This window comes from Pleurodeles waltl, chromosome 1_2, assembly GCF_031143425.1.
Source record: "Pleurodeles waltl isolate 20211129_DDA chromosome 1_2, aPleWal1.hap1.20221129, whole genome shotgun sequence".
Classification (NCBI taxonomy): Eukaryota; Metazoa; Chordata; class Amphibia; order Caudata; family Salamandridae; genus Pleurodeles; species Pleurodeles waltl.
Window position 1 is genome coordinate 1223805860 of NC_090437.1, and position 288358 is coordinate 1224094217.

General features: G+C 47.0%; 1 protein-coding gene across 1 annotated transcript; it reads left to right on the plus strand.

Moving 5' to 3' along the window:
• The first annotated feature begins 18254 nt into the window (after window positions 1–18254).
• Window positions 18255–181643, plus strand: LOC138249941 (transmembrane emp24 domain-containing protein 11-like). The gene is made up of 5 exons (XM_069204198.1): window positions 18255–18425; window positions 34804–34904; window positions 146757–146882; window positions 153557–153703; window positions 181397–181643. Exons 1-5 carry the CDS (start codon window positions 18296–18298, stop codon window positions 181544–181546), a joined length of 654 nt encoding a protein of 217 aa, XP_069060299.1. The 5' UTR covers window positions 18255–18295; the 3' UTR covers window positions 181547–181643.
• The last annotated feature ends 106715 nt before the right edge of the window (window positions 181644–288358 follow it).

The following is a 288358-nucleotide window of genomic DNA, read 5'->3' on the forward strand; positions in this document are numbered from 1 at the left end:
GCAGTGGGTGGGTTGCCCACTGCATTATCCTGGGGAGTGCAAAGCCACAGTCTCTCAAGTCTCTACAGTGGGTGAGTTGCCCACTGCCATATCCTGGGGAGTGCAAAGCCACAGTCTCTCAAGTGGACACTGGTTCTGGAGGGGGACTGGTGCCCAGAGTGCTTCATCCTGTTAAGGACAGAGGTAGTGGATGGATCTCTCCACTGGTTCTGGAGGGGGAATGGTGCCTAGACTGGATTAGGCTCCCCGTGACAGTTCCTGTCCCGTCACTGTCCCAGCTGTACATGGGATACCGATGTTTGATGTGGCAGTGTTTTCCTTCTGCAGCGGTGCTCTGCCCTGTTCAGCGGTGCTTTGCCATGGCGGTCTCTGGCCTGTTCAGCGGTGCTTGCCCTGTTCAGCGGTGCTTTCCCATGGCGGTCTCTGGCCTGTTCAGCGGTGCTTGCCCTGTTCAGCAGTGCTTTGCCATGGCGGTCTCTGGCCTGTTCAGCGGTGCTTGCCCTGTTCAGCGCTGCTTTGCCATGGCGGTCTCTGGCCTGTTCAGCGGTGCTTGCCCTGTTCAGCGGTGCTTTGCCATGGCGGTCTCTGACCTGTGTATTGGTGTGTGGAATGACGGTCCCTCATTGCCCAGCGGGGCTGTGGCAGCCGGGGCCCTCCTGGGCACTGACTCCGGCGGTGGTCTCCTGACCAGTGATGATACTTCGGCCATCCTGGGCACTGACTCCGGCTGTGGTCTCCTGACCAGTGACGATACTTCTGCCCTCCTGGGCACTGACTTCCGGCGGTGGTCTCCTGACCAGTGACGACGGTGCTGGCGGTGGCGTCCCGGCCGCCGGGGAGGATGCCGCCCTTCTCCGCCGTGCTGCTCTCACCAGGCCGTGCAGACTTCTTCTGGCACTTCACCACCTTTGGTGGAGTCACAGCTGACTCTGCAATCCCCCTGGGACCCTTGTGAGTAGTTTTGCCTCCAGGAGTCTTCACCCGGTCCCGTCGGCCAATTTCCAACTTGAGATGCTTTACAGGGGGTGGACTGGCAGTGCCTTGGCTCCGTGTCACACTGCCTGCCCTGGTGGCCGGTACACTCCACACACCTGTAACACGCACCACTGGTACTGGAGTCTTTTTGGCTGAGGCGCTACTACCGGACTGATGAATTGGAGGGGTGGGGGTGGGGGCAAAGAGGTCAACGTTGCAGAGGGACAGTTTCTGACGAACACTGGGATGGGTAGGTGGAGGGGGTCTGGGAGTGGAGGAAGAGGAGGTGGTTGTAGGAGGTGTCACTTTAGGTGTTTTGGGTGCAGGTGCAGGTACTGGAGGCTGTTGTGAGGTGGATGGATGTTGGGTGTGTGGGTGCCCGCTTTTGTGTACTTTGGGAGGGGGCGTCACAGACACACTGGGAGAGGACACAGGGGACGTGTAAATGGGAGAGGGGGTGGTGAGTGCAGGTGAGCGGGTTGTGGTGCTGGGTGTTCTGGTGCGAGTCCTAGTGCCTGTAGATGTAGTGCATGCAGGTGAGAATGTAGACGATACTGGGAGGGTGGAGGGAGAAGACGAGGAGGGGGACACAGTGGAGGCAGTGGATGTTGCTGTGTCTGCATGTGTGTGATGCTTGCGTGTGTGCCTGTGGGTTGTGTGGTGCCTATGTTTGCCTGAGCTACTTTTGGGTGTTGAGGTGTATGCATGCTTGTCTGATGGTGTGCTTGGGACAGGCTGGAGTACAGGGGATTGGGTCTGGGTGGAGGAAGTTGGAAGGGGGAGGCTAGAGACAGGGACAATGGCTGCCATCAGTGCTGAGGCCAGAGATTGCAGTGTTCGATGATGGGCAGCCTGACCAGAATGAATGCCCTCCAGGAATGCATTAGTGTGTTGCAACTCCCTTTCTACACCCTGGATGGCATTCACAATGGTAGACTGCCCAACAGTGAGTGACCTGAGGAGGTCAATGGCCTCCTCACTGAGGGCAGCAGGGTTGACTGGGGCAGGGCCCTAGGTGCCTGGGGCGAAGGTGATGCCCACCCTCCTGAGTGAGTGGGCACGGGGCGAACGCTGAGGGGCTGCTGGGAGGGCGGTGCTGGTAGGGGAGGTGGCGGCTGTACCTGTAGAAGTGGGGGGCACAGATGTTGCCGCCACCACAAGTGAGCTCCCACCGGCGGACGAGTCCGTGTCGCTGGTTGGTGATCCGGTGACCGACGTGAAGCTCCCCTCGCCCTCCGTCCCACTGGTGCATTCTGAGTCCGTGGTGTGGCCCTCCATGGCCATGTGGGATGCAGCTCCCTCGTGCTCCGGTGCCACTGTACCTCCGCCTGATGATGCTGATGCACACAAAAACAGGGAGAGCACAAAAAGGGGGAGGGGACGACAGAAGAAAGACAGGTTGAGTGCATAGCTTACCGCTAGCGTTGGCAGACAATACAGACACAGCAGCCCCCTGCACTACGCCGTGCTCTGGGCCTCTACAGTTGGAATTCCTGGGATAAGGCCTACATGGCTATGGTTGACATCTGCACACATGGATGCCACAGGGGCATCTATACCTGTACTTGGCCCACTACTGAGGTGGGGTGGAGTGCCACATGCCCTGCATTACGGAGGGGCCTAGCCTACGTATTTCTGCAGGGCATAGGTACACCCACAGCCCTCCTCCCACACCCAGACACCTCAACTGCGCGCCAAGTTCCCAGAATGATGTTGTACTCACCCCCTTGTGTCTGCTGTGATGCCCTCAAGCGCCCATCCATCTCCGGGTAGGCCACCGCCAGGATCCGGAACATCAGGGGGGTCATGGTGCGACGGGCACCCCTCCCACGTTGGGAGGCCATCCCCAGCTGAGCCTCCGCTGTCTTCTTGCTCAAGCGGCGAATGTCCTCCCATCTTTTCCGGCAGTGGGTGCCCCGTCTCTGGTGGACCCCCAGGGTCCGGACGTCCTTGGCGATGGCACGCCAAATGTCCTCCTTCTGGTGGGCGCTGACCTACATGACATACACAGGGGAAGAAGAGATGTCATTACCAACTGCACCGTCGATGTGAGTGGCCCCCATCCCTACCCTTGCCATGTGGCACATGCATTCACAGTCCTTCATGTTCCCTGCACTCTGCCACCTTCCCTCTTACAACCAGCCGTCTCCACCCAGGCATAGCCCATACAACGTGCTCCCTGTGTACTTATCTGTTGGTCTGGAGGATCGTAGAGTAGCGTGTACTGGGGGAGGACCCCATCTACTAGCTTCTCCAACTCCTGAGCAGTGAAGGCAGGGGCCCTTTCCCCAGACGCAGCAGCCATTGTCTCTTCCAGACCGAGGTCACAGCAGCACTTGCAGTGTCCTCTCCTGTCAAAGATCAGGTATCGAGTGATTGAACAGATAGAAAATGGCGGTCACGTCCGCGGCGGTGCGTATCATCACCGCCGGCGCACTTCATCATTGGCTCCTGGGACCCATAGGGTCCAATGTTAACCAATGCAGCATTGCGCCGCGGGCTACGACCGCCTACCGCGACGGTGTACAATGCCAGCGCAGTTACTCACATTCCCATTGTCCCAGTTTAGAGGTCAGGCAGCCGCCATTTCAGGGGCCCACATGGCTTCATTTACTACTGCGTCACACATAGCTAGGCCTACACTCAACACACATACAGGAACAGTTTTGTGTTTGGTGTCGTGTTCTGTGTAGCTGTGGTTACATTCCTGGGAATTTGTTGACTCTGTGGTCGCTGTTGTCCTTCCTAGGCACCGTCAGCTGGGACATTTGAGAAGATGGCGGAATCCTCTGGTGTACCGACCGCTGGTGGACCTGTTGACAATGGAGGAGCGACATTTAATCAACACCTACAGGTTTGACCGTGCCACTATCCAGGAACTATGTACCCAGTTGGAGCCAGACCTGATGTCACCAATCCGCCATCCCACTGGAATCCCCCTCAAGTGCAGGTGCTGTCAGTGCTCCATTTCCTTGCTAGTGGGTCTTTTCAGACAACAGTGGCCATGGCATCAGGGATGTCCCAGCCTATGTTTTCCAACGTGTTGTCCAGAGTGTTGTCTGCCCTGCTGAAACACGTAAGGAGATACATCATTTTCCCTGAGGTGGAGGATTTGCCCACAGTGAAAGGTGACTTCTATGCCCTTGGACATATCCCTAACATCATAGGTGCTATTGATGGGACCCATGTAGCTCTGGTCCCCCCCCACAGGAGTAAACAGGTGTACAGGAACCGGAAGAGTTAGCATTCGATGAATGTACAGATGGTATGTTTGGCAGACCAGTACATCTCGCAGGTAAATGCTATGTTCCCTGGCTCAGTGCATGACGCCTACATCCTGCGGAATAGCAGCATCCCTTATATGTTGGGTCAACTCCAGAGGCACCGTGTGTGGCTATTAGGGGGCTCTGGTTACCCCAACCTGTCATGGCTATTGACCCCAGTGAGGAATCCCAGGACTAGGGCAGAGGAACGCTACAATGAGGCCCATGGGCAGACTAGGAGGGTGATCGAACGCACCTTCGGCCTCCTGAAGGCCAGGTTCAGGTGCCTCCATATGACAGGTGGTTCCCTATTCTACTCACCAAAGAAGGTGTGCCAGATCATCATCGCCTGCTCGATGCTTCACAATCTTGCTTTGCGACGCCAGGTGCCTTTTCTGCAGGAAGATGGTCCAGATGGCGGTGTTGTGGCAGCTGTGGAGCCTGTGGACAGTGATGAGGATGAAGCTGAGGAAGAAGACATAGACAACAGGGAGTCAGTCATACAGCAATATTTCCAGTGACACACAGGTGAGAACATTGTTTTTTACCATTACATTCACTTTCACACTTCTACCTCTATCCTGTCTGTCATTTAATAGCAGTATTTGGTCACTGAGTTGTACATTTCTATCACGGTTTCACAGGTGTGGTTACCGACGTGTGTCATCTGCTTGCATCCTTCAAGGACTTGTGATGTGTGACAAAGGTATGTTGGCTTTACAATTGAGAACGCATTTTGACACTGTTATTGATAATACAAATTTACCAAATCACAGACTGACTCCAGATTGTTTTGTGCTTCACAGGTGTTTATTTAAGTGCTCAAAAATGGAGGGGGGTTGGAAAATGGTGATGGGGGACGGTGGAGGAATGTCCATGGCAGAGTCCAGTCTATTGGTCACACATGTGCACTGCCCATATGGGCATAGGAAGTGGAGCTGGGGCAGTTTAAGTATGGACAGGGTAACAAAGTGGGACAGTGGGAGGACAATTCAGGGTGGTCTCATTTCCTGGCAGGGGTCTTGCCATCTTGCTCTGTCCTGTTCCTGGATCTCAGGGACCGCTTGCGTGGTGGTTGTCCGTCTGCAGGGGGTGCTGGTGTGGTGGTCCTGTGGCGGGGCGTCCTGTCCACTAGTGCAGGCGGAGGTGGTGGGCAGTTCATCGTCCAGGCTAGTGTCAGGGGCCCCTTGGAGTGCCACGGTGACCCTCATGGTCTGCTGTATGTCCTTCAGCACCGCTACGATGGTGCCCAGGGTGGAGCTGATGGTCCTGAGTTCCTCCCTGAACCCCAAATACTGTTCGTCCTGCAGGCGCTGGGTCTCATGAAACTTGGCCAGGACCGTCGCCATCGTCTCCTGGGAGTGGTGGTATGCTCCCATGATGGAGGAGAGGGTCTCGTGGAGAGTGGGTTCCCTTGGCCTGTCCGCCCCTGTCGCACAGCAGCCCTCCCAGTTCCCCTGTGTTCCTGTGCCTCCGTCCCCTGGACCGTGTGCCCACTACCACTGTCCCTAGGTCCCTGTTGTTGTTGGGGTGGTGGTTATCCTGGGTTTCCTGTAGTGGTGGACACACCACTGATTGACGTGTCCTGGGTACGGAGGTATGGGCCCGCTGGGTGGGTGCTGTGCTGGTGTTACCAGAGGGTGGAAGGTCAGTGTTGGGCTGTGCCTGTGCAAGGGGAACCGACTGTCCCGAGGCCCACGATGGTCCGGGCTGGTCATCAGGATCCAGGAGGGCAGAGCTGCTGTCGTCACTGTGGGCCTCTTCTGTGGGTGGGGTGGAGATGTCTGGACCCTCCTGTGTGGTGACGTTCCTTAGTGGTCCTGCAGGGATATAAGAGCATGATTATTGCATGTGTGTGTGTAATGGTGTGCAATGGGTGGGTGTGCGTGTACCCCAGTGGAAGCATTCCTGTGTGTGGGTTTGTGTGATGATGGTTAGGGGGTTGTTATGGGTATGTGCAGTGAGCATGCTTTGGTGAGGGGTGACCATGCTTAGTTGTGTCATGCAGGGTTTGGTGTTGGGATGTGTGGTTTGTGTTATTAGTACATATGTGAGGAGTTTGAGTGATAGGGGAGGGGGTGAGAGTGGGGGGGTGTGATAGCATGCAGGTAGGGTGGGGGATATGATAGTGAAGATTTGACTTACCAGTGTCCATTCCTCCACCGACTCCTCCGAGGCCCTCTGGATGCATGATGGTCAAGACTTGCTCCTCCCATGTTGTTAGTTGTGGGGGAGGATGTGGGGGTCCACCGCCAGTCCGCTGAACCGCAATGTTGTGCCTGGAGACCACTGAACGCACCTTCCCCCGTAGGTCGTTCCACCTCTTCCTGATGTCCTCCCGATTTCTTGGATGCTGTCCGACTGCGTTGACCCTGTCGACTATTCTGCGCCATAGCTCCATCTTCCTGGCTATGGATGTGTACTGCACCTGTGAGCCAAATAGCTGTGGCTCTACCCGTAGGATTTCCTCCACCATGACCCTGAGCTCCTCCTCGGAAAACCGGGGGTGTCTTTGGCGTGACATGGGGTGGTTTGGGTGATGTGTGGGGTGGTGTCAGTGTTGATGTGTGTGGTAATGTGTAGTGGTGTGTGGTGTATTGTGCGTGTAATGTTGTATGGGTGATGGTGTTGTGTGCCTCTGTGTGGTGGGGTTCTCAGTTGCTGTGCTCTCTGTCTCTCCTGCCTTCGGTCGTGACTTGTGGTCGTAGGGGTGTGTGGGTGATGTGGGTGTGTGTTTTATATTGTGTTGGGTGTGTGGGAGTGGTGTGTGTATGTGTATCAGGTGTGTGTATTTCGAATTGTCCAATGTGGCGGTGTTTTGGAGATGTGTGTGTATTTTGAGCGCAGCGGTGTATACCGCCAATGGAATACCGCGTTTGAAAGACCGCCACGTGGATTCGTGGGTCGTGATAGCATGGGCGTGTTTCTGTTGGCGTGACGGTGGGGGGTTTGTTTTCGCCAGTTTATCACTGGTGTGGCGGACTTGTGTGGGTGTCTGAGTTTCGGCGGATTCTGAGATGTGTGTCATAATAGCTGTGGCGGAATTCCGCAGCGGCGGTGGTGTTTTGGTGGAATTCTGCACGGCGGTAAGTGGCTTTTACCGCCAATGTAGTAATGACCCCCTTAGTGTCTCTCAGATGCCAAAGACGTTTGTGTTTTCTTTTTTTTTCTGACATAAATAATCTATCTCTTCATATTCTGAGCCTATACCTACTTTCTGGTTTGAGGGGGGTTCGTAGATCTTTAACCATAGAAAATAGACCCTATGAAATATTAAATGCCTTTACAATATTCTCTGACTAAAATGTTGCTTTAGTCAAGATAATGGTCATTTTTATATAATCTATTGACATTACTCCATTTTAATTTGTTTTCAGGGATATGCCCGCATCTCCACTTCCTTACTAAGAATCTTACAGCCTCATTAAGGAATTTGGCGTTCCCACTGCGGTACTGCCAAACTCGCGGGCAAGATGCAACCGCCAGGGTGGTGGCATCCGCCCTGCCCTATTACAATGTTCCTGACGGTCTGATCGGTGTGAACATTGAAACTGAGCATTCCCGCTGGTTAGACCGTCAGGAACAGTGCTACGAGATAGCACTCAGCTCCCTTAAAGGAGCCGAATGCTATCTCACAGCACAGAGGGGGCCGACCAGCACCCCCCAGTATGCGCACATTCTATGGATAAGGCAGCAGGATGCAATCATGGTGTTGACCTGTATGTTCATTGAAAGTTTGCTGTCAAGGATAATGCAGAGGTTTCTGGTGTGGTCTGTGGGGTGGGTGTGGAACCTTAGTCAGGTGCCCACCAGGAGGAATCCTAAGGGAAGCTCCTGCTTCTGAAAATCAAGATCTCCGTTTTGTCCGTGTTGAGTTTAAGGCAGTCCTCACGCATCCAATTGGCCACACTGGACATGCAGGAGGTAAAATTGATTCTGGTGGTGGTGTTCATGTCAGTGAGAGAGAGGATGAGTTGAGTGTCGCCGGCGTAGGAGACAATGTTGATGCTATGGGCTCTTAAGTTATGGGTATGAGGTGTCATGTACATGTTAAACAGGTTAGGGCTGAGGGAGGAGCCCTGAGGGACTCCACAGATGAGCTTTTTGTGTTCAGAGGTGAAAGTGGAGAGTCTGCCTCATTGAGTCCTGTTGGAGAGGAAAGAGGCTATCCAACTCTGAGTTGACCCTTGAATTCCTGAGTCCTGGAGTATGGTGATTAGAGTGCCATCGGAGACGGTGTTGATGGCCACCAAGAGGTCAAGCAGGATGACAACGCCAGTTTGTCCTCTGTCCATGATGGATCGGATGTCATCTGTTGCTGCAAGGAGAGCAGTTTCAGTGCTGTGGTTGCTGCGGAACCCTGACCAGGTGGAGTCCAGGAGGTGGTTCTGTTCAAGATGGTCAAAGGGCTGCTTGTTGACATCTTTCTCCAGGACTTTTGTAGGTGAAGGAAGGAGTGGATGGATCTGCAGTTGCTGAGATCTTTTGGATTGGCCAAGGGTTTCTTCAGGAGAGCTGTGACTTCTGCTGTTTCTGCTGAGGATGGAGGAGTTGAGGATGTGGTGAGGGTGGCGCTGATCAGTGTGCTTCCCAGGATTTACATGTGGTGGGGGCAGGAGCCTGTGGAGGGCCCTGAGTGGATGATCTGCATGATTTTGCCAGAGTCATCTGTGGTGCGAGGGCTTCAGTTCATGAGAAGGTGGGTGCTCTTGGTGATAATGGGGGGGGTTGCCTGATGATGTCTTCTGCATGGGTTGGGATGCGAAGTTGGTGTAGATCTTGAGTATTTTGTTGTGGAAAAAGGTTAGAAAGATTGTCACAGAGGACCTGTGAGGGGATGATGGTATAGGAGGCTGCTGTTGGACTGGGGAATTCTTTCACAATGTTGAAAAGTTCTTTACTGGAGTTGGGACAGGATTCTAGTCTGAGCACAAGAGCAGCTTTCCTGGTGTCTCTGATGTGGGTGTGGCACCTTCTGAGTGCAGATTTGTAGGTGTTGTCTCAGCTGGTTTTCCATATTCTTTCTAGTTGTTTACAGTAATGCTTGGAGTTTCTTAAGTCTTCCGGTCTTAGGTCTTCCTTGTACCAGCACGCTTGAGTGTGAGTTATTGTATGCCTGAACTTCTAAACACTAAGGTATTGGTGTAGTATGAGATCTAGTTGTTGAAAGTGGATAGGTTGTTCCGTAGGTCGCTTGTGAGTATAGTTAGATCTCACAGTATGGGCCCAGACAGCTTCTGTTATGTTGTTCTAGTTGTAGCTGAAGGTGATGGCTGACTTTGATTTGCTGGAGTAGGGTGTGTTTATGTAGAAGTGTACAATGGAGCGGTCCGTCCATGTGAGCTGACTGAGGTGGCTGAAGGGAACCTTTTTGCTGGCTGTGAAGACTGGGTCAAGGTTGTGCGCAGTGATGGGAGTTGGGCCTTGTATGAGCTGTGTGAGTCCTATGTTGTTGAGGCTCTCTAGGAGGTCGGTGGCTTTGCGGTACGTTGGGTCATCGAGATGAATGTTGACATCTCCGAGCAGTAGGAAGTCATTGGATCTAATGGCGATGGGAGTGATGATGTCAGTAAGGAGGTTACTGAAGGTGGTGCGGGTCCTGGTAGTCGATAAGGGAGGGTGCCTGGGATGGACGTGGAGTGGCTGATATGTAGTTGGAAGTGCATGTGTCCCATGACTGCGATTGGTTCATCTGTTGCGGTTCTTTGTGGATGATTGTGAGATCACCTCCAACTTTGTGGAACTTGTCTCAGCAGACGATCTTGTAGCCAGGAGGGACAGCCTCTGCGATGGCACGGGTGGATAATGGGCTGGGTCAGGTTTCAGTGAGAAAGAGGACATGTCTCAAAGACTGTTTCTCAATGAGGTCTTAGGCCTCAGTGCTGTGTTTGCAGAGAGATAGTGTGTTGAGGAGCATGCAAGCAATGCAGGGTGAGGTGTTCGGAGGGTGGCACAGGAGAGATGTTGCAACAGAAGCAGCAATGAGTGCATTTGAAGGGTCCTGCCAAGCGATGAGGTTAGGAGCGGGCGAGCAATCGTGACAGAGGTGGTCATAATGACATTGGCGGTGACTGTTAAAGTGGTGGTAATACCGCCAACAGGCTGGCGGTAATTACCACCAAATTATGACAATGGCGGTGATAACTCCCATAGACAGCCAAAGTACCACACCAACCACCAGGATGTTAAGACCACTGACCACGGCGGTAGCTACCATCAGCCAGGCGGATGACAAAGTACCGGCCACCATGTTAAGATATTGCAAACTGCCAACGCCATCAAACAGACGAAAGACTCACCATCAGAGACACAGAGAAGATCAACGCCACCATGGAACTGGAACTTCAAGTCTTCCCGATGATCTTCTACGTCATGCTCCACCTGGAACACCACTGCCGACGAAGACGACGACGGTGAGTACAGCCGCCTAGCACACAAGGGAGGGAGGGAGGAAAAGGAGAGTGACACACACACACACACACAACTCACACCATTCACATATACACTATACACACAACCAGCTGCAGAGGAAAACCAATATCACAGGAACCACGTCATAATAATGCAAGGACTACATGATTCCAGAACTGATAGTGTAATTGGATGCAAACAGCCACCATATTGTCCATATGACAAACAATACATGATTCACTGTTCCAAAAGGGTCAATGGCCAGTCCAAAGTACAAAAGGCCCACATGGCCACAGGGCACAGTCCAAGGCCCAACTCGTTCCCTGAAGTAATCCTCACTACACTGTGCAAGGGCATCATGTTGGGAATGGCCAGGCACCTCAGGGGGAAGGGGGCACCTCAGCTGAAGTGGGGGACTTGCCCACTAGTTCTGGAGGGGGCTCCATGCCCATTACAATTTGCTTGGGAGTGCAAGGTCACTGTCTATGAGTTCGGAGACTTGCCCACTGGTTCTGGAGGGGGCTCCGTGTACAACAGTCCCTGAAGAGTGGTCTACATGCCCTCTGCTGGAGGTGAGGGCTGCTGTGTCCAAGCTGGAGGTGAGGGCTGCTGTGTCCCAGCTGGAGGTGAGGGCTGCTGTGTCCCAGCTGGAGGTGAGGGCTGCTGTGTCCCAGCTGGAGGTGAGGGCTGTGGTGTCCCAGCTGGAGGTGAGGGCTGTGGTGTCCCAGCTGGAGATTCTTTCCTTTCCTGCCTCCACAACTAGGAGGTGCCGCCACTGTCCCCGTGGCCTGTTTGGCTGAGGTGCTGCGCTGGGTCATTGTTACCCTGCTCCTACAGGGCTGGACGAGGGGGAGAAGGAGGGAAGACGTCAAGTTGGGCAAGGAAAAGCTTCTTAGGGACAGTGGGGCGGGATGAGGGAGGAGGGATGGGAGTGGAGATTGAGTGAGTGGTTGTTGGAGGTGTATGTCTGCTGACTTTGGGTACAGGTGCATGGGCAGTGATTTGAGGTGGATGGCTGTTGTTTGTCTGAGTGCGTGCATTTGTGTCTCTTAGGAGGGGCGGCAGACAGGTTGGGAGAGGACACAGGGGACGTGTGGATGGATGTTGTGGCGGGGTCTGCAAGTGAGGTGTGTGTGTGCTGATTGGTGTGGTGATGGTGGTTGTGGCTGTTGATGCAGTGCATGCAGGTGTGAGTGCGGATGTGACAGTGAGGGAGGAGGAGGGTGAGACAGTGGAGGCAGTGGATGTGTGCAACTGTCTGTTGTTTGTGTGAGTGCTTGTGGCCTGAAGTGTGCTACCTGTGTTTGTGCCACTCTTGTGTGATGTTTTGGGTGCATGCTTGTCTGTATGTGTGCATGGGATCGGTTGGGGTTGAGGAGATTGGGACTGGTAAGTGGTAGTTGGAGGGGGGACGGTAGGAACAGGGACAGTGGCTGCCATCACAGCCTGGAACGATCTCTGTTGGGCTGCCAATACACCGTGAATGCCCTCCAGGAATGCATTGGATGGCTGCATCTGGGATGCTAGCCCCTGACATACACAATTGTTGACTGCCCTACTGAGATGGATCTGAGGAGGTCAATAGCCTCCTCACTCAAAGGCAGCAGGGCTCCATGGGGCTGGGCCTGAGGTGCCTGAGGCAGAGGAGATGCCCACCCTACTGGGTGAGGGGGCACGGGCAACTCGGTGAGTGGCTACTGGGAGGGTGGTGTTGGTACAGGGGTGGCGGCTGTACCTGTAGCTGGGGTGGTCCCAGAGGTGTCTGCCACCACCACGGAGCTTCCATCGGAGGAGCTATCAGAGTCAGAGTTGTTACCTCCTGTGCCGCCGTGGTGGTCCCCATCACCCTCCATCCCACAGGTCCCCTCGGCGTCTGCGGACTCTGCCTCAGACGTCCTGTGAGATGTAGCTCTCTCTGTGGCCGGTGCCCCTGCTCTTCCGCCAGATGATGCTAATGTACACATGGACAGGATGACAGAAGAAAAAAGGGGGGGGGGTGAGATAGGGAGCACTGGGTCAATTACAGCACCAACATCACAGATGGCATACACATTACCGTCAAACACAGGGATCAGGATTGAGCACCATGCATTGCACTGGCATTACAATTGCTAGGAACCACAGCAAGATGAGAGAAAAACACTGACAACTGCACCCCTCTTGGGAGTCACTAAGCCCTGTCTGACATGGAATGCAACCTAGCTAGGTTACCAGATTTAGCAATACATTCATTACCCTTGAGCTGGATCACGCTGCGTTCTCTGAGCTGGAATTAAGGGGCACCCACTTACTGACACCCACCATCAGGCTCCCATGCCACCTACCAATCATAGTTGTAACATACAATTTACTTACCTTGGGTAACGATATATCTGGTAGAGACATATTCTAGTTGCAGATTCCTTACCTTTGAATTTCCCCAGGCGTCAGTCTGGATCTGGAGATTTTTCTTCGAGCAGTACCTCTGTGCGCTGTCAGGTGACGTTGGTCGACTACACGGGTGTCGTTGGCATTGTGTTCACCGTGATGATGTTGCGGTTGTATATAGGCACCACCTCGGCGTGCTGACCTCAGTTTCTATTCACGACTATCCACGCCAGTAGTCCAGAGCCATGAACAACACAGAGTGGTGTGCCAAAACTAGGGCCCTTAAGAGGAAGTTCCTGTCCCTAGAAATCAGTTTACAGTGTGGGGAGGATGGGTGGGTCGGTAAGGAATCTACAACCAGAATGTGCCTCTACCAGACATATCGTTATCGAAGGTAAGTAACTTGTATATCTGATAAAGACTTCTGGTTAATGATTCCTTACCTTTGAATAGATACCCGAGCAATACCATCCCCAGTGGAGGGCTGCGAACCAAGATCCACCAAGAAGTCCTGTAGGACTGAACGACCAAAGTAGCCATCTATGCGGACATGACTGTCCAGGCAGTAGTGTTTAGTAAAAGTGTGTAGAGATGCCCATGTCGCTGCCTGATAGATGTCCAGGACTGGAATGCCCCATGCTAGCGCTGTGGTAGCAGCAGTAGCTCTGGTGGAGTGAGCACGCAAACCTTCAGGAAGTTGCTTCTTAGCCAGAGTGTAGCATATTTTGATGCAAGGAGCACCCATCGAGAAATGGTCCTCTTCTGCACCGCCTTCCTCTTCTTCGCACCCACATATCCCACAAAGAGTTGATTGTCAACCCGGAAGTCTTTAGTACGATCAAGGTAGAACGCCAATGCTCTTTTTCTGTCCAGGCGGTGGAGTCTTTCCTCTTCATGGGAGGGGTGTGGGGGTGCATAAAAGGTAGGCAAGGTGATGGACTGTCGGACATGGAAGGGTGTCCCTTCTTTAGGTAGGAAAGAAGCCCTTGCGTGAAGTACCACTTTGTCAGGATGTATTGCCAGGAAAGGTGGCTTAGATGAAAGAGCCTGGAGCTCACTTACTCTGCGGGCAAGGTAATGGCAACTAAAAAGACAGCCTTGATGGTTAAGAGCCGTAAAGGGCAGTTGTGAAGCGGCTTAAACGGGGCACACATAAGGTTTAGATCCCATTGGGGCATAATGAATGGGATAGGAGGAAAGATGTGGGAGGCCTTTAAGAAATCTCCCAACAATAGAAGATTTAAATAAAGAAGGCTGATCTGGTAACCTCAAGAAAGCAGACATAGCAGAAAGATATCCCTTAAGAGTGCCCAGGGTGGAGCCCTGCTGGGCAAGGGAAAGAATAAAGAGGAGGATAGAGAAAGAGGAACAGATAGAGGATCGACAGATTTGTCGATGCACCATGCCACAAATTTATTCCAGCGACAGGCGTATACGGTTTTGGTTGAGGGAAGCCTGGCTGCCAAGATAACGTTACGGACTTCAGGAGGGAGGTCAAAAGATGTCAACTGTCGCTGCTCAATCTCCATGCAAGGAGGAGGAGGGTGGACAGGTTCGGATGGAGGACCCTCCCCTGCTGCTGCGACACAATATCTTCCCAAAGAGGCAGTCTGATCGGAGGAGCTATGGCCATGCTCAACAGCTCGGGATACCAGACTCTTTGTGCCTAACCCGGAACCACCAGTATAACTTGGGCCAGGTCTTCACAGATCTTCTTCAGAACTCTGGGCAGAAGTGGTATGGGCGGAAAGGCATACAGGAGACGTGAATTCCACTTGTGATGAAAAGCGTCACCGAGCGAATGCCGCCTTGGAAACTCCAACGCGCAAAACAGCTGACATTGCGCGTTCTCTACGGAGGCGAACAAGTCAACCGAGGTTCTCACCACTGAAGAAAAAGGCCTTGTGCCACTTCTGGATGTAGACGCCATTCGTGATCGACCACGCTTCGTCGGCTGAGTTTGTCTGCTCTGATGTTCAAGGAGCCCACCAGGTGTTGAACCACCAGGGAAATGCCCTGATGTTCCAGCCAAGTCCAGAGGCGAAGAGCCTCTTGACAAAGGGAACACGACCCCACTCTGCCTGGTTTGTTGCAGTACCACATGGCGGTGGTGTCGTCTGTGAACACCTGCACTGCTTTCCCTTTGAGAGAGGGAAGGAATGCTTTTAATGCTAGTTGAATAGCTCAGAGCCCCAGATGATTGATATGGAGTTCCGGTTTCTGCCGGAGACCAGAGGCCTCTGATCTCTGCCTCTCCCATGTGGCCACCCCATCCAAGGAGTGACGCATCTGTCACGACTGTAAGATATGGTTGGGGAAAGGAGAGGGATCTGACTTTGACCCAATCCTGATTCGTTAACCACCACTGCAGGTCTCTTGCAGTTCCTTCCGAGATCTGGACCTTGTCGGAGAGATTCCCCTGATACTGCACCCACTGGAACTTCAGGTCCCACGGCTGAGCCTGCATATGCCATCCGGCCTTTTGAAATGCCCAAAACTGCACTGTATCCAGAACAGCTCTGATGAAAGGGAGCGTCTGAGAAGGAATCAGGTGTCACTTCGGCACATTTATAGTGAACCCCAGCGAATGCAAAAGGCTTGCAGGAGTCTGGAGGTGGGAGATGACTGTCTGGGGTGAGTTCGCTTTCAACAGCCAATCGTCGAGGTAGGGGAAGACTGGGACCCCTAACCTGCACAGATGATCTGCCACCAATACCATCACTTTTGTGAACACGGGGCGCACTTGTAAGGCCAAAAAGAAGCACTGTAAACTGAACGTGCTTGTGACCTACCACAAATTGTAGGTAACATCTGTGGGCCGGCAAGACGGGAATGTGAAAGTATGCGTCTACAAGTCCAATGCTGCCATCCAGTCTCCGTGGTCCAGGGCAGATAGGACCTGAGCCAATGTCAACATTTTGAACTTCTCCTTCTTGAGGAAGAGGTTGAGGGACCGAAGATCTAATATAGGACGAAGGCCTTTGTTCTTTTTCTGCACCAGAAAATAGCAGGAATAGCAACAACGACCTACTTCTGGTAATGGAACCCTCCCTATAGCTCCTTTGGCCAAAAGGGCTTGGACTTCCTCGCGTAGAAGTGCCATATGATCCTTACGATATGAGATTGTATGAAGGTGGCATGGCTGGAGGAGGAGTCTCCAAGGGGAGGGAGTAGCCCCTTCAGACAATCTGGAGAACCCACCTGTCTGAGGTAATGGATTGCCATTGGGGAAGGTAATTGCGAATCCTGCTGTCTACTGGCTCATGTTGTACCTGCAGACTAGGAAGGTTTGGAGGCTGAAGCGGGGGCTGGGGTGGACAGGGTGACCCGCTGGCTCCCTGATTCCCGGGGGCGTGGTATCCCGCGGCCACACCGGGAAAGGTCGCTGTGGCACGATTGGCATCAGGACGGATCCGCAATTGGATCTAGAGGAGCCCTCCGGAGCTGTGGCAGAAGCCGACGACTTCATACCTGAGGGGGCCCCCACCAACTCACCTGTGCGAGAGGGCGTGGAGGGTGGGTTGTCTGCCCAAAAATGAGGTGCATTGCCTCATAAAACTCTTTGAGCTGGGCAGGGGTGGCTCCGGCTCCTGGGAAGTCAGGAAAGCGCGGGCCGACCTAGATGAAGGCTCCGAGGACGGAGGCCTAGAGCATCGATGCTCTTCCTGCACCGCATCATTCGAGCGACGGGGTGAAGTCGAAGAAGGCTTGTCCTTCTTTAACTTCTTTTTCTTATGACCCGAATGTCCTGATGACTTCGAAGAGTGGTAGTGACTCCGTGGCCGATCTCGAGACCTTCCTCTCGAACAAGACCGTGAGCACCACGGAGTCGAGTGTCGGGCCGCCATGAGCTTTAGGGACCGTTCCCTCAAAGCTTTTGGGTTCATGGCCCGACACTCGGAGCACGACTTCGGGTCGTTATCGCACTCCAGGCACCAAAGACACACATGGTGTGGATCCGTCACCTATATCATTCGGTGACTGGAGTCGCAAGGCTTAAAACCGGTCTTGCGGGAAATCCCTCGACGCACCCCCGACCTTGTCAAAAAGAATTCGACAAAAGTGTTGTCGTAGTCAAAAAGTGACTGAGGTAGCTCTCTCTGGATCTGCGCATTGGCTGGCGCGGAAAGAAAAGAACTGATGTCAGTGCACCGGGGTGGCGCCTATATACGACCGCAACATCATTACGTCAAACACAACGCCAACGATGCCTGCGTAGTCGACCAACGCCACCTGACAGCACATAGAGGTACTGCTCGAATAAAAATCTCCAGATCCAGACTGACACCTGGGGAAATTCAAAGGTAAGGAATCTGCAACTAGAAGTCTCTATCAGATGCACAATGTACTTACCCCCTTGTGGCTCTCTTGTATATCCCCGAGAATATACACAGGGTAGATATTTCTTCATGGGTACATGTGGGGGAAAGAAGCATTAGAACTTTTACGTTATTTTCATTCATTTTTCAGATGGAGATACTCCTCCCATACTCTGCCACGGAATACCATTTCCTACACTAGAAACACACAATTTATATGTGTCAGGGTGTCCATGAGCAATTAAAATACTTGCGAATACCCACAAACTTCCACCTGTGTGAGTGCACCTCCACCTCTTGATCCTATCCCATCAATCTCTTTTTTGCACCATTACCACTGAACTAGGACTCCAGAAAGTCCATCATCCTTACATATTTTCCTCAGTTGTAAGTAGAATTTGCATTCATAAAAATCCGCATTTCGTAATTTTAAGAAGCAGAATTTCAAATTTACGGCAGCAAACTGATTTATTTTGCAGAATTCGGTGTGTAAAACCTTTGCAAATCCCGAATAGATTATTCTCCAAATCTACTACAATCAACCAGCCCTGTACTCAAACAGGAAACATAATTACCCCTCTAAAGAGCTGGTATGCATGCAACGGTAAAGAAATGTTGTCAATTATTTGTCTTATCTTGTACTTGGGTTGCTGAAGATCAGTGAATAAGGAAATGGAAAATACATTAGTGGACTTATTTAAGACGGGAGAGTACACAAAGCATAGTTGTTTTTCAAATATATTCCCACCGCAGGCTTCACTTAGGTTCGTCCAGCTTCGTGAGATATATGGCAATTAGTTGCACATGTGCAAGTGCAGGTGTTAATTCTCACAAAGATCAATATTTGAGTACTGTAATCATTAATCCAGGCGCAGAACGAAGGAGTCAGCAGGCCGCACTTCCTTTGCAGCTCATTAACCACAAGAAAGAACTGCAGTAAGTTGAAAGGCTCTTACTGCCATGAAGATTGTGTTAGAAGCGCTTTTTTTGAGCTGCTGCTGTGCTCTCTCGTCTGCCCTGTATTTCCACAGTGGAGAAAGGGAAGAGAAATGCATCATAGAAGACATTCCAAGAGATACTCTGATCACAGGTAGGCAAAGCATTATTAGCATTATTATAAAGGAAAACTCCTTGAAAGGGGGCTTAGGAGAGAATATTTCTATTAATCCAACTAAAAAAGGGTTAATTCATTGAAATCACCGTTTGCGTTCTTGAAGCCCTGTTCATAGTGCATATCGGTCATATGTTAGCAGCAAATGGGATGCAAAATGTGTACGTGTGTCATTTAACGATTGCAAGTATTTTTTATTTTTCTTAGTTGCGTTATTTGCATTGTACTATCCAAGCCATAATAAACATTTCACTGTGCATGTTTCTACAACTTATCTACAGGGTACTCGCGTGGATTTGGTAGAAAGTTCACTCTTTAATTTTTAGCACATGTTCTCAGATTACTGGTAGGCACCATCAGAAAGAAGCCTAGCTCTACTTGTTCCAACACAGAAGACCAACTTTCTCCTCATTCCTTCCCTGTTTGATGTGCATGGTAAGAAATAGTCAATTCCCCACTAAACACCTCTGTTGCCCCCCAGCTTGGTATGGACTATATCAAGTTTAACAGGTGGAGGATACATGTAAGCAATCTTTCTGTAAGTTGTATTTCAAACTGTAAGGTAACTTTACAGGCGAGTGCAGTCTATTTAGCATCCTTCATTATGAATTGCAGTTCTGCTTTTTGGAAACAATAGGAGCAAGTTGAAAAATGTAGGCTATTTAGTTTCAAAATACACATTGCCACATTTCATTGACGAGATTGTTCTCTATCAAGTAACCATTTTATTTACAGATTGATCCAACCATTTCATGTGATCGGACACAGAGCACAATTTGCTTGTTAGGAAATGCCACAACAGTTAGGCCTCAGATAAAGCAGAACAGTCTGTTTGTTATTAAAGATAGATCCTACGTTAGGAAGCTTGCCAGCTAAGGACGCACCCACATGCTAACAGACTGTTACTTGAAGACTCCTTCATCAAGGAGATGGTCATGTCTCCATTTTCACCTCTACTGATACATGCAGTTTTCTGTACAAAGGATATTTGGACCTAGAGTTTTTGTCAGAGACAGCCTTCTCCCAGTCGCTACTCCCCAGGAGGAAGCCAGAAGTATAAAAGATCCTTTGGAAATCAAGAGGAATTCAAGCCGAAATTCTGTCCTCTCTGAGGCAAAAGTTTCTTCTACCGAGGCCATTGTCAAAGATTAAGCCAAATTTCAGGTAAGCATTTTCAATTCTGGCCTAACATATTTCCTTCCCACTTGGCAGAGCATTACAGCAGGCCCTTTGGTTTTTACAAATAGTAGAGTCATTATAGAGCTCTACAAATAATCTTTTCAGTCAGTAAGTGGGCCGGAGGCAGTGAGGCATTAAACATATTTAGGTTAAAAGGATGCTATAGTTAGGTAACAAAGTTAGCCATGGTGTTATGTTTTAAACTTGAAAAATCACTGAAATTCGCCAGTTATAGTTCAGTGAGCTAACTATAACTTGTGCCCACACCATGCACTACACAAGACCTCACATATTACATCACCAATGACATAACTAATAACATCACTGATGATATCTGTAATGACGTAATTGAGGACAACACTGCGCATGGCGGGGGCACACTTTACCTGAATTAACAGGACCGCGGGGAGAGCCTCAAGGCCCCGTGATCCTAGCCAGCTCCCCACACCTTGTGGAAGCCGGCATTGCGCCTACAAGCAGGTAGCTGCTTTTAATAGCAGCACCCTGCTTGCGGGAGCAATGATTTTATCTGTCTTACCTGCTTGCATATTTGAGTGCAGGGAAGACAGATGAAAACTCAGTTTTTTGACTGCTGGAGCTGTTTGACAGCTCCCACTGTTAGAAAGCGGATTTTGTTTGAATTTCTTTGGTGGAAGCTTTTAGCTCCCACCAAGCAAAAGCAAACAGCTATGTCCCGGGGGTGGGCACCCGAGGACATAACGGGAGCCAGCCCGGGAGGTGGCGGTCTTCAGGGTCATCAGAGGCTCCTCGAGGGGGCCGTGAGATGACGATCCTGCATGCAGATGCATGTGGAGCTGCAGCCAGGCTGTCCACCTGTCGGAGTGCAGTGGCACTGCCCCCTCCTTCTCCACCCTCCAGAGGCCCCATGATGGGGTCCGGGGCCCCCCTACTTCCTCTTCGGCTAGATGTCATCTTGGTGGGGGCGCAATGGCATATCTGGCTTGCCTTCTGTGTGGGAACCCGGGAAGGGGTCCTGGACCCCTTTCAACACCATTATGGGGGGCACAATGGCAACCCCTGACTTTACTTCTCTGCGGGGCCCCGGGATGGGGTCTGGGACCCCTTCCTGCCATTTTCACGGGAGGGGGGAAGTGACAGTGTCCCCTGAATTTGCTTCGGGCTGCAGTCCGGCCCACATCTTCGTAGGGACCGTGATGACGCTCCCCATCTTTGCTTCTTTGTGGGGCCCCCAGATGGGGTCTGGGGCCCCTCTCTCATCTTCGAGGGAGCGCAACGGTGTTCCCTCATGGCCACAAGCTTCGCCAGGGATGTGCAACGGTGCTCCCCGGCTCCACTGTCCTTCGGGGCAGCCCCCCAGGACTTGGCACCATCCCAGGGCAACATCGGCAGCAGAGCCCCACGCATTTCACCACTAGTCCTCCCCAGGGGTCAAAGGTTATGTACTTTCCTCTGGGGATATCTCAGGACCCCTTGGGCCGATTTGGGTGATCTTAGTGTCCTTTCACTCCTGGAGGAGAGCCCTTGCCACCAAGAGCACATTCCTTAGGCCTCCTGGCCTAGAAGGTTCTCAAACTGGTAGTGAGCCAGTCCCACTGACTCCCTGCGCCGGCCTTTCCTCTGGGTGCCTTCCTCTCTTCTGGGCAGTGGCCTCTCCTTGCGCCCGGGCCCAGTCTGTCCCCCAACTGGACCTCAGGGGATGTAAGGGGGCCAGCTCACCTGGCCCTGCAGTGTGCCCCACTGGGTCTGAAGTCAATCAGGGGCAAAGTTCCTGTACCAGTGGGCAGTCAGGGAGTTCTTCCTTCCAGTTGTTCATGATGCTCGTCTTCAGTCCCAGCATCCGGCAGAGAAACACAGCCAAAAGAGAGAGCCCTCGCCTGTGCAAGTGGGGGCGGAAGTGACAAGAAGGGCTGCACCTCTGGCCTACCCAGGTGTGCTACATCACTTTTCCGTCCCACCCTTGCTAAAGATGTAGCTCCCTCTCTGTGAGAGCAATTGTTTCCTCTGTTTTCCTCCAGATGCATGGAGGGAAACAGAAAAGTACTTTTTGCCTAGGCGGAGTCCCTATGCTACCACAGCACCAGAGCCTATCGGTCAGGGTGATCCTACCCAGCCCCTTTTCTTATTTTTTTTTCTTTTTTTCTAGAATTCGGCTGAAACCGAGTCCCAAGATGGCTGCCAACATTTCCTGGCTGAAGTGCTGGCAGCCAATCAGATCTCTTCAGATCTCAGCACAAGCTTGTTATTTTTCACAAACCCTTTGCACCTCTAGATATCTATATTTATTTATCTTTTAATATTTCAGAAACTACTGAATGAATTTACACCAAACAACAAAAAGGTTTCTTTCTGGACCAAAAGCTACCTTTCTGCCAAATTTCGTGTAATTCCTTCCAGTAGTTCAGGCTGTAGTCCTGTTAAGAATCCCTATGGGAATAATGGAAAACACACTTTTTTGACCCCCACTTTCTTCTCACCCCCCGCTTGACAGATCACGCCAAAACTTCCCATGTACACCAAACTTTCTGGGAACACCTTTTGTGGAAAGTTTTGTGAAGATTCGTGAAACGGAGCCAAAGATATAGGTAAGTCAAAAAATGCTTTTTCTATGGAAACATGGTTTTTACTATAACTACTTACTGGCGTCAGCCAGTAGGATATATATATGTGTATATATATATAAATATATATATACACACACACGTAAATATATAGATATATATATATGTATATATTTATCATATATAACCTAGTGGTGGTCGATTACGATCTATAAGGATGGGATACCTGTCACAAACATGACGGCTAACCCGTCCGCAGTTTTACAAGTTAATTATATCCTATGCAACTAGTAATATTGCAGATCTCATCCACTAAGATTGTAATCAGGCCCTCAGGTTCTACAGAAAAATCATTTTTTGCTTATTTTGGTAATAAGCTTGGTGCCACAAAAGTTTCCCCCAAAAAATGCTCCACTCATTTCAGGGTCTGTCTGGAAAGTTTCGGGGTGATCTGTCAAGCGGGGGCAGAGAAAAGTGGGGGGGCCCAAAACGCTTTTTCCCCATGCATTTTTTTGTAGGGATTTCGAATAGCAGTAGCGCCTGAATGGATGGAATTACACCAAATTTGGCAGAATGGTAGATCTTGATTCAGAAAGCGCCCTTTTTGTTATTGGGTGTAAATCCGTTCAGTCGTTTTTGAGAAATTAAAGACCCTCCTGATCTCGTGCTGGGATCTGATTGGCTGCCAACACTTCAGCAAGGAATTATTGGCAGCCAAGTTGGGACTTGGCTGAGTCCCAGAAAAAATAATGAAAAAAAATAAAAGGGGCCAGGGTAGGGACACCCTGACCCCTTAGCTCTGGTGCCGGGGTCCCAGAGGGATCCCTCTAGAACAAAAAGACATTTTTGAAAAAAAGTTTGGCAGGAGCCACGACAGATCTTTGAAATCAATGTGGGGGCATCTGGCCCCCCTGCAGCCCCAGGGACCACCACCTCCCAGGGGCTAATTTTAAAACAGATAGGGGGTCCGTTGCGGACCCCTGGGCGCTGGGGACCACCACCTCCCTGGGGCTATTGATGTTGAAGGCAGGCCACACTGCCCCCACCCCCACAGAGCCACTGATGGCCCTGCAGACTGCCACCCCTCCTGCTATGTCCCTGGGTGTCCACCCTAGGGACACAGCTGTAAGTTCTGACTTGGAGGAGCTTTGACAGCTCCCGCCAAGTCAGAGCAAACACTTGCTCGCTGTGAGAGAGAGCTGTCAAACAGATCTCCCTCACTGTGAGTGGAGGTTTCCTCTGTTTCCCTGCCCGAGGAGATGCAGTCAGGGAAACAGAGGAAACATTTGCTCTCACAGACAGGGAGCTGCATCTTACGCAGCTCCCTCTCTGTGACAGCAGTGCCGGATCCCACAGGAGGTGAGGCGGCAGCTGGGACCGTGGAGCCTTCAGGCTCCCCCCGCAGACACCAACATTGTGACTGGGTGCCCTGAAGGGCCCCAGGTCACATGGCCAATCCCCAGGGGATGGGATCCCCAGGGCTGAGATTGGCCTGGGGAAGGCCAACCCTCGCTGTGCATGGCCAAAGGCCGTGCGCAGTGCAGGGTTGGGTGGTTATAGGGGTTGGCTGCAGGGCCTGCCCACAGGCAACGCTCTGTGCCAACCACCACCATGCACATCCAAGAGCCTTACACAACAGTGATTGGATTAATGTATAGTAATGAAAATTACTATACGTTTAAAAAACATAGAAATTCATTGAAAAAAATAAAGGTTACAGTGATGTTATAGTTAGGAAATATATATATATATTTTTAAAACATAGAAATTCAGTTAAAAAACTAAAGGTTACAGGGACGTCATAGTTAGGCTCACATTTTAAACATACCACACCATAGAAATTCACCTGTTATAATTAGAGTTATCTCAAGTAACTATAACTTGTGCACCAAGGTAATAATTTGCACCCTCACCACGCCCTGCTAATTACCCCACAATTTACGGCACTCATGACATCTTTGATAACATCATTGATAATTTCAATGTAATATTTGCAGTAAGGTTTTTGACGAAAAAACTGCATGGCAGGGGTGCGTAATTGGAGATATGTACATGGTAGAAGCAGAAGCGCTGAATGAAGCAGCACCCCTGACGTTCAGGCAGCATGCCTGCATCCACACCGAGAAAGCAGACTGATGGCTGGCATGCCCTGCGGATCCCTTTATGAACTTGACCCGAGGTAGGGGTATTGTAGAGGGAGTTGGAGGACTTCCTCGCACCGCCGTATTGCCCTGGGGTATAGCTAATTTTCGGAACAGCGGGAGTCAGTGTGAACTACATTCACATATATTAAAGAGAATGGTTGTGTGGCAACTGAGAAATCAAGGTGCATATTTATGAAAAGTGGTGCTGCACCTAGTGCAGCGCCACTTTTCTTGCACCCCTTCGCACTCCCCCTTACGCCACCATGTGTGCGACATATTTAATATATGGTGCAGTATGGCGGTAGTTAGGGAACTAGTGTCAGAATTGTTTACACTAGTTCGGTGCTTTGCAAGATTAGCGTCAAAACCGTTGACACTAATCCTGCAAAAGACCCAGAGATCCACTGTAACCAATGGAAGCCTCCTCTGAATGCCTGCATTAAAAGGGCTGAAAAAAAATAATGCAAAGAAATCTTTTAGATTTCTTTGCTCCATTTTTTTGGCCCTCCTAACAGAGGAACACCCCCTTTGCAAACAATATGCCTGGTGCAGGCATAATGTGGCGGAAAGGGTTACAAAATGGCGCAATGCATGCATTGCGCCACTTTGTAAATATGGCGTGGCGTTTTTGACCAGCTAACACCACATTAGCATCAAGAAAATTATGCTGATGTTTTGTTAGAATGGCGCAAGGCCCTCATAAATCTGTGCCTAAGTGTGCAATTGGATTATCGGCTATGAACAAGGAGGAATGCACAGAGAGAGAGCGGGCAGCACTGGAGTTATTTACAGAAAGTGGGGGAGTGAGTTCACTGAGTAGTAGCTCCAGTGCAGCAGGAGGCATGTTGTAGCTGAAGAGTCATGTTCAATTGAGCTTAGCATTGGCATTCGGCGCGGGAGGCAAGATCTTGGTGCAAACAGGCCTGTTCGTTTTCTTCTAGGAGGAGCTCAACTGATTCCACACCAAGGGTCCAGGACCTGAGGGGCTCCTCTTGAGGATCAGGAACTCACTCTAGCAGAGGTTGGGCCTCAGGCAGGTCCAACTGCAGGTCCAGTAAAGCAAGTCAGCTGGGCAGTTGCAGTGATGCCTCCGGAGCTTGTTAGGTACCTGTAGCTCAGCACAGGAGGTCAGTCAGTTAACCCTTGAGTCACTTCAGCCTAGGATGAAGGGTACAGGTCCAGTCTTCCTTATCAGGTAGTAGTGGATAGTAGTGGAGGACTCAAGCAGCAGGGTAGTCCTCTGACAGCATAGCAGTCCTTCTGTAGTATCCACAGGTCAAAGAGTATAATGTGCAGTGGGACTGGGTCCTCTGTTTATACCTGGTGCCTGCTTTGAAGTGGAAAAAACATCTGCAGTCTTTCCCCTACAGAAGTGCCTGTAATTTCCCATCTCATTGTCCTGGTCCCATTCTGTCTGCAGGTATAATAGGCTGTCTGGGACGAATACACACAAGCCAACTGCCAACTACCCCTAGTCATGTGACCATGGAAACAGGCTGCAAGCACCAAATGGTTAGAACAACAAAATGCAAACATTCTAGAAGTGGAATTTTCAGATTTGTGACTTAAATTCGGACTTTAAAGAGGATTTTAAATTACAATTCCTCAGACATCAAACATGACATTCCAACTTGCACTCAGGGAAAAGTTATCACTTATTAAAAAAATGTAAAAAAGTAACCCAATATTATACTAGGGGAGAGGTAGGCATCACAGTAGCGAAAAATAAATTTAGGAGTTTATTTACTACCAGGACACGTAAAACTTAAAAATACTTGTCCAACTTTTGAATTACAATGCAACCAGCCCTACTGGCTGGTTAAGGCGTACCCTATGTGTGACTATATATGTGTATGTGTGTGTGTGTGTGTATTAAAGAGGGAGTTTTAGGCTTAGCAAAGGGGTTATTTTGCCAAGTCAAACTGGCAGTTTAATACTCCATATAGACTGCAATGGCAGGCCTGAGATATGTTTTAAAGTGCTACTTAAGTGAGTTGCATAATTAGTGATGCAATCCACTTAGATAACAATTACAAACTTGGCCACCGGGGGAAGTATATGCCTTGACTTCCACAGCAATTCTAAATTCTAGAAAATCCTTTTTGTCTAGGTATTGTATCCTTAAATTAGTTCATATTTTTTATTTCTTTGAAGCCATTTCATCTTTTTCATTCAAAACAGGTTTATAAATTGCTAAAACTTAAACATTTAAATTTAGAGGTGCTCCTACAGTGACCGGGCAGTGAAAGTGAGTAATGTGATACTTAAAGTGCCAAAGTGTTATATACAATGCACACAAAATGTGGTTAAAAGCAAAGGAGAGCAGTGATCTTCAAAAGGACCCCTTTATTCCAGGTGTCTTGAAGTCACCTTATATTAATCCACATCTAATTTTGTCGACGTTTCGACCCTATGTAAAGACACAAATCAGTAACAGGTCATCTTCAGGACTGAAAACTTCTTTATGCCGGTAGCACCTAAATGTAAATGAAATAAACATTTCTTTAATAATCTTTTCATGAAGGATCTAGTCCTCATTTGAATCTCTTCTTATTGAATGGTAACTACAAATAGAGGCCAATTAGAGTATCTTGAAAAAAGTCTTGAGAAGATTTTATCTCAGAGAAAAAAAATGGAATAATTCCAATAGCCTCGGAGTTCAAATTTGGGAAAAATAGAAATGGTCCAGAGAATACACATCAGATCCCTGTGCTTTATTTTTTTAAGAGTTTAAAGCATTTCTAATTTTTTCCATAGAAATATCTGCTTCTAAGGATGGCAAATCAATATCAGTGGGGGAAAAAAAGTTTTTGTATTGATGAAAAATGATCTATGAAACTTGGTTCATTCGGTCTGAATAATTTCTGGAGTATGAAAAGATTCATAAAAATAATTATTTTTGTCCTTTCCCTTTTTACTTTAAAAAAACTGGCCAATAATCTTTCAGATTTGTTCTGCCCCCTACAGTATCTTAATAGAAACGAAGGAGCAAGTTCAATAGAACATTGATTAAGTGGGAATTCTGCCTGGACCAATTTAACTAGATAATTCTTAGAATCATAGGTATAATTTAAATGTTCTTACACTTTACTATTCTGGGTAACACATTTTTAATTGTTTAGCAGATAGTTTATTTTTGTGAGAATAAAAGGTTATAACAAAATCCCTAGACAAAGCTTTGATGGCATCCCAGGTCATGGCAACAGAAGATACATGGTTTTAATAATTACAAAAAAATCCTTTGCAAATAGCTGGAAGGAATCTATAAATTTAGAACCCTGCAGAAGAGCAATGTTAAATCTCCAGCGATCCCATGTGCTGAAACAGGGACATTGTCAAGAGTAGTAAGAAAAGGGGCACAGTCTGACATTAGGATTGTGCTAATCTCTTTATTAATAATCTTCTGTGTTAATTTTTTACACAAAAATATGCTATCAATTCCTAACTGTGATTCAGATACAGCTAGAAAAGGAAGTATATTCTCTTGTGTTAGGATTACAGAGTCTCAATGCGTCTACTAAAGACAAATAGCGGGTTTGAACTGTTTTTGCACTTTGTTTGGTATATATTTCACAGAGGAAGTCCTAACAATAAAGGTGTCTAAACCTTCATTGCAGTCTCAACTGATAATTAAATATTCATCAGTACAAATCATCAGCTGGCTAGTAACATCAATCCAAAAAGTAGTATGATGCGTGGGTCGACTGATTTACGAAGTTGCGAGAGCTATTTTGTTAATGGAAAGGTTCACACAAATCCATTTCTCCTCACTATTTTTTTATTGTGAATGAATAATTAAACCCAAATTTAGTTTTTTTATTGTCCAAAATGAAAACACCATGTTTCTTCTTGACTGCAGGTGAGGAAGACACACTTCCAAACCAATTTAATTTGTTTTAAACAATTCACTCTAGAAAGTTGTGTTTCTTGTAGTAAGGCAGTATGTGTACTGAGTACAATAGAACACTTCGCTGTTTAATAGGTGAACCAAGCCCTTTTATATTCCAAGATACTAAATTTACTTCCATAGAAGTATATTATTTAAGAGATGTGAACACATACTCACACAGCAAGGAGTGGTAGATATGAATGAGAAGAAACTAAATAAAGACACTTTCAATGTAGAATCCTAAAGGGGACAAAGAAAAGAAAAGACAGCAAAGAAGAAATTAAAGAAATAAAAGGAACATATCTTCATAAATCACAGAAAATTGGGGATGGTGGAGTCACAAAATTCAACTTCAAACTGAAAGGATCAGGAGATGCAAACATTATGATTCAGGGTGGACTGCGACAAGAACCATATAAAAAGGTGACCTAAAGGAAGAAAAATAAAACAGTAATTTAAGAATTTCCACCAATGAAAACATAAAAAATTGTATAAGACTGTAGGAAGCGTAATATAGCCTTAGAACCCGCCGTAGCGGGCTCTACCGGCTATTAAAGGCCCGCTCCCCGCGTTAAATGCCCGAGCTGAAGGCGAGGGCATTTAACAAGGGAGAGGGACTTTAATAGCCGGTAGAGCCCGCTACGGCGGGTTCTAAGGCTATTAGAACATTCTGCCACACAGGGCAGAATGTTCTATTAAAAAAAAAAATGTTCACGGAGCCCGAGGGGATTAAAATCCCCTCGGGCTCCGTGAGGCTTTGTTCACAGCTGTTGCTGTGAACAAAGCGAACATTGGAATGTTGGCGCTGCGGGCTTTTACCGGCCAGTAAAAGCCTGCAGCACTCCATTGTTTTCAATGGAGCCCCGGCATTCCAATGTTCTAATAAGAATTAGAATAATCACAACAATAATAATACAGAACAACTTTATAAAAGAATGTTTTAAGTAAGAGTAAATCTTGAAGTTTCCATGTCTATTCCAGTACACTCACCCAGAAAACACTGAGATTGAGTTAGGTCTTTATAAGTAGATGTTTTATTTTTATAAATCACTATAAAGCTACATTAATTAATTAGCCCAAATCTTGCATTAAGAGATCTGAGTTGAGGGTGCATGTCCAAAATCCTTTTCAACGATCCACAAACTCCTAAATGTTCTGGTACACCATATGTCATTAATGTATTTTGCTTACTCTGGTTTTCAAGGTCTTCTGCATGCTTCTGAAGAGCAGAGACTTTTTTTAAAAGTACGTCTATCTAACCTGTTGAATCCTGAAGATCACGAACACTTTGTTTAACTTCAAATATTCTTATCCATGAAGGACTATTTGTCATTCAGATTTTTGATTATTTTTTTGTCCTCCATAAAGCTCTTATTTGCTCTAAAGAACGTGTTACTTATCTGTAACTCGCATTCTCCAGTATTAGTATCTTTCATAGATTCACATGCTTGAATCATTCCCCTTCGTCGAAGTGGGAGTCCCATGGTATCACAGTATCCAGTAGAACAGTCTGTAAAGGGAATGCAAGACTTAGCTTAATAGTCTAACTATGTCCATTTTTTAAAAAAGGACCAAAGTTGAACTATGACCAATCATATGCCAGCACCCTTAGAACACTCCCAACAGAGGCATCTTCCCTCAGATTTTCCAAGCACTAGTGAGACCTAACTGGCCAAGAAAGACAGCCTCTAAGGGGTTGCGGGTAGGTCGCATGTGAATCTATGAAAGATACCATTACTGGAGAACAGGAGTTACAGGTCAGTAACAAGTTCTTTCTCCAGCATTGGGGTATCTTTCATAGATTTACATGCTTGAATCAGAATAGTTAGCAGTGTAATACATTAGCAATAAAATACACAAGATTATGACAGTGGATGGTGAGTACAACATTATACATTGTATGGTAACAGGCTCACAGTATTGAAAAAGATGTTGAAGTACTGCTTGACCCACAGCTGTATCAGTGCTCTGTGCCGAATCCAGAGAGTAGTGCTGGGTGAAAGTGTGCTTGCTCTTCCAGGTTGCAGCATGGCTTATACATTTGATGGGCACTCCAGCAAATAAAGCTGCTGTTGCAGAAACTGCTCTCATATGGTATGCTTTAGTCTTTTGTCTTAAAGGCCTGCCTGCCTTAGAATAGCAGAACTGAATGACTGATGAAATCCATCTTGCTATGGTGGGCTTGGAGAAGGGTCCGCCTTAGTTATTGCTGTCATAAACCACACAAAAAAATTGGTCAGTAGTATGAATATGCTTTGTGTCATGTAAGTAAAACTTTAAACATCTCGAGACATCAAGAGTATGAAGACCTGATTTCGATGGTGTTTGAGGATTGGGAAAGAAAGTCTTAAGCATAACCAGTTGATTTAGATGACAATCAGTGGGGACCTTTGGTATGAACTTGGAATTAGTCTGAAGAATTACCAAGGTGTCTTTCAATTGTAAGAAAGGTTCCTTAATAGTGAACACTTGGAGTTGGCTTACTCTTCTAGTGGAGGCACTTTCCAAGTAACAAAATTTAGTTCAGCCCCATGGAAGGGCTCAAATGGACTTTTAATCAGTTGGGATAGCATGGTGTTAAGCTGGCATGCAGGTGGCATTGACTTTATTGGCAGATATGCTCTGAAGAGTCCTTTAAGGAATTGGATGATTATTCTGTGCAACGAGAAGGAAGGAGTTCCCAACGTTTACCTGTACTTGGAAACAGCAGCCAGATGCACTTTGACAGAGGAATGTGCAAGACCGGATTTGGCTAGAGAGAGCAAATAGAGCAACGCCTGCTTGGGAGGGGATGTGATAGGATGTACTTTACATTTCTCACACAAAAGACAAAATAGTTTCCATTTAAAGCGATATGCCTTGTTGGTAGTACCATCTCTGGCTTTTGCAAGAATACTCCTCCAATCATCTGGATTGGCTAGGTGCTGAAACTCATGGTGCTCAGGAGCCAAGTTGATAAATGCAGAGAAAATCGGGTTTGCATGAAGGACCTGCTGTTTGCTCATCGACAACAAGTCTACTTGGGGCTTTAATTGAATGTGGTTGTCTGTCGACAACATAGGTAGCTCCATAAACCAGTGTTGTCTGGCCCATTGTGAAGCGATGAGTAATAATCGGGGGGAAAAGTGTGGGCAGAAATTCTGGACCATTGCATCAAAAGGCCATTCCCCCAGGATCCCTTTTGAGGGTACCCACTGGCGTAAACCTGCGTTTTTTGTTCTCTTGTGATGTAAAATGAACCAGTATGGGTGTGCCCCATCACCGAAATATGGCATCAAGGACCAGCTGATTCAATTCCCATTCGTGGCAACTTTGGGTCCTCTTGCTTAAGGTGTCTGCTATAGAGTTGAGTACTCCTGGGAGATGTTCTGCCTTACGGTCATTTGATGACATAGTGCCCATTGCGAGATAGCTTGAGCTTCCTGAGACAGAATCTTGCATCTTGTACCTCCCTGTTTGCTGAAGTAATGCATGTCCGTTGTGTTGAATGTCCTTAGTCACATGGAGGGCACCTGAATCCTCAGCAAGAAAACTTGAAGAGCCAGCAAGATTGCTCTGAGATTGAGGAATTTAATATACATTCTGGACTGCTCTGGAGTCCACGTGCCCTGAATTTGTAGGTCTTGCAAATGCGCTCCCCACCTTTCTAGAGAAGCATCTGTTGTAATGATGTATTCCAAAAGGGGGGAAGAAATGTCAATCCTGCAGAGATGTTGCTGGAGATTCTCCACCAGGGAAGAGCTTCTTTCATCATAGGTGTCATCTGGCTGATGTTTTCATATTGTCTTTCCACCTGGAGCCATTGTGCGTCCAGTTCTTCTTGGAAGGATTTTGAGACAAGCATGAGACACTAGGAAAATGGCTGAAGACATCATTCCGGGTAGAGATTTGTTGGAAGTGAGCAGGCCAAATGGGAAAGTTTCTGATGCCTGTCTATGGACAAGAACGCCTTGTTGAGCAATGTGTCTAGAGTTGCTCCCAGAAAGGTTATTCTTGTTGAAGGTGAAAGGAAAGACTTCTGGAAGTTGACTGTGAGCCCCAGGGTTTGAAAGAGGTGATGACACCTGGAAGTATCCCTCAATTCCTGTTGGAAAGATGGAGCCTTTAACAACCAGTCACCAAGGTATGGGAAAACTTGAAGGCCTGGTTGCCGCAGGTGGGCACCACTAGGGTAGGACATTTTGTAACTATCTGGGGAGCAGATCGGCGACCAAAAGGAAGGACCTTCAACTAGTAATGAGTACCGTCTACTGTGAAGCTAAGGAATTTGCGTTGCCTTAGATGGATGGGAATGTGCAAATAGGCATCTTTGGAGATCTAGGATGGTAAGAAAATCTCTCAGGTTGAGAAGGTGGAGAATTTCCTGGAGGGGAACCGTATGGAAAGGTTGCTTCTTCAGGTACTTGCTGAGTTTCCTGATTCCAGAATGGGGTGACACTCCCCTGATTTCTTCCTCACTAGGATGAGATGAGAGGAATTTTGTTGATGGAATTTGAGATGAAACCTGAGTGAACTCCAGAGGATGGCCATGCATGATAAGATCTAGGACCTATTTGTTCGTAGTTCTTTTGCTCCAGTGATGGAGGTACTGGGAAATTCTGACACCCAGAAAAAGCTCAGATTTAGAGTGTGAGAAAGCCCTTTTCTGTTTTTCCTCATGAGAGAAGCCTTGCGTAGATCCATGGGGGTCTTTTTAAACGATTTCTTGCTTTTATAAGGTTACTCATGGTGAAATCTTTTCCTCTTTCTGGACGTCAGTGAGGAGCTGCTACACTCACTACTTTCCTCCTCAGAAACGATGGTAGTCTTGGACTTAAGTTTCTGCAACCATAATAAAAGTCTTCGCTCACGTTCTTTGAGTGCCTTGGTAAAAAAAAAGTGATGCATATCTTGCAGTCTCTCACCTTGTGGGATGGATGAAAGCAATAAATACATTCCCTATGAGGGTCTTCTGAATGAAGCCATTTCTTACCACAGGTGGCACAAGGACTAAAGTGTCTGACATACTGGAACAGAGAAAGAAGAATTTGGAAATCACCAAATCTGAAGGACTGAGCAGAGCTCAGGTGAGGCTCCCTCACACACGACCCATGGTGAAAATCTGAGGGAAGATACCTGTGTTGGGTGTGTTCTAAGGGTGCTGTCACCTGATTGGTCATTGTTCAACTTTGGTACTATTTTCAAAAAAAGGATAAAGATAGGGTATTAAGGTGGTCACCAGAAACACTGAAATCAAGCCAGGAATCTGCATGGAAGTCGTTATCAGCACAATACTGAAAACTGCAGCAGGCCAAAAATTGTTAAAAAAGCAAAATGCTTCTCATATAAAAACAGGCAGCAAAAACCTCTGACTGGAAATGCATCCACTAGATAAAAAGATTTCAGGCCCGCAGACCCATAGGAGTAAATTCCCTTAATTTGCCTGATCATTTTTTTTGTCGAAGCCTGACAATGTGCTGTGAATCCCTGGCCTGTCACAGACAGCTAAACAGGGGAAGCCATGTTGTGTCACCACCAGGGCACAGCAACACTAGTGTTACATGTGTGTATTTAATATGCATAATTTCTCAATCCAGAGAAATAGTCTGGACTGGTCACCCCATAAGGATAGTTTCGCCTCTCCCTCCCCTCCCCCAGGCACCAAATCCAGTTTCCAACACTGAAGCCATTAAGGCGTTGCCCATGAGTCCACCTGGTAATGGCAATGCTAATAAATAGTTCACCGCTAAATCCAACAAATACAAACTTTTCTTGTGAGTTTGTATGACATATGCTCTTCTTCTGTAGTCCGCAGCTGCCTATCAAGAAAATTTGTCCTCTCCTCACTTTAAGTTTGAGAACTTATTATTTTCCATAATATATAATAAAATGTCAAATGTTTTCTTGCTTTGTAGGAGAGATTCAAGAAGGTTGAATGGAGTGTAGAAACATTTAGGGGCATATTTAAGAGCCCCCAGCACCATTCCAACACCACATTTGTGTCTTCAAATTAAATTATGACTCATCCATATATGCTGTCTAAAATCCATGTTTATGATTTTTTAAATTCTCCTATTGTCACATATTTGTTAAACTAAATGCCTTCACCGAACACCTTTCTTATCTACAGAGACACCTTCCAGCCAATTTGGAAATGTTTTTGTGTACCCAGATTTGACTTCGGTACATAAAAAATACCCTTAAATAATCACATTTGCCAAAGGAATTTTACCTTCACATGATGGAATTTGTGCCATCTTTGGTTGGTTAGAAAAGTGGTGAAAACTCACATAATAAGAGACATTTGGGGGTTCACTAATCTTCACAGGTACTTTATAAATTTGAGCACGTCACTCGGCGTTATAGGGGCGCAATGGTAAAGGATTTTTTGTTGTGAATATAGCAAGTAGAAAAAAGCAAACATCCTGTTACGGGCGTATTTTCTAGCAGTGGTAAGTCCGCAAGGCAAAGTTGTAAGAGACAAACTAATGCCAAGTGTAACCAGTTTCGCTATTACTAATACTCTCAATGTCAGCAATTGAAGACATCAGCAGACTGATATTTATTTGTGTAGATTTACATATTTTACATGTTGAGTAAACATATTAATCTCCCTTTTTCAACAGGTCGTTATAAGGTTCAACAATGGGATATACATGAGCATGATTTCCTACCATCAGCTCCTGGTCTAGGAATGATGGTGACTATCTCAGCTCCAAATGAGGAGGTAACACTGTTTCATCATTGTGAATATTTTATATAAAACTGATTCATAGGTGTTAGAAATCAGCTTTTGGTTGGCAGTCAGGTTACCCTCTGTCCAAGCAAGAACCCTCACTCTAGTCAGGGTAAGTCACACACAATCCAAAATTAGCCTGTGCCAACCCTCTGGTAGCTTGGCACGAGCAGTCAGGCTTAACTTAGAAGGCAATGTGTAAAGCATTTGTGCAATAAATCATACGTTACCATAATATAGCACCACAAAAATACACCACACAGTGTTTAGAAAAAAAATATAATATTTATCTGGGTATTTGCAGGTCAAAACGATCAAAGATGCAATATGAATTTGTAAAAATATCACTGAAAAGTGATATAAAGTGTCTTAAGTCTTTAAAAAGCAAACAAAGTCTCTTTCAAGCACAAAGTACCTGGTTTGGAGTGGAAAATCTCCGGAAAGGGCCGCAGAAGAAGAGATACGTGGAAAAATGGTGTGTGCGTCGATTTCTCCCCAGCACACACGGACTTGCGGCGTTATTTTTCACGCGGGGAAGTCGTGCGTCGTTTTCCGGCGCGCGAACAGTCTCTTTCTGTGGGTCGCGGGGATTACCAGATGTCCCGGGTCTGTGCGGGGATTCTCCTGCTTGTTTTCCGGCTGCGCGTCGTTCCGCAGGGCTGTGCGTCGAAGTTTCGCTCTCACGGCAGGCGTCGCGTTGATTTCCCCTCTGGAAGTCGGGCGGCGTTGTCCTTGCGAGGCCGTGCGTCGAAGTTCCGGTCGCCCCGAAGGTGTTGCGTCGATCAGCGTCAGTGTGCGGCGTTTTTCTCGCCGCGGAACAAGCTGTGCGTCTAAATTTTCGGCACACGAAGAGTCCAAATGAAAAAGAGAAGTCTTTTTGGTCCTGAGACTTCCGGGAACAGGAGGCAAGCTCTATCCAAGCCCTTGGAGAGCACTTTTACAGCCAGACAAGAGTTCAGCAAGGCAGCGGGCCAACAGCAAGGCAGCAGACCTTGTAGAAAAGCAGACAGGTGAGTCCTTTGAGCAGCCAGGCAGTTCTTCTTGGCAGGATGTAGTTTCTGGTTCAGGTTTCTTCTTCAGCAAGTGTCTGATGAGGTAGGGCAGAGGCCCTGTTTTATACTAAATTGTGCCTTTGAAGTGGGGTGACTTCAAAGAGTGTCTAAGAAATGCACCAGGTTCCCTTTCAGTTCAATCCTGTCTGCCAGGGTCCCAGTAGGGGGTGTGGCAGTCCTTTGTATGAGGGCAGACCCTCCACCCTCCCAGCCCAGGAAGACCCATTCAAAATGCAGATGTATGCAAGTGAGGCTGAGTACCCTGTGTTTGGGGTGTGTCTGAGTGAATGCACAAGGAGCTGTCAACTAAACCTAGCCAGACGTGGATTGTAAGGCACAGAAAGATTTAAGTGCAAAGAAATGCTCACTTTCTAAAAGTGGCATTTCTAGAATAGTAATATTAAATCCGACTTCACCAGTCAGCAGGATTTTGTATTACCATTCTGGCCATACTAAATATGACCTTCCTGCTCCTTTCAGATCAGCAGCTGCCACTTCAACAATGTATGAGGGCAGCCCCAATGTTAGCCTATGAAGGGAGCAGGCCTCACAGTAGTGTAAAAACAAATGTAGGAGTTTTACACTACCAGGACATATAACTACACAGGCACATGTCCTGCCTTTTACCCACACAGCAACCTGCTCTAGGGGTTACCTAGGGCACACATTAGGGGTGACATATGTAGAAAAAAAGGGAGTTCTAGGCTTGGCAAGTACTTTTAAATGCCAAGTCGAAGTGGCAGTGAAACTGCACACACAGGCCTTGCAATGGCAGGCCTGAGACAAGGTTAAGGGGCTACTGAAGTGGGTGGCACAACCAGTGCTGCAGGCCCACTAGTAGCATTTAATCTACAGGCCCTAGGCACATATAGTGCACTCTACTAGGGACTTACAAGTAAATTAAATAGCCAATCATGGATAAACCAATTAATAGTACAATTTACACAGAGAGCATATGCACTTTGGCACTGGTTAGCAGTGGTAAAGTGCCCAGAGGTCAAAAGCCAACAACAACAGGTCAGACAAAATAGGAGGAAGGAGGCAAAAAAGTTTGGGGATGACCCTGTCAAAAATCCAGGTCCAACAATAGGTAAATATTCTTAAGGTTCAAATTTGCAGGCATGTATTTGTGTACACAATCTGTCAGCTTTAATCTTATGAGGTTTGGCCCCATTTAGAGTTTGGAGAACAGGGTACTCCATTGCAAATGTGAAGGAGTACACCCTTCCCACCAAATGTTCAGTCCCCCGCCCCATTTAGAGACAGGTAGACCTTAAGTATTCCGTTGACGGAACCCTTGTTGATTCCATCAAAGAATATTTCCTCTGACAGTCCGATGGACTAGAGGCTGTCAGAGGATGTACATTACACTACCTGCCCTCTTTAGAGTGGACGGTGTAATGTCTTATTTTTCCTGTCCATCTCCACCAGGAATAACCTGACAGTGAGTGGCAATAATAACCCCCACACTCTAGGAGAAACCTTTTATCACAAACAAATTCCCACTTGGGGGCTTGTTTCTGAAAAACAAAAATATGTAAAAGGTTTGGTGGATGGCCATCAAAAGTGATGGTGGTCGACTAAACGTTTTTTGTACATTTAAGCAAACTGCTGTGAGAGTGGTTCCTTTCAATGCACACAGATGACCGCAGGGTTGGTCATCTCTAAATTTGGCAGACGGTAGTGCCTCAAGGGGCTGAAAGCAAAGTTCTCTGCCACCGTGACGCCATCCACCAAACTCACTATCAGGTCCATTGTTTGTAACATGCAATTAATTTGGGGTTAACATGCAATTAAGTTGGAGTAAAAACTGCATATATACAGCCCTGCCAAGTACCAGGCATCCGACATTAGTCTAATGCATTTCAGTGTGGTGGTCCGCATCACCGCACTGAAATGGAAAATTACGCATTATAGCGCCTCGTGAGCTGTCAAGCAGAGCATTGCTGTAATACACGTCGACTGAGCTGCTGTGGCTCAGCGCGGTGCATGCTGCACCCAGCAGGCTAACGGGCTGGCTCAAGGTGTGCTGAGTGCTCGCAGCTCTGCAAGTACGAAATTAATTTTGCCTGCTGCGCTTCCTTTGGGCAAGTCAAATGTAAAGCTCCAGTACAACCTGGCCGCTTGCACTGCAGCGGGTACACACTGTGTGGACCATGAAATAGCCGAATTGATTCCCACCAACGCCAGCGGTGGGTGCTGACTCTCTCATCGTCTCAGTGCTGGGCTGTTGTAGGGCAAGCCAGGCTGAAAGCTGTGCTCACCGCCACTGCGGCCAGTGGTAAAGAATGGATTCCAATCTGAATGGGATTCCTGCCACCCCACGTGTCTCGACCGAGGACCAACGCAGCTGACACATTCGGAGTCACTGAGGCAGGCCAGTCGCCGTGACCAGAGTGGATGCATCAACCATAGCTCTAAGCTGCTAGCTGGTGGCATTACGGGCCGTGGCGGACGGCGTTATCACATCCCACCAGAGGGAGGACCCTACCCCAGACCACCAGGCCGCGGCGCTGGCAGTCCGTCTCAGCTGCCTGTGCCACTGAGGATGAATCTGCATCGTGAATCATCAGTAAGTGCCTGGGCATGAGAGCTGGCACTATTATTAATATAAACACTTATCGGACTGTGACAAATATTGCTTGAGTTAGACAGGGCCATCATGACACTGGTGCGCAACTGACTCACATGTTATATCAGTAGGCGAGCCGGACCATGGGGTGGTCAGCCACTCAGCTATTTTTATCCTGCAGCTCTCAGCGTCTTTTTGAAATAATGTACAGCCGGCCGGGCCCCGCGGCTGGGCTGAGACTTAGGCTATTGTGTGCCTCAGTCAACCTCTCCTGAGGCTTGCCCCTCCAACAGTACAATCAGGTAAGAAGGGCCCTAAGATTCAATTTCTGGGGCTTTGCAGCAGTTAACTTCTTAGAGGTTCTCGTTGCTTAAATGGGTGTAATTTGTGATATTTATACGTTTCCCTCGTCTTCATTGCTTGATTTTGCTCGCGAGAAAGTGTCACTCATAGTTGTTGAAATGTCACTCATAATTATACTGAAATTATGAAAATATCACTCATAGCAATCTGAAACCTTGGCAGCTATGTATATAGTTATGAGAAGCTGCAAACATAGAGAAGGGGTAAAAGGGCAATTGAGTGACTGTCTACAGGAAAATCGGGGTGGGAGTTGGTCAGTGAGCTTACAGTAGGGGCTGTACAAAGCTTTCATTAAGCTACTTAAGTCTTGTATGGTGTACGATTATTGGCGTACCTGTGCCTTACAAAATGTCCTGCCCTTCATAAACATACACACATACGTAGTTTTATCTCACGAGAGTTAGCTGTTTACCAGTAACTCACACACACACAGTTTAGGAAGATTTTCAGAGTTGTGAAGAGAATTATACAATTATCACTAGAAGAAAACTATGCAACACATCACACATTCATAGTTTCAAGCTGATACCTAGGTCAGCATAATGTTTTTTATGTACTGTGGAATGTGCACTTTTAACACAAGTATTTTTTTTATTTTTTGTTGTTGTTCTCAACAAACATAAAAGACCATGTTCAATATCACATGAGCATCACACAGGGGCGGCCCCTCCATGAGACTGGAGGAGCGTCTCCCTGCTAAAAAAAAATGCCCCAGACCTTAAAAATAAAATGGTAATAAAGTTTATTTATTACTATTTTATTTTTCAGCACCACGTCCTGAACCGTGTGTCAGGACGGGGTGGGGCAATTGCTCCTGAGTGGCAGGAGGGAGCTCTGCACTTTAGTTTAAAGTGTGGATGTCCCTTTGGCCAGCTGTCTTGCGACGGCTAGCATGACATACGCACTTTAAACTTCTCTAACCCAGCTGTCTTAAGACAGCTAGATTACAGAAAGCGGGGCACTCAAGTGCTCTTCAGAGCGCTGAAAGAGGCTGCTCCCTCCAATCCCGATGCTTCTCTCATGCTGTTTAACAGCATCAGAGCATCAGAGCAGCGCCAGGATCGATTAGTGCAGTTTCCTGTGTCCCACATTGGAGCTTCCAGGAGGAGAGGAGGACGCCGTGAGGTAAATGCCATTTTTTAAAATGACTATCAATTATTATGATTATTATTATAATGCCAATGTAAATACAAGCCAGTCCCCACTGGCATCACACATACTCGATAGCAAGTAACATCGCGGCCATGCAGTTAAAGTCCTTAGTCAAAGATTATCGACCTCCACGTTGAGGCTTGTGCAGGGTGCATGACCCGGTTATCGTCCTCATACCACCACCTCTTTCCCTCCACTTGTCCATTCAGAACAGGTGAGTACTGAACTTCATACGAACAGTGTACCAAGGAGACAAATAATCTCATCTGCAGGAGGTGCTATCAGGGCTGGCTTTAGGATGGTGCGAGTGGTGTGGCCGCACTGGGTGCTGACCTGAATTGGGGGCTGCTGACCTCAGGGGGGCGCTATGTTTAGCAATAACTTAAAAACTTGTGCTTTAAAAGCATCTGCTGAAAAGTCCTTGTTCGCATCCAGCCTTCAGGAAGCATTTAAAATGTCAAGATACCGCTTGGAATAATGTCCCTGCCAGGGAGAGAGATGGGAGTTTTGTCCAGTGGCAGCTTTGACTCGCCATAAAGTAGCACAGAGGGTTAATATGCCTGCTGCAAAGAACAGATCTATACATTATATGCATAGCTGAGTGGATTAGTAAAGCAGCCTTTATCAGCGCTTTAAAACACACAAATGTATGTAAAAGGGGGCCTATGGAGGGATGAGGGACACGTTTGCCGGTTAGAAGTGAGGGAATCCGAGGAGGTGGTCATGGTGTGAGGGGGGCACCAAAACAGTGTGTCGCACAGGGCGCCACAAGCAGTAAAGCCGGCCCTGGGTGCTATACCACAGTGGTGTAGCAGTTACACAACAAGCTTGCCTCTAAATCGTTTCTTTCAATTCTGAAGTTCTGAGCTGGAGAGCTCAGAGAATAGTAGGCAGCTTTCCACCTGCTAACCTTTGGCCAAAAGCGCATGTGTTTATAAATGAAATTAGCCAAATAACTATTATAATAACAATAAAACATAAAGTATAGTAAAACTATAATAAACGTGATATGTAAGGCAATCGGCCAACCCCAGATTTTTAGAAAAACTTTTGAATTGTAAAAAGTGTTCTTCTTGTTGGGCATGGGATTTCAGATGATTTTCAGGCACTACAATTTATTTTCAGAATTCGTTAATAAACTCGGGTGTAGGATTCAAAGTTTCTTGGAATACAAGGACAATTGTACACCTAGACATCTCAGTGTACACACTGACACAGTACAATGATCTTGACTCCAGTCATAAATAAATTACCCTGCTGGCTTAATATTACACCTTTTGGAAGTGATTTATCATCTAACAATGTGATGTATTTCAAAGCCTTCAAAGAATGTCTCCAACCAGAATTCAAACCAAAAACAGGTAAATATCGATCAGTTTTAGGCCACGGAAAAAACATTCTCTTGTGAAAAGTGAGGTGTTAGATATGAAAAAAAGATTCAGTACAATTATGAAAACTAGACTTGTGACTGTTAAGAAAACATTTGCTTAACTGTAAGGATAAAACGACAACCTGCACCAGAAAAAAACTTGGCAGGGCGAAGACAAAGCTTGCAGATACAACACGTGTTGGGCTTTTTGGTACAGCGTAAATGCCACGAGGCAAAGTTTGGCAACGTACAAAAAAACAACCCTCCCCAGAAAATCAATAAATTAAATGACTAACACAAAATAATCTGCATGGCTTAATAAGAGTATTTCCTCATTTCGGCTTTTTGACAAGAAAAATATTTAACATAAAAGAGTTAAGTGAAGTAATTATATACAAATACAAGTAAAAACTGAATCTTGCATATATTTGTAGTAACTCCTCGTTAGAAATAAATTGAGTCCAACGAATTATGTAAATCTTAAGTCACTTTCGAGTTCATTAAAGTCTTCCAGTGGCACTTCATCAAATACAATTCTTCCCAAAATAAACCTGTAAAATGACTCTCTGATTCCAAACCATTGAACTACCCATCCAAAACTTAGGGTCTTTGTATCATTCATCTTCCAGGCCATATTTATCTGTTCTGCATTAGTGGGACTTCATAATGTTTTCTGACTTCAAAGCCGACAATTACCTGCTGTGAACAGCATCCATTGAATGGGAGAAACACTCTTTCCAATCATTTTCCAAATATCAATTCTGTTGTAAATGACGTGCAGATTAAATTCTCAATGGCTGCCTTTTTATTACATGGTGTGATATCTAGGCCAGCTAGAAACAAGTGACTCAGAACATTAAACAGCATCAGTCAACATAGTATAACATTCTAGTGTGGAATGTCCATCGAGCATACACCAGTTAACCTTAAAGTTACAACACATATCTAACAAAGCCACATTAATACAAAACACAGGAAACACAAAACTGAGTAAAATACTGATCAGATCATAAAACAGTGACTAATCTACCACAAATGATCCTGGATCATTATAGGTTCCCTTCTAGGTCTACTAGAACAAGACATGATATTTCATGCTTCTCCGTGACCAACTCCTCTACCATGTCCACAATCACCCCTTTCTCCTTCACTCAAACTCTGTGAAACTCTGCACCCATCACCATCAGCAAGCCAAAATAACCCTCCTCTTGTACTTCCTTTCTCTTGCTCCTCACATCTTCCTCATCTTCCTTCTGATACAATGCAACCCTTCTCCTGTTCCATCACTGTCCATTTTCCAGATCCACCTAATCCTCATTAACTCTCTCCAATTTAAAAGGCTCTCTGAATTTGGAAAAACCACAACCATACCTTATCTTCATCCTATATACAACAGAAAGTCTAGCCCTATTCCTTTTACTTCCACACTTACCATATGCACCCTTGTAATCTCTACCCAGAGAAAATTCTAAGTGAGAACATTCTTCAACCATTGTGGCACCAACCTTATTCCAGGAAGTATTCTTTTCATGAACTCAAATGGCCAGCGGCCGAAAAGGCCCACACAAAATCTTTCAGAGACTATGGCATCGCTCTTTATGCTGGAGTGTCCTCCCAGCTACTAAAAAGACTCCAGAATCTACAGAATACTGCAGATAGACTCATCCTCAACTTCCCCAAGCTCTCAAGCATCACTCCACACCTCAGGAACCTCCACTGGCTCCTGGTCCAGAAGAGATGCCAATTCAAAATCCTCATACTCGCATACAGGGCTCTCCACATCCCAGGGCTGTCCGACATCAACCATCTACGTCTCAGCAAGACAACTATGCTCCACCCCACTAAACACTGCACACACACCCCTGCATCCATCGCAGCCGCAGTGGAGGCCACTGCTTCTCCTACACAGCAGTCAAGTCTTGGAACAGCCTGCCCCTCCCCCTCCGAACAGCTCCCTCCCTGGCAGACTTCAGAAGGAGACTCAATACATGACTTTTTAATGGAGACAGAGCAGCCTCAGCGCCAAAATACCTTTAGGGTTGATAGTGCTGCGCTTTACAAATGCTATGATTAATTGATTGACCAACAGTTATTTTGCCCTTGGATCCTGGATTCTGCTGCTTTCATTACATTCCTTCAGCCACAATCTCACCCAGCATCCTCCTGGACTCCTCACCTGCTATGATTGGTACACGTCTGACTTTCTGTCTCACTGGTATCGCTCCATCCCTCAAACTGGTCCCATGGACATTCCCCTTCAACAGCCCTAGCACACCTGCATCCCTCACAATTATTTCAACACTGGTATCCTCCACCATCATCATTTTTCTCACTCACCTGAGATTGATGATAATATGCAAGTTAAACTTTTGTGCCCGACCTAAAGTCAGTAGGCCAGACGTAGCTATGTATACCCTCCCTTTAGTATGTCAGTCCCTAAACTAAATCTCACTTTACATGTACCCCAGGACATCTGTACTGTTCCCTTGATAACTCTATAATTCCTGTTTAAGGCAAGACTTGGCTTTGACTCTGAACCATGGTGCACACTCCCACACTTTATGCACTTCATTTTGTTAATTGCTTTACCCATGGATGTAGGTTGTGTTGAAACACCTTTATTCTGTTTTACTGAATTGTCTTGCTTACATAATTCATTTCACCCTCATTAATCTACGGTGGGGTGTTAGGGAAGTCTACAATAATATCTTGAAAGAGGATAAGTGAGGTCACATACCATTGCCGCCTGTCTTGTTAAAATGACTGCTGCAACAGTTGACCGACCACAGATTAGGCCCCCAGAGATGGAGCTGGCTACCCACCCGCAGGATGTCGGTTTTATCACCATTCAATTTGAGGGAATTAGCATTTATTCATGCCAACAGTTTTGTCTGGCAGATATTTAAAGCACCAGCATTCTGATTCTCCTGAGATGTCAAGTAGACAACAATCTGAGTGTCATCCGCGTATCAAAATAGTGTGAGTCCATAGCTTTCTACAATGTCCACAAGAGGTTGTACATAGATATTAAACAGGGTTGGGCATGTTTCCACGCCTTGGGGACACATCCTTCTTAGAAAAAAGCAGTTATATGTTGAGTTAAAAGTTCTAGAAGTTGTGAGCCCAACTTGCCAAAAAAGCAAGGAAGGAAAAGGATCTAATGGCAACCCCGATTTAATGTTGTGGAGAAGCTCCATAAAGGTCCAGAGGTCCAAGGGTGAAAAAAACTGGCCAGTGAACAGGGCACAACAGGTCTAATAGAGGAATCCTCTCTAACATGTAATTGCTGGTCACTCAATGTGCCACCAACACCACTTGCCGTTGTTAATGCCAGAGGACATTTAGGAATGGCTACAGAGGAAAAAGAGGTCTGAATGTCAGCAACTGTTTTTAAACAAAAAGGAAGCTAATTCACCACATTGTGTTTGAGACAGGGAGACCAAAAGGGATATATTATTGGGGTCTGATAGACCACTAAAATGATGCTCTGGAAATGCAACAGTTTTTATGATAGGCTTTTAAAGCCTATTTATATCTCCTTATCATTTTCACAGAAGGATTTACATCATATTCTTTCCAAATGTTTGCATTTCTTTTTGTTTTCACACAATGTGTTTCAAGTGGGATATATGAGGCCATAAGGCTCAACAGTTTCAGGGTCATTCTCACTGAAATCCAGGAACGAGGATGAAACATTCATATCATTGCCTGAATATCCTAGACTCGCTGCTCAGGAGGGTAGGTCTGAAACCGGACTGTGTCAAGAACAGATCTGATGAAAGGGAGCATCTGAGAGGGAGTCAGGTGTGACATTGGCATGTTGATAGTGAACTCCAGTGAGTGCAGGAGGTTAGCCATAGTCCGGAGAGGGGAGATGACTGCTTGTGGTGAGCCTACCTTCAGCAGCCAATTGTTGAGGCAAGGGGGAAGGCTGGAATCTCTGACCTCCACAGATGAGCTGGAGCCACCACGTCACCTTGGTGAACACCTGAAGGGTGCTAGTAAGGCCAAAGGGGAGCACAGCAAAAAGTGCCCTTGACCCACCATGAACCACAGGTAACGTCTGTTGGCAGGTAGGACAGGGATATTTACGCTCCAAAAGCTGAAGGACAGGGACATGGAAATATGCATGCTGCAAGTCCAACACTACTTTCCAGTCTCCTGAGTCCAGGCCAGACAGGGTGAGCGTGAGCATTTTTTATGTCTCCTTTTTTAGGAACAGATTGAGAAGGTGCAGGTTTAGATTAGGATGAAGGCCTCCATCCTTTTTGGACACCAGAAAGTAATGGGAATAGCAATCACAACCTACTTCTGAAGGCTCCCTTGGCCAAGAGCGTGAGGCCCTCCTGACAGAGCAAAGAGAGGTGGTCCTCCGTCAGCCAGTGGTAAGTAAGTGGCCTGGGTGGAAGGTTGGTTACATAGGGGATGGAGAAGCCCCTTTGATCAATAAGTAAAACCTGACGGTCTGATATTACTGTCCTCCAGTGGTGCAGGTGCTGGCAGATCCTGTCCCTAACTGGATGCCCATGATCGGTCAGTGGGCAAATTAAAGGGGGGTGAAGGCTGTGGATGCCAGGGGGCTGGTGGACACGACTTTTGGCTACCTATCCCACTTGGTCAATGGGATCTGCGTCCTCAGCCACGAAAAGGATGGGAAGCCCATTCCTTGGTCACAAGAGGGGCAGAAGGTGGACTGGGGTTCACAAGAGGCCATGGAGAAGCCCAAGGACCTGGCATAACTCTGCTATCCTAAAAGCGTTCCAGTGCGGAATCTGCCTTCTCACCAAAAAGACAAGAGCCAATAAAGGGCATATCCATAAGCGAGGCTTAGACATCCCTGGAAAGCCAGTGGTTCTCAGCCAGCCATGGCACGGAAGGCCCACCGACAATGAAATTGCTCTACTCAGTCCACATCATATGGCGAACTTAGCTGCGGCTCACCTGTAAGTAATAGCTTAGGAGAGTATGGCTCGTGCCTCCTCCAAGAACATAGGCAGCACTTGCACAACCCAATCTCAGATCCTATGGGAATCTCAGCCCAAAAGGCATGCCCAGTTCACTAACCACAGTGCAAGCCTGGCAGAAGAGAGCATCCTCTTCCCAAAAGTATCCCAGCCTCTTGGATTCCCCTTCGGTGGAGTGGTAGTGAACGCGTTGGTGGAGGGATAGAGAACTTGCTAGGTGTTGACCAGGTGAAGACTTGGATCACCAAGGTGCTAGGAAAAGAATCTGGGGTCCACAGAAGCAGGGCAATGGTGACGGGCAATTGTCCTATGCACAGGAGCACCTTTGCAGGTTTGGACAAGGGCCAAGTAGGACATCAGAAAGGGCTTCATTAAAAGGTAGTAAGGGTTCAGATGGGGCAGTACCCGGTTGAAGCTCCTCTGTCAAGACATTCATCTTGACTGCCACTGAGGGCAAATGACCGTCCAAGACCCCAGCCTCCCAATGCACCACCAGAGAAAAGAGGCATCCTCCTCTGTTGCCACAGTAGGGGGAGAGAACAAACCAGTGCCTGAAGAGCTGTCTAACTAGTAACCTCCACCAGTTCCTCATGCCACTTGTCATCAGTATCACCTAGGTGATTCTAGTATCCACAAGGGTTCACAGACCGCTTTATCACCCTCTATGGGCCTGTTAAATGAAAAAGGCACTGGATCTGACCCTGAGGGCATGGTCCCAGTCAGCGCTGGAACCGGCTTTAAACGATGCCAGTCCGTCTCCGTGCTGGAGTTGGGAATGACAATGGGGATAGCAGTGCTGGGAAAATCGGCATGGGAGCGTCCATCAAGGAAGGTCTTGCAGGTGGCTTTGCTCAAGATCCAGCAATGGATCCATGGGGCAGACTGGTGTGGAGGGCAAACTCGCCAGTGAAGATACAGTGGAGACCCTTCCTTAGCCTGTGGGGCCCAAAGGCACTCCAAAGTGGGCGGACCATGCATAGCCTCATAAAAATCTTTCAGCTAGGTAGGAGTTTCTCTGGCTCCATGAAACTTATGGAAGCGAGTAGCAGGCTCTCACTCATGCTCCGCAGAAGCACATGGCAAGGAGTGCAGACTCTCCTGCGCCTCGTCCGAAAACTTTGATGGGCAAGAGATCTGATGTTGGGCAGTGAAGTGCTCAGCGCACCTTTAGGTGCATGGCGCAACAGTCTTCTCAGGTTTTGGAGTTGTGGTCCCACTCCAAGCACCACAGACAAACCAAATGTTGGTCTGTCACAGGCATTCACAGGTGACAAGCACCACATGGTGTTTTGAGGACCCTTTTAGGATCCAGTTTGGTCACCCCTGTTCTAGCTTCATTTTTCAGCTTATATTTTTACACACATTTTATTCATGTTAGCAAGACTGCTTTAAGGAAAGCTTTTCACAAGTTTTATCAGTCTGATTTTATTCTGGGAAAGAAACGGACTAGCTGCTAATTTAATCAGCCCTTGCATCATGTATAATCAGTACTTTTTGTCCAAGGCTATGGAGCCCGGTACACGATATGCTAGCTTGTGCTGCCCATTCAGGAGACAGCTTGAATCATCAATACACGGCATTTCATCAGAATTTTTTTTCCATTGTAGTATGGTTTGTTATATAAACCCTGCACTGACCCAAGGGGGTTTGGAGGGCATTCTGGCCACAACTATCCTGGGACGCGTTCTGCATGACATGCAGTTTGACTGACGCTGATCTTCCAGCTTCCTGAGAAAATTGCCATCTACCCAACAGGCTGATTCATGGCCCTCCATCCAGGTATGGGGCTGGGGCTAATCCCATAGATTGGGCCAAGCAGGGAGTTACAACCACTATGCTCTCAGAAATAGACATAGGATTAGGTAGGAACCACTAGGACTTCTAGACCATCTAGAACCACATACATTAAAGTTGGGTTGTTTATCTTCTTTACCATGTTTGTAATGCTGATTACCTTGCTTTGTTTCATCTGCCTAATTATCACTGCTCACTCTCTATACACTAGATTGCAATTCTTTCAATAAATGTATTGAAAACCTATTTTGCATCTTTGTGTCTCACCTTGGCATGCATTAGTAACTGAGCGAAAGGGGTATGATCTGTTTCCATGGCTTCCCTAGGGAGTTGGAGTGCCATGTTGAGGTTGCCATAATCACCTTTTAGCCCAATGGGGTTGGAAGCTTGGGTGAGGCACTGTGAGTTAGCCAGGAGTTAGGCCGACAGTTACTAAAGGTGTGTCTCCCACACACTGCAGCTCTGGCATCCTATTACTAAAGTAGGAACATCATAACATTAGGCTTGGTGATGTTTCCTTTCGAGTCTCTGAATCCGTTAAGGCTCCAGTCATGCAAATTTCCATTGAAAAACTGGATATAATAGTACAAATAAAACACAATAAGAGCACTGAATTCAGGATGTTTGTTCCAGTGCTAAAATCAATGCTTTTAGTTCAGCTAGTTGTGCAACGCAAACCTCTTGGGGCTGTCTATATGTTTGTTTAGGGTGAAATTCTCCATCCCTCATTATTCCATAAATGGCTGCACAAGCGGTGTAGTATTGATGCCTAGGGCCACATGTACGAAAACTCAAACTTGCGAATCGGTACTTGCGATTCAATGTGAATCACAATGATCAAATCACAAATTGGAATGTACATAGTAATCAAAGATCCATTTAGTGATTCGGTGCTGAGTCGCACCTCAATTTGCGAAATTGCATATTGCGATTACCTAAATTGTGAAATGGGGGTGTTACGAATCACATTTTGTGACCTGGACTTTCAAATTGCGAATGAGTCGCAATTAGCGAACGGGAGCAAAAGAATAGAGAAACTTCACTTCCTGGTGCTGGGTAATGACCTTAGAACCAGGAAGTGCATCCCATGGATGTGGGAGGAGTCTAGCCAGCCCACACCACAGAGGCACACCAAGCAGAGAGGAGCAACTGCAGCCATGGCTAGCCAAACAAAAGAGACAATAACAGCAAGGAGGAAGAGGAAATTGTAATTTTCTGAACAAGTGTTGGAAGTCCTCACTGAGGAGTGCTGCCTACATCATGAAGTCCTGTTTGGGAAGGCAGCAATGACTGTACTTGACTCACAGAAAAAAAACTCTGGATGGACATTCAAAGCAAAATCAATGCTATTGGAGTCAGCCACCGCTCCATTGAGGAAGTGCCCAAAAGGTGGTATGACCTCAGGTCAAGAACCAAGGAAAAGGTTGCAGAGTGGATGAAGGAGGTGCATGGAACAGGTACTGGACCATCCACAGTTTCACCACCCAGAACAATTGAAAGTATGGTAGAGACCACATTGGAGCTGGTGGCTGTCGTGGGAATCGGGGACCTGGACAGTTCAGCACCAGGAACCTCCAAAAGTAAGTAGAACATATCACATTTTCACACTTTTCAGGGCACTATGTACACAACCTCAGTTCACAAAAGCATGCATAATTCAGATAATTCCATGCCTATAAGTCCAGGTCAAGTATAGTGCATAATGGGTAATGTAGTCCAGTAGTCCAAAATATGATTTAATTTTATTTTGATAACCCAAACATCTGAGAGGTACTGACAGTTTATCCCCTGTGTCCCACAGGTCTCCCTCAGGTATACACTGATGACCCAAGTGTGGAGGGAGTTGAAGATCCCACCATGGCAGCAGAGGAGGCAGTAAGCATTACCAAAGAGGAGTACAACCCACAAACCATTATTCACAATGCACCTGAAACCACAGAGGACACAGATTTGGACACTGAGGGTGTAAACCTGCTTCCCAGTGCACATATGGGTGATAGCCAGCCACACAGAATGAACAGGAATTTCCACTGTATGCAACAGACTCTCACCCAGGTATTTGGGAACGTGGAAACACAATTGTCCACCATGAATGGCAACATGGTCAACCTCACCACTGTCATCACTGACCTATGCAGGGAAATGGTGGCAGATCGTGACCATGAGCGCAACACAACTTCACGGATGGACCGGCTAAGTCATTCCATTGGCCGTCTAGCCAAAACAACTACATGCCTGTCATGACGCACAGTCACGTTCTAGGTTGAACTGAGACATTTTGCTGGAGATGTGGCAAGAGGACTAGGCTGCATTACTGCAGCTGTGGACCTCCTTCATATCTCTCAAGCAGCAAGAGGCACTGGTGACACCCCTCAGGACAGTGAGGACATATCCATTGTGAGCAGCATTTCCGCCTCAGATGCCTGCATCATGCGGTGTAGCAGGCCTGTCAGACATTTGTGGACCAACCAGGCACAGGCCATGGTAGTCGTAGGAGGGTGTGATGTGATGAGTCTGGATTTTTTTTAAAGGCACATGGCTGGAATGTATCAGGTGATGTTACACCATTTTTGTTAACTGATTGGTCCACGCCACGGTATTCCTATTGACATAATGCACTCCTGACATTAAAGGATATTTTTATTCGACAACCTGGCTATGTGTGATTGACATTCATGAGTGCAGTGTCAGTTGTCACTTAACTGCCAAAGTAATGGGTTGCTATGTGATCACGTCTCCGTCTGCCCTCAATTGCAATGCTACTATCCCCAGGCTGTCATAGTGGTGGCTCCTGCTCCTCATCCTCAGATTCTGTGTCATCTATGGTGAGATGTAGCGCATGCCTGGTTGCAATGTTGTGTAGGATGGCACATGTCGCACAATCTTGCATGCAATCCCCCGGGTATACTAGAGTACACCTCCACTTTTGTGGCGTCTGAAACGTGATTTTAACATGCCAAATGTCCTTTCAATGACGGTTCTGGTGCGCCAATGTCCAATGTTGTAGGGCCTTTCGTTCTGATTTGCAGGTATTAGGTATGGGGTGAGTATCCATGGCCTCAATGCATATGCCCTGTCACCTCTGTAACAAAACAGCAAATGTGAGCATGGATTTACTTGGTTATGCACTGACGCGTATTTGTGACATTGGTGTGTACTACACAGTACCTAATAAATATCCATCATCAAACTCCCTACGTTCTAGGCGTTGGTGTATTCCACTGTGCCTGAAAATATATGCATCATGTGTGCTCCCTGGGTATTTTGCCACTATATCGGTAATGACATTGTGGGCATCACATACCACCTGGATGTTGAGTGAGTGGGTACATTTCTTATTGCAGAACACATGTTCGAGATGTGTAGGAGGACATATGGGTACATGTGTCCCATCCACACCCCCTATTACATGGGGAAAGTTGGCAATTCTGTAAATGTTCACTTTGGTGTTGTGTATTTCTTCCGCATTCCTGGGAAGGTAAATGTATTTGGACATGTGTGAGAGTATGGCATCTAAGAACCGTCTGAAGAAATGTGACAAGGCACTTTGGGACACCGCACCAGCGACAGCAATCACCCCCTAGTAGCTCCCAAAGGCCAAGAGGTGCAGTGAGCACAGCACTTGCATATGTGTGGGGGTGGAGCAGCTGAACAGGGTTTGGCTTTTTAGCTGTGGTTTTAGCAGTTCTATGATTTTTAAAATGACTGTGCTGTTCAGTCTATATTTCTCATATATTTCCTCATCAGTCTGTTGAAATATGATCTGCCTGGTTCTGTATATCCTCTCCTGTCTCCGCCTCCTCCTCCTTCTCTTCTTGGCAGCCTGGAATCGCTTCCTCCATGCAATCACGTAGAGTGCTGCCATTGGGGTAAAACCAGATAGTTGGAGCTTTGTGCTTTTCACCACTTTTTTCCCTGAAAAATGTTAAAATTGCATATTTCTGGGTCCTGCTGATTGGATTTTTGTCATTTTGGTTTTAAATTATTTATTACATTTGACTCTAGTTTTCTAAATTGGTGTGGGAATTTTCTTGTGCTGTGTTTCCCTTTATTAATGTTTGAAGTGCTGCATAAATACTGCACACATTGCCTTTAAGTTAAGCCTGACCGATTTTGTGCCAAGCTACCATAAGGTTAAGCTCCGGTGAATTGGAGGTTTGCTTTGGACTTCACCCTGACAAGGATTGCAGTAACTCCTTGAGTAAGATTTCACCCCCTCAACCAGTAACCCAGTTTTTCACACTCAAGCATCTGAAACACACCTTAGAAATAAAGCCTGTAGTCTCATGGGTTCTACCACCACCACTAACTAGCACTGATTCCTGATAGCTGGCCAAAACGTTGCAAAATGTGTTGTAAATAAAGCATAGACAAATCTCTTAGAGGCAGTCAGTTCATTTAATCAGATGTTACATATGGAGTGATCCCTAGGTCAGCCAGAAACAACTGAGTGGTACCTTCAGCAGCATCATTCAGCGTAATATAAAACTCTAAAGTAGAATGTCTCTCAAGCATACATGTGCTCACCTTAAAGTTATAATAAATTCCTAAAGAATCAGGGGAGCAAACAAATTGTTCCTCTGTCGATTCAGCATATTTGACCACAATGGTGTAACAAAGGCCCCTAAAGCCCCTACAGCAAAGGAGGCCCTCAACTTTTCAAACATTTAAAGGGCCCTCACTCAATCTGTGAGATATTGAAGACTCAAAGGGTCTTCATCACATTCTCTAGGGAGAGCCTTGAAAGAAATTGGGTTATCGGTTGAGGGGTTGGAAGCCTCAGTCAGGCAACAACCACAAACCATGTCAGGGTGAACCACAAAAGTCACTAAATTAATCTGCGCTTAACCCTCTGGTAGCATGATACAAAAGCAGTCTGGCCTAACTTAGAGGCAAAGTGAATTTATGTAGCACACAAACAGTAATAAGATGTAAACCTAAGAAAAAATCCAAACCAATTTAGAACAATAAAGTGAATTTTAATAGATAACATGATACCAAAACAACAAAAATCCAATCAGTAGAACTAGAGATATGCAGTTTGAAAGTGTTTAAGAAAAATAGAACCTAACAGCACAAAGCGCCACTTGTGGTCATCTGGTCATGGTTGACCATGGGAAAGTCACAAGTTCAGGCCAATCGTAATGGAGTGCAGGTTGGATACAGAGACCAAGTTAGTCCTGCTGAAGAGTTACCTTATTAGTCCAGTGGAAAGAGTTCCATTTGTGGAGGAGGAGGTCACGAGGAGCAGTTAGAGTGTTGTGGACGGCCATCACTGTATCGCAAAGAGCAGGCCAGGCGCTGCAGGCTGTTGTCACTGCCACGCAAAGAGCCAATCAGGAGTTGTGGACTGCTGTTTCTATAGCTTTCCATTTGCGATCCCCATGGGCTGTCTTTGCTTTGCCGCAAAGTGTGAATCTTTCGCTGCAGTACAAAGAGGTCTTACCACTGCTTCACATTTGCGGTTGTGCTTATGAATGAGCCTTTTTGCGGCTGTGAGGAGCCCAAACTTCAGGACAACAGTATACTCTAATGACAACCACTGGTCCAAGACCTGTGAAGTCACCTCTTAGGGATCAGATACTCACTTGAGCAGAGGCAAGAAGAGCTCAGGCAGGTTCACTTGCCGGAGGTAAGCTGGACAGTTGCAGGTGGGCTTTGAAGCCTCTTGTGTCTCTGTACCTCACACAGGAGACCAACCAAGTGATCCTCGGAGTCACTCTGGGTTAGCCTGCGATGAAGGTAAGCAGTTAGAGTCTTCCTTATCAGACAGCATGGCAGTCCCCAACAAGCAAGGCAGTCAGACTTAAACTGGATGTCCAACAATTATATCTAGTGCCAGCCCTTGTGTGGGTAGACTCCCTGTTCTACCCCAACATCTAACTCTGGAAAGTTTTTCTCCTTCTCCTGTAAAGGCTCCAAACTTCACAGGGGTGAAAAAAGGCAGGCAGGCAGGACTGGTGTGATATTTCTCTCTGTGGACAGGAGGCAAAGTACTTTGAAGTGCAAGTGGGGCTCAGGCAAGCCCTTCTACTCATCCTGTTAGGATGGCTCATCCTTTCCACACCTAAGTCCTCTTCGTGTCATTGTCTAAAAGGATTACACAAACCCCAATAACAGAGCCAATTACAGTCATGTGACCCAAAACACTGGCAGAAGGCACAGATGGGTAGGACAAGAAAATGCAAACTTTCTAAAAGTGGCATTTTCTTAACTGTATTTTGAAATCTGTCAGAAAGGTTTTTAAATTATAATTCAGAATGAGGGTAAACCGTGTATCCCTGTCTGCTCCCAATTCAAAGGTATTGCTTATTTGATGTAATAAGAAAAGTCACTTTTAGTCAATGGACAGATAGGTCCTATGACAAGGAAAAATGACTTTAGGCTAGGCAAAAGGTTTATTGTGCCATGTCGAAATGGCAGTTTAAAACTACACTACAGGCTGCAGTGGCAGAATTGAGACATGTTTTAAAAGACTACTTTAGTGGTTGGCAAAATGAGTGCTGCTGGCCCACTGGGAGCATTTATTTAATTTATAGATCATGGGTACCATTTACCATTTGGGGATTTACTAGTAAAATAAATGTGTCAATTAGGTGTAGTCCAATTTTACCATGTTTGAAGAGAAAGAACACTCTTGAGCACTGATTAGCAGTGTTAAAGTGTGCAGAGTCCTAATGCCAACAACATAAAAATTCTGAAAAACAGGAGAGGTGAAGGCAGAAGGTTTGGGGGAATACCAGAGCAAGCATGTCAGGTCTAACATTCCTTATCATTTTGCGTGATGCCACTGGTAGGTCTGGGTCACACTATAGCTCTCCTGCATGCTTAATTAGCCTCTCTCACTTCACAGTGCTGCTAACAGAAGTCAAGTATGTTTGGAGACATCGTTGATGCAAAACAAAAGATTGCCAACTATGTAAAAGCACCCCCCATGAACTTAATATTGCATGAAATAGACAACTTTGCAACCCTATTGAATGGCGAGGGTTGTACAAACCTCCTCGAACCCTTTCCCAAATGCCACAATATGTATCTAAAGATACTGGAATCAATCAAATCAACAATTAGTCAGTGTAGAAGAGAGATCTACCAGCAATTGCAATGGGTCTCAACAATTGTGAGTTCTGTCTAGATCTTCCTCACCCAAATATTTAAAGTAAGCACATCTTATCTGTGGCGAGGGAAACATGAGAGAGCCCAACTAATGACCCTTAACTTTTAGAGTTTTTAGATGCCTGCACTCATCAGCTCTTAGAGATGGTGTAAAGTGAAAACATGAGCTGTACAAATGTTCTGCCCTTTCTTAATTTCTGGAACCGGGCTAAAGTTCTTCTATGAAATGTATTGAGGAGTTATTTTAGTGTGCTATTATTAGTTTTATAGGTACACTTACAATAGTTGAGGGGGAGAAAAGGAGCCTGATCAAATGAGTGGTAGCGGACCTTATGTATTTACTTTGCTCTCCCCTGTGACTATGCAGTGGTCAACCATAAGGCAAGTCTAAATACTTGGGGTTTCAAAAGTTTCCAAAACAGTATGTGGTTGGGTTCAGGTTTCAGACTGTGGGTGAGGGCATACCATATTCTTGGCCCTTGGACTCCCAATGATCTGCCTCCTTGTTTCATCCTCTTGTAGGTCTATCAGTTATTTAGTTGAGCAGAGGTTTATGGGAGGGACATAATGAAGTGTCACTTTCAGCAGGCTTCCCGAGCCTTTGCCTCAATATGTTCTATAGATGGCGCAAAGAACTTGATTTTGTTTTTGGATTTAACTGGCAGCCAGTGCATGGCTTTCAATGCGGATTTGATGTAGTGCTAGATGAGATTTAGGCACAGTCTCGCAGCTTGGACCTGCGTGTTTTTTATGCTAGTGATAATGTTCTTGGGGAGGCCAGCATAAATGATGTTATAATAGTCTGGACATTCCATGATCAGATGGCTTGCCAGTTCTACTTGGTGGCTGGCTTGAGTAGTGGGAGAATGTTGCAGATTAAAGTGAGTTGTGAGTGGAGGTTAGTTCCCTTGCCTTCCAAGCTGACCTAACATGTGAAGGAAAGGTCAAAGTCAAAGAGATACTTCACATGTAGATGATTGGACAGACCCAAACCTTTTTGTTTAATACAGTCTGTGAGAATTAATTATTTTCAACAGCTAGTGAGCTCCTTAGACCTGCCTATTCCTTCAACTTTTCTAGTAGATTCATATGTTTGAGGAGTATAAGGCCCATTTGTTTGTGCTCATCCAAGGAGAGATGAAACTGCCGCCTGATGTTGGCTAAATATTATTTATTTCTATAGAGCACTGTTGATATCGATACAGGTATCCTGGGAAAGATAGAAGTCAATATCATGCATATGCATCAGTGTGATTAGAGTATGCATAAACCATTTTTTGAGGGTCATCCTGAATGTCAACAGATTATGTGAGCGGCACAGAGCAAAAGGGAGAGTATTCCATAACCATGTTGCTTGCACTTACAAAGCTCTAACCCCCTTCTGCTCATGACATAACTTTGTGACCACTACTAGGGTTGTGTCAGCAGACTGCAGTATGCTGAAAATACAGTCAGTGGTCATATCTTGTGAATCACTTTGTGCACAATACTCAAAGCTTAATATAATCCTCTTTGGGAGATACAGCTAGAGCCTTTTTAAGGCATGGGCAAAGTGGGTTCTGGATGAGTGCCCCAGCATTTTAGGGGCCCACTGTTAGAAATGGGGTCTTCATTTGGCAGTCAGGTTACCCCCTGTCCAAGCAAGGACCCTCACTCTAGTCAAGGTAAGTCACACACAATCCAAATCATCCTGTGCCCACCCTCTGGCAGCTTGGCACTGAGCAGTCAGGCTTAATTTAGAAGGCAGTGTGTAAAGTATTTGTGCAATAAATCATGCAATAACACAGTATAAACACCACAAAAATACAACACACAGGTTTAAAAAAATATAGAATTTTTATCTGAGTAGTTCAAAATGATCAAGATTTGATAAGTACAAGTGGAAATATCACTTTGGTAATGTTAGAGTCTTTAGTTCTTAAAAAGCAATGTGTCTCTTGCAAGCACAATGTACCTGGTCTACATCTAAATTATCCGCACGGGACCGCAGAGGAGGAGATGCGTGGAAAAAGGGGAGGTGTGCGTCGGTTTCTCCAGGTGCACACAGACAATGGCTTAATTCTTTTCCAAGCAACAAGGGCTTTGCGTCGTTTTCCGCCGCACAGGCTTGTATCCTCTTCGGGTTGAGGGGTATTTGGACGCCCTGAAGACGATGCGGAGAAATCATGGGCGTGCAGGACGAAGTCACAGGAGCTGCGTCGATCCGGTGGGCGATGCGGGGAAGTGTCTGTTGCACGGCAGGCGCTGCGTCAATTCCTCTCGCTGGAAGTCGGGCTGCATCATTCTGGCTTTGCTATGCGTCGATCCAGTAGGCGGTGCATTGAAAATTCTGGTTGCAATGCTGGTGCTACGTTGATCTCCATTTGGGGAACCGAGCTGTGTTGTTCCAGTTCGGTGTACGGTGATTTTCTCACCGCGATGCAGGCTGTGCGTCGATTTTCACCGCACAAGGGGTTCTTTGCAGAGATGAAGTCTTTTTGGCCCTGAGACTTTAGAAAACAGGAGGCAAGCTCGATCCAAGCCCTTGGAGAGCACTTCTCAGCAGGGCCAGAGGGCAGCAAGGCAGCAGGGCAACAGCAACGTAGCAGTCCTTTACAGCAAAGCAGTCAGGTGAGTCCTTTTGGCAGCCAGGCAGCTTCTCTTGGCAGGTTGCAGGTTCTGGTTCAGAATTCCTTTCCCAGTAGGTATCTTGTCAAGAAGTGTCTAAGTTGGTAGGGTCAGGAACCCGGTTTAAATGCTCAAATGTGCCTTTGAAGTGGGGGAGACGTCAAAGAGTGGCTTAGAAGTGCACAAGGTCCCCTTTCAGTTCCATCCTGTCTGCCAGGGGCCCATTACGGGGTTTGGCAGTCCACTGTGTGAGGGCAGCCCCTGTCCTTTCAAATGTGTCAGGCCCTCCACCCTCCCAGCCCAGGAAGACCCATTCAGTATGCAGATGTGTACAGGTGTGACTGAGCATCCTGTGTTTGGGGTTGTCTGAGTTAAATGCACAAGGGAGCTGGTAACTAACCTAGCCAGACGTGGATTTTAAGGCACAGAAGGATTTAAGTGCAGAGAAATGCTCACTTTCTAAAAGTGGCCTTTCTAAAATAGTAATATTAAATCCAGCTTCACCAGCCAGCAGGATTTTCTATTACCATTCTGGCCATACTAAATATGACCCTCTTACTTCTTCCAGATCAGAATCTACTACTCAAACAGTATATGAGAGTAGCCTTAATGTTAGCCTATGAAAGGAGCAGGCCTCACAGCAGTGAAAAACAAATTTAGGAGTTTTACACTACCAGGACACATAAACTACACAGGAATATGTCCTGCCTTTTATCTACATAGCACCCTGCCCTACGGGTTACCTAGGGCCTACCTTACAGGTGACTTATACGTAGCAAAAGTGGACTTTAAGGCTTGGCAAGTACTTTTAAATGCCAAGTCGAAGAGGCAGTGAAACTGCACACACAGGCCTTGCAAGGCAGGCCTGAGACATGGTTAAGGGGCTACTGATGTGGGTGTCACAATCAGTGCTGCACGTCCACTAGTAGCATTTAATCTACAGGCCCTGGGCACATGTAGTACACTTTACTAGGGACTTAAAAGTAAATTCAATAAGCCAATTGGGTATGAACCAATGTCACCATGTTTTAAGGGAGAGAGCACATGCACTTTAGCACTGGTTAGCAGTGGTAAAATGCGCAGAGTCCTAAAACCAGCAAAACAGTGCCCAAAAGTTGCTTAGTGGAGGGAGGCAGGCAAAACGTTGAGGGTGACCACCCTAAAGCTGTCAGGTCTAACATGTGTGTCCACAGCTGAAAGTGGGGAGAGCTCCCAACCTCCTGGGAGCTCTCATTGCTAAGTCAGAAGTATCTGGAGAGACCATCAGTATTGGCGTGGTCAATCCCCAGGCGATGCTCCACCGTAAAGTCCATCCCCTGTAGGGAAATGGACCACCTCAAGAGTTTAGGATTTTCACCCTTCATTTGCATGAGCCATCTGAGGGACCTGTGGTCTGTCTGAACCTGGAAGTGAGTCCCAAACAGGTATGGTCTCAGCTTCTTCAGTGCTCAGACCACAGCAAATGCTTCTCTGTCAATAGCACTCCACCTCTGTTCCCATGGTAATAGTCTTTTGCTAATAAAAACTACTGGTTGGTCTAGGCCCTCCTCATTCAGCTGTGCTAGGACCACCCCATACTATGCTCTGAAGCATCTGTCTGCATAATGAATTCTCTGGAGTAGTCAGGTACCTTGAGCACGGGGGTCGTGCACATGGCTTCCTTCAGGGACTCAAAGGCTTTCTGACAAGCCTCTGTCCAATTCACCAGCCTAGGTTGTTTCTTGGATGTCAGTTTTGTTAAGGGAGCTACTATGGTGCCATATCCCTTAACAAATCTGCGGTAATAACCGGTGAGTCCTAAGAAGGCCCTCACCTCTGTTTGAGTTCTAGGTGGTTGCCAGGCCTTGATAGTTTCAATCTTGGCCTAGAGGGGCTGCGCCTTGCCACCACCTAATAGGTGTCCCAAGTACACCACGGAACCCTGTCCAATATGGCACTTACTGGTGTTCCTCCCAGCTGGAACTATAGACGGAGATGTTGGCTAGGTATGCTGCGCAGAAGGCATCCTTGCCAGCTAGGACCCAGTTAACCAACTGTTGGAAGATAGTGGGGGCATTTTTCAATCAACTCTGAACTGGTAATGGCCCTAAGGAGTAGAAAAAGCGGATCTCTCTTGAGCCCTTTTAGTCAAGACGGTCTGCCAGTATCCTGACGTGAGGTAAAAGGTACTAAGGAACTTGGCAGCGCCTACCTTGTCTAAGAGCTCATCAACTCAGGGGATGTGGTGAGCATCTGTCTTTGTGACAGAGTTGAGACCACGGTAGTCCACGCAGAACCTAGGTTCTGACTTGGCACCAGGAGCAGCAGCCTTGGGAACCAACACCACTGGGCTGGACCAGGGACTGCTGGACTTCTCTATCACCCCAAGAGCCAGCATCTTGGCAACTTCATCCTTGATGCTGGACCTCACTTTATCTGACACCCTGTAAATTGTATTCTTTACAGGTGGACTGTCGATATTGTGGGCACACAAGTGTGTGAGCCCAGGCGTGAGGGAGAACAGGGAAGAGAACTGCTCCAGCAACTCGTAGCAGTCTCCTCTCTGATCTAGAGTCAGGGAGATTAACACCCTCCACTGACCCATCACCTTCCTTGGCAGAGAGGAGGTCGGGGAGAGGCTCACTCTCCTCTTCCATGCCTTCACCTATCACCAGAAGAATGCTGACCTCAGACCTCTCAAAATGAGGCTTCAGTCGGTTGTGGTGAGGAACCCTTAGGGGGTATCAGGGGGTCCTGAGGTCCACTAGGTAGGTGGCCTCCCCCTTTCGCTCCTTGACTTCGAATGGGCCAGTCCAGCGGTCCGGGACAGCTCTAGGCTCTACTGGCTCCATCATCCATACTTTGTCTCTAGGTGACAATTCTACCAGGGTGACCTTCTGGTCATACCATTCCCTCATCACCTCTTGACTGGCCTCGAGGTTGCTCTTGGCCTGTTTCCAGAAACTCTGCGTCTGGTTGCAGAGGGCTAGCATGTAACTGACCACATCCTGGGGAGGTTTCCTGGGAGCTTCCTCCCACCACTCCTTGACTATGCTTAGTGGTCCCCTGACAGGGTATCTGTAAGGAAATGCCTCCTTGGCATGGTTAACCCCTGACTTTTTGCCTTTGCTGATGCTAAGTTTTGATTTGAAAGTGTGCTGAGGCCTGCTAACCAGGCCCCAGCACCAGTGTTCTTTCCCTAACCTGTACCTTTGTTCCCACAATTGGCACAGCCTGGCATCCAGGTAAGTCCCTTGTAACTGGTACCCCTGGTACCAAGGGCCCTGATGCCAGGGAAGGTCTCTAAGGGCTGCAGCATGTCTTATGCCACCCTGGGGACCCCTCACTCAGCACAGACACACTGCTTGCCAGCTTGTGTGTGCTAGTGGGGAGAAAAAGACTAAGTCGACATGGCACTCCCCTCAGGGTGCCATGACAACCTCACACTGCCTACAGGTATAGATAAGTCACCCCTCTAGCAGGCCTTACAGCCCTAAGGCAGGGTGCACTATACCATAGGTGAGGGCATAAGTGCATGAGCACTATGCCCCTACAGTGTCTAAGCAAAACCTTAGACATTGTAAGTGCATGGTAGCCATAAGAGTATATGGTCTGGGAGACTGTCATGCACGAACTCCACAGCACCATAATGGCTACACTGAAAACTGGGAAGTTTGGTATCAAACTTCATAGCACAATAAATGCACACTGATGCATTTTATTGTAACATACACCCCAGAGGGCACCTTAGAGGTGCCCCCTGAAACCTTAACCGACTACCCGTGTAGGCTGACTGGGTTTAGCAGCCTGCCACACACCAGACATGTTGCTGGCCACATGGGGAGAGTGCCTTTGTCACTCTGTGGCTAGTAACAAAGCCTGTACTGGGTGGAGGTGCTTCACACCTCCCCTACAGGAACTGTAACACCTGGCGGTGAGCCTCAAAGGCTCCCCCCCTTTGTTACAGCACCCCAGGGCACTCCAGCTAGTGGAGTTGCCCGCCCCCTCCGGCCACGGCCCCACTTTTGGCGGCAAGGCCGGAGGAGATAATGAGAAAAACAAGGAGGAGTCACTGGCCAGTCAGTACAGCCCCTAAGGTGTCCTGAGCTGAGGTGACTCTAACTTTTAGAAATCCTCCAACTTGCAGATGGAGGATTCCCCCAATAGGATTAGGGATGTGCCCCCCTCCCCTCAGGGAGGAGGCACAAAGAGGGTGTAGCCACCTTCAGGGCTAGTAGCCATTGGCTACTAACCCCCCAGACCTAAACACACCCCTAAATTCAGTATTTAGGGGCCTCCCAGAACCTAGGAACTCAGATTCCTGCAACCTAAGAAGAAGAGGACTGCTGAACTGAAAAGCCTCCAGAGAAGACGGAGACACCAACTGCTTTGGCCCCAGCTCTACCGGCCTGTCTCCCCCCTTCTAAAGACACTGCTCCAGCGACGCGTTCCCAGGGTCTAGCAACCTCTGAAGCCTCAGAGGACTACCCTGCATCTAGAAGGACCAAGAACTCCCGAGGACAGAAGCTCTATTCCCCAAAGACTGCGACTTTGCAACAAAGAAGCAACTTTGAAACAACACACGTTTCCCGCCGGAAGCGTGAGACTTTGCACTCTGCACCCGACGCCCCCGGCTCGACTTGTGGAGAACAAACACCACAGGGAGGACTCCCCGGCGACTACGAGACCGTGAGTACCCAGAGTTGACCCCCCTGAGCCCCCACAGTGACGCCTGCAGAGGGAATCCCGAGGCTCCCCCTGACCGCGACTGCCTGCTTCAAAGACCCGACGCCTGGTAAAGACACTGCACCCGCAGCCCCCAGGACCTGAGGGATCCGACCTCCAGTGCAGGAGCGACCTCCAGGTGGCCCTCTCCCTTGCCCAGGTGGTGGCTACCCCGAGGAGCCCCCCCATTGCCTGCCTGCATCGCTGAAGAGACCCCTTAGTCTCCCATTGATTTCTATTGTGAACCCGACGCCTATTTGTGCACTGCACCCGGCCGCCCCCGTCCCGATGAGGGTGTACTTTTTGTGCTAACTTGTGTTCCCCCCGGTGCCCTACAAACCCCCCCTGGTCTGCCCTCCGAAGACACGGGTACTTACCTGCTGGAAGACTGGAACCGGGGCACCCCCTTCTCCATTGAAGCCTATGTGTTTTGGGCACCACTTTGACCTCTGCACCTGACCGGCCCTGAGCTGCTGGTGTGGTAACTTTGGGGTTGCTCTGAACCACCAACGGTGGGCTACCTTGGACCCAAACTTGAACCCCGTAGGTGGTTTACTTACCTGCAAAAACTAACAAACACTTACCTCCCCCAGGAACTGTTGAAAATTGCAGTGTGTCTAGTTTTAAAATAGCTATATGTCATTTATGTGAAAACTGTATACGCTATTTTGCTAATTCAAAGTTCCTTAAGTACCTACCTGAAATACCTTTCATTTGAAGTATTACTTGTAAATCTTGAACCTGTGGTTCTTAAAATAAACTAAGAAAATATATTTTTCTATACAAAAACCTATTGGCCTGGAATTGTCTCTGAGTGTGTGTTCCTCATTTATTGCCTGTGTGTGTACAACAAATGCTTAACACTACTCCTCTGATAAGCCTACTGCTCGACCACACTACCACAAAATAGAGCATTAGAATTATCTCTTTTTGCCACTATCTTACCTCTAAGGGGAACCCTTGGACTCTGTGCATGCTATTTCTTACTTTGAAATAGTACATACAGAGCCAACTTCCTACATTGGTGGATCAGCGGTGGGGTACAAGACTTTGCATTTGCTGGACTACTCAGCCAATACCTGATCACACGACTAAATTCCTAAAATTGTCATTAGAAACTGATTTTTGAAATTTTTGCTATTTTTCTAAATTTTTAAAAAGTCCTCCTAGGGCCTTGTGTTAGTCCCTGTTAGCATTTCTTTTAGAGTTTAAAAGTTTTGTAAAAGTTTGAATTAAGTTCTAGAGATAGTTTTAGATTCTTAAAAAGTATTCCAACTTTTAGAAACATAGGTGGTCATTCCGACCTCGCCGGTCTTTTCTCCAGACCGCCGAGGCCGGGGGAGACAGAATACCACCATCGCCGGCGGTATTCATGCCTCCCTATTCCGACATTTCCGCTGGCCCAGCGGAAATGGCACATCAACATTGCCGCCGGCTCGTAATAGAGCCGGCGGCAATGTTGATGTGCAGCGGGTGCAGTAGCACCCGTCGCACATTTCACTGCCCGAAATTCGGGCAGTGAAATGTGCGATGGGGCTATGCCTGGGGGCCCCTGCACTGCCCATGCCAAGTGCATGGGCAGTGCAGGGGCCCCCAGGGGCACCCCCAGTCCCCTTACCGCCAGCCTTTCAATGGCGGTGTTTACCGCCACGGACAGGCTGGCGGTCGGGGACTCATATTCCCCAGGGCAGCGGTGCAGCCTGGCGGGAAAGTGGAGGGGCCGGCGGTATGACCGTGGCTTTTCCGCCACGGTCAGAATTGCTGGCGGAACACCGCCAGCCTGTTGGCGGTGTTACCGCCAACATACTGCCGGCCGCCAGGGTCGGAATGACCCCCATAATGTCTAATGCAGAAGAGAATGTGATGGAACTCGACATCACCCGTTACCGCCATCTTAGAATGAGGGAGTTAAGGTCTCTCTGCAAATTAAAAAATATTATGGTTGGTCTAAACCCTACCAAAATACAGCTCCAGGAGCTCTTGGCAGAGTTTGCCAAAAACAACCCCTCTGAGGATGACCTCCCAGAGGGGGAACCTAGTGATGTGGAGGAGAATTCCCCCCCTCAAGTCCTAGTTAGGGAGAACAGGGCTCCTCAAGCCCTGACTCCAACTGTGATAGTCAGAGATGCTGTTTCTCTCACAGGAGGGTCCAGCACCTCTGGAATCACTGAGGATAGCCTCAGTGAAGATGACCTACTGTTAGCCAGGATGGTCAAAAGATTGGCTTTAGAGAGACAGCTCCTAGCCATAGAAAAAGAAAGACAAAAGATGGGTTTTGGTCCCATCCATGGTGGCAGCAACATAAATAGGGTCAGAGATTCTCCTGACATGTTGAAAATCCCTAAAGGGATTGTAACTAAATATGAAGAGGGTGATGACATCACCAAATGGTTCACAGCTTTTGAGAGGGCTTGTGCAACCAGAAAAGTAAACAGATCTCACTGGGGTGCTCTCCTTTGGGAAATGTTCACTGGAAAGTGTAGGGATAGACTCCTCACACTCTCTGGAAACGATGCAGAATCCTATGACCTCATGAAGGCTACCCTGATTGAGGGCTTTGGATTCTCCACTGAGGAGTATAGAATTAGGTTCAGGGGGGCTCAAAAATTCTCGAGCCAGACCTGGGTTGATTTTGTTGACTACTCAGTGAAAACACTGGATGGTTAGATTCAAGGCAGTGGTGTAAATGATTATGATGGGCTGTACAATTTATTTGTGAAAGAACACCTGTTAAGTAATTGTTTCAATGATAAACTGCATCAGCATCTGGTAGACCTAGGACCAATTTCTCCCCAAGAATTGGGAAAGAAGGCGGACATTGGGTCAAGACTAGGGTGACCAAGACTTCCACAGGTGGTGACCAAAAGAAAGGGGTCACAAAGCCTCCCCAGGGGAAGAGTGTTGAGACATCCAAAGGGAAAAATAGTAAAGAGTCTTTTACAGGGCCCCAAAAACCTGCTCAGGAGGGTGGGCCCAGAGCCTCTTCACAATCCAATTTTGGGTACAAGGGTAAAAACTTTGATCCCAAAAAGGCCTGGTGTCGTAGCTGTAATCAGCCTGGACACCAAACTAGAGACAAGGCCTGTCCCAAGAAAGGTTCCACTTCTAACTCTACTCCAGCTAACACTGGAATGGCCAGTCTCCAAGTGAGATCAACAGTGTGCCCAGAGCAAATCAGGGTTCACACTGAAGCTACATTAGTCTCTGAGGGTGGGGTGGATTTAGCCACACTGGCTGCCTGGCCCCCTAACATGCAAAAATACAGGCAGCAGCTCTTAATTAATGGGACAAGTGTAGAAGGCCTGGGGGATACAGGTGCCAGTGTCACCATGGTGACAGAGAAACTGGTTTCCCCTGGTCAATACCTGGCTGGACAAACTTATCCAGTCACCAACGCTGACAATCAGACTAAAGTACATCCCATGGCTATGGTAACTTTAGAGTGGGGAGGGGTCAATGGCCTGAAACAGGTGGTGGTCTCCTCAAATATCCCTGTAGACTGTTTGCTTGGAAATGACCTGGAGTCCTCAGCATGGGCTAAGGTAGAACTGAAAACCCATGCAGCCATGCTGGATATCCCTGAATTGGTGTGTGTCAAGACAAGGGCACAGTGCAAGGCTCAGGGTGAAAAAGTGGTGTTGGAGCCTGGAAAAATGGCCCAACCCACCAAGAGAAAAAGAAAGAAGACTGGGGAACCAGCTTCCACACAACAAGAAAAACAGAACCTCTCTTCTCAGGAAGAAGTTCTGCCCTCTGAGGGAACTGAGCCTCTGGAGTTAGAACCTTATCAGGTTGAGCTCCTAGGCCCAGGGGGACCCTCAAGGGAGCAGTTATGTAAGGGGCAAGAAACCTGTCCCTCTCTTGAAGGCCTTAGGCAGCAAGCTGCTAAGAGTCCAATGGAAAAATAACAGGAACACTATGGGGGTCATTCTAAGTCTGGCGGGCGGCGGAGGCCGCCCGCCAGACTTCCCCCTCCGAAATACCGCTCCGCGGTCGAAAGACCGCGGAGGGTATTCTAGGTTTTTCCCTGGGCTGGCGGGCGGTCGCCAAAAGAAAATGAAGACTCTCTTGGGAAAGGTTAGTCTCATCCTCTTTCGTTTGGGGGGGGGGGTTGTGTAAGGAAATGCCTCCTTGGCATGGTTACCCCCTGACTTTTTGCCTTTGCTGATGCTAAGTTTTGATTTGAAAGTGTGCTGAGGCCTGCTAACCAGGCCCCAGCACCAGTGTTCTTTCCCTAACCTGTACCTTTGTTCCCACAATTGGCACACCCTGGCATCCAGGTAAGTCCCTTGTAACTGGTACCCCTGGTACCAAGGGCCCTGATGCCAGGGAAGGTCTCTAAGGGCTGCAGCATGTCTTATGCCACCCTGGGGTCCCCTCACTCAGCACAGACACACTTCTTGCCAGCTTGTGTGTGCTAGTGGGGAGAAAAAGACTAAGTCGACGTGGCACTCCCCTCAGGGTGCCATGACAACCTCACACTGCCTACAGGTATAGATAAGTCACCCCTCTAGCAGGCCTTACAGCCCTAAGGCAGGGTGCACTATACCATAGGTGAGGGCATAAGTGCATGAGCACTATGCCCCTACAGTGTCTAAGCAAAACCTTAGACATTGTAAGTGCAGGGTAGCCATAAGAGTATATGGTCTGGGAGTCTGTCATGCACGAACTCCACAGCACCATAATGGCTACACTGAAAACTAGGAAGTTTGGTATCAAACTTCTCAGCACAATAAATGCACACTGATGCCAGTGTACATTTTATTGTAACATACACCCCAGAGGGAACCTTAGAGGTGCCCCCTGAAACCTTAACCGACTACCTGTGTAGGCTGACTGGGTTTAGCAGCCTGCCACACACCAGACATGTTGCTGGCCACATGGGGAGAGTGCCTTTGTCACTCTGTGGCTAGTAACAAAGCCTGTACTGGGTGGAGATGCTTCACACCTCCCCCTGCAGGAACTGTAACACCTGGCGGTGAGCCTCAAAGGCTCACCCCCTTTTTACAGCACCCCAGGGCACTCCAGCAAGTGGAGTTGCCCGCCCCTTCCGGCCACAGCCCCACTTTTGGCGGCAAGGCCGGAGGAGATAATGAGAAAAACAAGGAGGAGTCACTGGCCAGTCAGGACAGCCCCTAAGGTGTCCTGAGCTGAGGTGACTCTAACTTTTAGAAATCCTCCAACTTGCAGATGGAGGATTCCCCCAATAGGATTAGAGATGTGTCCCCCTCCCCTCAGGGAGGAGGCACAAAGAGGGTGTAGCCACCCTCAGGGCTAGTAGCCATTGGCTACAAACCCCCCAGACCTAAACACACCCCTAAATTCAGTATTTAGGGGCCCCCCAGAACCTAGGAACTCAGATTTCTGCAACCTAAGAAGAAGAGGACTGCTGAACTGAAAAGCCTGCAGAGAAGACGGAGACACCAACTGCTTTGGCCCCAGCTCTACCGTCCTGTCTCCCCCCTTCTAAAGACACTGCTCCAGCGACGCGTTCCTAGGGTCCAGCAACCTCTGAAGCCTCAGAGGACTATCCTGCATCTAGAAGGACCAAGAACTCCCGAGGACAGCAGCTCTGTTCCCCAAAGACTGCGAATTTGCAGCATAGAAGCAACTTTGAAACAACACACGTTTCCCGCCGGAAGCGTGAGACTTTGCACTCTGCACCCGACACCCCCGGCTCGACTTGTGGAGAACAAACACCACAGGGAGGACTCCCCGGCGACTACGAGACCGTGAGTAGCCAGATTTGACCCCCCTGAGCCCCCACAGCGACGCCTGCAGAGGGAATCCTGAGGCTCCCCCTGACCGCGACTGCCTGCTTCAAAGACCCGACGCCTGGTAAAGACACTGCACCCGCAGCCCCCAGGACCTGAAGGATCCGACCTCCAGTGCAGGAGCGACCTCCAGGTGGCCCTCTCCCTTGCCCAGGTGGTGGCTACCCCGAGGAGCCCCCCCCCCCTTGCCTGCCTGTATTGCTGAAGAGACCCCTTGGTCTCCCATTGATTTCTATTGTGAACCCGACGCCTGTTTGTGCACTGCACCCGGCCGCCCCCGTGCCGCTGAGGGTGTACTTTTTGTGCTAACTTGTGTCCCCCCGGGTGCCCTACAAAACCCCCCTGGTCTGCCCCTCGAAGACACAGGTACTTACCTGCTGGCAGACTGGAACCGGGGCACCCCCTTCTCCATTGAAGCCTATGTCTTTTGGGCACCACTTTGACCTCTGCACCTGACCGGCCCTGAGCTGTTGGTGTGGTAACTTTGGGGTTGCTCTGAACCCCCAACGGTGGGCTACCTTGGACCCAAACTTGAACCCCGTAGGTGGTTTATTTACCTGCAAAAACTAACAAACACTTACCTCCCCCAGGAACTGTTGAAAATTGCACTGTCTAGTTTTAAAATAGCCATATGTCATTTATGTGAAAACTGTATACGCTATTTTGCTAATTCAAAGTTCCTAAAGTACCTACCTGAAATACCTTTCATTTGAAGTATTACTTGTAAATCTTGAACCTGTGGTTCTTAAAATAAACTAAGAAAATATATTTTTCTATACAAAAACCTATTGGCCTGGAATTGTCTCTGAGTGCGTGTTCCTCATTTATTGCCTGTGTGTGTACAACAAATGCTTAACACTACTCCTCTGATAAGCCTACTGCTCGGCCACACTACCACAAAATAGAGCATTAGAATTATCTCTTTTTGCCACTATCTTACCTCTAAGGGGAACCCTTGGACTCTGTGCATGCTATTTCTTACTTTGAAATAGTACATACAGAGCCAACTTCCTACAGTATCCATAGAAAAGTTCAAAGGGGCTGAACCCTACCCCTTTCTGGGACACCTCTCTATTAGCAAAGAGAAGGTATGGCAAGAGGAAGTCCCACTTACGCCTCAGGGCCTCTGGCAGGCCAGTGATCATGCCTTTCAGGGTCTTCTTGAACCTTTCAACAAGTCCATTGGTTTGAGGATGGTAAGGGGTGGTAAACCGGTAGGTTACCCCACACTCAGCCCACATGGACCTCATGTACGCTGACATGAAGTTTGTGACTCTGTCAGACACAACCTCCTTTGGGAACCCCACATGGGTAAATATCCCCATTAGAGCTCTGGGCACCACTGTTGCAGTCACTGTCCTTAGAGGGATTGCCTCTGGATAGCGGGTGGTATAGTCCACCAAAACCAGGATAAACCTGTTCCTAGGACAGTTTTGGGGTCCAAGGGACCAATGACGTCAATGCCCAATCTTTCAAAGGGGGGGGTCAATGACGGGGAGTGGGATCAGGGGGACTTGAGCCTTTTCCCTGTCTTCCCACTAGCCTGGTAGGTTGGGCAGGACCTACAGAAAGCATCTAAGGCTACCCGCATTCGTGGCCAATAAAAGTGGGTGACAAGCCTTGCAAAGGTCTTGTCTTGCCCCAAATGTCCTGCCAGGGGGATGTCGTGAACCAGGCCCAGTAGGAAGGCCCGGTAACACTGGCTGACCACCAGCACATGTGCTGCCCCAGTGGCCGGTACGTTAGGCTCACTGTAGAGGAGATCGTTCTCACAATATATGTGGTGATCACCAGAGGCTTCACCTGCTGATTGGTCTGAGGCCTGTTGCCTCAGACCCTCAAAAGTGGGGCACTCTTTCTGCGCTTGGCAGAATTCCTCCCTGGTTGGCCCACCCTCTGCTCGCCAGCTGGCAAGCTCAGGCAGGTTACCCAGGGCGGCAATGTATTCCCCAGTTGGCTCAGGGGCCTCCTCTTCTGGGGCCCCATCAACCACCGTGGGAACTTCTGGGGCCAGTTTCCCACACCCCTTGCCCTTCCTTTGTGAAGCATTCTGGGCCATTGTTCCAGGCTCCAGACGCCCTTGACTCCCTTCCTGGGCAGCCATGGACTGTGTGGTCATGCAGACTCATTCAAGTAAACCTAACATCTTCAGGTGGGACCTGAGTTCCACCTTCTTCCAGGTAGTATGCTCAAGGTCATTGCCTAACAGACAATCTACAGGCATGGCAGGACTCACAGCTACTTTTAGAGTACCTGGGACCCCCCCACACTCAAGGGGAACAAGAGCTACAGGTAGGTGGCTCTCGCGATTGTCAGCCACTATGACCTGGTGGAATGTATTAGGGATGACCTGTTCTGCTGACACCAGCTGACCCCTGACAGTACTCATACTGGCTCCTGTGTGACTCAGAGCCTCCAGCCTTGGCCCATTAATGGCGACCCACAGCCTATACTTGTAAATATTGGCAGGCATGTGGGCTCCTGGCACCATTTCCTCATCTCCCAAGTATACTAGGGACACCTCTATCTGCTCCCCAAACATAACTGGGACTATCTCCCCCCCGAGCCCCACACTAGCCAACCCAGGTGTCTGTCCTCCAGTGTGGGGCTGTGCCCCTCTGGGACACTGGGAGTCGCCCCTAGAGTGTCCATGCTTGAAGCACTCTATGCATTTGGAGATAAATTTTCCTTGCTTCTTGTCAAAGTACCCTGGCCTCTTCCTAAATTCAGGTGCCGACTGGTTACCACCACCCCGGGAATTTTTTTGGGGGCCTTTTGAGAACTCCTTATTTTTAAGTTTGTATCCCCCTCTTTCTTCTGGTGAGAACCCTGACCACCTTTGTGGGTGTCCCCCCCAGGTACCTTCTTGGTCACTCTGGTGCTAACTCCTCAGCAAGCTTTCTAGGATCAGTTAGCTTACTGTCAACTAGGTGCTGGTGCAGCTCTATAAAGCAAACACTGAACATATGCTCTTTCAGGATCAAATTACATAACCCCAAATAGTCATCTACTTTACTGCCCCGCACCCATCCATTCAGTGCCTTACTGGAGAAATCAAAAAAGTCTACTCAGTTCTGTGTGGAGAGTTTGGTGCTGTTCCTGAACTTCTGACAGTATTTGTCAGGTGTTAGCCGAAACGTGGCAAGTGAAGCGGTTTTCATGGGTGCATATGTGTTTTGATCCCTTGGATCCAATGCAAGGAGTGTGTCCCTCCCCACTACTGGTACATACCAACACAAGGCCGCTCCCCATTGCTCTTCAGAAACCCCATGAGCCCTTACTGCAACGTCATAAGCAGCCAACCACTTATTAATGTCATCTCCCACAACATAACTTGGCACCACATTTTTGGGGATACAAACCTTTCTTTGCCCAGCAGGTCCTGCATGTATGCTGCCACCATCACTGTCGGACTCAGACTGCTTCGCCTTGATATCCAGCTCTTTGAAGCTCAGTTCATGAGCCAACAAAAGTTTATTTTCAGCCATGGCTCTCTCAGCCTTAGCATCAGCGTGTTTGGCTTCTATCTCTGCCCTCCTCTCCTCCTGTTGAGCTTCAATTTTTAACCTTGCCATCTGCAGTTGAAACTCTCTCTCTTCCCTTCTTTTCTCTGTGGTCATAAATAGTTAAATAATAGTGGAGGACTCAGAAACACATGCAATAAAACTGTACTTAATATAATGCCTAATAGAATGATATGTGGAGATGTAATTCAGAGCAGAGTATATAAAAGGAAACAACATCAAAGCATAAAAACAAATATGGGTGTCACCAATATAATAACATCATTGAAAGTTTTTAATATCACTGACAATGCCGTATGGAAAGAAAAAACAACAACTCAATATTGAATACAAGATATATAGTTAATGAAAGAAAGATTAAAGCGATCCAAAAAATGAAAAATTGTGCTCATGCACCAGACGCATGAAGATATTATCCATTCATACGAAATTCCATTTCACAATGAGATAATGAGTTCACTGTATGTAAAACTTTCGCTGATAGGAAGTAAATACCAGTTCTTGTGATATGTATCAAATAGTCCAGTCTGTACTAGACTAATCCGTTGAAGATGGCAACTCTCAGCCCATTTGACGCTTACAGCCGACTCGTGTTTCGTCCGGTGAGTGATGCAGGAAAATGACTGTCACACAGCAGGCGCTGTGTCGATTTCTCTTGCAGGAAGTCGGGCTGCGTCATTCCAGCTTGGCTATTTGTCAATCCAGTGGGACGTGTGTCGAAGTTCCGGTCGCAACGCTGGTGCTGCGTCGATCTCCACTCGGGAGCCGGGCTGTCATTCTGGTTAGGAGTGCAGTGATTTTCTCACCGCGATGCAGACTGCGCGTAGATTTTTGCCGCACAAAGAGTTCTTTGCAGAGATGAAGTCTTTTTGCCCCTGAGACTTCAGAAAACAGGAGGCAAGCTCAATCCAAGCCCTTGGAGAGCACTTCTGAGCAGGGCCGGAGGGCAGCAAGGCAGCAGAGTAACAGCAAAGCAGCAGTCCTTTACCGCAAAGCAGTCAGGTGAGTCCTCTGGGCAGCCAGGCAGCTTCTCTTGGTAGGTTGCAGGTTCTGGTTCAGAGTTCCTTTCCCAGTAGGTATCTTGTCAAGAAGTGTCTGAGTTGGTAGGGTCAGAGACCCAGTTTAAATACCCAAATGTGCCTTTGAAGTGGGGGAGACTTCAAAGAGTGGCTTAGAAGTGCACAAGGTCCCCTTTCAGTTCCATCCTGTCTGCCAGGGTCCCAGTAGGAGGTTTGGCAGCCCACTGTGTGAGGGCAGGCCACTGTAGTGCACTTTACTAGGGATTTATAAGTAAATTAAATAAGCCAATTGGGTATGAGCCAGTGTCACCGTGTTTTAAGGGAGAGAGCATATGCACTTTAGCGCTGGTTAGCAATGGTAAGGTGCGCAGAGTCCTAAAACCAGCAAAAACAGTGTCAAAAAGTGGAGGGAGGCAGGCAAAAAGTTGAGGGTGTCCACCCTACGTTATCAGGTCTAACACCCGCCACCCAGAATCTTCTCAACTCGTCACTTGAGCTAGCTGTTTGATAGTCCTGAACTTGATAATCTAGATTGCTGCTTGAACATAAATGTTGATTTCTTTTTATTTATGTTTTAGGAAGGAAATACTGGATGATATGGGAGTTCATTACAGAGATTTGGCAGAGAAATGTTTTAGCCACATGCAAAATCATTAAAATCCTATTTGTAGCTATACAAAGTCTCACTCATGAGTAATGGCAGTGTCTCAGGGAGTGTGCTTTTGCAGAACCGTGCCTTGGGACAACAGAACATCAGGCTGCAGGGACTGTGCAACTGCTGCCAAATCAGTAATGTCATACCAAAATACCTGACTAACTCACAGTGCCGTAAGGCCCTCCTAACCTTACAGAGTGACAAGTAATTGTGGTAACCCTAAAGGCACAACACTCTAGGCCCCTCTCAGGGAACAGTTGAATAACAGGTAAGTCCTTTTTGTACATTATCTCAGTCATACATGTCCATAGCAACAGTAAAAAAACAAAACAATGAAAGTACACACTATGGCCCTCATTATGATACTGGCAGCAAATGCAGCCTACTGCCACGGCAACGGCCGCCAACAGATTGTCGCCGTGGCTACCGACCGTCCATGCCATTATGACCGTAGACGGAATTCAGTCTACGGTCATGACGGCGGATGGCGGTAAGGTGCTGCTGCTACCAGCAGTAGCGCCACACCAGCAAAACACTGAGATACAGCCAGGCGGTGCTTTGCTGGCGTACGCTGCTGATGGCAGCAGCGCTGCGTCACGTCTCCTGCCGGAGGACCCCCTGCAAGCAGGTATGTCGGGTTCTCTGACAGGAGAAGGGGGTGAGGGGTGTTGTGTGCATGTGTGGGGTTGTGTGTGAATGTGTGCATGCGTGTGTAATGCGCGTGTGCATGAGTGGGTGTGAGTGTACATGCATGTTGTGTCGTGAGATTGAGTGTGTGCATGGATGTATGTTCGTGAGTGTTGCTGTGGGTGTGTATGAATGTATGAATTTGTGGGTAAATGTGTGTATGCGTGTGTGTATGGGTGTGTATGTATGTGCGTGTATGTGTATAAATGTGCGGGTGGGGGGTTTGGGAGTGGGAGGGTGGGGGTGGGGGAGAACTCTGGGGAGGGGGTTAGGGGAGACCCCTATCAGTGCCAGGGAAGGAATTCCCTGGCACTGATAGTGCCTACTGCCATGGTTTCAGTGGCGGTACAGAAACCACGAAAACCATGGCAGTGGCCGGAATCAAAATGCCATGGGCGGTCATTACCGCCGTGGCGGTCGGTGTGTGGACTTGCCGGTTTGGCTTTGGCCAAACCGCCAATGTCATAATAGTGGAGGTAGGTACCGCCAGCCCGTTGGCGGTAAATACCTCCACTATACCACCAACCACTGGGGTCGTAATGACCCCCTATATTTATTGCAACTAACGTAGTCTATTGTGAAGCAAATTAGTTGCGATTACAATACTGGCAATAAATATAAAAATCATAATAGCAGTTAGAAAACTGTATAACAGAAACAGTGGCACCATAATACTAATCTAATCGTCTAAGCCTATCCTGTTATGGACTAATATTGTTATTATTATTAGTGATCTCTAATAGCAGAGGTCCCCATATCTGTTTGCATAGTCTGTGTTCAGCTTGAGGCAGTTCTCCTTCATCCAATTGACTACACTGGTCATGCATTGTTTGAAGTTTGTCTTGGTGGTGACTGTTTCATCTGAAAAGGAAACGATGAGCTGAGTGTTGTCATTGTAGGAGATAGTGTTGGTTCAGTGCGGTCTGATGATGTTAGTTAGAGAAGTGATGTATATGTTGAAAAGTGTGAGTGATCATTCCTAAGGGACTTCACAGATGAAGTTGAGTTCTGATGTGAACAGCATGCGCTTGACTCATTGAGGGCTTCCCAGAGAGGAAGGGAGCTATCCATTTGGGTGCTGGTCCTTGTATTCCCGCTGTGTTTAGTCTAGTGATGAGTATGTGGTGAGTGATGGTGCTTAAAGAGGCAGAGAGGTCCAAGACGATGAGGATCGTGGTCTGTCCATGGTCGCAGATGGTGCATATGTTGTCTGTGGCAGTGATGAGAGCTGATACAGTGCTGTGTTTTTTTCAGAATCCTGACTGCGAGTCGTCCAGGAGTTTGTGGCATTCTAGGTGGTCAGAGAGTTGTCTGTTGATGGTCTTCTTAATGATTTTGACTGGGAAGGGAAGCAGCAACATGGGTTAGTAGTTGCTGAGTACTTCAGGGTCATCTAACAGTTTTTGAGGAGGAGGGTGACTGGAGTGTTTCCAGCTATCTGGGAAGGTGGCTCTCTTGAGGGATGTATTTATGATGAAAGTGAGTGCAGCACTGATTGTAGTTCTTCCCAGGTCGTAGATCTGGGCGCCCCGAGGGGACTGTTTCATCATTGTTGCAGTGCCCTCGATTGTTAGAGGATTCCATGCTGTCAGTTGATAGTCTTTGCTTGATTGGGTTAGGAGGCCAGGAATGTCGATGGGGGGAAGCTGGGGTTTGAAGTTGGGGTAGATCTTGGTGATTTGTTTGTGGAAGAAGTCGGAGAGGTTGTTGCAGAGTTCTTGTGTAGGGGTGATGGTGTTGGTTGCAGTTAGGTTGGGGATTCGATTCTCAGGGCCAGGGCCTTTTTCTTGGTCTCTTTCTCCTGATGGTGATAGTGTATAATTGTGGCTTTGTAGGTGTTTCTTGCTGTGGTTCCTCGGGTGGTGATCCATTTCCTTTCAAGTTCTTTTTTCAAACTCTCTTGAACTCTGTGAGGTCAGCATTGCACCTGCTAGTTTGTTTGTTGAATCTTTTGGAGTTTGATGTTTTATAGGAGCGCCAGGGTATTGGTGCATGGTGGAAATACAGTTGTTGAAGCTGATTGTGTCACTGAAGATGTTGTTGGTGGGGTCATAGTAGTGTAGTTGGGAGGCTTTGAACCATTCCACTTCTGTAACTTTCTTCCAGAAACAGTTTTCGGTGTTGCTATACGCCATAGTGGTGGTTGGAAGCCCTATTATCTGGATGTGGATGATGAAGTGGTCCACCCATGTGAGTGGAGTGATGTGGTTAACTTTATTCTTCTCGTTGGAGGAGAACAATGTGTCCAGGCTGTGTAAGGCGATGTGTGTAGGGCCTTATTCGAGCTGGGTGAGGCCGATGCTCTCTAGACCTTTGAGCAAGTCAATGGAGTTGGAGTCCATGGGGTCATCGAGATGAAAGTTGAGATCGCACAAGAGTATGAAGTTGTTCGTGCCTATTACAAGGAGTGCAGTGAGACTGGTGATCAAGTTGCTGAAATGGGTGTGAGATCCTGGGGTCAGTGGGCGAGGCTGCCTTTGATAGTGGTTTTACTCTCTGTCTGAAGCTTCAAGATCATAAAACTGGCTTCTGGGTCAGTGTGAGAGGTAAACTTAATGGTGTCTCTGTGGATGATGGGGAGTTCTGCTCCTGGTTAATGGGGTCGGGCCTGCGGCTGGATTTTGTATCCAGTAAGGATGGCTGTGGCGATGTCTGGTTTTGGTGAGAATCCACATCACCTACCTGCTTTAACTATAAAAAGTGGGATCCACTGGTTGTTCTACTTCCATGTTCCCTACGAGCAATACGCATTGGTAAATGCATTAGGTTTCGCCTATGGGATTAATAATAACTTAAGAGGTGTGGCAGTAGTGTATGAGTGCAGGGAGGATGGTGTGAGTGCTCCCTGCACAGGGTGAGTGGTGCATGAATGAAGGTTGATAAGTATGTAAGTACAGGGAGAAAGAGCCTCAGTGCATGGTGATTGATGTCATACAGTTTAGTAGTGTAGAGTACAGTGGCATACAGTTCAGTGGTGGAGAGTAAAGTGGCATCGAGTTCAGTGGCAGACAGTGCAGTGTTGCGGAGTAGAGTGTTTTAGAGTGCAATAGTGTAGGGTGGTGTAGAGAGCATTGGCAGAGAATGCAGTGGCGTAGTGCAGATGCATTGAGTGTAGTGGCATAGAGTGGGGTTGAGTGCAATGGTGTAGAGTGCAGTGGAGTAGAGTTGATTGTTTTAGAATAAAGTGAAGTGTGTTGAGTGGAGTGGTGTATGGTAGAGTACAGTGGTGCAGAATAATGGCATAAAGTGGAGCAGAGTGCAGTGGCATAAAGTGCAGTGGTGCAGAGTAGATTAGAGTGGCGTACAGAGAATTGGCTTAGAATGCAGGGGCATACATCAAAGTGATACAGAATAGAGTGCATAAGCGCAGAGAGTATTGTCATGGGGTGCAGTGGCATAGAGTACAGCTGGGCATAGTAAATTGGAGTGGTATAGAGTGGAGGGTGTAGAGGAGACCTGAGAGAGAGTTCTTTCTGTCTCTTTCTTACTAGGCAACGACCATTCTGAACTTGCCACTGAAGAGAAGAAGCAAATTCTCTGCTGGTACAAAATCACAACAGTAGACAATTGCATTTCATGTTAATTTCTAAAACAATAACAGGAATCGAACTAACACAGGATGTATAATTCACAGCAAAACTGACTGATATTTTGATTCCAAAGAAGAGACTTAAAGAAAAAAACAGGAGTGCTGTGAGCAAGCATTTGAAGTGAAGCCAATAGATGTTGCCTTTGTTTTTTCTTTTGCATTCTATCTTACTATGTAACTGGATTATAAATATTCTAAAAATGTTTTAATAATGTTGTTTTAACTTTGATAAACCATTGATAGTTGTTTATGTTGTTGTTTATTAATTTAACATACATTACAACAAACAACTATTAACATTTTACCAAATTTAAAACAAACATTATTATAACATTTTTCTAATATTTATAGTCCAGTTAGATCGTCAGATAGAAGGCAAAAGACAAAAAAAAATTAAACCTCTAGAGGTTGCCAATGCTTGTTTTCATTGAGAGGGTGATAAAAGTAGAAAAGTATAGGATGTGGTGTGTGAAAAACAACACTGAACTGATAGCAGTTCAGAATACAGAGTGACCCAGCTGTGTAGTAATTACATAACAGATAATGCTTCTAAATGACAGCTACTCCCACACCCCACCAAAGGGTTATAAGCTGGTAGAATTGCACTGAAAATGCCATGGTTGGAAAGCTGCAGAGCCAAGATCACATACACCCCAGAGGGCACCTTAGAGGTGCCCCCTGAAACCTTAACCGACTACCTGTGTAGGCTGACTGGGTTTAGCAGCCTGCCACACACCAGACATGTTGCTGGCCACATGGGAGAGTGCCTTTGTCACTCTGTGGCTAGTAACAAAGCCTGTACTGGGTGGAGATGCTTCACACCTCCCCCTGCAGGAACTGTAACACCTGGCGGTGAGCCTCAAAGGCTCACCCACTTTGTTACAGCACCCCAGGGCACTCCAGCAAGTGGAGTTGCCCGCCCCTTCCGGCCACGGCCCCACTTTTGGCGGCAAGGCCGGAGGAGATAATGAGAAAAACAAGGAAGAGTCACTGGCCAGTCAGGACAGCCCCTAAGGTGTCCTGAGCTGAGGTGACTCTAAGTTTTAGAAATCCTCCAACTTGCAGATGGAGGTTTCCCCCAATAGGATTAGAGATGTGTCCCCCTCCCCTCAGGGAGGAGGCACAAAGAGGGTGTAGCCACCCTCAGGGCTAGTAGCCATTGGCTACAAACCCCCCAGACCTAAACACACCCCTAAATTCAGTATTTAGGGCCCCCCCAGAACCTAGGAACTCAGATTCCTGTAACCTAAGAAGAAGAGGACTGCTGAACTGAAAAGCCTGCAGAGAAGACGGAGACACCAACTGCTTTGGCCCCAGCTCTACCGGCCTGTCTCCCCCCTTCTAAAGACACTGCTCCAGCGACGCGTTCCTAGGGTCCAGCAACCTCTGAAGCCTCAGAGGACTACCCTGCATCTAGAAGGACCAAGAACTCCCGAGGACATCAGCTCTGTTCCCCAAAGACTGCGAATTTGCAGCATAGAAGCAACTTTGAAACAACACACGTTTCCCGCCGGAAGCGTGAGACTTTGCACTCTGCACCCGACGCCCCCGGCTCGACTTGTGGAGAACAAACACCACAGGGAGGACTCCCCGGCGACTACGAGACCGTGAGTAGCCAGAGTTGATCCCCCTGAGCCCCCACAGCGACGCCTGCAGAGGGAATCCTGAGGCTCCCCCTGACCGCGACTGCCTGCTTCAAAGACCCGACGCCTGGTAAAGACACTGCATCCGCAGCCCCCAGGACCTGAAGGATCCGACCTCCAGTGCAGGAGTGACCCCCAGGTGGCCCTCTCCCTTGCCCAGGTGGTGGCTACCCCGAGGAGCCCCCCCCCTTGCCTGCCTGCATCGCTGAAGAGACCCCTTGGTCTCCCATTGATTTCTATTGTGAACCCGATGCCTGTTTGTGCACTGCACCCGGCCGCCCCCGTGCCGCTGAGGGTGTACTTTTTGTGCTAACTTGCGTCCCCCCTGGTGCCCTACAAAACCCCCCTGGTCTGCCCTCCGAAGACGCGGGTACTTACCTGCTGGCAGACTGGAACCGGGGCACCCCCTTCTCCATTGAAGCCTATGTGTTTTGGGCACCACTTTGACCTCTGCACCTGTCCGGCCCTGAGCTGCTGGTGTGGTAACTTTGGGGTTGCTCTGAACCCCCAACGGTGGGCTACCTTGGACCCAAACTTGAACCCCGTAGGTGGTTTATTTACCTGCAAAAACTAACAAACACTTACCTCCCCCAGGAACTGTTGAAAATTGCACTGTCTAGTTTTAAAATAGCCATATGTCATTTATGTGAAAACTGTATACGCTATTTTGCTAATTCAAAGTTGCTAAAGTACCTACCTGAAATACCTTTCATTTGAAGTATTACTTGTAAATCTTGAACCTGTGGTTCTTAAAATAAACTAAGAAAATATATTTTTCTATACAAAAACCTATTGGCCTGGAATTGTCTCTGAGTGCGTGTTCCTCATTTATTGCCTGTGTGTGTACAACAAATGCTTAACACTACTCCTCTGATAAGCCTACTGCTCGGCCACACTACCACAAAATAGAGCATTAGAATTATCTCTTTTTGCCACTATCTTACCTCTAAGGGGAACCCTTGGACTCTGTGCATGCTATTTCTTACTTTGAAATAGTACATACAGAGCCAACTTCCTACAGTATCCATAGAAAAGTTCAAAGGGGCTGAACCCTACCCCTTTCTAGGACACCTCTCTATTAGCAAAGAGAAGGTATGGCAAGAGGAAGTCCCACTTACGCCTCAGGGCCTCTGGCAGGCCAGTGATCATGCCTTTCAGGGTCTTCTTGAACCTTTCAACAAGTCCATTGGTTTGAGGATGGTAAGGGGTGGTAAACCGGTAGGTTACCCCACACTCATCCCACATGGACCTCATGTACGCTGACATGAAGTTTGTGACTCTGTCAGACACAACCTCCTTTGGGAACCCCACACGGGTAAATATCCCCATTAGAGCTCTGGGCATCACTGGTGCAGTCACTGTCCTTAGAGGGATTGCCTCTGGATAGCGGGTGGTATAGTCCACCAAAACCAGGATAAACCTGTTCCTAGGACAGTTTTGGGGTCCAAGGGACCAATGACGTCAATGCCCAATCTTTCGTCAATGACGGGGAGTGGGATCAGGGGGGCCTTGAGCCTTTTCCCTGTCTTCCCACTAGCCTGGTAGGTTGGGCAGGACCTACAGAAAGCATCTAAGGCTACCCGCATTCGTGGCCAATAAAAGTGGGTGACAAGTCTTGCAAAGGTCTTGTCTTGCCCCAAATGTCCTGCCAGGGGGATTTCGTGAACCAGGCCCAGTAGGAAGGCCCGGTAACACTGGCTGACCACCAGCACATGTGCTGCCCCATGGGCCGGTACGTTAGGCTCACTGTAGAGGAGATCGTTCTCACAATATATATGGTGATCACCAGAGGCTTCACCTGCTGATTGGTCTGAGGCCTGTTGCCTCAGACCCTCAAACGTGGGGCACTCTTTCTGCGCTTGGCAGAATTCCTCTCTGGTTGGCCCACCCTCTGCTCGCCAGCTGGCAAGCTCAAGCAAGTTACCCAGGGCGGCAATGTATTCCCCAGTTGGCTCAGGGGCCTCCTCTTCTGTGGCCCCATCAACCACCGTGGGAACTTCTGGGGCCAGTTTCCCACACCCCTTGCCCTTCCTTTGTGAAGCATTCTGGGCCATTGTTCCAGGCTCCAGATGCCCTTGACTCCCTTCCTGGGCAGCCATGGACCGTGTGGTCATGCAGACTCATTCAAGTAAACCTAACATCTTCAGGTGGGACCTGAACTCCACCTCCTTCCAGGTAGTATGCTCAAGGTCATTGCCTAACAGACAATCTACAGGCATGGCAGGACTCACAGCTACTTTTAGAGTACCTGGGACCCCCCCACACTCAAGGGGAACCAGAGCTACAGGTAGGTGGCTCTCGCGATTGTCAGCCACTATGACCTGGTGGAATGTATTAGGGATGACCTGTTCTGCTGACACCAGCTGACCCCTGACAGTACTCATACTGGCTCCTGTGTGACTCAGAGCCTCCAGCCTTGGCCCATTAATGGCGACCCACAGCCTATACTTGTAAATATTGGCAGGCATGTGGGCTCCTGGCACCATTTCCTCATCCCCCAGGTATACTAGGGACACCTCTATCTGCTCCCCAAACATAACTGGGACTATCTCCCCCCCGAGCCCCACACTAGCCAACCCAGGTGTCTGTCCTCCAGTGTGGGGCTGTGCCCCCCTGGCACACTGGGAGTCGCCCCTAGAGTGTCCATGCTTGAAGCACTCTATGCATTTGGAGATAAGTTTTCCTTGCTTCTTGTCAAAGTACCCTGGCCTCTTCCTAAATTCAGGTGCCGACTGGTTACCACCACCCCCGGGAATTTTTTTGGGGGCCTTTTGAGAACTCCTTATTTTTAAGTTTGTATCCCCCTCTTTCTTCTGGTGAGAACCCTGACCACCTTTGTGGGTGTCCCCCCCAGGTACCTTCTTGGTCACTCTGGTGCTAACTCCTCAGCAAGCTTTCTAGGATCAGTTAGCTTACTGTCAACTAGGTGCTGGTGCAGCTCTATAAAGCAAACACTGAACATATGCTCTTTCAGGATCAAATTACATAACCCCAAATAGTCATCTACTTTACTGCCCCGCACCCATCCATTCAGTGCCTTACTGGAGAAATCAAAAAAGTCTACTCAGTTCTGTGTGGAGAGTTTGGTGCTGTTCCTGAACTTCTGACAGTATTTGTCAGGTATTAGCCGAAACGTGGCAAGTGAAGCGGTTTTCATGGGTGCATATGTGTTTTTATCCCTTGGATCCAATGCAAGGAGTGTGTCCCTCCCCACTACTGGTACATACCAACACAAGGCCGCTCCCCATTGCTCTTCAGAAACCCCATGAGCCCTTACTGCAACGTCATAAGCAGCCAACCACTTATTAATGTCATCTCCCACAACATAACTTGGCACCACATTTTTGGGGATACAAACCTTTCTTTGCCCAGCAGGTCCTGCATGTATGCTGCCACCATCACTGTCAGACTCAGACTGCTTCGCCTTGATATCCAGCTCTTTGAAGCTCAGTTCATGAGCCAACAAAAGTTTCTTTTCAGCCATGGCTCTCTCAGCCTTAGCATCAGCGTGTTTGGCTTCTATCTCTGCCCTCCTCTCCTCCTGTTGAGCTTCAATTTTTAACCTTGCCATCTGCAGTTGAAACTCTCTCTCTTCCCTTCTTTTCTCTGTGGTCATGAATAGTTAAATAATAGTGGAGGACTCAGAAACACATGCAATAAAACTGTACTTAATATAATGCCTAATAGAATGATATGTGGAGATGTAATTCAGAGCAGAGTATATAAAAGGAAACAACATCAAAGCATAAAAACAAATATGGGTGTCACCAATATAATAACATCATTGAAAGTTTTTAATATCACTGACAATGCCGTATGGAAAGAAAAAACAACAACTCAATATTGAATACAAGATATATAGTTAATGAAAGAAAGATTAAAGCGATCCAAAAAATGAAAAATTGTGCTCATGCACCAGACGCATGAAGATATTATCCATTCATACGAAATTCCATTTCACAATGAGATAATGAGTTCACTGTATGTAAAACTTTCGCTGATAGGAAGTAAATACCAGTTCTCTTGATATGTATCAAATAGTCCAGTCTGTACTAGACTAATCCGTTGAAGATGGCAACTCTCAGCCCATTTGACGCTTACAGCCGACTCGTGTTTCGTCCGGTGAGTGATGCGGGAAAATGACTGTCACACAGCAGGCGCTGCGTCGATTTCTCTTGCAGGAAGTCGGGCTGCGTCATTCCAGCTTGGCTATTTGTCAATCCAGTGGGACGTGTGTCGAAGTTCCGGTCGCAACGCTGGTGCTGCGTCGATCTCCACTCGGGAGCCGGGCTGTCATTCTGGTTAGGAGTGAAGTGATTTTCTCACCGCGATGCAGACTGCGCGTAGATTTTCGCCGCACAAAGAGTTCTTTGCAGAGATGAAGTCTTTTTGCCCCTGAGACTTCAGAAAACAGGAGGCAAGCTCAATCCAAGCCCTTGGAGAGCACTTCTGAGCAGGGCCGGAGGGCAGCAAGGCAGCAGGGTAACAGCAAAGCAGCAGTCCTTTACCGCAAAGCAGTCAGGTGAGTCCTCTGGGCAGCCAGGCAGCTTCTCTTGGTAGGTTGCAGGTTCTGGTTCAGAGTTCCTTTCCCAGTAGGTATCTTGTCAAGAAGTGTCTGAGTTGGTAGGGTCAGAGACCCAGTTTAAATACCCAAATGTGCCTTTGAAGTGGGGGAGACTTCAAAGAGTGGCTTAGAAGTGCACAAGGTCCCCTTTCAGTTCCATCCTGTCTGCCAGGGTCCCAGTAGGAGGTTTGGCAGCCCACTGTGTGAGGGCAGGCCACTGTAGTGCACTTTACTAGGGATTTAGAAGTAAATTAAATAAGCCAATTGGGTATGAGCCAGTGTCACCGTGTTTTAAGGGAGAGAGCATATGCACTTTAGCGCTGGTTAGCAATGGTAAGGTGCGCAGAGTCCTAAAACCAGCAAAAACAGTGTCAAAAAGTGGAGGGAGGCAGGCAAAAAGTTGAGGGTGTCCACCCTACGTTATCAGGTCTAACACCCGCCACCCAGAATCTTCTCAACTCGTCACTTGAGCTAGCTGTTTGATAGTCCTGAACTTGATAATCTAGATTGCTGCTTGAACATAAATGTTGATTTCTTTTTATTTATGTTTTAGGAAGGAAATACTGGATGATATGGGAGTTCATTACAGAGATTTGGCAGAGAAATGTTTTAGCCACATGCAAAATCCTTAAAATCCTATTTGTAGCTATACAAAGTCTCACTCATGAGTAATGGCAGTGTCTCAGGGAGTGTGCTTTTGCAGAACCGTGCCTTGGGACAACAGAACATCAGGCTGCAGGGACTGTGCAACTGCTGCCAAATCAGTAATGTCATACCAAAATACCTGACTAACTCACAGTGCCGTAAGGCCCTCCTAACCTTACAGAGTGACAAGTAATTGTGGTAACCCTAAAGGCACAACACTCTAGGCCCCTCTCAGGGAACAGTTGAATAACAGGTAAGTCCTTTTTGTACATTATCTCAGTCATACATGTCCATAGCAACAGTAAAAAAAAAAAACAATGAAAGTACACACTATGGCCCTCATTATGATACTGGCAGCAAATGCAGCCTACTGCCACGGCAACGGCCGCCAACAGATTGTCACCGTGGCTACCGACCGTCCATGCCATTATGACCGTAGACGGAATTCAGTCTACGGTCATGACGGCGGATGGCGGTAAGGTGCTGCTGCTACCAGCAGTAGCGCCACACCAGCAAAACACTGAGATACAGCCAGGCGGTGCTTTGCTGGCGTACGCTGCTGATGGCAGCAGCGCTGCGTCACGTCTCATGCCGGAGGACCCCCTGCAAGCAGGTATGTCGGGTTCTCTGACAGGAGAAGGGGGTGAGGGGTGTTGTGTGCATGTGTGGGGTTGTGTGTGAATGTGTGCATGCGTGTGTAATGCGCGTGTGCATGAGTGGGTGTGAGTGTACATGCATGTTGTGTCGTGAGATTGAGTGTGTGCATGGATGTATGTTCGTGAGTGTTGCTGTGGGTGTGTATGAATGTATGAATTTGTGGGTAAATGTGTGTATGTGTGTGTGTATGGGTGTGTATGTATGTGCGTGTATGTGTATAAATGTGCGGGTGGGGGGGTTGGGAGTGGGAGGGTGGGGGAGAACTCTGGGGAGGGGGTTAGGGGAGACCCCTATCAGTGCCAGGGAAGGAATTCCCTGGCACTGATAGTGCCTACTGCCATGGTTTCAGTGGCGGTACAGAAACCACGAAAACCATGGCAGTGGCCGGAATCAAAATGCCATGGGCGGTCATTACCGCCGTGGCGGTCGGTGTGTGGACTTGCCGGTTTGGCTTTGGCCAAACCGCCAATGTCATAATAGTGGAGGTAGGTACCGCCAGCCCGTTGGCGGTAAATACCTCCACTATACCACCAACCACTGGGGTCGTAATGACCCCCTATATTTATTGCAACTAACGTAGTCTATTGTGAAGCAAATTAGTTGCGATTACAATACTGGCAATAAATATAAAAATCATAATAGCAGTTAGAAAACTGTATAACAGAAACAGTGGCACCATAATACTAATCTAATCGTCTAAGCCTATCCTGTTATGGACTAATATTGTTATTATTATTAGTGATCTCTAATAGCAGAGGTCCCCATATCTGTTTGCATAGTCTGTGTTCAGCTTGAGGCAGTTCTCCTTCATCCAATTGACTACACTGGTCATGCATTGTTTGAAGTTTGTCTTGGTGGTGACTGTTTCATCTGAAAAGGAAACGATGAGCTGAGTGTTGTCATTGTAGGAGATAGTGTTGGTTCAGTGCGGTCTGATGATGTTAGTTAGAGAAGTGATGTATATGTTGAAAAGTGTGAGTGATCATTCCTAAGGGACTTCACAGATGAAGTTGAGTTCTGATGTGAACAGCATGCGCTTGACTCATTGAGGGCTTCCCAGAGAGGAAGGGAGCTATCCATTTGGGTGCTGGTCCTTGTATTCCCGCTGTGTTTAGTCTAGTGATGAGTATGTGGTGAGTGATGGTGCTTAAAGAGGCAGAGAGGTCCAAGACGATGAGGATCGTGGTCTGTCCATGGTCGCAGATGGTGCATATGTTGTCTGTGGCAGTGATGAGAGCTGATACAGTGCTGTGTTTTTTTCAGAATCCTGACTGCGAGTCGTCCAGGAGTTTGTGGCATTCTAGGTGGTCAGAGAGTTGTCTGTTGATGGTCTTCTTAATGATTTTGACTGGGAAGGGAAGCAGCAACATGGGTTGGTAGTTGCTGAGTACTTCAGGGTCATCTAACAGTTTTTGAGGAGGAGGGTGACTGGAGTGTTTCCAGCTATCTGGGAAGGTGGCTCTCTTGAGGGATGTATTTATGATGAAAGTGAGTGCAGCACTGATTGTAGTTCTTCCCAGGTCGTAGATCTGGGCGCCCCGAGGGGACTGTTTCATCATTGTTGCAGTGCCCTCGATTGTTAGAGGATTCCATGCTGTCAGTTGATAGTCTTTGCTTGATTGGGTTAGGAGGCCAGGAATGTCGATGGGGGGAAGCTGGGGTTTGAAGTTGGGGTAGATCTTGGTGATTTGTTTGTGGAAGAAGTCGGAGAGGTTGTTGCAGAGTTCTTGTGTAGGGGTGATGGTGTTGGTTGCAGTTAGGTTGGGGATTCGATTCTCAGGGCCAGGGCCTTTTTCTTGGTCTCTTTCTCCTGATGGTGATAGTGTATAATTGTGGCTTTGTAGGTGTTTCTTGCTGTGGTTCCTCAGGTGGTGATCCATTTCCTTTCAAGTTCTTTTTTCAAACTCTCTTGAACTCTGTGAGGTCAGCATTGCACCTGCTAGTTTGTTTGTTGAATCTTTTGGAGTTTGATGTTTTATAGGAGCGCCAGGGTATTGGTGCATGGTGGAAATACAGTTGTTGAAGCTGATTGTGTCACTGAAGATGTTGTTGGTGGGGTCATAGTAGTGTAGTTGGGAGGCTTTGAACCATTCCACTTCTGTAACTTTCTTCCAGAAACAGTTTTCGGTGTTGCTATATGCCATAGTGGTGGTTGGAAGCCCTATTATCTGGATGTGGATGATGAAGTGGTCCACCCATGTGAGTGGAGTGATGTGGTTAACTTTATTCTTCTCGTTGGAGGAGAACAATGTGTCCAGGCTGTGTAATGCGATGTGTGTAGGGCCTTATTCGAGCTGGGTGAGGCCGATGCTCTCTAGACCTTTGAGCAAGTCAATGGAGTTGGAGTCCATGGGGTCATCGAGATGAAAGTTGAGATCGCACAAGAGTATGAAGTTGTTCGTGCCTATTACAAGGAGTGCAGTGAGACTGGTGATCAAGTTGCTGAAATGGGTGCGAGATCCTGGGGTCAGTGGGCGAGGCTGCCTTTGATAGTGGTTTTACTCTCTGTCTGAAGCTTCAAGATCATAAAACTGGCTTCTGGGTCAGTGTGAGAGGTAAACTTAATGGTGTCTCTGTGGATGATGGGGAGTTCTGCTCCTGGTTAATGGGGTCGGGCCTGCGGCTGGATTTTGTATCCAGTAAGGATGGCTGTGGCGATGTCTGGTTTTGGTGAGAATCCACATCACCTACCTGCTTTAACTATAAAAAGTGGGATCCACTGGTTGTTCTACTTCCATGTTCCCTACGAGCAATACGCATTGGTAAATGCATTAGGTTTCGCCTATGGGATTAATAATAACTTAAGAGGTGTGGCAGTAGTGTATGAGTGCAGGGAGGATGGTGTGAGTGCTCCCTGCACAGGGTGAGTGGTGCATGAATGAAGGTTGATAAGTATGTAAGTACAGGGAGAAAGAGCCTCAGTGCATGGTGATTGATGTCATACAGTTTAGTAGTGTAGAGTACAGTGGCATACAGTTCAGTGGTGGAGAGTAAAGTGGCATCGAGTTCAGTGGCAGACAGTGCAGTGTTGCGGAGTAGAGTGTTTTAGAGTGCAATAGTGTAGGGTGGTGTAGAGAGCATTGGCAGAGAATGCAGTGGCGTAGTGCAGATGCATTGAGTGTAGTGGCATAGAGTGGGGTTGAGTGCAATGGTGTAGAGTGCAGTGGAGTAGAGTTGATTGTTTCAGAATAAAGTGAAGTGTGTTGAGTGGAGTGGTGTATGGTAGAGTACAGTGGTGCAGAATAATGGCATAAAGTGGAGCAGAGTGCAGTGGCATAAAGTGCAGTGGTGCAGAGTAGATTAGAGTGGCGTACAGAGAATTGGCTTAGAATGCAGGGGCATACATCAAAGTGATACAGAATAGAGTGCATAAGCGCAGAGAGTATTGTCATGGGGTGCAGTGGCATAGAGTACAGCTGGGCATAGTAAATTGGAGTGGTATAGAGTGGAGGGTGTAGAGGAGACCTGAGAGAGAGTTCTTTCTGTCTCTTTCTTACTAGGCAACGACCATTCTGAACTTGCCACTGAAGAGAAGAAGCAAATTCTCTGCTGGTACAAAATCACAACAGTAGACAATTGCATTTCATGTTAATTTCTAAAACAATAACAGGAATCGAACTAACACAGGATGTATAATTCACAGCAAAAGTGACTGATATTTTGATTCCAAAGAAGAGACTTAAAGAAAAAAACAGGAGTGCTGTGAGCAAGCATTTGAAGTGAAGCCAATAGATGTTGCCTTTGTTTTTTCTTTTGCATTCTATCTTACTATGTAACTGGATTATAAATATTCTAAAAATGTTTTAATAATGTTGTTTTAACTTTGATAAACCATTGATAGTTGTTTATGTTGTTGTTTATTAATTTAACATACATTACAACAAACAACTATTAACATTTTACCAAATTTAAAACAAACATTATTATAACATTTTTCTAATATTTATAGTCCAGTTAGATCGTCAGATAGAAGGCAAAAGACAAAAAAAATTGAAACCTCTAGAGGTTGCCAATGCTTGTTTTCATTGAGAGGGTGATAAAAGTAGAAAAGTATAGGATGTGGTGTGTGAAAAACAACACTGAACTGATAGCAGTTCAGAATACAGAGTGACCCAGCTGTGTAGTAATTACATAACAGATAATGCTTCTAAATGACAGCTACTCCCACACCCCACCAAAGGGTTATAAACTGGTAGAATTGCACTGAAAATGCCATGGTTGGAAAGCTGCAGAGCCAAGATCACATACACCCCAGAGGGCACCTTAGAGGTGCCCCCTGAAACCTTAACCGACTACCTGTGTAGGCTGACTGGGTTTAGCAGCCTGCCACACACCAGACATGTTGCTGGCCACATGGGAGAGTGCCTTTGTCACTCTGTGGCTAGTAACAAAGCCTGTACTGGGTGGAGATGCTTCACACCTCCCCCTGCAGGAACTGTAACACCTGGCGGTGAGCCTCAAAGGCTCACCCACTTTGTTACAGCACCCCAGGGCACTCCAGCAAGTGGAGTTGCCCGCCCCTTCCGGCCACGGCCCCACTTTTGGCGGCAAGGCCGGAGGAGATAATGAGAAAAACAAGGAAGAGTCACTGGCCAGTCAGGACAGCCCCTAAGGTGTCCTGAGCTGAGGTGACTCTAAGTTTTAGAAATCCTCCAACTTGCAGATGGAGGTTTCCCCCAATAGGATTAGAGATGTGTCCCCCTCCCCTCAGGGAGGAGGCACAAAGAGGGTGTAGCCACCCTCAGGGCTAGTAGCCATTGGCTACAAACCCCCCAGACCTAAACACACCCCTAAATTCAGTATTTAGGGCCCCCCCAGAACCTAGGAACTCAGATTCCTGTAACCTAAGAAGAAGAGGACTGCTGAACTGAAAAGCCTGCAGAGAAGACGGAGACACCAACTGCTTTGGCCCCAGCTCTACCGGCCTGTCTCCCCCCTTCTAAAGACACTGCTCCAGCGACCCGTTCCTAGGGTCCAGCAACCTCTGAAGCCTCAGAGGACTACCCTGCATCTAGAAGGACCAAGAACTCCCGAGGACATCAGCTCTGTTCCCCAAAGACTGCGAATTTGCAGCATAGAAGCAACTTTGAAACAACACACGTTTCCCGCCGGAAGCGTGAGACTTTGCACTCTGCACCCGACGCCCCCGGCTCGACTTGTGGAGAACAAACACCACAGGGAGGACTCCCCGGCGACTACGAGACCGTGAGTAGCCAGAGTTGACCCCCCTGAGCCCCCACAGCGACGCCTGCAGAGGGAATCCTGAGGCTCCCCCTGACCGCGACTGCCTGCTTCAAAGACCCGACACCTGGTAAAGACACTGCACCCGCAGCCCCCAGGACCTGAAGGATCCGACCTCCAGTGCAGGAGTGACCCCCAGGTGGCCCTCTCCCTTGCCCAGGTGGTGGCTACCCCGAGGAGCCCCCCCCCTTGCCTGCCTGCATCGCTGAAGAGACCCCTTGGTCTCCCATTGATTTCTATTGTGAACCCGACGCCTGTTTGTGCACTGCACCCGGCCGCCCCCGTGCCGCTGAGGGTGTACTTTTTGTGCTAACTTGTGTCCCCCCTGGTGCCCTACAAAACCCCCCTGGTCTGCCCTCCGAAGATACGGGTACTTACCTGCTGGCAGACTGGAACCGGGGCACCCCCTTCTCCATTGAAGCCTATGTGTTTTGGGCACCACTTTGACCTCTGCACCTGTCCGGCCCTGAGCTGCTGGTGTGGTAACTTTGGGGTTGCTCTGAACCCCCAACGGTGGGCTACCTTGGACCCAAACTTGAACCCCGTAGGTGGTTTATTTACCTGCAAAAACTAACAAACACTTACCTCCCCCAGGAACTGTTGAAAATTGCACTGTCTAGTTTTAAAATAGCCATATGTCATTTATGTGAAAACTGTATACGCTATTTTGCTAATTCAAAGTTGCTAAAGTACCTACCTGAAATACCTTTCATTTGAAGTATTACTTGTAAATCTTGAACCTGTGGTTCTTAAAATAAACTAAGAAAATATATTTTTCTATACAAAAACCTATTGGCCTGGAATTGTCTCTGAGTGCGTGTTCCTCATTTATTGCCTGTGTGTGTACAACAAATGCTTAACACTACTCCTCTGATAAGCCTACTGCTCGGCCACACTACCACAAAATAGAGCATTAGAATTATCTCTTTTTGCCACTATCTTACCTCTAAGGGGAACCCTTGGACTCTGTGCATGCTATTTCTTACTTTGAAATAGTACATACAGAGCCAACTTCCTACAGTATCCATAGAAAAGTTCAAAGGGGCTGAACCCTACCCCTTTCTAGGACACCTCTCTATTAGCAAAGAGAAGGTATGGCAAGAGGAAGTCCCACTTACGCCTCAGGGCCTCTGGCAGGCCAGTGATCATGCCTTTCAGGGTCTTCTTGAACCTTTCAACAAGTCCATTGGTTTGAGGATGGTAAGGGGTGGTAAACCGGTAGGTTACCCCACACTCATCCCACATGGACCTCATGTACGCTGACATGAAGTTTGTGACTCTGTCAGACACAACCTCCTTTGGGAACCCCACACGGGTAAATATCCATATTAGAGCTCTGGGCATCACTGGTGCAGTCACTGTCCTTAGAGGGATTGCCTCTGGATAGCGGGTGGTATAGTAAACCAAAACCAGGATAAACCTGTTCCTAGGACAGTTTTGGGGTCCAAGGGACCAATGACGTCAATGCCCAATCTTTCGTCAATGACGGGGAGTGGGATCAGGGGGGCCTTGAGCCTTTTCCCTGTCTTCCCACTAGCCTGGTAGGTTGGGCAGGACCTACAGAAAGCATCTAAGGCTACCCGCATTCGTGGCCAATAAAAGTGGGTGACAAGTCTTGCAAAGGTCTTGTCTTGCCCCAAATGTCCTGCCAGGGGGATGTCGTGAACCAGGCCCAGTAGGAAGGCCCGGTAACACTGGCTGACCACCAGCACATGTGCTGCCCCATGGGCCGGTACGTTAGGCTCACTGTAGAGGAGATCGTTCTCACAATATATGTGGTGATCACCAGAGGCTTCACCTGCTGATTGGTCTGAGGCCTGTTGCCTCAGACCCTCAAAAGTGGGGCACTCTTTCTGCGCTTGGCAGAATTCCTCTCTGGTTGGCCCACCCTCTGCTCGCCAGCTGGCAAGCTCAAGCAAGTTACCCAGGGCGGCAATGTATTCCCCAGTTGGCTCAGGGGCCTCCTCTTCTGGGGCCCCATCAACCACCGTGGGAACTTCTGGGGCCAGTTTCCCACACCCCTTGCCCTTCCTTTGTGAAGCATTCTGGGCCATTGTTCCAGGCTCCAGATGCCCTTGACTCCCTTCCTGGGCAGCCATGGACCGTGTGGTCATGCAGACTCATTCAAGTAAACCTAACATCTTCAGGTGGGACCTGAACTCCACCTCCTTCCAGGTAGTATGCTCAAGGTCATTGCCTAACAGACAATCTACAGGCATGGCAGGACTCACAGCTACTTTTAGAGTACCTGGGACCCCCCACACTCAAGGGGAACCAGAGCTACAGGTAGGTGGCTCTCGCGATTGTCAGCCACTATGACCTGGTGGAATGTATTAGGGATGACCTGTTCTGCTGACACCAGCTGACCCCTGACAGTACTCATACTGGCTCCTGTGTGACTCAGAGCCTCCAGCCTTGGCCCATTAATGGCGACCCACAGCCTATACTTGTAAATATTGGCAGGCATGTGGGCTCCTGGCACCATTTCCTCATCCCCCAGGTATACTAGGGACACCTCTATCTGCTCCCCAAACATAACTGGGACTATCTCCCCCCCGAGCCCCACACTAGCCAACCCAGGTGTCTGTCCTCCAGTGTGGGGCTGTGCCCCCCTGGCACACTGGGAGTCGCCCCTAGAGTGTCCATGCTTGAAGCACTCTATGCATTTGGAGATAAGTTTTCCTTGCTTCTTGTCAAAGTACCCTGGCCTCTTCCTAAATTCAGGTGCCGACTGGTTACCACCACCCCCGGGAATTTTTTTGGGGGCCTTTTGAGAACTCCTTATTTTTAAGTTTGTATCCCCCTCTTTCTTCTGGTGAGAACCCTGACCACCTTTGTGGGTGTCCCCCCCAGGTACCTTCTTGGTCACTCTGGTGCTAACTCCTCAGCAAGCTTTCTAGGATCAGTTAGCTTACTGTCAACTAGGTGCTGGTGCAGCTCTATAAAGCAAACACTGAACATATGCTCTTTCAGGATCAAATTACATAACCCCAAATAGTCATCTACTTTACTGCCCCGCACCCATCCATTCAGTGCCTTACTGGAGAAATCAAAAAAGTCTACTCAGTTCTGTGTGGAGAGTTTGGTGCTGTTCCTGAACTTCTGACAGTATTTGTCAGGTGTTAGCCGAAACGTGGCAAGTGAAGCGGTTTTCATGGGTGCATATGTGCTTTGATCCCTTGGATCCAATGCAAGGAGTGTGTCCCTCCCCACTACTGGTACATACCAACACAAGGCCGCTCCCCATTGCTCTTCAGAAACCCCATGAGCCCTTACTGCAACGTCATAAGCAGCCAACCACTTATTAATGTCATCTCCCACAACATAACTTGGCACCACATTTTTGGGGATACAAACCTTTCTTTGCCCAGCAGGTCCTGCATGTATGCTGCCACCATCACTGTCGGACTCAGACTGCTTCGCCTTGATATCCAGCTCTTTGAAGCTCAGTTCATGAGCCAACAAAAGTTTCTTTTCAGCCATGGCTCTCTCAGCCTTAGCATCAGCGTGTTTGGCTTCTATCTCTGCCCTCCTCTCCTCCTGTTGAGCTTCAATTTTTAACCTTGCCATCTGCAGTTGAAACTCTCTCTCTTCCCTTCTTTTCTCTGTGGTCATAAATAGTTAAATAATAGTGGAGGACTCAGAAACACATGCAATAAAACTGTACTTAATATAATGCCTAATAGAATGATATGTGGAGATGTAATTCAGAGCAGAGTATATAAAAGGAAACAACATCAAAGCATAAAAACAAATATGGGTGTCACCAATATAATAACATCATTGAAAGTTTTTAATATCACTGACAATGCCGTATGGAAAGAAAAAACAACAACTCAATATTGAATACAAGATATATAGTTAATGAAAGAAAGATTAAAGCGATCCAAAAAATGAAAAATTGTGCTCATGCACCAGACGCATGAAGAAGATATTATCCATTCATACGAAATTCCATTTCACAATGAGATAATGAGTTCACTGTATGTAAAACTTTCGCTGATAGGAAGTAAATACCAGTTCTTGTGATATGTATCAAATAGTCCAGTCTGTACTAGACTAATCCGTTGAAGATGGCAACTCTCAGCCCATTTGACGCTTACAGCCGACTCGTGTTTCGTCCGGTGAGTGATGCGGGAAAATGACTGTCACACAGCAGGCGCTGCGTCAATTTCTCTTGCAGGAAGTCGGGCTGCGTCATTCCAGCTTGGCTATTTGTCAATCCAGTGGGACGTGTGTCGAAGTTCCGGTTGCAACGCTGGTGCTGCGTCGATCTCCACTCGGGAGCCGGGCTGTCATTCTGGTTAGGAGTGCAGTGATTTTCTCACCGCGATGCAGACTGCGCGTAGATTTTCGCCGCACAAAGAGTTCTTTGCAGAGATGAAGTCTTTTTGCCCCTGAGACTTTAGAAAACAGGAGGCAAGCTCAATCCAAGCCCTTGGAGAGCACTTCTGAGCAGGGCCGGAGGGCAGCAAGGCAGCAGAGTAACAGCAAAGCAGCAGTCCTTTACCGCAAAGCAGTCAGGTGAGTCCTCTGGGCAGCCAGGCAGCTTCTCTTGGTAGGTTGCAGGTTCTGGTTCAGAGTTCCTTTCCCAGTAGGTATCTTGTCAAGAAGTGTCTGAGTTGGTAGGGTCAGAGACCCAGTTTAAATACCCAAATGTGCCTTTGAAGTGGGGGAGACTTCAAAGAGTGGCTTAGAAGTGCACAAGGTCCCCTTTCAGTTCCATCCTGTCTGCCAGGGTCCCAGTAGGAGGTTTGGCAGCCCACTGTGTGAGGGCAGGCCACTGTAGTGCACTTTACTAGGGATTTAGAAGTAAATTAAATAAGCCAATTGGGTATGAGCCAGTGTCACCGTGTTTTAAGGGAGAGAGTGTAGGAAAGTACCATCTTGCCTGGCATGTTACCCCCATTTTTCACTGTATATATGTTGTTTTAGTTGTATGTGTCACTGGGACCCTGGTAACCCAGGGCCCCAGTGCTCATAAGTGTGCCTGAATGTGTTACCTGTGTAGTGACTAACTGTCTCACTGAGGCTCTGCTAATCAGAACCTCAGTGGTTATGCTCTCTCATTTCTTTCCAAATTGTCACTGACAGGCTAGTGACCATTTTTACCAATTTACATTGGCTTACTGGAACACCCTTATAATTCCCTAGTATATGGTACTGAGGTACCCAGGGTATTGGGGTTCCAGGAGATCCCTATGGGCTGCAGCATTTCTTTTGCCACCCATAGGGAGCTCTGACAATTCTTACACAGGCCTGCCACTGCAGCCTGAGTGAAATAACGTCCACGTTATTTCACAGCCATTTTACACTGCACTTAAGTAACTTATAAGTCACCTATATGTCTAACCTTTACCTGGTAAAGGTTAGGTGCAAAGTTACTTAGTGTGAGGGCACCCTGGCACTAGCCAAGGTGCCCCCACATTGTTCAGAGCCAATTCACTGAACTTTGTGAGTGCGGGGACACCATTACACGCGTGCACTACATATAGGTCACTACCTATATGTAGCTTCACCATGGTAACTCCGAATATGGCCATGTAACATGTCTATGATCATGGAATTGCCCCCTCTATGCCATCCTGGCATTGTTGGTACAATTCCATGATCCCAGTGGTCTGTAGCACAGACCCTGGTACTGCCAGACTGCCCTTCCTGGGGTTTCTCTGCAGCTGCTGCTGCTGCCAACCCCTCAGACAGGCAGCTGCCCTCCTGGGGTCCAGCCAGGCCTGGCCCAGGATGGCAGAACAAAGAACTTCCTCTGAGAGAGGGTGTGACACCCTCTCCCTTTGGAAAATGGTGTGAAGGCAGGGGAGGAGTAGCCTCCCCCAGCCTCTGGAAATGCTTTGTTGGGCACAGATGTGCCCAATTCTGCATAAGCCAGTCTACACCGGTTCAGGGACCCCTTAGCCCCTGCTCTGGCGCGAAACTGGACAAAGGAAAGGGGAGTGACCACTCCCCTGACCTGCACCTCCCCTGGGAGGTGTCCAGAGCTCCTCCAGTGTGCTCCAGACCTCTGCCATCTTGGAAACAGAGGTGCTGCTGGCACACTGGACTGCTCTGAGTGGCCAGTGCCACCAGGTGACGTCAGAGACTCCTTGTGATAGGCTCCTTCAGGTGTTAGTAGCCTTTCCTCTCTCCTAGGTAGCCAAACCCTCTTTTCTGGCTATTTAGGGTCTCTGTCTCTGGGGAAACTTCAGATAACGAATGCATGAGCTCAGCCGAGTTCCTCTGCATCTCCCTCTTCACCTTCTGATAAGGAATCGACCGCTGACCGCGCTGGAAGCCTGCAAACCTGCAACATAGTAGCAAAGACGACTACTGCAACTCTGTAACGCTGATCCTGCCGCCTTCTCGACTGTTTTCCTGCTTGTGCATGCTGTGGGGGTACTCTGCCTCCTCTCTGCACCAGAAGCTCCGAAGAAATCTCCCGTGGGTCGACGGAATCTTCCCCCTGCAACCGCAGGCACCAAAAAGCTGCATTACCGGTCCCTTGGGTCTCCTCTCAGCACGACGAGCGAGGTCCCTCGAATCCAGCGACACCATCCAAGTGACCCCCACAGTCCAGTGACTCTTCAGCCCAAGTTTGGTGGAGGTAAGTCCTTGCCTCACCTCGCTGGGCTGCATTGCTGGGAACCGCGACTTTGCAAGCTACTCCGGCCCCTGTGCACTTCCGGCGGAAATCCTTCGTGCACAGCCAAGCCTGGGTCCACGGCACTCTAACCTGCATTGCACGACTTTCTAAGTTGGTCTCCGGCGACGTGGGACTCCTTTGTGCAACTTCGGCGAGCACCGTTTCACGCATCCTCGTAGTGCCTGTTTCTGGCACTTCTCCGGGTGCTACCTGCTTCAGTGAGGGCTCTTTGTCTTGCTCGACGTCCCCTCTCTCTGCAGGTCCAATTTGCGACCTCCTGGTCCCTCCTGGGCCCCAGCAGCGTCCAAAAACGTTAAACGCACGATTTGCGTGTAGCAAGGCTTGTTGGCGTCCATCCGGCGGGAAAACACTTCTGCACGACTCTCCAAGGCGTGGGGGATCCATCCTCCAAAGGGGAAGTCTCTAGCCCTTGTCGTTCCTGCAGTATTCACAGTTCTTCAGCCTAGTAAGAGCTTCTTTGCACCAACCACTGGCATTTCTTGGGCATCTGCCCATCTCCGAGCTGCTTGTGACTTTTGGACTTGGTCCCCTTGTTCCACAGGTACCCTCAGTCAGGAATCCATTGTTGTTGCATTGCTGATTTGTGTTTTCCTTGCATTTTCCCTCTAACACGACTATTTTGTCCTTAGGGAAACTTTGGTGCACTTTGCACTCACTTTTCAGGGTCTTGGGGAGGGTTATTTTGCTAACTCTCACTATTTTCTAATAGTCCCAGCGACCCTCTACAAGGTCACATAGGTTTGGGGTCCATTCGTGGTTCGCATTCCACTTCTGGAGTATATGGTTTGTGTTGCCCCTATCCCTATGTTTCCCCATTGCATCCTATTGTAACTATACATTGTTTGCACTGTTTTCTAAGACTATACTGCATATTTTTGCTATTGTGTATATATATCTTGTGTATATTTCCTATCCTCTCAATGAGGGTACACTCTAAGATACTTTGGCATATTGTCATAAAAATAAAGTACCTTTATTTTTAGTATAACTGTGTATTGTGTTTTCTTATGATATTGTGCATATGACACTAAGTGGTACTGTAGTAGCTTCACACGTCTCCTAGTTCAGCCTGAGCTGCTTTGCTAAGCTACCATTATCTATCAGCCTAAGCTGCTAGACACCCTATACACTAATAAGGGATAACTGGGCCTGGTGCAAGGTGCAAGTACCCCTTGGTACTCACTACAAGCCAGTCCAGCCTCCTACATTGGTTGTGCAGCGGTGGGATAAGTGCTTTGAGACTACTTACCACTCTTGTCATTGTACTTTTCATAAGAGAAAAATATACAAAACAAGGTCAGTGTATATACACATAGCCAAAAAGTTTTGCATTTCCTCTTTTCACTCTTTTCTAAGTGCTGAAAGGTACTTCTAAACTTTCAAAAAGTTCTTAAAAGTTTAAAAAGTTTTTTCTGTCTTTCCAAAAAGTTCTGAAAACTTTTTTCTCTTTGTCTATCACTTTAACTCTCTCTAAAAATGTCTGGCACAGGCCAAAAAGTTGAACTGTCCAAACTTGCATATGATCACCTTAGCTGGAAAGGAGCAAGGAGTCTCTGCATAGAGAGAGGTTTGAGTGTAGGGAAGAATCCTTCCTTAGAACTGTTAATTAATATGCTTAGAGTACAGGATAAGGCCATAAGTGCCCAATCTGTAGAAAAAGTAGCTAATGGTTCTCAATCTGATCCAGGGACTCCCCCAGGAAAAGGTTCAGGAAAGAAACTTCTCAGCCTGCCCATTACTAGACAGTCTAGCATAGTTGGTACAGAGGTTGAATCACATCATACTGATGATGTGCTCTCACATTATGCTGGTAGCCAAGCTGTTAGGGTGCCCTTGGTAAGGGACAGGTCTCCTTCTGTTCATTCCCATCATACCTCTGTATCTAGAAATGTCCCTCCCACCCACCCTGATGACAGATTGTTAGAAAGGGAGCTCAATAGATTGAGAGTGGAACAAACCAGACTGAAGCTCAGGAAGCAACAGCTGGATTTGGATAGACAGTCTTTAGAAATAGAGAGGGAAAGACAGAAGATGGGTTTAGATACCCATGGTGGCAGCAGCAGTATTCCCCATAGTCATCCTGCAAAAGAGCATGATTCCAGGAATCTGCATAAGATAGTTCCCCCTTACAAGGAGGGGGATGACATTAACAAGTGGTTTGCTGCACTTGAGAGGGCCTGTGCTGTACAGGATGTCCCTCAAAAGCAGTGGGTTGCTATCCTATGGCTATCATTTACTGGAAAAGGTAGGGATAGGCTCCTTACTGTAAAAGAAAATGATGCTAACAATTTCCAAGTTCTTAAGAATGCACTCCTGGATGGTTATGGCTTAACCACTGAACAGTACAGGATAAAGTTCAGAGATACCAAAAAGGAGTCTTCACAAGACTTGGTTGATTTCATTGACCAGGCAGTGAAGGCCTTGGAGGGGTGGTTACATGGCAGTAAAGTTACTGATTATGACAGCCTGTATAACTTGATCCTGAGAGAGCATATTCTTAATAATTGTGTGTCTGATTTGTTGCACCAGTACTTGGTGGACTCTGATCTGACCTCTCCCCAAGAATTGGGAAAGAAGGCAGACAAATGGGTCAGAACAAGAGTGAACAGAAAAGTTCATACAGGGGGTGACAAAGATGGCAACAAAAAGAAGGATGGTAAGTCTTCTGACAAGGGTGGGGACAAATCTAAAAATGAGTCTTCATCAGGCCCACAAAAACATTCTGGTGGGGGTGGTGGGCCCAAATCCTCCTTTAATCAGAACAAGGAAAAGAAACCATGGTGCTATTTATGTAAAATAAAAGGCCATTGGACAACAGATCCCAGTTGTCCAAAGAAAGGCACCACAGCTCCTACCACTACAACCCCTACTGCTACACCTAGTGTCCCTACTAATAGCAGTGGTGGTGGGAGCAAACCTACTAATAGCCAATCCAAGGGAGTAGCTGGGCTCACTTTTGGTAATTTAGTTGGGGTTGGTCTAATTAGGGAGACCACAGAGGCTACTTTAGTCTCTGAAGGGGCTATTGACTTAGCCACTTTGGTTGCTTGCCCCCATAACTTGGAGAAGTACAAGCAACTAACCCTAATAAATGGTGTTGAGGTCCAGGCCTACAGGGACACAGGTGCCAGTGTCACAATGGTGATTGAGAAACTGGTGCACCCTGAACAACACATACTTGGACACCAGTACCAAGTAACCGATGCTCACAACATAACACAAAGCCACCCCATGGCTGTTGTAAATCTCAACTGGGGGGGGGTATCTGGTCCAAAGAAAGTTGTGGTAGCTTCAGATTTACCTGTAGACTGTCTATTAGGGAACGATTTGGAGACATCAGCTTGGTCAGATGTGGAGTTGGAGGCCCATGCAGCAATGCTGGGCATCCCAGGGCATATTTTTGCTTTGACAAGGGCTCAGGCCAAAAAGCAAAAAGGACAGGGAAGCTTGGATCCTGGAACAATGGACCAAGTGCTCCCTAAAGCTAGGGCTAGTAGAAGCAAACCACTTCCTACTATCCCTCCCTCTACAGTGGATTCTACTTCTGAGGAAGAAGAATTCCCTCCCTGTGCAGAACCTACACCAGAGGAGCTGGAAGCAGACACTGCTGAGCTTTTGGGTGAAGGGGGGCCTGCCAGAGAGGAGCTGAGTGTGGCACAGCAAACCTGTCCCACATTAGAGGGTCTCAGACAGCAAGCTGTCAAACAGGCTAATGGGGATGTCAGTGACTCACACAGAGTTTACTGGGAGGACAACCTCTTGTACACTGAGCATAGGGATCCTAAACCTGGAGCTGCCAGGAGATTAGTGATTCCTCAGGAGTACAGAAAGTTCCTCCTAACACTGGCACATGACATTCCCTTAGCTGGGCACCTGGGTCAAATGAAAACTTGGGACAGATTGGTACCATTGTTTCATTGGCCTAGGATGTCTGAGGACACAAAATAATTTTGTAAGTCCTGTGAAACCTGTCAAGCCAGTGGCAAGACAGGTGGCACTCCAAAGGCACCCCTTATCCCACTGCCTGTGGTTGGGGTTCCCTTTGAAAGGGTAGGGGTTGACATAGTTGGCCCCCTTGACCCTCCTACTGCTTCAGGCAATAGGTTTATCTTGGTGGTAGTGGACCATGCCACAAGATATCCTGAAGCTATTCCTTTAAGGACCACTACAGCTCCTGCAGTGGCAAAAGCCCTCCTGGGAATATTTTCCAGGGTGGGCTTCCCAAAGGAAGTAGTATCAGACAGAGGAAGCAATTTCATGTCTGCATACTTAAAGGCCATGTGGAAGGAGTGTGGTGTAACTTACAAGTTCACAACACCCTATCATCCACAAACAAATGGACTGGTGGAGAGATTTAATAAAACTCTCAAAGGCATGATTATGGGACTCCCTGAAAAACTCCGCAGGAGATGGGATATCCTTCTACCATGCCTCCTTTTTGCCTACAGGGAGGTACCCCAGAAAGGAGTGGGCTTCAGCCCCTTTGAACTTCTTTTTGGACACCCTGTTAGGGGTCCACTCACACTTGTAAAGGAGGGTTGGGAACAACCTTTAAAAGCTCCTAAGCAGGATATTGTGGATTATGTACTTGGCCTCAGATCAAGGATGGCTGAGTACATGAAAAAGGCCAGTAAAAACCTTCAGGCCAGCCAAGAGCTCCAGAAGCAATGGCATGATCAGAAGGCTGTTTTGGTTCAGTACCAACCAGGGCAGAAAGTGTGGGTCTTGGAGCCTGTGGCCCCAAGAGCACTCCAAGATAAATGGAGTGGACCCCACACAATTGTTGAAAAGAAGGGTGAAGTCACCTACTTGGTTGACTTAGGCACTGCCAGGAGTCCCCTTAGGGTGCTCCATGTCAACCGCCTGAAACCCTACTATGACAGGGCTGATCTCACCCTGCTCATGGCAACAGATGAGGGACAGGAAGAAGACAGTGATCCTCTACCTGATCTCTTCTCTTCCACAGAACAAGATGCTCTTGTGGAAGGTGTAGTTTTGGCTGATTGTCTTACTGCTGAGCAGAAAGATAATTGCATAAATCTCCTAGGACAATTTTCAGAACTCTTCTCCATTGTGCCAGGCACCACTTCTTGGTGTGAGCACACTATAGATACTGGAGACAGTTTACCTGTCAAAAGTAAGATCTATAGGCAGCCTGACCATGTCAGGGACTGCATAAAGCAAGAAGTTCAGAAGATGTTGGAACTAGGAGTGGTTGAGCACTCTGACAGTCCATGGGCTTCTCCTGTGGTACTGGTACCAAAACCCAATTCTAAAGATGGAAAGAAGGAAATGAGGTTTTGTGTCGACTATAGAGGTCTCAACTTGGTAACCAAAACTGATGCTCACCCTATACCCAGGGCAGATGAGCTCATAGATACACTGGCATCTGCCAAGTATCTAAGCACTTTTGATTTGACTGCATGGTATTGGCAGATCAAATTGTCAGAAGATGCTAAATCTAAGACTGCATTTTCTACCATTGGAGGACATTACCAGTTTACTGTAATGCCTTTTGGTCTGAAAAATGCACCTGCCACTTTTCAGAGGTTGGTGAACACAGTCCTGCAAGGGCTGGAAGCTTTCAGTGCAGCATATTTGGATGATATAGCTGTCTTTAGCTCCAGCTGGGATGATCACCTGGTCCACCTTTGGAAAGTTTTGGAGGCCCTGCAAAAGGCAGGCCTCACTATCAAGGCTTCAAAGTGCCAGATAGGGCAGGGTAAGGTGGTTTATCTGGGACACCTTGTTGGTGGGGAACAGATTGCACCACTTCAGGGGAAAATCCAAACTATTATTGATTGGGTTCCCCCTACCACTCAGACTCAGGTGAGAGCCTTCCTAGGCCTCACTGGGTATTACAGGAGGTTCATTAAGAACTATGGCTCCATTGCAGCCCCTCTTAATGACCTCACATCCAAGAAAATGCCTAAAAAGGTATTATGGACAGCAAACTGTCAGAAAGCTTTTGAGGAGCTGAAGCAGGCCATGTGCTCTGCACCTGTCCTGAAAAGCCCTTGTTACTCTAAAAAATTCTATGTCCAAACTGATGCATCTGAATTAGGAGTAGGGGCAGTCCTATCACAACTTAATTCTGAGGGCCAGGATCAACCTGTTGCTTTTATTAGTAGAAGGTTGACCCCTAGAGAAAAGCGTTGGTCTGCCATTGAGAGGGAGGCCTTTGCTGTGGTCTGGGCTCTGAAGAAGTTGAGGCCATACCTGTTTGGCACTCACTTCATTGTTCAGACAGACCACAAACCTCTACTTTGGCTAAAACAAATGAAAAGTGAAAATCCTAAATTGTTGAGGTGGTCCATATCCCTACAGGGAATGGACTATACAGTGGAACATAGACCTGGGAGTAGCCACTCCAATGCAGATGGACTCTCCAGATATTTCCACTTAGACAATGAAGACTCATCAGGTAATGGCTAGTCTTATTGTCCTTCGTTTGGGGGGGGGTTGTGTAGGAAAGTACCATCTTGCCTGGCATGTTACCCCCATTTTTCACTGTATATATGTTGTTTTAGTTGTATGTGTCACTGGGACCCTGGTAACCCAGGGCCCCAGTGCTCATAAGTGTGCCTGAATGTGTTACCTGTGTAGTGACTAACTGTCTCACTGAGGCTCTGCTAATCAGAACCTCAGTGGTTATGCTCTCTCATTTCTTTCCAAATTGTCACTGACAGGCTAGTGACCATTTTTACCAATTTACATTGGCTTACTGGAACACCCTTATAATTCCCTAGTATATGGTACTGAGGTACCCAGGGTATTGGGGTTCCAGGAGATCCCTATGGGCTGCAGCATTTCTTTTGCCACCCATAGGGAGCTCTGACAATTCTTACACAGGCCTGCCACTGCAGCCTGAGTGAAATAACATCCACGTTATTTCACAGCCATTTTACACTGCACTTAAGTAACTTATAAGTCACCTATATGTCTAACCTTTACCTGGTAAAGGTTAGGTGCAAAGTTACTTAGTGTGAGGGCACCCTGGCACTAGCCAAGGTGCCCCCACATTGTTCAGAGCCAATTCACTGAACTTTGTGAGTGCGGGGACACCATTACACGCGTGCACTACATATAGGTCACTACCTATATGTAGCTTCACCATGGTAACTCCGAATATGGCCATGTAACATGTCTATGATCATGGAATTGCCCCCTCTATGCCATCCTGGCATTGTTGGTACAATTCCATGATCCCAGTGGTCTGTAGCACAGACCCTGGTACTGCCAGACTGCCCTTCCTGGGGTTTCTCTGCAGCTGCTGCTGCTGCCAACCCCTCAGACAGGCAGCTGCCCTCCTGGGGTCCAGCCAGGCCTGGCCCAGGATGGCAGAACAAAGAACTTCCTCTGAGAGAGGGTGTGACACCCTCTCCCTTTGGAAAATGGTGTGAAGGCAGGGGAGGAGTAGCCTCCCCCAGCCTCTGGAAATGCTTTGTTGGGCACAGATGTGCCCAATTCTGCATAAGCCAGTCTACACCGGTTCAGGGACCCCTTAGCCCCTGCTCTGGCGCGAAACTGGACAAAGGAAAGGGGAGTGACCACTCCCCTGACCTGCACCTCCCCTGGGAGGTGTCCAGAGCTCCTCCAGTGTGCTCCAGACCTCTGCCATCTTGGAAACAGAGGTGCTGCTGGCACACTGGACTGCTCTGAGTGGCCAGTGCCACCAGGTGACGTCAGAGACTCCTTGTGATAGGCTCCTTCAGGTGTTAGTAGCCTTTCCTCTCTCCTAGGTAGCCAAACCCTCTTTTCTGGCTATTTAGGGTCTCTGTCTCTGGGGAAACTTCAGATAACGAATGCATGAGCTCAGCCGAGTTCCTCTGCATCTCCCTCTTCACCTTCTGATAAGGAATCGACCGCTGACCGCGCTGGAAGCCTGCAAACCTGCAACATAGTAGCAAAGACGACTACTGCAACTCTGTAACGCTGATCCTGCCGCCTTCTCGACTGTTTTCCTGCTTGTGCATGCTGTGGGGGTACTCTGCCTCCTCTCTGCACCAGAAGCTCCGAAGAAATCTCCCGTGGGTCGACGGAATCTTCCCCCTGCAACCGCAGGCACCAAAAAGCTGCATTACCGGTCCCTTGGGTCTCCTCTCAGCACGACGAGCGAGGTCCCTCGAATCCAGCGACACCGTCCAAGTGACCCCCACAGTCCAGTGACTCTTCAGCCCAAGTTTGGTGGAGGTAAGTCCTTGCCTCACCTCGCTGGGCTGCATTGCTGGGAACCGCGACTTTGCAAGCTACTCCGGCCCCTGTGCACTTCCGGCGGAAATCCTTCGTGCACAGCCAAGCCTGGGTCCACGGCACTCTAACCTGCATTGCACGACTTTCTAAGTTGGTCTCCGGCGACATGGGACTCCTTTGTGCAACTTCGGCGAGCACCGTTTCACGCATCCTCGTAGTGCCTGTTTCTGGCACTTCTCCGGGTGCTACCTGCTTCAGTGAGGGCTCTTTGTCTTGCTCGACGTCCCCTCTCTCTGCAGGTCCAATTTGCGACCTCCTGGTCCCTCCTGGGCCCCAGCAGCATCCAAAAACGTTAAACGCACGATTTGCGTGTAGCAAGGCTTGTTGGCGTCCATCCGGCGGGTAAACACTTCTGCACGACTCTCCAAGGCGTGGGGGATCCATCCTCCAAAGGGGAAGTCTCTAGCCCTTGTCGTTCCTGCAGTATTCACAGTTCTTCAGCCTAGTAAGAGCTTCTTTGCACCAACCACTGGCATTTCTTGGGCATCTGCCCATCTCCGAGCTGCTTGTGACTTTTGGACTTGGTCCCCTTGTTCCACAGGTACCCTCAGTCAGGAATCCATCGTTGTTGCATTGCTGATTTGTGTTTTCCTTGCATTTTCCCTCTAACACGACTATTTTGTCCTTAGGGAAACTTTGGTGCACTTTGCACTCACTTTTCAGGGTCTTGGGGAGGGTTATTTTGCTAACTCTCACTATTTTCTAATAGTCCCAGCGACCCTCTACAAGGTCACATAGGTTTGGGGTCCATTCGTGGTTCGCATTCCACTTCTGGAGTATATGGTTTGTGTTGCCCCTATCCCTATGTTTCCCCATTGCATCCTATTGTAACTATACATTGTTTGCACTGTTTTCTAAGACTATACTGCATATTTTTGCTATTGTGTATATATATCTTGTGTATATTTCCTATCCTCTCACTGAGGGTACACTCTAAGATACTTTGGCATATTGTCATAAAAATAAAGTACCTTTATTTTTAGTATAACTGTGTATTGTGTTTTCTTATGATATTGTGCATATGACACTAAGTGGTACTGTAGTAGCTTCACACGTCTCCTAGTTCAGCCTGAGCTGCTTTGCTAAGCTACCATTATCTATCAGCCTAAGCTGCTAGACACCCTATACACTAATAAGGGATAACTGGGCCTGGTGCAAGGTGCAAGTACCCCTTGGTACTCACTACAAGCCAGTCCAGCCTCCTACATTGGTTGTGCAGCGGTGGGATAAGTGCTTTGAGACTACTTACCACTCTTGTCATTGTACTTTTCATAAGAGAAAAATATACAAAACAAGGTCAGTGTATATACACATAGCCAAAAAGTTTTGCATTTCCTCTTTTCACTCTTTTCTAAGTGCTGAAAAGTACTTCTAAACTTTCAAAAAGTTCTTAAAAGTTTAAAAAGTTTTTTCTGTCTTTCCAAAAAGTTCTGAAAACTTTTTTCTCTTTGTCTATCACTTTAACTCTCTCTAAAAATGTCTGGCACAGGCCAAAAAGTTGAACTGTCCAAACTAGCATATGATCACCTTAGCTGGAAAGGAGCAAGGAGTCTCTGCATAGAGAGAGGTTTGAGTGTAGGGAAGAATCCTTCCTTAGAACTGTTAATTAATATGCTTAGAGTACAGGATAAGGCCATAAGTGCCCAATCTGTAGAAAAAGTAGCTAATGGTTCTCAATCTGATCCAGGGACTCCCCCAGGAAAAGGTTCAGGAAAGAAACTTCTCAGCCTGCCCATTACTAGACAGTCTAGCATAGTTGGTACAGAGGTTGAATCACATCATACTGATGATGTGCTCTCACATTATGCTGGTAGCCAAGCTGTTAGGGTGCCCTTGGTAAGGGACAGGTCTCCTTCTGTTCATTCCCATCATACCTCTGTATCTAGAAATGTCCCTCCCACCCACCCTGATGACAGATTGTTAGAAAGGGAGCTCAATAGATTGAGAGTGGAACAAACCAGACTGAAGCTCAAGAAGCAACAGCTGGATTTGGATAGACAGTCTTTAGAAATAGAGAGGGAAAGACAGAAGATGGGTTTAGATACCCATGGTGGCAGCAGCAGTATTCCCCATAGTCATCCTGCAAAAGAGCATGATTCCAGGAATCTGCATAAGATAGTTCCCCCTTACAAGGAGGGGGATGACATTAACAAGTGGTTTGCTGCACTTGAGAGGGCCTGTGCTGTACAGGATGTCCCTCAAAAGCAGTGGGTTGCTATCCTATGGCTATCATTTACTGGAAAAGGTAGGGATAGGCTCCATACTGTAAAAGAAAATGATGCTAACAATTTCCAAGTTCTTAAGAATGCACTCCTGGATGGTTATGGCTTAACCACTGAACAGTACAGGATAAAGTTCAGAGATACCAAAAAGGAGTCTTCACAAGACTGGGTTGATTTCATTGACCAGGCAGTGAAGGCCTTGGAGGGGTGGTTACATGGCAGTAAAGTTACTGATTATGACAGCCTGTATAACTTGATCCTGAGAGAGCATATTCTTAATAATTGTGTGTCTGATTTGTTGCACCAGTACTTGGTGGACTCTGATCTGACCTCTCCCCAAGAATTGGGAAAGAAGGCAGACAAATGGGTCAGAACAAGAGTGAACAGAAAAGTTCATACAGGGGGTGACAAAGATGGCAACAAAAAGAAGGATGGTAAGTCTTCTGACAAGGGTGGGGACAAATCTAAAAATGAGTCTTCATCAGGCCCACAAAAACACTCTGGTGGGGGTGGTGGGCCCAAATCCTCCTTTAATCAGAACAAGGAAAAGAAACCATGGTGCTATTTATGTAAAATAAAAGGCCATTGGACAACAGATCCCAGTTGTCCAAAGAAAGGCACCACAGCTCCTACCACTACAACCCCTACTGCTACACCTAGTGTCCCTACTAATAGCAGTGGTGGTGGGAGCAAACCTACTAATAGCCAATCCAAGGGAGTAGCTGGGCTCACTTTTGGTAATTTAGTTGGGGTTGGTCTAATTAGGGAGACCACAGAGGCTACTTTAGTCTCTGAAGGGGCTATTGACTTAGCCACTTTGGTTGCTTGCCCCCATAACTTGGAGAAGTACAAGCAACTAACCCTAATAAATGGTGTTGAGGTCCAGGCCTACAGGGACACAGGTGCCAGTGTCACAATGGTGATTGAGAAACTGGTGCACCCTGAACAACACATACTTGGACACCAGTACCAAGTAACCGATGCTCACAACATAACACAAAGCCACCCCATGGCTGTTGTAAATCTCAACTGGGGGGGGGTATCTGGTCCAAAGAAAGTTGTGGTAGCTTCAGATTTACCTGTAGACTGTCTATTAGGGAACGATTTGGAGACATCAGCTTGGTCAGATGTGGAGTTGGAGGCCCATGCAGCAATGCTGGGCATCCCAGGGCATATTTTTGCTTTGACAAGGGCTCAGGCCAAAAAGCAAAAAGGACAGGGAAGCTTGGATCCTGGAACAATGGACCAAGTGCTCCCTAAAGCTAGGGCTAGTAGAAGCAAACCACTTCCTACTATCCCTCCCTCTACAGTGGATTCTACTTCTGAGGAAGAAGAATTCCCTCCCTGTGCAGAACCTACACCAGAGGAGCTGGAAGCAGACACTGCTGAGCTTTTGGGTGAAGGGGGGCCTGCCAGAGAGGAGCTGAGTGTGGCACAGCAAACCTGTCCCACATTAGAGGGTCTCAGACAGCAAGCTGTCAAACAGGCTAATGGGGATGTCAGTGACTCACACAGAGTTTACTGGGAGGACAACCTCTTGTACACTGAGCATAGGGATCCTAAACCTGGAGCTGCCAGGAGATTAGTGATTCCTCAGGAGTACAGAAAGTTCCTCCTAACACTGGCACATGACATTCCCTTAGCTGGGCACCTGGGTCAAATGAAAACTTGGGACAGATTGGTACCATTGTTTCATTGGCCTAGGATGTCTGAGGACACAAAAGAATTTTGTAAGTCCTGTGAAACCTGTCAAGCCAGTGGCAAGACAGGTGGCACTCCAAAGGCACCCCTTATCCCACTGCCTGTGGTTGGGGTTCCCTTTGAAAGGGTAGGGGTTGACATAGTTGGCCCCCTTGACCCTCCTACTGCTTCAGGCAATAGGTTTATCTTGGTGGTAGTGGACCATGCCACAAGATATCCTGAAGCTATTCCTTTAAGGACCACTACAGCTCCTGCAGTGGCAAAAGCCCTCCTGGGAATATTTTCCAGGGTGGGCTTCCCAAAGGAAGTAGTATCAGACAGAGGAAGCAATTTCATGTCTGCATACTTAAAGGCCATGTGGAAGGAGTGTGGTGTAACTTACAAGTTCACAACACCCTATCATCCACAAACAAATGGACTGGTGGAGAGATTTAATAAAACTCTCAAAGGCATGATTATGGGACTCCCTGAAAAACTCCGCAGGAGATGGGATATCCTTCTACCATGCCTCCTTTTTGCCTACAGGGAGGTACCCCAGAAAGGAGTGGGCTTCAGCCCCTTTGAACTTCTTTTTGGACACCCTGTTAGGGGTCCACTCACACTTGTAAAGGAGGGTTGGGAACAACCTTTAAAAGCTCCTAAGCAGGATATTGTGGATTATGTACTTGGCCTCAGATCAAGGATGGCTGAGTACATGAAAAAGGCCAGTAAAAACCTTCAGGCCAGCCAAGAGCTCCAGAAGCAATGGCATGATCAGAAGGCTGTTTTGGTTCAGTACCAACCAGGGCAGAAAGTGTGGGTCTTGGAGCCTGTGGCCCCAAGAGCACTCCAAGATAAATGGAGTGGACCCCACACAATTGTTGAAAAGAAGGGTGAAGTCACCTACTTGGTTGACTTAGGCACTGCCAGGAGTCCCCTTAGGGTGCTCCATGTCAACCGCCTGAAACCCTACTATGACAGGGCTGATCTCACCCTGCTCATGGCAACAGATGAGGGACAGGAAGAAGACAGTGATCCTCTACCTGATCTCTTCTCTTCCACAGAACAAGATGCTCTTGTGGAAGGTGTAGTTTTGGCTGATTGTCTTACTGCTGAGCAGAAAGATAATTGCATAAATCTCCTAGGACAATTTTCAGAACTCTTCTCCATTGTGCCAGGCACCACTTCTTGGTGTGAGCACACTATAGATACTGGAGACAGTTTACCTGTCAAAAGTAAGATCTATAGGCAGCCTGACCATGTCAGGGACTGCATAAAGCAAGAAGTTCAGAAGATGTTGGAACTAGGAGTGGTTGAGCACTCTGACAGTCCATGGGCTTCTCCTGTGGTACTGGTACCAAAACCCAATTCTAAAGATGGAAAGAAGGAAATGAGGTTTTGTGTCGACTATAGAGGTCTCAACTTGGTAACCAAAACTGATGCTCACCCTATACCCAGGGCAGATGAGCTCATAGATACACTGGCATCTGCCAAGTATCTAAGCACTTTTGATTTGACTGCAGGGTATTGGCAGATCAAATTGTCAGAAGATGCTAAATCTAAGACTGCATTTTCTACCATTGGAGGACATTACCAGTTTACTGTAATGCCTTTTGGTCTGAAAAATGCACCTGCCACTTTTCAGAGGTTGGTGAACACAGTCCTGCAAGGGCTGGAAGCTTTCAGTGCAGCATATTTGGATGATATAGCTGTCTTTAGCTCCAGCTGGGATGATCACCTGGTCCACCTTTGGAAAGTTTTGGAGGCCCTGCAAAAGGCAGGCCTCACTATCAAGGCTTCAAAGTGCCAGATAGGGCAGGGTAAGGTGGTTTATCTGGGACACCTTGTTGGTGGGGAACAGATTGCACCACTTCAGGGGAAAATCCAAACTATTATTGATTGGGTTCCCCCTACCACTCAGACTCAGGTGAGAGCCTTCCTAGGCCTCACTGGGTATTACAGGAGGTTCATTAAGAACTATGGCTCCATTGCAGCCCCTCTTAATGACCTCACATCCAAGAAAATGCCTAAAAAGGTATTATGGACAGCAAACTGTCAGAAAGCTTTTGAGGAGCTGAAGCAGGCCATGTGCTCTGCACCTGTCCTGAAAAGCCCTTGTTACTCTAAAAAATTCTATGTCCAAACTGATGCATCTGAATTAGGAGTAGGGGCAGTCCTATCACAACTTAATTCTGAGGGCCAGGATCAACCTGTTGCTTTTATTAGTAGAAGGTTGACCCCTAGAGAAAAGCGTTGGTCTGCCATTGAGAGGGAGGCCTTTGCTGTGGTCTGGGCTCTGAAGAAGTTGAGGCCATACCTGTTTGGCACTCACTTCATTGTTCAGACAGACCACAAACCTCTACTTTGGCTAAAACAAATGAAAGGTGAAAATCCTAAATTGTTGAGGTGGTCCATATCCCTACAGGGAATGGACTATACAGTGGAACATAGACCTGGGAGTAGCCACTCCAATGCAGATGGACTCTCCAGATATTTCCACTTAGACAATGAAGACTCATCAGGTAATGGCTAGTCTTATTGTCCTTCGTTTGGGGGGGGGTTGTGTAGGAAAGTACCATCTTGCCTGGCATGTTACCCCCATTTTTCACTGTATATATGTTGTTTTAGTTGTATGTGTCACTGGGACCCTGGTAACCCAGGGCCCCAGTGCTCATAAGTGTGCCTGAATGTGTTACCTGTGTAGTGACTAACTGTCTCACTGAGGCTCTGCTAATCAGAACCTCAGTGGTTATGCTCTCTCATTTCTTTCCAAATTGTCACTGACAGGCTAGTGACCATTTTTACCAATTTACATTGGCTTACTGGAACACCCTTATAATTCCCTAGTATATGGTACTGAGGTACCCAGGGTATTGGGGTTCCAGGAGATCCCTATGGGCTGCAGCATTTCTTTTGCCACCCATAGGGAGCTCTGACAATTCTTACACAGGCCTGCCACTGCAGCCTGAGTGAAATAACATCCACGTTATTTCACAGCCATTTTACACTGCACTTAAGTAACTTATAAGTCACCTATATGTCTAACCTTTACCTGGTAAAGGTTAGGTGCAAAGTTACTTAGTGTGAGGGCACCCTGGCACTAGCCAAGGTGCCCCCACATTGTTCAGAGCCAATTCACTGAACTTTGTGAGTGCGGGGACACCATTACATGCGTGCACTACATATAGGTCACTACCTATATGTAGCTTCACCATGGTAACTCCGAATATGGCCATGTAACATGTCTATGATCATGGAATTGCCCCCTCTATGCCATCCTGGCATTGTTGGTACAATTCCATGATCCCAGTGGTCTGTAGCACAGACCCTGGTACTGCCAGACTGCCCTTCCTGGGGTTTCTCTGCAGCTGCTGCTGCTGCCAACCCCTCAGACAGGCTGCTGCCCTCCTGGGGTCCAGCCAGGCCTGGCCCAGGATGGCAGAACAAAGAACTTCCTCTGAGAGAGGGTGTGACACCCTCTCCCTTTGGAAAATGGTGTGAAGGCAGGGGAGGAGTAGCCTCCCCCAGCCTCTGGAAATGCTTTGTTGGGCACAGATGTGCCCAATTCTGCATAAGCCAGTCTACACCGGTTCAGGGACCCCTTAGCCCCTGCTCTGGCGCGAAACTGGACAAAGGAAAGGGGAGTGACCACTCCCCTGACCTGCACCTCCCCTGGGAGGTGTCCAGAGCTCCTCCAGTGTGCTCCAGACCTCTGCCATCTTGGAAACAGAGGTGCTGCTGGCACACTGGACTGCTCTGAGTGGCCAGTGCCACCAGGTGACGTCAGAGACTCCTTGTGATAGGCTCCTTCAGGTGTTAGTAGCCTTTCCTCTCTCCTAGGTAGCCAAACCCTCTTTTCTGGCTATTTAGGGTCTCTGTCTCTGGGGAAACTTCAGATAACGAATGCATGAGCTCAGCCGAGTTCCTCTGCATCTCCCTCTTCACCTTCTGATAAGGAATCGACCGCTGACCGCGCTGGAAGCCTGCAAACCTGCAACATAGTAGCAAAGACGACTACTGCAACTCTGTAACGCTGATCCTGCCGCCTTCTCGACTGTTTTCCTGCTTGTGCATGCTGTGGGGGTACTCTGCCTCCTCTCTGCACCAGAAGCTCCGAAGAAATCTCCCGTGGGTCGACGGAATCTTCCCCCTGCAACCGCAGGCACCAAAAAGCTGCATTACCGGTCCCTTGGGTCTCCTCTCAGCACGACGAGCGAGGTCCCTCGAATCCAGCGACACCGTCCAAGTGACCCCCACAGTCCAGTGACTCTTCAGCCCAAGTTTGGTGGAGGTAAGTCCTTGCCTCACCTCGCTGGGCTGCATTGCTGGGAACCGCGACTTTGCAAGCTACTCCGGCCCCTGTGCACTTCCGGCGGAAATCCTTCGTGCACAGCCAAGCCTGGGTCCACGGCACTCTAACCTGCATTGCACGACTTTCTAAGTTGGTCTCCGGCGACGTGGGACTCCTTTGTGCAACTTCGGCGAGCACCGTTTCACGCATCCTCGTAGTGCCTGTTTCTGGCACTTCTCCGGGTACTACCTGCTTCAGTGAGGGCTCTTTGTCTTGCTCGACGTCCCCTCTCTCTGCAGGTCCAATTTGCGACCTCCTGGTCCCTCCTGGGCCCCAGCAGCGTCCAAAAACGCCAAACGCACGATTTGCATGTAGCAAGGCTTGTTGGCGTCCATCCGGCGGGAAAACACTTCTGCACGACTCTCCAAGGCGTGGGGGATCCATCCTCCAAAGGGGAAGTCTCTAGCCCTTGTCGTTCCTGCAGTATTCACAGTTCTTCAGCCTAGTAAGAGCTTCTTTGCACCAACCACTGGCATTTCTTGGGCATCTGCCCATCTCCGAGCTGCTTGTGACTTTTGGACTTGGTCCCCTTGTTCCACAGGTACCCTCAGTCAGGAATCCATCGTTGTTGCATTGCTGATTTGTGTTTTCCTTGCATTTTCCCTCTAACACAACTATTTTGTCCTTAGGGAAACTTTGGTGCACTTTGCACTCACTTTTCAGGGTCTTGGGGAGGGTTATTTTGCTAACTCTCACTATTTTCTAATAGTCCCAGCGACCCTCTACAAGGTCACATAGGTTTGGGGTCCATTCGTGGTTCGCATTCCACTTCTGGAGTATATGGTTTGTGTTGCCCCTATCCCTATGTTTCCCCATTGCATCCTATTGTAACTATACATTGTTTGCACTGTTTTCTAAGACTATACTGCATATTTTTGCTATTGTGTATATATATAATGTGTATATTTCCTATCCTCTCACTGAGGGTACACTCTAAGATACTTTGGCATATTGTCATAAAAATAAAGTACCTTTATTTTTAGTATAACTGTGTATTGTGTTTTCTTATGATATTGTGCATATGACACTAAGTGGTACTGTAGTAGCTTCACACATCTCCTAGTTCAGCCTGAGCTGCTTTGCTAAGCTACCATTATCTATCAGCCTAAGCTGCTAGACACCCTATACACTAATAAGGGATAACTGGGCCTGGTGCAAGGTGCAAGTACCCCTTGGTACTCACTACAAGCCAGTCCAGCCTCCTACAGAGAGCATATGCACTTTAGCGCTGGTTAGCAATGGTAAGGTGCGCAGAGTCCTAAAACCAGCAAAAACAGTGTCAAAAAGTGGAGGGAGGCAGGCAAAAAGTTGAGGGTGTCCACCCTACGTTATCAGGTCTAACACCCGCCACCCAGAATCTTCTCAACTCGTCACTTGAGCTAGCTGTTTGATAGTCCTGAACTTGATAATCTAGATTGCTGCTTGAACATAAATGTTGATTTCTTTTTATTTATGTTTTAGGAAGGAAATACTGGATGATATGGGAGTTCATTACAGAGATTTGGCAGAGAAATGTTTTAGCCACATGCAAAATCCTTAAAATCCTATTTGGAGCTATACAAAGTCTCACTCATGAGTAATGGCAGTGTCTCAGGGAGTGTGCTTTTGCAGAACCGTGCCTTGGGACAACAGAACATCAGGCTGCAGGGACTGTGCAACTGCTGTCAAATCAGTACTGTCATACCAAAATACCTGACTAACTCACAGTGCCTTAAGGCCCTCCTAACCTTACAGAGTGACAAGTAATTGTGGTAACCCTAAAGGCACAACTCTCTAGGCCCCTCTCAGGGAACAGTTGAATAACAGGTAAGTCCTTTTTGTACATTATCTCAGTCATACATGTCCATAGCAACAGTAAAAAAAAAAAACAATGAAAGTACACACTATGGCCCTCATTATGATACTGGCAGCAAATGCAGCCTACTGCCACGGCAACGGCCGCCAAGAGATTGTCGCCGTGGCTACCGACCGTCCATGCCATTATGACCGTAGACGGAATTCAGTCTACGGTCATGACGGCGGATGGCGGTAAGGTGCTGCTGCTGCCAGCAGTAGCGCCACACCAGCAAAACACTGAGATACAGCCAGGCGGTGTTTTGCTGGCGTACGCTGCTGATGGCAGCAGCGCTGCGTCACGTCTCCTGCCGGAGGACCCCCTGCAAGCAGGTATGTCGGGTTCTCTGACAGGAGAAGGGGGTGAGGGGTGTTGTGTGCATGTGTGGGGGTGTGTGTGAATGTGTGCATGCGTGTGTAATGCGCGTGTGCATGAGTGGGTGTGAGTGTACATGCATGTTGTGTCGTGAGATTGAGTGTGTGCATGGATGTATGTTCGTGAGTGTTGCTGTGGGTGTGTATGAATGTATGAATTTGTGGGTGAATGTGTGTATGCGTGTGTGTATGGGTGTGTATGTATGTGCGTGTATGTGTATAAATGTGCGGGTGGGGGGGTTGGGAGTGGGAGGGTGGGGGAGAACTCTGGGGAGGGGGTTAGGGGAGACCCCTATCAGTGCCAGGGAAGGAATTCCCTGGCACTGATAGTGCCTACTGCCATGGTTTCAGTGGTGGTACAGAAACCACGAAAACCATGGCAGTGGCTGGAATCAAAATGCCATGGGCGGTCATTACCGCCGTGGCGGTCGGTGTGTGGACTTGCCGGTTTGGCTTTGGCCAAACCGCCAATGTCATAATAGTGGAGGTAGGTACCGCCAGCCCGTTGGCGGTAAATACCTCCACTATACCACCAACCACTGGGGTCGTAATGACCCCCTATATTTATTGCAACTAACGTAGTCTATTATGAAGCAAATTAGTTGCGATTACAATACTGGCAATAAATATAAAAATCATAATAGCAGTTAGAAAACTGTATAACAGAAACAGTGGCACCATAATACTAATCTAATCGTCTAAGCCTATCCTGTTATGGACTAATATTGTTATTATTATTAGTGATCTCTAATAGCAGAGGTCCCCATATCTGTTTGCATAGTCAAGTGGCCCTCATAGTGGAGTGTAAACCCAGTTTACACAGGCTGCATGTCCCAGACGGCACCTGTTCCACAGACGAGTCAGCTCTGCTAGAATCCTTATCTCTAAAAATACACACTACAGGACCTAATTTAGAACGTTAGCTTGATACAGTGAAAAGCTACTGTGCTATGTCTATAGGAGCCTGGGAACGATTGCTGGACGGACAGAAAACAACACTTGTTGTGCCCACTGAGCAGCCAGAGAATGTACAGACAGAATCCCAGGCAAGTGGCTGCACAAGAAGTGACATTACAGTGTGTTTCAAAACAATGGTACAAACTTTCTAGGTTCCTAGTATGGTCCGTTGAGGCTGGTTTGAGTCCGAGTGCCGTTAGGCTACCAGGTGGATTTCCAATGTGAGCTCTTATTCCCAAAGATTAGCACTTCAGTTTTGTCTGTGTTCAGCTTGAGGCAGTTCTCCTTCATCCAACTGACTACACTGGTCATGCATTGTTTGAAGTTTGTCTTGGTGGTGACTGTGTCATCTGAAAAGGAAACGATGAGCTGAGTGTTGTCATTGTAGGAGATAGTGTTGGTTCAGTGCGGTCTGATGATGTTAGTTAGAGACGTGATGTATATGTTGAAAAGTGTGAGTGATCATTCCTAAGGGACTTCACAGATGAAGTTGAGTTCTGATGTGAACAGCATGCGCTTGACTCATTGAGGGCTTCCCAGAGAGGAAGGGAGCTATCCATTTGGGTGCTGGTCCTTGTATTCCCGCTGTGTTTAGTCTAGTGATGAGTATGTGGTGAGTGATGGTGCTTAAAGAGGCAGAGAGGTCCAAGACGATGAGGATCGTGGTCTGTCCATGGTCGCAGATGGTGCATATGTTGTATGTGGCAGTGATGAGAGCTGATACAGTGCTGTGTTTTTTTCAGAATCCTGATAGCGAGTCGTCCAGGAGTTTGTGGCATTCTAGGTGGTCAGAGAGTTGTCTGTTGATGGTCTTCTTAATGACTTTGACTGGGAAGGGAAGCAGCAACATGGGTTGGTAGTTGCTAAGTACTTCAGGGTCATCTGACAGTTTTTGAGGAGGAGGGTGACTGGAGTGTTTCCAGCTATCTGGGAAGGTGGCTCTCTTGAGGGATGTATTTATGATGAAAGTGAGTGCAGCACTGATTGTAGTTCTTCCCAGGTCGTAGATCTGGGCGCCCCGAGGGGACTGTTTCATCATTGTTGCAGTGACCTCGATCGTTAGAGGATTCCATGCTGTCAGTTGATAGTCTTTGCTTGATTGGGTTAGCAGGCCAGGAATGTCGATGGGGGGAAGCTGGGGTTTGAAGTTGGGGTAGATCTTGGTGATTTGTTTGTGGAAGAAGTTGGAGAGGTTGTTGCAGAGTTCTTGTGTAGGGGTGATGGTGTTGGTTGCAGTTAGGTTGGGGATTCGATTCTCAGGGCCAGGGCCTTTTTCTTGGTCTCTTTCTCCTGATGGTGATAGTGTATAATTGTGGCTTTGTAGGTGTTTCTTGCTGTGGTTCCTCGGGTGGTGATCCATTTCCTTTCAAGTTCTTTTTTCAAACTCTCTTGAACTCTGTGAGGTCAGCATTGCACCTGCTAGTTTGTTTGTTGAATCTTTTGGAGTTTGATGTTTTATAGGAGTGCCAGGGTATTGGTGCATGGTGGAAATACAGTTGTTGAAGCTGATTGTGTCACTGAAGATGTTGTTGGTGGGGTCATAGTAGTGTAGTTGGGAGGCTTTGAACCATTCCACTTCTGTAACTTTCTTCCAGAAACAGTTTTCGGTGTTGCTATACGCCATAGTGGTGGTTGGAAGCCCTATTATCTGGATGTGGATGATGAAGTGGTCCACCCATGTGAGTGGAGTGATGTGGTTAACTTTATTCTTCTCGTTGGAGGAGAACAATGTGTACAGGCTGTGTAAGGCGATGTGTGTAGGGCCTTATTCGAGCTGGGTGAGGCCGATGCTCTCTAGACCTTTGAGCAAGTCCATGGAGTTGGAGTCCATGGGGTCATCGAGATGAAAGTTGAGATCGCACAAGAGTATGAAGTTGTTTGTGCCTATTACAAGGAGTGCAGTGAGACTGGTGATCAAGTTGCTGAAATGGGTGCGAGATCCTGGGGTCAGTGGGCGAGGCTGCCTTTGATAGTGGTTTTACTCTCTGTCTGAAGCTTCAAGATCATAAAACTGGCTTCTGGGTCAGTGTGAGAGGTACACTTAATGGTGTCTCTGTGGATGATGGGGAGTTCTGCTCCTGGTTAATGGGGTCGGGCCTGCGGCTGGATTTTGTATCCAGTAAGGATGGCTGTGGCGATGTCTGGTTTTGGTGAGAATCCACATCACCTACCTGCTTTAACTATAAAAAGTGGGATCCACTGGTTGTTCTACTTCCATGTTCCCTACGAGCAATACCCATTGGTAAATGCATTAGGTTTCGCCTATGGGATTAATAATAACTTAAGAGGTGTGGCAGTAGTGTATGAGTGCAGGGAGGATGGTGTGAGTGCTCCCTGTACAGGGTGAGTGGTGCATGAATGAAGGTTGATAAGTATGTAAGTACAGGGAGAAAGAGCCTCAGTGCATGGTGATTGATGTCATACAGTTTAGTAGTGTAGAGTACAGTGGCATACAGTTCAGTGCTGGAGAGTAAAGTGGCATCGAGTTCAGTGGCAGACAATGCAGTGTTGCGGAGTAGAGTGTTTTAGAGTGCAATAGTGTAGGGTGGTGTAGAGAGCATTGGCAGAGAATGCAGTGGCGTAGTGCAGATGCATTGAGTGTAGTGGCATAGAGTGGGGTTGAGTGCAATGGTGTAGAGTGCAGTGGAGTAGAGTTGATTGTTTCAGAATAAAGTGAAGTGTGTTGAGTGGAGTGGTGTATGGTAGAGTACAGTGGTGCAGAATAATGGCATAAAGTGGAGCAGAGTGCAGTGGCATAAAGTGCAGTGGTGCAGAGTAGATTAGAGTGGCGTACAGAGAATTGGCTTAGAATGCAGGGGCATACAGCAAAGTGATACAGAATAGAGTGCATAAGCGCAGAGAGTATTATCATGGGGTGCAGTGGCATAGAGTACAGCTGGGCATAGTAAATTGGAGTGGTATAGAGTGGAGGGTGTAGAGGAGACCTGAGAGAGAGTTCTTTCTGTCTCTTTCTTACTAGGCAACGACCATTCTGAACTTGCCACTGAAGAGAAGAAGCAAATTCTCTGCTGGTACAAAATCACAACAGTAGACAATTGCATTTCATGTTAATTTCTAAAACAATAACAGGAATCGAACTAACACAGGATGTATAATTCACAGCTAAAGTGACTGATATTTTGATTCCAAAGAAGAGACTTAAAGAAAAAAACAGGAGTGCTGTGAGCAAGCATTTGAAGTGAAGCCAATAGATGTTGCCTTTGTTTTTTCTTTTGCATTCTATCTTACTATGTAACTGGATTATAAATATTCAAAAAATGTTTTAATAATGTTGTTTTAACTTTGATAAACCATTGATAGTTGGTTATGTTGTTGTTTATTAATTTAACATACATTACAACAAACAACTATTAACATTTTATCAAATTTAAAACAAACATTATTATAACATTTTTCTAATATTTATAGTCCAGTTAGATCGTCAGATAGAAGGCAAAATACAAAAAAATGTGAAACCTCTAGAGGTTGCCAATGCTTGTTTTCATTGAGTGGGTGATAAAAGTAGAAAAGTATAGGATGTGGTGTGTGAAAAACAACACTGAACTGATAGCAGTTCAGAATACAGAGTGACCCAGCTGTGTAGTAATTACATAACAGATAATGCTTCTAAATGACAGCTACTCCCACACCCCACCAAAGGGTTATAAGCTGGTAGAATTGCACTGAAAATGCCATGGTTGGAAAGCTGCAGAGCCAAGATCAGATGGTGAAAAATAAGGAACAGGAAAGAATCCTTTTGTTAACTCCTGGCAGGCTTAAATGAAGGCATTTTCCGACAAAAATGCACATTTACACCCAAAACTGCCTTTATGAATCCGGTCCATTATGTTTTAATTTACACTCATCAGGCGACAGAAAAATAAAGGGACTCATTTAAAAAAATTGTAGCACTTCCTAAGTGATCTACTAAGGCAAATGTCATTAATTATCTCTAAGGAAAAAAATAGTTAATGTACCCACCTCCGGAAAAATAAAATCACTGTATTTTAGAAATCTAAAAAGTGGCTGTTGATAGATGCACCTTTTAGTTTCCGGGAGCAGGAAATGTGTTTGCGAGTAACGAAAATGAGTTGCCTAGCTTTGTACATGCGTTTGTGATAACTGAGTGTACCCTTCACCTCCGCCCTGTTGAGGTTTCTTTAATTGTTTATCGACACAAGCCCTCGCTCTAAAATAACACCTGCACTTGCGAAGCTAATGTATTTTAATTGTATTTCCCAATGTGCCGGCAGGTCCTTTTTCCACAAGTCGTTCTTAACTAATACCCATCTGCCCTGGGCGTTGTGAACGGTGACTCACATAAGCTGACGGGTGAGGTCTTCTAACATTGAGTGTCATGTGGAAGGCCGTAGCCCTTAAACACCCAATATCCTTTAAAGAAATTTCAAGAGATTGTTCATGAGCTAATAAGCCAAGCCCATGTTACCTTACTCACCAGCACGGGTCCCATACATAGAAATGATGGCTGGCCTCGGCCCTTGTACAGACGCATCGGCTTAAGTTTGTGTTACTCAGAGTTGTCTAATAAACAAACACTGAAGTGGATGCCTGCCTGTACCCCAGGGGGGTGATAGAGTGCACCCGATGATGAACACATTCAAGTGGGTCGCTTCTTTTGGCCCAGGGACAGTAAGTAGTGCATGGTTCGTCCGATCACGGAAAAGTTATGAAAGGCACATCGAAGGATCTCCAGCAAGATAATTATCAGCGCACTGAGCCCACAGCACTCGGGCAGCTTGTAACTTTAATGCAAGGTTTAGCTCTTGTTTGCCCACAGTTGCTTCAGACGCTTAAAATAAGTTCTTCCAAAGCAGATAAACACAGTAAGATAAGAGAAACACACAGGTAAGAACAGGAAATAGAACGCCTACAGCCAAAAGAAATGAGGAAAGTAAAGTGACAAGCACAAGGACCAATAAGAAGTGAAGGCGGGATGTAAGTCCCTTTTAAGATATATTTAATACAATAACCAAAGACGATGGTGAGTACAGCCGCCTAGCACACAAGGGAGGGTGAGAGGAAAAAAGAGAGTGACGCACAACACACACCCGACACACAGAAACCATACACACAACCAGCTGCATTACAAAAACAATTTGACCCCGAAAATCTGCTGAATAATGCAAGGACAACAGGAATTTACAAGAGTGATTGTAATCAGTTCAACATCCAAATTAATAATCCGATTTGGCCATGAAACAGATATGTACACTTGTATAAAAAAGAGACACTGCCCAGTCCTTAGTTCAAAGGGCCAACATGGCCACAGGGCACAGTCCAAAGCCCAACTCGAATCCTGCAACAATACGGATAGAACACTGCAGGGGCATCAGTTGTCAAATAGGCAGACACCTCAGGGGGATGAGGAGGCACCTCAGCCGGATGCGGGAACAGGCCCACTAGTTCTGGAGGTGGCAAAATGCCCTGTGCTCTTTGTCCTGGGGAGTGCAAGGCCACAGTCTCTCGAGTGGGTGCCTTGCCCACTGGTTCTGGAGGGGGCAACATGCCCTGTGCTCTTTGTCCTGGGGAGTGCAAGGCCACAGTCTCTCGAGTGGGTGTCTTGCCCACTGGTTCTGGTAGGGGGGCAACATGCCCATATCACTGTGCTGGGTAGTGCAGGGCCACAGTCTCTCAAGTGGGTTTCTTTCCCACTGGTTCTGGAGGGGGCAGCCCGCACAGTAGCCCCTGGAGGGTGGACTACATGGCGTCCGTGGCGGTGATGGCTGCATGCTGGTGGTGGTTGGTGGAGGCTCCTGGACAGCCCCTGCAGTCTGTGATGGCTGCATGCTGGTAGTGGTTGGGAGATGCTCCTAGACAGCCCCTGCAGTCTGTGATGGCAGCACATCCACGGCTGGCGGTGGGGGCCCTGTGACAGTTGGTGGTGGAGGCGGTGTTTGGCTGACAGCTTCCGCTGGCGTAGAGTGCCTCTTCTCCTCCTGGTCATGGGTTGGGGATCCCTTACCCTTCCTGGCAGGGGTGGATGGGTTCTTCCCCCCTCTGCCTGGTGGTGCAGGCTCCTTCCCCTTCTTCTCAGCTGGTGCAGGCTCCTTCCCCTTCCTCACAGCTAGTGCCGGACTCTTCCCTTTCATCGCAGGTTGTGCTGCCTCCTTCCCCTTCAGTATTGTTGATCTGGTATCCCTACCACCACGAGTAGGTGGTGCTACCACTGTCCCCGTGGACTGTTTGGCTGAGGTGCTGGGCTGTGTCCTTGCTAGCCCGCCCATATGTGCAGGATGGGGGGGAGGGGTAGGGAACAGGTCAATTGTGGAAAGGAAAAGGGACGTTGGGGCGGGAGGAGGGAGGAGTAATGGGAGTGGAGGATGAGGGAGTGGTCGTCAGAGGTGTGTCTGCTGGATTTGGGTGCAGGTGCATGGGCTGTATGCTGTTGTGAGGTGGATGGCTGTTGGGTGTCTGAGTGCTTGCATCTGTGTCCTGTAGGGGGGGCAGACACGGGGGAAAGGACACAGGGGACGCATTAATGGATGTTGTGGTGGTGTCTGCCAGTGAGGTGTGTGTTCTGCTTGGTGTGGTGATGATGCTGGTAGTGGATATTGATGTAGTGCAAACAGATGTGAGTGTGGACGTAACTGGGTGGGAGGTGGAGGAGGAGAAAGAAGGGGAGACAGTGGAGACAGTGGATGTTGTGTGTCTGCAACTGAATGGAGTTTGTGTGAGTGCCTGTGAGATGAAGTGTGGTGTTTGTGTTTGCCTTTGCCACTCTTGTGTGTTGTCTTGTGTGCATGCCCATCTGTCTGTGTGCTTGGGATGGTTTGGGGTTGAGGAGAATGGGACTGGGAAGTGGAAGTTGGAGGGGGGACGGTAGAAACAGGGACAAGGGCTACCATTAGAGAGGAGGCCAGAGCCTGAATCGATCTCTGTTGTGCCGCCAATCACTGTGAATGCCCTCCAGGAATGCATTGCATTGCTGCATCGGTGATGCCAGACGCTGGATGGCATTCAAAATGGTTGATTGCCCTACAGAGATGGATCTCAGGAGGTCAATAGCCTCCTCCGTCAGGGCAGCAGGGCTCACTGGGGCAGGGCCTGTGGTACCTGGGGCGAAGGAGATGCCCACCCTCCTGGGTGAGCAGGCACGTGCAACTTGCTGAGGGGCTACTGGGCTACGGTGCAGGTACAGGGGGTGGCGGCTGTACCTGCAGCTGGGGTGGTCACAGAGGTGTCCGCCACCACCAGGGAGATCCTATCAGAGGAGGTATCAGAGTCTGTGATGCCCCCTCCAGTCTCTGCCGTGGTGCTCCCCTCGCCCTACGTCCCACTGGTTCCCTCAGCATCGGTGGACTCTGCCTTCAGAGTCCTGTGGGATGCAGCTCCCTCTGTCACCAGTGCCTCTGCTCCTCCGCCAGATGATGCTAATGCACATAAGGACAGGATGACAAAACAAGAAAGGGGGGGAAGAGAGACAAAGGATACACTGGGTAAATGACTGCACCACCACCACTGTTGGCGTACACAGCACACTCACACACAGGCAACAGGCCTACGCACTATGCACTGCACTACCACTGAAATGGTTAGTCACCAAGGAATGAGGAAGGGGACACACCGCCAACTGCAGCACACCTGTGTTGACCCATGCAGCCCTGCCCAGAAGTGAATACTAACAAGTTAGGTAAGCAATATTTTACATTCAAACCCTTAAACACCAGAGGACCTACACTTCTATGTCTGGCCTGGCCTAGGGGCACCCAAGGACACACAACCACCACCCGGATACCACCCCACAAGCCGTAAGTTGTAATGATAGCCACTGTACTCACCCCCTTGTGGCTGCTTTGATGCCCTCAAGCGCCCATACAGCTCAGGGTAGGCCACCGCCAGTATGTTAGCCATCAAGGGGGGCAGGGTCTGACGGGCACCCCTTCCTCGTTGGGAGGCCATCCCCAGCTGGGCCTCCGCGGTCTTCCGTGCCCAGCGTCTCAGGTCCTCCCACAGTTTCCGACAATGGGTGCTCCACCTGCCATAGACCTCCAGGGTCCGCACCTCCTTGGCGATGGCACGCCATATCCCCTTCTTTTGATGGCGCTGACATGCAGAGGCAATACAGACAGGAGAACACCATTAGACATACAGTCCAGCCTGTCACACAAATGGCCCACCATACCCGTTTGCATCACCATTGGCACACACATAGCCCAGCGCACAACATGTACACTGCCAAGAGGCCCTTACACGATGCCTTCACACACAACTCCATGCACCTTGCCACATGCATCATGCCCACAGTGTACTCACCTGTTGGTCTGGAGGCCCATACATGAGTCCGTACTGGGGTAGGACCTCATCCACCAGTCTCTCCAACTCCTCAGAAGTGAAGGCTGGGGCTTTCCCCGGTCACACAGGCCATGATAGGTTCCAGACACAGGTCACAGCAGCACATGCAGTGTAGGTCCTCTCCTATGGAAGGTCAGGAAAACAAGTGAGGATTGAGATAGAAAATGGCGTTCACGTTCGCGGCGGTCCATACTGTCACTGCTAGCATAGATCCGCATTGGCCACTGTACCCTATAGGGCCCAATATAAACAAATGAGGAAATGCACGGAGGTTCACAACCGCCTACCGCCACGGCGCACAACGGTGACGGAATTACCTCACTTCCACCTGTCCCTCCACACAGGACAGGCGGTCGCCATTTCAGGGGGGGTGAACAGGCCTATTGATTATTCATGCATCACAGGATATATAGGCACATACTTTTAAATTACCCTGTCCCCAACCATTTTTGCACGATTTGGACTGCTGTTGTGGTATAGTTGTTCAAAATGTGACAGCCTACTCACTGCTGTGTCCTTAGATAACTACCACTGCGGATGAATAGAAGAAGAAGACATACACCCAGGTACAGACCCCTGGTGGACTTGGCTTCACTGGAGGACAGGCACATTATACTCACCTATAGACTGGACAGGGCTTCAATCACAGAGCTGTGTGCCCAGTTGGAACCTGGCCTGATCTCAGCTATCCGTCATCCCACTGGGACCCTCCCCCCTTGTGCAAGTTCTATCAGTTCTCCATTTCCTGGCAACTGGTTCTTTCCAAGTGGCAGTGGGCTTGGCAGCAGGAATGTCACAGCCAATGTTCTCAATCGTGCTGGCAAGAGTTTTGTCTGCCCGATAAAACACATGTGCAGCTACATTGTTTTCCCACAGGTGGAGGATTTGGCCACTGTGAAGGCATGGTTTTATGCAATGGGACATATCCCCAATATAATTGGGGCGACTGACGGAACACATTTTGCATTTGTCCCCCACCCCCCCGGCACAATAAACAGGTGTTCAGGAATCGTAAGTTTCCACTCCGTGAATGTGCAGATAGTGTGCCTGGCGGACAAGTACATCTCCCACGTTAATGCCAAGTATCCTGGGTCGGTGCATGATGCCTTTGTCCTAAGGAATAGCAACATCCCAAATGTGATGTCCCAACTACAGAGGCACAGGGTGTGGCTAATAGGTGAGCCTTTGTCCCCACCCAGTATATGTTGGTGTATGCCTATGCTGTTGGCCATATAGGATAGTGTGTGGCTAAATGTTGTCCCTCAATATTTGCAGGTGTCTCTGATTACCCAAACCTATCATGGCTGCTGACCCCTGTGAGGATTGCCAGGACAAGGGCAGAAGAACTTTACAATGAGGCACATGGGCAAACCAGAAGGATCATTGAGAGGACCTTTGGCCTCCTGAAGGCCAGGTTCAGATGCCTCCATCTGACAGGTGTCTCTGTGCTACTCACCCGAGAAGGTCTGCCAGATTGTAGTGGCATGCTGCATGTTGCACAACCTGGCCCTCAGACGCCATGAACCTTTTCTTCAGGAGGAGACTGGAGATGCCCCTGTGGCAGCAGTGGACCCTGAGGACGGTGAGGATGAGGAGGCTGAGGATGAGGATCTGGACAATAGAACATTGGTGATCCATCAGTACTTCCAATGACACACAGGTGAGACAGTGCAACTTCACATTTCTCTGACTATTGTTGTATTCTGTGTGGCAGTGACATGCTGGCATGACCCACTCTTTCCCCTACTTACTGTTACCTAAGGATATTCATTTTACAGATGTTGGTGATATGACAACATTGTCCCGATGTGATCACAACAGCCAGCAACAGGACATTCATTCTATGCTCATTCTATGTACAGTTAATTTGCAATTGTTGTAGCTGTTTCAATGAATACAATTTTGTAATACATGAAATACTAGTAACCGAGTTTTATCCAAGGGTGTTTATTGTTGTGCTAAAATATAGGGGGGAAAGTGCAATGGAATGAGGCTATGATGGAGGAAAGTCCATGGTATTGTTCGAGTCTGTTTGTAGCACAGGTGCAGTGTCCATGGGGACATAGGAGGGGGAGCACTGGCAGTTCAAGGTGGACAAGGTGACTGAGTGGGACACAAGGGTGACAATCAGGAGAGTCTAATTTCCTAGTGGTGGTCTTGACAAGTGCCTCTGGCTTCTGTCTGGGTCGCAGGGAACATATGTGGGGTGGTTCACCTTCTGCAGGGGGAGGGGTGCTGGTGGCCTGTGAGTCCTGCGGCGGGGCCTTCTACCCACTAGTGACAGCAGAAGTGAAGGGCTGTTCAGATGACTGGCTAGTGGTAGGGGCCCGCTGGTGTGCTGTTGCCTCCCTCATGATGTTGGCCATGTCTGCCAGCACCCCTGCTATGGAGATCAGGGTGTTGTTAATGACCTGAAACTTCTCCCTGATCCCAATACTGTCCCTCCTGCAGCCACCTGTTCTCTTGCACGTTATCTAGGATCTGGTCCGTCGTGTCATGGGAATGGGCTCCCAGGATCTCAGAGAGTGCCTCCTGGAGAGCGGCTCCCTGCTCCTGTCCTCCCCCTGGCGCACAGCAGTCCTCCCAGGGTCCCTGTTGGCCTTTGCCTCTGTTCCCTGAACGGTGTGCCCACTGCCACTGACCCGAGGTCCCTGATTGTCTTGCGTGCGAAGTGTGTCATGGGGTCCCTGTACAGGTGGGCACACTGCTGATTGACGTGTCCTGGGGACAGAGGTGTGGGTACGCTGGATGGGTGCTGTGGTGTTGGTTCCTGATGGGGAGGCTCTGTGGTGGTCTGTGAGTGGGCTTTGATGATCGGCTGTCCAGTGGTCCCTGATGGGCCAGGTAGGTCGTCCAGATCAAGAAGTCCAGAGTTACTGTCATCACTGTGGGCCTCTTCTGTTGGGGGACTGGATAGTGGTGGCACCTCCTCTCCAGTGACATTGGCTGGAGTACCTGTGGGGATGTAAATGATGTATTATGCTTCAAGTGTATGACATTTTTAATTCTGTAGCTTCCCCTCTATGGTTGGTGTTGCCCTGCCAGCTTTTGCTTGTGTATGTTGGTGTGTTGTGGTTATGTTAGCTTACCTATGCTGTGCATGCTTTAGTTTTGAGTGTCCATGCAGGGCTGGGAGGGGTGTCCATGCATTGGTACAGCATGCAGGGCCTGGCATTGGGATTAGTGAGATGTGTTGGTGGAGTGTGTGGGATGTGGTGGAGTGATGGGAATGTGGGTGAGGGTGTGTGATGGCATGCAGGTATGGGGGGGTAATAACTGTTGAAAGTTGACTTACCAGTGTCCAGCCCTCCGCCAACTCCGGCGCGTCCCTCAGGATGCAGTATGGCCAGTACCTGCTCCTCCCATGCTGTGAGTTGTGGGGGAGGAGGTGGGGGTCCACCGGCAGTCCTCTGTATGGTGGGCTGGTGTCTTGCTGCAATGGAACATACCTTTCCCCGTAGGTCGTTCCAACTCTTCCTGATGTCTCTTGTTCTTGGGTGCTGTCCCACGGCGTTGACCCTGTCCACGATTCTCCGCCATAGCTCCATCTTCCTTGCTATAGATATTTGCTGCACCTGTGCTCCAAAGAGCTGTGGCTCTACCCTGATGATTTCCTCCACCATGACACTTAACTCCTCCTCAGTGAAACGGGGGTGCCTTTATGGTGGCATGGGTGTTGTGTGATGTGTGTTGATGAGGGTGTGTTGGGTAATGTGGTGGGGTGTGTGATGTGGAATGCGTGAGGAGTGTGTGTGGTGGGTGTGTCTAGTTGTCCCTATGCTCTCCTTCTCAGTCTCCTGGTGGCAACTGTTTACATAAGGGGTTGTGGGTAATGTGGGTGTGTGTTTTATAGTGGTGTGGGTGTGTGTGTGTGGTGTGTGCATGAGTGTCAGGTGTGTGTCATTAGTATTGTCCAGTGTAGTGTTGTTTTGTATGTGGGTGTCCATTCTGAGCGCGGCTGTATGTACTGCCAAAGGTTACCACCATTGAATGTCTGCCGTGGTGATGGGCGTTGTTTTGTTGGCGTAATGGTGTGGGTTTTGGGACCGCCAGTTTATCACTTACCTTTGGTCTGGCGGATTTGTGTATGTGGCTGGATTCTGACGGATTGGTGTGTGTGTGTCATAATATGGAGAACGGATATTCACAAGCGCGGGGGTAAGTTGGCGGCTGTCAGCGCGGCAGTAAGCAGGATTTACCGCCAATGTCATAATGAGGGCCTAAGTGAGATGACTGTAAGAAATGAGCTAGAGAGGTCTTCTCACACAAACTGTATTGGTGCTTTGTACCTTTCAAGTGCAGAGAGGTAGCACTCTTACAGTGTCATCTTCTAGGTATTTATATTAGCTCTATCTATATATAGGAGGCTCTTGTCAGGATCCTAGGGAAAAACACACAATAGTTTGACAAAGTAATACCTCACCTCTGCACACAGATGTGTTGTATGTTCCAAACTGTCCAATTAAAGAGGTATAAGGTGTTTATATTTTAGTTGACTGGATCTCAATAGGCCTGTTTTGAGTATATCACAATACATACAGTATAGTCATTCTAATGTGTTCATCTTTAATCCATGTCAAGTGCTTGATGTACAGTATGGCAGCCCACATGTGTGATGTACTGGGGAGTTGTGCTAACTAGCACCACGCTTATATGTATAACCTAAAGAACAATGCTGCTGACAAACATGTAAATCTGTAGGACATTTTTAATGCGTAACATTAACTAGTCATGCCACCCTTAACACCCAACGCATCCACATCAGAATTTATTAGAAAAAAATAGGGAAAGCAAAATAGAAACATGTAAGAACATAGTTAAATGCACATATGCTAACAGAATATTTAAAAACAAGAAGTATCCATTAGGCCTGCAGGTGAGGAATATACCTAGTATCCTAAGAGAAAATAAAAAGTTTAGGGGAGATTTCAGTCACATTGCCACAACATGCTCTCGGCACTGGATGGTACTTGGAATTGAAAAAGACCCTGAGCAGCCAAACAAGAACTATACGAAATTGTTGAACTTGAGAAAGAACTTCTAAGAACAGATGCCTTGCCCGACACACAAAAGGCTCTAGATAATCTGAACAAAGCAATGACAAAGTTCGACAGAATTGAATTGAAAAAATAGGCTGGTAAAATCTAAAAGGACAGAAAAAACTTCTCCAAAGAAAAGGTATTTCCTTACCATTTAGACAATTTCTATTCACTGAGCCAAAATCAGAATAGAGCATACAATTGGTGAAGATTTAAAAACTAAAAGGCTGTAACTTTTTCTGAATTCTCTGCTTGATCAGATGACTCAAGCGCACAGGAGGGACTAAGCAGTGGCCCCTTTAGTCTAAGATGACCTTTTTGTTGTCTATAGAGGCAAGGGAAACAAGAGAAGACAATAGAACCAAACACCAGGGAACAAGCAAACGTGGAGAAAGGACTACCAATGGGGACCAGGGGGCCCACAGAATAAAGCATGGGATAACCAGGAGGTACTTGTTTAACAAAAAAACAACCCCCATCATGGAAAAGACAGACAGGAGAAATCCAGGCACTGATTTTCACCAAACTGATCTTTAATTTATCAAAGCATACTTTATTCTCTTCTGAAATTTCTTTTTCTCTTCTGAAATTTCTTTACTGACTAAAGGACTTTGCTTTGTTATCACGGAAAGAACAGATTTTTCTTATTACAAACAGAGCTTCTTAATTGCAATTGCGATTAATATCCTTTTTTGCAGACATAGACATAATTAATCAGGCATAGACATAATTTAATTGCAATTGTGAATAAAATCCTTTTTCGCAGGCATAGACATAATTAGGAATTAATCCATCGCAGGACTCAAACCACCATCCACTTTCTTTCCCCCTAGCACTAGCACACCCCAGAACCTCCCATGTTTGAGAAACTGGTACTTAAAGACTTCTCTCTCTCTCCTCAAATATAAAAAAACACTTACACCATACAATGTTTCCTTGGCTGAGTGACAGGAATTACAAACCCTTAAGCAAAATGCATTGATTGTTATAAAGCTGGCATATGGAGGGTGTGGGGTTATACAGGATGCCCAAGACTACGGTGCAGAAATAATGAGACAACAACAGAGAACATTATGTTAAACTAACAGGTAACACCTCAGAAATTATACATGCAAAAATACTAGAGATCACCACAGGGGGGGAAGGAGCTGTTGTGTAGGCTCTCATTATTCTAATGAGACTACTGGATTTTGAGCGGCAGAATCGCCCGCGGTGTGTGAGACTAAGTCTAACCGACTGCAGGTGACACCTGTCGCTCCAATCCGCGTTTTGCTCCGGCTAACTAGCAGTGCCTCATCTCTACCCAAGGATAGTGATGACTGGGCTGCCGAGCGCATGACATACTTGGCTTCTCAGGGAAGTCGTGGTCACTCATCCGGTTCTCTCACTTACAATTTAGTCTCATATATAAATGACAAACAGAAGCAGTATATGTTTCAATAATGAGTTTAATAAAAAACAACTGCATCTTAGATAGCAAAGCGTGAGCTGCAATAATCAGGACGACACAACATGACAATATTAAAATTGTGACGAGAAGAGTGAAGCATAAGAACAACGCTATCATATTGTCACTATTATTGATGGACTAATCCCTACCTAGGTTATAATCGAGCACAGCATGTTAAGCTCTAATTCTGCCCTTCAGGTTGCCCTGGGAAGACATCAACCCCCATACCTGAGCAAAGGCCTGCAGTCTGCGTTAGCATCTGTAGCGAAGCATTCAGTAATCAGCATACAGTCGTGGTTCCCTGGCTGGAATCTCCCTCTAACGTGTAAGGGACAAGGAAGTTTTTATATAATAACACAGCTGATATTCTAAGAAAATGTCAGAGACTAAACTTCTACCACATTCACCGGCAATGTACCGAACTGTATCCTTGAAAGAAGAACAGAGTGATCAAGAATGTCTTGTTTGAGAACAGAGTGCTGGGCTAGGCAAAAACAGTTAGATAGGTGAAAATAAAACAAGACCGTAAAACTGGTTATTTGCACAAAGCCAAATAAAATATATCTAGGTTAGAGTGCACAGCGGCCTAGTGTGTTAGAATAACGCGAATGGAGCTATAACTAAAATGGCTACACAACAGAGCAGTGCTTCCTTAGTACCAAAGAATTTGATTTCTTGACCAAAACGTTTCCATGGGTACCTGTTCTATATACACTCCTGAAGATACATCAGAATCTGGACTTCCTCCCAGGCAGACCCATCCTTTCTGGTTGCGGTTCTGTCCCAGAACCCTGTGGCAAATACATTAATATATTTATTAGGGATTTTGTTCCCAACCAAGAAACCTATGTGCAAGACAGAACCTACGTGGTGAATTTAGTGGAGGGAAGGCCATTTATGCTGAACAAGAGTTGCTAGTAACTCTAGACATTATCTCACTATACACCAATATCCCACAAGAAGAAAGCTTTAAAATAATAGAACAGACTCTTAATACACAATGCTTTTAGGATCTGGTGTGACTCTGAGGCAATTTTAAATGAGTTCATCACATACCTTCACCAAACACAAAGCAACCAGAAATTTACCCACCATCAAAAAATCAAACACAATGAGGGTAGATTAGTTACAGAAAAACTGCACAGAAAGGAACACGCTTTTGACTGGAATAGTTCCACCGCCGTGCCCTGAGAGCTGGTTTACCTGTTGGCAAATTCCTCTGGATGCTCTGTAACTGCAGTCATAGGGCAGACTCAGGATTTAGAGAAAAAGGTTGATAAACTGAGGTTATCAATGCAAATTGTGAAAAAGGCTCGGAAAAGAAGCTCTGGGAAGAACTTTTGAAAACCAAGCCGTATAAATCTGATGATAAACTAGTGTGTGTCACCATATTTTGGGCCATATGTACAAACACATTTTCCCATTGACACAGAATGGGAAAAACTCTTTGGTACATCTGGCCCTTTGTCCCTTGACTAATAAGTTTGCCTCGATCATCAAAAAGCACTGGCGTATAGACGAAAGCTTTTGAAAATCCTTTGATCCCTCCCTCTGAATCTTTAAAAAAGGTAAAAACATTAAGGACTATATAGCTAAGGCAGCCTTCAATGACAAAACTACAAGCCAAAACACCCTTGAACTTATAAATGGACACTATTGTTGTATCAACTGTGTAGCCTGCTAGTTTACAAACAATTTGCAAAGATTTGTACACAACAGCATGTGGAGCTCAAGCAATTTTCACACTGCAACACCTCTAATGTAGTCTACTGCATCTACTGTCCCCGTCAAAAAATGTACATCCAACAAACCACTCAACAGTTTAGAGCTTGTAATGCTCAACACAAGACCAGTTTTAGATGTGGAGTAAGAACAGCACCGTTGGTCCAGTACTTTCAAGAAATGAACCATGCATTGCATGACATCACCTCCCAAGTGATAGAGGTGGCGTAACTACCAGAGAGAGGTGGAAATGTAACATTGAGTCTTCAAAGACTGTAATGCAAATGGAAATACAAATGTAATTCTATTGATAATGGAGTAAACACAGCAGAGGAATGGCCTGGGTTTGTGGCCATAGCAGGGGACTAAGAGGTTAAGTCCCATTCCGACAATACCATGTGCAGTGTATAACAGGATCCGTCCTTAAATCGTAGATTGTGATGTAACATGTTTTTGCATACGTCATAGCTTGTAACAAGTGGTATATTTTTGCAAATGGCACAGCTTGTTCGGAATGATAGGTTCTTTGTTTAGTATCATTCATTTATTTTTTGCAGGTACAAAAATTATAGTACGTTTCTGTCTTTATACTACTTAGTGTGATATATGTTTCTGTTCACTGCTTAGCTTGTACATAGTGACAATTTCCTACATAAATGTGCAAATTAGTATAGTTAGGTTACCACACCATAGGGATGCATTTAAACTCCTGCAGCTCTACCTTTTGTTTGTAACATATTTTGCAATATTTTTCACTCTAACGCCTCATATCTGTCATCATAAAGGTTACTATTCCTATAAGATAACTGCAGCATCCATCAGATTGTCTCCGATACTGATGGTTCCCTGCGCAGCCGCTGGAACTCATTTGCGTTCACAGACTTGTTTTGGAGTCCTCCTTCAAAATAGATGAGGACCGTGCGTTCAGCTCACTACTGTAGGAAATGGTGACGGTGAGTGTGACCGCACTACTTTTCTGGCAGAGTAACCTGTATTGAGTACCAATTGAAGTCCTCATTAGATTAACATTGACTTCTTGCCGAACACGGGATTGACTACGGAGGTAACGAGGTTCTGACGTGAGACGCCAACGCTAACACGAAGCAACGCGAGGAGGAAGAGGCGGAGCCTGTCACTGCTGCTACCGCCACTTGCCCAGACCTCCCGACCACCGCCCAGCCTGCTGTGCGGTGCTGACGGCGCTGACAGCATTCCTGATGGTGGGTCGCTGTGGTTGCGCCTGTGGTCACGGCTGTGGTTGTGGCGAACATAGCGGACAAAGCAGACATAGTGCTGCAGCTCACAGCGGCTCTTTGCGGTCGTGGTTGCCGTGCCCCAACTGTGGCTCTTAGCTGTGGCCATAGGTGGTCTGCGCCCCTGCGATCCTGAGTGCTGAAGCGCTCTGATGCCAGAGGAAATGCTCTTGGACTCTGACTGCCCAACTGCCTTCTTGGTGAACTTGGTGGACGTGGTGGCCGGGGACTTGCTCATTGCCGCTGGTCATCTTCTGCCTCCCGCCCACTGCCTAATCCAACCCGGCCTAATTGCCCTGACTCAGCACAACTTTGACTCTGCTCCAGCTCCTGCGTGCTCATGCCCTCTGACAGAGGGGACAACTAGGGAGGAGAGGCAGCCCAGGAGTGTCCCAGAAGTGCCCCAGAAGACCCAGTAGACCTAGAGAAGTCCAGAAGAGTCAAGGGCTTCCCTGGCACAATACCTGGCATTGCACCATATAGCAACAGCAAGGCTGCCAATTGCAGCCGAGGTGGTCCCCACACAAGGGAAGCGCCAAGCTAGGTGTTGGTCTGGCTTGTGGCTGGGAGAAGGTCCCCTCTTCAAACTCTCACCTCCACAGGCAGGATCGTGCAACTCAATCTAAACACTTAACAGGCGCACGGAGCAGGTGCGCACAGCGACCCTCAAACAACCGTGGAATAGTATCCAGTTGAGTTCAAAAGAAGGAATATGAGATCTGGCAAAAATTGGCAGCCAATTATAAACAAGTCACGCAAGAAGCCCAACTTAAAGCACCTTCCTGCAGACAGCAGGAGAGCAGTTGCAAATAATATCATCTGGATGGAGTTCCCCTCACCAAGGATTAGTACACCAAAACTGCTTCCCTTCTTGAAAGATCCAATGGCTGTAATATATGCAATCCCAGACGATGCCTTGGCCCTTCCCAGTCCTATCATCCAACTTAAGAAGAGCATCAAAGTGGAAACAAGTGGTACACATCAAATGCCACTGTCAGCCTTGAAATTTCGAGATCTATCAGCAACTAAACAAAACCTCACATCACGTAATCATGTTACCTCTGGTCTTGTAAAAACTCTAGAAATGACAGCACAAGTCCATTGTTCTCTCACAACGACAAAGACATTTATATTCTGTCCTCAATTCACGGTGCTACCCAGGATCCTGTAGCCTTCTGTCATCTGTCAGCAACCCCAGTCAGGCACATCCCGCACACAGACAAGCTTTGGTCTTGCTCTCTCCCGTAAAGAGGCATGGCTAAAAAATTACCAAGCTAGTCGGAAAGACCCAATCCAAGTGCTTAATCATGCACACAATCAAGAATCAAACATGCAGCAGCGGTGGGCCAGCCTACCTGCAACCCTCCAATCATCCACTGAAGTCCTAAACTTCCAGTCAGATAAGCTGGATACACAGATCGACATCATGTACCTAATGGCAGAGCAAATTGCAGGAATAAAACAAAAAATTGAGATTCTTTCATCTCTAATAGTGAAACCCCAAGCAGGTATCACAACAAACCAAGAGCAATATTCCTGCAGCCCAATCATTGATGAACTAGCAGTACTTCTAGATATACTGTCAAACATTTTAAAATCCTTACAGCCCATCAGTAAACATGAATTAATAATGACATCATCATCTGCAAATTCTCCCCAAAAACTTGACGTGAATCTCACCCAACATAAGCTGATATGTGATTCACAAATGCCCACTACCCAGATCAACATAGACACTCAGTAAAGCCCCAAAGAAGCCTCACTGGAAGGACCACCCCCAAACTTACTAAAAGACAATACAAACGTCTAAGGAAAGCCAGGAAGAAACAAACTGAACACGAGGATGGAACAAGTAAAATATATCTAATATTTGTTAAACAATCTGACAACCTTGCCCCAAAGAAGGCCGTCTCGGTTTTGGCAGAATCATCTCTGTCAGTCTCAATGTCAGACACCACTACTTTCCCCAACATGAAGCAACTCAGTAACAAGAGCAGGCCTGCTCCAGACCACCCCTAGACTAGGGGCAAAATAGGTTTGCAACAGGACCAAAAACCATTGAAAGCACAGTCTCAATCTCGAGCCATCCGGAACAAACTCAAAACACAGGATCAGAGACAAAGACACTACTGGCAATCAATCTACCTTTGCTGAAAAAGGGCAATACCCCCCTCACAATGCCATCCAGAACACATTCGACTTGCAGAATCCGACCAACTACAGACTGCAGCAGGGTCAGAAACCGGTGCAAGCTCATACCTCTCCTCCAGCTCTCTGGCAGAAGCTACCACAATTAAACAACCCAGGTGCCTTCCTCTGGACAGGTATTCTGTCCAAGAAGCCAACACCAGTTCAAAAATCACAAATCTACAGGCTCCTGACTATACACCTGGCCAACGGCCCCAACCCACCAACCTGGATGTCTCAAGAGCTAACATGGTGAAACAAGAAATTGCCCCCCTCTAAACAGCAGGCTAACAGTGAACGCAGGAACCTACTGCTGCTCGGTTATGGCAAGGCCAATAATAGCGCCCACACAAGATCCAACTCTGTATATAGCCACTCCTCCCCAGTTGAATCGAAGCCCCTTAACACAAGCCCCAGGCAAACCAGGTAGTGAGTTAAATACTGAAGCTTCTAGCTTCTGTCCCAGGGCTTCTCTACGCCTTAAAACATCAAGAAAGGCACCATATCAAAAAGCATCGTCACGGCAACCACCACCTTTAAGTTATAAGGGATTCTATCCTAAGTTGCGGTTTCATGGGCACCATGATATCCTCAATAGAGGGAGCATAGTGAGGCTCCTAAAGCAATTTAGGGCTTAACACCTTGCCTCAGCAGAATTAATAACTGTAGAGTTTCAACCAGCTAAGGACATCAAACAACTAGAAGCCACTCTAACTACCTTGGAATCAGCAGAAATAGCAGACCATATTCTGTCCTTTGGGCCACGCCTCGAGACCTGGGGATAACCATAACCAGGCTAGAGTCTGTCAGATACCCATTTCCACTTTTAAGCACCAATGCTTCTTTGGCAGCAGATGTACAACCTTTAACGGTTTTGAGGGGTGTTCTAGGCACTTCCCCCGGAAATCAAAGAACACATCCAACTCAAACATCATTCGCCAGCGCCAGATTGGAGTAGCTCCCACAGGCCCTTAACTTTCCTCATCTCGCATGAGAAACACAAGCACCAGAAACATGCTCAGCTCACCTAAGACTTCTATTCTGGAATATAGCAGGTGACCAATCATTGTTGGAAACTGGCCACCCACCCAAAGCATTGCACCACATTGACATAATTGCACTCCAGGAAACCTGGTCACAACAGGATCTTCCGCTGTCAGTCTTCACGTCCTATCAAATAAATGCAGTTAAGCACAAGCAGTGTGGAAGGCCAAGTGGGGGTCTAGCAGTCTACTTCTCACTAGACTAGAAAATGGACATAGAAGAGCTGCCAAAAGAAGACTCAGACTGCCAAGTGATCAAACTATGCCACTGGACCACTAATGATAGGCCACCGATGCTGCTGGTCAACTCATATATTCATCTTCGCCTCTCTCGAAAGCGGGCAGCGATAAAAATGCTAATGGTCAGCATATTGCACTACCAATAAACTCATCCAGACTGGAACATTATCCTGACTGGAGATTTTAATTCAAACTTAATTAAGGTGCAAGAGGATGTTGAAATACTGACAACTTGTGCTGGAACGTCCCAACACAGGTGTCATCGAACTTTACACGCCGTGACCTGCAGGGAGCGCAGTTGGTGACGTCGTTGAAATACCTTAAATTATGGGTCCTAAATGGAAGGTTCCCAGGCAACTCTCCACCAAGTCACACTTTCCACCATCCTAACTCACGTCTATCCTAGATTACACCTTGGTTACATTGCCTCTTATACCCCTAATTCGGCAATTCAAAATAAAATACACCATATCCAGTGACCACTCTTACCAAACACTCACTCTAAGGTCCTCCCCACCTGTGCACCCCCAGGTCTTGGCACAGGTGAGCTTTATAGAGTCAACGAGCTTGAAGAGACTACGCTGGTCTCCGATACAATAGTAGCCTTATCGTTATCTGCAAAGCTGAAGATGCTGGCGAGCCTAAAAACCACAGATATATATTGGACACCTGGGATAATTTCTTTGAGAAAATATTGGACCAGCACTCTTCCCGCAATCTACCACGGCCAGCTCGGCGAATCAGCCAAATCACTCCTGCCCGCCTTTCAAAATCAGGCTACCTCCTTAAAAAAGCTCAAAGGAAGTTAGCAAGATGCCGGAAGCCATGACCAGGCAAGCAGCACCTTTGGGAACAACTGAAGAACACAAAAAAAGAATTTAAGAGACAAATATGGAAACCAAAGGCAGAAGGCAAGAGTATTTTTTCGTTAAAACAAATACATGCCGCGAAAGGGAAAAACTCCAGGAAATTCTGGGAAATCATCAACCACTTAAATACCTGAGGGAATTTAATTAACAACTCAAACATCCCTGAAAATGACTGGGTGAGCTACCTCAAGACAATCTTTTCAATTAAGTGCCAACCCTGTGGAAATATCCCTCAATTACCATCATGGACACCTGAAAGGGGAAACATCCTCCTATAATCTCTTTATACTATAATACATGGGTACGAATAAAAATCGGAGATGGCATGAGGCTCTCAAGGAAAATCTTCACTGCCCTCAGTCTGAAACAAGGCTGTGTGCTCGCTCCGCATCTGTTCAACTTGTTTATGGCAGACCTGACTCCAGCTCTGGATACCAGAAATGTTCCCCTCCATGGTTGAGAGGGATTTCCCTGACACATTTAATAAATGCAGACGGTCAGGTACTGTTCAGCTGCACCAAGGTCGGTTTACAAAAATCTTTAAATATTCTGGCCAACTACGTTCACTCCAACTAGGAGGAAATCAACATGTCCAAATCTAAAATAATGCGGGTAGGATGCAGGAAGACTTTCTGACCAGGATGGCCTTAAACAACATTCTGCTGGAGGTGGTGCCGTATTACAAATACCTAGGAGTAATTATAGATGCTCAAGGCACTTTAAGTCAACAGAGGAAATACATCACGCAATGAGCTTCAGCATTAACTCATGCTTTCTCCCTCCTGGCCAAACGGCTACACGTCCATCATTCCGCCCACTGCTAACTGTCATCTCATCCAGAATGCACTAACCACCTATGCCAGAATGGCTATGCATGGTCTGGAAAAGCCCCAGATAGATAAAATACAGCTTAAGGTATTCAGGTGAGTTTTTAAATTACCCAATTCACCCTCACCAGCGCACCTGCGCCTGGAATTTGGACTTGTGCTGCAAGATCTGGCAGCAAAGCAGAGGCGGCAAAAACTTGGTATAAAATTAGCCACTCAGCCAACAATTTGAACGGCACACTTTGGCGGGCCCTAGAAAATGACCAGCACTCACCTTACAATAAATACCTTCGGCCATCTATCAACCAACTCCAAGACCTGTGGGAGGTAGCACCGAATTACAAATCATTCACAAGAGGTGTTAACAAGGCCAGCAAACTGCTTTCGTTCACTCAAGAGAAAGTTAAATTTAGTGCCAGGCGCACACGCGTGGATGATCATAAGGCACTATTCAAAACTAGAACCAGCCATTTACCTTTTTACTCTAAATGTGCCATATATGAAACACCAGTTAATGACAATGCGACTAGGAAACCTGGCAACCTTAGCCAACTTTCCGTCATGGAGGAACACGACTTTGCAGAATTGCAGGCACTGTCCATGCCAAAGGGAGATATCCCACACATAATCTGCATTTGCCCGGGACTGCTAAACCTTCGAAGGAGGTTCCTTAAAAGAATGTTCAATGACAGAGACATACAGACCTGTAGAGGAGCCATAGTAGCCTGTTTCAACCCGTACAATCCCCAGCTAAATTGTAAATTTGTCAAGTATTTGACACTTGCGTTACAACAAAAAGGATGTTCAGGACTGTAGCTGAATGCAGAGCACGATCAAAACAGCACGACTTTCTAACCCTCCCAGGTCAAACTGAGCTCATACCTGTTGAGATGAATAACGTTACGAAATTCATGTGATTTACAAGCTTTTATTGTAACGTTAAATGCGACCCCGATACAGGAAATGCGAAGCGCGTCGTCTTCGCAACTGTCTTTCCTCAACCTCCGTCCAACTCCCGTTGCCTAGCGATGCTCGTGCCCAGTGTAAACACACTGTGCGCGAAACACTGTGCGCGAGCATCGCAACACATCTTCCCCCTAACAAACAGAAAATACAACGAGGAAAAAATAAAAAACAATTCCGAAAACCAAAACAATTTTACCCTCAAAGAATAATACATTCACATTCGTAGCATTATGCAAAACAAACATAATCCTGAAATTTGCTTGGTGTCCTGACTAAACGACCACACCTGCTTGTTTTCCTTGCAGGCACATCAAAATGATTGTTGACAGTAGGTACGTTAGACTGTACATTAGAGTTATAATCAGAATCATAGGAAGGCGTATACTTCCAATCATCTAACCAGTCAAATTTGCATACCTTGCGTTCTGGGCTGATAACTTTTCCTTCCTTCCCAACCAACCCAGAATTAACATTCCTACACATGGACAATGAAGAACAGCTACGCACACGGCAGGTCTAAAATACTCTGTGAGATCTTCAAGAGCATGGCTAAAAACATCTCCTTGCTCAGGTGCTCTAATCTTTTTGTTAATACTGTTGTAAATTTTCAAACCCTTTGCACCTAAACAGTGTAAAAGAATTTTCTTCTTCTTTTCTGGAGTAAGTTCTTCTTCATCTTCAAAAGTTGAAATGTAGTTTACAAAATATTCTCGCCATTCCTCCCATCTTAGAGTAGCTTCTCCATCTTTTGGCAAGAATGGCTCAGGAGCGCTAAGATTCCATGCATTTCCAGAAGCCATGACCAAAAATTATGATGAAACAACTTTACAACAAATATTTCCTTGGAAAGGATTGGCGACGAGGATGGGATACGACGAATCCGCAACAACCGAAATATCAATGCCAGCAATCGTAACATGGCATAAGGGTCTACTCATGTTGTTTTTAACATTCTGTACCTTATCATCAACATTAAGAATGCATAAATTAGAATCAGACTCCTCCGATGAACCGCTGTCACATTCCCTCACACATTTAACACTTGCGTCACCCCCACCAAATTTCCTTCTGCGACACACTTTGGCAAAATGTCCCAAAACACCACAGTTTGAGCACTTCTGATTCCGAGCCGGACATTTCCTATCATTTGCCAGATGAGATTTGCTGCCACATCTGAAACAAAATTTTTTGTCTTTCAGGAATTAATTATCTTTCTCCCCTTGATAAAAATGGACTCTCTTAGACGATAATTCATTGTTTTTCTTGACTATGGCAATAGTAGCATTGTCTTCCAACTTTGTAAATGATTTTTCCTCACTGCGCAGAACAGCCTTTGCGCATCTTCCAGTGAGTTCAGCGCTTTTGACCATGTCAATAACCTCTCGTAACGGTGCTTCCCATCTAGACCAAAGTTTCTCTTGGATATGTGGATTGGCAGTGTGCATTATAATTTGGTCTCTAATGAGTTCGTCATGAAGATTACCAAACTTGCATGACAAAGCCAAATTCTTGAGTGCAGCAACGTAATCATCTACAGATTCCTCAAATTGTTGCTTCCTATGATAAAATTTAAATCGGTCAACAGCTACGCACACGGCAGGTCTAAAATACTCTGTGAGATCTTCAAGAGCATGGCTAAAAACATCTCCTTGCTCAGGTGCTCTAATCTTTTTGTTAATACTGTTGTAAATTTTCACTCCCATCTTAGAGTAGCTTCTCCATCTTTTGGCAAGAATGGCTCAGGAGCGCTAAGATTCCATGCATTTCCAGAAGCCATGACCAAAAATTATGATGAAACAACTTTACAACAAATATTTCCTTGGAAAGGAGAAAATATTAATCCAGCAAGTTCGCTAAGTTTGAAAAAATGATGGACTTACGAAAAAAAAATAATAATCAAACGTGCGCAGAGACTTGTTTGCTTGACACTGTCAGACAATCTGAAAACGTAAAATGCGGCGTGTAGACATTTTCAGTCTGGTTTACTTGGCACAAAACAACTGATAAACAAAGTCTTAATCCTACCGCTACATCAATCACCAAGTCCTGTTGAAAACAGCATGAAAATATCAAGTCCTAACTTCCTTTCAATCCTGCCTCAAGCTGTGAAGACATTTGCTTGCTGGACGTGTGGGTTCTTCCTCGGGGTCGCTAATAACTCGTCGCCAATTTTGTTGAGATGAATAACGTTACGAAATTCATGTGATTTACAAGCTTTTATTGTAACGTTAAATGCGACCCCGATACAGGAAATGCGAAGCGCGTCGTCTTCGCAACTGTCTTTCCTCAACCTCCGTCCAACTCCCGTTGCCTAGCGATGCTCGTGCCCAGTGTAAACACACTGTGCGCGAAACACTGTGCGCGAGCATCGCAACAATACCAACGGCCCCAGGGTCTATGGGATCAAGGTATTTGTCGAACGCACAGGATATCACAGGCCTTTCCAGATCTCATGTCTAAAAATCTTTTAAAAGATGAGATTCGTTAGTCCGTGGGGTCTGGTAAATCTCATATATTGGAGGATTCGTAAATTCTATGGCACTTAATTCCCATGACAGTGACTGAATGATGTGTCATACTTAAACACTTTGAACTCCCTGACCCGACCTAATCTTTATATCTGTTATCATAAGATGAGCGATTTCATAAGATTTAATAGGTTTTTTACTGCATGTTCTTAATTTGAAGGTTATTGATGAATGTTGTCATATTCAAGTAATTTCGAAATTTTGGGACTGACTATACCTGCACACCTTTTAACTACAAGCTGAGAAAATACTAACTGTCTCTTTTTGGATCGATTATTTCTCTTTTATATATAATTAACCCTCTAACGGGAACTTTTAATCACACTGGAACACCTTTATTATGTAAATAGTAAACGTGTTATGGTTTTAATTAACTGAAACAATAAATTAAATCTGAGTCTGAGTGCCGACTGAGGTATGTAGAGAGGCTCGTTATGGTTTCATGCCCTGCCTGGCGACCTGTGACTCACAGAAGCGCTGAACATTGTTTTGAGGGATCCTACCACTCAGGGTAAAGGTATTTGGCTTGCATGACTCTTTACATTATTATGCTTGGTATTGGTTAGCTTTTTTCTAACCACTTGCTGTTGACTGTTAATACCTTGTAGGTCCGACTCCAGAGTGAGCACTGCCTTTATTTATCATATTCTGGCCTCTTATTCGTCACTTGTGCACTAATCAGGACCAGCATACCTTTAATTCTGGGCATCTGGCCACTTAGGTACTCACCTTTTATTTTACTTTGTTACAACATACGATCATTTCACAACATATATCTAACATTTTGATCATCCATTACAGATGTTCCTAATTAAGATGCCTTAACTCGGTTGAGGTCGAAAAGTCATCGACTACTAAACAACAAAGAAACTATATTTAATTTTTTGAAACTGTACAAATTGTAAACAGTCATTTGTTGTATAGAAATGCACTTGAAATCTCAATATTGGAACTTTCTTGCTCTCCCTACTGGTTCTTTTTGGTTGTCTTGCACTGGGGACACATTGCACATGCGTACTGTTATGCTTTTTTGTAGAATGTTACTTGATGAAATGTTTTAAGCATTAAATAACTTTTCTGAGCAAATGTGTTGCATTACTTGTATATGCAATGAATGTGTACAGTTACCTCACTGTTCTTTTTTATAATTGTCCATTGCCCAGGCCCTTGTTGAACACATATAATCCTTAACACCCGACGCAAAATAAGCAGCTGAGTCATATTTCAGCAGTGCGGTTCACACAATGGGTTTTCATTTCACAACTGGGAGAGTCCTTGACAGGTTGTTTGGCACACTGTATATATTCAATAAGGACACTCCTATATGCCCATGAGACAAGGGGCAAAGCGTATTCTCCACACAAAAGGTCATGCAGGACTCATTTGCATAGGGAAATCTCACCTGGACATTAGAGGAATCCAAAACAAATTAGTACTGCAGTTCTGTTCCAAGCGGAATTATATTAGGAAGCAAATTTGAGTTTCGGGCAACACTGTATTAAATTAATGTATGTGCAGTACAATATAATATAGAGTGATACAAGTGAATATATTGCAGATGACTACAGCGCTCACATGGTGATCATATTTACAACATATGATATACAAAGCACTGTAGATAGAGGGAAAAGGGTAGTTCAACTGAATCTACGGTCTCTTTACTCGCTAATTGTCAATTACAACTAATTGGCGGGATTATTGACGTTTCAACCCCAAATTATTCATAGGGTCTCCCCAAGGTGAGGTCATCCGACTGGCACACCACAGTGTGGTGTATGGTTATGACTGGTATATGGGTTACATCATCCAAACGCTGCACAGACATGCACATAGTCACTGTGAGATTTTGCAGCGAGGAGTACAGGCAGTCCCAGCTCGCAAAGCAATTTGACAATTAAGGCATGAAGACCAGATGCCCTTGGGGATTTATGAAGCATACCTGTTGTACCTATGAAAGCAGGCAATTGGATTATTTGGACAATTTAAACTGCAGCAAGCGGTAAGTGGACTAAGCAGCCCAACTTTTTCTAGGAAAAACAAGGGCTGGCAAAACTAATATATCTGGCATAGGCTGCCGTCCACTTGGCTTTGTCAATGCTTGTAGTCTGTCGTGGTTTTTGCAAACTTTTTTGTTCCGTAAGCTGCCAGGGCCTCTGAAATTGAAATAAATATTAGCTAAAAACAAACATATTTGTTGGTCTTAAGATGCACACATTGCCGTAATAGTCCCTGGCTCTGACAGAAACTTCTTTGAGTGTGGGTGTGCTCCTAGTGAAAGGGCAGAATTCCATCATTCACAATGAGGTTAGCCAATGGCTGAAGTGGGTTGACCCTTTGTCCCTTGTTCTATGCTATACTGGGTAGGAGAAAATTGTAAATGGCACAATAACAGACAAATGGACTGGGTCGGAATTAGTCAAAAATAAGCCCAGAGTCAAAAAGAAAAATGGTCCTCATTAGCAAACCAGAAAGCGAATAAAATGGCCCACATTTGCAAATCAGACCAGTTTTGAACAAGCTGGTTAGGTATTTTGCATGGTAGGAAAGCCAGCACAGAATGTGTAGGCTGCAGGCAATGCTTGTGGTAATATCAGGGAAACCAACAGTAAAAACCTTACCCCTTGACCTGGTAATACAAGCCAAACAAATTGCTAAAAACAAAAAAACAAAAAACAGGCCACATACTGACCTGCCAGACTAGCCTATCACGCACTGCCTGACTGCCCCATAGTCCAGTCCGACCACACCAAAGGATGAAAAGGGCTTGCTGAAAGACCCTATCAGTATATATATTAGATATATAACCTTAGTAGCATCAAAAGGCCTTGGACAAAGCCAGACCTAAAATAATGTGGCAAATTGTTAATTTTATTGTCCCATTTTCACTTTGGCTACAAACCCACTGGAGCCACGGGGAGCTCTTAAGGGACACTTGTGAGATTTTTCAATAGCTTCAAGGTGTGCGAAGTAAGCCCAACCCTCTGCATGAGTGTTGGGAGGTTTACACGCAAGTAAAGCTTGAAAACATGGTTGTCAAGTTTGGCCCCATGTTGAGTACTGTAATAATTAAGCAGCACTGTAACACCTTTCGTACAGCATTCCTGTGTTTTCTACATTTACTACTTTTGATTGTCATTTGAAATGTAACATCCTAGAAAGTTCAGAAGTCCTGTATTCATATTTCTATCATTTTTACAGTGGAGCACTAAAATCTGACAAGGCAAATATAATAAAATTGGAAAGGAGGATAATTTAAAGAAAACACTGTGTCAGTGACTTTTACCCATGACATGATTTTTAAAATGTTACTATACGTACAACAGAACAACAGTGTTTTGAACTGGTTTCATGCTAGAAAGGCTTGACATTCTAACTTCCTATTGCAGGTTCTGTTATCAAAACTGTATGGACCAGAAGCAAAGTTCACTTTCACATCTCACTCACCAGGAGAGCATACCATCTGCCTGCAGTCTAACTCAACCAGACTCATGGTGTTCGGAGGAAGCAGACTAGTATGTACAAGTGTCATTATTTTGACTATCGCTGCTTGAAAAACGTAACTAATTTGTCAAAGGGCAGATCTATTCTAAGTTATGGTGATAACTGCCTGTTTAGTTGAACAAACGCATGTATAAATGAACGAGAATTGAATCAGTCAACTTGGTTAATGCATGCAAATATTTTGGTACAGCTTTCTAGCATGTTATGTACATGTGGACATGGAACAGTAGGGTGTGTTGGACTTGAGATCCTTGTTGTGCATTTCCCCAACTCTTTGCCTTAAATCCTTCTATTTTTTGCTGACTTCATTTTTGCTGGCCTTAGGACTCTGCACACTTTACCACTGCTAGCCTAAGACATGGTAACATTGGCTTCCACCCAAATGGAACCTTTAATTTACTTTTAAGCTCCTAGAAGAGTGTACAACATGTACCCAGGGCTTATAAATCAAATGCTACTAATGGGCCTGCAGCACTGATTGTGCCACCCACCTAAGTAGTCTTTAAACATGTCTCAGGTCTGCCTTTGTAACCTATCTGTTAAACAGCCATTTCAACCTAGCAAAATAAACTTTGCACCAGGCCTAAACCTTCTTTTTTTGGTACATATATGCCATCTCTACAGTAGGCCCTAAACAGCCTTTAGGGCAGGGTATTTAAAAAGTTGGATGTGTACGTTTAACTTTTACATGACCTAGTAGTGAGAAATTATTAAATTCATTTCTCACTACTGAAAGGCCTACCTCTACCATAGGATACCATTGGTTAACTTATTATATTTAACAAGTGCTAACTTTTCATTGGGAGTAGGTAGGGAATTCGAGTTTGGTCTTTACAGAATTCTAATTTAAGACCCTCCTTAATGGTGGAGCTGGATTTTAATTCACAGTTCTGAAAATGCCACCTCGTCTACCACAACCAGATAACCAATGTTGGTGCTTTTTGCTTATTAGCGCTTGATTTTCACAAAACCTTTGAAATAGCACACTCTGGTTCTACTAATTGGACTTGTGGCATTTTGTTGTCAAATAATTATCACATTTCATTCTATTTTTGTAAATTGCTATAGTAGTTTTCCTGTGTGTTGTTCTTATTTTATTACTGTCTAAGTGCTGCATAAATACTATACATATTGGCCCTCATTCCAATTCTGGCGGGCGGCAGAGGCCGCCCGCCAGAATTCCCCCCTCCAAAATACCGCGCCGCGGTCAAAAGACCGCGGCGGGTATTCTGAGTTTTCCCCTGGGCTGGCGGGCGGCCGCCAAAAGGCCGCCCGCCAGCCCAGGGGAAAACGACCTTCCCACGAGGATGCCGGCTCGTAATCGAGCCGGCGGAGTGGGAAGGTGCGACGGGTGCAGTTGCACCCGTCGCGTATTTCACTGTCTGCCAAGCAGACAGTGAAATACTTTTAGGGGCCCTCTTACGGGGGCCCCTGCAGTGCCCATGCCATTGGCATGGGCACTGAAGGGGCCCCCAGGGGCCCCACGACAATCGAGCCGCCAGGAACAGGATGGCGGTAGGGATTGTCAGAATCCCCTCGGCGGCGCAGCAAGCTGCGCCGCCTTGGAGGACTCTAAGGGGCAGTGGAAAACCGGCGGGAGACCGCCGGTTTTCCGTTTCTGACCGCGGCCAAAGCGCCGCGGTCAGAATGCCCCGCGGGGCACCGCCAGGCTGTCGGCGGTGCTCCCGCCTACAGCGGCCCTGGCGGTGTTACACCGCCAGGGTCGTAATGAGGGCCATTGTCTCTAAGTTAAGCCTGACTGCTTTCGTGCCCAGCTACAAGAGGGTTCAGCATAGGTTAATCAGCAGTTCAATTGTGTTTCACCCTGACAAGAATTGGGGTTGCTGCTTGAGAAGAGTTTCACCTCCCCTCAACCAGTAACCCAATTTTCTACATTTGTATTCAGCGGTGGGATTGAGTACTTGTGTTTGTGCAGTGCCACACAGTGATTTTGTGTAACACTAAAATCCCAGATTAATAATTTGACACAATTTCAAGGTTTAGTTTAAATTCTCCCTAAATGACTCTTTTGCTATGCAAAACAACTTCAACATGGATCTTCACAACACTCTGCAAACCAGGATTTAAGGTACTTTGCTAAGCAGGCCTAACTGGGTTCCTGTAGCCAGCCAGCACACCATTGGGGTTGGCCTGAACTTGTGAGATTTTTACTGGTCCGACGCAATCTGATATCCACAGTTGGCACTTTGTGCTTTTGGTGCTATTTTAACAAGATCTTTAAAATTAAATATTTCCGGAACTACTCATTGGATTTTTTTTGTTTTAGTTTTGTTTCATTTGTTAAAAATTACTGTATTGTTCTAAACTGGGTTAGGATCCTTTTGATGTGTGTTTTCACTATGTTACTGTTTAAAGAGTTGCACAAATACTTTATATGTTGCCTCTGAATTAAGCTTGACTATGTCAAGCTGCCCAAGGGCTCGGCGTAGGTTACTTTAGGGTTTGCTTGTGACTGCACCCTGAGGCACATTGTGGTTTCTGCATGAGAACAGTTTCATCCCCCCCCCCAACCAGTAATCCAGTTTCTTACAGGGGGACACTGACATCCACTGATTGTGGATCTGACATCCTTAGCATGGGTTTCCCCATCTTTCTGCCTTCAATCCTCCTGTTTTTGCTGACTTTGATCTTGCTGGCCTAAGGACTCTGTGCACTTTACCATTGCAAACCTTTGCTAAAGTGCTTGTGTTTTCTCCCAACAGACATGCCAACATTGGCTTTCTCTCAATTTGCACCTTTAATTTACTTATAAGTCTCTAGTAAACTGGTAATACATGTACCCAGGGCCAGTAAATTAAATGCTTCCAGTGGGCCTGCCGTACTGACTGTGCCACCCACTCAAGTAGCATTTTAAAGATGTCTCAGGCATGCCATTTGAACTGCCATTTTGACCTAGCTTGATCGTCTTGCGAGGCATAAACCGTCCTTTTTGGTACATATCAGTTACCCCTAGGGTAGGCCCTAAACAGCCTATAGGGCAGGGAGCAATGTATTTAAAAAGTTGACCATGTTCTTTTAAATTTAGTAGTGAAAAACTCTTACATTTGTTTTTCACCACTTCAAGACTTATCACTCCCATAGTATAACATTGGGTTATCTTATTACAGTTAATAAGTGCTTTCAACTGGGAGCAGGTAGATAAGCCAAGCTTAGGCCTCATTATGACCCTGGCAGGCTAATGACCGCCAGGGTCACAGTGGGGGTCGGAACACCTCCAATGCGGTGGTCCGACCGCCATATTAAGACCGCAGCGGTAGCGCCACAGTCGGACCACCAGTACTGCCAGAATACGACTTCACGTCAGCCTGGCGTTGCTGGCGGTCCCAGATTATAACCCGCTTTACCACCAGCGGTTTCATGGTAGTAGCACCGCCATGAAAAGGATGGTGGAGATGGGGCACAGCGGATCCCAGGGTGCCCTTGCACTGCCCGTGCACTTGGGATGGGCAGTGCAGGGGCCCCCCTGGCCAGCCCGTCGCAATGTTCACTGCCTGCTTTGCAGACAGAGAATATTGTGACGAGTGCTGGTGCAACTTCCGCACTACAGCATCTATTATGAGCTGGACACAATGCTGTAGGCCGTTTCCCGCTGGGCCTGCGGGGAGGCGGCTGCACTGGTGGCAACCTACCCGTTTGGACTTCGACAGACAGGCTTTTCCGTCCACCAAAGTCATAATAAGGCCCTTTGTCTCTAAATAATTGTATTTTTAAACCTTCTTTAATGGTAAAATTGGATGTTAAGTTACAATTATGAAAATGCCACTTCAGAAAGTTGTCATTTTTTTGCCTTAACTGTTTGGTGCCTGCGGACCTGTATCCTGGATCAGATGACTAGGTGAGCTGGCAGTTGGGCTTTCTCTATAACGCCTAGACAGCGAGACAAAGGGGCAATAGGTGTGGGCAGGATGGGCCATCTCTGACTTCATAGGAGGATGGAGCTTTCACCTACCACACTTGCATATCACAAAGACACAGTTTCAACACTCTCACAAAGGGTTTTGAAATAGTAATCAATGCTCCCAGACAAGCTAGGGCCAGGGCAGGGAAGCAGGAAACTCCAGCCATCTCTTTAGGGGGAGGACTCTAGAAGCCTCTCCCACTTCAAAGCGGGCACCAAGTGTAAATAATGGACTTTTAGACCTAACTCTTCTGATCACTTCTGGACCTGTGGACTCTGCTGGGAAGAAGGACTGCCCGGCTGAAATGTCTGCCCTGCTGACTTGCTTGCTGCCCAAGGCCTGCTGCTGCTGCACTAGGACTCTTATGCTGCTGTGATCTGCCCTGTTGAGACCAGCCTGCCTGTGTGTACCCAGAACTCCATGAAACCTCCAAGGTCAGTAGGCTGCCCCCCTGTTCAAGCACAGGAATATAACAGGCTTATCCGACGTTGACGCATCTTCATGCATCTTGATGCAGCCCTCTATCGACCCCACCCCAGCGAGACGCCGCTCATCCTCAATGCCGATGCATCTCAGTGCAAGTCTTTGCAAGCTCTGGCAACTTCTTCAATTCTAAAGCAGCACAATGCCAACTCTGGCCCACCGCAACGCATCCCATCCCCTGTGCTGACTTACGCAGCAGAGGCCTCTGCAAGACCCACCAGATTTCTCGTCGACTTTGCATTGCAGCTCTTCCTCTACAGTCATCGACTCAGTCGCTGCCCTCCTCATCTCGATATTGAACCTCACATCACAGCTCCTAGTCGAAGGCTTCTCGAAGCAAGACTATGCATCTCAGCGGAAGGACTTTGCATCTCGATGTCCAAGCCACAAGGTACATTTCAGTGAACTGAACTCAGTCCTGTATCTGGCCTATCCTCTGCCTGAACTGGTGACTGGCACATGGCCTACTGCGACCAGATAACCATGGTTTGCGGTTTTTGCTTCTTAGTGCTTGATTTTCACAAAAACTTTCAAATTGCATACTCCGGTTCTACTAATTAGATTTTATTTGTTTTGGTGTCAAATAATGTATTACATTTTATTCTATTTTTCTAAATTGGTGTGGGATTTTTCTGGTGTTGTGTTTTCACTCTATTACTGTCTAAGTTCTGCATAAATACTTTATATATTGCTAAGCCTAACTCCTTTTGTGCCAAGTTACCAGAGGGGTAAGCACAGGTTAGTATGGTGTTTGCTTGTGTTCATCCTGACAAGAATTTTGGTTGTTGCTTGAGTAGGGTTTCACCTCCCTCAACCAGTAACCACATTTGCTACAGGGTGGTTGGTTCTTTGTGTTTCTTTCAAGAGACTTTTAAGTTTGGCATCTTGCCACTCTCCTACATCACCATATGAATCCATTCTGTCAGCCCAGTCAATCTCCTATCCTATCCTATCCTGGTGGCAGGTACCAGCCAGCCTACAGTCACCATCCTTTCCTGGTGGCAGGTACCAGCCAGCCTACAGTTACCGTCCTATGCTTGAGCAGGTGCAAGCCAGCCTACAGTGACCACCTTGTGCTTCTAACAGGTACCAGCCAGCCTACAGTTGCTAGCCTATGTTTGTAGTAGGTACCAGCCAGCATATAGGTACTATCCTGGGCTTGTAGTAGGTACTACCCAGCCTACAGCTACCAATTTTATCCTAGCAGCAGGTATCTGTCAGTCTACATGTATCATCCTATCCTGGCACCTGATGAAACCCAGCCAGCCTCAAACACTGACCTGAATGTCTAGCAGCATCTGCATCCTGGAAAGGTTCTCTGTGTTGTCAATGTAGAGAAATACATCATGCCAACTAACTAGGACAAAGGATCACTATGCTGTGCATGAATTCCAATATTTATTTAATGGCTCAAAATGTAATTATAAGTTTTCAGAGTTCCTATTCCTTCAAGCTACACCAAAGTCACCCCATTAAAAGGAAGTAAAACTTAGCCAACAGGGGGCTGTTAAATCATATTCAAAATGTCTTCCTTTCTGAGTACAATAAGCAACTGTAGTGGTCTAAGTGGTGCTGGTATTTCATTACATTCAGGATGAAGGCCGCCTTCGATAATTTTGCAATCAGATAAAATTACTTTGTGACATTTTAAAATTCTTAAGGATGATGGGTGTCCTGTAAACTCTGTCTCAGGGACAGAGCTGGTGGACTTTCCGATAGAATGTTAATTGAGGTACTGTTATCTGGTAGACAAAATAAATACATATTCTCATGTATACAAAGCTTTGTCTACAGATTTTTCTAAAGAGAGTATTCAAAACATTTAGACTGAAATAGGGAAGCGCAGATGAATCTCTGTACAAGTGAAGGAAATTATTAGAATGCATCGGTACGCTATGAAAAGCAGACATTTGGGTCTGCTTTATTAAGGGCTGGGTTAATATTGTGAATTAGCTAAAGTTTACTATAATAATGTGCCTTCAGAATGTAATATAATGGATTTTGCATGAGACAAACGTGTGGAATACCATTTGCTTCCGAGTTGCTATATATAATATTGCATACATACTTTGTAATTTAACTTCTCTTCTTTTTACTGTCAAAGGTTACTTATTATTAGAGTGTGTTATTAGACCATGTTAGCATCTTATTGTGGCGTAGTGGTATCTATGTAAATTTAATTAAAAATGTAGTTACGAGAAATGTAAAGATAATTGGCTTACATCTATAAATTCTGCTTAACTATCCCTCCTAAAACAAATATCTTTCAATTAAATTCCCAGCGCATTCACTTGGACATTCAGATTGGAAAACATCTTCTGGATGAAACCGCTGATCTGACCAAAGATAAAGTAAATGAAGTTACTTTAAGGCTTGAACGTCTAACTGAACAAGTTCACCACATTATAAAGGAACAAAACCATCAAAGGGTGAGTTGTCTTCTAAGGTGTAGCTAAAATAATATCACAGGGAAATCTATATACACAACTGCACATTTCGGGCTTTATTTACTTAAGTTAGCCTGAGTGTTTGTGACATGCATTGCGATTTAGCACTACGTGTGTGGGTCTTTAAAATGATTAGTAAATTGCCTTGTCTTTTGTGTCACGCAAACAGTCGTGCAAAGTTTAGTAAAATGAGGGCCTCAGTAGGTAATGGAAGGAGCAAACTGCTTGTTCAGAGGTTATATTCTCTTGGCCTTACAATGTTGATCAGGCCCTTCTTTTGTGAGGGTGAGCAGGTCAGCCAAGTAGTAGTGAATCTTCCTTTTTAGGTCGGGCCTCCAGTCTCTAGTTGTACCAACTATAGTTAACCAATGCATCTTCTTTGTTATCAGGGTAATATGGTTGTAAGTCTCACCATAAAGGACAGCGTTCAGGGATGACAGAGAAGACCTCAGTTCGTGTATAAGAAAGGAGTTACTGAAGAACAGGGAATGGGATGAGCGGGTGCTACGGGTGTCAGGTCTGTCTTTTTTTAAAGATTGTATGTGTTAGCTGGTCACTCTGGCTATGTTAATTTTATGTGTGACTAGAGACAGGTTGGAATATATGGTAAAGCTCAGGTGTTAGATGATCAGATGGAAGGGAAGAAGCCCTCTAGGTATGGTTCCCTAATGAGTGAGGTGTCAGTTATTTTTTATGATTTGGCATAATGAGTAACGAACAAGTTACTTACCTTCGGTAAAGCTTTTTCTGGTGGATACAGTAGCTACCTGTGGATTCCTCACCTTATGAAGTCTCCCAATGCGCCAGCATTCGTCTGAAATTTTCTTCCTAACTCTTCACGTCGACGAATACGTCACAACTGCATAGCTCCGCACGTGACTCTGTCTGACGTCATCAGGGCAATAATAAGTCGTCGCCGGCGTGCTGACGTCAGTTTCACCATTTTTTTACATGCCTTTGAGGTGAACAGGTGAATACCCACTTCACAAGAACAATATATATACCAATCCAAATACAAATATAAATCACAATATTTGTTTATATAAAAAACACCAAAAACGTATATACATTTATAGCAAAAGAAGTCTTGGTATGACCAGACAGGCAACGGGGTATACACATTTATAGCAAAAGAAGTCTTGGTATGACCAGACAGGCAACGGGGAGGCGGGTGGGTCTGCGAGGAATCCACAGGTAGCTATTGTATCCACCAGAAAAAGTGTTACAGAAGGTAAGTAACTTGTTCTTCTGATGGGTACAACTACCTGTGGATTCCTCCCCTTATGAATAGAATCCCAAAACAATCCCACACTCGGAGGTGGATGCCTGACCGGTCAAACCAAGAAATCCTGCAAAACAGCCGTCCCTCCTAACTTCTGAGTCCAAGCAATAATGCTTCGCGAAAGTGTGGAGGGAAGCCCAAGTCGCAGCCTTACAAATTTCAGCAACTGGGACACCTCTAGCCAAGGCCGAAGTAGCAGACTTAGCCCAGGTGGAATGGGCCCTATACCTTCAGGAGGAACCTTCTTTGCCAGTAAGTAACAAATCTTTATGCAAAGAATGACCCACCTAGAAAGGGTTCTCTTGTGGACGGCTTTGCCCTTCATCTTGTCCATATATCCACCGAAGAGTTGATCATCAATACAAAAGTCTCATGTCCTTTCAATGTAAGAACTCAGAGCCCTTCTTGGATCTAGGCGATGAAGTCTTTCCTCCTCCTTTGAAGGATGGGGAGGAGGGTAAAAGGACGAGAGTGTTATAGATTGCCCCATATGAAAAGGAATGACAACTTTAGGAAGGAAAGCCGCCCTGGTTCTCAGCACCACCTTGTCAGCATGAAAGGATGTAAAAGGAGGTTTCACACTAAGAGTCTGGAGCTCACCACACACCTAGCAGACGTGATAGCTGTGAGGAAAACTGTTTTCAAAACTAAAAGCCTCAACGGGCAAGAATGCATAGGCTCAAACAGTGAACCCATTAAAAAAGAGAAACGGAGTGGGAGGAAACTTGTTAGTCAGGCCTTTCAAGAACCTAATAACTATAGGGGACTTAAATAAGAAAGGCTGATCAGGAAGGCGCAGAAAGGCCGACAGCACAGATAAATAACCCATCACAGTCGCAACTGCACATCCCTTCTGTGCCAAGGAAAGGGCAAAAAGTAAAACATCAGACAAATGGGCCTTTAAGGGATCAATTTGCTTCTCTCCACACCAAGCAACAAACTTTGCCCATCTATTAGCATAGACAGTCTTGGTGGAGTGTCGCCTGGCTGATAAGGTAGCATCCACTACTTCTGGAGGGAGAGAGAAGGAACTCAGATTGCCCCGTTCAATTTCCAGGCATGTAAGTGCAGGCTCTGGAGGTGGGGGTGTAAAACCTGCCCCTGCGACTGCAAGAGGAGGTCTGCCCTGAGAGGGAGACAGAGCGGAGGCCATAATGAGAGTTGGAGAAGGTCTGTGTACCACACCCTTCTTGGCCAATCCGGGTCTATTAAAATGACTTGAGCCCGATCTTGGCAAATCTTCCCCAGAACCCGAGGAATCAAGGGTATGGGGGAGGAAACATGTAAAGCAACTTGTCGCACCAAGACATCTGAAACGCGTCCCCCAATGCTTCCTGCACCGGATACTGGAGGCTGCAGAACGACGGGCAGCGCACGTTCTCCTGAGTGGCAAACAGGTCTATCTGTGGAAATCCCCACATCCAGAAGATGTTAAGAACCAGGTCTGGATGGAGACCCCACTTGTGATCGGCTGAGAAATGCCGACCGAGACTGTCCGCCCGTAGGTTGAGAAATCAGGCCAGATGGTTTGCTACTATGCAATTCCATTGGTCCTGTGCCCAGGACCAGAGGCTCAGAGCCTCTCTGCAGAGAAGGTACAACCCTACTCCTCCCTGCTTGTTGATGTACCACATCACAGTATTGTTGTCTGTCAAGACTTGAACTGACAGACCACAAAGGGATGGGAGGAAGGCCTGGAGAGCCAGACGTATTGCTCGTAATTCCAACAGATTGACGGGAAACATCTGTTCTACTGGAGACCAACGACCTTTGATCTCCAGGTACCCCAGATGAGCTCTCCACCCTAGAGTGGAAGCATCCGTTATGACCGTGGCCACCAGTGAAGGTAGACAAAAGGGCTTTCCTTGGGAAAGGTTGCCGTCCACAGCCCACCATCCGCTGCAGCGACTCCTCGAGATCCCCTTTGTGTTGAAACCACTGCTTGCGGAGGCACCACTGGAGAGCCCCTATGTGCCAATGTGAATGAGTGACCAACAGAATGCAAAAAGCGAACAGACCAAGCAGACGTAGGACCTTGAACAACCAGAAAAGCCGCTCCCTTATAAAACATTGGAATCAATGCCTGAATGTCCTGAATCCGCTGAGGCGGAGGATAGGCCCGATTCAATGTTGTATCCAGTACTGCTCCTATGAACAGGAGGCGCTGAGAGGGCTCCAGGTGAGACTTGGGCACGTTTACTGTAAAGCCCAGGTTGAACAACAACTGTGTTGTCATTTGCAAGTGATGCAGCACAAGCTCTGGGGACTTGGCTTTTATAAGCCAATCATCCAGGCAAGGGTATACAGATACTCCCTTCCTTCTGAGGTCTGCTGCAACCACCGCCATCACCTTCGTGAAGACTCGAGGTGCGGAAGTAAGACCAAAAGGAAGGACCGTAAACTGGTAGTGTTGCTACCCTATAACGAACCGGAGATACTTCCTTTGCGACTTCAGAATGGGGATATGAAAATAAGCATCCTGCAAGTCGACAGACACCATCAAGACTTCCTTGTTCAACACCAGTAGCACCTGTGCTAGAGTCAGCATTTTTAATTTCTCCTGTTTGAGGAACCAATTCAAAATTCTCAGGTCCAGGATAGGCCTCAATCGACCATCCTTCTTGGGAATCAGAAAATATCTCGAATAGCATCCCCTACCCCTTTCCTGTTCTGGAACCACTGCACCCTTTAACACATGGACTTGCACCTCCTGCTGAAGCAGCAGGAGATGATCTTCCGTGCAAAACGAATGACGGGGAGGGATGGAAGGGGGAAACTCCCAAAAAGGAAGGGCATAACCTTTCCCCACAATATTAAGCACCCAAGAGTCAGATGTGACTAACTCCCATTTGTGGAGAAAATGAAATAGCCTTCCCCCTACTGGAGAAGCATGATTCAAGATGGAGAGAAAACTAGGGCTGCTTTCCTTGTTGGGTTCCCCCAGAGGAAGAAGATGAGGTGGGAGGCTGCTGAGTAGCCCCTCGTGTTCTAACCCTCCCATGCCCTCTATAAGACCTGTAGAGAGTTGGCAGGCTGCTGCATGCTGGACTGTGGCCTTCCACAAAAAGAGGACCCATGGCCAAACCTCCTGAATCTCTGAAAAGATATAAACGGTGTGGATGCTGAAGTCATTGGGGCCTGAGGCCCCAATGACTTTGCAGTAGCCCTGCTGTCTTTAAAACGTTCCAAAGCAGAGTCGGCCTTGGATCCAAACAACTTCTCGCCATCAAACGGAAGGTCCCACAAAGTTGTCTGAACGTCCATGGAAAAGCCAGAAGACCTAAGCCATGCATGCCTCCTGGTCGCCACCGAAGTAACCTTTGCCCTGGCAACTGAATCAGCTGTATCCAAACCTAACTTGATAACCTGCTTGACCGCCGCTTGAGTGTCCAATAGGAGCTCATCAAACTGCCCCTGCACATCCTGAGGCACGCTCGGCACCACAGCTCTTGCCATGTCCATCAGGGCATGAATATACCTCCCAAGCACACAGGTAGCCTTGATCGACTTCAAGGCCATACTGCATGAGGAGAAACTTTTCTTAGCTGCTTGCTCCATCCTCTTAGACTCTCTATCCGATGGAGTAGCAGGGAATGAACCAGGTGCAGATCGGACAGAACAAAATGCTTGCACCACCAAGCTCTCAGGTGTTGGATGCTGTGTCAAAAATTGTGGTTTCCTCCAAATGTCTAAAATGGGCTCAGTAAGGGCATCATTAAAAGGGAGAGCAGGGGCTCCGCAGACGTAGAGGAAGGATGCAACACCTCAGTCAAGATGTTCGTCTTCACCTCCGATGCTGGTAACGGAAGTTCCAAGTATTCAGCAGCCTTCCTTATAACACTGTGATAAGATGCTGCCTCCTCTGTGAATTCGCCTGGGGATAAAAGATCCCACTCAAGGGATGTATCTAGGCCACTTGCTGAGTCCAGACCCTGAAATTCCCCCATAGGCTCAGGAATCTCCCCTTCCTCCAACAGCTGTTGCTGATACTCCTGCTCCTCCAAGAGCCTCAAGACCCTCCTCCTTGACCTCGGTCTGGCCTCCAACCGCGGCGTTGACAGAGAATTAGCCAATGTCGACGACGCCAGTTTCAAAGAAGAGGGACGCTCTGGCGGAGGAGATGGTGGAGATATACTGCATCTCGATCGAGATCCATCTGGCGCTGGCATCAACTCCATCGGCGCCGTTGGCAACATCATCTGGGGCAGCGACGTCACTGGCGCAGAACCAGCACCTTCAGCTGGATAGAAGAGTACAAATGGAGCCTGTTTGTACGCGCCAGTGAACCCAGAGAGAAAGCTTAGGACCCGCGGGGCCAGCCTGTTGAAAATGCAAAACATAGCATTAAAGAACGCCGCTGGATCCGCTCCCGGAGTGGGGAAGGCGGGAAACCTCTTCTTATCTTGAGGCGCTTGGGCCAAATCCGAAGCTTGTGCCACCGGTTCCTGAGTTAACACAGGTGAAAAGTGAACCGGAGGACTCGCCGGGGACTCGAAGACCGCAATCAACGACGGCGCGGGAGAAACCTGTGGACTCTGAGGCTCAGGAGTGATCGTTGGACTGACCTCCCACGCCATACAGCACCTCCTCGGAGGGGACTGAGATCGATCTCTGGAACAACGGCATCGAAAATCGTGCCGGCGCCGCTTTTTATGAGATCTCGAGGACTTATGTGAGGAAGAATCCCTCGCCTTAGATCTTCGATGACCCTTATGCCCCTTCTTAGCTTTTGCCAAGAAGAGCTTAGCCTCTCTCTCTTTCAAGGCCTTCGGGTTCATCCGCTGGCAGGACACGCATCCCTCAACGTCGTGGTCCAAGCTTGGGCACCACAAGACGTCCTCATGAGGATCTGTGACCGACCTGCGACCCCCGCACTCATGACAAGGCTTAAAATCTGATTTCTTCGGTGGAGACATTGTAACTAGTACAACAAGAACACCTTCGAAACAGTAACTGTTCGAGAGCCAGGAACAAGCATTAGCGTCGGAGGCACGGAAAAAAGGGAACTGACGTCAGCACACCGGCGAGAACTTCTTATTGCCACAATGATGTCAGATGGAGTCGCGTGCAGAGCGGTGCAATTGTGATGTCCTTGTCGACGTGAAGAGCTAGGAAGAAAATTCCCGTTGAATGCTGGCGCATTGGGAGAATTAATAAGGTGAGGAATCCACAGGTAGTTGTATCCATCAGAAAGGTATGTTTCTTTTGGATCATTAACACGTAGTTGTTTGACATTTACATTTGGTGCTTTGTCAGGCGGACGTGAAGAATCAGCGTAGGAATGATGAAGCAAGTTTTCACATTAGGTTGAGTGTCATGCTCATTCACGTCTATAACAGCTTCTCCACATCTTGCAGAAGGTAATGCAGTGAGCACATGCATAAAAGAATTCAATACCCAGAGAAGGATGTTATGACACACGACAGATCACTTTAGATGGAATCCATTTTGAATGAATGCTGGTGCCAAAGCTCTGCTCCGTCGGTGCTATTAAAAATCAGCACGCCAAATACCAAGGCACCATAGTCTTGAATTCACCTTGAGCCTCTTTAATCCACTACCAGACTCTGCTGCCTTTTTAGTTCCCTCTTCCCTATCCCAGCTTCCTCTCTTACTGCCAGTTTTTCTGTATTTCTCGTTCCTTTTCTCTCCTATTTGTGTATTATTCACTCTCTTGCTTGTGGCCAGTATGTGATGAGGAAAAATAAGTGACAGTCCCAAAAAATGAGTGCTGGTGAGCCCCACAGGCAATTACCGGCTCATATGAAGAACTGCCTTGGGTGTCCACCATGTCTCACATACAGTCAAATTCTTGTCAGATTTTCAGGATGATCACTATATTATTTTCATTTAGATTTACTGTAATGTGGACATCCTGAAACAGTGAGATGGCCTCCTTGATTTATGTCGGACATACCTGCTTTTACTGACTCTGGACATTGCTTCAATAGAAAAAAGACACCCTAATTACCTTCTCAATAATAGGAGATAATCAAAGTTGTCAAAAGAAGACTAGCAAAAGTAAAGTGTTGTTGATTCATCATCTAAGATACCCAGAATGGTAGCCTGTTCATCAAAAGTTGCTGTTTCAGGTCTAAAATCGATTATAACTTTACAATATGTTACAAGCCTTAAACAGTGCTTCCAGTGGTAGGCAGCTGTTCTCTCTGATACTTCCTAAAGAATATGAAAGGTAGAGATAGTCTGATACTTGCCGCAATTCAAAGTATATAGAGACGCTTCTAAACAACGTGGTTACTCAAGCCAAGATCAAGAATGTGGTTACACCCTCACATAAATGAAAAGTTAAGAACCTCATCCTGGCTCACAAGGTAGTATTAGGTACGATGAATTAGTACATGTATTTGAAGACTATCATTGATCAGCACAGGCAGACAAAGGCTACCTCGGCAAATGCACTACATTTATTTTGCTCATCCTTAAGCTTTTCTCCTGCTTTCCCTGCACATCTCCTATTTCTCTTGCCCCCAAAGTCTCCTTTCTCTCATATCTTTCTCCTCTGTTTCTTCTTTTCTACTTTATTCTGTTCAATACTTTCCCACTTTTTCATTTCACATATGCCTTTACTACCAGCATTTTTATCGATTTCACCTCCTCCTTGCACCATGTATTATTATTTGTCTGCCTCCTTCTTAGCCTGTACTTTTTTAAACACTCTATGCTGCTCTTTAGTCAAATTTCCCCTCTTTTCCATCCTTTCCTTTTTCACTTTCATTCTTTCCACTCTTCCATTTTCTTTTCACCTTCTTTCCACCACCCTTCTGTTCCCCACTCTTTTAAAAAACTCAGCCCTCACTCATCTTTCTACTTTCCTCTTTCACTCATTCTACATCTCTCTATCATTCCTATTTTCATCATCCCCATCACCTTCTTTCCACTTCTGGTATATTTGTTTTCAAATCTCTACCTTTATATTCCTCCTTCATCGTCTCCTTCTACCCTTCTTTACCCTTTTCCTCAGCAGAGTCTCCTTAACCACTTGCTTCACACTCACGCACCTAACCTTCTTTTCTTTATTATCTGTTATTGTTGCTCCTTGCTTTTTCCTTGTGCCCTCTTTCTACCCCCTTACCATTTTATCATTCATCATTTTCTTCTCTAACTCTGTTACTCCAGCATCTGCTTCTCTATGTTTGTTTCTTGCCTGTAAGTTCTTCCTTCTTCTGTTTTGTTCATGCAGCACAATTTCCTTCGTCATTCTTTCTTTCATCCCTACTCAATAATTAAAACCTCTCTCCACTGCTCTACTTTTTCATTCTTTACCTACTCTTTCTGTATGTTTCCCAGATCTCCTTCTATTTCCATAATTTCTCAATTACCTGCTCTGCCAATTGTAGATACTCATCTGTTGAGTGCACTCACCTAATCAAGGGGCAATGATCAATCACAAAACATGAATGTTTTATGTTTCTTCTGAATGCTGAATTATTTCTACTGTCACGGATTGAATATACCTTGAGAAAAAAAAAATCAGCAGGACTGTTTGAAAGACTACTTTAAATTGCAATAGTTGTATGTGCACATCTACATTCTGAACATTGGGGGTGACGGAAGCCAAGACATGGAAGATGTGGATGAGAGGCTGAAAGTTTTGTCATGTAGACAGATGATTTATTCCATTAATCCCAAAGGATTACTTCATTTTGATGTCTCGTTTGGCATCAGGGCTTTGCTGACACATGTGAGCAACCCAGTGTGTCCTCAACCATTTGCCTGGACAAACACTGCTTCTTATCCAATACATCTGGTATCCATACCTACATGAGAATTCCTGATAAGATCAAAACAAGACCCAGTGGCATCTGGCATGAGAACTTTCTGGATTTCTTTCCTGAACATGGCCCGGAAATCAGTTTTCTAGACCAATCTGATGCTAAGGACTTAGGCCCTCATTATGACATTGGTGGTAAATCCCACTTACGGCCACTCTGACTGCCGCCAACATACTGCCACCGCGGTTGAGATCCATTCACCATATTATGACACACACATGACACACACACACACCAATCTATCACTATTCAGCCACACACACAAATCTGCCAATCCAAAGGTCAGTGATAAACTGGCGGTATCAAAATCAACACCGTTATGCCAACAGAACAACGCCCACCACATGATGACCCACGAATCACCACGGCGGACATTCAACGGAGGTAAACCATTGGCGGTACATACCACTGCGCTAAAAATACACACACTCAAACAAAACAACACCACATTGGACAGTTCACACAACCATACCTGACACCAAGACACTCACCACACCCACACCCACACCACTAGAAAACACACACCCATATTACCCACAACCCTTTACCATTACAAACCATTGGCATGAGACAGACACCACGACCACAGACAAAACCAGAGCCATACACTACCTACACCTATACACCACATCACACACCCCAACACATCACCTTACACACCCTCACCTACACAACTCACACAACACCAACAGGGACACTGGGAGGACTGATGTGCACCAGGGGAGGACAAGACCAGGGAACCGACTCTCCAGGAGGCACAATCCGAGAGCCTACCAACATTCCCAGGATACGATGGGCCAGATCCTTGACAATGTGCAGGAGAACAGGCGGCTGCAGAAGGGACAGTACCAGGGGATCAGGGAGGACTTGCAGGCCATCAACACCACCCTGGTCTCCATAGGAGGGGTGCTGGCAGACATGGCCAAAATTATGAGGGTGGCAGTCTCACAACAGCGGGCCCCTGCCAATAGCCAGACATCTGAACTGCCTTCCACCTCCGCTGCCGCTAGTGGACAGGAGGCTCCACCACAGGACCAACAGGCCACCAGCAACCATCCCCCTGCAGAAGGAGAACCACCCCGCAAACGTTCACTGCGATGCAGGCAGAAGCCAGAGACTATTGCCAAGACCCCCACCGGGAAAGGAGACTCTCCTGATTGTCACCGTGTCCCACTCTGTCACCCTGTCCACCTTGAACTGCCATTGCTCCCATTCCAATGTCCCCTTGGACAATGCACCTGTGCTACAGACTGGAACTCTATCCTGGAATGTCCTCCATCATCGCCCCATCCCATTGCACTTGCCCCTCAATATCTTAGCACTTAAATAAAACCCTTAAAAGAAATAGAAGTATGGAGTATGTCACATTATTTAAGCATGTATACGTTTAACCATGTACAAACATTACAAATCAACTGAACAGTAAATTAGCACATATGAAAGAGCTGTAGTTGGCTGCAGTGATCACACCAGGAGCTACTGTGAGGCACCAACATCTGTAAAATGAATTGCCAAAGGGTACAGTAAGTGGAGATAGAAGTGGGAAATAACAGCATGCCAGTGCCAAACAATTTCAAAATAATGACAATGAAATGTGAAGTAACACTGTCTTACCTGTGTGTCATTGGAAGTACTGTCTGATCACTGCTGTTCTGTTGTCCTCATCCTCATCCTCTGCCTCCTCATCCTCACTGTCCACAGGGTCCACTGCTGCCACACAGGCATCTCCAGCCTCCTCCTCCTGCAGAAAAGGTACATGGCATCTCAATACAAGGTTGTGCAACATGCAGCATGCCACTATTATCTTGCAGACCCTCTTGGGTGAGTAGCACAGGGATCCACCTGTCAGATGGAGGCACCAAAACCTGGCCTTCAGTGGCCAAATGTTCTTTCTATGATCCTTCTGGTTCGCCCATGTGCCTCATTATAACGTTCTTCTCCCCTTGCCCTGGCATTCCTCACAGTGGCCAGTAGCCATTTTAGGTTGGGGTAACCAGAGTCACCTGCAAATATTGAGGGACAACATTTAGCCAGACACTATCCCACATGGCCCACACCATACCCATACCCCAGTATCTACTAGTTGGGACCAGGGCTCACCTATTAGCCACACCCTGTGCCTCTGCAGTTCGGCCATCACATATGGGATGCTGCTATTCCTCAGGACAAAGGCATCATGCACCGACCCAGGATACTTCTCATTGACATGGGAGATGTACTGGTCCGCCAAACACAGCATTTGTACATTCATAGAGTGGAAACTCTTACGATTTCCGTACACCTGTTCATTTTGACGGGGGGACAAATGCAATGTGTGTTCCATCAATCACACCAATTATGTTTGGGACATGTCCCATTGCACAGAACTCTGCTTCCACTGTGGCCAAATCTTCTACCTGGGGAAATACAATGTAGCTGCACATGTATTTAATCAGGGCAGACAACAGTCTGGTCAGCACAATTGAGAACATTGGCTGTGACATTCCTGCTGCTAAATCCACTGTCACTTGGAAAAAACCATTTGCCAGGAAATGGAGAACTGATAGAACTTGCACAATAGGGGGGATCCCAGTGGGGTGACAGATATCAGATATCAGATCAGGCTCCAATTGGGCACACAGCTCTGTGATTTTGGCCCTGTCAAGTCTATTGGTGAGGATGATGTGCCTGTCCTCCATTGTTGCCAAGTCCACCAGGGGTCTGTAGACAGGAGTATGTCTCCATCTCCTATTCATCCACAGCGGTAGCAATCTAAGGGACAAAAGAGTGAGGAGCCGGTCACATACTTAACAATGGGGCTACAACAGTACCATGCATGCTGTCAAATTGTAATGGGTCAGTGAGAATTCTCCTGTATGTCCAAAATGAAACACTGATGCAGTAATTATCCAGGGCCTGCGCCGTTGCGGAAGGCGGCCGGGAACTGCCGTGCAACTCCTCACTGGTTATAATTGAGCCCTATGGGGTACAGTGGCCAATGGTAATATACGCCGACGTTGACGGTATGCACCACCGCGGACGTGACTGCAATTTCCTATCTGATTCCTCACTTGCTACCTGACCTTCAGGAGAGGACCTACACTGCATGTGCTGCTGTGACCTGTGTCTGGAATCTACCATGGCCCGTGTGACTGGGGAAAGGGCCCCTGCCTTCACTTCGGCGGAGTTGGAGAGACTGGTGGATGGGGACCTACCCCAGTACGGACTGCTGTATGAGCCTCCAGACCTGTACACTGTGGCACAATGCATGTGGCATAAATGCATGGAGTGGGGTGTGAAGGCATCATGTAAGGGGGTGGATGGATTTCCCCTGGGCTGCGTACAGGTTGTGTGCTGGACCATGTGTGTGTAAATGGTGATGTGAAGGGGTATGGTGGGCCATAAGTGTAACAGGCAGGAAGGACTGTCTGACTAATACTATTTTCTTGTGTGTATTCCCTCTGCAGGTCAGGGCACATCAAAAGAAGGGTATATGGCGTGCCATCGCCAAGGAAGTGCGGACCCTGGGGGTCTATGGCAGGCGGAGCACCCACTGTCGGAAACGGTGGGAGGACCTGAGACGCTGGGCACAGAAGACAGGGGAGGCCCAGTAGGGGATGGCCTCCGAAAGAGGAAGGGGTGCCTGTCGAACCCTGACCCCCTGATGGCCCACACACTGGCGGTGGCCTATCCAGAGCTAGATGGGCACTTGAGGGCATCACAGCAGTCACAAGGGGATGAGTACAGTGCCCATCATTATAACTTAGGCATAGGAGGGTGGTATCCAGGTGGGGGATGTGTGTCAGTGGGTGCCCCCTAGGCCAGGCCTGACATTGCATCATAGGTCCCCTGCTGGCTAGGGTCCAGAAGGGATAATCCTGCTACCTAGGTCGTAGGCATCCACTACTGGTCAAGGCTGCGTGGGTCCCAGGTGTGCTGGGTTTGGCGGTGTGTGCTCCTCCCCATGCCTTGTTGGCTAGCAATATCACTGGTAGTGCAATGCATAGTGCGTAGGTCTGTAACGTGTGTGTGAGTGTGCTGTGTACGCCAACGGTGGTGTTGGTGCAGCCATTGACACAGTGTATCCTTTGTCTCTTCCCCACCCTTTTTGTTTTGTCACCCTGTCCTTATGTGCATTAGCATCATCTGGCGGAGGAGCAGAGGCACCGGCAATGGAGGGAGCTGCATCCCACAGGACCCAGGAGGCGGAGTCCACTGACAGTGAGGGCACCAGTGGGATGGAGGGCGAGTGGAGCACCACAGCGGACACTGTAGGGGACAGTTCTGACACAGATACCTCTCCTCCGGTGGACGCTCACTGGTGGTGGCGGACACCTCTGTGCCACCCCAGCTACAGGTACAGCCGCCACTCAGGTAACAGCACCGCCCTGCCAGCAGCCCCTCAGCGAGTTGCCCATGCCCGCTCACCCAGGAGGGTGGGCATCTGCTTCGCCCCAGGCACCTCAGGCCCTGCCCCAGTTAGCCCTGCTGCCCTGAGTGAGGAGGCTATTGACCTCCTGAGATTCATCTCTGTAGGGCAGTCAACCATTGTGAATGCCATCCAGGGGCTGGCAGCCCAGATGCAACAATCTAATGCATTCCTGGAGGGCATTCACACCGGATTGGCGGCCCAACAGAGATCAATCCAGGCTCTGACCTCCTCTCTGATGGCAGCCACTGTCCCTGTTTCCACCCTCCCTCCTCCAACTTCCTCTTCCCAATCCCATTCTCCTCAACCCCAACCTAACTCAAGCACACAGGCAGACGACCATGCACATAAGACAACACACAAGAGTGGTACAGGCAAACACAAGCACCACACTTCATCCCATTGGCACTCACACAAACACCATCCAGATGCAGACATACCAACATCCACAATTTCCACTGTCTCCCCCTCCACCTCCCTCCCAGTTCCGTCTACACTCACACCTGCATGAACTACATCCTTATCCACTACCAGTTTCACCACCACTAGCAGAACACACACCTCACTGGCAGACACCTCCACAACAGCCATGCACACGTCCCCTGTGTCCTCTCCCACTGTGACTGTCCCCCCTCCTAAAGTACACAAGCACTCAGACACCCAACAGCCATCCACCTCACAAGAGCATCCAGCCCATGCACCTGCACCCAAAATCAGCAGACAGAAAACTCCAACAACCACTCCTTCTTCCTCCACTCCCAAAACTTCTCCCTCTTCCCGCCCCAATGTCCCTAAAAAGCTTTTCCTATCCACCACTGACCTCTTCCCAACCCCTCACCCCCGTCCTGCACGTGTGGCCAGGGTGGCAAAAACCCAGCCAAGCACATCAGCCACCCAGTCCACAGGCCCAGCAGTCACCACACCATGTCGTGGTGGGAAAGGATCCAGGGCACATGTCCTGAGGGTGAAGGAGCCTGCACCAGGCAGCCCAAAGGGTAAGGAGCCTGCCCCAGCTGCTGCCAGGAAGAGCAAGGAACCTGCTCCAGCCAGGAAGAGCAAGAAGCCTGCCCCAGCTGCTGCCAGGAAGAGCAAGGAGCCTGCCCCAGCTGCTGCCAGAAAGACCAGGGCTGCAGGGGATGGGCTGGAGCTTCCCCCCACCAGCAGCACCACCACCACCAGTAGGCAGCCGTCCAAGGCTGCAGGGGATGGGCTGGAGCATCCTCCCCACCAGCAGCAGCAGCACCACCACCACCAGTGGGCAGCCATCCGAGGCTGCAGGGGATGGGCTGGAGCTTCCCCCCACCAGCAGCTGCAGCAGCACCACTTCCACCACTGAGCAGTCTCATCCCCTGTGGACGGTATGTAGTCCTGCCTCCATGGGCTGCTGTGCGGCCTGCCCCCTGCAAATCCAGTGGGTATGACACCCACCTGAGAGACTGCGACCTTGGACTCCCCAGGATCAAAAGCACATGTCACAATGCCCCCTCCAGAACCAGTGGGCAAGTCACCCACTAGAGAGACCGTGACCTTGCACTCCCCAGGACCAAGCACAGGGCATGTTGCCCCCTCCAGAGCATGTGGGCAAGTCACCCACTTGAGAGACTGTGGCCTTGCTCTCCCCAGGACCAAGCACACAGCATGTTGCCCCCTCCAGAGCATGTGAGAAAGTCACCTACTTGAGAGACTGTGGCCTTGCACTCCCCAGGATCAAGCACAGGGCATGTTGCCCCCTCCAGAACCAGTGGTGGTGTTCCATCTCCTGGCTGAGGTGCCCCCCGTCCCCCTGAGGTGCATGCCTATTTACCAACTGATGCCCCTGCAGTGTTCTCTCCGTGTTGATGAAGGTGACAAGTGGGGCCTTGGACTTTGGCCTGTGGCCATGTGGGCCACGCAAAATGAGGACTGGGCAGTGTCCCTTGAACTGTACAATTGTAAATATCTGTAAAATTGGCTAAGTTATTTTTATACTGTGTTGCTCTTATTACACTCACTTTAGTACATTCATGTTGTCCTTGCATTATTCAGCCGATTTAGGGAGAATAACTTGTTTTCTTGTGCATCTGGTTGTGTGTATGGTGTTGGGTGTGTTTGTTTGTGTGTTGTGCGTGTATGTGTCACTGTCGTTTTCCTCCCCCCCTCCCTTGTGTGGTAGGCGGCCGTCGTTGTCTTTGCCTTAGTTGGTGTTCATGGTGGAGCAGCACGTAGAAGAGCATGGGGAAGACATGCAGCTCGGGCTCCAGGGCAGCGTGGTTGTTCCCTGTGTCTCCAATGGTGAGTCCTTTCACTTCTGAGCTCTGTTACCGCAAGGCTTTTGATGTCGTTGGTACCACCTTGGAAAAGGTGGCGGATTGGCATGTCTTAATGCGGTGGGAGGTAGGCGGCTACCGCCGTGGTGCCTGTTGTTTCCGCCCTGGCGGTCGGTCTGGTAAAGTGGCTGTCTATCTCAGATCTTTCCGCCATGGTCATAATTTGGTGGTAATTACCACCAGCCTGTTGGTGGTATTACAACCACTTTTGCACCAACCGCCAGGGTTGTAATGAGGGCCTTAGTCAATATGCCAACCTGAGACAGAAAACCTGATGGACTGCAACCACTCCGCAACTCACTGAGCATTGCTTGAGTGAGGTGTGTTCTAGTTAACAGTCAGTCCTTTGAGATTTGATAAGATAACAAGTGGGGCCCGAAACCTTTTTTCATCATGATTAGGCACACTCATGAACACTAGGAATGTATTTCAAGAATTATTAAAATCAAAAGCCTAACCTAGTGCACAGAATATGAAGTGTAACCATTATACAAATGAAAACAGGTGATGACAATACTTGTCACGAGGCAGGATAATAGAAATTATTGTCTCATTATGATAATGTCATAAAGCCTATTTACATCAATATCTTCAACCCCTCCATTCTCTCAGCTAACTAACCTACATTTAGCACCAAGAGACCTACTTTGAGTTTCGAAGATCGTTCACACCCACATATCGTTCTTGAAAAATTGAACCAATGGTCAGCAAAGAAAGGTGATTACAGCTCTGTATTTCTCTACCCCTTCAAATCTCAAAACCCTTGTAAGAAGTTCCTCTCCATCTCATATTGCTTTGTTATAGTTTAAACATTCTGCCTGAACATTGCTCAACAGTTTGAAAATAAACAATTAGCAGTAATGCCCTTTTAACCTTTTACCTACTTAAATTCTGTGAAACTTTGCTTATTGTCTGAAAACAAGATCTGAAAAGTCAAGATATTAATTTCTATGAAGCTCTGTTCGCTATTTGAAAACAAAGGCTTGTTTTCACTTCTCTTTGATATACACCATGATGCTCTCACGCATGAGCAACATACTAATTGCATGGTTTGAAGAACAGGAAACTCCAAACACTTTCAGTACTGGAAAAAACACACAAATACTAAATTACAAGCAACTGTTTCAAGATCATTTTAGCTTGTTTTGTGCTTAATTAGTTTCTGGCTTCACCTATTTTGATGATATTACTAAAACTGCCTTTCCTCCTAAAGAAAATGTACAGAAGTTGAATTATCATTCTATGTATTGAAAACAAATAAAATGAGATATATTTAAAAAAAGTATGAGGACATCTCTTCCATCAGTTTAGATTTAGCCCCTCAAAAGGCACCAAATCCGCCCTTGCCAGTGCAATTAGGGAACTCCTTCCTTACTTTCAACAAAGATAGAAAATCAGCCTTCTCGTCAACATACACCAGTGATAGAAAGGCTGAAACAGTGAGTCAGCATATCAGGAAGTGCTACCTAACTGTAGCCAGATATCTCAGGAGGGTCAGTTGAGTTTTCAAAACGCATGGTGCCATGTAGTTTTCTCCACAGATCATCCTTCTCCTGCTTATTTTTTAGTATCTATGTTCACACCCTGGCTCAGCTAATTAATTAATGTCACGAACTTCCAAATATAAGCAGATGGCACTCAGATTGATGCTTGGTACAACAACAGATAAAGTCACCAACATCACCTCATACTTGGACCATGTCCTGGATGAAGGAAAGCTTCCTCTTCATGGAGGCAAAACGTGGACCTTAGTTATGCCCCAAGGCCTAGGTATCTCATTTGACCTCACAATAAACCTTGGGATACTTTCTGAACGTTCATTCCCATCGAGTGACTGCAGTAGTCAAAGGCATTTACCTCCAGCTCTTCATACTTTGTAAAATACTTCTTCTACAGACTAATAATCAGTGGTGGGCGGTGACCCTAAACAGTGGAGGGTCGTCAAACAGAATGCCAATGCCAGTGGCAGGCACTGTAATAAATCACAATGCCTTTAGGCTCACATTCCAAAGCTTTCAATCATGGCTCGTTAACAGGTTTAACAATGGGCATGACTGAGAGCTCTGGAATTAAGGCTAAAGGCAATGCAAGTTTATCAAAGTGCCTGTCAGTGGGCCAAAAAAGATCAAAATGTCAATAAAATGTACTCACCCATGCTCCTAACCCATGTCTTGACTGCAGTCTGCGCGACAACACCTCATGGAGCTTCAGCCAACTCCTCTCTCCAAATCCTGACTCTGCTCTCTTGTTGAATATGACCAGCATGAGAGCAGTGCCAGGATTGGCTGGAGTGGGCTGCCTCGACACTCCAGCAGGCGCAGGGGGCCTGTGCTTGCTCTCCACGCCACTAAGATCGCTAGGTGGAGAGGTCTACACTGCACGTCTGGCTGGCTGTTGCAAGACTGCCAGCCAAATCGACATGTGCAGTGTAAATTGGTGGAGTGAGCACCACTCCCCTGCTGCCAGTCAGCAGCAATGCCCCGCTCCCAAACACTGTTCGGGCTGGGAGCATTGAAAAATAAAATGGCAATTCATTTTATTACCAGTTTATTTTTCACTTTTTTTGCGCTGGCAGCAGGGGTGACGCTCCTGCACCCACATGGGGGGCCGCCGCTGCCAACAATTGAGTGAAATTGGGTGGGACATACCCTTTAATTTGGTTCTTTCCAAGAATCTCATCACAAGACTAAAAGGCTACAGGTTGAAGCAGACAAATGGCACTCAATGAGCTGCAAGTGCCTGCCCTCTAAGTGCTTCACTGGCAACAACAACCTCTTACTATCCTACCCACGTAAAGTCTTTTGCACTACCTCTGCCCATCTTTGAACCCACCGTTTCCTCTGACAAATGAGGGGCGGGGGTCCATGAATGCCAAATCGATAAATTTAGCGACAGCTTTCCAGGGCTTGGGTTACAAGAAGAGGCCAAGAAGAGATACCACTGGTGTGCACAATTCTGTTTTACTTATGGATCCCTTCAGCCTACATGTGACACGTTCCAAAATTGCCTCAACTCACGGCAGTCCCACAACATAAGATAAAGTCCAGCATTTTCGCATGAACACCTTCAGTTTTATACATCTTGCCAATCTTTAGAGGGGGTCAGATTAAGTCCTCTATCTAAAACTGAATTGACTGAAACAGGATTTGCTGGACACTTACGGCGAGTAATTAAGTACCTTTTGTCATACCATTCCTATGCCCGTTTCCCAATTCACTTTCAGCTCACCGAGATTAATTTTCATTTAGTTAATGAGAGCTTTATAAAAACAGGTAACCAGACACCTACTGTCCCCTATTGTGTATAACTATATGAGCCTGTAGTTGATCTTCAGACGTGCTCCAATAATCTGTGAAAAGTATCATTAGGCCCCATATTTAAAACCTGCCATCCTGGAAGACCACTGCCCTCCAAAATGTCTTGAATTTTTTCAAGGTACAGAGTAGTATGCCTGGCTCGCGGAAGTGGTGTGTGCCAGAAACGCAGAACCGCACCCTGTAATGCATAAAACAGCACTCAATAAATAATTTGTCTGACCAGTGCTTTTTCTTTTTGGAAGGGAAAATACAATAATACACACCACTACCACGAATTTACAAATTCTCACCAAATAGCAGGTGGATATACCAATTGTAACCCCTCCAAAAAAGGGGAGTTGCAAGCTTTCAAAACGTGTACCTTAAAGAAACGGGGCCAAGGTGTACAACTAATTTCATCAATCTATACTAGACTCATTGGTTTTGAGGTGCCACTCCCATTCGAACAACAGAAGGCCCTATCCCCAAAACAGCAATGCACATAGATGTGCTTAGAGCAAAATATACAAAAGTTAAAAAGACAGGCCTACTGGCTATTTACAATGTCAGGTCTACAGCTCTTGGCAAGAAATATTTCATGTTAAACCATAAACCTACTGGCTTTACTGCAACATTTATGACATTGACTTTTCACAACATACAAGTGAAATTGACCAACATTGACACAGCCTTTCAAGTAATAAAAAGTCAGACCTACTGCATTCATCATCAGCATTGCTTCCTTTTCTACCAGAATATTTAGCGACCATTCATTGCACTCAATCTACCAAGGATCAGCTACCCCTGAAGGGATTTACAAAAGCGAAGTCCCAGGTGTAGTTTAAGTGAATGCTTTCCCCTTTTCCTGAACCTTCTTTCTTCTTCCTGGGAGACTTTGGGTTACAAAACTTTCTCCCTGCCGTGGGACTGTTGAAAGCGCACTGCTGTATTCCTTCAGTCTCCCTGGTAACTCATGATTTTACCATTATTCCTAGGGAGCACCTGCTTCAACATATGCACATTAATAATGTTCCTATTGCTTTCTGAAGATGTGCTCAGTCTTCGGTGCTCATTCACTTTTTCTTTCCCAGCATCTGGAGTGATGGGGTCATCCTCCAGGCCCTGGACCTTATGGGGTCCAGTGGCAGCTGCCTACCTACTTGTACAGACTTTGTGGCAACTCCTGGTTGCCGCATGGTCAAGCCGCTTGTTCCTTCACTCCCCGCCTGTGTGCTAGGCATGGCAGCTAGATGTTCAATGGCATGAGACAAGTACGATCACTGTTCCTAGAGATGGTGACATCGCATGAAGTCCCCTCTAACACTTGCACTCTTGGTGAGACCCAGTGGTTGGGAGATATCTTGCTGGCCCTGCGACCACAGGACAACACAGGCTGGGGGGCAGGGGCAGGACTGAGAAGACAACTGATTACTGTTAACAATATTTTCTGTTGTAACATCTACCAAGGCCTTATTGTGAAAGAACACTGGTGTGCTTGAGATTTCCAGCTGTTGGACAGACAAAGCCTTCTCAACTGCACAGAAACTGATCTTATTTCTGTACAAGGTTGGCACTGGCGATTACAGCTCAAAAACATTTCACAGTGGGTAAGATTCTGTTAATTTGATCCCACGCCACAGCAGTTGGCCAAAAACGAAAAAAACACATTTCATGTGATAGAATTTGGTTCCTTGTTAAAATGAAGACAAACATGCACTTCCCCCATAGCCGATCATGTATAAGACAATTTGAGAAAACCATGCTGTCTCCCCTGAACTTAGTCCGCATTCCTAACCTTTCTGCTCAGTCTTCACTTTGGGTTGCATATGATACAGGATATACTGTTGTAGTAGAGCAAGTGGCTCCAACATGTCTTTCTCTCTCTGGCTCATTTCTATACTTTGTTGGTCATTGTTTACGCTTCAATGAAAATGAAGGTTTCAAAGTCTTGTATTTAAATGTAATCATTACTTCCCTATCAAAACTCCTTGATTTCTGAAAAACGTCTATGGCACTAGGGTGCATTTTACCTTCTGCCTTCTTGTATCTGTTGTCTTCTCATCTTTCTTCTTTTTGTCCATCTTTTTTTTATTAAGGTTTTGCAGAATTATTCAGGTCACATTACCATACTGATGTATCGCAGCCAAAGGGAGTCATCAAACATTGTTTCAAGATGCTAATGGTACACACAGTTGCTGAAAAGACACGACTTTACTGGTTTAAGAATCAAGCTCTTTTATACCGTTGTCAATAGACTGGCATTGAAAAGAGCCTTTTTCGGTGCCCAACATTCCTCCTCCCCCAAAAAATACTAAACAATAACTCATGACAGAGAGTAATGAAATTGTAGAATGTGCCATAGGTGAGAGGCAATTGAGAAGGGTAGGGTTTTGCATAAGCGCCCGTAGGTCACAGGGGACTGACTTTCCGCTCGCCTGTGAAGATCAGATTTGAATGAGGTGCAGTGCTCTCGTAAGGGTGGGGCAAGCAGCGAGCAGGAGTCCCTCAGAGAGAAAGGTATCTAGTGCACCCATTGGTATGCAAAGTGTTTATATTTATCTTGTAATATATCTGCGATTCTTTCCATAGTTAGCGCTTGTCAAAGCCTGGCGTGCCACTGTGTAAATGATGGTGCCAGGGGTTTCTTCCGGGTTGCTGCCAGGGCCATTTTTGCAGCTCCCAAGCAGAGCCACATAACTTAGCGATCGCTCAAGATCTGGCATTTTAAAGTGTCATCCTGTATCCCCAACAGAGCAAAACTAAGTGTAGGAGAGAGGGGATACCCCAATATCATTTTAATCTGGCCAGGACTTTTGCCCAAAAGGGTTGAATGACCGGGCAGTTCCACCAAATATGTCGGAAGTCACCAAGTATACTGCAACCCCTCTGGCACAAATCAGATGTATTAGGGGATTTTTTTTCACTTTGGAAGGATAAAGGTACAAATCATAGAGAATTTTGTAATGGGATTCCTGAGGTCCTAAAGGATGATTAAATCTGGAGATATCTTTCCATAATGTTTGCCACTGTGTCTCAGATATTGAGTCACAGAGGAGATTTGCCCAGAATTGTACATGGCGAGATATGTGGTTGAGCGGGAGGTCTCGAGCAGATGAGACAAAGAAAAGAGATGGAAACGTTGGTGCCTCCTGACTGTTTTAAATTGTTTTGATGGGGGGAGGGAGGGAGGGAGTCTCTGGTGGCTGCCAGATGGTTATCTGGATGAAGGACCTAATGTTTCAATTGTGTGTAGTGAAATATTTTGGAAATAGGTAATCTAAAGTCGCGTTGGCAGTTTTTAAAGGTGAGAGTAGGTGATATCTTTTTTTACCCACTGGAAGAGGGTCATGATCACTAGTGTCTCGATCTCTGCTGTAGAAAGAGTCAGGTTGAGGAGGAGGGATTTGTGCAGATTTATATAGTAGCCTGCCACTCTTTCATAGCAGGCTAATTCTTGTTGCGGGGCTCTCAATGAAGTGGAAGGTGAGGGAAAGCAGCACATTGCCTGCAAACAGTGAAGTTTTATGGTCCACTGAACTAAAAGGAATGCCCTGAATCTCCAGTGTGGCCCTTATTTTGGCTGCTAGGGGTTCTATACTAGGCACAAATAAAAGTGGTGAAAGCGGGCAGTCCTTGCGCATTCCACGTTCCAATTAGAACAATTTCAAGCATACTCCATTGACCATCACTCTGGAACAAGGACACGCATAATTTGATTGGACCATGGCAATAAAGTGTACATTGATCCCAAATGTATGTAAAGTATGAAAGAGAAATTACCAGTCCACCTGGTCAAATGCTTTTTCAGCATCTAGTGCCAAGAGAATTACTGGAATCTGCTGTTTGGTAGCTTTTGAGACCAAGAATGAAGTCCAATTGGTCTGAGAGGATTGTCTGGTAAAATGCCCTCCAGTTTAGTGGCCAGGATCTTAGTGTAAAGTTTAACATCTAAGTTGACTACGTCTATTGCTCTAAATGAGGTGCAGTAGCAGGGGGTCTTTCTCTGGTTTGGAAATAACTGAGATAAGTGCTTCACTCATTGAGGGGATTACTATTCTAGTAGCTGCTATATGGCTGCATAAGGGTGTAAGATGGGGTGTGATTTTTGCGCGAAAGGTTTTGTAGAATTGCACTGTAGAACCTTCGGGTCCTGAAGATTTATGTATCTCAAGGTCAGCTGTAGCTTTCTGGATTTGGTCTTCCTCGATCAGATAGCTCAGTTCCTCATTCTGTTCTACTGATACCTGAAGCAGCTCCACCCCTTCCAAGTACTTGAGCCGACTCGCTTTGCAGGGTGTGTCAGCTGTGTACATGGGTTTATAAAAATCATGAAAAGGTCTGTCCGTTAGCTTGCTCAAAGGTATTTAGTTCTCATTGTCTTTGTGTATATAATCCTTCTCATGCTTGATGCAGAGTTGGCGTGTCAAATGTGCGCCTACTTTGTTCCCCTTATCGTATGTTTTGTGTTTAAGACACAGTAGGGTAAACTCTGCTCTGTGGTGTATATATCACATTCAATTTCTCTCTAGGAGTGGTGACCTTTCTCTGCAATGTAAGGGAGGGAGCATCTTTATGGGCCAGTTCTGCTAGTTGGAGTTCCTTTTCAAGAGCCAGTCTGCCTTTGGTCTTTTGTTTGGTTAGTGCTTACAGGAGGGACATGCATTTGCCTCTAATTACCGCCTTGAAGGCATCCCATATAGGAGATGGGTCAGTGTTTTGGGGGTTATTCATTTGAAAGAATTTGCATATAGTTTTGGGTATTCTATCTCAGAAGAACCGGTCTCTAGTGAGAGACCTGAGAAAAAAACAAACAACGGAATTAAGTTGTAGGGGCTGCCTAATCAAGTGTTAACTCGACAGGTGCATGGTCACAGTGCAATAGGATGAAAAAGAATCACCAGGTTGTCCTGTTTTAAAGATTGGCTAATAAATGTGTAATCCAGGCATGAGTAGGCCCACTGACTTAACTGACTTTTTGAGCGCTTTAGTAAAGCTCCCTGTGCCAGTGAGTTGCGGTTGTGTGCAATCTAGTAGTTGATCCCAAATAAGATTAAAATCTCTAATAAGTGTAATGTCACCTTCTGCAAAGCCCCCCAAGAGTGTGAAAAATTACTGGAGGAATGTAGCTTGCGCAGAGTTCGAGATGTAGATCGAACCTACCGTGCATGTTCTACCTAGTAGTTTCCCCTTCAGTATCAGTATTCAGCCCTCTTTGTCTGTTTCACTCCCAGGGTTTGGAATTTAAGGAAGGAATGAAAAAGAAGGGCTAACCTATTATGTTTGGTGGGTGCAGAGGATCAGTATATTACAGGGTAGGCTTTGTGTCAGAGTCTGCTTTCCTCATTGCGTTTAAGGTGGGTCTATTGCAATGCCACTACATCATATCTCTAGGAGGTATTTCCACAGTTTGTGTTATTTGGCTGGGGAATTGAGGCCTTAACATTCTACATCAATGTGGTTAGCACCAGCGTCTATTTGAGGGCTTTCAGCAAATTTCTCTCTGTGAGACATATTGCATTCCTCTCTCGGAGCTCTACTCCATCCTTTCTACCTCCCTCTCCCCCTTCCAACACATCAATAAGGTCTCTCTCATGAAACAATAAGGAACAATAAAACAAACATGCGGAAACCAAGTTTCTCATCTTTCGGATACCAAATGAATACGTTGCATTAGAGTATATGTGTAAATCAAGGGCCACATTAAGCACTTGTGTTACAGTAGCTATTGGTCAAGGTAACAAAGAGTATAGATGAGGCAAAAAAAAGCATTTGTTAGGTTTCCAGGTGCAATCAACATCATACATTTCCACAATGGAGGTCAGATGTAGCGTGAATCGATAAAGAGATTACCCTGATTCGGGGCCTACCGTACAATTGACAACAGGCAGAGATAGGTTCAAAAAGTATAGGAAACGAGGCCACCAGGTCAAAACAACTGTCTTTCTAAAGTTAAGACAATGTAGAGATGTTCACCTAACGTAGGCATTTCATGTTTCCCTTATTTCTGGGGACGCCATTGTAGGAGCCATTGTCTGTGATCTGTATCAGGAAACATCCTGAACAACTAGGTCTAAACCACTACTTGCCTGAACCACTACTGCTAAACAACTAAAAAGTCTCTACAACTAAGTACTGAACAACTACTGTCTAAACAACAATTGTGCCTGAATAACAATTACCTGAACAACTAATTTTAAGGTAAGATTTTCTTTTTGGTTTTTATGGTTTATTAGTTGTTTAGAATATATAAATATATAGTAGTTGTTCAGGCAATTGTTATTCAGGCACAATTGTTGTTTAGACAGTAGTTGTTCAGTACTTAGTTGTAGAGACTTTTTAGTTGTTTAGCAGTAGTGGTTTAGGCTGTAGTTGTTTAGGACCTAGTTGTTCTGTCACATATTCATCTGTATCAGTTGTGGAGCTCATGGACGATTCCTCCATTAGTCCTTCATAGTGGTACAAATCAGACAGCTTCAGTCCAAGCAAGGCCACTGCTACTGGAAGATCATTGAAGAGGTATGCCTTGTTCTGGTAGGCAAATGCCAGGCCAAAAATGTAGGTCCATCTATACTTAACATTGTCCTGTCGCAGTTTGTCGGTGACTGGTCTGAAGTGTCGTCTACGGGTCACAGTCATCTGGAGCGACGACCTGGAAAACCAAGCATGAAATGTCAACTCCTCTTTTCTTCGTGCTGCCTGCAAGATAGCCTCTTTGACTCTGAAGGAATGCAATTTTGCAAAAAACATCTCTGTTTACGTTTCCCCTCACTCTGGTTTAGTGGACCGAGTCTGTGGATTTGATTTGACTTTACTTTGGAGGCCTCCCTCTTCCAGGAATTCCAAAAAGAGATCCATCATGAAGGCATCTAAATCTGGGCCCTCTGCTCCTTCCTACAAGCCTTGCAGCCATATGTTGTTGTGTCGAGAGCAGTTTTTCCAGTCATCACACTTCAGAAGCATGGCATATGGTTGTGCTTTAAGGCGATCTAAGGTGCTCGTGAGACGTTCTACTCGTTGTGTGATGGTCTGACAAGCAGTATCGAGATCAAGTGTCTATGTTCTGTTAGAGCCCACATCTTGCTGTAACGCAGTAAATTTGGAGGTGAGATCGGAGCGAAGAGCCACCAAAGAGGTCATCCTTGATTTCTTTGCGTAGTTCTAAATTGAAATCCTAAAGGGAGGTAAAGAGATATTCCTTGGTTAAAGCAATATTGCCCTCTGTGCTGGTGGGGAGGCATTAGTCCCATGCTTCAGCTGGGTAGAGACTCTATTCATTTGAGATTGTTTGGGAGGCATGTAGGGTGTGGGTTTTATTGAATCTCCAAAGTAGTTGAGGTACTACCAAAAGATATAATTTACTGGGTCAATCTATTGGCTAGAGCCACTCCAGTTGTCACTGTGATCCCCGATACGTAGGTGGGAGACTGGCAGGCAGTAATAGTGTAGGTGGCTTGCTCTCTGGAGGGGAGCAATCATGAATTTAAATTAAGGGATAGGGATAAATTAAGTAAAATATTTAATCAATATAATGATAGTTTAAAACAATCGATGCAGTAGTAGGGTTGGGGTAGTGGGGTCGAATAGTAACAAAATACACTTGATACCAGTCTTAAGGATAGAGGATCTGTCCAAGTCACAGCATTAATGTAGCAATGACCACTGATGTAGTACTATAGCTCAGCACAAACACCCTTCTATCATTGCCTCTTGCAGACTAGTATCCTGTGTACAGCCTATTTCTCAGTTCTTTATACAATCTATGAGTACCCTCCTTAATGAGGATCACTTTATTTTGTTGCTCTTTAGGTGTGCCAGTCACGCCTAGTGGGTAGATAAGGCTACCTGGACCTGGAGCATCTGCTGTGATGCTGCTGGTCCCTTGCCATCATAATATTGCATGTGTCTGTTAATGGCTTAAAGAATATAAATTAGTTGTTAAGTCACCAGACTCGTAAAAAAAGGTAGGCACTCTGGTTTGTACTTTTATCACTGCCAATTTTTTATGACTGTATGCTAGTCTGGAAAAAACCCATTTAACTAATCATGTTCTTCTGTCTTACATGAATCCTATCTTTCATATTTATGGGGACATCCATCCTACTACCTCTTTTCCTTGTTTGGGGTAGAGACCGCCTCCACTCTTCTCTCTTCAATCATTTTCTTATACCGCAGCTGATTCCTCTCTCCTTCTACTTAAACTGCTGTCTTTCCTTTACCCTACTCTCCACTTCTGCCTACACGCTAGTACCACTGTTCCCCTTTGTACCTTTGTGAAGCTCCACCTACATATACTTTGCCACCTATGCCACAATTATATAACTAATAATTCTACAACCACAGATATCGGAGCAGCTCTACCTGTACTTAAACCCTAGTTACTGTACCCCTGTTTATCCCCTACTAATTCTATCCGTGCCTAAATCCTAAGACCTCTAGTGTAGTCCAATCTATACCCCAGTGCTCTACTCTTGACCATTCTTAATCAAGGCAGGATGATTAAATGTGTATTGCTCACTTCCAGATTCTAGAAAAGCATGCGTTTTATTATAAAGTTTGTCATAATTTTCTGTTTTGTTTCTATTCATACTAGGAACGAGAAGAGTTCTACCGTATGAAAAGTGAAGATACAAACAGCAATGTGTTGTGGTGGGCTGTTGTACAGACCTTAATCCTTACATCGGTTGGACTCTGGCAAATCAAACGCCTAAAAGATTTTCTTATAGAGAAGAAACTGGTCTAAAACTTCACAAATTAATTCTATGCCAAACGTATGAGAAATACGTGCTGCTGAATAAAACCCTAGTTTACCTCAACTGCAATGTATGGTAATACTGAAAACAATACACTTTTTAAAAATGGAAAACAAAGTGTCTGAATTAATTTCTACTTGACTGGTACCCAGATGATCACTGCTTGCTCTGCTATCTCAGAAAATCATTCAGATACTAGTCCTCCTATCTGTTGTATACATGTTCACTAAAGAGCAAAAACTGAGCTGAGACCTTTGGGTTTTAACATATAAGTTGCTAATGTGAGGATACCTGGCCTGGTATTTGCTGGGAGATGACACATTATTTCTGTGGCATATTCAACTGTTGTTTCTGTGAGATGATAAAAACTGCAATTTCACCAACAATTCTCTGCTCCCTCCCAACCGTACCTGTGGTGGAGCAGAATGAGAACTAAGCACTCAATCTGCACACGTGGGGTCAGCACTACAAAATGTTGGCGGGCAGTATATCACAATCCTAGAAGATCACTATGGCAGCAATATAGAAAGAGTTTAAATAAATATCTGTGCAAACTGCAGCCAGTATAAAAATGTGACCATATGATTTAATGTGCAATGCTATAATTCTACATTAGACATTTTTTTCACACTCTCACTGCCACTGATCTCTCAATGCTTAGACATGAAAATAGGTCTACTAATGCCTATTCCTTGGCAGGTTAACAAAACCATGCATGAACATCATGGACATCAATACACCAAAATGCCAAAGGACGTGAAATGAGATCACACGCCCTTTGACCCCCGCTTTCACTCACACACACATACTTACACATACACACAAATTCACACTTACACACACTCTCACATAAACGCACTCTCACCCGCAAGCATGAGTAGGAGGCTGGACTGAGTACTTACACCTTGCACCTGGCCCAGGTATCCCTTATTAGTGTAGAGGGATGTCTAGCAGCTTAGGCTGATAGAAAAGGTAGCTTAGCAGAGCAGCTTAGGCTGAACTAGGAGACGAGTGAAGCTCCTACAGTACCACTAGTGTCACTTGCACAATATCATAAGAAAACACAATACACAGATGTACTAAAAATAAAGGTACTTTATTTTTATGACAATATGTCAAAGTATCTCAGTGAGTACCCTCAGTATGAGGATATCAAATATACACAAGAGATATGTACACAACACGAACATATGCAGTAATAGCAATAGAAAACAGTGCAAACAATGTATTGTCACAATAGAATGCAATGGGGGCACATAGGGATAGGGGCAACACAAACCATATACTCTAGAAGTGGAATGCGAACCACGAATGGACCCCAAACCTATGTGACCTTGTAGAGGGTCGCTGGGACTGTAAGAAAACAGTGAGGGATAGAAAAATAGCCCACCCCAAGACCCTGAAAAGTGGGTGCAAAGTGCACCTAAGTTCCCCAAAGAGCACAGAAGTCGTGATAGGGGAATTCTGCAGGAAAGACCAACACCAGCAATGCAACAACAATGGAGTTCCAGACGAGAGTACCTGTGGAACAAGGGGACCAAGTCCAAAAGTAACGATCAAGTCGGGAGTGGGCAGATGTCCAGGAAATGCCAGCTGTGGGTGCAAAGAAGCTGCCACCGGATGGTAGAAGCTGTGGATTCTGCAAAAACGACAAGGGCTAGAAACTTCCCCTTTCGACGATGGATGTCCCACGTCGTGAAGAGTCGTGCAGAGGTGTTTTCGTGCAGAAAGACTGCAAACAAGCCTTGCTAGCTGCAAGGGTTGCGGTTAGGGTTTTTGGATGCTGCTGTGGTCCAGGAGGGACCAGGATGTCGCCAATTGCGTGAGGGGACAGAGGGGGCGTCCAGCAAGCCAAAGAGCCCACTCAGAAGCAAGCAGCACCCGCAGAAGTGCCGGAACAGGCACTACAAAGTGGAGTGAACCGGAGCTCACCCGAAGTCACAAAGTAAGGTCCCACGACGCCGGAGGACAACTCAGGAGGTCGTGCACTGCAGGTGACCCAGGCATGGCTGTGCACAAAGGAAATCCTGGAAGAGTGCACAGGAGCCGGAGCAGCTGCAAAACACGCGGTTCCCAGCAATGCAGTATAGCGTGGGGAGGCAAGGACTTACCTCCACCAAACTTGGACTGAAGAGTCACTGGACTGTGGGAGTCACTTGGACAGAGTTGCTGAGTTCAAGGGACCTCGCTCGTCGTGCTGAGAGGAGACCCAGAGGACCGGTGGTGCAGTTCTTTGGTGCCTGCGGTTGCAGGGGGAAGATTCCGTCGACCCACAGGAGGTTTCTTCGGAGCTTCTAGTGCAGAGAGGAGGCAGACTACCCCCACAGCATGCACCACCAGGAAAACAGTCGAGAAGGCGGCAGGATCAGCATTACAAGGTCGCAGTAGTCATCTTTGCTACTTTGTTGCAGTTTTGCAGGCTTCCAGCGCGGTCAGCAGTCGATTCCTTGGCAGAAGGTGAAGAGAGAGATGCAGAGGAACACTGATGAACTCTTGCATTCATTATCTAAGGAATTCCCCAAAGCAGAGACCCTAAGTAGCCAGGAAAGGAGGTTTGGCTACCTAGGAGAGAGGATAGGCTAGCAACACCTGAAGGAGCCTATCAGAAGGAGTCTCTGACGTCACCTGCTGGCACTGGCCACTCAGAGCAGTCCAGTGTGCCAGCAGCACCTCTGTTTCCAAGATGGCAGAGGTCTGGAGCACACTGGAGGAGCTCTGGGCACCTCCCAGGGGAGGTGCAGGTCAGGGGAGTGGTCACTCCCCTTTCCTTTGTCCAGTTTCGCGCCAGAGCAGGGCTGAGGGATCCCTGAACCGGTGCAGACTGGCTTATGCAGAGATGGGCACCATCTGTGCCCATCAAAGCATTTCCAGAGGCTGGGGAAGGCTACTCCTCCCCAGCCCTGACACCTTTTTCCAAAGGGAGAGGGTGTAACACCCTCTCTCTGAGGAAGTCCTTTGTTCTGCCCTCCTGTAAAACTGTAAACTTTGCACTTGTATAGCGCACTACTCACCCGTTAGGGTCTCAAGGCGCTGTACTCATACCGCTATGGAACCCCTCCTGGCTTTTCCCTGTGAGGTGCCCACTCCTGGGCACCCCCAGGGTGAAGCCAAGCATCCAAGCGCTGTTGGGGCCGTTGTGGAGATTAAGCAAGCTATTGCCCAGAGTTGCACCCATTAATTAGATTAGGCACAGAGGCGAGAATTATCTGGTCCAAGGGAATTGAGCCCAAGACCTGCCGAAGCGGGACTTGAACCCTGGTCTTGAGCCAGATCTCTGCTTCAGGGTCTGCCGCTCTAACCATTGTGCCACACTTCTCCACAACTCCTGGGACACTCCTGGGACAGGCCTGGCTGGACCCCAGGAGGGCAGAAACCTGTCTGAGGGGTTGGCAGCAGCAGCAGCTACAGTGAAAACCCGGGAAAGGTAGTTTGGCAGTACCTGGGTCTGAGCTAGAGACTCGGGGATCATGGAATTGTCTCCCGTGACAATTCCATGATCCTAGACATGTTACATGGCCATGTTCGGAGTTACCATTGTGACGCTATACATATGTCGTGACATATGTATAGTGCACGCGTGTAATGGTGTCCCCGCACTCACACAGTCCGGGGAATTTGCCCTGAACAATGTGGGAGCACCTTGGCTAGTGCCAGGGTGCCCACACACTAAGTAACTTAGCACCCAACCTTTACCAGGTAAAGGTTAGACATATAGGTGACTTATAAGTTACTTAAGTGCAGTGGTAAATGGCTGTGAAATAACATGGACGTTATTTCACTCAGGCTGCACTGGCAGGCCTGTGTAAGAATTGTCAGATCTCCCTATAGGTGGCACAAGAAATGCTGCAGCCCATAGGGATCTCCTGGAACCCCAATACCCTGGGTACCTCAGTACCATATACTAGGGAATTATAAGGGTGTTCCAGTATACCAATGTAAATTGGTGAAATTGGTCACTAGCCTGTTAGTGACAATTTGGAAAGAAATATCTGGGGAGTCCATCTGCATTGGAGTGGGTACTCCCAGGTCTATGTTCCACTGTATAGTCCATTACCTGTAGGGATATGGACCACCTCAACAATTTAGGATTTTCACCTTTCATTTGTTTTAGCCAAAGTAGAGGTTTGTGGTCTGTCTGAACAATGAAGTGAGTACCAAACAGGTATGGCCTCAACTTCTTCAGTGCCCAGACCACAGCAAAGGCCTCCCTCTCTATGGCAGACCAACGCTTTTCTCTAGGGGTCAACCTCCTGCTGATAAAAGCAACAGGTTGATCCTGGCCCTCAGAATTAAGTTGTGATAAGACTGCCCCTACCCCTAATTCAGATGCATCAGTTTGGACAATGCATTTTTTGGAGTAACATGGGCTTTTCAGGACAGGTGCAGAGCACATGGCCTGCTTCAGCTCCTCAAAAGCGTTCTCACAGTTTGCTGTCCATAATACCTTCTTAGGCATTTTTTTTAGATGTCAGGTCATTAAGAGGGGCTGCAATGGAGCCATAGTTCTTTATGAACCTCCTGTAGTACCCAGTGAGGCCTAAAAAGGCTCTCACCTGAGTCTGAGTTGTAGGGGGAACCCAATCTATAATAGTTTGGATTTTCCCCTGAAGTGGTGCAATCTGTTCTCCACCTACCAGGTGTCCCAGATAAACCACTTTCCCCTGCCCTATCTGGCACTTTGAAGCCTTGATAGTGAGGCCTGCCTTTTGCAGGGCCCCTCCAAAACTTTCCATAGGTGGACCAGGTGATCATCCCAGCTGGAGCTAAAGACAGCTTTATCATCTAGATATGTTGCACTAAAAGCTTCCAGCCCTTGCAGGACTGTGTTCACCAACCTTTGAAAAGTGGCAGGTGCATTTTTCAATCCAAAAGGCATTACTGTGAATTGGTAATGGCCTCCAATGGTTGAAAAATGCAGTTTTTGCTTTTGCATCCTCTGATAACTTGATCTGCCAATACCCTGCAGTCAAATCAAAGGTGCTTAGATACTTGGCAGATGCCAGTGTATCTATTAGCTCATCTGCCCTGGGTATAGGGTGAGCATCAGTTTTGGTTACCTGGTTGAGACCTCTGTGGTCAACACAAAATCTCATTTCCCTTTTACCATCTTTGGAATGAGGTTTTGGTACAAGTACCACAGGAGAAGCCCATGGACTTTCAGAGTGCTCAACCACTCCCAGTTCAAGCATTTTTCTGCACCTCTTGTTTTATGCAGTCTCTGACATGGTCAGGCTGCCTATAGATCTTACTTTTGACAGGCAAGCTGTCTCCAGTATCTATAGGGTGCTCACACCAAGAAGTGGTGCCTGGCACAGTAGAAAAGAGTTCAGAAAACTGACCCAGGAGATTTATGCAGTGGTCTTTTTGCTCAGCAGTAAGACAATCTGCCAAAACTACACCTTCCACTAGATCATCTTGTTCTGTGGAAGAGAAGAGATCAGGGAGAGGGTCACTCTCTTCTTCCTGTCCCTCATCTGTTGCCATGAGCAGGGTGAGATCAGCCCTGTCATAGTAGGGTTTCAGGCGATTGACATGGAGCACCCTAAGGGGACTCCTGGCAGTGCCTAAGTCAACTAAGTAGGTGACTTGACCCTTCTTTTCAACAATTATGTGGGGTCCACTCCATTTGTCTTGGAGTGCTCTTGGGGCCACAGACTCCAAGACCCACACTTTCTGCCCTGGTTGGTACTGAACCAAAACAGATTTCTGGTCATGCCATTGTTTTTGGAGCTCTTGGCTGGCCTGAAGGTTTTTACTGGCCTTTTTCATGTACTCAGCCATCCTAGATCTTAGGCCAAGTACATAGTCCACTATGTCTTGCTTTGGAGCTTTTAAAGGTTGTTCCCAAACCTCCTTCACAAGTGTTAGAGGACCTCTTACAGGGTGTCCAAATAGGAGTTCAAAGGGGATGAAGCCCACTCCTTTCTGGGGTACCTCCCTGTAAGCAAAAAGGAGGCAAGGTAACAGGACATCCCATCTCCTGCAGAGTTTGTCAGGGAGTCCCATTATCATTCCTTTGAGAGTTTTATTAAACCTCTCAACCAGTCCATTTGTTTGTGGATGATAGGGTGTAGTGAACTTGTATGTCACACCACATTCCTTCCACATGGCCTTTAAGTAAGCAGACATGAAATTGCTTCCCCTGTCTGATACCACCTCTTTTGGGAAACCCACCCTGGAAAAGATTCCCAGGAGGGCCTTTGCCACTGCAGGAGCTGTAGTGGTCCTTAGAGGAATTGCTTCAGGATATCTGGTGGCATAGTCCACTACCACCAAGATAAACCTATTGCCTGAAGCAGTAGGAGGGTCAAGGGGGCCAACTATGTCAACCCCTACCCTTTCAAAGGGAACCCCAACCACAGGCAGTGGAATAAGGGGTGCCTTTGGGGTGCCACCTGTCTTGCCACTGGCTTGACAGGTTTCACAGGACTTACAAAATTCCTTTGTGTCCTCTGACATTCTAGGCCAATGAACAAAGGGGACAAGCCTGTCCCAAGTTTTCATTTTCCCCAAATGTCCAGCTAAGGGAATGTCGTGGGCTAGAGTTAGGAGGAACTTTCTGTATTCCTGAGGAATCACCAATCTCCTGGCAGCTCCAGGTTTTGGATCCCTTGCTTCAGTATACAAAAGGTTATCCTCCCAGTAAACTCTGTGAGAGTCACTGACATCCCCATTTGCTTGGTTGACAGCTTGCTGCCTTAGACCCTCTAGTGTGGGACAGGTATGCTGTGCCACACTCAGCTCCTCCCTGGCAGGCCCCCTTTCACCCAAAAGCTCAGCAGTGTCTGCTTCCAGCTCCAATGGTGTAGGTTCTGCACAGGGTGGAAATTCTTCTTCCTCAGAAGATGAATCCACTGTAGAGGGAGGGATAGTTGGTAGTGTTTTACCTTTACTAACCCTAGCTTTAGGGAGCACCTGGTCCATTCTTCCAGGATCCAAGTCACCCTGTCCTTTTTGCTTTTTGGCTTGAGCCCTGGTCAAAGCAAAAATATGCCCTGGAATGCCCAGCAGTGCTGCATGAGCCTCCAACTCCACTTCTGCCCAAGCTGATGTCTCTAAATCGTTCCCTAGTAGACAGTCTACAGGTAAATCTGAGGCAACCACAACTTTCTTTGGACCAGTAACACCCCCCACCCCCCAGTTGAGATTCACAACAGCCATGGGGTGGCTAAGAGTGTTGTTATGAGCATCAGTCACTTGGTACTGGTGACCAAGTAGGTGTTGTTCAGGGTGGACCAGTTTCTCTATTACCATTGTAACACTGGAACCTGTGTCCCTGTAGGCCTGAACCTCAACACCATTTATTAGGGGTAGTTGCTTGTACTTATCCATGTTAAGGGAACAAGCAACCAAGGTGGCTAAATCAATAGCCCCCTCAGAGACTAACACAGCCTCTGTGGTCTCCCTAACAAGACCAACCCCAACTAAATTACCAAAAGTGAGCCCAGCTACTCCCTTGGATTGGCTATTAGTAGGTTTGCTCCCACCACCACAGCTATTACTAGGGGCACTAGGTGTAGCAGCAGGGGTTGTCGTGGTAGGAGGCTTGGTGCCTTTCTTTGGACAACTGGGATCTGTTGTCCAATGGCCTTTTATTTTACATAAATAGCACCATGGTTTCTTTTCTTTGTTTTGATTTGAAGAGGATTTGGGCCCACCACCCCCACCAGAGAGTTTTTGTGGGCCTGATGAAGACTAATTTTTAGATTTGTCCCCACCCTTGTCAGAAGACTTACCATCCTTCTTCTTGCCATCCTTGTCACCCCCTGTGTGAACTTTCATAGTCAGAAACCTTACTGCCATGTAACCACCCCTCCAAGGCCTTCACTGAATGGTCAACAAAGTCTACCCAGTCTTGTGAAGACTCCTTTTTGGTTTCTCTGAACTTCATCCTGTACTGTTCAGTGGTTAAGCCATAACCATCTAGGAGTGCATTCTTAAGAACTGCAAAATTATTGGCATCACTTTCTTTAACAGTAAGGAGCCTATCCCTACCCTTTCCACTGAAAGATAGCCATAGGATAGCAGCCCACTGCCTTTGAGGGACCTCCTGTACAACACAGGCCCTCTCAAGTGCAGCAAACCACTTGTTAATGTCATCCCCCTCCTTGTAAGGGGGAACTATCTTGTGCAGATTCCTAGAATCATCCTCTTTTGCAGGATGACTATTTGGAATACTGCTGCTGCCACCATGGGGTCCTAACCCCAACCTCTGTCTTTCTCTTTCTAAATCAAAGGACTGCCTATCTAAATCCAGCTGTTGCTTCTTGAGCTTCAGCCTGGATTCTTCCACTCTCAATCTATTGAGCTCCCTTTCTAACACTCTGTCATCAGGGTGGGTGGGAGGGGCATGCCTTGACACAGAAGTATGGTGAGAATGAACAGAGGGAGACCTGGCCCTAACAGATGGCACTCTAACATTCTGGCCTACAGAAGTAACACTCCTACTGTGATGAGAAGAAACACTCTTACTGTGATGTGAATTCACATCAGTACCAGCTATGCTAGGTGGCCTGCTAATGGGCAGGTTGGGAAGGTTCCCTTCTAAATCTTTTGCTAGGGGTGCCCCAGGGTCAGATTGAGAACCATCAGCTAATTTCTCTACAGAAGTGCCAACTAAGGTCTTATCTTGTTCAATGAGCATATTAACCAATAGATCTCTAGAGGGATTCTTCCCTACCCCTAAACCTCTTTCAACGCAGAGACTCCTAGCTCCTTTCCAGCTAAGGTGATCATAAGCAAGTTTGGACAGATCAACAGTTTGATCTGTGCCAGACATTATAGAAAGTGTTTAAGGGACAGAAAAAGTGAGAAAAAAGTTTTCAGAACTTTTTAAAGGACAGAAAAAAAAACTTTTAAAACTTTTTAAGAACTTTTTGAAAGTTTAGAGGTACTTTTCAGCACTTAGCAAAGAAGTGAGAGAAGAAAAGCAAAACTTTTTGGTTAGGTGTACATACACTGAACTTGTTTTGTATATTTTTCTCTTATGAAAAGTACAATATGACAAAGTGGTAAGTAGTTGCAAAGTACTTATCCCACCGCTGCACAACCAATGTAGGAGGCTGGACTGGCTTGTAGTGAGTACCAAGGGGTACTTACACCTTGCACCAGGCCCAGGTATCCCTTATTAGTGTAGAGGGGTGTCTAGCACCTTAGGCTGATAGAAAAGGTAGCTTAGCAGAGCAGCTTAGGCTGAACTAGGAGACGAGTGAAGCTCCTACAGTACCACTAGTGTCACTTGCACAATATCATAAGAAAACACAATACTAAAATATACTAAAAATAAAGGTACTTTATTTTTATGACAATATGCCAAAGTATCTCAGTGAGTACCCTCAGTATGAGGATAGCAAATATACACAAGATATATGTACACAATACCAAAATATGCAGTAATAGCAATAGAAAACAGTGCAAACAATGTATAGTCACAATAGAATGCAATGGGGGCACATAGGGATAGGGGCAACACAAACCATATACTCTAGAAGTGGAATGCGAACCACGAATGGACCCCAAACCTATGTGACCTTGTAGAGGGTCGCTGGGACTGTAAGAAAACAGTGAGGGTTAGAAAAATAGCCCACCCCAAGACCCTGAAAAGTGGGTGCAAAGAGCACCTAAGTTCCCCAAAGAGCACAGAAGTCGTGATAGGGGAATTCTGCAGGAAAGACCAACACCAGCAATGCAACAACAATGGATTTCCAGACGAGAGTACCTGTGGAACAAGGGGACCAAGTCCAAAAGTCACGATCAAGTCGGGAGTGGGCAGATGCCCAGGAAATGCCAGCTGTGGGTGCAAAGAAGCTGCCACCGGATGGTAGAAGCTGTGGATTCTGCAAGAACGACAAGGACTAGAAACTTCCCCTTTGGAGGATGGATGTCCCACGTTGTGAAGAGTTGTGCAGAGGTGTTTTCGTGCAGAAAGACCGCAAACAAGCCTTGCTAGCTGCAAGGGTTGCGGTTATGGTTTTTGGATGCTGCTGTGGCCCAGTAGGGACAAGGATGTCGCCAATTGCGTGAGGGGACAGAGGGGGCGTCCAGCAAGACAAAGAGCCAACTCAGAAGCAAGCAGCACCCACAGAAGTGCCGGAACAGGCACTACAAAGTGGAGTGAACCAGAGCTCACCCGAAGTCACAAAGTAAGGTCCCACGACGCCGGAGGACAACTCAGGAAGTCGTGCACTGCAGGTTAGAGTGCCGGGGACCCAGGCTTGGCTGTGCACAAAGGAAATCCTGGAAGAGTGCACAGGAGCCGGAGCAGCTGCAAAACACGCGGTTCCCAGCAATGCAGTCTAGCGTGGGGAGGCAAGGACTTACCTCCACCAAACTTGGACTGAAGAGTCACTGGACTGTGGGAGTCACTTGGACAGAGTTGCTGAGTTCAAGGGACCTCGCTCGTCGTGCTGAGAGGAGACGCAGAGGACCGGTGATGCAGTTCTTTGGTGCCTGCGGTTGCAGGGGGAAGATTCCGTCGACCCACAGGAGATTTCTTCGGAGCTTCTAGTGCAGAGAGGAGGCAGACTACCCCTACAGCATGCACCACCAGGAAAACAGTCGAGAAGGCGGCAGGATCAGCATTACAAGGTCGCAGTAGTCGTCTTTGCTACTTTGTTGCAGTTTTGCAGGCTTCCAGCGCGGTCAGCAGTCGATTCCTTGGCAGAAGGTGAAGAGAGAGATGCAGAGGAACTCTGATGAGCTCTTGCATTCATTATCTAAGGAATTCCCCAAAGCAGAGACCCTAAATAGCCAGAAAAGGAGGTTTGGCTACCTAGGAGAGAGGATAGGCTAGCAACACCTGAAGGAGCCTATCAGAAGGAGTCTCTGACGTCACCTGCTGGCACTGGCCACTCAGAGCAGTCCAGTGTGCCAGCAGCACCTCTGTTTCCAAGATGGCAGAGGTCTGGAGCACACTGGAGGAGTTCTGGGCACCTCCCAGGGGAGGTGCAGGTCAGGGGAGTGGTCACTCCCCTTTCCTTTGTCCAGTTTCGCGCCAGAGCAGGGCTGAGGGATCCCTGAACCGGTGCAGACTGGCTTATGCAGAGATGGGCACCATCTGTGCCCATCAAAGCATTTCCAGAGGCTGGGGGAGGCTACTCCTCCCCAGCCCTGACACCTTTTTCCAAAGGGAGAGGGTGTAACACCCTCTCTCTGAGGAAGTTCTTTGTTCTGCCCTCCTGGGACAAGCCTGGCTGGACCCCAGGAGGGCAGAAACCTGTCTGAGGGGTTGGCAGCAGCAGCAGCTGCAGGGAAACCCCGGGAAAGATAGTTTGGCAGTACCCGGGTCTGAGCTAGAGACTCGGTGGATCATGGAATTGTCTCCCCAATGCCAGAATGGCATTGGGGTGACAATTCCATGATCCTAGACATGTTACATGGCCATGTTCGGAGTTACCATTGTGACGCTATACATATGTCGTGACATATGTATAGTGCAAGCGTGTAATGGTGTCCCCGCACTCACAAAGTCCGGGGAATTTGCCCTGAACAATGTGGGAGCACCTTGGCTAGTGCCAGGGTGCCCACACACTAAGTAACTTAGCACCCAACCTTTACCAGGTAAAGGTTAGACATAAAGGTGACTTATAAGTTACTTAAGTGCAGTGGTAAATGGCTGTGAAATAACGTGGATGTTATTTCACTCAGGCTGCACTGGCAGGCCTGTGTAAGAATTGTCAGATCTCCCTATAGGTGGCACAAGAAATGCTGCAGCCCATAGGGATCTCCTGGAACCCCAATACCCTGGGTACCTCAGTACCATATACTAGGGAATTATAAGGGTGTTCCAGTATGCCCACGTAAATTGGTGAAAGTGGTCACTAGCCTGTTAGTGACAATTTGGAAAGAAATGAGAGAGCATAACCACTGAGGTTCTGAATAGCAGAGCCTCAGTGAGACAGTTAGTCATAACACAGGTAACACATACAGGGCACACTTATGAGCACTGGGGCCCTGGCTGGCAGGGTCCCAGTGACACATACAACTAAAACAACATATATACAGTGAAATATGGGGGTAACATGCCAGGCAAGATGGTACTTTCCTACAGCATGCACAGAATTTTCACTTAAAACCATTTTCACTTACCTCAGCTGCCCCTGAAGGGCATATTCCAGCTAACTGTAACTCATTTTTATTACAGTAATAGTGAAAAATATGCTGGGGTGGCTCCTCTGCAATAGCAGAAGAGCGTTGCCCTGGGTAAGAGTCAGCAACTGTAAAATAAAACAATATTTCATTATTGTTTTATTTTACACCTGCCCACTCAGCCAGCAGCATGTGCAGGGAGGGGCAGGGCTGGGCCATGGGAGGGCAAGTGGAGTCTGTGCACAATGTGCGCATGTGTGTTTAGGTGGCCGTCTCAGGCCGGCCTAACACACATGTGCACTTAGGTTTCTGCACAGGCTCCAGTCAGCTGTCTGAGCGGCAGACCAAGTCGCTCAGACAAATCCTAGCATGAGAGCAGCACCAGGATTTCTGGGGACCCTGTGTTGGTGTCCCAGGGAATGCTGGGACACCGGAAGAGAAGGAGCTTGGCGTCGAGAATGGTAATTTTGAATTTATTATTTATTACCCCTGTCTCCATCATCCCCTCACCACCCCACTATTGAGATTTGCAGCAGCGGACGCTGATAATATGTTATAATTCACGATTAGTGTAATAAAAATTGACAGAAAACAAAGAGAGCACAGCCCCAACTAACAAGTTGCCACTGTGTTCCTGGCACTGAATTTGCCACCTCTGAAGTCAGGGGTCGCTAAGTCAAGTGCGGGGGTCACAGCTGCAACCCATGGTGACACCTAAATGGCATCCATGATGAGCATAGCACCCTCATCTAACCATTCACATACCTCAAATGCAGCAGATTTGGTCCATGGGTTCATCTTCTCAGATTTGCTCCGATTGGGTAATAACAGAAAATCAGAGCTCATGAGGGCAAACCAAGAAGGGAGAACAACCACCATATCTGCCATACAAATAAAAAGATATGGTACTTTTACCGCACAGACTCTACATCAACAAACTAAATCTTCAGGAGTTTCACATCATTAAAATTACCATTTCTCGATGCTTGGTAAACAGACAAGAAACTACAGGCTATTTGTAGGAAAGTACCCTCTTGGCATGTACCCCCAATTTCTGCCTGTCAGTGTATTTGACTGTGTTCATTGGAATCCTGCTAACCAGGACCCTAGTGATTACGCTCTATCTCGCCCTAAAGTTTGCTACTGCATACTGGTAACCCAGTATTTCACCCAAATTTGGCATACTGGTCACCCCTTAAAGTCCCTACTATATGGTACCTAGGTACCCAGGGCATTGGGGTTCCAGGGGATCTCTACGGGCTGCAACATTTCTTTTGCCACCTATAGAGAGGCCATGCAAGGGCTTCTACAGGACTGCCATTGCAGCCTGTGTGAAATGGTGCATGCACCCTTTCACTGCCATTTGCACTGCACCAGGTCACTTATAAGTCACCCATATTGCAGGTCTTCCAACCCTGAAGCCTGGGTGCAGAGTACCTGTGTGTGGGGGTGTTCTGCTTTCCCTCTTATCTCATAACCGAGCTTACAGAACCTCATTTGTTGTTGTTAATTCCCCACCCACAAGTTCCTGAGAGACGAAATTAGTAGATTGGAAGCACACGTTCAAAAGTAGTCGCAGCAATGAAAGCAAAATATATCAAAGTACTTCTCAGTTGCAATGTACACACCAAAAAGATGCGATTGTATTATAGCATGACTTCAAAGCAAAGCATAAAAGTCAAAATTCATCACTGTATGGACAAGGCAGTAGGGCTTCATCTTTCTGGGGTCTGCAAGTTAATGACTCTGGTCAACTGCGAGAAAGAGATTCTCTACCCAAACAGGAGACGGGCAACTGATGTCTAGTTCCCGTCTGAAGTCGAGCAGATTCAATCTAACTCACTGTAGCCCAGAGTCATCCTTAAAAGCAAACTCAGTGTGAGACCTGAAGCACATTGGAGAGGGGCCAATTCTCCTGAGCTCACTCGCTCTCAGACTGGATTGCGAGGTAAACACAAAATCTACGTGCTCTTATCAGCTAAGGTCTGGTGTGAAGAAAACAGCTTGGTCCATCTTGTGGAAAAACACAGCTTGGAAAAACACAGCTCATCTGCAATGTCTCAACTGCAATGTCTAACCCCACGTTAAAGCCAATAGGCAGCTAACCTAAATATCAAATGTCATGTCAAAGCCAATAGGCAGCTAAACTGAATACAGCATATAATGGCTAACTCCATGTTAAAGCCAATAGGCAGCTAAACTGAACAAAACATATAGGGGGTCATTACAACATTGGCAGTAAAAGCCACTTACCACCGTGCAGAAGACCGCCAATACACCGCCGCGGACGCGGAATTCCGCCACAGCTATTATGACCCACTGCTTGGAATCCGCCGAAATTCAGACACCCACACAAGTCCGCCACACCAAAGGTCAGTGATAAACCGGCGATACAAAACCTCCACCGTCACGCCAACAGAAACACGCCCATGCTATTACGACCCACGAATCCACACGGCGGTCTTTCAACCGCGGTATTCCATTGGCGGTACACACTGCCGCGCTCAAAATACACACACATCTCCAAAACACCGCCACATTGGACAATTCGAAATACACACACCTGATACACATACAAACACCACTCCCACACACCCAATTCAATATAAAACACACACCCACATCACCCACAAACCCCTACGACCCAAAATTAGAGACAAAGGCGACAGAGAGAGAGCACAGCAAAAGACAACCCCACCACACAGAGGCACACAACACCATCACCCACACAACATCCACGCACAGAACACCCCACACCACTACACATCACCACACTCATCACCACATACACCACCCCACACATCACCACCCCATGGCACGCCAAAGACACCCCAGGTTTTCGGAGGAGGAGCTCAGGGTTATGGTGGAGGAAATCGTACGGGTAGAGCCACAGCTATTTGGATCACAGGTGCAGCACACCTCTATAGCTAGGAAGATGGAGCTATGGCGAAGAATCGTGGACAGAGTCAATGCAGTGGGACACCACCCAAGAAATCGGGAGGACATAAGGAAGAGGTAGAACGACCTACGGGGGGAGGTGCGTTCAGTGGTCTCCAGGCACAACATCGCGATTCAGCGGAATGACGGCGGACCCCCACCTCCTCCCCCACAACTAACAAGATGGGAGGAGCAGGTCTTGACCATTATGCATCCAGAGGACTGCGGAGGAGTCGGTGGAGGAATGGACACTGGTAAGTCAAATCTTAACTATCATATCCCCCACCCTACCTGCATGCTATCACACCCCCCCACCCTCACCCCCTCCCCTATCACTCCAACTCCTCACTAATGTACTAATAACACAAACCACCCATCCCAACACCAAGCCCTGCATGACACAACAAAGCATGGACACCCAGCACTAAAGCATGCCCACTGCACATACCCATAACACCCCCGAATCATCATCACACAAGCACCCACACAGGAATACTTGCACTGGAGTACACGCTCACCCACCCATTGCACACCATGACACACACAGATGCAATAATCATGCTTTCATACCCCTGCAGGACCACTACGTAACGTCACCAGACAGGAGGGTCCAGACATCTCTACCCCACCCACAGAAGAGGCCCACAGTGATGACAGCAGGATCCAGATGACCAGCCCGGACCATTGTGGGCCTCGGGACAGTCGGTTCCCCTCGCACAGGCACAGCCCAACACTGACCTTCCACCCTCTGGTAACACCAGCACAGCACCCACCCAGCGGGCCCATACCTCCGTACCCAGGACACGTCAATCAGCTGTGTGTCCACCACTACAGGGAACCCAGGAGAATCCACCACCCCAACAACAACAGGGACCTGGGAGCAGTGGTAGTGGGCACACGGTCCAGGGGACGGAGGCACAGGAACAAAGGGGAACTGGGAGGGCTGCTGTGCGACAGGGGGCGGACAGGCCAAGGGAACCCACTCTCCACGAGGCCCTCTCCTCCATCATGGGAGCATACCACCGCTCTCAGGAGACGATGGCTACGGTCCTGGCCAAGTTTCAGGAGACCCAGCGCATGCAGGAGGAACAGTATTTGGGGTTCAGGGAGGAGCTCAGAACCATCAGCTCCGCCCTGGGCACCATCGTAGGGGTGCTGAAGGACATACAAAAGACCATGAAGGACACCGTGGCACTCCAAGGGGCCCCTGACACTAGCCTGGACTATGAACTGCCCACCACCTCCGCCGGTGCTAGTGGACAGGATGCCCCGCCACAGGACCACCACACCAGCACCCCACCCCCTGCAGACAGAGAACCACCCCGCAAGCAGTCCCTGAGATCCAGGAATAGGACAGAGCAAGATGGCAAGACCGAAATGAGACCACCCTGATTGTCCTCCGACTGTCCCACTTTGTTACCCTGTCCAGATTGGAACTGCCCCAGCTCCACTTCCTATGCCCATATGGGCAATGCACCTGTGAGACTAATAGACTGGACTCTGCCATGGACATTCCTCCACCATCACCCATGACCATTTTGCCACCCCCTCCAATAATTAGCACTTCAATAAACACCCTTGAACCACAAAACAATCTGGAGTCAGTCTGTGATTTTGAAAATGTGTATTATCTATGACAATGACAAAAACCGTTTGAAAATGTAATGTTAACATACCTATGTTACATATCACAAGCCAATGAAGGATGCAAGCAGATGACACACGTTGGTAACCACACCTGTGAAACCCTAATGGAAATGTACCACTCAGTTAGCAAATACTACTTCAAACTGACAGACAGGATAGAGGTAGAAGTGTGAAAGTAAATGTAATAGTAAACAAATTGTTCTCACCTGTCTGTCACTGGAAATATTGCTGTATGACAGAGTCCCTGTTGTCAATGTCTTCTTCCTCTGCTTCCTCCTCATCGCTATCCACAGGCTCCACAGCTGCAACAACACCGTCATCTGGACCATCCTCCTGCAGAAAAGGCACCTGTTGTAGCAAAGCCAAGTTGTAAAGCATAGAGCAGGCGATGATGATCTGGCACACCTTCCTTGGTGAGTAGAATAGGGAACCACCTGTCATATGGAGGCACCTGAACCTGGCCTTCAGGAGGCCGAAGGTGCGTTTGATCACCCTCCTAGTCCGCCCATGGGCCTCATTGTAGCGTTCCTCTGCCCTGGTCCTGGGATTCCTCACTGGGGTCAATAGCCATGACAGGTATGGGTAACCAGAGTCCCCTAATAGCCACATCCGGTGCCTCTGGAGTTGACCCATCACATACGGGATGCTGCTATTCCGCAGGATGTAGGCATCATGCACTGAGCCAGGGAACATAGCATTTACCTGGGAGATGTACTGGTCTGCCAAACATACCATCTGTACATTCATGGAATGATAACTCTTCTGGTTCCTGTACACCTATTCACTCCTGTGGGGGGGGGGGGACCAAAGCCACATGGGTCCCATCAATGGCACCTATGATGTTAGGGATATGTCCCAGGGCATAGAAGTCACCTTTAACTGTAGCCAAATCCTACACCTGAGGGAAAACGATGTAGCTCCTCACGTGTTTCAGCAGGGCAGACAACACTCTGGACAACACGTTGGAAAACATAGGCTAGGACATCCCTGATGCCATGGCCACTGTTGTTTGAAATGACCCACTTGCTAGGAAATGGAGCACTGATAGCACCTGCACTTGAGGGGGGATTCCTGTTAGATGGCGGATTGGTGACATCAGGTCTGGCTCCAACTGGGTACACAGTTCCTGGATTGTGGCACGGTCAAACCTGTAGGTGATGATTAAATGTCGCTCCTCCATTGTTAACAGGTCCACCAGCGGTCGGTACACCGGAGGATTCCGCCATCGCCTCACATGTCCCAGCTGACGGTGCCTAGGAAGGACAACAGCGACCACAGAGTCAACCAATTCTGAGGTATGTACCCACAGCTACACAGAACACGACACAAAATACAAATTTCTTCCTGTATGTGTGTTGAGTCCAGGCCTAGATATGTGTGACGCAGTTGTAAATGAAGCCATGTGGGCCCCTGAAATGGCGGATGCCTGACCTCTAAACTGGGACAATGGGATGTGAGGTAACTGCGCTGGCGTTGTACACCGTCGCGGTAGGCGGTCGTAGACCGCGGAGCAATGCTGCATTGGTTAACATTGGACCCTATGGGTCCCAGGAGCCAATGACGAAGTGCGCCGGCGGTGATGATTCGCACCGCCGCGGACGTCACCGCCATTTTCTATCTGTTCAATCACTCAATACCTGATCTTCGACAGGAGAGGACCTACACTGCAAGTGCTCTTGTGACCTCGGTCTGGAAGAGACAATGGCTCGTGCGTCTGGGGAAAGGGCCCCTGCCTTCACTGCACAGGAGTTGGAGAAGCTCGTGGACGGGGTCCTCCACCAGTACACGCTACGCTACGGTCCTCCAGACCAACAGGTGAGTACATAGGGTGCAAGTTGTATGGGCTATGCCTGGGTGGAGGGGGCTGGATGTCAGTAGGAAGGGGGCAGAGTTCTGCGAGCATGAAGGAGTGTGATTGCATGTGGCACATGGCAAGGGCAGGGATGTGGGACACTCACTCCGACGGTGCTGTTGCTAATGACTTCTCTTCTTCCCCTGTACTTGTCATGTAGGTCAGCGCCCACCAGAAGAAGGATATTTGGCGTGCCATCGCCAAGGACGTCCGTACCCTGGGGGTCCACCAGAGATGGAGCACCCACTGCCGTAAAAGATGGGAGGACATTCGCCGCTGGAGCAAGAAGACGGCGGAGGCTCAGCTGGGGATGGCCTCCCAACGTGGGAGGGGTGCCCGTCGCACCATGACCCCCCTGATGTTCCGGATCCTGGCGGTGGCCTACCCTGAGTTGGAGGGGCGCATGAGGGCATCACAGCAGACACAAGGGGGTGAGTACACTCTCATTCTGCTGACTTTGCGCGCAGTGGAGGGGTTTGGGTGGGGGAGGAGGGCTGTGGGTTTCCCTAGGCCAGGGCGAGTTCCGTAGGCTAGGCCCCTCCAGAATGCAGGCCATGTGCCACTCCACCCCACCTCTGTAGAGTGCCAAGTACAGGTATACATGCCCCTGTGTCATCTATGTGGGCAGATGACACCCATAGCCATGTAGGCCATATCCCAGGAACTGCATCTGTAGAGGCCAAGAGCACGGCGTAGTGCTGTGGGCTGCTGTGTCTGTACTGTCCGCCAACAGTAGCGGTAAGCCATGCACTCAACCTGTCTTTCTTCTGTCGTCCCTCCCCCCCCTTTTTGTGCTCTCCCTGTTCTTGTGTGCATCAGCATCATCAGGCGGAGGTACAGGTGCACCGGAGCACGACGGGGCTGCATCCCACATGGCCATGGAGGGCCACACCACGGACTCAGATCTCACCAGTGGGACGGAGGGCGAGGGGAGCTTCACGTCGGTCACCGGATCAGCAACCAGCGACACGGACTCGTCCTCCAATGGGAGCTCCCTTGTGGTGGCGGCACCATCTGTGCCCCCCACTTCTACAGGTACAGCCGCCACCCCTCCTACCAGCACCGCCCTCCCAGCAGCCCCTCAGCCTTCGCTCCGTGCCCGCTCATCCAGGAGGGTGGGCATCACCTTCGCCCCAGGCACCTCAGCCCCTGTCACCCCTGCTGCCCTCAGTGAGGAGGCCATTGACCTCCTCAGATCACTCACTGTTGGGCAGTCTACCATTGTGAATGCCATCCAGGGTGTAGAAAGGGAGTTGCAACACACTAATGCATTCCTGGAGGGCATTCATTCTGGTCAGGCTGCCCATCATCGAACCCTGCAATCTCTGGCCTCAGCACTGATGGCAGCCATTGTCCCTGTGTCTAGCCTCCCCCCTCCAACTTCCTCCACCCAGACCCAATCCCCTGTACCCCAGCCTATCCCAAGCACACCATCAGACCAGCCTGCACACACCTCAACGCACAAGGGCAGCTCAGACAAACATAGGCACCACACATCCCACAGGCACTCACACAAGCATCACCCACATACAGACACAGCAAAATCCACTGCCTCCCCCCTCCTCGTCGTCTCCCTCCTCCCTCCCAGTTTAGTCTACACTCTCACCTGCATACACTACCACTACAGCCACTAGGACTCACACCAGAACACCCAGCACCACACCCCGCTCACCTGCACTCACCACCCCCACTACCATTTACACGTCCCCTGTGTCCTCTCCCAGTGTGTCTGTGACGCCCCCTCCCAAAGTACACAAACGCGGGCACACACACAGCCAACATCCATCCACCTCACAACAGCCTCCAGAACATGCACCTGCACCCAAATCATCTAAAGTTACACCTCCTACAACCACCTCCTCTTCCTCCACTCCCAGACCCCCTCCAGCTACCCGTCCCAGTGTTCGTCAGAAACTTTTCCTGAGCAACCTTGACCTCTGTCCCACCACCCACCCCCTCCAATTCATAGGTCCTGTACTAGCATCTCAGCCAAAAAAAGTCAGGTACCAGTGGTGCGTGTTAGAGGTATGTGGAGTGCACTGGGCACAAGACAGCCAGTGTGACACGGAGCCAAAGCACTGCCAGTCCACCCCCTGTAAAGCCACCGCCAGCCCCATCGTCACTGGTCCGGAGACCACTGCCAGAGTCAGTGCCCTGGAGGGCAGCACTATCGTCACTGGTCCGGAGACCACCGCCAGAGTCAGTGCCCTGGAGGGCAGCACTATTGTCACTGGTCCGGAGACCACCGCCAGCGTCAGTGCCCTGGAGGGCAGCACTATCTTCACTGGTCCGGAGACCACCACCAGAGTCAGTGCCCTGGAGGGCAGCACTATCGTCACTGGTCCGGAGACCACCGCCAGCGTCAGTGCCCTGGAGGGCCCCGGCAGCCACAGCCCCGCTGGGCACTGAGGGACCGTCATGCCACACACCGCTGCACAGGTCAGAGACAGAAAAGTCAAGCCCCACTGAACAGGGCAAAGACCGCCATGGCAAGCATTGCTGAACAAGGCAAAGACCGCCATGGCAAGCCCCGCTAAACAGGACAAGCACCGCTGAACAGGGCAAGCAGCGCTGAACAGGGCAAAGACTGCCATGGCAAGCACCGCTGAACAGGGCAAGCACCGCCAACTCAAGCATCGTTAGCCCATGTGCGGCTGGGACAGTGACGGAACTGGGACCGTCACGGGGAGCGTGATGCACTCTGGGCACCAGTCCCCCTCCAGAACCAGTGGAGAACTGCATCCACTACCTGAATCCTTCACAGGATGAAGCACTCTGGGCACCAGTCCCCCTCCAGAACCAGTGGAGAACTGCATCCACTACCTGAATCCTTCACAGGATGAAGCACTCTGGGCACCAGTCCCCCTCCAGAACCAGTGGAGACTGCTATTCACTTGAGAGTCTGTGGCTTGCACTCCCCAGGAACAATCAGTGGGCAACCCACCCACTGGAGAGACTTGAGAGACTGTGGCTTTGCACTCCCCAGGATGGTACAGTGGGCAAACCACCCACTGGAGAGACTTGAGAGACTGTGGCTTTGCACTCCCCAGGATAAAGCAGTGGGCAAACCACCCACTGGAGAGACTTGAGAGACGGTGGCTTTGCACTCCCCAGGATACATCAATAGGCATGGAGCCCCGTCGTGGATCTGGTGTGGTGCTGTCATCCGACTGAGGTGCCCCCCCTTCCCTTCGCCCTGAGGTGCCTGTTGTATTTATATCTGATGCCCCTGCAGTGTTCTCTCCGTTTCTGGACAGGTATCGCGTGTGTGCCTCGCCCATGCATTGTGGGCCCAGTGGTCCACGGACATTGAATTGTGCATACCTGCACTACTAATCGTGATGTATATATTTGGAATGTGTATATATTTATGTATATATGAGCTTACTGTATTTTGATACATTACAATGGTTGTACTGATTTCCTTTTGTCTTTGCATTCTTCCGGGGGGGTTGGGGGTTGTTACTGTGATGTTTGGAAATGCATTGGTGTGTGTGTGTCCCTGACTTTTGCCTCCCCCCTCCCTTATGTGTTAGGTGCAGTACTCACCATTGTCTTCGGCGGCGCCGTTGCTGATGTTCGTAGAGGAGCAGGAAGACAAGCGCAGGGAGTATTTGGAGTTCCAGCTCCATGGTGCCCTCCTTCCTCGTGGAGTGTGTTAAGGGTAGCGTTTTCCCATTGCTAAAGCTGTTTCCGCCGTGTTTTTATCCACGGTGAATCCGCCCCGGAAAAGGTGGCGGATTGGCCTGTCGTAATATTGTGGGCAGTACTTTGTCTTCCGCCTGTCTATTGGCGGTGACCGCCGCGCTGCTTGTCTGTACCGCCGTGGCGGTCGGTGTGTTAAAGTGGCTGTCTATGTTGGCAGTTTCCGCCACGGTCATAATTCCCTTTTTTATTCCGCCGGCCTGTTTGCGGTATTACCGCAGCTTTAACGCCGTCCGCCAGGGTTGTAATGACCCCCATAATGTGCTACTGGTGAACATTGAGCAACTAATATGCGCAGTGGTAAAACACAAAGTCATTGGTCAAACACAATGAATAGCATCACAGAGGGCTCTCCTGCACTAGCAGAGGTGCCCCCACAACCTCTGGGACCATTTCCCCAGACTTTGTGAGTGCGGGACGCCATTTTATGCGGACAGTGTACATAGGTCACTACCTATGTACTGCTTCACAATGGTAGCTCTGAATATGGCCATGTTTGGTATCAAACATATTGGAATCATACCCTAAGGCTTTTGCAAGCATTGGTTGTATGATTCCATGCACTCTGGGGGCTCTTTAGAGGACCCCCAGTACTGCCATTACTGCCTTCTGTTGTTTTCCAGGCAGCCCCAGCTGCTGCCCCCTCACAGACAGGTTTCTGCCCTCCTGTTGCTTGAGCAGCTCAAGCCCAGGAAGCCAGAACAAAGGATTTCCTTTGGGATGGGGATGTTACACCCTCTCCCCTTGGAAATAGGTGTTACATGCATGGGAGGGGTAGCCTCCCAGAGCCTTTGGAAACGCTTAGAAGGGCACAGATGGTGCCCTCCTTGCATAATCCAGTCTACACCGCTTCAGGGACCCCCAGTCCCTGCTCTGGCGGAAAACTGGACAAAGGAAATGGGAGTGACCATTCCCCTGTCCATCACCACCCCATGGGTGGTGTTCAGAGCTCCTCCAGAGGGTCCTTGGGTTTTGCCATCTTGGATTCCAAGGTGGCAGGGAACTTTGGGAGCATCTGAGTGTCCAGTGCCAGCAGGTGACGTCAGAGCCCTCTCCTGATAGGTGCTTACCTGTGTAGCTGACCAATCCCCTGTCACAGCTATGTAGGGTCTCTCTCGGGTGGTTCTTCGGTTCGGATTGCAAGACTCCAGCAGGAATCCTCTGCATCCTTTACTTCTCCTTCTTACCGAAGAAACTGCATCTAGACCCTCCAGGAACTCTACAACTGCAACAAAGAAGCAAAGACGACTTCTGCAACATTGTATCGTCAGTTGGTGCCAGTAACTGCAACCGTTTCCCAGTTGTGCATCCTCAGAGGACAGCCAGTCTTCAGCCTGCACCAGAAGAATGAAGGAATCCCCCTTTAAGTGAAGGAGTCACTTCCATGCTTCAGCAGGCACCCCTCTGCATCGACGACCGGTGGCTTGGGTCCCCTCGCCTAAAGAAGTGCATGGATCCAGCATCACGGGTGGTAGATTGAAGTTGTCCTGACGTCCAACTATCCAACTTTGGTGGAGGTAAGAGCTTGCCTCCCCACGCAAGACAGTACCCCCGTGCGCCACGTGTTTTGCAGTTGCCAAGGCTTGTTGGCATTGTTCCACAACGTTCTTCTTGCACTGTGCAGCTCCGGTCCCCAGCACTCCTTTCTGCGATGCACAGCCTCCTGCGTGGTTCTCCGGTGGCGTGGGATCCCTTTGTGTAGTGATGCGTGGGCCCTCTTTTGTATCTTCTTTGTCCCCATGCTGTGGGACTCCTGTACAGGCTGCCTGATCTTCTGAGGGCTCTCTGAGTTGCTGAGAGCCTCCTCTGTCTCCTCCTCCTGACTAGAGGCCACCAGGTCCCTCATGGTCCTGGGCAGCACCATTTCCCACTAACCGTGAGCTTTGTGTGTGCCAAAGCTTGTTGGCGGAATCCAGCAACACAAACCAGACTGCAATCATACATCCGGCGTGGAACATCATCTGCCTCAACAAGGAACCGGCATACGTCTTCTTGGGTGCAGTACTGACTGTTCTTCTTCACCGGTGGTTCTTCTTTTGCACCTTCATCCGGGTTAGCAGGGGCTCCTGTTCTTCCTGGTCTCGTCAGTGATTCCTGGGACTTGGTCCCCTTCTTCCTCAGGTCTTCAGGTCCAGGAATCCATTGTTGGTGTCTTTCAGTCTCTTCTGATTCTTGCATAATCTTCTTTACCGTGTTCTTGTGTGTTCTAGGAAAGTTAATGTGATATATTCCTGCTTTCCTGGGTTCTGGGGAGGGTTCTATTACTTACCTTTGGTGTTTTCTAATGCTCCCAGCGCCCCTCTACACACTACACTTGCCTAAATGGGAAGCCAACTTTCGCATTCCACTTTCTTAGTATATGGTTTGTGTTCTCTCAGGCCCATTTCAAACTATTGTGATTTTCACTAATTGCACTGTTTTCCAACTGTTTTTATGCACATTTCTGCATACTAGTGTATATAATTTGCGTATTACTTAACTCCTAAGGGAGTATAGTCTCTGGTATTTTTGGCATTTGTGTCACCAAAATAAAGTACCTTTATTTTTGTAACACTGAGTATTTTCTTTCATGTGTGTGAGTACTGTGTGACTACAGTCGTATTGCATGAACTTTGCATGTCTCTTAGTTAGGCCTTGGCTACTCATTCACACTACCACTAGAGAGCCTGGCTTCTAGACACTGACTACATTTCACTAATAAGGGATAATCGGACCTGGTATAAGGTGTAAGTACCTTAGGTACCCACTACAAACCAGGCCAGCCTTCTACACTATTCAACCATTTTCCCCATCTGCCTGCCCAAGATTGAAAAAAGGAGCAATGCAGGCAAAATGCTCTGAAAAACAACGATTCCTCATTCTGGGCACTGAGTAATGTAAGGAATGTGAATTTTGTTTGCCACCGGGCACCCAGCACTGTCAGGGGCTGGGCGATGAAATTAACATAATGGTAATCACATCAAGTTAATTACAAAGACAGGCCTGTGTCCATGCTCTGAAAGTCAACTTTCCCAGCAGGGGAGCTTGTGTGTTCCAACTGCCTGCCAGGGGGGCGCCTGCAGGCAGCAGAGGCACCCATACTTCCCTGGAGGGGAAGGTGCTTTGAATGCACTGTCAGAGGATTGGACAATGCATTTACCTTAATGCTCAAGACATTATGGTAAATGCATTGGCAGTCCTTTCACAGTGCTTCTAAAATCGTCTGTGCGTGTTGAGGTCAACCCAGGAAACAGCATATCAGCTCCAATGACCACAAAAGGATTTTGAAAACCTCTACTCCCAACAGCAAGCCTTCATAATTGGGAGGGGGTCAAACCATTACTGTCTTATTTAAGTCCCGCTGCTATTCTCGAGCCCAAGTCACTTGCACCTATCATTCCTGCATGCAGCAGGCAGTCCCATTCCTTTTATTAACCTTATTGGAGGAATTCAGATGTTTCCATTGTTTCCTCTGTTTGGCTTTGATCTGGCGATGCCTGGTATTTTGACCTTTGGGAGACTGAAGCCTGGCAAAGCGCTCCAAGTAGCAAGTGCCTTGTACCTACAAATGGGCTCCATTTGTGCAATGAAATTTGTACATTAAGCCTTTTAGAAAGTTAGCAGTAATGTAAGCAAAGTTGCTGCAGGTAACACATTTGCCAATTCCACATGTAAGAATGGAGAGGATGTTTCCTCTGAAACATCTTGAGCACAGCATACAACAAGGGCTAGGAAACAGGCATGTAACAACACAGACAAGAACCCCATTCAAAATAAATCGGGGTTTTCATCAGGATAATTAAGTGATTTGAAATGAAGTACACAGCCCCTTAGTGTTACATTCCACTTGCAGTTATTAAGATAACATTTGCTTAGGAACAACAGTTGTGCAATTATCAGTTTTAAAGTAGCGAGAGAGCTGTACTTTCCACAGCATATACGCAATTAACAAAAACAAAACCATTAGGCATAGGTTTTCTTTTTTTAAATGAAAAGTAATACTACCACCATTTTGTTGAATTATCACATAATCTGTCTGAAACTTGACCAGTATATTCTGGTGGCTTAAACCCTTCCTACTGTCTGTACCTTCTGTAGCTCAGAGATAACTGCTGTTCTCTAACATTATTTATTTCTGGACACGGGGGGGGGTGGGGAAAATGATGACTTCAGAACAATCTCTGAACAAAGGCCCTTCTGTCAGTGCAGTCACACCACATGCATGCATACAGATTATATGGCAAAAGAACCAGTATGGCAAGATTGGTATTACACCCCAGCCAGTGTATACTCCTGTTGCCCCAGTGAACCCCCAGCCTGCTGGAGGAGATGTGGGCTCAAAAGCACACTCCTGCACCTACTGTGGCACTGTCCCAAGCTATAGAGATACTGGACTAAGCCTCCACAGCATCAATGAGATGTTTCATACTGATATCCCCCCATTATCCTTACACACTTTGCTGAGTCCACCCAATGCACTTACATTCACGCTACACTCCCACTGGGGGAAAAGCCATTTCCTTAGCCTCATGTGCAGCTCGTCACTCCATCGTGGCCTCGTTGGGAACGGCCACAGCTCCAGAGTACGGGCCCTGGCTACACGATTATGAAATCTTCTGGGAATGGAAAAGATCTCCACAGTCTTGGAGGTGAATGTAATTCAATGTGAGAGGACCTGTGGCAGATGCATTTTATTCTTCTCGCAGTAATTTAGGGAACTTACATGTTCACAGGTACCTGAGGGTATTTCGCCTCGCATCCCTCCCACTGTATCCCAGGATTCTGTAGATGCCCGCTAGCCTTACTCCAGTGTCACAGCTGCTGGGTGAGGGCATTCCCATGTGGACTGTGTACTGGACTATCATGGAGTGGCATCATTGTACATATTGGAAGGGGTGGGAGCTGGGAGGGAGTGTGGGAGACCCTGTTTCGATGTTTTGCCGTAGTGGGAAGGGGTCTTGTTTTCCGTTATTTGTGTAACCAATTCTCGACCAGCAGCCTTTGGATGTAGATGGCACATAGGTATGTCAAACAATAAAGAGATTTCCACCATAATGATACAGCCTTAATTAAAAAATGGTTTACAAAAAATGAGAGTAGAGGATGAAATGAAAGTCCACAAAGATAAACAGCAGATAGCACCTGGGAGAGGAAAATGCACAAAGCACAAAAAAGAAACACAGGAATGCATTGGAATTGGGCACAGCTCATGATGAAGTTTCACCATGCGGTTTGTGGCCAGCAGATGCCATTTTTCAGTACGCAGAGTATGCAAAGGCCCCATCATTTTATTAACATGTGTGCAGGCCCGGGGACTTTTTCTCTTTTTTCTGTGTCACGGTGTCCTGTCCCTTTGGGGTGATAGATCCAGGGGGCCCTCTCTCGTTTTTCTGGTTTAACAGAAAATGTATACATGAGTTAAATAATCACAGACTTAAAATACTTCACAAATTGGGTTGACATCATCCTCACCAGCACGACTGGGGAACCCTTGATTCAGTCAGGGAGGACACCATATCAGAAGCGCAAATCAGATCTTGGGCAGCGCGTCCGTTCCACAGGAGAGCTCCTACCCAAGTTCCAAATATCCCCATCTTTTATACATTAAAACACATCAAGAAGGTTTTAGAACCCCCCCCCCTCCTCTCTGTTATGAAATTAAACACTGGCTGTACTTCATCTGCATGAAAAACACCTACAGAATCTGGCCAGGCTCTCAATGTTTGTTCTGAAACATAATCGTAAATTCCTCTGGTAAAAGCAGTCTCAGCCTTGTGAAATATTCGCTGGTGAAGAGAAAAACATGTTACGTAAGGAAAAACACCTGCACTGCCCTGCTACTACAGCAAAACTGAGTTACTCAAGCAAAATGGAGTTGATGGTCAAATGATGGTCAAATCTAAATAGCATCACAGAGAGTGAGACGCAGAATTTGTGTATGTTTTAGCATTGCTCTACACCATTGTACAGTTATCGTTTGGTGAAAAAGGTGAGCACTGGGCGGAATGGAGGATCCAAGTTATATCCCCACTGAGGGACAGTTGGCTTTTTTAAATGTCCATTGATGTTCACATCAAACTCCTGGAAGGTATAAATCACAGAGATTGGGGGAGGGAGGTTTCTGGTAGCAGTAGAATCATGAGACCAACATTGGGTTTAATTTAGGTTTCTTGCCTTTTATGAATGGCAAGCATGTGGATGGAAAAGGTGTCGGGAGAGGGGGTGGGGTAAGACCAGCAGCCAGTTCATATTTCCATGATTCTTTCAGTGTAACTGCTCTCCAGTTAAAGCTCTCCTCGATACCCAAGCTCTATTCCTGCAAAAGAGAAGATCAAAATTCAGTGTGTCATGGTGAACAACATAAATACTCATTAGTAGAAGTAGGTAATCAATCCAAAGTAGAGAAATCCAATTCATAAAGGTGGGGCTAATTTCACAGCTATCCGAGTTGTTAACGCTAGCGACAGGTTATCCAGACTTTGCAACACTGTTGACAGAGTACAACAAAATGAGACACTGGCAGGCTGAAGCGATGTTTGACTCCGAAGAGTGGAACACCTCCCCGGTAAAAGAAAAGTAAAGGAAACAACACTTAGCAAATCACCAAGGCCCACCTACTCTTCCAGTCCTACCTAACTAGTAGCCATTTTGCGATCCAAATGAACGTCCGGGCAGCCCAAACAGATTATCCTATCCTCTAATAAGCTTGGGCTAAGGCTAAAGAAGAAGCAATTCGTAATGAACTATACCCCAATTTTGTTTTTAAAAGATTGGCCCGTTATTGCTTTTGCTGTCATCTGAAATTAGGCCAATGGGAGAGACCCTGTAAAGTTCTTGAAAATGGTAAATCTGTAACTTAATGTTTAGAAATTATTACATTTAGCAAAAAACACACAGTTATACCATGTTAACCTGTTAAAAAATGGGAGGGGCCGCTTCCAGATTCCTGTATAGGAACATATATTTGAGACAATCGGGAAGAATTACAGTTTGTTGATGAAGAAGAGAAAAAACAAGAATTGATTTGGGCCTTAAAAAGTTTCCCCAATATCTTTTCTTTAATACCACTACAACATTGTTACAGACCGAGGCAAAATAATAAGGTTACAACCACACTGAATATCAGAGGCCAGAAGGTTGGCGATAGACGAAGAAGTAAATTCTATGGGCCAGAACTTTGTAGATAGATGAGGAAGTGAAAATCCATGTTATAACTGGGGGTTATCAAACCTTCCAACAGCAAATGGAATTCGCCAGTGGTCCTTGTGCCAAAACCGGATGGTACCACTTGGTTTTGCATAGACTTCAGGCAAGTAAATAAGATATCGGAATTTGATACCTACCCAAGACTAACAATGGATGAAATGGTTGGAAAACTAGCGACGGACCAATTTATCAGTACCCTCAATCAATGTAAAGGGTACTAGAGGTTCCCCCTAATCCCAAGGGAAAAAAATATATATATTTTTCCACACCCATTGGGCTTTATTAGTTTACTTCATTACTCTTTGGCCTAAATGGCACCCCAGCGACCTGTCAAAGGACAATTAATATGTTATCACAGTCTCATCAGAAATACGCAGCAGCATATATTGATTATATTATTATTTATAGTGCTATATGGAAAGCTCATGTAACTCATTTATCAGCCATCCTCAACATTTAAATCAGACAGCTCTAAAATGGAACCCAAAAAAGAGTAGATTGGCATGTACCCAAGTGAAATATTTAGTGTATTTAATGGAAAGAGGATTTATAAAGCCAAAAGAAGAAGTAAAAGCCATTAAAACTCATCCCTTTCTTAAAGCCATTTTAGACCGTAGTGGCTATTAGTGCTGATTTATATAAAGGATTTCTCATTGGGCTACCCCTCTTACAGACTTATTTAAAAAAGCATGTAATACTAATAAAGTATTGAAAGAACTCACCCCAGAATCTTCCCAAGCCATTAATAGACTAAAAACAATTATTTCATCTGAACTTAACCTTCAATCTCCAAATTTCAATAAGTCATTTTTCTTACAAACCAATGCGTCAGGACTTTGATTGGGAGCAGTTCTGTCTTAAGAAGATCAAGAAGGGAAAGAAAAAAACGATAATATTTATTACCAATAATCTTTTCCCACAAGAAGTTAATTACCCTATAGTTGAAAAAGAGTGTCCTGCTATCAAAAGGGCTGTTGAGTCCCTACAGTATTATTTGGAAGGGACAGAATTAAAATTATATACAAAACACTATTCCCTTTAGAATGGATGTTGAAAAACAAAGGTAATAACCCAAGAGTAATGAGATCGTTTTTAGCTCTTCAGCTATTTAAATTTATCACAGTACATAGGAAATGAAGAGATCAAAGTAATGTCAATTTCTTGTCAAGATACCCTTTGGATAATCCTTTTCCCAAACAGAAGACATTAAGCGGTGGGGCGGGGAGTGGAATGTAAAGAAACACTGGAAAAGAGGAAACTATTAAGCACACCTGACTTCATGTTGACCTCAATGTAGCTAGGGAAACATCATTTTTTCATAAGTCACTCGTTTTGCTTTTAATCCTGTCCCTAATAGACAAAAATAAAGGTCGGGCGTGGCCAACCAAGATGGCCGAGTGGAAGTGATCAACATGGTTTCCGCTGCATCATTAAAGGAAAATTGAGGCAACTGTCCCCCAAACGCAATAAATTGCACCCCTTCACCATGCAGAGATGGCAGAGAGTGAGGGGGGAGCTTCTGGGGGGGATCGGTTTATTGACAGCCAAACCAAGAGGCGGAGTGTGAATCGCCTCTGGGTGAGAATGCATAGGTGGCAGCGCAGCCCCGACCAAGAAGCCCGTTGGTCCGGCGGGAGGAGCTGTGGCCCTCAACCTGTGTGGCACTATGTGGCATTGGGACATGTGGGGGCCACGATGCAAGGTGAGGAGCCTAATGGGACCACCTTTAACCAAGGACAGCGCAACACCAGAAAGCCAAGCAGTCCAAGATGCTTGCAGCGGGACTGAGCCATACTTGAGGGAAGTGACAACGGAGGGATCGACTCTGCTTGCTCCCCACACTGTGGGCGTCATCCAAGGAACGCGCCCCTGACCTACGTGAGGCTGCAGGGGGAGCTGCACTACAGGCCACAGACTGAACGGTTTGAAGGAACAGCAGCATCAAGGCATCAGTGCCTGACCTCAACATTGCAGCCCAGCCATCCCTGAAAAGCGACAGCCTACACAACGACCCCCGAAGTATGAGGCCCGTACAGAAGAGACAAAAATCTCTGCGGAGTTGGGCTCTTACCTCTGGCTCTCCCCTGGTAATATTTCCACTGCTCACTAAGGCCTGTCGACAGGAGAGAGCTCAATACCACCTTAAAAGCTGGGGTGGCCCCCATTACCCACTCTCCGCCTTGCAGCCCTGACCATACAGGAGTGCTATCTCTCACCCACACCTCAGAACTGAGAGGGGACGCAGAGACAAAGGCCTGCTGCCACCGATAGGGATGCTTGTTTCCCCACTTGTTGGGGGCCTGCATATTGGATGAGCCAGCCAGGTAGGAGAGCAAGTGCTTGGGCCTAGAGGGGGAAGAATGCTCCATTACATAGGGTGAGCAGTGGGTCACATGTGATCGGTTGTTCAAGACTCTGCAACATTGACTCTGAAACCCCACATAAACAATGAAGTAATGCACAGCACCATGAACCTTGTTTGACAGAAGTCACACCTCATCCAAGACAAGCGACCAATAGGGATGATGCTGCTGTGTAGCCATTTTAGCTGTAATTTTATACACGTTATTTTAGCAAACTAGACAAGCTGCTGTGCACCTTAACCTAGATATATTTGTTTCAGCTTCGTTTTTATTATTTTAACATTAGCCACATTTGCGTTGGCTATCTAGCTGTTCTTCACCTACATCAGCATTGCGTTCTTAAACAAGACATTTCTCTCACTCTGTGCTTTTCTCAAGGTTGCAGTAAACACAGTCTTACGTGGGGATCCTTTCTTGGAACATCAGCTGTTTTATTATAAAAACACTACTTCGACCCATGTACGTCAGAGGGAGATTCCAGCCAGATGACCACAACTGTATGCTGATTGCTTCGCTACAGCTACTTAGGTAGGCTACAGGCCTCTTCCCAGGGGGAACCTGAAAGGCAGAATTAGAGCTTAACATGCTGTGCTCTAACATAGCTTAGGTAGGAACTATCTCTATAAACTTTAGTGACAGTATGGTAGCGTTATTCTTGTGTTTTACTCTCCTTGTCACAATTTTAATCTTATTGTGCTTTATCGTCCTAGTTATTGCAATACAAACTTTATTATCTAAGATGCAGTTACTTCAATAAAACCTTATTGAACTACACTCTGCCTCTGATTGTCCTTGCATATGTGAGACTAATGTAACTGAGAGAGACGGATGAGATCTGAGTGACCACGATTCCCCTGAGGAGTCATGTGTACAATGCACCCGGTTGTCCCAATCATCCCTGCTCTTGGGTGGAGATGAGGCACTGCTAGTTAGCTGGAACAAAACCGGATTAGGCCGACAGGTGTCAAGTAGTGCTGGATCAGACTCAGTCCCCCGCAGTACAGGTGATTGTGCCACCCGAATCCAGTAGTCTCATTAGGATAATGAGAACCTATGTGACAATACCAAGATAGCCCACCTGTAACCAACTATCAATGCTCCCACGGTGAACACCAGAAATTTACAACCAGTCTCTCTGACCGCGCATGTTGCATTCATGCCTCCAAAAAAGCCTCAGCCCAACAAAGTGTCCAGCTACTTTACACCAACAGAGGCCAGGGGCACTTCTCTTGAGGCTAGTCAGAGTGATTACATGAGTCTGTTCTCCCATTGTGAATTCAAAAGGGAGCTCATAGAAGAACTGAAAGCTGATCTAGCCTCTTCACTACAAACTCTCAAGGCGGACATTAATACCACACTAGCTTTCTTGCAACAAGATGTGGACTCAGTGGGTACCTCAAGGCTAAAGTACAAGAGATCGAACAATGAGTTGGCCAGATAGAAGGCACGACAGCCACCATTAACATGCAGTTCCAGGCCTTTAGTCTGAAATAAGAAGATCTAAAAAATAGATTCCACAGAGACAACATTTGGATTCACAATCTGGAAGAAGGCGCAAAAGCCCAAGGCCTGCAGGCCTATTCACTGAACTGCTGGGAAATCAGCAGATGAAAGTCAAGCTCGACAGAGTCCATCGTGAAGGCTTGCATGCCTCTGGAGGGGGGAAAAGTCCCTGAGACATCCTGGCAAAACTCAATTCCTTCAAAGATAAGGACGCCATCCTACAGGCAGCACAGAAAACAGAAGAAATCTCATTTCAAGGTGCCACATGCTTGCTCTGTCAAGACATTGCTCGAGAAACCTTGGCCCGTCGCCTACAGTTTCGACCAGTTATGGATAAACCTCATTGCGAACGCATAAAATATTGATGGACCTATCCATTTGGCCTAGCCTTTGACTCTCAAAACAAAATGCACCACTTCACAGAACAAGCGGATGAGGCAGCCCTGCGGGAGTATTGACCCCAGAGACTCAGCGACCCGAAGGAACAAAGGAGGGCCCAACCACAAGCTCAACTGCCAATACACAGAATAGACAATGGCTAACACAACAAAGTCCAAGGAACCAGAAAAAAACGTTAACCTAGCGACAGCAGCTTCATTCTTCAACATGCAAACTCTAACTTGTTATCCGAGTGCCACAATATACTGCCACCAGCTGATAACTTGTGGGCCAAGTGTATGTGAGTCCACCCAGATGTGGCTGCGGACTTGGTAAGACGCTAGGGACTGCTGGATGTTAGGCACTAATGTTTTGGTCTCATCACTATGCAATGTCAGTATGCCTTGATAACAATATGCTTCTCTTGGAATGCACTAGCGGGTTTTGATTTACACTTCTGAATAGATGTACTCTGCAGATGTAACTATACTAAGGTGGAGACTTAGGCCATCATTATGACATTGGCGGTAAACCCCACTTACCGCCATGCAGACTGCTGCCAACATAACACCGCCGCGACGGATAACCGCCAACCTTATTATGACACACACATACCAATCCGTCACTATACAGCTACACACACAAGTCCGCCAGTCTAAAGGTCAGTGATAAACTGCTGGTAGAAAAACCAACACCGTTACGCCAACAGAACTACGCCCATCACATTATGACCCACGAATCACCGCAGCAGACATTCAACGGTGGTAAACCATTGGCGGTACCGCGGCACTCAAAATACACCCACACATACAAAACTACAACACATTGGACAATTCAAACTACACACACCTGACACCCATACACACACCACACTACTATAAAACTACCCACAACCCTTTACGACTACAAACCATTGCCAGAGAGAGATTCAGCAAGAGCACCCACACAACCAAAGCCACATAGGGACAGCACCCAAGAACAAGGGATGACATCAGGAAGGGGTGGAACGACCTACGGGGAAGGTGCGTTCCATGGCAGAAAGACATCAGCTCTCAGTACAGTTGCTCCTCCCATGTTGTAAGTTGTGGGGGTGGACCCCCACCTCCTCCCCCACAATTTACAACATGGGAGGAGCAAGTCTTGGCAATCATGCATCCTGAGGGCCTGGCAGGAGTAGGAGGAGGACTGGACTCTGGTAAGTCAAATCTCTATTACTATCACCCCCCTACCTGCATGCCATCACAAACCCCCACCCTTACCCTCACTCCCATCACTCCACCACCTCCCACATACCCCACCATCACAACCCACTCATCCCAATACCAAGCCCTGCATGCAACACCAATGCATGGACACCACTCACAGACCTGCATGGACACCTATCACCACTGCATGCACACTGGAGAGAATCACCTAGCCCACCAAATAACAACTCACACAAAGGCAAATCTGCAAGGGCAACAACAACCATAGAGGGAAACACACTCATGCACAATATGTCACACGCAGAAACAATAACACTGCAATTACATCCCCATAGGTATCCCAGCCAATGTCACCAGAGAAGAGGTGCCAGCAACATTCCTACTGCCAAGCCCACTGTCACTTGGGAGGAGCCAGTTGCCAGGAAATGGAGCACTGACATCATTGCACAAGAGGGGGGATCCTGGTGGGGTGACTGATAGCAGAGATTAGGTCAGGCTCCAATTGGGCACACAGCTCTGTGATTGTGGCCCTGTCAAGTCTATAGGTGAGGATAATGTGCCTGTCCTCCATTGTTGCCAAGTCCACCAGGGGTCTGTACACGGGGGATGTCTCCATCTCCTATTCATCCGCAGCGGTTGCAAACTATGGGGTAAAATAGTGAGCAGCTGGTCATTATCTCTTAATTCCAACCACTACAGTTTAATGCATGTTGTGATTGTAACAGTATTTTGTTGGAGATGTCCAAATGGTGCATTGTGTACTGTGACGCAGTTAGGATCTATTACCTGCCCCCCCCTTTTGAAATGGCGTCCACCTGTCCTGTATGGAGGGACAGGTGGAAATGAGGTAATTCCACTGATGTTGTGCGCCGTTGCGGGAGGCGGTCGAGAACCACTGTGCAACTCCTCATTGGTTAACATTGGGCCCGATGGGGTACAGTGGGCAATGGTGATGTACGCAGGTGGTGACGGTATGCACCGCCGGGGACGTCACCACCATTTTCTATCTGTTAACTCATTTGCTACCTGACCTTTAACAGGAGAGGACCTACACTGCATGTGCTGCTGTGACCTGTGTCTGGAACTGACCATGGCTCATGTGACTGGGGAAAGGGCCCCTGCCTTCACCTCGGCGGAGTTGGAGTGACTGGTGGACGACGTCTTATCCCAGTACCAAATGCAGTATGGGCCTCCAGACCAACAGGTGAGTACACCGTGAGTACGATGCATGGTGCGTGAATGCATGGAGTGCTGTGTGTGAAGGCCTCGTGTAGGGGGTGAGTGGTGGATGGGCCCTGGGCAGCGTGCAGCATGTATGGTCGGCCATGTCTGTGCTAATGGGGATGAAAAGGGGTATGGTGGGCCATGAGTGTAACAGGCAGGACGGTCGGACTAATACCTTTCCCTGTGTCTATTTCCCTGCATGTCAGCGCCCATCAAAAGAAGGGTATATGGCGTGCCATCGCCAAGGACGTGTGGACCCTGGGGGTCTATGGCAGACGGAGAACCCACTGTCGGAAACAGTGGGAGGACCTGAGGCGTTGGGTACGGAAGACCGCGGAGGCCCAGCTTGGGATGGCCGTCGAACACTGACCCCCACTGATGGCCCACATACTATCCGGAGTTGGATGGGCGCTTGGGGGCATCACATTAGCCACAAGGGGGTAAGTACAGTGCCCCAATATACAACGTGCACCTGGTGGGGTGGTATCCGGGTGGGGGGTGTGGGCCCTGTGGGTGCCCCTAGGCCAGGCCTGGCACTGCAGGGTAGGTCCCATGTTGGGCAGGGTTCTGATGTGAAAGTACTCCAACCAAGCTAGTAGGCATCCACTACTGGGCAGTGGTCTGCGGGTCTCAGGTATGCTGCAATTGGCGTTAGGTGTCCCTATCCATGGCCTGGTGACTAGCATTGACTGCTAGTGCATTGCCTATTGCGTAGGGCTGTTCCTTGTGTGTGTGTCGTGTACGCCAACGGTGGTGTTGTTGGCGCCATTGACCAAGTGTATCCTTTGTGTCTCCCCTCCCCTTTTTGTTTTGTCACCCTGTCCTTATGTGCATTAGCATCATCTGTCGGAAGAGCAGAAGCACCGGCGACGGAGGGAGCTGCATCCCACAGGATCAGGAGGCCGAATCCACCGACGGTGAGGACACCAATGGGACGGAGGGCGAGGGAAGCACCACAACTGAGACAGGAGGGGACAGTTCGGACACGGATACGTCCTCCGATGGGAGCTCCCTGGTGGTGGCGGACACTTATGGAATCACGTCAGCTACAGCCGCCACCCCAGTATCAGCACCGCCCTCCCAGCAGCCCCTCAGCGAGGTTCCCGTGCCCGCTAACCCAGGAGGGTGGGCATCTCCTTCGGCCCAGACACCTCAGGCCCTGCCTTAGTTAGCCCTGCTGCCCTGATTGAGGAGGCTATTGACCTCCTGCGATCCATCTCTTTTGGGCAGTCAACTATTGTGAATGCCATCCAGGGGCTGGCAGCCAAAATGCAAAAGACAAATGCATTCCTGGAGGGCATTCACACTGGCTTGGCGGCCCAACATAGATCAATCTAGGCTCTGGCCTACTCTCTGATGGCAGCCATTGTCTCTGTTTCCAGCCTCCCCCCACCAACTTCCTCTTCCCAATCCCATTCCCCTCAACCCCAACCTATCCCAAGCACACACTCAGACAAGCATGCACCCTGGTCAACACACAAGAGTGGACATGGCAAACACAATCACCACACTTCCTCCCTCTTGCACTCACAAACATCATCCAGAAGCAGACATACCAACATCCACTGCCTCCACTGTGGCCCCCTCCTCCTCCTTGTCCACCTCCCTCCCAGTTTTGTTTCCACTCACACCTGCATGCACTACATCCTCATCCACTACCCCCATCACCAGCACAGGCCCCTCACTGGCAGTCACCACCCCCACTTCCATGCACACGTCCCCTGTGTCCTCTCCCACTGTGTCTGTGCCCCCTCCTTCCAAAGTACACAAACGCAAGCACTCAGACACCCAACAGCCAACCACCTCACAACAGCATTAAGCCCATGCACCTGTACCCAAACACAGCAGACAGACACCTCCTACCACCACTCCCTCTTCTTCCACTCCCAAACCATCTCCCTCTTCCCGCCCCAATGTCCCTAAGAAGCTTTTCCTCTCCACCACTGACCTCTTCCATACCCTTCCCCCCCCGTCCCTCATGTCAGATGAGGGCGGTCAAAACTCAGGCAAGCACCTCAGCCACCCAGTCCATGGGCAGAGTAGTGGTCCCAACTACTCCAGGTGGGAAAGGATCCAGGCCACCAGCCAGGCAGACGGACAGGGTCCCAGCCCCAAGTGCGTTGAGAAAAGGCAATGAGTCAGCCCCAGCTGCAGGACGGAAGGTAGGGAGGCAGCCCCAGCTGCAGGACGGAAGGGCAAGGAGGCAGCCCCAGGCCGGAATGGCAAGGAGGCAGCAGCAGCTGCCGGAAGGAGGGGCAAGGGGCCTGCAACAGCAGGCAGTAGACAAGGGGTCTGTTGCAGGGACTCAGTCGGAGCCCCCACCACAAACCATGGTGGTGCAGCCGTCCGAGGCTACAGAGGAAGGGCTGGAGCCTCCCCCCACCACTGCCAGCACCGCCACCTGCACCGCCAACTGCTGCAGCCCCAGTGGGCAGCCATCCGAGCTTGCAAGGGGTGGGCTGGAGCCTCCCCTCCCCTTACCACTGCCAGCACCACCACCAGTAGCAGCAGCCCCAGTGGGCAGCTGTCCAAGGCTGCCAGGGATGGGCTGGAGCCTCCCCCCACCACTGCCAGCACCGCCACCTGCACCGCCACCAGCACCACTGCCAGCAGCAGCAGCCCCAGTGCGCAGCCGTCCTAGGCTGCAGGGGATGGGCTGGAGTCTCCCCCCACCATTGCCAGCACCGCCACCAGCAGCAGCAGCCCCAGTGGGCAGCCATCCGAAGCTTCAGAGGATGGGCTGGAGCCTCCCGCACCACTGCCAGCACCGCCGCCAGCAGCAGCAGCCCCAGTCGGCAGCCATCCAAAGCTTCAGGGGATGGGCTGGAGCCTCCCCCCACCACTGCCATCTCCCCCAGCAGCACCACCACTACTACCACCACTGAGCAGCCGGCACCGCCGGCGGACAGTGTGTAGTCCTGCCTCCATGGGCTGTTGTGTGGCCTAGCCCCAGGAAATCCTGGGGGTCTGACACCCAGTTGAGAGACTGTAACATCACACTCCCCAAGATCTGCATCACAGGGCACAATGCCCCCTCCAGGACTAGTGGAGAAGCCATCCACTCACCCCATCCTCCACAGGATGAAGCTCACTGGGCACAATGCCCCCCTCCAGAGCCAGTTGAAGAAGCCATCCACTCACCCCATCCTCCACAGGATGAACTCATTGGGCACAATGCCCCCTCCAGAACCAGTGGAAGAAGCCATCCACTCACCCCATCCTTCACAGGATGAAGCTCACTGGGCACAATGCCCCCTCCAGACCAGTGGGCAAGTCACCCACTTGAGAGACTGTGGCCTTGTACTCCCCAGGACCAAGCAGAGGGCATGTTGCCCCCTCCAGAGCCAGTGGGCAAGTCACCCACTTGAGAGATTATGGCCTTGCACTCCCCAGGATCAAGCACTGGGCATGTTGTTCCCTCCAGGACCAGTGGCATTGTACCATCTTCCGTCTGAGGTGCCCCCCTATTCCCCGTCCTCCTGAGGTGCCTGCCTATTTTCGACCTAATGCCCCTGCAGTGTTCTCTCCATGTTGTTGCAGGAGTGAGGTGGGGCCTTGGACTATGTGATGTGGCCCTGTGGCCCACGGACATTGAGGATTGGGCAGTGTCCCTACATTTGTAAATATGTATATACTTGTTGATTTGGATGCATGTATTTATGGTATTTTATCTTATTACACTCACATTAATCAATTAATTTTGTCCTTGTATTATTCCTGAGAGATACGGGGTTAAGATGTAATGTTACTGCATCTGGTTATGTGTATGGTTTTGGGGGTGTTGCGTGTGTGTGTCACTCTCTTTTTCCTCCCCCCCTCCCCTGTGTGCTAGGCAGCAGTACTCACCGTGGTCGTCTTTGCCGGTGTTGGTGTTCGTAGTGGAGCAGAAGGTAGAAGAGCATAGGGAACACATGCAACTCGGGCTCCATGGCGGTGTGGTTCGTCCTTGAGTGTCCAGAGGTGAGTCTTTTCTCTTCTGTGCAGTGTTTCCGCCAGGCTTTTGATGTCATTGGTACCGCCCTGGAAAAGGTGGCGGATTGGTGTCTCATAATACAGTGGGCGGAACATTGTCTTCCGCCTGGCTGTAGGTGGTTACCGCCGTGATGTCTGTTGATTTCACCCTTGAGGTCGGTGTGTTTAAGTGTCTGTCTGTCTGAGTGGTTTCCGCTGTGGTCATATTTTCATATTTATTAACTCCGGCCTGTTGGCAGTATTACCGCTGCTTTATCACCGACCGCCAGGGTCGTACTGAGGGCCTTATTGTCTTGTTCACTACTCTTATGTGGTTTAAGTTGTTTGTTTTTATGGTGCATGAGGGAGCGAATGCTTTTCTTTAGTGTGAGGCATGAGGAGGTGAGAGCACGTGCATTACAACTCTCTATGGATTGTGAAATGCGGAAGCAATCAAATCAGGAGCAACTAGGGAATGACAGGGGGAGCATTATTACTGATTTATCATGGTAATCACCACACTCACATGGAATACCAATGGAATTAACTTGTTAGCCGAGCATCACAAACTCTAGAAGTACTTGCTTGACCAACGACACGATGTGTAGCACTACAAGAGACACATCTCAGGCGGAATGATGATCATAGATTGCAACACAAAGCATATCCCTTAATGTTCAAAGCTTCTGCAACTAGCAAGCACAATGGCTTGGCCCTGTTCTTTCATTCATCCTTGAAATTCCAACCTGAGGGATGCAAAACTGATAGAGAGCAGAATCATAATAGTGAAGGGATGCTTAGCTGGCAGCATGTGTACCCTAGCTTCCATCTAAGCCCCCAACCCTAATCAAGTACCGTTCTTACACACGCACTTGCATCCCTAAAAGGAGGCTTTGCCGAAGGTAGAATCTTCCTGATGGGAGACTTTAATTAAACCTGGGACTCAGGAATGGAAAGCACTCACCCCCATAGCTCCCAATTGCTCCCGGTTGGGAGCTTTCTTTAAATCTTGAAGCAGGCCATCCACTAGATAGGGTTAATAGACGTCTGGAGAACCCTTCACCCAACGACCCAAGACTATACATTCTTTTCACATTTCCAATGCGCATAATCCGGACTGAACTATACCTTTATTAGTCAATCCCTCACCATGCACTAATCGAGGCCTCATTTCACCCCATCACCTTCTTGGACCACACTCCTGTGGTGGCCATCCCGACACACAAATACTGCCACTATTTTTTATTCTGGGGCCCTTACTAGAGACAACCTCTTTCGTGACAAACTCTGTAAAACTATTAGAGAATTCTTCCAACTGAATAACCCAAGTGACACTAACTTATCGAACAATTGGGACACATTTAAGGCAGTGTTTAAAGGGAAATGAATAGCAGTCTTATCTACCCTAAACAAACAGAGAGCACAAGATAGACTAGTAGTGGAGGCCTAGCTCCAGGAAGAAGAACAAGCCCATAAAGACAACCCAACTTTATCCCTATAATGAAAAGTAACAGCCATAAGGAGAAAACTCAACACCAACAGAGCGGAGTTAACTTCTACGCCTTAAACATATGATATACGATCAGGGCAACAAAGTTGGTTCCCACCTAGCGAGACAACTTTGAACCAAATGTGAGAAAGAATACACAGGGAGCATTCATAGGGTGTTTGGCCCACCAGCAGTCACAGCAGGTGAAGAAGCAAGAATGTTTGGCCAGTTCTACGAAACCCAGTAAACAATGGGGTGCAATTCGACCACCTAGCAGAAGTGGAGCTCCCCCAGGTAACTGAGGCCCAAACCGAAAATCTAGGTGGACCTATACGAGACGACAAGGACCAGGCAACAGTCCATGCCCTGAAACTCCATACATCACCGGGGACTAACGGGTTCATAGCTCAATTTGACAAAACCTTTAGTGCTGACCTGGTACCACACCCAACAGCATTGTTGAACCACATGACCGAAGTTCGTGCAGTTACCTCCTTCATGAGTGAAGAGCTACTAACAGTCCACTAGAAACTGGGCTAGGACCCACATTCCTAGGGCTCATATAGATCTATTGCATTATTAAACCTGGAAGCCAAATTATATTATAAGATTCTAGCTACCAGACCGGACGACATCATGCCTGACCTGATTCACCCGGATCAGTCTGGCTTTATCAAGGGCAGGTAAACACAAGTTAATTTACAGAGGGTGATCCACCCGGTCGAAAAAGCTACCAAGAAACACATACCAGCAGTCCTATTGACCCTTATCACTGAGACTGCTTTTGACCAGGTGGATTGGTCTTTCCTCTTCCTTACTTGGACAGCTTGTCTTCTGTAATCAATTCATAGACATGCTGATGGCCAACTATTCCAAGCCACAATCATGCGCACTGGTTAATGTACTGGGCTCTTATCTCTTCTGTAGGGGAGAAGGGCAAGACAGGGATGACCAGTCGTCCCACTCTTGTTCGCCCTCAGTATCGAACCCCTGGCGGGGAAAATTTGCACAACTCCCTCCATTTAAGGCTTTCTCTTTGGATCCACAGAATATAAAATCTAACTATATGCAGATGATGTGTTGTTGTCAACTCACTTCCCCTTGCACCTCACTGGGGGCTTTACAAACTGAGCTCAGGCTAGACGAGGAAGTGGCAGGATTTCACATCAACTTGCATAAATCATTCTTGCTTAACCTGACCCTTCCTGCACAAGACATGGAACTCCTAGTGAACTCTGCCCCATTCCAATGGGCTAGAAGAGACATCACTTATCTGAGCATTAAAGTCACTCCAAGAATTTCAGATCTCTACTGGGCAAACTACCCCCTGCTCTCACAGCAATTAAAAACCGACCTCAAGAAAAGGGCACCAATGCATGTATTGTAGCTTGGACACATCCATGCAATCAAAATGACTGTCTTACCTAAACGACAATATCTCTTTCAAGGGCTCTCTTTCGAGCAAGACTGAGACTTCTTGCCTTGCCTTCGCTCCTTCATAATCATCTTCATCTGGTAGGATCGCAGAGCATGACTGCTGTACAAAGTATTGGACAACCGAAAGACTTGTGAGGTTTAGCCCTATCAGAATTTCAAGTACAATTCAAAGCAGCTCAGTTGAGGGATTTCCGAGCGGTCACTATAAGAGTCCGATAAACATTGATTACACATGGATAGGGCAGTGACAGCCAGGTATATATGAGATCTACTATGGAAACCAAATGTGGATCACCCTACTAGTGCTTACCTTATCACCCCTACTAAAATGACCCTAAAGGTGTGGAACGAGGCAATTCTGTCCACGGTGTGGACCACCTTTACCTCCCCATTTACTCCGATTCATTACACCATTTACACCCTGACCCCATCCAGGGCCCTTTGACTTATGACGGGAGGGGTGCTGCCTCACTATTCCTGACCTCCTCCATGGCTGGGACATCCTTACCTTCGAAAACTGCAAGATTTCAATCTTTCAGACTCTGCGCACTATCACACAGTTGAAACACTGGGACTAGTGGTCACTAGAGAGCTTACCCCTATAGAACAATTCGCTAGACGGGTCGGAGGGTCAAGAGGATTAACTGCTATTTCACCTCCACTATCTCCATGCAACCCTGTCACATCACCTTTGGGAGCAAGTCCTGGAAGAGACAATCCAAGAAGCGAAATGGCACAAACTCTGGAGGGACATTCCCAGATACAACCATTATGTAGGTATGCGAGAAGCGCACTACAAACTGCTCTATGATTGGTACCGTTAGCTCACCAACCTAAAAAAAAATGTTCCCGGCCAAGTCGGATCTCTGCTGGAGGGGATGCAAACTATCAGGAGATTTCCGTCATATATGGTGGGACTGCCCAATCATCCGCCCATTTTGGACTGAAATTTTAGCCCAAATCAAAGCCATCCTGGCGTACCCAGTGCCGGACTCCCCGGGTATGCTTTACTGGGTTTGCGTGATGACTCCCTCAAGTGTCAAACATTAGGTGACCAAGCAATACAGTGGTTGTGCCTTGTAGCGCTAGCTCAATAGCACGCACAACTCTGGCAGGCAGTCACTATGAAGAGGCTGGCTGGCATTCTCTTAGACAAACAAACATTTTAAATATACTTGTGGCCCCTTAGTAGAATAACTTTCATGAGGCCTCCCATTGTGTGCCTTCCCTACCCGCACAAGGGCACTCCGCTTATCTCAAATCTAGTGTGATCATCCGTTTCCATTCCCACAGTGGACACTGAACCCCAAGTCCCTCATTTGTGCCCCTCCCCTCTCTCCCTCGCCTCTTGCTATATTATCTGCTATTGACTATATTACCCTCATGTACCTCTGTTTAAGGGTTTTGTTGGGGGGTGCAGGAGGTTTGTGGGTAAACTGCTTGTGAAACTGGATGGGTTGACCGACAGTAATGTAATGACAAACTGTACTGTATTACTCAAAGACACGTTCTCCTAGGAGAAACTGTTAACCAACCAATTTAGCCTTCCTGATGTACAATAATGGTGTCAGAAGATGATAAAACTGTCTTAATTTTGTTATGTGCAAACCCACTAAAGAATGTTTGACAAAAAAAATAAAGGTTTGTAGTATGATTTAGCAATAGCTTTATTTCACGTTGCACATACGGTTACACTCTGCTTAACTCATCCATACATTTCACTCACATGGGGTACTAATTAAAACATCCAAAGAGCTCCTCCTAATTTTAGGAGTTGTAGCCCACTCCAGAACTTTGTTGTGGTGTGAGGCGGAACCCTATGATGAAACATGTCACCTGATGGTGGATGAGGGTTTCCATCCTAAACAGGAAGGTTTTCCATACTGTCAGAAACACTGACTTTCAGCTGAACCTGTTGATTATAAATCAAGTCAGACCAGGGTATGTTACTTAGGTTATCACACACAAGTTCTGTAGTAAGAGGAAAGACACTTTGGCCCTCATTCTGACCCTGGCGGTTTGTAACCGCCAGGGCAGAGGGCAGAGGAAGCACCGCCAACAGGCTGGCGGTGCTTCCGGGGCAATTCTGACCGCGGCGGTAAAGCCACGGTCAGAAAAGGGGAACCGGCGGTTTCCCGCCAGTTTTCCCCTGCCCCAGGGAATCCTCCATGGCGGCGCTGCATGCAACGCCGCCATGGGGATTCCGACCCCCTTCCCGCCAGCCTGTTCCTGCCGGTTTACACCGCCAGGAAGAGGATGGCGGGAACGGGTGTCGTGAGGCCCCTGGGGGCCCCTGCAGTGCCCATGCCACTGACAGGGCCCCATTAAGATTTTCAGTGTCTGCCACTGCACCCGTCGCACCCCAGCAAATCCGCCGGCTCCATTCGGAGCCGGCTTCATCTTTGCTGGGGCTTTCCCGCTGGGCCGGCGGGCGATCTGCTTGAGATCGCCCGCTGGCCCAGCGGGAAAGTTGTGGTCACCGCCGCGGTCATTTGACCGCGGTGCGGTGTTTGGGCGGTTTCCGCCCAGGGTCGGAATGACCCCCTTTATACTTAAAAGTGTTTTACTTCAACAGATTCAACTGTTGCTTAGCACATGTAAGATAACCACACACAATATTAGCACTGATGCATGTTACTAACAAACAAAATATGAAGGCTCTACCACAGTGACATGTCATTGGGTAACCTAGCATCCTAAAGCCCACTTCTATGTACATTACTATGAGAGCATGGAGTAGCTTAACTTGCAGGCATTAGAGTTCAGCATACTGCATATCTGTTTACAGCAAGAAGCTGCAATTATCAGCAGCCGAGAAATAGTGTTCCCTTATAGGGAAAACAAACATCAGCTAGGCTCAACTCTTCTCCTCTTGGACTTGGCTTGGTATCAGCTGCCAGCGTAGGACTGGATACTGGGGCAGTAGGACATTCTGGCGGTCTCTGTCAGGATGTCTGGCAGTATCTTGTGCGATATTCTGGGGCAAAGGACCTCTCTAACCTAATGGCCATTGGTAAGCCTTTTATACTGTTGACCACCGATCTTATCTTAAACTTTATTATATAATTTGTGTGCATCAATATATTAGTTTTAGGCGCATTAGCATAAACAAATATGGTAAAAATACTCAATTCAGAATACACTGTTTATGTTATTTTCATTACCTCACCTTGAAATATAAATAACAAGACAATTGTTCCAGACTGATGTTGTATTAAGTGTCTTATCGATATCACTGTCTGGCTGACTTGACAGCTTCACATGTTCTTAGAAAGATAAGGAAAGATGGCATCTATGTCAAAGGTAGACATACCAATGAGAAGGCAGAAATTGGAGTCTAGGTAAGCTCAAAATGCAGTCTGGCCTTAGGTTCTTTACATCAAGAGGATGTAACAGGAACCCTTAGAGAACCATGAGGTTTTGGTTTTATTTTTCTCTTTATTTTTTTCCTCATACACTTACCTGAGTGTTCTGTTATTCCTTTTGAGGGAACCTTTGGCCAGGGCACCATAGAGACCACCCTACAAGAGAAGAAATAGAAAATGATTCAACCGAAAAAACCCAGATGGAGGAGGAATTTATTTTCATGACTGTTTACGAGTCTACACTGCTAACAAACTTGTTGAAATACATTATCTTTCTTTATCTAAGATTTTCTAACTGATTTAGATTTCGGCGGACTGGTTAGTCCATCACAACGATGACAGATAGCTCATCCTCCGAAATATAAATTCCATATGATATTATATCTCGGCGGACGGGCTATCTGTCAGCATTATGACGGAATAACCTGTCCACCGAAATCTAAATCCGTCCCTATTGAATAAGGTCAACATTGCAAACATGCTCAAACGCAAGCTTCCTAAGCCTTAATTATGGCCTTCCCTTCACAAGTGACTTATTAGTATTTAAAGTGAGGTTTTGACCTGCCAAAACGGTTTTTCAGAGGTCAAATTGCAGTTTTTACACTGCTACAGTCAGGCTACAAAGATACGCCTGAAGCCATGTTTGCACTGCCACTGTACTGGGTGGCACAATAGGTTCTGCAGTCCACTAGCGGCATTACACTTTGTACCAAATATAGGGGACTCATCAGCAAGATAAATATACCAATAAGGAGTATGCCAATTCACTCATGATTAAAGGGGTCCACAGATACTTTACTACTGGTTAGCAGGAATAAAGTGCACAGAGGGCTAAAAGCTAGCAAAAATATATGGTCCAGCAAAAGGCAAAAAATCCAGGAAGACCACACAGAAGTAGATGACCTTCAAATAGTCTTCTGGAGACAACACAAAATGGGAGTGGACAGGCAACGAACTGAACAGCTCAATGACGTCAACTACTTTCACCAATGCCTTGAGGAGGTGAAGTACCTTTCAACCTCTTTTCATAGCTGGTACATATCACACAATCATTGACTGCTTCTGTAAAAGGGTAGATGGACGTCCATTCATAATGTCCGCTGACGCATACTCGGAGGAGCCTGAACTGCTCGCTCTAGACGCACGGACATTGGTGCCTCTGACGTCGTGACCAGGAAACAGAAAAGAGACGACTTGTGGATGCCAAGGGAGAGCTGTCAGGAGAATGTTAAGGTTCGAGAGCTGCAAATGGAAGGAGTCTGTGAGGCAGTGAGTAAAATAGTGGAAGAGGAGCATCGCCAGAAATGGAGAGAGCATCACCCAGCCAATGAGGAAACTGTGACGCTAGTCTGGTGAAGGACCCAGCAGAGCTACAGCTTCCAGTGACCCAAGATGGAAGATGAGGGTAGAGGACCACGAAATCGACCCAGAGAGTCAACACCTCGTATTCCCAGACACCAAGACTCACATCCCGAGTCATGGCCCCAGGCACGTCCCTAGATGGGGTTTCTTTGGTCGATGGTGGCAAGATAAAACCAAATATTCGAATGGTGTGCTACGGGGGGAGGGGCGAGGAAGGTGGGAAAGAAAGAAAAGCACAACCATTTTCTTATGCACAAGAGCACCTGGGTGTTGGTGACGATCGCAGGAAAAGTCTCAATGAGCCTCTTTTCTCTGTTTCCCCTCTGAGGCATTATGGTAATATATATGTGAACAATCCCTTGAGAGGAGGGAGCATAACCAAGCCCTGCAGTCTCTCTGAAAGATGTCAACAAGGATAAAAGGAACCACTTCTTGTCCTCTTCAAGGCGAGCCTCTGGAGGACCAGAACATTGCTATTTGTTTGTTGTATATGTTTCCTCTATTCTTTTCCCAAAGTTGAATTAACAATAAATCATAACAAAAAACACAAAAGAGAAAGGTGGTGGTTGTTCTTGCTCGCTTTACAACTTCTTTAATATCTTTATTCATTGGTAGTCACCAGATGGCAGATCTGACCCTGCATTTGGTTAGTGCGCATCCCAGTTGTCCTTCATGTGCACTAGCAATTTAATCTAGCCTCAAACTTTCACAAGGGACAAACTTGTCATTTCTCATTACCAGAATATCTTCAACTGTCAACTCATCGTGAACCTGTACAAAAGGCTGAAGTTGAGAACACCATTCCTTTCCTTGGGCTACTCATTTTCAATGAACAGAGTGACACCCACCTCCCAACACTTCATCACTCTGAAATGCCATCCGTTATTCCAACCCTGAAAAGACACAAACCTCTATAACATACTGCGCAGCAATAAAGCATCTCTACAAATCATTATCATCCTCCAGTCTGTGAGGTTTGTCATCAGTCAGAAAACATGACAAGTAGCATTCACAGACATTTTTGCTACTAGCAATATGAACAGTGGCAAAGTGGAACTACATGCTTTTGGTAGACAGCCTGGAAATTCAAGGAGTACAACCCGCACATTCTTACCATTGAGTACACAGATTAGAGGCTTGTGATTATTCTGAATCACTAACTTCCTGCCCATGTCATGAATCAGCATGCCAAGAGCTTTTTTTAATAAGGGAGTTTTGTCCCTACATATCTCTCAGCACAAGTGAAGGATGCGTGCTAGTAAATCCTTCATTACCATTTTTCTGCATGAAAACAGCTTCCAGTCCAAAGTTACTGACATCAACCATCAAAAAACAGGGCAACATAGAATCATATAGTTTGAAAGTCTAGAGACTAACTAGTTTACTCCTTATCCAAGCAAAAGCCAGCTGACAATCTTGAGCCCAGATAGAATGCCTACCCCTCTTTAAAATGCTGATCAATTGTCTCACTTTTCTGAGTCAAAGTCCATATGTGAGGCTGCAGCAGAGCTTTGCATTCATGGATGGCACGAGGAGGCAGTTATTGCGAAACACGCAGGTGCGCCATTGTGGACGGTCGCTGTTTGGTGTGAAAAGTCAGTCGTCGCTGGAACTTTATATTGGCTGTCGACGAGGACTGCTGCCGTAGGTGCTGGTTCACAGAGGAGACACGAAGCACAAGTCAATGCTAGAGATTTGAGTCGCCATGCGTTGCAGATAGTCATCGGGCAACACAAGGAGTACAGTTGCAGTTGTGAAGAGCCCAGAAACCTCTGGATCTTCATTTGGAACACAGGACTTGAGGTTTTGAGGCAGGAGGAATACACTCTGCTAGACAACGGTCTAGGACCTAGGATCTGGGGGGCACCTTTTGGGGATCAGGACTCTTGTCAGTGGCAGGACAGGTAGCCCTTAGAAATCAGGAAGGATGTGGGTAAGCTCTGAGGCTACCTTTTAAAGCACAGGAAGGCTGAGTGCATCCACCTAGGACATCCCCTGCTTAGGGGGTGAACACCCTACCCAGCATCCAAATCGTTTTGTTACCATGTCTGGAGGGAATACACAAAACACCACAGGAGAACCGTTCAGTCATGCGACCCTGAACACTGGCAGAAGGGCACATTTGATTTAGACAGATTTTTTTTTAACTTTCTGAAAATATGCCATTTGTAGAATGGTAATATCAAATCTGACTTTACTATTTAAGACTGTTTTGAATTACAAGTTGAGATGAGTAGAAACAGCATTTCTCTACCTGTCCCAAATTGCAGTTTCTCACTTTGAGGACATGTAAAACTTAAATACACATGTCCTACTTTGTAAATGCCATGCACACTGCCCTAGGTGTGGTTAGGGTCTACCTTAGGTGTGACAGATGTTTTACATGGATAGATGTAGGCCTGCCATTTTTTCATTTTGCAGGTTGAAATGGCAGTTTAAAATGGCACTACAGGCTGCAGTGGCAGGCCTGAGACATGTCTGACAAGCAACTTTAATAGGTGGCACAATGAGTACTGCAGCACACTAGTAGTTTTTAACTTACAGCCCCTGGGTACCACATACTAGAGACTTACAAGTAAATAGAAATTATGTGCACCAATCTTCTGTAGCCAAATTGTACCATTTTCAAGAAAGAGCACAAGCATTTTACTACTAGTTAGTAGGGGTAAAATGCCCACAGTCCTCAAAGCCAACAAAAACGAGTTCAGCAAAGGAAGGTAAAGATATGGGGTGACCTTGCAGAGGCCTGGTCCAACACCCAGAACCAGGACCATAGAAAGCAAATTATCCTGTACTTTTTCATCCTCTTCTACTTCCGAAGCCTCTTTAGACATACAAGATATATTTCTGCTATTGCATTTGACACACTGGCACACCTCGTCAAAATGTTCAAGCTTACTGCAAAGCCAAGTCCATAATCTCTGTGGGACACATTTTCCCATGAGATTGGCAAAAATATGTAAAACAAATATTGTATTTTCTAAAAAACAAATGTTTTAAACCACCACAATCGTCCTCTGGGCCTTGTCACCAGTTCCTCATACAGCACAAACAAAGTCAGTATGTTTGTTATCCAGTTCCCTAGCTGAAACCAGAGATACCTTCATGCGCTTTGATGTTTTAAAAGGTTAATCTAATTAATAATTGCCCACTGTCAGTAATTTTTGACTAAACCCGCTGTTTGTGCATCAGCAAATAAACTGATACTAAACCAGATGATCAGCAAAACTGTTATACGGGAAGTCAGCCACTATTCTTTGCAAGGCTTTTTTATTTAGGAATCCACATCATCTCATTGTTTATGTCCTTTTTTCTAAAACGTGTGCTGAAAGTCAACCCTGTTCTCAAGTTTCTTGACAATTTCCTGATAGTCATTGATTTGCTTACCATCAACCAATTCCAAGCTTGGGAAGTGTTGATAAATGGTTGTACCTTCAAAGCCAAGTGAATGAAGAGGCAACCTTTTTTCTTCCTGGACTGACTTTTGATGCCCCTATTGCACCTAACTACATTTCAAAAGTGTTGAACCACTGTTTTCACCTGATAGTTTGCCAGGAGATTCAAGAACTGAGGTGGAGTGCCTAACTGCATGTTGAAGAGGAGGGTGACCTAGAGCGCAAAAAAAAATAATATTAATTTAAAAAAAAATAATAATAAAACCACGCTGTTCACAGAATAGAAATTGCTCAAAGGTGGCTTGGAAACAGAGATTTAACTGAAATAATAAACTCCTGCTCTACGAGAAATATTCCCAGCAATAACCAAGAAAAGTTCTGGCAGCAATCCTATAGCTGATGCAAGCCACCTTTGATTCTTGTGTTTAGAGTAGAGCCTTCAAAGTGATTGCTGAATGACATACATACTAACAGGTAAAACGCAAGCTAGAAAGATGTCCATGTCACAGTTGATTTTCTAATCCTGAGACACAAATCAAGTCTGACTTGTGAACTGTGTTCTTCTTCACTCATGAATTTGGATGGGTTATTTTAGCAAGGCCTAGGTGTAATTCATATTAGGAAGGCTCATGTGGTGACTTGGTACCCTGAGTTGGCAGTACCGTACTCTGGCTATACTGGCCTCAAGAATTAAATGTCACTGGTGAAGTTTTTGCTAACACAAAGTTGACAAGCTAACTGGTGGGCATCTTGAAATCTGGAAAACCCTATCGGGTGGGGCACCACCCCGCCCTGGGCAGGGTAGGAGGCTCTGATTGCTCCTGCTATACCAAGCCAACTGTGGTTCCATGGCACTGCAGTATTCTTACAATTCAGAGAGGTTTCTGACTTAGAGACATTAAGTCATAATGCCACAGCTCCGCCGCATTGGTTCCTCAACCAAGGACATACACCAAAAGTCTGAACCTGCGGTTTTCCTCGTACTGAGCAGGATTACTATTGCAACAACACATCATCAGGAGGGTAAAACTATCCTGTCTTGCAACAGCCTAAGCTCAGCTCACGTTCCCTATTAGTGGGTGAACAATCCAACATTTGGTGAATTCTGCTTTAAAATGATAGAAAGAGGCAACATCAAAGGATCAAAAAGTAATGTTGCTATGAACCTTTAGTCACAACAAAACAGTTATGCCTGTGGTAACTTCTCTGACACCTCCTCCTCCTTGAAACCCAAGGATCGTGAGGCCCCACTTTTATCACCTGCATTCATAATGAAAATTTCTTTGGTCTATTGCTCAGCAGGAAGTTTCTCTTCTCCCTGAGCTCACCTCAGGACACTTGTGTTATTGTTCTTCTACTGCCCCAATCAAACTGCCACTGTACCTGGAATGGTCACGCCCAGCTGGCACCTCGAGCTAGGAGTGAGAGCATGATGGGCCTCGCCGAGCCCGCCTCATAGGGTAAGTGACCTTTCACTTACCCTACACCCTTCACATCTTTTCACAGTACTAGACTGGAGTCACACTCAGCAGAATCTTCCTACACTACTTATTAGACCAAGCCCGTTCCCTTGGCTGTGGTTTTGCTAAATAGTAAGTAGGGACAGTGGGAATCATGTTCATCCATTCATGATTGTCACTAATTAGATGACGAGGCATTTGGCTATTCCTGTACCACCACGCAGTGGCTCATTCGGGGTTATTATTGCTGCCCATCAGCATCAAATCGGTCTTGGTTCCAACAACACAATGGTTGTTCCAGAGTACAGCTACAATTAAACTATCCTCACTGGAACACGAATCACATTTTAGGTAGAGACAGTACATCCGCAGTACTTCTCTAACAATATATATTGTCTAGATCCTGAAGAATTAAGGTGTTATTATCATGTCATTAATAATCAATACTAAGATCTACACTGTTTATGTGCGAGCAATTACTATATGACTATTCTAAACTAACACACACATCAACTTTAATAAGACCTGTATCAAAATGCACACACTCAAAACAATTGTATATAAGAAAAATGAACTATTTCTAATACTTAAATTCTAATATTAAAATTTCACTGCAAACATGATAAATATGCTAAACTATGTGTAAATATAAACATTCTGAAAATATCATAATAATAGGAAAATACATGTTTAATGCAATATCAGAAATATGTGATAGGTCTTTATAATAGTTGACTTTACTCTCAAATGCTTCTTTAAGGGAGATTTGTGAGCTTTCGTTGCAAATTGAAACGTTGATCATTACAGTTGTCCCCTCTTTTGTGAACACTACAACTGGTTTTCCAAGTTCACCTTGGTTGTTCCTAACATGAGGTTCCCTATACGTCATCCATCCACATCTTTTTGCTCTGTCAATGAGCAGTTTAAATATGTTGTTGTGTTTTTTGATCCTTAGGTCTTTGGTTTTGGGATGAGTACCAGATATGTGAGCAATTGTCTCACACACATCTTTACAGTGTTGCGAATGTTCTGTTTCTCTAGTATACAGAATATTTGCTCTTAACATCAACGCAGCTATGTATTGATTTTCTTTCATTTTTGTGTGTTTCCTAATCCAGAAATTGGATGTCAGATTGTGTTCCAGATACTTGATGCCATCACCTTGGACAGGAAGATTATTCAATTTTTCTAATTCTTCCTTTCTCTACTCATTTGTGGGTAGCAATTGTAGATCATAGCTTAGGGATCTACTATCCAAAATATTTGTGTTTTTGATGATTTGATCAATTATGTCAGTTATTATTTCACCTGTATACATGTAGGAATCAGCTATGTATAAATCTCGTGTTTCTCTAAGATACAGACAATTGTTAAACCTCTTTAATCCAATTGTTATACATAAGTTAGGTACATTAAGGCCCCCATTTGAACCTTTTTGAGTAGAGGAGACCATCACATGTGTATGCAGGTAGATGTAGGAAATGTTTGACGTATTTCTTAATTGTCTGGTCCAAAGCAATGAGAGTTATTGCTTCCATTCCTGTCATTTCCAGTGTGAATGACAGCTTAGGGACACAGTATTTCAAATTTTTTAGTGGGCTTCAGAGGGAGGTTTTTGGGTTTTTGAGCCCAGCCTGTGAGGACCTCATTTGCTTTGCTGTTTCTTGTGTGACCAGTGTGTGAATCAAAGTTCATTCCAAGGTATCTCTCACTGCCACCAGGGTGAATATTTTGATTCTTGAAATGCCATGGTTTGCAGTTATTTGCCAGGATTTTGGCGGTCATTACAACACTGGCGGTAAAAGCCACTTACCGCCATGCAGAAGACCGCCAACACACCATCGCGGAATTCCGCCACAGCTAGTATGACCCACATGCCGGAATCCGCCAAAATTCAGACACCCACAGAAGTCCGCCACACCAAAGGTCAGAGATAAACTGGCAAAAACAAAACCTCCACCGTCACGCCAACAGAAATAGGCCCACACTATCACGACACACGAATCCACGCGGCGGTCTTTCAACTGCGGTATTCCATTGGCGGTACACACCGCCGCGCTCAAAATACACACACATTTACAAAACACTACCACATTGGACAATTCCAAATACACACACCTGATACACATACACACACCACTCCCACACACCCACACCACTATAAAACACACACCCACATCACCCACAAACCCCCACGACACAAAATTCCGAAAGAAGGCCAGAGAGAGAGCACCAGCAAGAACAATAGCAACCACAGGCACACAACACCATCACCCACAGAACTTCCACGCACCTCACACAACACACCACTACATATCAGCACACTTATCACCACACACTCCACCCCACACATCACCTACACCACCCCATGGCACGGCAAAGACACCCCAGGTTCTCGGAGGAGGCGCTCAGGGTCATGGTGGAGGAAATCGTCCGGGTAGAGCCACAGCTATTCGGATCACAGGTGCAGCACACCTCCATTGCAAGGAAGATGGAGCTATGGAGAAGAATAGTGGACAGGGTCAACGCAGTGGGACAGCACCCAAGAAATCGGGAGGACATCAGGAAGAGGTGGAACGACCTATGGGGGAAGGTGCGTTCCGTGGTCTCAAGACACCACCTGGCGGTTCAGCGGACTGGCGGCGGACCCCCACCTCCTCCCCCACAACTAACAACATGGGAGGAGCAGGTATTGGAGATTCTGCATCCTGAGGGCCTCGCAGGAGTAGGTGGAGGAATGGACTCTGGTAAGTCAAATCTTAACTATTACAACCCCCACCCCACCTGCATGCTATCACATACCCCCACCCTCACCCTCACCCCCAGCACCCCAACTCCTCACATATGTCCCAATATCACAAACCACCCATCCGAACACCAAGCCCTGCATGCAACAACAAAGCATGGACACCCATCACTAAAGCATGCCCACTGCACATACCCATACAACCCCCTAAACCATGCTCACACAAGGTCTCACACAGGAATGCAAGCACTGGGGTACACGGTCACCCACCCATTGCACACCATGACACACACAGATGTAATAACCATCCTTTTATACCCCTGCAGGACCCCTAACCAACGTCACCGGACAGGAGGGTCCACACATGTCCACACCACCAACAGAGGAGGCCCACAGTGATGACAGCACCTCTGTCCAACTGGATCTAGATGACCAGCCCGGCCCATCGGGGACCTCGGGACAGTCGTTTCCCATCACCCAGTCACAGGCCACTACAGACCTTCCACCCTCTGGAAACACCAGCACAGCACCCACCCATCGGGCCCACACCTCCGTCCCCAGGACACGTCAATCAGCTGTGTGTCCACCACTACAGGGAACCCAGGATAACCCACCTCCCCAACAACAACGGGGACCTGGGGGCAGTGGTAGTGGGCACACGGTCCAGGGGACGGAGGCCCAGGAACACAGGGGAACTGGGAGGGCTGCTGTGCGACAGGGGGCGGACAGGCCAAGGGAACCCACTCTCCACGAGGCCCTCTCCTCCATCATGGGAGCCTACCACCACTCCCAGGAGACGATGGCAATGGTACTGGCCAAGTTTCAGGACACCCAGCGCCTGCAAGAGGAACAGTATATGGGCTTCAGGGAGGAACTCAGAACCATCAGCTCCACCCTGGGCACCATCGTAGGGGTGCTGAAGGAACTACTCAACACCAGGAGGGACACTGTGGCACTACAAGGGGCCCCTGACAATAGCATGGACGATGAACTGCCCACCACCTCCGCCGGCGCTAGTGGACAGGACGCCCCGCCACAGGACCACCTCACCAGCACCCCACCCCTTTGCAGAGGGAGAACCACCCCGCAAATGGTCCCTGAGATCCAGGACAAAGACAGAGCACAATGCCAAGACCCCCGCCAAGAAATGAGACCACCCTGATTGTCATCCTACTGTCCCACTTTGTCACCCAGTCCATACTGAAACTGCCCCAGCTCCACTTCCTATGCCCATATGGGCAATGCACCTATGAGACTAATAGACTGGACTCTGCCATGGACATTCCTCCGCCATCACCCCTCACCATTTCACTACCCCCTCCAATATTGAGCACTTAAATAAACACACTTAAAGCACAAAACAATCTGGAGTCTGTCTGTGATTTTGAAATAGTGTATTAGCAATTACAGTGACAAAATGCTGTTTCAAGTTTAATGTCAACATACCTATGTCACACAGTTCTAGTCCATGAGGAATCTAAGCAGATGTCACACAGTGGGACCCACATCTGTGAAATCGTAAGGGAAAGTGACAACTCAGTGACCATACACTGGGTGAAAATGACACACAGTAGAGAGGTAGTAGTGTTAAAGTACATGTAGTAGGCAGGTTTGTATTCTTACCTGTGTCTCACTGGAAATATTGCTGGATCACTAAGTCCCTGTTGTCATTGTCTTCTTCCCCTGCTTCCTCGTCTTCATTGTCCACAGGCTCCACAGCTGCAACAACACCGCCATCTGGACCATCCTCCTGCAGAAAAGGCACCTGTCGTCGCAAAGCCAAGTTATGAAGCATACAGCAGGCCACGATGATCTGGCACACCTTTTTTGGTGAGTAGAATAGGGATCCACCTGTCATATGGAGGCACCTGAACCTGGCCTTCAGGAGGCCGAAGGTCCGCTCGATCACCCTCCTAGTTCGCCCATGGGCCTCATTGTAGCATTCCTCTGCCCTTGTCCTGGGATTCCTCACTGGGGTCAGTAGCCATGACAGGTTGGGGTAACAAGAGTCACCTGTAAATGGTGAGGGACAACTGTTAGACACGCACTAACCTGGAGGGATATCCCCAGACCCAGACAACCATTCCCACTGACTTGCTTCCAGGTGCTCACCTAATAGCCACACACGGTGCCTCTGGAGTTGACCCATCACATAAGGGATGCTGCTATTCCGCAGGATGTAGGCTTCATGCACTGAGCAAGCGAACTTGCCATTCACATGGGAGATGTACTGGTCTGCCAAACATGCCATCTGTACATTCATAGAATGATAACTCTTCCGGTTTCTGTACACCTGTTCACTCCTGTGGGGGGGGACCAAAGCCACATGGGTCCAATCAATGGCACCTATGATGTTGGGGATGTGTCCCAGGGCATATAAATCCCCTTTCACTGTAGGCAAATCCTCCACCCGAGGGAAAACAATGTAGCTCTGCATGTGTTTCAGAAGGGCAGACAACACTCTGGACAATACGTTGGAAAACGTAGGCTGGGACATCCCTGATGCCATGGCCACTGTTGTCTGAAAGGAACCACTTGCAAAGAAATGGAGCATTGACAGCACCTGCACTTGAGGAGGGATTCCTGTGGGATGGCGGATTGCTGACATCAGTTCTGGCTCCAACTGGATACACAGTTCCTGGATTGTGGCACGGTCAAGCCTGTATATGATAATCAAATGTCGCTCCTCCATTGTCGACAGGTCCACCAACGGTCGGTGCACCGAAGGATGCCGCCATCTCCTCACATGTCCCAGCGGACGGTGCCTATGAAGGACAACAGCGAGCACAGAGTCAAACAACTCAGAGGTACATACCCACAGTTTACACAGAACACTTATCATACACAAAAGGTGGCCTGTATGTGTGTTGAGCTAGGCCTAGGTATGAGTGACGCAGTTGGATATTAAGCCATGTGGGCCCCTGACATGGCGGCTGCTTGACCTGTAAAGTGGGACAATGGGATGTGAGGTAACTGCGCTGGCGTTGTACACCGTTGCTGTAGGCGGTCGAAGATCGCGGCGCACTGCTGCATTGGTTAACATTGGACCCTATGGGTTCCAAGAGCCAATGACGATGTACGCCGGCGGTGACGGTACGTACCGCCGCGGACGTGACTGCCATTTTCTATCACTTCAATCACTCGATACCTGATATTCGACAGGAGAGGACCTACACTGCAAGTGCTGCTGTGACCTCGGTCTGGAACAGACAATGGCTCGAGTGTCTGGGGAAAGGGCCCCTGCCTTCACATCGGAGGAGTTGGAGAAACTCGTGGATGGGGTCCTCCCCCAGTACACGCTACTCTACGGTCCTCCAGACAAACAGGTAAGTACACTGGGAGCATGCTGTATGGGCTATGCCTGTGTGGAGAGGGCTGGATGTAAGAAGGAAGGGGGGAGAGTGCTGCGTGCATGAAAGACGGTGAATGCATGTGCCACATGGCAAGGATAGGGATGGGGGCCAATCACTTCGACGGTGCAGTTGGTAATAACTTCTCTTTTTCCCCTGTACATTTCATGTAGATAAGCGCCCACCAGAAGAAAGATTTTTGGCGTGCCATCGCCAAGGACGTCCGGACCCTGGGGGTCTACCACAGACGGAGCACCCACTGACGGAAAAGATGGGAGGACATTCGCCGCTGGAGCAAGAAGACGGCGGAGGCTCAGCTGGGGATGGCCTCCCAAAGTGGGAGGGGTGCCCGTCGCACCATGACCCCCCTGATGTTCAGGATCCTGGCGGTGGCCTACCCGGAGTTGGATGGGCGCTTGAGGGCATCACAGCAGCCACAAGGGGGTGAGTACACTCTCATTCTGCTGACTTTGCGTGCAGTGGAGGTGTCTGGGTGGGGGAGGAGGGCTGTGGGTTTCCCTAGCCCAGGGCGAGTTCCGTAGGCAAGGCCCCTCCATATGTCAGGCCATGTGGCACCCCAGCCCACCTCTGTAGAGTGCCAAGTACAGTTAGTCATGACCCTGTGTCATCTATGTGTGCAGATGTCGTCCATAGCCTTGTAGGCCATTTCCCATAAATTGAACAGTGGAGCCCAAGAGCGTGGCGTAGTGCAGTGGGCTTCTGTGTCTGTCGTGTCCGCCAACGGTAGCGGTAATGCATGCACTCAACATGTCTTTCTTCTGTCGTTCCCCCCCCCTTTTTGTGGTCTCCCTGTTCTTGTGTGCATTAGCATCATCAGGCGGAGGAGCAGTGGCAACGGAGCACGAGGGAGCTGCAGCCCACATGACCCTGGAGGGCGACACTACGGAGTCTGAAGTCACCAGTGGGACGGAGGGCGAGGGGAGCTCCACAGCGGGGACAGGAGCTGACACCAGCGACACGGACTCGTCCTCTGATGAGAGCTCCCTTGTGGTGGCGGCAACATCTGTGCTCCCCGCATCTACAGGTACAGCCGCCACCCCCCCTACCAGCACCGCCCTCCCAGCAGCCCCTCAGCCTTTGCCCCGTGCCCGCTCACCCAGGAGGGTGGGCATCACCTTCGCTCCAGGCACCTCAGGCCCTGCCCCAGTCACCCCTGCTGCCCTAAGGGAGGAGGCCATTGACCTCCTCAGGTCCCTCACTGTTGGGCAGTCTACCATTTTGAATGCCATCCAGGGTGTAGAGAGGCAGTTGCAACAAACCAATGCATTCCTGGAGGGCATTCATTCTGGTCAGGCGGCCCTTCACCGAGCTTTTCAGACTCTGGCCTCAGCACTGATGGCAGCCATTGTCCCCGTCTCTAGCCTCCCCCCTCCAACTTCCTCAACCCCGATCCAATCCCCTGAACCTCAGCCTATCCCAAGCACACCTACAGACCGAGATGCACACACGTCAACACCCAAGGGAAGCTCAGGCAAACATAAGCACCACACATCCCACAGGCACTCACGCAAGCATCACACACATGCAGACACACCAACATCCACTGCCTCCACTGTGTCCCCCTCCTCCTCGTCTCCCAGTCTTGTCTACACTCACACCTGCATGCACTACCTCTACAGCCACCACGTCCCTCTCCAGCACACCCACCAGCACACCCCGCTCACGTGCAGTCACCACCCCCACTACCATTCACATGTCCCCTGTGTCCTCTCCCAGTGTGTCTGTGACGCCCCCTCCCAAGATACACAAACGCAGGCACACACCCACCCAACAGTCATCCACCTCACGACAGCCTCCAGCGCATGCACCTTCACCCAAATTCACCAAACGTACACCTCCTACTACCACCACCTCTTCCTCCACTCCCAAACCCCCTCCAGCTACCCGTCCCAGTGTGTCCCAAAAACTTTTCCTGTCCAACCTTGATCTCTTTCCCACACCTACCCCACCCCGTCCGTCTCATAGGTCCCGAACTAGCACCTCAGCCACAACATTCCGGGACCAGTGATGCCTGTAGTCACCGGAATCTGGAGTGCACCGGCCACCAGGGCAGCCAGTGTGGCACGGAGCCACAGCACAGACAGTCTCCCACCTGAGAAGCATCAGAAGTTGGCCAGTGCCCGGCGGGAGAGGGTGAAGACTCCAGCCACCAAAGCTGCTCCCAGGGGTCCCGTTGGGAGTGTGGAGTCAGCTGTGACACCTTCCAAGGTGGGGAAGGGCCACAAGAAACCCGGCAAGTCTGGGAAGAGCTGCACGGCGGAGAAGACCGCCATCATCCCTGCTGCCCAGGAGGCCAGCACCAGCCCAGCTGCCCAGGAGGCCACCGCCAGCACCAGCCCAGCTGCCCAGGAGGCCACCGCCAGCACAAGCCCAGCTGCCCAGGAGGCCACCGCCAGCACAAGCCCAGCTGGGTCATGAAGGACCGCCAGCAAAAGGCCAGCTGGGCCATGAAGGACCGCCAGCAGCTGAGATCCTGCAATGGAGACCGCCATCTGAAGCACCGCTGAACAGGGCACGCCATCTGAAGCACCGCTTGAACAGGGCACCGCCATCTGAAGCACCGCTGAACAGGGCACCGCCATCTGAAGCACCGCTAGGCCATGAGCGGCAGGGGCACTGACGCGACTGAGTCTGTCACGGGGTGAATGATGCACTCTGGGCACCATGCCCCGTCCAGAACCAGTGGAGACTGTCATCCACTACCTCTGTCCTTAACAGGATGAAGCACTCTGGGCACCATGCCCCCTCCAGAACCAGTGGAGACTGTCATCCACTACCTCTGTCCTTAACAGGATGAAGCACTCTGGGCACCATGCCCCCTCCAGAACCAGTGGAGACTGACATCCACTTGAGAGACTGTGGCTTTGCACTCCCCAGGATTGAACAGTGGGCAGACCACCCACTGTAGAGACTTGAGAGACTTTGGCATTGCACTCCCCAGGACTGAACAGAGGGCAGACCATCCACTGTAGAGATTTGAGAAACTGTGGCTTTGCACTCCCCAGGATTGAACAGTGGGCAGACCACCCACTGTAGAGACTTGAGAGACTGTGGCTTTGCACTACCCAGGATGGAACAGCGGGCATGTGGCCCCCTCGTGGATTTGTTGTCGTGCACTCAAGCGGCTGAGGTGCCCCCCCTTTCCCTCCCCCTGAGGTGCCTGTTTTCTTGGTATCTGATGTCCCTGCAGTGTTCTCTCCGTCATGGTCGGGGATCTTGTGTGGGCCTCGCCCATACCGTGTGGTCCCAGTGTTCCACGGACTATCTTAGTGCACTACCTGGACTACTATGCTTGGTATATATTTTGTACATGGTGTATATATATATTTCTGCCTACTTGTTTTTAATATATTACAATGGTTACACTAATTTTCTATTGTCTTTGCATTCTTCCGGGGGGTTTGGATGGTGTTACTGTGATGTATTGATATGCATTTGTGTGTGTTGTAGTGGGTGAGGGTGGGGGGTGTTGCGTGTGTGTGTCCCTGTTTTTTCCCTCCCCCCCCCCTGTGTGGTAGGTGCAGTACTCACCGTGGTCTTCACCGCAGCGTTCGTGCTCCTGGTAGAGAAGCAGGAAGACTACCGCAGGTAGAATTTGGATTTCCGGGTCCATGGTGTCCTCGTTCCTCGTGGGGTGTGTAGAGGTGAGCGTTTTCCCTTCGAAATTCCTGTTTCCGCCGTGTTTTTATCCGCGGTGAATCCGCCCCGGAAAAGGTGGCGGATTGGACTGTTGTAATACTGTGGGTGGTACTTTGTCTCCCGCCTGTCTGTTGGCGGTGACCGCCGCGCTGTTTGTTTGTACAGCCGTGGCGGTCGGAGTGTTAAAGTGGCTGTCGTTGTTGGCAGTTTCCGCCACGGTCCTGATTGCAATTTTTTTACCGCCGGCCTGTTGCCGGTTTTACAGCCGCTTTAACACCGTCCACCAGGGTTGTAATGACCACCTTTATCTTTATTGTGGTTTATGAAAAAGCCATGTCTCTTCTTCACATTTAGTTTGAGACCTGTTGTCTTGCTGAATTTTTCAATGATTTTTAGATTTGTACTCATTTCTTCCCAAGTGTTGCTGAGTACTTCAATGACATCAGCAAAGGCTGGAGCGGTGATTTGCTCGATAATACCATTAGATCAAAATGTAAAATCTCTGCAGTTATTTTGGAGCTCACATATCAACTGATCCATTGCAGTATTAAATAGCAGAGGAGATAAGGAGTCTCCTTGTTTAACTCCAGATCTCATTGTTGGTTCTAGTGTGGAAATGTTGTTTTTGCCCTTGAAATAAGTAGTTGAGTCTGTATATAAGTCTGTAAATAGATCTCTTATGTTCGACAGAACTGTGTCTTTTGAGACTTTGTAGAATATGTCCATGACTGACAGAATGAAAAGCTTTAGAAAGATCTATGAATACCATTGCAAGTGAGTGTTTATTCTTTCAAGCCCCCTCAATTATATTTTGAAGTAAAGTCGCATTTTCGAGACATCCTCCTACTTTCATGAAGCCTTTTTATCTCTTATTAAGGTCCACATATAAATTGTGTCTTTTGGTATGTTTGTGAGTAGTTTCATGTATGCTGTACCAATTGTAATCGGTCTCCAATTACTCATTTCATCTAGTTCAACTGGCACGTTTTTATGAATTTAGATTGAATGTTTTCTCTTTACACAGTGTGAAACCTTTCTCATATTCAACCAAATTTATAGTATTTTGGGCAGCATTCTTGGTTCGATATTGTGTACTTTGAAGAGATAATTTAGGCCAATATTGTCAGGCCCCACTGCTTTATTCAAATTAGATTCTTCAAATGCATGTGTTACTTCGAGCAGTGTGATTTCCTTACACAGATTTTCAAAATCCCACTCCTCTGGTATCTTGTCAATAGGAACGAATTGGGGATTTTTCTTATTTTCTTTCTTGATAATGTTTTTGTAATATTCAAAGATATCGTCAGCACTGACTTGGCAAGTGACATCTTCTGCACCATCAGTTATTTTTCTGGCAATCTTCTTGTCTTTTTTTAAACATTGCCTGGTATGCCTTGTAGCTGCCCTTTGCTTTGCCATATCTATTCTTATGCAATTTATTGAGTTTTTCATTTTGCTTGTCCTTTTTGGAAATGTTGCTTTTAGCTGGGGTACTCTGTTGCTTTTCTTGAGAAGTATTAATAGGTTTATTGCCAGTTTCAATTGGTTATTCATTGTGAAGGACTGGCCTTGGATTAATATCATTGGTATTTTCTGATACGTAACTTACAATTTCTTCTAAGTCCAAGGCATGTTTGTGATGCTGCAAGTTTTTGAATATCTTTGCGCTTCTGATACTCTGTTGCTCAGGTCATTGAAGTTAATGATTTTAGGCACTCTTTTTCTGTTAATAAAGTCTTTGCGCCTTTCGTTTGTTGTTACCTCTGGTAGTTCAGGTTCACCATTGGTATAACTTTCAGAATTACTGGATGACTGCTCTAGACACATTGCTTGTTTTTTTCTTTTATCTCTTCGATCCCTTCTTTTCTCTGCAATTTGTTTCCTGTTTTTGTTGTTAAACTGCAGAACCATGAGTGCATTAATGTTTCTTTTACTTTCGTATACTTTCTCTAGTTCCACCACAAGCAATAGTTCTTCCTGTGACCAAAGTCTGGATGGTTTGTTATTAGCTAGAGATTCCAGTCTAACATTGTTTTGTGCTCTAGGATATGCATGCCTTGCGTGTAGCGACATCCCAATGTTCATTCCAAATTGGAAGTCACAGTAGCTACAGAGGAACTGCAGCTCTCCTTTCTTGGGTCTACCCTTGCATTTTGCATAATGACATGCAATATTGTGAAATTCGGCTTATCACACTTAGAGCAGTGTGTTTTCAGGTAGAATCCATTATGATTGTTAGAGACATGTTTTCTTAACTCTTTGAAAGTGCCCATAATGTCTCCACACAAATCACAGTTATACTTGTTGTTAGGTTATTTCCAATAAGTGACACTTGGTTTGTCCTTGACCTCATATACATCTGGGAGTTTTTCAAATTTTGACGAGGCTATAAATTCATTGCTTTCCTTGAGGTCTAAATTGTTCTCATTATCTGACAGTACAGAGGGTGTACGTTGATATTCTGTGATTCAATCTGATCTTGTCAATTGTGTTGCTAGATCTAGGTGTAAATTTGAGAAAATCAGTTAGGAGGTTAGCAATTTCTGGAAAAGACAGCACCTCCTTAGCCATTTTAGTGGGTTTTTAGGACTCCGGAACTACCCGATCTAGTACTGAGATTGTTTGCTTCGCAGTTTCTCACTATCATGCTCACAGCCATGATAGACCCTTCTTTGGCCTATCTCTATAAACTTCTCCCCAACGAGTATAGTAGTATAGACATACTTACCAGCAAGACCACTAGGAGGTAAAGGCCACTACGACTGAGAAGAGGTTAAGACAGTCAAAGTTACTCCCACTGTTTACCAGTGTTTCTTTGAATGTCTTCACTTTGACATTCAGAGCAGTGGACAGAAATGACATTGTGTCAACACCCGCCTTGGGCCTTTGCGATGATTTGCTTTATTTAACCTGTTCTGTGCCTTGGACGAGGTGACCTCGTCCAAGGCTACAGTTCCCCTGTGCCTTGGACGAGGTCACCTCGTCCAAGGCACAGGGGAACTTGGGGGAGCGCTAGCGCTCCCCCCGTGCACCCCCCCCAAGGCGGGAATAGAAGGGGAAGACCTTCCCCTTCCACCCCCGCCCCCCCCCCACGGCAATCCGATGACGTCAGCGCGCGCACAGCGCGCTGACGTCATCTAGTGTTGCCGGGCGCGCTGGAAGCCATTTGCTTCCAGCGCGTGAAGAGGAAAGGACCGAAAAGGTAAGTCCTTTCCGTTTTTGGGGGGCGGGGGTGGTGAAAACAGACACGGGGGGAAAGGAAAGGGTTTTTCCTTTCCCCCTGTGCCTGTTTTCACAAGATTCCAGGGCCCGCGATCGTGGAGCAGGAATCTCCACTAGACCCCAGAGATTATTTCTGTTAGGTTTATTTTGGGGGCGACCCCTTGGGCAAGGGTCGCCCCCCTGGGGGGCAATTTTTTCAGTATTTCGCCCCCCCCCCCCTGGGGGCAGATCCGCCGATTTTTCGGCAGATCTGCCCCCGGGGGGGGGGGGGGGGCGAAAACCACTAGACACCAGGGATGTTATTTTTTATGTGTATTTTGGGGGCGACCCCTTGGGCAAGGGTCGCCCCCCCCCCGGGGCAATTTTTTGGGGGTATTTTGACCCCTCCTGGGGGCAGATCTGCCGATTGTTCGGCGGATCTGCCCCCGGGGGGGGCGAAAACCACTGGACACCAGGGATGTTATTTTTTGTGTGTATTTTGGGGGTGACCCCTTGGGCAAGGGTCGCCCCCCCCCGGGGCAATTTTTTTTGGTATTTCGCCCCCCCTGTGGGCAGAGCCGCCGATTGTTCGGCGGATCTGCCCCCAGGGGGGGGCGAAAACCACTAGACACCAGGGATTTTATTATTTGTGTGTATTTTGGGGGCAACCCCTTGGGCAAGGGTCGCTCCCCTGGGGAGCTATTTTTTTTCTCTGTTTCGGCCCCCCCGATGGCAGACCAGCCATTTTTTGGACGATCTGGCCCCCGGGGGGGTGGAAGCACACTAGGCGCCAGGGATTGTGTGGTGTGTGTGTGTGTGTGGTGTGTGTTTGGGGGCACCCCTTGGGCAACGGTCGCCCCCCTAAGGTGGGGAAAATTCATATTGGCCATCTCTGCCCCTAATTTTGTAGGCCCATCTGCCCCCAAGGAGGGCAGAAACCACCAATACGGCAGGGATTTTTTTGTTTTGTTTTGTGTTGTGCTGGGGTTGCCCCCTTTGGGAAGGGTCACCCCCCTAAAAGGGGGCACAGAGGTGTTGCCCATTTCTGCCCCCCTTGGGGGCAGATTGGCCAATTTTTTTTACGCCCATCTACCCCCGAGGGGGGCAGGATCCACTTAGGTACCAGGGACAACTTCTAAGTTCTTGGTGGTGGGGTGTTTGTCAACTGGCAAAGTATTTGTGATTATAACAATTTATTTCTTCTTTTTCTTCTAGTTCAACGCTTTTGCTTCCTTTGCTGTGGATCTTTGCGGTTTTGGCAGTAGTTGTCCTGCGGTTTGCATAGTTGCATGTTTTAGGTAAGTGAAAGCAATTTACTCCAAAGGAGTATTGTTGACATGCATGAATGACATGTTTGTAGGTGGTGTACTAAATGCAGTATTGTGTGTTTGACATTGTCCTTAGATTTGAGCACAGTGATGTTTGTGTTGTCATATGTCTAATTTTCTTTTTTCTTTTTAGTGGGATATCATTGGTGATTGCTGTGTCTGTGCAGAGTAGTTGTTTGGTGAGTAGCTATTTCAGGCAACTGAGTGGTATAGTTTTTTGTAGTACATAACTCTTTGTGATAAAGCTACACTTTGTTTATTACTTATTTTAGTGCTAGTTGTTGTTGGCAATCCATTTGTTGTTAGGATCATGGCTAGCCGCAAAGTGACCGCTCAGCAGGGTGTTTGCATGCTCTTTGAGTCGTCTTCAGACCATGATTACGACACTGACTCTGCATCTGAGGCAGAGGAGGAAGCAGGAGATTCTGGAAGTGAGTTTTCTGTCCGAGAGTATTCTTCTGATGAGGAAGCTACTCTCAGTGCAGCTGAAGGGCCTGAGTTAGAGGAGGACATTGATGTGCCAAGAGTGCAGCAGCCTGGGGCTGAAGGGTTTCCCATTAGAAGACCTGACACCTGGATTTCCCCAAACATGGAGCAGCCACAGTTACCTGCATTTACTGGTCTCCCAGGGTGTAGAGTTAATACGGAAAACTTTTTGCCTGTCCATTTCTTTCACTTGTTTATGGACAATGTATTTTTGGAAGAGATTGTGGAGCAGACCAATGTGTATGCAGAGCAATATTTCCGGGACAACGCTGCCACACTTAAGCCTCAGTCTAGAGCTACTCATTGGGTTCCCACATATCTGGAAGAGATGAAAAGGTTTTTAGGTTTGTCTTTTTTGATGGGGTTGATCAGGAAGCCGTCACTGGCTTCTTATTGGTCTACTAGTCCCTTGATGGCAACTGCTATATTTCCTGCAACTATGACACGTAATCGGTATTTGCTTCTTCTTCGTATGCTGCATTTTGTAGACAATGCTTTAGCCTTGCCACAAGATCACCCTGATTGTGACCGCCTTTTTAAGATTAGGCCTGTCCTTGATCATTTTGTGGATCGGTTTTCAGAGGTCTATGTTCCAGGCAAAGAGATAAGTGTGGACAAGTCTTTGGTCCTTTTCAAGGGGCGTTTAGTTTTTAAGCAGTACATTCCTAGTAAGAGGGCACGGTATGGGATTAAATTGTATCTGCTGTCAGAAAGCAGTACAGGATATGTGTATAATTTCTGGGTCTACACTGGTAGGGCTTCCAGTATTGACCCTCCTGGTTGTCCGGCCACTTTTGGAGTTAGCGAAAAAATTGTGTGGGAACTTGCTAGACGGCTGTTTAACAAAGGTCACCATTTGTACGTAGATAATTTCTACACTGGAGTGCAGTTGTTCAAGGAGTTGTTTAGGGTGGACACTGTTGCTTGTGGCACAATCCGTTCTAACTGGAAAGGCTATCCAAGGGAGCTTGTCTGTAAAAAACTTGAGAGGGGACAGTGCAGTGCCTTGCAGAATAATGAGCTGCTAGCACTGAAATTTTCAGACAGGAGGGATGTGTACATGCTATCGACCATCCATGATGAGAGTACTTCCCCTGTGGCTGTTTGGGGTCAGGTTGCGGAAGTGCGCAAACCTGCGTGCATTTTGGACTACAATAGGCACATGGGTGGTGTTGATAGAGTAGATCAGAGGTTGGAACCTTACACTGCTCTTTGTAAGTCTTATATGTGGTATAAAAAGTTGGCCCTACATTTATTTCATTTGGCAACTTTTAATGCCTTTATTGTATACAAGGATTGTTCACCTGAGTCAAGGATGACATTTGTTAAATTTCAGGAGTCGGTGATAGAAAGCCTTATTGTGGTGGAACCGGCAAGAGTTCCTAGTGTAGAAGTGGTGGAGGATGTGGCTAGATTGAAAGATCGGCACTTTCCAGATCACATTCCTCCCACTCCCAAAAAAGACTTGCCCACAAAGAAATGTAGAGTATGTGCCCGGAGATTAATCCGGAGGGAGAGCCGGATGTACTGCCCCGAATGCCCTTCAAAGCCTGGGCTGTGTGTGCCCGGCTGTTACAGACGTTACCATACCAAAAAAAAAATCTGGGAAATACTGTGAGCGTAAGCATCTCTGTCATGTATTTAGTTAGAGCTTTTGTGTTTGTAGTTTTGTGCTTATTTTATAATTAGTGGTTTCTTTGTTGTTTATAAACAAAAAAAGTGATGGTGGTGTGCTTGGGGTGGCGCTTGGCTGGCGGTGTGCTTGGGGTGGCGCTTGGCTGGCGGTGTGCGCGGGGTGGCGCTTGGCTGGCGGTGCCAGCCGAACGGCAGTCCACACTCCCATCAGCTGGTGTGATTCTTGTATCAGGCATGTGGGCGTATGTAAGTGATGGGCCCTTGAGTGGCGCGGTCTATCGATGTGAGTGTTGTAATGTGCTGGGCCCGTGGCGGTGTGAATGGTCTTGTGCGTGTCATGTATGAAAGGTGTGTGAATGGACTGTAAAGCAGTTGGTGCCTTGTCGCGGCTTTACAGCTCACGAGCTGTGAGTCACTGGTTCAGTTTTTTGCCTTTCAGTTATTAGCAGTGCATTTCAATTTTGTGAAATCTCTTGTTAATAAAATTTGATCCACTGAACCATCACTCACGCTCGTGCCAAATCCAACCAGTATGTGTGGTAATAATGACAAAACCTGCTCCGCTGTAATCAGGCGTCGCAGCACACCTGTGACACGCTAGGTGCCTCGGGTGGGACCCCGATGATTAAGCATGCCACCAACTTGGTTGGTGGGTGAGGGGTCTTCTTCACATAACCTAAGTGTGTTTCTTTTCACAATTTTAGTGTTTGGCACATCACGGACGTATGTGCACACATCAATATGATATATTACAAAAATACCTGTTTTTGGGGGGGAGGGCCCACCTATGTTTTTGGTCCTGGGTGCGGCCTTCATCTAGGGAAACCTACAAAACCCAGACATTTTTTAAAACTAGACACCCCAAGGAGTCCAGGGAGGTGTGGCTTGCGTGGCTCCCCCAACATTTTCTTACCCAGACTCCTCTGTAAACCTCAAAATTTGCATAAAAAAGTATATTTTCCTGACTTTTCTTAGTAGGATCACCGCTCCAGCACAAAATTCCTACTCCCCAGTTTTCCCCTCAGTCTCCCAAGTAAAATGACACCTCACTTATGTGGGTCCCCAAAGCAGAGTCCGTCTAAAGATGTATAAAAGAATATGCCCTTATAAACTCGCTGTGCTATCCCTTCTATCTCTTCAAGTTTTGGGCCTTATTCTGTTGCAGGCACCTGGCCCACCCACACAAGTGAGGTATAATTTTTATCGGGAGACTTGGGGGAACGCAGGGTGGAAGGAGATTTGTGGCTCCTCTCAGATTCCAGAACTTTCTGTCACCGAAATGAGAGGAAAGGGTGTTTTTTTAGCCAAACTTTGATGTTTGCAAAGGATTCTGGGTAACAGAACCTGGTCCGAGCCCCACAAGTCACCCCATCTTGGATTCCCCTAGGTCTCTAGTTTTCAAACATGCACAGGGTTGGTAGGTTTCCCTAGGTGCCGGCTGAGCTACAGGCCAAAATCCACAGGTAGGCAGTGTTTTCGTTCAAAAAATGGGATGTGTCCACGTTGCGCTTTGGGGCGTTTCCTGTCGCGGGCGCTAGGCCTACCCACACAAGTGAGGTATAATTTTTATCGGGAGACTTGGGGGACCGCTGGGTGGAAGGAAATTCGTGGCTCCTCTCAGATTCCAGAACTTTCTGCCACAGAAATGTGAGGAACATGTGTTTTTTTAGCTAAATTTTGAGGTTTGCAAAGGATTCTGGGTAACAGAACCTGGTCCGAGCCCCGCAAGTCACCCCTCCTTGGATTCCCCTAGGTCTCTAGTTTTCAGAAATGCACAGGTTTGGTAGGTTTCCCTAGGTGCCGGCTGAGCTAGAGGCCAAAATCTACAGGTAGGCACTTCGCAAAAAACACCTCTGTTTTCTTTCAAAAATTTGGATGTGTCCACGTTGCGCTTTGGGGCGTTTCCTGTCGCGGGCGCTAGGCCTACCCACACAAGTGAGGTATCATTTTTATCGGGAGACTTGGGGGAACGCTGGGTGGAAGGAAATTTGTGGCTCCTCTCAGATTCCAGAACTTTCTGCCACAGAAATGTGAGGAACATGTGTTTTTTTAGCCAAATTTTGAGGTTTGCAAAGGATTCTGGGTAACAGAACCTGGTCCGAGCCCCGCAAGTCACCCCATCTTGGATTCCCCTAGGTCTCTAGTTTTCAGAAATGCACAGGTTTGGTAGGTTTCCCTAGGTGCCGGCTGAGCTAGAGGCCAAAATCTACGGGTAGGCACTTCGCAAAAAACACCTCTGTTTTCTTCCAAACATTTGGATGTGTTCACGTTGCGCTTTGGGGCGTTTCCTGTCGCGGGCGCTAGGCCTACCCACACAAGTGAGGTATCATTTTTATCGGGAGACTTGGGGGAACATAGATTAGCAAAACAAGTGTTATTGCCCCTTGTCTTTCTCTACATTTTTTCCTTCCAAATATAGGAGAGTGTGTAAAAAAGCCATCTATTTGAGAAATGCCCTGTAATTCACATGCTAGTATGGTCACCACGGAATTCAGAGATGTGCAAATAACCATGGTTCCTCAACACCTTATCTTGTGCCCTTTTTGAAAAATACAAAGGTTTTCTTGATAGCAATTTTTTACTCTTTATATTTCATCAAATGAATTGCTGTATACCCGGTATAGAATGAAAACGCACTGCAGGGTGCAGCTCATTTATTGGCTCTGGGTTCCTCGGGTTCTTGATGAACCTACAAGCCCTATATATCCCCGCAACCAGAGGTGTCCAGCAGACGTAACGGTATATTGCTTTCGATAATCTGACATTGCAGGGAAAAGTTACAGAGTAAAACGTAGAGAAAAACTGATGTTTTTTTCACCTCAATTTCAATATTTTTCTTTTTCAGTTGTTGTTTTCTGTAGGAAACCCTTGTAGGATACACACAAATGACCCCTTGCTGAATTCAGCATTTTGTCTACTTTTCAGAAATGTTTAGGTTTCTGGGATCCAGCATTGGTTTCATGCCCATTTCTGTCACTGACTGGAAGGAGGCTGAAAGCACAAAAAATTGCAAAAATGGGGTATGTCCCAGTAAAATCCCAAAATTGTGTTGAAAACTTCGGTTTTCTGATTCGAGTCTGCCTGTTCCTGAAAGCTGGGAAGCTGCTGAGTTTAGCACCGCAAACCCTTTGTTGATGTCATTTTCAGGGGAAAAACCACAAGCCTTCTTCTGCAGCCACTTTTTCCAATGTTTTTGAAAAAAACAAAATTTTCACTGTATTTTGGCTAATTTCTTGGCCTCCTTCAGGGGAACCCACAAAGTCTGGGTACCTCTAGAATCCCTAGGATGTTGGAAAAATAGGACGCAAATTTGGCTTGGTTAGCTTATGTGGACAAAAAGTTATGAGGGCCTAAGCGCGAACTGCCCCAAATAGGCAAAAAAAGGCCTGGCACAGGAGGGGGAAAAGCCCTGGCAGCGAAGGGGTTAAACAGCTAGATTCCCCTGGTACCAGTTCTAAGTCAGCTCCTAGGTGCTGACTGATGCGATATGCTGGTCCTGCGTACCAAAGAGCAGCAACCACAGCTGAGACGATACTCAGGAAGGGCCCCAGCCCTGTCTCATCCAAGCTGTCCTGCCAGCCAAGACAGGCCACTCATCAGTCGCTCGAAACCTGGGCAGGGCGGGCAGGATCGGGCAAGAGAGTGCTCTGATAGAAGGGCCTTTAGGGGATCCCAGCCTGGTGAGGAATGGCAATTCGGTTCCATCAGGTGTGTGCTTGGTGAGCATGAATTTCATCTTGGAAGAGCTGTTTCTCACATCAGCCCCCCCCCAGTCAAATGGGGAAGTCATCCATCCTGATTCCTCATATATCGGATGGGCTGTTCCAAGTGGAGGAGTCCGCCCCATGTCCGGGCTTCACCCACGGGCCCAGCAGGCCTCACCCAAGGCTCCACATGCCTTTCCTTCAGCCAGGACACAGGAGGGGAGAGCCTGGCATTATGCCTTCCATCTGGGAGGCCAGCAAGGGTTTAAGCTGTTACAGTCAGTTGCTCAGGCTGCTACTCCGTTAAGGACCCTTTCGCGGGTTCACCTATGGAAACCCTCTTATGACATCTACTTCCTCTATAGTCCAGTTTGATCAACTTCTCAATGTACCACCAAAGCCACGGACAACTCTGACAGGGCCAATCTGAGAACCTCACTAAACTATCAAATAGGTAACAGTGACAGACAGTGTGTGCAAAGGGCAAGGACTTAATCAACATAAGCTTATCACCCGCTCTTACCGGGAATTTCACGTTCATGGGGATTAATTGCAATCCTTATCACAAAGAGGTTTCAGTAGGTTACCTGCACCTGTCAGCAAAGGTAGACTCACGCTGATCAGTTCAGTGTAGTGCACCTACAGTCCTGGACATTTAAGTACATCACAGACCTGCTATTGCTCTATCGCATGTGGCTGAATGTCACTTGTCCTAAGATGTTGAACTCTGACCTCTCGGATCATGTGACTAGTTAGTATGGAGAAGTCTTGTTCATTTGTGGAATTAACCAGACAAATCGCTCCACAAACTAAGAATGGCCCTGCACCACCACCCACAGAATTGAGAAACAGCTATCAATCTGTCATTAATTTCTGTGTCAGGGTAGGGTGAGGTTTCCTGCGTTGAGTCAAATGAAGCCGCTGGCTCCATTCCTGGTGGTGCCCTTCCGTCAGTTCCTTTAGGTTTCAGCTCTGCAACCATACTCTCTCCGGAACCTAGACTTTTGTGTCCCTGAAGCTGCTCAGCAGGTAATGGGAATAACACTGTTGGATCACAAGTCAACATAATTTATGGTACGACGATATCTGATCATCTTCGAACCGCCGAATTTTGCTCTTCATTAATAAAAACATTCTCGGCAAATGCTTTCGCTTTTGTTCGTCTACAGCTGACCCAAGAATGTCACCGGTAGTGGCACAATATGTATGTCCACCGCTTTCGCTCTTAATCGAGGCCCCAGTTCGGAAAATCAACTAAATAGAACTGGAATCCTATTCTATTATTCCTGACGAAGTATTCAGGGGCCTGCTTTTAACACTATTTTTTCAAAGTAAACACTTTGGCAGGCAGTAGATTACCTTGCAGCAAACTACCAGCTCAATCCCTAGATCCAATTACGGGCCTTTTAACTGCAGCAACTTTAATAAACACCTTTTGAGCTAGAATTGCAGTGGCTGCTGGCACCAGAGGTGCCTTCCAATGCATCCATGTTAAAGGATTGTTAGACATGGGGTCTCTAGTTGTCAGAGGTATACACCCTTATCCAAATAGGGACCACAATCCTAGTCAGAGTAAGTCAGAGTAAGTCAGACACAATCCAAATTATCCTGTGCCCACTCTCTGGTAAGTTGGCACTGAGCAGTCAAGCTTAACTTAGAAGGCAATATGTAAAGTATTTGTGCAATAATCATATAGTAACACAATGAAAATGTCGCAAAAATACACCACACACGTTTAGAAAAATAGACGATAGTTGTCTGAATAAAATAAGGTCAAAACAACAAAGATCCAATAAGCACAAGTTGAAAAAATATCACTTTTGCAAGATTTGAAATAGGCTTAATCCTTTGAACAGTTGTCTTTTTGTCACACACAGTACCTGGTATGTGTCAAAAAATAATGACGGGCAGAGACCGCAGAGGAGGAGATGCGTGGAAAAATAAGGTATGCGTTGGATTTTCGGGCGCGGCACAGACAATGCGTAGTTTCTTTCCACACTGCAAGGGGTCTGTGTCGTTTTTCGGCAAGCAGTCTTGGCTCCTCACTGCAATGTGGGGTATTTGGACACCCCGGGACGAGGCAGGAAAAAATCCTTGAAGCAATGGAAAGCAACTGTGTTGCTCAGGTAAGCAATGCGTTGAATTTCTGTTGCAAGGCAGGCGCTGCGTCAAACTTCCACTCGGGAAGTCGGGCTAAGTCGTTCCGGTCGGCAGTGTGGCGATTCCTTAGTCACAATGCAGGCGCTGCGTCGATTCAGGCAACTGGTGCATCTTTTTCTGATGCACAGGAAGTTTCCTGAAAGATGAATTTTTTTTTGGCTCTGAGACTTCAGAAAACAGGAGGCAAGCTCAATCCAAGCCCTGGAGAGCACTTTTGGGGAAGGCAGAGTCCTTCTCAGGAAAGTCAGAAGCCAGCAGGGCAACAGTCCTTCACAGCAAAGCAGTCCATATGAGTCCTTCAGATAGCCAGACAGTTCCTCTTGACAGGATGCAGGTGTAGGTCCAGAAGTGCCTGAGTTGGCGGGGTCAGAGACCCAGTTTATATACCCAAAAATGCCTTTGAGGTGGGGGGAGACTTCAAAGAGTGGTCTTGATGTGCACAAGTTCTCCTTTCAGGCCAGTCCTGTCTGCCAGGGTCCCAGTAGGGGGGTGGCAGTCCATTGTGTGAGGGCAGGCCACTAGCCTTTGAAATGTAAGTGTCAGTCCCTCCACCCTTCCAGCCCTGGAAGACCCATTCAATATGCAGATGAGTGCAGGTGTGACTGCGTGTCCTGTGTTTGTAGTTGTCTGGGTGAAATGCACAAGGGAGCTATCAACCAGCCCACCCCAGACGTTGATTGGAGACAGACTGTATGGCACAGATGGTTTTTAAGTGCAGAGAAATGCTCAGTTTCTAAAAGTGGCATTCCTAAAATAGTAATATAAAATCCAACCTCACCAATAAGCAGGATTTTCCATTACCATTCTGTCAAATACTAAATATGACCTGGCTTCCCCTTTCAGATCAGAATCTATCACTCAAAACGTATATGAGGGCAGTCCTAATGCTAGCCTATGAAGGGAGCAGGCCTCACAGTAGTGGAAAACGAATTTAGGAGTTTTTCACTACCAGGACATATAAAACACATATATACATTTCCTGCCTTTTACCTACATAGCACCTTGCCCTATGGGTTACCTAGGGAACACCTTAGGGGTGACATATGAAGAAAAAGGGGAGTTTAATGCTTGGCAAGTACTTTTAAATGACAAGTGGCAGTGAAACTGCACACACAGTCCTTGCAATGGCAGGCCTGAGACGTGGTTAAGGGGCTACTTATGTGGGTGGCACAATCAGTGCACCAGGCCCACTAGTAGCTGTTAATTTACAGGCCCTGGGCACATGTAGTGCACTCTACTAGGGACATATTAGAAAATTAAATATGCCAACTCTGTGTAAGCCAATGTTACAATGTTTAAGGGGGAGAGCATATGCACTTTAGCACTGGTTCGCAGTGGTAAAGTGTGCAGAGTCTTAAAACCAGCAGAAACAGTGTCAGAAAAGTGGAGGGAGGCAGGCAGGCAAAAAGTTGGGGGATGACCACCCTAAGGCTTTCAGGTCTAACAATGATTTAAAGTGTACTCATTCCTACTACAGGGTCTTGAAAAAGTACTGTATTGTTATTTGCTATCACTATCTCCCAGAGTTGGGAGTGGGTAAATTGTGCACCTGCTGCCTTCTTTGGATGTGGCAGCTGTTTCTCTGACTCTCTCTCCAAAATCGAGCCATGACTCCCAGTTATCTGTGGTCATAATGGTACACATAGAAAGTAACATCGAACACTTATAGCAATCGGCCCAAGATTATCTAGAGTCACCAAGGCACCCAGGCAAGCCTAGATCGGTCTTTACCAGGAGGTCAGCACCTGTCAGCATGTATTACTTCTAGAATTACAACAGTTATCCAAATTACAGATGGAGTGTTCAAAGGAACCATAACTGATTTTATGAGCCATTCGTAGTTTCACTGTACCAACCGTGTGTACTTACACAAGTATGGTTTCATCTCTGAGACAAACATATGATACTTGTAGGATCAACCAGATCACCACACCTGCTGGGCAGGAGGAAGAGAGGTGTGCTTGTTCTGCACACACCTTCACATCCCATCAGGGACCTGCTTTGGGAGCCCCTGCTTGTCTATAGGGGCCTGGGGGGACAGGGCAGTCACATTGGCACCGGCAGGCCCAGCCTGCTCAACAACAGAAGGGAGAGACAGGCCAAGGTGCAGCCTGAACAAAATTCATGAGTGCTGTGACCCAGTCTGGGCAGCCGGGGACACTCAATGAAATGATTGTTCTGTGCTGCTCTGGAAATGCGCTGAGTGGACAAGGGCTACAAACAGACATACAGGGCCCAGACCGCCAGGCAACATCCAGAATTAGCGCCACTTGAATGCATCCACCATACTTCTCAAGCTGCCAGGCAGCTTAGTCTTTGCTCTATTGAGTGTCCTCCACAAAAGGCAGACCCTCGAGTTGGGCAGTCCAGGTAGGGTGAAAGGTCTGCATGAAACAGCTGAGGCTAGCCAACCAGTCTATCTCTAAATGGACCAAGTGTGCCCAATAGATCAGAGTACAGTGCTGGTTCAACTTCCTCTGAGCAGGCCATTCTGCATGGGGATGTCAAATTCTCACTCTTGCCTGTTCTTGTGAAGCAAGGCTCAGGTGAAAGACCCATCAAACAGGGCTAGAAGGCAGCCATAGACTCAGCCCCTTGGGGTCTGGGGCGGGCCAGCCCAGGCCCTCATGGCACCTAGGGAGAAAAATGGAGAACAAAGGGGTCCCTCATACTTTGTCTCTAATAAACCAGAGGAAGAATGCTTTCCTTTGTTTTAGTCTGCACACATGGAGTGAAGGGGGGCTGCCGGAGTGAATACATCCAACCTCCTTGAGCCCTGGCTGGGCTTGGGAGAGTCAAATGAGCATTCTTTGGTAAGCCCAGCCATCGCGATCAGAGTATAGTGCAGGAAAAAACGTCCTAAGCAGGCTGCCCTCCATGGAGATATCAGCTTTGCATCCCTATCTGCTCTCTGGGAAGCAAGGCTTAGAGGAAAGGCCAAATCAGACAGTACTAGAAAGCAGCTGCAGATTCAAACCCCTGGGGGCCGCACCCAGGTCTTGGCAGCACCTGGGTGAGAACGACCGGACAGCAAGGGGGATCCAGAGGACCCCATCCCTACTAATCCAGAGCAGGGCTACCTACCCCCTTTCTTGTAAACTGGGCACACTGACTGACAGTGGGGACCATTGGAGAAAACGCATCCAATCACTTAGAGCCCTAGCTGGGACTGAAGAGTCAAATGAGTACATTTTAATGGATTATTTGATACCAAAACAACAAAAATCCATTCAGTAGGTCAGGAGTAAGGATTTTTAAGTGTTTTAGTAAAAACTAGCACCTAAAACATCAAAGAGCCAACTGTGGACACCTAGCTGCGCAAGATCTAGTCAAAGTTGAAAAATAGGGCCGCTTGCGATGGAGCACAGTTCGGATACAAGAAATGGATTGGGTCCCGTCAGTGCTCACCTTCAGACTTAGAAGATTTTCTGCAAAAAAATTCCGAGAAGGAAAAGTTCAGCGGGTAAAAGCTGCAGGAGGTGAGCGACGAGGGAGCATCATCGTCAGATAGCCTTGGGTCAGTCACAGTGAAGGTTTCTATGTTCGGACCTGAAATGGAAGTTGAAAATCTCCAGCATGACGAGGCTGTAGCCAAAAAAAGTTCAGTGAGGCTGGATACCCCTTTGGCGAAGGACTGCTGAAAAGGATTTGCAGCTGCACATAATAATGTAGTGGGGAAGCCGCTAAGTCTATCAGGCCAGCAATGCACCACAGGTGGAATTCCAGCCTAGACAGAAAGTGTGCGTGATCACAGGGTAGCAGCTTGGTCATATCATTGCTTCATTACCTCCTAGGTAGCCTCCAAGTTCTCTGAACCCTTCTTCCAGAATTTGGCCATCTGGTTCCTGAGGGGTAGCATGTTGCTAACCACATCCAGGGTGGGTTTCTTGGGAGCTTGCTCCCACCCCACCTTGACCAGACTGAGAAGTTCCCTGACAGGGTAACCATAGAGAAGTTCAAATGGGAAAACTAAAGCACTCCTTTCTGTGGTACCTCCCTGTAAACAAAAAGCAGAAATGGTAAGAGGATGTCTCACTTCTGCCTCATGGCTTCAGGCAGGCCCAAAATCATGCTGTTAAGGGTTTTGCGGAACTTCGCAACAAGCCCATTGGTCTGTGGATGGTAGGATGTGGAAAACGTATACATCACCCCACACTCCTTCCATAGTCTTCATGTGCGCGGACATGAAGTTGGTGCCCGTCTGATACCAATTCTTTGAGGAAACCCACTCTGGTAAAAATCCCCATCAGGGCCCTGGCCACTACAGGTGCAGTTATGATTCTTAGATTGTTGGCCTCTGGGTACCTAGTGGCATGGTTCAACAAGACCAGGATAAACCTGCTAGCTAAGGCTGTCTTCAGATCCAATGGTCCAACAACATCAATGCACACCCTCTCAGAGGGAATGCCAACAACAGGCATGGGAGTCAGGTGTCCCTTTGGTTTTTTTCCCCCGAGTCCTAAGGCCAACAAAAATAAGTTCAGCAAAATGTTTGGCAGAAGGCCACCCTAAAGCTGACAAGTCTAAAAACCATTATGGTCAGTCTGCCAATTAAGGCTGGGAATGTACATTATTTTCCGCTACAGGCAGCTGATTTCTGAATGCATCTTTTTTGTGAAGGCAGGGCCTGGAACACACCATGCATTTCACTCTAGGTCCACATAACTTACAAGCCTGGATAGTATGAAAGATTCCTGCACCGGGAAATCAGGTGGTTCAAATGACTGGATCCTTTCAGCTTTTGACGATCCTCTCTACAAGTGTGTTCAATGCGTGGGTGTTGATCAACAAGTGGCTGGAAACTCACTGCCACAAACCCTTATTTAGTGACACAATGGAGGTGGTAGTCAGTAGTTATTGCAAGAGGATTCATTTCAAGAAGAGGTGGATACGAGCAGCCTGGATACACACAAGCTAGAAAACATCTGCAACTGCTGCCAATGTTTAAGAGCACACATAAACAAACATCCCATATAACAGTGACTATGTAGGATTCTATGACAGTATGTTAAGAGACAAACATATGGTGTATTTCTGCCCTTTCCAGGTGGCACAAAGCAGCACAGCAAGGTCACTTTCTGTGCAGCCTAGACTCAGTGGGCTTGTAAATATGCCCCTCAGCCACTTTTCAAAAAAGAGGGAGGGAACGTAAGAAATGGGACGAGGAATTAGGAAAAGTAGTAATGAAGATCTGCACATGACCTTATTACAAAAATGTCACATTGATCGCATGTACATTGACCATACTACGCAAAAACAAACAATGGATAACTTTAACCCAACAGGTATGTTTTTACTAAAAAAAAAAAAAAAAAAGGTGTCTAGTACCAAAGCGAGGACACATAAATCATGCTGATTTGCATAAGGTCTTCAACCTTGGTGTTGGTATGTTTTTGCCTCAACGTACCGCATCCATGAGTCACCCATCGTGCAAATATTATACAGCCTCCAAAAATTGGGTTACGAACAACTTTTTTGGGGGGGGGTGCGGGGCTGTCAACCACCACCTACACCTAAAGACTCGACGGGTGCTCAGGTATTCTTCAATAGACGGTCTTCTTAAAATTGTGGCTAAATGGCACTCAGGAAATGTGCACGTTCCGGAAGTGCAGCAGCGGGACAAACGGCAAAATCAACAGACATTTACAGAGAACAATGGCCAACAACCTGATGAGCCACATCCAGCCCGCCATTTTGATGCCTTGCCCCATCATTAAAGGCGGATTTCCGCGCAGCTGTTATGACATGACCCGGAAGTGCGCACCAAGAGGAAACTGGAGGGGACCGGAAACGCGGAAGCAACGCGCCAGTTTCTGTTCTTGTTATAGATGCTGCTCAATCTTCTAGTCGTTCAGTCGCTGCCTTTATTGGAGCTCCGATAATGAACGGGGCAGTGCGCTGCAATGTGTGCTTCACTCACGCAACCAGTCGCACTATCAGCAGCTTTGCTCTCACTAACTGCGGGCACGTGCTCTGTGAGGCCTGCCTCCGGAAGGGTAAGCGGGGCAAAGGTTATCTTTGTTGCCTGCGAGTAGTAAGATCGTGACCTCCGTCAGCGATGATAACCCTGGGAAGTTGTGGCAGCAGAGGTGGTCAGACACTGTGCTGTATTACAGCAGGAATGTTGGGGTTTACGCACTTAAGTTTGCATACTTGCCAACATTTTAGAAGAGGAATGTGGGAAATATTCGAGAGATATTTCCACTATTGACTTCTACTGAAGCAGTAGTAATTTCAGGCGGGAGACAGTCAAATAAAGCCATATTTGGCTTTACAGATCGGGAGTCTCCCGCCTGAATGGGGTCGATTGGCATATATGAGTTTGGTGTTAGCAGTGATGTCTTAGCTGAGGATGACCTTTCAGTTGTTTTCAGTTTATTCATATTTTTTTGATTCCGAATAGCTGTTTGCATCTTATACATATAATATTGTAATAACTTTACTATAATCCCTTATTTAGTGCAAATCAGATTACAAATGTCTAATTAACGAATACATTCTTGCCTATAGGCCCAATTCAGACGGGAGACTCCAGATTTCTTTAGCTGTCTCCCATCTAAAATTGTCTCTGCCTCAATAGAAGTCGTACATAAAATAGAGTTACAAATCTTAGAATGTTTATAACAATCCTCTGGAGAAGGAGGGGGGACATTATAAAGACAAAATACACTTTTGGTGTATTGCCGCTGTAATTATAAAGCCTTTGCAGATCATCTCAAATCGGAGCAAACGCTTTGAAAACATGGAAGATTCCAGCTCCAAGGTGCAGTACTTACATAAGTGATTTTTATTTTCTTCTGTTTCATACCTTCTACCATTTCCAACTTTTGGCTAATGTTGGGTCAGGCGACCTCAATATGTGCCTTTGGTAAATGCGTTAGGCTTTGCCTACGGGATTAATAATAAGAGGTGTGGGAGCAGTGTATGAGTACAGGGAGAATAGTGTGCGTTGTCAGTGCAGGGTGAGTGGTGCATGAATGAAGGTTGATAAGTGTCTGAGTGCAGGGTGAAAGTGCCTCAATGCATGGTGACTGATGTGTGTTTAGTGCAGAATGAGAATTGTGTGAGTGCATACTTAACTTCAAAATGTGTCTTGTGCGTTATGCCAAACTTCTGCAGTGTCTAAGCACTGTAAATAGCAGGAGCTAATATCACTTGGTTAAATGACACCCAATTAATGTACTTTGGAAATGTGAAAGACTGCGTTGATTTTGGCAAAATTAGAAAGCACAACCTATAGCTAACCACACATGTATTTCAGTAGCGAAAGTCAGCTAGGTGAGCCTTCAAGCCGACTTCCAAGCACACACAAGTTTCAGAGACAGACTTAACAAAACATAACCAATAAGTCCCTTCAAATGCCATTTTGCGCATGCGCATCACCACGTAACAGGGCAATGAATGCATCAACTCTCTGTCTCATAATTATTGAAGAAGATGCTCTTTACAGTGCACAGACAGGGTTGACTTGTACGTTCTTAAACAGTCATAATACGTACACACATCCACCACTGTCCAGGAGCATAGCACCAAAAACATATTTAAACTCATTTGTGTCTTGAAGAATAGTCTGTTTTGCTAGATATCTGTGCAGGGATCATTTGCCATGTGCTAGCACTGCTGAGTTGGCGAAGTCAATTTGCTAAGTGTCACTCAACTAGCAGTGCTTCCCTAGAAAATGACGAATTTGAGCCAAACTCCTTAAATGAAGTAAAAAAAGCTGCCCCTGGTTGTTAAATTAAATGTGACAGCTTGAGAGGGCTCTGTCTGGAAGTTTATGTGAAGTGAATAGTGACTCCTCAATCATCAAAACTGTCGAGGGATGGCAGTTTGTGACTGCAGATTATGCTAGGTCCCGGCACAAACAGTGTACCAATCGTGATTTGTAACATAATCTGCACTTTTTTGTCATGGTACCACAACTTCTATTTTGTCTTGTGCTCATTTAAGGACAATCCCTCCCTAATGGTGTGGAAGGCAGCTGTTACCCATACAAATAAAGGAGGAATGTGACATCCCCATTAACCAATAGTACAGTGCTGAGAAAGCCTCATCATTAAAGGGGGCGTGTACTTTCAGAGGGGAGGGATGTATCAGATCATCTTCCAGAGCCGCCATAATTAAACAGGCGGAAAGTACCAGAGGACAATTGCATGATTGCACAGAAATGCTCTTGTGAGAAACAAAATCTTAAAAACAAACGATAGAACAGATCTAAATAAAAAATTAACTGCTGGGGAGCTGGGTTCGAGTCTCGGCATCGGCTCACAAGCATGCTTGAAATGCGTGGTAACAGAAAAAATTTAAATCAAAGGGAGAAACAAAAGAACATGCCTGCGACAAGCACACTTCACATGCATGCATGCAGTGAGAGATTAAATAACAGTGCAAACGAAGAAGTTCTGCACCAAAACGGATGAAAACTGTACTTAAGCCACGGGACACTGAAAAGAGCAAACACGTGAGGATCAAGCATTCGCGAATGCAGGAAATAGCGCTACAGCCAATCAAAATGGATGAAAAGTAAGTGGCAAGCACAAGAACCAATGAAAAGCAAGGGCTGGGATGTAAGTCCATTTTACAATTTATATTAAATACAATAGGTTTCACAAGTACAGCTCAGGCGCTGTGCAGGCAAAACCTAAACAAGCATTTGCAATGCAATGGGTCTCGCGTTTGCTTGAGTTAGCGCTATTAGCATTGTAAACCCCTAACCGGACTTTTCTTGCCACATAAATTGAAAATGAAAAGTAAAACAGTTTCACATAATTAACCAGACTTTTCTTGCCATATAAACTGAAAAGTAAAAGTTTCACATAAGCGAGCCGACAGCCGCCATCACCGCAAAGCAGACACACAAAGGTAAATAAGTTAACTCACAGTGAAACCTATTGGCAGAAGTGCAATTATCCATGTAACCAGCAAAAGTGCAATTATCTATGTAACCGTCAAAAGTCCAATTACCTATGTAATAAGATCGATGTTATGCAAAGCGCTCGACTACTGCCCAGCGAGATCGTGCTGCTAAATAAAGAGAAAAAGTAGTCCAGAAACCAGACGGAAAACATTGAGCCACGTATGTTTTCAGTATTTGGTCGGTGTGCTCGAGAAGGGCTAAACACCGGAAAAGGCATGACATATGCATACCTTTCACAAATGAAAGCAAGCAGATTTCAAAAGGCAAGCCCACGAACCAATAAAAGTGACTGACGTGACATGGGTGTGGTTAGAAGCCCAAAGAGAGATTACAACACGTGACGGAGCGCTTTGCGCTCGCCCCTAAAAAGAACTGCCGGGCCCTTACTGTGTACACTTCCTGTGCAAGTTCCAGGTCTGCTGCTAGTGTGCACAGCTGATCACACACTTGGCAACAGGACATTGAGTATTGCCTTGCAGATCCAAAAATAACTTTCTACTTTGATTCTCTTAGGAAGTATACAAGAGTTTGTATTTCATTTTGGATTGCTACTGGATTTATACAAGTGCGAAGACCTGCACATAGATAACTTTTTTTTTTTTATCAGCAACAATACTAGCTCACTTGACTGCTTTCTTTTCAGACAGTTTTAACACACTGAATCAAGCTCTGCCCAATAATGCTGTAAAATTATGTTTCTTTTGAGGAAACAGGTCAGCCGGAATACAGTTAATCCGCATTGTTGAGGCTTCTAGGGGCCAGATGTGAATTCAAGAACAGTATAAACCAGTCCCTCGTGGATCACTCAAAAAAATGTATGTAAAAGAACGTTGCAGAAACCCAGCAGAGCTTTATGTAGTTGAAGATACAATGGGTATAATGGGGTGAATCGATCAAGAGAGGTTAGGCATTATGTTGGGATGGGCATTCCAGTAGTGTTAGAACAAGTTAATGAAAATATAATTGAAATATTAAGCAGGTTTATTGAGGTTTTTGAAGACAATATTGATTGTGAGAGGATTAGAGCACAAAATACCTTTGAGGAAAGGATGGCTACTCTTATGTAAGAGGTAAGGGGTGGTCCTCATCCTCTAAGTAACAGAGGTGAATTGATGTCACTTTTGGATTACCTCATTGCACTCAGGAATATAGAGCCTGTGGATGTCGCTGAGTGGATTTCTACTTTTGTAATCACAAAGAAGAAATGGGCCCTGTTACAAATTGTGTTTGGACTTTCACTCCCTAAACAAGAATATCATAGTTATCCACTACCCAAGATATAGGAAATGCTAGCTTTGATAGGAGGTGCAAAGCTTTTCCTAAATATGACTTGAAGGCTGCATACTACTACATGGCACCAGACTCACAATCTTTAACCACATTTGTCACCTCGTTCGGGTGTATAATACTTTTAAATTCAGTTTGTTGTAGCATCTGTAGTGGATGTTGTCAAAAACTTGATGTTTGTTTTGTTTAAGGGTGTTACGGGGGGGGGCAAGCCTTCCAGGATGACATTCTGATTGTTGCGTAAAGTAAGGGTCTGACTTAGCTGTACAAGGTTTGCTTTCACACCCATGTGTCACAAGTGAACTTACTTCAATGCACAAACAATTGAATGTTAAAAAAACAGATTGTTATAGCCCATACAAACAGACTCAATACATAGTTAAAATGGTGTTTGTGTGTTGTAAGTTACTAACAGTCTCTAAACAGGGATCCAGGGGTGCAATGGTAATTTAGAAGCCCAAGTTCATTTTTTACAATGTCACATACAACTACTGTGTCAAGAAAAGACACTTTGGGGGTCATTCCTCGACCGCCGCCCGCCAAGCGGGAACCGCCGAATGACCGCACCGCGGTCAAAAGACCACGGCGGCCATTCTGGCTTTCCCACTGGGCCGGCGGGCGACTGCCAGAAGGCCGCCCGTCGGCCCAGCGGGAAACCCCCTTCTACGAGGATGCCGGCTCCGAATGGAGCCGGCGGAGTCGAAGGGGTGCGACGGGTGCAGTGGCACCTGTCGTGATTTTCAGTGTCTGCAAAGCAGACACTGAAAATCTTTATGGGGCCCTGTTAGGGGGCCCCTGCACTGCCCATGCCAGTGGCATGTTATGGCCTGTTGCTTAGCACATCTAAAATAACCACACTGAATATTATTAAAACAGCACTAAAGCATGTTGCGAATAACTATAATAAAATTAACATTTCTACTACAGTTAAAATGTAATGTAGCTACCTAACACCCTAAAACCTACTTATGTGTGCTACACTAAGAACACTAAGTAGCGTAACTGGTATCAAAGTTTGTTAGGTAGAATCAACGCACTGCTCCCCTGTTTACAGCAAAATGCTGTAGTCATCAGCAGCCAGGAGGAAGTGTTCTCTCAAAAGAAAAACACGTAATGGCATCAACTCAGACTTGGCTCTGTATCAGCTTTCAGTGCAGAACGGGATGCTGTGGCATCAAAGCAATCTGGAGGTTTCTATCAGGATCTTCTAGGATTATCTTCCCTGGTAATCTGGGTGTAAAGAACCTCTCCTGACAAGTGATCAATTGGCAGGCCTTTTATACTGTATCTTATCTGAGATGGAAATTTCTTACATAACCTCAGGAAAGTCTGACATAACCTATGCACATTCATATGTTAGACTTAGATGCTTTCTTATAAACAAATAAGGTAAAATCACATCCATTTAGACTGCACTGTTTATGTTTTATCTGACCTTGAAAAATAGATAACAATGCACTTGTCCCAGACTGATGTCGCATCAGGTGTTCTTAGCAATGTCATTGTCTGAGTGCCCTGGCACTGTCACAGTTTCTTGGAAAGATTAGGACAGATGGGATCTGCATCAAAGGCAGACATGTTGATTAATAGGCACAAATAGAAAAAAATTGAGTCTTGGCCTGCGCAAGATGGAACCTGGCCTTATTGACTTTACATCATGATATGTGCAAGAACAGTGAATCCGCATAAGAGCTTGTGCTCAATGTGTTCAAGGAAAGGTGTAATGGTGTCCAAGGGAAAGCACACGTTTCTGACATCTGTGGCGTATGTAGGACATTACATCACACCTGAAGGCATAAAACCAAAAAAGTATCATGTAATGGCGGTAAACTCATACTCCAAGTCCCACAAGACAATGATCAGTTGAGGTCTTTAATTTGTATAAGTGAATATTGATCTGGGTTTGTTAGAGAGTATGCTTTTAATAGAATCATTAAAAAAGGCTTAAAAAAAAAAAAATTCATATCAAGTGAAAGCTATGCAAAACTTATTCTATGAAGTGAAATGTGTTCATTTCAGCACCTTGTTTGAAACCTTATGAATTTGGAAGAGAATGTATGGCGACTGGATTCCAAAGTGGTGGGCATTGATGCAGTACTAAGCCAGTAAGTGAACAGCAAAGAGAATACTGTTGTGTTTTTGTCACAAACTCTCAGTTGTGTGGCAAAACATTATAGTACCACAGATAGAGATGCTTTGGTCTGTTAGTGGGGGATTGAGAAATAAAACATTTTAGTGTGGGATACATCTAATACTGCATACTGACCAACAAACCCTAGTTGACATGAGGAGCATGCATGGTTTGAGTAGAGCTTTGCCGAGGTTAAAATGCCTGATTTCACACTTGTAGGAGTATAACTTTGAGATTAGGAAAATAGCTGGCAGAGTAAATACCCATTCTGTCTGCTAATCCAGATAGCCAGTTCCTTGATGCAAAGCTGGTAGATTGGCAAGCGAAGATGAGTTTGATGCAGCCAATCTAAATTGAATTCCCTTTTCTAAGTGTCATGAGACTGAAGACGTTACAAAAAAGCATTGAAGGTGATAACATTGTCAAGAAGGTAATGTAGTAAGTAAGGTTAGGTAGTTTTTTTGTATAGCCCATTTTAAAATATTCCGAAGGCTACTTGCTGAGTTTTGTGCCGGTGGTCTGAGTTTTGGAGGAGGAATCTTGTTGACAATTTTGTGCCGCCTGAAGGTTTATGGAAGAAGTTAATTTTTACTTGGCCACAAAAGACACGTAGGGTGTAATTCTGTTGGATTACTGGTCAGACATCCAGGGTGGAAAATCTCTTATAGCAAGTGCATCAGAGATGTTTCCCCAGCAGGCCATACCCCTGGCTTCTGGGAAACAGGATTGGATGAGCATGTAATCTGAACACTGTTATGGCCCCCCTACTCACACTGCCTTCATCCTCAGCTCCAGAGCTCTAAATCATGCTCCATTATAAATACTCTCACACAACCAGAACTCACCCATACACCTAAATAAAGTTCGACTAACATGTACTATACCATCATTGGAAAACCCATTAGCTTAGACTTTTAAAGCCGAGATAGTACTTAGTACAAATTGCACTAAAGCAAAGATAGTTTATAAATGTTAACAAAATCCAAAGCCTTTACTTACTTGAAGTATGCAGTGTATGTAATAACATACTGCTATAACTATTTTCAAAGCCGATAGGTCCTAACAGTGAGACTTATTGGCTTAACCACTGCTCGTTTGTTTAGGCATATGGTATAACCTGGCAGCTAACATGTATTAGGTCGTCCTGAGATAATTTTAATTCAGGAAATGGTACCTGATCTTCCCTTATATAACTTGCTTATAAGTCTAGGAAAACCAAAACTTTGATCTGAACCAGAAAACTGCAAGAGACCAGATGTGAAATGAATGGCCACTTTTTACTTGGCTCCACATCATGGAGTGTAACGAATTTCTTACATTTTTCACGGGGGCCCAGATAAATTCCATACACAGCATCTCCTGACAGGGAATTTTATCTAAACAGTGCTACAACTCCCAAGCTTACATCTGTATACATTCAGTTCGGTTTGAGCACACTACTGAAAGGTTTTATTTACTAGCTGCTGTGATCATTGGGAAAGTTTTAATTATACATTCTCTGGCTGGTTATGAAGGTGAAGCACATCGCCTCTTTTCATGCCCTAATTATGTGAAACTAAGGAACACCTGGTCCTTTATTTAATTTCCGGGGTTTATGGATAGGTTTCAAGCCGTCTTACTTTGCAAATGTTTTTCTATTCAGTGGGTGCAGGTTACTAATGCAAAATATATGGAGAGATCGTAGAACTTTAGAACTAAAATTGGCACAGTGAGTCCAGTCCCTATCCTCCCCTATGTTCTTGATTTTAACGTTTGTACTGGTATTTGAAAGCATTAGATTCACCGTGGAGGGTAAACACGATTGCAGCATTGTATTTGTATTGTATCCAAGGTTGTGTGTTAAATGGTTATTATTGTAAATTATCTTTTGATTTTATGGATGTTTTGAATCCCATTTAAATCGATACCCCGAACTTAACCTCGCTCTGAGAGGTCTAGGACATGTATGATTGTATTTACAATGGAAAAAGTGAAACTACAAGTGTGTGGGCGCTTGTTGCTGTGGATTACAAATCCAAGGATTTGTTGAAGGTCACCCACCTGACATAGCACAATTTCCAGCAATATATTATCTACATAACTGTGAAGTGTTCTGTATGCCTAGGCTGATATTTCTATGTTTTCAGTGTGCCTATTTATAACACTTGCATTACCGGTGTATGACACACTGAGTGCCGTTGCATTGCAAGCTGAAGAGCGGTGTAATGTTGTGACCACCGGTCATTTCTGTGTTTGTATTTTTGTCTCTATTGTTTGTATTTTTTACTTTAGAATAAAAACATAAAAAGCAAAGCAATGCATGCAACCCAGTGGAAAACCAAATTATTCCTAAACTATCTACATACAACAAGGGAAGTTGTCCCATTTACGGTCCCATCCCACTTTTTATTCTTAGGCATTTATTTCATAGAAACACATTTTGATATTTTTATCTACATACATAATAGAGAAACTTCAACTTAAAACATTGTAGGTGTGCTCACGCTGTACCATTTGTTTTGTTCTTGTTAGAGACCACTTTTGCTGTTGGTCAGCGTATTGTAATCACAAATAATAATAATAAAATAGCAAACCATTAAGGGCTTTTGGTCAGCCAGTCGTCTTCCATTGCTCAGTTACAGTGTCGTTCGTATGTTGGATCAGCCCCTAGAAGAGCATAGATAAAATGCAGCTTTGGGTCCTGTTCTTCGATTGGTTTTGTTGCCTGTGCTCGTCACGTTCTTTCGGATTGTCCATGCAACAGTCATCTGGTGTTTGTGGGTATCAGGCAGTGTGAGCGATGATATTTTATCTGTTTCCTATCTGAATCCTCATAGGAAGGGGAAGCTTTGACAGGGAGCACATAATTTTGTTGGTTGATTTCGCAACATTTGTCCCTCATGGTGCTGGCTGATGGGCAAGGGTGCAGCTGCTTCAGGTGCTGCACCATTGAAAAAGCAAGGGTTGATTGAATAGATTTTGCTTCTCTAGTTTAAGACTGAGACATACCTTATCAGTCCCTTGCCATGAATAATATTTTTTTTTTAATTATTCATCAAATATTGATGAACATTGACACTTATTGACAAAGGAACACACAATTTGAACAGTTGAAGTTTATTAACTCAGTTGTCTTTATCTTGTTAACAAATAAATCAACAGTCTCATTAGTAAGATGGGAAGAGAAACAAGCTCATTCTTTGGAGGAATCCCATTCCGGCCTTATAGTTAAAACTTGTTGTGGAATGTGCAGCACTTAAATATTTCATTTGCACAGTGGTGGTCGCAAAAGCCTTCTGTTGACTATGTATGCATTTTTTGCATTTGTTAAGAAAAGGGCTCAAACTTTTATGACCTTTATAAACCCCCCTACTTTGGTTCATGTGTAGAAGTTTTGGCACTGTTTACAGGTATAATATTAACTATTTAAACACCACTTAAAGATACATTTAACATCGATGGTCACAAAAACTTTATACACAATCCTTAAAATGAACTATGGTAGACGAGATACAAATTGTTACGTATTTGTTATAGCTTAAGTTTCGGGAAATTCAATCGCAGCTATATTCTAAAAAGGAGCCAAACATGTGTTTTGCTTTCACTAATGACCGAGCTGAAAACAATCTCTGGAATGCACTTCTTAGTTTAAAGAAGACATTTATTATTACTTCACCACGAGGTTCCTGAGAGAGGAGATTAGTAGGTTGGAGGCACACATTTAAAAGTAGTCACAGCAATGAAAGGAAAATATATCAAAGTGATTTTCAATTGCAATGTACACAGCAAATATATGTGATTATACTATAGCATAACTTCAAAGCACAGAATCAAAGTCAAAATTCATCACCGTAGTATGGCCCACCAAATGCTTCATCTTTCTCATGCCAGCAAGAAGAACGACTCCTGTTCAACTGCGAGAAAGAGATTTTCCACCCCCACAGGACACGTCAGGCAGCTGGCGCCCGCTCCTGACTGAAGTCTCGGAATTCCACGCTACTGAACAGAGCAATCTTTTTTTTATCTTTTGAATAATTACGAGAGAACTTTCTAGAAAGCCCTCCCCCTTAGAGGAGAATTATAAAAAAATGCTGGCTACTGTAGGTCAGAGTTGGAAGAAACAAGCGTCAAAAGTTGGCCAGGCTTTCAAGGCTGTCTCTCCCAAGGCTGAGTAAAGAAAAACACAAAATATGCGCTCCCTTATGCTAGGGTTCGGTGAGAACAAAATACGAAAAAACACAGCTTGGTTTACCATGTGGAAAAACACTGCTCATCTTCAATGTCTCAACTGCAATGTCTAACGACACGATAAAGCCAATAGGCAGCTAAACTGAATACAAAATGTAATGTGCTACTGGTGAACATTGAACAACTAATATGCACAGTGGTGAAACACAAAGTCAGTGGTCAAAAATAATTATTTTCATAACAACATGAAAACCTAGGAGTTGAGCACGGAATCAATAAGAAAGTAATTGTAAAAATGTATAGGTAAATTACACGGTCAGAACAGAATAAGCATGAGCTAAAATCTAAATTGTTTTTGAAGTTTGAAAGGCGTGAGGTGGTGCAGAGATCTGGAGGAGGGGCTTTCCAAATGCTTGTTGCTCTGCCTGAGAATAATTGCCTCATATATTGTTCTTTTATGAACGTAGGAGGCTCAAGGAGAAGGGATGGAGTATTTCTGGATCCTACTTGGCCACCAGTGATGTTCCCTTTCTCCGTTAAAGGGAGTCAACCATTTATATTGTGCACAAGCTTCAAAGGTGATCCACTGAAGTGATTGTAGAACTTGTGTAATCTGGTGAAATGTCTTGCAATCCGAAAAGAGCAGCAGCATTTATCATCACTTTAAGGGGGCATGGGAAGGCTTATTAGGAATTATGAGAAGGCCTGTTATGTTCCTATAATCCTGTTTCAAAACTACTAGAGCTTCATCTATGGGCTTCAGATTGTAGCCAGGAATTTATTGCAAGAGGTCGCAGAGTAGTTTGAGCTGATTGCGTGCAATTTTAGCCATTGTAGAGATTTTTGTAGTTAATGTATTTCTAGGAAGATACCCAGTGATTTACCATTGTTCACAATGGTTGGTTTAAAGCCTATAAGAGTACAGGACTTAATCCAAGATGGACAAGTTGGGCCTGTGTGGGTGAGAGTAACAGAAATTTAGTTTTTGAAAGGTTGAATTATAGGTGATGACATGTAAATTTGGACATTTTCAAGAGTTTTGGAGAGCAGTAAAATATTGTTGAGAGATGCGACTTTCAATTATAGCTGGGTATCATCAGTGATTGTTAGTATCATACCCCACAATTGTTTTGAGAATGGCCGAAAGAGCTTAGGGATAAAGATCAGAGTCATTGGCGAAATGGAGCCTTGTAGGATTCATTGCCATAGAGTGGCCTTGCTATATATTGCATTGCTGATATTCAACACTTCTCTTTGGTTTGACTGGTGTGATGAGAACTGCTTTAATACCACTCATCAGTGCCGATTTGATATTTAAGAAGATTGATAAGAGAGGTTTGGTCAACTGTATCGAAGGCATCACAATGGTCAAGAAGTGGCTTGAATCCATGAAGCAGAGGGCATTGTCATCCTGTACAAGTGCAGACTCAGTGTTACATCCTTGTTGGAAACTAGACTGAAACTTGTCCAAGATTTTGTGAGATTGGATGTGGTGAGAGAACTGAGCAGCAACACAGTGTTCAGTCATCTTTCTCAAGAAGCGAAGACCTGATACAGGGCAGAAGATGTTGAGGTCCCTAGAGTCCACTCAGCGTTTCTACAGAAGAGTTGACACTTGACCAGATTTAAAAATAAAATTAATTTACACAAGAAAAGGTGGTACAGGAAAAATAATACTCTATCCATGACATGACCAAGATAACAGGGCTTTCCAGCCTGGCAATATGACAGATAATGACCACCAGCGCCATAGCGGAGGAGCCGCTGCTGAAGAGAGTGTTGATGAAGATGATTGTCCTGAACAAAAGTTGAAACCAGGTTGGGTTCTGTCATTTGCAGTCAGGATGAAGTCCACAGATTGCTCCAGGAGTGTGTTATTATCATCTGGGGTTGGTAAATGAAGTTTTGTCTAAATGCTTTGGCGTTGTGAGCAGAGCCTTCCAGAGGTTTTTATTTGAAGGAGTAAAATTGACCCGTGGGCAGTCATCTGCACTGAATCATATTATTGTGGATAACTGCAGTTCCACTGCCTTCCGGGTCTTCACAGTGTCATTGAAGGATAAAGTAGTGCAGAGGTTGAAAACATTAGATAAAATGTCTTTCAAACAGTTTTCTATAAGTTGTGTATGTTGGGGTTGAGTTTGACAATAATGTTGAGGATCTCTAAGTGGTGCTTAGCTGAAATACACACAAACTTTAAAGAATCTCTGGAATGCACCTCTTAGTCTAGCGAATACATTTATTAAATCACTCTGCAAGGCTCATAAAGGAAGGTCAGTACAACTGAAAGTGCACATTTAAAATGTGCGCAGTAATAAAATGAAAACTTGTACAGAGAATCTTCGATCTATAAACAGTAAATATATAACTATATATGCAAAGATACATATACCTATATATATTCAAAGACAATGCAAAACAAATAATTTGTAAAAATGCATCACCGTGGGGCACAGTTGTTCCTTCATCTTTCTCCCAGCACTTCAAGTCGTAGACCCCATATCGACTGTCAGGAGAAAGAGAGATCTACACTCATGGGACGAAAGACGTCCACGACCTGACCTTGACTGAGGTCTCTGAATCTCCCTACTGTCAATCCTGGGTCTCTTATATACCCTAAACAAGCCAGAGAGGAGATTTCTAGCCAACCCCCCCCTCGTTCCACAATTTGTTGTTAAAAACTGCTGGCTACTTCAGGTCAGTTTTGAAAGGAACACGTTGGAAATTGTCCAAAATCTCAAGGTGCCTCTCCCAAAACCAAACCGCTCCCTGCCGTACCATAAACATCATCCTAGTACATTCTTATCAGCCTAACTCCCCCCATGTTATGCCTTAGCTCTTGATGAGGAAGAACACGCAGACACGTAGAATAAAAACATGAACAAAAAACACATTGCATAACGTGGGCATGGAAAAATACTTGCAGCTTTTAACGTGGCGGGGAAGCTAAGCTAAATACAAAATGGAGTCTGCAGCTGGTGACCGCTAATGTGACGGTGGACAAGCTAAGCGAAAAGTGGTGTAACATGGAGTCAGTGGTCAAAACACAAATATCATTACACTCCACCCTTTGACCAATGACTTGCATAGCCTATAGGTCTAAAATCAACTTTTTTCGGCCTAAACATTGCAAGCAAATTAGGAATACGTTGTACACAGCAACATAATGATATAATAAGATCGATTACCACAAAAATTCTACCCAAAACCTTGCTGTTTTACTCCTTTCACTAGTGTATGAAGTGTATCAATGTGGGCCTGGATAGATTTAGAGTGGTCTGAAACAACACATGCCTTCACATTCTTTCAAATTCTGCACACCCGTGATTGTTTTAACATCAGATAGTCTATGGCTGCCCTGTTTTGTAATGCAGCTTTTCTAGTACCACCTACATCCAGTAAAAAATCAGATAAAACAATAGAAATGTGATTAATATTTTTAACCATTAGACATGCTAACCTGTTGATCAGTCTGGTATTATATGCAGTTAAACCAGGCACGCCTGCAATAGAAAGACTTAAGCTGATATATTCGGATTTGGATAATAATTGAATATCTGAATCACAATCTTCACTTAATTGCATAGTGTCTCTAGGATAACGATTATGAATAGAGTTAGATGGAAACATCACGAGTCCTAGGCATGTAAAAGTACACGGTCCGCATGTTATGTTAGCTGGAATGTAGGTAAAAGTGAGGTTCCCACACGAGAACAGCCAACCAACTGGCAACATGACATGTATATTGTGACTGGCAGCAGTCACCAAATGAAGACAAGCCCTGTGATTGGACATATTTTTGCAATGTTGATCCATTCGGTAAAAGCACAAAACTTTGGGGGTCATTTTGACCTCGGCGGTCTTTTTCCAAGATCGCCGAGGGACCGCTGTGCGGAAGACCGCCAGTGGTGGTGGTTTGCCGCTCGGCCTATTATGACCGTTGGCAGCTCTCCGTCCTTTTACGGACGGAGAGCCGCCAACAGCCATACTGGCGGGAGGCGGGGAAGTGGAGGTTGCTCCACCTCCACTGCCACGCCAACAGAACACCGCCCAGCGAATCACGTCCTGTGATTCGCCGTGGCGGTGTTCTGTTGACGGTGTGGTGTCGGCGGAGCTGCCCCCATGGCTCCCGTCCCCTCCCGGAGGATCGTCGGACCAGGTAAGTCGATCGTCTGTGAGGGGAGGGGGGTGGGGTGTTGTGTGGGTGCATGGGGGTGTGCGTGTGTGCATGTAGAGGGGGTGTGTGAGTGCGTGTATGCTTGCGGGGGTGTTGCGTGTTTGGGAATGAGTGCGTGTATGTCTGTAGGTATGTCTGTATGGATGTGTGCGTGTATGTTTGAATGTGGGTGTGTGTGTCTGACTGTGTGTCTGGATGTTGGCATGTATGTCGGTGTGTGTGCGTGTATGTGTGTTGGTGGTGCCTGCGTGCGTGTCGTGTGTGTATGAATGATGTTATGTTGGGGGTCGGGGTGGGGAGGGGGGTCCTGCCACCTTTGGGGGGCGGCAGGGGTGGTGGGGGTAGGGGAGGGAGTCGGGGTGGGGGGTGGTGGAGACCCCTATCAGTCCCAGGGAACTCCTTCCCTGGCACTGATTTTGCTTACCGCCATGGATTTCATGGCGGTTCCAACCGCAGGAAATCCACGGCGGTAAGCCGGGTCAAAATACCGCCGGCGGTATAGTGACGGCCACCGGGCTGGAGACCCAGGTCTCCAGCCCGGCGGGCGGAACGGAGAAGCGGCGGATGACCATGGCGGTAACCGCCATGGTCATAATACAAAAAAAAGACCGCCAGCCTGTTGGCGGTCTTACCGCTGCTTCTCCGCCTTCCGACAGGGTCATAATGACCCCCTTTGTGTTTCCACGGCATGTCTTGAGAAGTTAATGTTTTCTTTTCTAAATGCAGTTGAATATATTTCCCAACATCACGAATATTGCCGGACATGTGGTAACACACGTCACCGGTAGTAATGTTGTATGTAATTATCTGAATGAGATTGTCCCACTTCTAATCAGTTGCTTCTTGACAGTCCCTACAATACTCATAGGGACCGAAATGGGTTTCCACGTCATGTTCTTGCACATCCTTATCCTGGTTAGTGGCATTGAGAATTTCTAACAAGATACTTGTTGATGTTGGTATGGCGATTAAACAGGTTGAAAAAACATCCACAGTACTTCTCATGGCGCCCATGCAGAAATCAGATCTTTTAAGTACGATCTGCGCCAAATGAATTCATATGTTGTCATTCAGATGCAACAGGGATGTTGCGCAACATGATCGATCAATCATGTTGAAGTTCGGGGTGTTGGGTCCCTCCCGACCCCACATGCACACGGCACACTTGCGGCAAAGGCAAGCTGTAGTATGATCTGTAAAAGAAACAAGTATAATCATTTTCGTTAATAACATTTTTCAGCTTGAATATGTTCCCATTTTTCTTTTCCTGGTTTCATGATCTGCAGGACATTATTGGGGCCCTTAGCTATAATTTCTGCAGGTTCTGGAAGGGCCATATGGGGATTCTACCCACTCTTTAGAACCAGGGTTTTTGTTGATTGAACCAAAACCTCCCTCCCCACGTACAGTAAGAATGGCTGGGGCAGTCCCCTTCCTAACCAATTCTCCATACACTGGAATTATGAAACGTTGCGCAATTCTTTCTCCGATCTGTATGAATAAATAAGCTTCTCTGCTATTCAACAGAATAGCTTTGATTTCTCCCTGGCAATCTGCATCAATCACTCCCACTGAAACCTGAATACCTTTGAGGGCCAACCCAGATCTGGGAGCAATCAATCCGAAATGCTCTGGGGGAAATCTGTATTCCGACACCTATCCCACACAGTGCCATGTCTCATGGTTTCGGTTTGTAAGCTTGTAAAGCATGTAAGTCAAGACCTGCAGATTCGGGTGTGGCTCTATAAGGAGCTAAAGCTCCTGGTTTTATTTCCCAGTGCGTGATGGTGTTGGTGGCCGCATGTGGTTGTATCTACAGAGCTGGGGTTAGCATTCACATTAGGGGTATTTCAGCATTTGTTAATGGTCTGTTATTCAGAATCTGGAGGGCTTCATTTAAATGCTCTCCAGTTTTTAAAGTCCCATCACATACTTTTCGCAGCTGAGCTTTCAGTAAGTTATTCATTCTCTCAATCAGAGGCTTGTGGATAATAAGGAACATGATAAATCCACTTGATATTTTGCTGAGAATAGTAGTCCTGCACCAATTTCCCTTTGAAGTGTGACCCATTGTCACTCTGGACCTGGAGTGGCACTCCATAGTATAACATTAACAAGTCCAAAGTTCTGATGGTCTTGTGCTGAGTGGCACATTTACAAGGGACAGCAATCAAGTATCCAGAGTAAGTATCCACTAAGGTGCAGGTGTATTGACACCCCCAACTAATCGTCAGTGGCCCAATGTAATCAATTTGCCATATCTGTCCTGGTAACTTTCTTCTTCCCAATTGACCTTCAACAGTTTGCATGACAGATCTCTTTTGTGTGTGCTGACAAATAGGGCATTGCAAAATAACCGTTTTTATCAAATCTAGGGGAATGTGCATCCCCAACCTCTACCCACCTGTAAGTGGCTTTTTCTCCCAGATGTCCACATTTTTTTGTGTTCCCATTTAGCCATCCACACCAAGTCAGAATCCTGTGTTGCCACTTCTCCCTCTGAGATTTTGGCATTGTCGTCTGCAAGAGAAAGATAATTGAACCAGCGTTCTAGTGAGTGAATGGGACAGTGAGCATCTACATGATACACAGGAACTGTACTTTGCTCTAGCATTTCCCAAATTTCTTGCCACAACTCTTTGTCCCCCAACTCATTTGAGTGGATACTTTTAAGATACAGGCTAAACCGGCTTCTGTCTCATCCAATATGCACATCGAGCATCGAGCTCCTCATCGTGATTCAGTCCTCCCAGAGATTTGTTCCCCAGCTTGAGAGTTGCATCCGCTTCTCCCTGTTGCCACCTCTTGCTGTGACAATTACCCTGTTGATTTCCAAAAAATTGTAAAGTGTCAGAGTTTTGAGCAAGCACCCTTACCTAGTGTCTGTCCCCAGTGTCTGGATCATTGTGTCAGATAGCCCTCAGATGTTCTAAAACCATTTTCTGAATAGAGAAAATGGTACTCCCAACGTAATGGATTTGGCAGGGACAGATTAATACGTTAATACAATAATTACTTGTACAGGTGATACATTTCCTAATCTCTTGTGTCCTCCTAGTGGGTAATGTAAAGGCTCTCCTGTACATACTGCCCTTACATGCCATACAATTCGCACATTTGAAAAATCTCTCTGTTCCTTCAGCCAGCAGGCCTGATCTCTCTGTGTGTTGAGATAACTATGGACAAGAATCTCCTTGATAGTTTGGATTTCCTTTGTTACCAGAGGCTGTGAAGACACCTCGTGACCTATCACAGGGCCTGCAAGAATTAGATGCCAATGTTGTTATGGCATTCTCTTGATTTTAACCGACTCGGATCAATATGTAGTTATAAGTCGTGTTTTCTGACGTTCCTGATTTTCTCTGGATCTTTTGGCCAGGAGGCTATCCCTTGACATGCTATTTGCCTTGCGCCAGCCGCACTCAACCTGTGATGGACATCCCCTTGCCCTGAATCCTGGCAATCATCCTTTCCTGTTCTTGTTCTTATGAAATTGGTGTATTACAATTCTTTTTTGCCCTCAAAGGGGATGCTCCATTTTAAATTGTGAGGATGGTGGCTATGTGCATGTAAAATGCTGTTGCCTGCAGTTTCTGCTAAAAAAAAGACAAGTGTGGTATATATGTATATGTGTGTGTGTGTGTGTGTATGTATGTATGTTTGTGTGTATATATATATATATATATATATATATATATATATATATATAACATAGTGGCGGCCACTAGGTAGTTCTAGTTAGGACCTAGTTTCTATAGAAAAAGTGCTTTTTACTTGCCTGTATCTTTGGCACCGCGTGATGAATCTTAACTAAATTTTCCCAAAAAAGTCTACAGTCACGTCAGCTGTTATCTAGAAAGTTTCGGGGGTGATCCATCAAGCGGGGGGACCAACAAAAAGGAGGGGATCAAAAAAGGTGTGTGTCCTATGTTAATGCCCATAAGGATTTTGAACAGCAATAGCGCCCAAACCACTGGACGCAATTTGTGCCAAATTTGGTATAAGGTAGCTCTTGATCCAGAAAGAGCCCTTTTTGCTGTTTGATGTAAATCCATTTAGTAGTTTCTGAGAAATTAAAGAAAATCGAAATGTGTGCTTATATATATATATAGATATATATATAGATATAGATAGATAGATAGATATAGATATATGCGAAGGCTCTGCAAACCCTCCCGATCTCGTGCTGAGATCTGATTGCCTGTAAACACTTCAACACAGAGTCCCAGACAGAAAGATTAAAAAAACAAAAAGTAGGTGGGGGCAGAGTAGGTACATCCTGACCCCTTTACCTCTGGTGCTAGGGTCCTACAGAAGACTCTCCCACTCCCCAAGGACAAAAAAACTTTTTTTTTAAAAACAATTTTCGAGGAAGTCGCAGTGGATCTGCTGAAAATTAAAAAAATAATAATAATAAAGCGCAGGCTCCCACGCTTGTTTCTGTGAGGCCCCGGGGTGGGCCAGGTCCAGGAGCCATTTAAATTAACAGTCCCGGGAACTGCCACCTCCTCAGGGCTTTAGTCAAAAACAGTGCAGAGGAAACTGCCCGTCCTTCACACAGCCCCGGGACCATCACCTCTCCAGGGCACTTCTCTGAAAGGAATGCGGGGGGGGCTATCTGCCACCCCCCCACCCCTCACACAGCCCCGGGACCTCCATCTCCCTGGATCTTTATGTCAAACTAATGCAGAGGGTGCCTGGCCTCCCGCAGCCCCGGAGACTGCCACCTCCCCGGGGCTAATTTAAAAAAAGATAGGGGGTCAGTTTCGGACCCCAAGCCCCAGGACCCACCACCTCTCTGGGGCTTGAGAGCGGCCCCTTCAAGGAACCAGTTATGGTCCTGGGGGCTGCCACCCCCTCCAGGGCCAGCTCCTGACATGTCCTGGGGTGGTTGTGTGTTGCTTGTGGTTGTAAATGTCCAACTCCCTGATTAGGATAATTTATTATATTTTTAGGTCTTTATGGGTTTTAATCTAAAATGGGCAGGATGAGGCAGACAGGACCATGTGTTAATTTGTTTTATATGTGACCTTTTTGGTCAGTTCTTTAAAGAGTGTTGATGCCTATGAGCTTACATTCTGGCCTGACAAGTTGATTATACAGTTTATTTTACACTTTGAGGATATACAGGGGAGCTAGCTTTAGGGTTTACTATGTTGCTTTCTGTGCAAATGAAATGTAATCATTTCTATATTATTTTGCTATTTGTATGGAATGCTTTCTTTTTGTGTGTTTTAGGTAAACACATTGGCTATTCAAATGTGTGCAATTGGACTTAAACATGAGATTAAAATGAAGATTCACAAATGTTTTTAATGTTCTGTAGAAGGTTGTTTTCACCATATTAATCCACTGAAACACGTTGATGTGTACAAAAGCTAATTTCTTGTCACTTTTTTTTTTTTTTTTTGGTTTAAGATCTCTTATTGATTTTAAAGAGGTAAGAACAGTACAGGTTCAGCTTCTCCCACCTACAACCACTGCCCTGTAGGTGGACAGGTGAATAAAGGGGGAAGGGAAGGTAGAAAGGAGGGCAAGGGAGGCACATCATTAACAGTAAAACAATGACATCACTCAATGGGCATACGCAAAACGTATGTTGCAAGCAAGAAATCCCTGTTGGGAGCACATCAGCCAAACTGATCAAGAGGGAGTCTTCACAAGACTTGTCAGTCGAATGATGCGTAGGTCTGATGGGCATGTTAATTCCCTGAATTCGTCCAACATATATTGGATACATGGGCCCCAGGTTTTATCAAAGACGGGCAATGAGCCGGTGGCTTCTTCTGTCAATTGTTCCATACCCATAAGGGTCCATTACTTGTGCAGCCAATCAGTGTGAGTGGGAATGGTCTCAGAGCCCCATAGTGATAGTAATAGTTGTTTAGCAGCCCCAGAGCCAAAGTAAAAGCCCTACCATTAGGTGTGCGAAGTGGATATGTTTGAGGGTCGGGGAGGCCCAGTAGCACATAGCTTGGGAACCGCAGTTTGTTAGTGTCATGTATGTCATCTATCGCTTGGAGGATGGAGTGCCAAAAAGAGGTGATCTTCAGGCAGTGCCACAATATGTGAGCGAGTGTACCGTCCTGTCCGCACCGACGCCAGCATGCGTTGTCGCCGTGCACTCTCCACTTGGCCACCTGTGCAGGTGTATAGTACATGTAATGGGCTATTTTCAAAAACATTTCTTTAGTATTTGTGACGCGCTCTGTGACTCGTGCCCGCTGAAGGACATCTCGCCAGTCCTTGTCTGTAAATGTGCGTTCGCATTTCATCTCCCGTCTGTGCCTCGCTGGTGTTGTGGAAAGTGTGTTTGGTGTGAGTAGCAAGACGTAAATGTCGGACAAGAGTCGCTTGTCCATATTCCTGGTCAATAACCATTGTTCAAATCGTGTAAGGGGTTGACTTGCATGCGGGCGTATCGCAGGCAAGGTTACCCAGTGATGAACGGCCCTGTATTGCCAGTATTTGGATGATGGAAAGCCGTACCCTGCCTGGAGACTGTGGAAGTCCATGACTCCGTCCTCGTCAAAAAGGTCACCTATCCTCTTGCAGTTTGGTTCCTGCCAGGATGTAAAGGCAGGGTCGCCAAATACGAGGGGGAAAGTCTGGGTTCCCAATGAGGTGTGTCCGTGGGGAGACTGGCATGGATAGCCCTTTTGGAGCCTGTAACTTGTCCCATACTCCAGTTGTGACCCACAAAATAGGGGAGACATACACCCCTGGTGGTCAATGTTTCTTGGGCAGCCATGGTACCTTCCAGATGTGAATTCCTGCCACCACCTGGTCGATATAAAACACCAGTATTTCTCCGTGAGGGGTCGGGCCCATTCGACCATGTAACTCAGCTGTGCAGCGTAATAGTAACTCAACAGGTGTGGGACTCCCAACCCTCCCTTGGTCTGCAAGAGGTATGCCTGGGCCTTGGACATTCTAGCCCTCCTACCGCTCCAAATGTATTTCCAGATAAGTGCTTGCATTTTGTCTAGAAGGATAGGGGGCGATTGCAACAGCAGGGGCTGCGTAAGGTAAATTATTTTAGGCAGAAGTGGCATCTTGACTGCAGCTAGCGGCCTAGCCAGGAGAGACCGTGCGCCTTCCACTTTGCTAAGTCTGAGCGTGTGGTGTTTAGTATCCTATTGTAGTTACAGTCTACTGTTGCCTCTATTGTGGGAAGTATCCGCAGGACCAAGTACGTATACCCTTGTGTAGCCCACTAGAAGGAAAGATTAACCACCAGGGATGCCCTTTCAATGTTAGGACTGGTGAGGTTCAGTATGGACGATTTAGCGAGATTGGTTTTTAAACCTGATACCTTACTAAAGGCCGACAGCTCCGCCATGACCCTAGGGAGAGAAGTCTGCGGCTGGGTCAGTTGAAGGAGCACATCTTCTGCGTAGAGAGCCAGTTTATACGTTCTACCACCCATTGCCACGCCGAAAATGACTGGGTGCTGCCATATATGCTCAGCAAAGAGTTCCATATATAAGGCAAATAATAGAGGCAAGAGGGTGCATCCTTGTCGAGTGCCCTTAGGATAGGAAATTGTTGGGACAGTCCCCCATTCCATGGTTCTAGGTTTATCATAATTGCATCGGATCCACTCACGGAACCTGGATCCTAGCCCGAGTTTCCTTAAGACTGTGTGAAGATATTGTTAGTGTACTCGGTCAAAAGCCTTCTCTGCGTCAATGGAGAGAAGGAGGGCTGGAGTTTTAGAGCAATAAGCGTTGTCCAACAGGTGACATAATCTCTTTTACCCGGCCCCACCTGGTGTATGCTCGTGAGGACTTCTGTGGGTGTGATATCCTTTCTAAGGTGGCACTGTCTACAGGTAGGATTCGGGGCAGAGGAGCGAAGTCCAGATAGTCCTCCATACCTTATGAGTAGAACCGCTCGAACTGATGATGAATCAGCCCTTCCTGGCAGGTCAGTGTGCCATCAGGTAGCCTTAGTTCTGCCACCCGCCGCCCCGTGGCCTGTGTACGGAGTCGGTGGGCCAGCAGGCGACTCGCCCTGTTTCCCCCAGCATAGAACTTTTACTTAGTCCGGAGTAGGGCATACTCCACCTTATCCTCATTCAAAGCCTGTAGCTGTTTCCAATGTGTGGTGAGTTGCCTCCTCATTGCTAGGGACCCAGTCTGACCATGTGCCACTTTCAGGGCCCCAATGTCGTCTTCTAGCTGTTGACACTTATTATGACGTGTGACATTTAGTCTCACTACTATTGCTATGGACTGACCTCTGATGACTGCGTTAAAGGTTTCCCAAAGGGTTGTGATATTGGTTGTGGGGGTATCGTTTATGGTTAGAAAGTGGCTTATTGTGTCCCTAATTTCCACCAAAATATCCTCATACGCTAAAAGTCTTATGTTAAGACGTCAATATCATCTGCATGGGGTGTATGCGGGTATAGCAAGGGAAGAGCGTGAGCGGGGAATGATCTGAGATTGAGGCCACTCCACTTGTAGAGCTGGTAGACAGAGTGGTAATACGTGGAGTGGTGAGGAAAAGGTGTCTACGGGCATATGTCTGATAGGCGGCCGAGAAAAAGGAGTATGCTCTGTCCGCTGGATGTTGCAGGTGCCAGATGTCAGTCAGTCAGTCCTGCCCCTTCAAGCCATTCCTGAAAACCCTTTGAGAAGGCTCCTGCCTGTCCCTATCTCTGGATGGACCTATCTAAGTGAGGATCTGGGACTACATTAAAGTCTCCGCCCACTACAATGTCTTCGTCAGGATCCTCCCCAATGCATCCTTTAGGAAGCATTCTTGGTGTTCATTCGGCCAATGAATATTAGCTGTTGTCAGGCTGCGCCCCTGCATGTCAAAATGTAGAGAGAGAAGACTCCCAGGAGTCTCAGCCTGCACCCGGATCGCCTTTCCTGGGAAGTTTGTGGCCAGTAAGATCGCCACTCCCACCCGCCCCCAGCACCCGATGAGTGGAACTGACGGTCAAACAAGCGTGACCTCAGTCTTTTCCAGTCTGAGCAAAGTAAGTGAGTTTCCGGTAATAGACATATATCACTCTTCATGTCTCTAAGCTGCAGAAGAAGGGCATGTCTCTTTAATGGGTCGTTAAGGCCTCTTACGTTAAGACTAAGTATGGTTATCATTGGGGAGGTGGATGGGTGTTGCTGTCCTGTATGTCGTATGACCAGTGCATTATGAGTGTCCCTATGCATGAGCCCATGAATGATGAGGAGAGAAGGTGCCACCCCCTCTGGGTCAATGTGGGAAGGTAGTAAAAACAAACAGTCCACATGGGGTGAACTATTAACAGTGTTCCCAGCCTGGGAACAGTCACTAGTAAGTCCTGGGGGTTAGGATCAGATCATCAGTCAGTCGGTTGTTCGACCACTACTCCGATAAATCGGAGCTCCGCCATACGGTTGTCTCAGTCTGTTGTCTCTTTGCCTTTACCATCTCGCGGAATGCCCGCTTAATCAATAAGCATTGTCTTATAAACGGGGAGATCCCACACGGTGAGCCAGTTCACATCAATGGTCTGAGTCTGCTTCTGATACGCTTTCACGGCTCCGTAGACTTCTAAGCAGTGCTGCCTTCTCCTTTTGGCTCTCAACCGAGGTAGGTTTGTGAGATTTATTCCGTCGGGTGTGTGTTTTGGGCATCCCCGGTCTGCTCTTGGCGATTGTACCTGTGATGCTGATTGATGGGTTTGGTCTTCGAGGCGCTTCTGCATCACGTCTCGGCCTTGCGCTTATTCCAGTGTACAGATGCTACGGGTGTCATTCTGCCAGATGAAGTGGAGACGAAAGGGGTGGCCCCATTTATGTAAAATACCTTTCTTTATGAGGAGGTCCGTCAAAGGCCGGAGCGTACTACGCCGCTGCAGCGTTACCAATCGATAAGTCGTGAAACAAGCCAATCCAGTGGCCCTCAAACTCAGTTGATGCTCTGTCGTGGACCGCTGCCATTATGGACTCTTGTTGTTTATAATAATTCGGACAGGTTAGTATGTCCTGAGCTTGGCCCGGAACATGAGCAGGATGGCCAGCTCTGTGTGTTCTGTCAAGCACAATGTTCTGCTCCCTCAGTGCCGGGGCCACGTGGCGAAAGAGTCAAACCACAAAATCCTCTAGGGCCCCCATCACTGCCTGTGCCCGCACTCTTTTTATGCGAATGTTAGAGCGACGTGATCTGTTTTCTCCAGGTCCTCTAGCTGATACTGCAGTTCTCGGTTCTTGTCCTATAGGGTGAGGAGTTCTCTCCTGCAGCAGTCCAGTTCCTCCTCTCGTGCGTCGTGTGTCTGTTCCAGCGTGTTCATACGCTGTCCCAGGTCGACCCCTCTCTCTTAAGGTCTTTAACGTCTGCTGCTATTGCCTGTTTCAGTGTTGCGAAATCTTCACATAGAGACACAAAGAGTTGCTTCATGAACGCTCTCGTCAATGACGCTTTATCGCCTTCCGATGGTCCCGGCTCTGCTGTGTCTCTGCACTCTGGCACTGGGACCCCAGGCAGGGCCGCTTTTGTGGCAGGGGTTTTATTGAAGAGGTCTTTAAGAGAGCCCTCCTTCTTGTTGTGTCTCTGGGACGCCATCCCTGTTGATCGTGCCTTATTAACCCCTTCGCTGCTAGGCCTTTTCCCCCTCAGGTGCTAAGCCTTTTTTGGGCTGTTTGGGGCAGTTTGCGCTTAGGCCCTCATAACGTTTTGTCCACATAAGCGACCCAGGCCACATTTCTGTCCTTTTTTCCAACATCCTAGGGATTCTAGAGGTACCCAGAGTTTGTGGGTTCCCCTGGAGGAGACCAAGAAATTAGCCAAATTACAGCAAACATTTTGGTTTTTAAAAAAAATGGGGAAAAGGGCTGCAGAAGAAGGCTTGTGTTTTTTTTTTTCCCCCTGAAAATGACATCAACAAAGGGTTTTCGGTGCTAAAATAACCATCTTCCCAGCTTTCAGGAACAGGCAGACTTGAATCGGAAAACCATATTTTCCAAGACAATTTTGGCATTTTGCTGGGACATACCCCATTTTCACATTATTTTGTGCTTTTAGCCTCCTTCCATTTAGTGACAGAAATGGGTGTGAAAACAATGCTGGATTCCAGAAAGTTAAACATTTCTGAAAAATTGACAAAATTCTGAATTCAGCAAAGGTCATTTGTGTAGATCCTACAAGGTTTTCCTACAGAAAATAACAGATAAAATAAAACAATATTGAAATTGAGGTGGACAAAAAGAGCCATTTCTCTCCCCGTTTTACTCTGTAACTTTTTCTGCCATGTCAGATTTTTTAAAGCAATATACCGTTACATCAGCTGGACTCTTCTGGTGTCGGGGATATATAG

Excerpts from the sequence above, each read along its gene's own strand:
- LOC138249941 (XM_069204198.1), top strand. The coding sequence starts at position 18,296 with ATGAAGATTGTGTTAGAAGCGCTTTTTTTGAGCTGCTGCTGTGCTCTC. Across the intron at positions 34,905-146,756 it reads TCTCAGCTCCAAATGAGGAG|GTTCTGTTATCAAAACTGTA; the intron begins GTAACACTGTTT and ends TTCCTATTGCAG. Across the intron at positions 153,704-181,396 it reads AGGAACAAAACCATCAAAGG|GAACGAGAAGAGTTCTACCG; the intron begins GTGAGTTGTCTT and ends TATTCATACTAG.